This window comes from Sus scrofa, chromosome 7 (assembly GCF_054392235.1).
Source record: "Sus scrofa isolate SSC_HxYL_T2T_F1_AM1 chromosome 7, Sscrofa_HxYL_maternal_Yorkshire_Landrace_v2.0, whole genome shotgun sequence".
Classification (NCBI taxonomy): Eukaryota; Metazoa; Chordata; class Mammalia; order Artiodactyla; family Suidae; genus Sus; species Sus scrofa.
The window spans coordinates 2,782,260-3,006,447 of NC_139389.1; the positions used below are offsets into that span (position 1 = coordinate 2,782,260).

Below are 224,188 nucleotides of genomic sequence, written 5' to 3' on the forward strand. Positions count from 1 at the left end.
AATACTGTGTGGATGTCGTAAACTTGAATCCAGACAATAAGTGTCCTTAAGCTCCCAGCGGAGGTGACACGGGTTCCAGGGTGGGTGTCCGAGCTTGGCCAGCAATGCCGACACTCACGGGGGGGCAGGGGTGTTCGTGCATCCCCTTGAAAGAAGTAGGTGCCTGGGTAGCTTTTATTTACAGTCACAAGGACCAACCAGTCCCAGAGGGAGTATCTAGACAGAAGTGGCCTTCCCTGGACATCCTCCTGGGTAGAAAGCTTGTCAACTTGGAGAATGATGCCATTTTTAGGACCGTAATAAGGTGCGATCCGAAATCACTTGAAACTCCAGGACCCTCCTGGCAGCTGCTGGACACTCCACTCAGAGAGCCTTCCGAAGAAGCAAGCTGCCTAGGGACGCAGGAAGCCAAGCTGCTCCGGCAGCTGTGGGAGCCAAAGCCGGCCTCTTTCCACCCCCTCCCAGCTCTGGGATGAAGCAGGAGCTCAGAAAGAACGGGAAAAGGGAAAACGTGGAGAGACGGAATTCAGGAAGAGAGGCTCAGATAGACCCGGATGGGCCGGCGAGGGACAGAGAGGTTACAGCTGAGTGCAGCCTTGGTTTTAGAAATAACTTTAGGAATAATTGAAAAGCAAAGCTCGAATGCCACCTTGGGGTGTGAGATAACAGCCCAAGTCCCCTTTGGAATCTCTATTTATAAATACGTTTAATTAAAATGGTTTTGACAGCAGTCATGTCCTCAGCAGGCTGTATTCATGGCTGGAAAGACTAGCAGCAAAATCTCTCCTTTAAAATGAGCACATTTTCTTTTATCTTAGAATGGTGAGACTACCAGGCTGGGAGAGAACTAGGAACACAGCGGCTACATGGAAACCAGATGCAAATTCTAGGACACAAGTGGTCCACTGGTGCGTACAGGGATTCCAGCTCGAGAGACCACGCGGCAGATGTCGAGGGAAGACTTCCAAGCATTTAGGAAGAAATGATCTTAAGGAGTAAGTCATTTCAAACTCTTTTGATTAAAACAGCCTTCATTTAATTATTTTAAAATCATCTTTTTTCAGGAGTTCCCGTCGTGTCGCAGTGGTTAACAAACCTAACTAGGAACCATGGGGTTGCGGGTTCGATCCCTGCCTTTGCTCAGTGGGTTAGGGATCCGGCGTTGCCGTGAGCTGTGGGTCGCAGACGCGGCTGGGATCCCGCGTTGCTGTGGCTCTGGCGTAGGCCGGCAGCTGTAGCTCTGATTAGACCCCTAGCCTGGGAACCTCCATATGCCGCGGAAGCAGTCCTAGAAAAGGCAAAAAGACAAAAAAAAAAAAAAAATCATCTTTTTTCAGGTTATAAAGTAGTATTTTCTCATTTTCTTCAAAAGCACTAAAAATATACGTAAATAGGTGAATGGCCCCCTCCATCATCCCAGCCCTTAGAGACGACCACCATTGACTGTTCGATTTATCCACATTTTTCTCTGCATTTCTACTATTTTTAAACAACAGGATTTTTTTTTAATCAGTAGTCTGATTCTCAGAATATTCGTATTACTGGGAAAGATGATCTCCAAATGTAAATTAGTTTTTAAAGTAATTTCAGTTTAACTTTGATGCTCACCTCTGCCTGCTTCATTTTTTCAAGCTGAGCCATCCACTAGGAAAACTTCATATCATCTTTTTGATAGTGAGTCGGTATTACTGTTCTCATATATTAAAAAAAATAGAAATCATGAATCATTAAATAACCCCACAGTTATTTGTGTAGTAAACCAAAACGATCATACATAGTAAGCAATTACTGAGTCCATCCTCACATCCAGGTACTGTCTTGAGCATTTACCTATGTCAACTCTTTTTTTTTTTTTTTTTTTTTGTCTTTTTGTCTTTTTGTCTTCTTAAGGCTGCGCCTGTGGCGTATGGAGGTTCCCAGGCGAGGGGCCCAATTGGCGCCGTAGCCGCTGGCCAACACCGGAACCACAGCAGCGTGGGATCCAAGCCACGGCTGCGACCTCCGCCACAGCTCATGGCAACACCAGACCCTTAACCCACTGAGCGAGGCCAGGGATCGAACCCACGTCCTCATGGATGTTAGTTGGGTTCATTATCCCCTGAGCCGCCACAGGAACTCCACCTCTGTCAACTCTTTAAGAACAGTCCTATGAGGAAGGCCGTAATATCCTGTTCCCGGTGGAGGAAAAGGCTCAGACAAATGAATGTTCCCAAGGTCAAGTAACTGTGGTACCATCTATACTCAAACCTACCAAACCAAAGTCCATCTGCGTTCCAGCCTCCTGCCTACCATTCAAGTAATCGGGTTATGGTCATAATATATGCAGACAGATAAATCAACGTGCTTAAAATGTTTCGTGCCGTGACTGCGTATGGTGGAGTTAGCAGTGCAAATCATGAACGTGGAGTCCCCCCTCGAGTACGTATTACCAGTGGGACCTTGAGCAAAGCTTTCCTGCTAAACTTAGCTGCAAAGTGAGATCCTATCCAAAGTGATACTGGGCTTGTAGGGCTACAGTGAGGATTAAATACAGCGAGGCATATGAAAATTCTAAACTGTCAACTCTGAAGAACTATCTGATACTATTATGTTAGGGACATATTTATGTGGCAGTCAGAAGTTTGAACACCGCAGGTTTTATAATTTCACCTTTATGACAATTCCATCAGAATAAAAGCAAATGCAGAACTTTTCCCTGACGAAATGAAAATCAAAGGCATCTTTTAGCAATATCAAAGTCAGGGGCACATCTCTTGAGAGCAGGCTGCACCATCTCCCAGGCTCCCAGTGCTTCCCTAGACTTATCCACTCCTTTTTCCCTTCTTCCCAGGCAATTTTGGATTAATCCATTTTATTGTTGACTTCATGTTATAAAGATTAGAATATTGCTTCATAAACTGTCTTTCCTCTGTCACTTTCTTCATCTCCCAAATAGGGTTACGTAAATATTTTTAGTTGTGTGTTTTTGAGTCGGTATTAACATTATTAGTACTGTTTAATATTTTGCACTGCTAAGACAAAAGGTAAACAATTTATTTTTATTACTATTTATTTCTTGTAAAAAAGGAGATGGAAAACAATAGAGAACACCAGTGAAACCAAAAGCTGGTTCTTTGAGAAGATCAATGAAATTAATAGGACTAACTAGACTAACCAAGAAGACACAAATTACCCATATCAGGAATGAAAGAGAAATCAACACTATAGATCCTACAAATAGTGAAAGAATAATAAGGAAAGAGTATGAGCAAGTATATGCCAATAAATTTGACAAATTAGATAGATCTTAAATGATACAGATTACTAAAACTGGCATGAGAAGAAATAAGAACTATAAATAGGCCTGTAACTATTAAATAAATGGAATTATAATTTATAGCCTTCACAAAAATACATATCCAGGTCTAGTCGGCTTCTCTGACAAATCCTATCAAATGATTAAGAAAGAAATAATACAAGTCCTACACAAATATTTTCAGACAACAGAGAAGGAAAATTTTCATCTCATTTTATGAGGTCAGCATAACCCTGGTACCAAATAAATTTACTAAAATAAAACTGTGGCAAATATTCTTTATGAACTTAAAGACAAAAATTCTTAATAAAGGGAGTTCCTGTCGTGGCTCAGTGGAGACGAATCTGACTAGTATCCATGAGAACACAGATTCGATCCCTGGCCTTGCTCAGTGGGTTAAGGATCCGGCATTGCCATAAGCTGTGGTATAGATTGAAGACTTGGCTCAGATCCCGCATTGCTCTGGCTGTGGCATAGACCAGCAGCTACAGATCCAATTCAACCCCTGGCCCAGAAACCTCCATATGCCGTGGGTGCAGCCTCCCCCCCCAAAAAAAAGACCAAAAAATTCTTAATAAAATATTGGCAAAACAAACTAAACAATATTTTGTTGTTGTTGTTATGTTTTTTATTACTCAATTAATTTCATTACATTTGTAGTTGTACAGCAATCATCACAACCAGATTTTACAGCATTTCCATCCCAAACCCTCAGTGCATCCCCCCGCCCAACCTGTCTCCTTTGGAAACCATAAGTTTTTCAAAGTCTGCGAGTCAGTATCTGTTCTGCAAAGTTCATTGTGTCCTTTTTTTAGATTCCACATGTCAGTGATAACATTCGATGTTGGTGTCTCACCGTCTGACTGACCTCACTGAGCATGATAACTTCTAGGTCCATCCATGTTGCTAAAAATGCCGTTATTTTTTTCCTTTTAATGGCTGAGTGATATTCCATTGTGTGTATGTACCACATCTTCTTGATCCACTCCTCTGTTGATGGACACTTAGTTTGTTTCCATGTCTTGGCCATTGTATATAGTGCTGCAATGAAGATTGGAGTACATGCATCTTTTCAAGTCATGGTTTTCTTTGGGTAGATGCCCAGGAGTGGGATTGCTGGATCAAATGGTAGTTCTACTTTCAGTTTTCTGAGGAATCGCTATACTATTTTCCACAGTAATTGCACCAATTTACAGTCCCACCAACAGTGTAATAGTGTTCCTTTTTCTCTGCACCCTCTCCAGCACTTACTGTTTGTAGACTTTTTGAAAATGGCCATTCTGGCTGGTGTAAGGTGGCACCTCATCGTGGTTTTGATTTGCATTTCTCAATAATGAGTCATGTTGAACATCTTTTTAGGTGTTTTTTGGCCATCTGTATGTCTTCTTTGGAGAGTTGTCTGTTTTGATCTTCTGCCCATTTTTTGATGGGTTGTTTGTTTTTTTGGTATGGAGCTGCAGAAGGTGTTTATAAATTTTGGAGATTAATCCCTTGTCATTTGCTTCATTTGCAAATATTTTCTCCCATTCTGTGGGTTGTCCTTTTGTTCTGCTTAGGGTTTCCTTTGCTGTGCAGAAATTTTTAAGTTTAATTAAGTCCCATTTGTTTATTTTTGTTTTTACTGTCATGACTCTAAGAGGTGGATCTGAGAAGATGTTGCTATGGTTTATGTCAGAGAGTGTTTGGCCTATGTTTTCCTCTAAGAGTTTTATTTGATCTTTAATCCATTTTGAGTTTATTTTTGTGTGTGGTGTTAGGAAGCATTCTAATTTCATTCTTTTTCATGTGGCTGTCCAGTTTTCCCAGCATCACTTATTGAAGGGTCTTTTCTCCATTGTATATTCTTGCCTCCTTTGTCATAGATTAGTTGGCTGTAGGTACATGGGTTTAATTCTGGGCTTTCTATCCTGTTCCACTGATCTATATTTATTTGTGCCAGTACCATGTGGCTTTGATGACTATAGCTCTGTAGCATAGTCTGAAGTCTGGGAGCCTAATTCCTCCAGCTCCATTTTTCTTTCTCAGGATGGTTTTGGCTATTCTGGGTCTTTCGTGCTTCCAAACAAACTTTAAAATATTTTGTTCTAGTTCTGTGAAAAAAAATGTCCTTGGTAATTTGATAGGGATTGCATTGAATCTATAGATTTCCTTAGGTAGTATAATCATTTTGATAGTATTGACTCTTCCAATCCAAGAGCATCAAACTAAACAATATTTTAAGGTGTAATACATCATGTCCAAGTGGAACTTATACAGGAATTCAAATTTAGTTTGTCATTCGAAAACCAATCAATAAATTCACCACATTAGCAAAAAAAAAAGAAAAACCATATGATCATCTGAATAGATACAGAAAAAGCATTTAATAAAATTTGACACTTGTTCATAATACTCTCAGCAAGAGGGAAATTCTTCAATCTGACAAAGGGTATTTATAAAAACTTAGAGTTAACATCATACTTAGGAGTGAAAGACTGTTTTTACACTAAGATTTTGGGAACACAGAAAGGATATTCACTCCTTTTCAACATTGAACTGGAAGCCATAACCAATACAATACGACAGAAGAAGAAATATACAGATTAGAAAAGAAGAAAAACTTAATTCAAGGATATGATTTTTTACATGGAAAATATGAGAAAAACTGGAATTATTAATTGCAAAGTTGCAAGATATAGAATCAATATTTTAAATCAATAGTATTGCTGACAATGGTCTATCTGAAAAACAAATAAAACAATTCCATTTATTTTAACATCAAATACAATAAAATACTTAGGAATAAACTTAACCAAGGAAATGAAAGGTATGTATATATCAAATACTGGAAGACATTGAGGAAAGAAATTGAAGAAGACACAAATAAATGGAAAGATACCCCATGTTCACAGATCCAAAGAGTTAATATTATTAAACTATCCATGCTGAGGTCATCTATAGATTCAGTATAATCCCTATCAAAATTCCAAAGACATTTTTTCATAGAAATAGAAAAAATATCCTAAAATTTATATGGAATCACAAAAGACCCCAAATGGCCAAAGTAATCTTGAGAAAGAAGAAAGCTGGATGAATTTTACTTCCTGGTTTCAAACTATATTACAAGCTACACTGTTCAGAACAGTGTGGCACTGTCATAAAATGGATGAGACTACATGGACAAATGGATGAGAATAGAGAGCCCAGAAATAAGTACATATATGATCTAATGTTTGACATGGAAGCCAAGAATACTCAGTGGGAATGGAGAGTCTGTTCAATAAATGGTAAAAATGCTGTGAAAACTGAATATCCATGCAAGGAATGAAATCGGACCCCTATCTAACACTCTTCACAAAAATTAACTTGAAATGGATTAAGAGCTTAAACTTTCCAGGAAAAAAAATACAGGCAACTTTGGAGTGGCAAAGATCTCTTATATAGGACACAACACTAACCATAAAAGAGAAAACTAATAAATGGAACTTTTTCCGAATTAAAACCACTTTCTAAAGTCCTTGTTAAGAAAATAAGGCAGGTCACATACTGGGAGAAAATGTTTGCAGTACGTAGAGCTGAGAAAAAATATATATCTGGAATATATAAAGAATTCTTATAATTAAATAACATAAAAACAACCTAATTTTTTGACAAGGGAAAGATTTAAACAAACGCTTTAGAAAAAGAAGTTACACAAATGTTTCCAAGTGTTTGAAAAGATGCTCAATAAAGAATTCATCACTGAAGCTTAAATTAAGATGACTGACAACACCAAATGTTAACAAGCATGTGGAGCAACTGGAACTCATAAATTTCTGACTCGTATATTTGGCATGTAAAATGGTACAACCTTTGTGGAAACAATCTGGTGGTCTCTGATAAAGTTAAATGTACACTTACCATGACCCATCGATGTTACTGCTGTACATTTACCCAAAGGAAATGAAAACCGATGCCCACATAATGTCATATTCACCAATGCTCCTAATCGCCCCGAACTGGAAATGACCCATCTTTTCCTTCAATAGATGAACAGATAAACTGTGGTACTTTCAGACCTCCACAAAGGAATAAAAAGGAATGAATGACTCTCACAAACATTGTGCTGAACAAAAGAGGCCAGATCCAAAAGATTATATACTGTATAATTCCACTTGTGCGAAATTCTAGAAAAAGCAAAACTATAGTGATAGGAAGCAGACTGGTGGTTGTCAGGGTCCAGGATGTGGAGAAAGAGAATTGACTACAAAAGAGTACAAGAAACTCTTTTTCGTGATAGCAATGTTCTCTAACAATCAGATGGCTATCTTCAAGCCAGGCTTTGTCAGCTCCGCCTTTTCCAACCTTCTGGGCAGTGCAGTTTTGCTGTGAAAGGCTGGCCTGTGCAACCCTGGATGCTTAGCATCATCCCTCGCTTCTGTCTCACTAGATGTCAGTCGCCCTCTCCCATCCCCAAGTTATGCCAATCAAAAATGGTTTTAGACTTTGCCAAATATTTGCTGGGGGGTAAAACTGCCTCTGGTTGAGAATCGCTAGTCAAACTCACTAAACAGTAGACTTAAAAATTAGCGAATTCTCAGGAGTTCTGTTGTGGCTCAGCGGTGATAAACCCGACTAGTATCCATGAGGACATGGGTTCGATCCCTGGCCTGGCTCAGTGGTTTAAGGATCCAGTGTGGCTGTGAGCTGTGCTGTAGGTTGCAGGCACAGCTCAGATCTGGCATTGGTGTGGCTGTGGTGCAGGCCAGTGGCCACAGCTCCTATTCGACCCCTAACCTGGGAACTTCCATATGCCACGAGTGCGGCCTTAAAAATACAAAAAAAAAAAAAAAAGTGATTTCTGCTGTACATAAAACTATACCTCAATAAAGCTGATTTTTAAAATGTAGGGGGCAGTGCGAAACTATATGCCTTAACATCCCGGAGATATGATTTCACTTTTATCTATTTTTACATATCCTTTGTATAATCTGATCCATATTTACTGAAATAATTTTTCTGCAGACTTGTAGAAATATTATTTTATTATCTAAGATTCAACATTGCTACAGAAAAATCAGGGGCAATCTTAATTCCTGATCCTTTGTGACCTTTTCTATCTGTCTGAAAGTTCTCATCCACTTTGTTTCAACCATTGTTCCTTTTTTCCAGGGACAGTATTGTCATTCAACTATTCTGATGTTTGCATATGTGGCATTTCTAATTTCAGTCCCTCATATAAAGGTTGTCCTCAGATGTTTGGTGATCCTTACTTAGCTGGGGTCCATATTTGACCAGAAATATGAAAGTCTTAAAATTGAGTGTTTATTCTGTACGCAAGGGTAGAACTAACTACTTGGGTAGACCTCGGGAAGTATCCAGCAGTAGAAATCTGACTTTTCTTTTCAGAAAATATCAGTGTCTGAGGATGTTGTCTCTGGGGACTTACAGTTCCTTCAAGGATGAATTTGTCTTACCCAAGGGTAGAAGAAACACCCCTGCCTTCCAGTATTCTAGGCAGAGGGCAAGGGAAGCAGCAGCTTCGCTTTTTCAAACATTTTTCATTCATTTAATGTTCCTATTTTAAGCCCAAATCTTGTCATTGGCTTCCACTGTGTCCTGTGTCCCTGAGTCTGAAACCTCTCAAATCCAGATTTTGAAGGAAATGCTTCTTCCTCTGACGCAGAGTCATGGAAATAAGATTGTCACCTGAGTGAGCAGGGCAGAGGTGGGTATCAGGAGGGGGTCTGTCAAACCCCATCCACAGGTGAATCATCTGTTCCTGTCCCCTTTATCTCTGTCTTCTACGGAACAGAAATTTGGGTCGAGTTGAGATTAACTAGATCAAGAATTTCTCTGACTTTGAAACGCTCCCTAAATTAAATTATGAGTTGAGTGAATGTGATTTTCCAGGGTTAAGGATGAAAAAACAAACAAACAACAACAACATCAAAAACAGGTAGAACCAAGTAAGAGAAGCCCAAAGCTATAGGGCCCAAATGTGCAGAGGAGAGATCTTGGGAAGGCCACGTTGGCTGGAATAGGGTGCACCGAGCAGAAAAAAGGGCGCATTCATCATAGAGAAAGTGGCTTGTGGGATTGGTGTCAAGACTCTTTCAGTCTCAAGTCTAAGGTCTTTCCACTAAAGTAACCCTCACACTGCAGAAGACCTGCAGAAACCCTGGAATGAACAGGGATGCTTTTAGGGACTGGTATGTCTGTAGAAGGTGTAAGAACAGCTATGAAAGGGTAAGTTGGGAAAGGAGTGCTAGGTGTTCTCCTCCTCCCCAAATCCTGGTCCATTTGTCCTCGAAAGTAGAACCAGACCTTGCAGAAGTTCCGTGGGGGTGAGGAGCTTTAAGATATTTAACTTGAGGCTAAAAATCCTCTGACAGTTGCTTCCTCATTCCTCCCCTCCAATCGCCTAGGGCTGAGGATTACATTTAAAAGCATCTTCTCCTTACTCAGCTTCCCTCTGGAGGCAGCCTAAAGCCCTGACCTCAGGATTGTTTTTCAGAGTAAGTGGCTCTGCCTCCCAGGACACACTCTCCCCTCCATCCTGGAGCCCCCAGAAACTGACACCAGCTGGTTCCGGTGCATCATTGGAGGAAAAGTTGATATCCTCTGAGAAAATGATCTCAGAGGCCAAATTCACAAGACAACTGACAACACAACCTCTTTGAAAGAAAAGCAACACTCAGAATTAAGGATTCCACCAGAATATTGGGACTCAGAGGCAAGAATTTAAAACTAACCTGTGGCTCAGTGGTTAACGAACCCGACTAGTAACCAAGATGTTGCAGGTTCAATCCCTGGCCTTGCTCAGTGGGTTAAGGATCCGGCGTTGCCGTGAGCTGTGGTGTAGGTCACAGACTCGGCTCGGATCCCATGTTGCTGTGACTGTGGCGTAGGCTGGTGGCTACAGCTCCGATTGGACCCCTAGCCTGGGAACCTCCATATGCCACAAGTGCGGCCCTAAAAAGACAAAAACAAAACAACAACAACAACAAAAAAACCTAACCTAATATGAATACCTTTTTAAAAAAGAAAAAAAAATACCAGCAACATGAAACAGAAAGCATACAAAACCAATATATAAATAATAGGTACAAAATATAATATTTGAAAAATAAAGTGTCCTCTAAATGACATAAAAAGCAAAACAGAAACATCCAAGGAATAAAGTAGCAATTTGAAAGACCAAGTTGACCAATTCTTCCAGAAGGAAAGAGAGAAAAAATATTGGAGCTCTCTGGTGGCTCAAAGGGTTAAAGATCTGGCATTGCCACTGCCATGGCTCAGGTTGCTGCTGTGGCATGGTTTTGATCCCTGGCCCTGGCACTTCTGCATGCTGCAGTGCAGCCAAAAAAAGAAAGATAGAAAAGAAAACGTAAGAGAAAAGCATGGTGATATGGAGGTTAGAAGTAAAAGCAATAACGTAAATCATAAAAGTCTTAGAAATAAAAATAATAAAAATGGAAAGAAGAAATAAATTCAAAAAAGAGCAGACTAGATTTCCCTCAATTGAGAAAGATTTAAAGGCCCCTGAGCTGACCAAAAAACGTTTTTAAGATATAAGGTAAAACACACACCTATACATTTTTATTATGAAAAGTAAGAATTCCAAAAAGATTATTTTAAATGTTTCCAGGGGGAAAAAGCAGATACAGATGGAAATAATATTTTCCAACAACAACAATAGCTGTAATAACTCAACAGAATTACATTTTTTAAGTATTGAAGAAAAAGAACTTTAAACCTGAAATTTTGTAACCAACTGAACTGCCATCCAAATATACAGGCATGATTTTTTTTTTTCAGATTTCTCAGGCGTACAAACCTTCAGATGTTCTACCACAAAGACTCATCAAAATAGTTCTATGTAAAATACTAGCAAAAGAAGAAAGACAAATGCAAGAGATGAAGCTAGATCTGTCTAAAGCCAAAGGGACTAAATAACTTGGAAGAGTTTTTACTGTCTTAAATAAACAGCTAAGACTAAAGAAAAAGAGAAAAATATCAATAACAGTACAGATTAAGAGCATAGATAAAAGCTACGTGATAGGCCTGGCAGAAGTCGGGGGAAGCCAAGGATGAAAGTTCTTGTCTTATTAGGAGGGGTATTGATAAAAAGTTGTTTTCAAAAACAAGAAAAGATTTAACAAATATAGAAAAACTCGAGACAAAGAAGTTAGAAATAGGTCCAAATACATCAGTAATTAAAACAAATACATTTGGATGAAACTCAGAAGTCAGATTATTAACAGATTGAATATCTTAAATACAGGCATGTGTTCTTTATAAGAGACACTCATTAAGAATAAGAATATGCAAATTTTGTAAATTTTTTAAAAGAATTGAAAATGGCAGGTTAGGCAAATGTGAACCAAGAGAAAGCCATGTAGTATATCAGTATCATTAAACTAGACTCTAAGACAACAAGCACTATCAGGGATTGAGAAATTTACCATGAAATAGTAAAACTTTTAATTGATCAAGAAGAGAGCAACTTTAAATATAATGCACATAAGTTAGCCTCAAATATATTATGTAAAATTTTATGGAGCAAAGTGAATTTAGCAAGGCTTTTGGTTATCGATAGATCATAATAAAAAAAATCAGTAAAGACACAGAAAATATGCACTACTCAGTTACAAGTTATGACCCAGTTAAATAACATCTAATGTAGAGTTCTTCCAGATAATAGAGAATATACATTTTTCTCAAGCACATTTGAAATATATGAAAAAAATTGGAGTTCCCGTTGTGGCATAGCAGAAACAAATCTGACTGGGAACCATGAGGTTGTAGGTTCAATCCCTGGCCTTATTCAGTGGCTTAAGGATACCATGAGCTGTGGTATAGGTTGAAGACAACGCTCGGATCTGGCATCACTGTGGCTGTGGCATAAGTCAGCAGCTACAGCTCCAATTTGACCCCTAGCCTTGGGAACTTCCATATGCCATGGATGTGGCCCTAAAAAGCAAAAGAAAAAGAAAAAATTTTATCATGTACTAGGCCTCAATTGAAAGTCTCAATAAATTTCAATCTTAAGTATAACGCAGACTGGAAACTCTGACCACAATGAAATTAAATCAGAGGTTAAAAATATAAATTAAAAATGGGGAATTCCCGGAGTTCCCATCATGGCTCAGTGGTTAACGAATCCAACTAGGAACCATGAGGTTGTGGGTTCGATTCCTGCCCTCACTCAGTGAGTTAAGGATCCAGCGTTGCCGTGAGCTGTGGCGTAGGTTACAGAGGTGGCTCGGATCTGGCGTTGCTGTGGCTGTGGTGTAGGCCGGTGGCTACAGCTCCGATTCGACCCCTCACCTGGGAACCTCCACATGCCATGGATGCAGCTCTGAAAAGCAAAAGACAAATAAATAAATAAATAAATAAATAAAAAATTAAAATACCCACATATTTAGCAGTATTGCTAAATAACTCATGGATTAAAGGGGCGATATCAAAATAAACATTTTTAATATCTAAAACTAAATGGCAATTTAAAAGAATTACTTATTAGAGCTTCCTGCAGCCAATATGTACTTTGAGGAAAATGTATAGCTGAATACTTATATTAGAATGGAAGAAAATCTCAAAATTAGTGAAGTAAGTGTTCTTAAGAGACGTGAGGGACGAAACAAACTCAGTGAAATTAGAAGAAATCAGAAAATAAAAACAGAAACAGAGATCAACAAGATAGAAACAGAAACACAGCAGAGAAGCGAAAGGCCAAGAGGGGGTTCCTTTGCGAAAACTAGCAATGTAGGCAGATTTCTCCAGATTCATCAAGATAAGATAAAAGTTAAAATAGGCACTGTTATAAATTAAGGGAATGTAACTACACATAAAATGTGAGTAATAAATAATATAAGTATGACAAAAAATGATAATATCAACACTTTTGAAATCAAATTCCTACAAAAACATAACTGACTCAAGCAAAAACGTTTTGAATAGTGATGTAATTATCAAAGAAACTGGCACACCGGCCAAAATTATTCCCCCCCGAGAAAAAAAAAGGACCTGGCCCAGATGGATCTACAAGTGGGGTCAAACTTTCAAGGAATAGATCAAGTTGATGCAAATCCTTCCAGATGATAGAAAAAGAGAGATTATTCCCCAGCTCCTTTTATAGGTGAAGATGTTGGAGGAGAATGAACAGTTAATAAAAGGAAGAAAAATTCCTGCTCTCATGGAATTTACCTTCCAGGGTGGGTGTGGGAGGGATGAGTAAAATATGCCAGATCTTAGGTGGCCACAGAGTTCCCTGGTAGCCTAGTGCTTGAGGATCCGGCACTGTCGCTGCTGTGGTGTGGGTTCCATCCCTGGCTTGCCACTTCTGCATGCCATGGGTGTGGCCAAAAAAATAAAATAGGGTGGCCAGGTAGACCTCCCCTGCGAGAAAGACCTGAAGGTGGGAGAAAGAGGGTCGCACAGGACCATCGGAGGGAGCTGGCATGCAAAGGCCCTGAAGGGGGCGTGACAGCGGTGTCCAAGGAATGAACGGCAGACAGTGTGGCCAGGACCGGGTGGCCAAGGCAAGGACTGCAGAAAATGAGGGGCCAACCTACACTTTGCCTCAGTGTGGAGGGAGAGATTCCGGGACCCCCCCCCCCACCCCCCGCCCCTGGCCCTTGGGAAAGCAGACTTCACCACCAGGCTCATCCCAAAGTCAGCCACGAGGCCCCAGGTGGCAGTTTGAGGTGACACAGAAGCAGCATTTTTCGGGTGGGCATGACGCGGGAGCAAGAAGCCAACAGGCGGGAAGTCAGTAGAGGTGGCTCCAACAGCAGGAAAGAAGGGGGCCGAGTTTGGTGGTGTCCGTGCTGCACTATTGCTTACAAAGAGGGGCCTCCGTACCTCGGTGAGGCTGGCCCTGCGGGGATGGTTCCAGATGAGGCAGAGAGGTTAAGCGACTGGCCCACGGTCACACAGGTGGGAAGCGGCAGAACTGGGATGAAATCCAGAACTTGTGGCCCATGGTCCAGGGCCGCACCCCCTGTGCTGTGCTTCCTCGCGCACTCTGGCAGGTGCATCCCTTAGATTGTACCTTATTTCTTCCTCTAAGTCATTATTCCCTCCCCCCCCCCCCCCCCCCCGCCGCAGCTTGTTCTCAGTCACTTGCTTTGTGGTCACTTTTGCGAGCAGCCCCGGAACCTCCATAGCCGTGATTTCGTTAACGATGAAACAGCTACACTCCATGAGTCGCTTTCAAGTCTGCGAACATATTTTTGTTCAAAATAGCATCTTCAACGTGGAAAAAAAGCAAACTCCACTCCCTCCCCGCCCCCCACCCAACCCTTCTAACACAAACTAAACCACAGCCACGGATTCCTGGGGTGTTTAAGAGTCAGCTTGTGGGGTCCGCTGTCTCTCCGGGTGGCAACATGGCCAGGAGGACCAGGGAGCCCAGCCCTGCCATCCTGCAGGCATCTCCCGGCCCGGAGCCCCAGGCGGCGTCCTGGGAGGAAGGGAGCCCCCACCCAGCCGAGCTGAACGCCGAGCTGACACTATAAATAGCCCTTTAGAGGAACAGGCTCTCAGATGAAGCTCCTGCCAACTTCCCCCTGCTGGCCTTATTTTATTTTTCTAACCTGCAATGGCCACCTTTTACTGACCCCACCTCAGCAAAGAAAAAAACACAGCCTTCCCCCACCCACCCCCGGCTTGGGTGAAAAAGGCCACTCTGGGAGGCCTGGGGACAGGACGTGGCTGTGGCCAAAAACTCACTGCGAGGCCCCTTTGCAGGGGATGGGGGTGGGCACCTCCCAGCCCCTCCCAGTCATCCTTTCCCCCGTCCGCCAAGCAGCTCAGCTCCAAGGGGCAGGATCCGATCTCCTCCTCACCCCATGTGCCACCTGCTCTTAGAAGAGAAGAGAATGTGATTTCTGTAAGTAAGAATAACCCCACGTCTAATAGGCACATGCGTACAGCGATGTGCAGCTGACACGTGGAGCCTCCTACGGCCCTGGGACAAGCCAGGCTGGGCTCACAGGGACCTGGAGGGTGAGTCTTCCTCCCAAGCTCTGGCCAGGCCTCCACCAGGCACGTCTTGGGATGGGCAGCCCACCGCCCCCTCAGGCAGCCTAGGTCATCAGCTAACACCTCTCTGCTCCAGAAAGTTCTTTCAAAGAGGCTGAATCCTACCTCCTAAGACCTCAGCTGGGCCACACCAGGGGCTTCTGCCTGAGCTTGAAGCTTCCCAGCCCTGCCACAGCGGCATCCATGTATCCCACAGCGGCATCCAGTGGGCACCTGGTTCCATCAGCACCTCCCCCTGTGTCAGGTTCTGAGCTTCACACCTCACACCTCTCTCATCACCTGCTGTACAGAGAGGGATCCTCTTTAGATCCGTTCCATCACGAGCTCCTGGCCCATGGGTGTTTACATGGGCCAGACCCTGAGTGCCTGCTTTTCCCATTTACCTGTGTGGTCCTCCCAGTAGCCCCAGCAGCCAGGGGCTTCCATCTGACAGCAGAGGTGGCAGAAGCTCCAAAATGAACCAGACAGCATGACTCAGGGCCAGTGCCCGGCACCTAGAAAGTGCCAAGGCCAGGAAGCGCTTCTGGTGGGACAAGAAGGAGCCAGAAGTAGCAGCAGCAGATACAAAAGATGAACCCTGAACTCTGAGCTCATAACCGGTGGAGGCCATCAAAGGAAAGAATGCAAGGAGTGCCATTGGAGATGGATGAAAGGATGCTTGGGATTCCAAGTGGGTCAGACAGGTTCCAGAAAGAAGCAACAACCAGTGAAGGCATGTGGGGTGTGTCCTGGGAACATCTGCCATTTGGACAAAAATGCAGGAAAAGGAAAAACTGAAGGAGCAGGCTGGTGGAGCGTCCTTTACCAAATCCCCACAGCAGTCATGCTGGGCTGGGCGCCCCCTACCCCAGGCCAGGGTCGCAGGTTCCGGAGGTCTCAGGAATCTGGGAGAGGAAGACCAGCGACAGCTCTGGCCCCTCCCTCCACGGGGACCCAGCCATCCTCTCTCTCCCCACTCCTCGAAGCGTGCCTCAGAGGGGTCTTCCATCCCACAGACAGGCAGCCTGTAGGGACACGCTACCCCCTGCAACCAAGTTGGGAGCAGCCAGGCCCACTGCCTGAGCCGCGTTACTTTGGCACCAGCTCACACTTTTATGTGCTTCTTGCTTCAACTCAGACTAATGCCGATAAAATCTCAGCTGTGAACGGAACAGGTACCTGCAAACGTTTTTAGTGTTCAAATGACATCTTCCCTGTGCGAACGTTCCTCACTGAGGGTCAAATACCAGCAATAAGCAGACTGGAAGCATGACCCTGGTGACATGTTGGCTCAGTAATTCACAGACGGTCCTCAGGCCCTCGGCCATGGAAGTAAACAAGCTTCTAGTTGCTGAATAAAACGTGGCAAACACCAGATAAAACCATTCATCTTAAAATCATCTCAGAACCCAGGAGTGCCTTGAGTTCAAATGGTCACGTGTGTTCGAAAAACGCCACCCTGAAATACCTCGTTCCTGCTTTACTGGATGTTTGTACTTTTTCAGTGAGGTGCGCAGGTACTTGGGTTTTGCTGAGAGTCTTGGGTGCTGGGGGGTATGTTGGGGCCATCAGGGCCTGGGCAGTGTCTCCAGTCGGCTGTATTGTGCCTGGAAAGTCCCTCTAAGTTCCGCCCTCTGCTTTGTATGAACTAAGTGATCACCGGGACTAGATTCCACCCCAGACCAGCAGTTTTCACGGATTCTTTTATGTCTCCAGAACATTCTGAAGAATGCCGCCATCCAATATTTCACCCAAGGGATCCTGGCCTGTCCTGTAAGGCTTCTCAGGCGGATTCGGGGCCGTATAACCCACAGTTTCCGCAGGCTTGGGGTGAGCAAAGATAACTCCGAGTTCACTACGCCCTGCAGCCCACATCAGGGAAAGAGAATTTATGGCACTGTTATAACTTTAATAAAATTAGGAGATAAAGAATGAGGGAAACACATTACAAAAGGAGGGGATAATTGCACCCAGAACGGCTCCCTGGAAGAGGCGGCTGTGCCCACGGCTTAGAGCGGGAGTGGGGTTCCAGGAAGTAGGTGGGGCTGGGGGCGTAGCCTTCTAGCTTGAGGCAGAAGCTGGGACCTCGGCGGGGGGTCAGACTCCGGGAAGAGGGGGCGGGAAGAGGGGGCAGTGTCCACGCTGGGAGGCCTTGACCGCCAGGGACAGACAGGTGAGTCTCTCCTCCCCACCCCTCGGGACTCAGCTGGACCACCGCCCCCGCCGTTCTCAAAGCTCCGTCCCACCACGTGCCCCAGCTCGGCCCACAGAAGGGAGAAGTGAAGTCGTGCACACCCCCGGGCCTGGCCTGAATCCCACCTCCGTCCAGGGGCTTCTGCTCGCCCTGCTGGTTTGGACCCAGCATCCAGGGCAAGCCTGGAGCCGCCGGGCCTCGGCGACCTCCCCCCTGTTGACGGTGACCTGGAGCACGCCCCGCCCCCACCTGCCCAAGGGGCTGAGTGAGCGGTTCCCGCACACGGTGCTGGCCCCGGAGCTCAGGGCCCGCTGCGGGAGCCTTTCCGCAACTCAGATGCCAGCCTTGGGGGTTGTATGTTCCTCCCCAGCCCCCGGAGAACTGTGCTTTAGGAAGGCGAGCCGGTGGCGGTGTGGACGCTGGCATGGACGTGGGGAGAAAACCATAGCAGACTTGGTTCGGAGCTATTGCAAGGAGTTCCCATCGGGCTCAGGGGTAACAAACCCGACTAGCATCCATGAGGACGCAGGTTGGATCCCTGCCCCCGCGCAGTGGGTTAAGGATCCGGCGTTGCCGTGAGCCGCGGTGTAGGCCGGCGGCTGCAGCTCCGATTCGACCCCTGGCCTGTGTGCTTCTCCAGGCAGCGACTGAGGAAGGGAAGAGACGGGACACTCCCCGTCGTCCACTCACTGCTTTCCATTCAGCGGTTCGGCTCGGGTTAGAAAGGGATTCTGCAAAGTCACCGCTGACTCCGCTCCCTTCCTCTTCAGCCTTTGGCACTGCTCGGGCCTGTGGCACTGCTTGCGCGGAACCAGTGGCCATAACTGCTCCCTCTCTCAGGCTCTGTTCTCTCCGCCTCCCCAGCCCTTCCCAGCTCTGAGCCCTCTTTCTTTCTCTCCATCAGCTCTTCCTTTTCCACCCATCAAGCCCCAAAACAAGTCACCCTGAAGCTTCTGGCTTCGCTTTTCCAGATGCACTGACTGCCGGGGGTCTCATTCCCGCCCACGGCCCCCAGAGCCAGCTCACCAGGCCTGGCTTCCCTCCCGAGCCACGGGTGGAAAGGTTTAATCTGCCAGCTGAGCGGCCCTGCGCATCTGTCCTGCAGGCACCTCGAGGCCACCTGCCTGACACAGAATCCATCCTCGGGTCACCTCTCTCTCCACTCAGCACCCTCCAGGCCAAGCTGCTCCTTCGTCTCTGGCCATCTGAGACCAGAGGGTGAGCAACCAGCATGCCGCAAAGCTCCTGAACGTCTCACTGAAGTCAAGGGGTGAGGTCCCTGGGGTCTAGGGCCGCCCCCTGAGGCCCCGCCCCTGCAAAAACTGGTCTAACCCTTTTCCCGTCTACACCGAGTCACGCCTTCAGGGAGTTTCCCACAGAAGCGCATCTCTCCAGCTCCCGGGGGCAGGGGGCCCAGCCGCTCCACTCACCTGCTTAAGCAGGGCTGGGGACAAGCTCATTTCGAGGCAGGTGGCCCTTTCTGACTGTTGCCTCATTTCTCCTGGGTCTCAGTTCCCCAAGGGTTTAGTCACGTTTCCCTGCACTTTCCAATCTGAGGAACATTCTCTTTGAGAAAGAGGCAAAGCTCATCCGAACCCTTTAGCTTGTTCTTTTTTTTTTTTTTTTAAAGAGAGAGAGAGAGAGAATTTTGTTTTGTTTTGTTTTTGTCTTTTTGTTGTTGTTGTTGTTGCTATTTCTTGGGCCGCTCCCACGGCATATGGAGGTTCCCAGGCTAGGGGTCGAATCGGAGCCGTAGCCACCGGCCTACACCAGAGCCACAGCCACGCGGGATCCGAGCCGCGTCTGCAACCTACACCACAGCTCACGGCAACGCCGGATCGTTAACCCGACTGAGCAAGGGTAGGGACCGAACCCGAAACCTCATGGTTCCTAGTCGGATTCGTTAACCACTGCGCCACGACGGGAACTCCCCTTTAGCTTGTTCTTAAACGCGGATAGCACCCTGCCATTGCCTCCAGCCTGCAGGCCTGGCCCTTCCTCATTCCTCCTGCGCAGAACATAGCTTCCAAACCCTTTTGAATAGCTGTCTGTTTTCACGACTTTTCATTTTCTCCACGTTCTACCTGAAGAAGGTAGGATGCTTTGGGTGACAAGAGGCAGAAATACAAGCGAAGGAGGGATTTATTGGCTCCTGGGGCCAAAGTCCAAGGAGAGCAGGCAGGGCCGGAGATGGCCAGGTCAGGGCCTCAGGCAGGGACTCTGGGCTGCTGGGCCGGCCATCTCTGCCGCCGCCTCAGTTTCCCTCTGTGTGTGCACTCGCCGTATCTGGAGGCTCCCAAGCTGGGGGTGGAATCGGAGCTGTAACTGCCAGCCTCTGCCACAGCTGCAGCAACACAGGATCCAAGCCGTCCCAGCAACCTACACCAGTTTGTGGCAACTTATGGCATCTTATGCCAGATCCGCAACCCACTGAGGAAGGCCAAGGATCAAACCCACATCCTAATGGATACTATTCAGGTTCTTAACCCACTGAGCCACAAAGGGAACTTCTAGATTCTTTTAAAAAATTTTTTTAATTAAAGTATAGTTGATTTACAATATTTTGCCAATTTCTGCTGTACCGCAAAGTGACCCAGTCATACATATATATTCATACATATGCATATATATATATATACATTCTTATAATATTTTCCATCATGGTCTATCCCAAGAGACTGGATATAGTTTCCTGTGCTGCACAGTAGTCCTTGCTTATCCATTCTAAATGTAACAGTTTGCATCTACTAAACTCCCCGTCCATCCCTCTCCCTGGCCCCTCCCCCTTGACAACCGTAAGTCTGTTTTCTACGTCTGAGGGTCTATTATAGAATTTGTGCCATATGTTAGATTCCACATATAACTGATATCTTATAATATTTGTCTTTCTCTTTCTGACTTCAGTTAGCATGAGAGTCTCTAGGTGCATTATTTCATTCTTTTTCATGGCTGAGTAGTATTCCGTTGTATATATGTACCACATCTTCTTAATTCCAATGGGTAGACTCTTGACTACAGCACCTCTGACTCATGTCCTGGACAGTCTTTGGCCAAAGAGGAAGAGCCATTCTCCAGGCTCTGGTACATAAAAGCCCAGAAGAACCCTGGCTAGCTCAGCTTGGCTCACCCCCTACCCCACCCTGTATACCTCTAGGAGCAGTCACTGAGATCAAACTGGTATAATAATTTACCCATCCTAGGTCACAGACCCATTTCTGGAAACCAGGAAGTAGAGTGATACCAGAAGAAGGGGAGATGGGTGTGAGCAGATACAATTAGTTCAAAGGGAGGCCTGCTCAGCGTTGCCCAATGTCACTGAAAGATGCAGCACGAGGAAGGCAGCAAAGGACACCAGGACTTGGGACCAAACAGAGGTCCTTGGCAACCTTGGACCAGCAGTGTCAGTGGCACAGCAGGGCTGAAAGCCTGACTGGAGGATTCAGGAGAGAAGATGGAGGTGGACGGGTCCTGCTCGCTAGACCAGCACCCAGATCAAAGTCAGGAGCCAGGGGCCTTTGGACCTGCCCCCCGGGGGGGGGCGGGGGGGGGGCTGGACAACGCTGGACAGCGGGGTCATCTTTGTCAAAGTGCTCATTCTGTTATAATTGGTGCATTTATTTATACAGTTTATTTCACCTAGGGATTCTTTTGTTTTTTTTTTTTTTTTTTGGCTTACAGCATCTATTTCTCTGGTTACTAAAATAGTGCCAGAGATATATTAAAAAGTTACACTTTTTAATAGGAAGAATATCTAATCCTCCATTTGTGAGAATATGCCCCAAAGGGCTGGCTTAATTGGATATATGAGATCCTTACGCATGGAAATTCTCACAGCCTCACAATTCCTCCTCTCCAAGGCTCTCTACGTGCAGCAGATATAACACACGTGGTCACTCCCGTTTACGACCCGGCTTCCGACAAGCTGAATTACTCACCATCCCCCAAAGGCCACATTGCTCCAGGCAGCTGTACCTTGAACCCTCTCACCCTCTCACCACCCTGTGTGTCTGCCCAGGCACGCCCTCCCGTCCCCTCCTGAGGAGGCCACACTCCCTTGGGTCTGCACTAACCTCTGCAGCTTTCTTCTCCTTGTTTTCTTTTTGTAAAGGTAACGTGGGACCCAAGAGATCAGAACTAAGGATTGCAATTAAGCCGACGCCGTGAAATGAGGTCCATTTTTAAAAAACAATAATTTATTAAAAAGGATAACGTGTGTGTTTGTAAAACAGACAGGCAATGCTACGGAAAAGGATAAAGAAAGAAGAATTCAACTAAGATCACACCCTCAGAAACAACCACCCTGAGTTTCCACCAAGGCACAGTGGGTTAAGAATCCTCCATAGCTCAGGGCGCTATGGGAGGCGTGGGTTCAATCCCTGGCCTGGCGTATTGGGTTCAAGGATCTGGCGTTGCCGTAGCTTCAGCTCAGATTCAGTCCCTGGCCTGGGAACTTCCACATGTTGCAGGTGCGGCCATTAAAAAAAAAAAAAAAAAAAAAAAGAGGGAGTTCCCGTCGTGGCGCAGTAGTTAATGAATCCCACTAGGAACCATGAGGTTGCGGGTTCCATCCCTGGCCTTGCTCAGTGGGTTAACGCTCCGGCATTGCCGTGAGCTGTGGTGTAGTTTGCAGACGCGGCTCGGATCCCGAGTTGCTGTGGCTCTGGCGTAGGCCGGTGGCTACGGCTCCGATTCGACCCCTAGCCTGGGAACCTCCATATGCCGCGGGAGCGGCCCAAGAAATAGCAAAAAAAACAACAACAACAACAAAATAATAATAAAATAAATTTTAAAAAATTTAAAAAAAAAGATTAAAAATAAATAAATGAGAAGGCAAAAATGAAACAAACAAACACCACCATGACCACTTTGCTCAATCTCCTCCAGACTCTGTAATCCGCATTTTCCTGCATAAAGGAGACCTGCCCCAGGACAGCGGAAGGACTCCAGACAGCTCTGTCTCTGGTTTATGGACGGGACTACCACACAGGGCTCACCCCACGTTTCCTGTGTATTCCGGAGCCCAGCACAAACACCAGCACCATGGAGGACCCATCCACGTTTGTGGAATCCATGGGTACCAGCCTATCAGGCTGCAAAACAGCAAGAGCAAGAATGATACAGCTCCCTGGCATCGCTGACAGATGAAGAAAGAGAGACTCAGAAGGAAATACAAACTTACTTGTTCTGAAGGGGGAGCAAGGTGTACTGAGTGGTTCATGGTCTTTGCTCTGAAACCGGCCCACATCGGAGTGGCATTTCGAATCAATGTGGAAACTGTATTTTAAACAAATGCTGCTGAGATTATTGGTAAATAATATAAGGGGAAAACGTAAAGTTAGATCCTTATCTCATGTCTTATGAAACCACGTAAGAACTAGAAGCCCAGGTAGGTAGGCACAGCCTTGGGGTCAGAACAGAACAACAAAGACAGAAATAAAAGAAGGAATCAATTGCTTAAAAGCAAAATATGAAAAAGATCTTTAAAAATGGAAAAGCAGCAGGAAAATTTTTTTGAAGTATTGAATTGTAGCCTTAATACATTCTTATGAATCAATAAAATAAAAACACCTGGAGTTACCATCGTGGCTCAGTGGAAACGAATCCAACTAGTATCCATGAGGACGCAGGTTTGATCCCTGGCCTTGCTCAGTGGGTTAAGGATCCGGTGTTGCCATGAGCTATGGTGTAGGTCGCAGACGCAGCTCGGATCCAGTGTTGCTGTGGCTGTGGTGTAGGCTGGCAGCTACAGCTCCCATTCAGCCCCTAGCCTAGGAACCTCCATATGCCTCAGGTGCAGCCCTAAAAAGACAAAAAGACAAAAATAAAATAAAATGAAAACACTAATTGGAAACAGGCAAAGGAAATTTCAAAAATGTAGTTTGTAAAAGAAATACAAACTGACAATTCATACCAGATTTTATAGGACTATGTGTAGCATAGGACTTATAGTCACTAGGATTTAAGAAAGGCAAATGATAAGACCCTTTTTTCCTACAAGATTGGCAAAAGTTTTCAAATCATACTAATCATTGTTGATGGTACTTTTTTTTTAAATATGAGCTAGTTGATTGTATATAGGAATAACTTTTCTGTGTGTCAACCTGGCAAAATATGTCAAAAGTCTTTGAAATGTGCATGCCAGTTTATTCATCATTTTCAAAACTAAACATTTATCACAATCAGGTGTTTAGAGTTACGTGCAAAGGTGTGAACTGTGGGACTCTCTAGTGATGGGATTGGGGTTATTTTTGGTTCCGTTTGTACTTTTCACTGTTTCCTAAGGGTTCTGAATTGAATTTACATCTCCTAATTAGAGATAAAAAATAAAGGATGACTTTCACTTGAAGATAGCGGATTAAACAATATTTACTTCCATTTTCTCCCAGAACCAAACTGAAGTAACAGAAAAGTGATTTCCAAGCCGTAGATCCACAGAACGGAGAGAACGGGAAAGGAAAATGTTGGGAGCTCTACAGTGAAAGAGGAGAAGGAACTGATTTAGCAAACGTGACCCAGCGGTGGGGAAGCCCAAATTCCCACCATAGGCCTTCGAGAGGCTCAGGAGCCAGCAGCACCAGGCTCCTTTGGATGTGGAGAAAAAGGGGGCAGAAACAGGCGTGGTTGAAAGCCCGTCTGAGAAGCCTTAGACCTCCCAGCTCTCCTTCCCAGCTCCACAAAGGGCAAAAGCCTGGAGTGTCCCCCCGGAGGAGAGGTAGAGTGGAACATCTTGGGCCAGGGAACACCAAGCAGAGAGAGGGCCGAACTCTGCACTGAAGAGGGGGCGAAGCAGAGGGTGCACATTGATTATCAAAGTCCCAGCCTTCCTTCCTCTTTTGACTCGCAGACGGCTGGCAGCCAGGCTGACCTCTTCCGGCAAAAGAGTCCAGAATTCTTCTGCGCATCCAACCAGCCCCAAAGAAAACGGTAATCAGAGGTTTCCTAATGAAACAGACAAGCCAAATCTTCCAGTGAGGTCCACCGTCAGTAAAGCCTTCCACCCGCCACCACCACCACCACCAACACTGACCCCACCGCCAACACCCCCCCCCCACCAACAGTACCAACAAAAACACCAGCATCATCACCAACACCACTGACGGCAACAATAAACACATCACCAGCGCCTGCACCACCATCACCACCACCACCACCACCACCAAGGTCATTACCAACAATAACGACAGTACCACCACCACCACCACACGGAGAAAGCCCCAATAGATTCTGGGAATACCACTCTGAAACTGAGCAGCGTGGCAAGGATTCCCAGTGGTTCGAAGAAAGTACTTTCCCAGTTCCAGTGAGTCTAAGATAGAAAGGTTCAGCGTCTCTGAAGGAGTATCTCTGAAATCCAGATCCACGTTACAAACTGACAGTACTGAAAAATCACTGTCAGCCAGAAGGCAGTCATGATACAGCTGTGCCAGATAATTTCATGGACACCTTCTCACAAGGTCAAGAAAGCATTGGAGGAGCCCCCATCACGGCTCAGTGGTAACGAACCCAACAAGGATCCATGAGGAGGCAGGTTCGATCCCTGGCCTTGTTCAGTGGGTTAAGGATCCGGCATGGCCATGAGCTGGGGTGTAGGTTGCAGACGCAGCTCGGAACTGGCGTTGCTGTGGCTGTGGTGTAGGCCGGTGGCTGCAGCTCCAATTCAGCTCCTAGCCTGGGAATGTCCACGTGCCTCAGGTGTGCCCCTTAAAAAAGCCCCTCTGGCGCCAAGTGGTCTTGGAGTTACTAATAAAATACACTCGTTTGAAAACCAGAGACCAAAACAAGCTGGAAAAAGCAAGTAGAAAAGAGAAAATGTCACTCAAAACCATCATTAATATCCTTAGCGAGATAGCACGAAGACATTGCATTTGGTTCAGTTTTTTTTAATCTATGAAAGAAGAATATTCACATAATTCTTGGAAGTTAAAATGAGATAGCCTAAAATAGATTAGTTTGAGAAAATTTCCCAGAGAGAAGAACAAAAGGACAAAGAAATAGAAAATAGAAAAAAAGTAGAGAATTGATCCCAGAGTTCAATTATCAAAAAAATGTTTAAATCGCCCAGAACCGAAAGACCTATGTTTTTAGATTCAAAAGGGCCCATAGATGCGAGAGAGGAAGCCAAGGGGATCCACAGCAAAGCGCATCATTGTGCTACCTGAGAATGCTGGGACAGAGAAAAGGTCCCACAGACTTCGAAAGAAAACTAAACAAAACACAGAGGGTTCACGTGCCAAATCAGAAAATAATGGAAGAAAGCCTTTCAGTTTCTGATATAAAATGTTTTGAAACCTAGAATTTTATACTCAGTTAACCATCAGTGAAATGAGAGGAAAGGCAGGGAAGACCCCCCCCCATACATATCCACACAAAGCCCTAGATCATCTTGAAATTTTAGAAAGCCAAATATAAAGTTTCTGGAAAGGACTGTTAGTTGCCTATAAAGGAACCAGAATCATATTGGCATCAAATTCTCAGGAGCAACATTCAATGCCGTTAGACGATGAGTATTGCCTTTAAGTTTTTTGGGGGTTTTTTTGTTTGTTTTTTGTCTTCTGTCTTTTTAGAGCCACACCTGAGGCATATGGAGGTTCCCAGGCTAGAGGTCAAATCAGAGCTGCGGCTGCCAGCCTACACCACAGCCACAGCAACTCAAGATCTGAGCCACATCTGCCACCTACACCACGGCTCATGGCAACCGAATCCTGAACCCACTGAACAAGGCCAGGGGTTGAATCCACATCCTCATGGATGCTACCAGGTTCGTTAACCACTGAGCCATGATGGGAACTCCACCTTTAAGTTTTAAAGAAATATTAATGTAAACATAAAATTGTATATATTCCTGAGTTTTCAATCACAAATAAGAATAAAACCTAGGCATTAATGCACATTCAAGCACTCAGATCTTTATCACCGAGTAACCTTCTCTGAAAGCATTACATAAGCATGTACCACAGTAAAGCAAGAGAGGAGTGCAAAAAAGTGAGGTGAGAAAATTAGCCCAGGAGAGAATGGGAAAAAAACAAACCAGGATAATAGCTGTGCAGCAAGCCTGGAAAGCAATAGATCCAGATTAGTTCCTAGAAAAATTAGAAAAATTCAGCAAGCTCTAAAAAAAAATGCATTCATAAAGAAAGTCAATTTCCTGCAAGCAATGATGTAAGTAAGAAAGCTGGGTAATTTTATTTACAAGATGAATGCATAAAGTAGTAATAAGGGTAAGTAGTTGCAATATACAGGCCCTCTTCCCTTCTCCTGGAAATGACTCTTCCTGCTGGTTTTTGAGAGTCTCCTCCTTCAAGAACCCAGGTTAGTTAATATAAGGTCTCATTCCTTCTCTAGTTTTACCATCACACTATGTGGTCTTCATTGAACACATATCTACATTATCTCGATGTTATAAACTCTGGATATTGGCTTTCAGTTTTTAGAATCAAACCATAGCAAAGCCCAAAGGACATATATGATTGTAGAACAGATTATATGTTATAACCCCAGACATTGGAAGATAACGGAAGGTTATGGCAAGGATTAGGGTCAGGATTAGCGGCAGATGGAGGTAGAAGAATTCAGGGAAATGCAGAGGAACCCGTTTTCTCGTTTTACCTGATGAGAACTCAAGAGGAGCTCTGAAATTGATAGAAGTTCAGAAATATTATTTGAATATTCTATATCATTAATATTATAATTATTAATATTTTAATTAAATATGAATATAGTAGTAACCAAGAGAAGGACTAAAAATAAAATGTGACCAGTAGAAAGCAGTGTGAGTTCCCTTGTGGTACAGGGGGTTAAGGATCCAGTGTTGTCACAGCAGCAGCTCAGGTCACCACGGTGGCTCAGATTCTATCCCTGGCCTGGAAACTTCCACATGCTGCAGGTGTGGCCAAAGAAAAACAAAAACAAAACAAAGCAAGTAGAAGGGAGTAAAAGAAAGATAAATTCATCACTGTAGTGGGGAGATAATAGATATTCTAAAAACTTACAAATTAAAGGATAGAGGTTTATTCACACCATTTAGAATTGTGGCAGGAATTCCCAGAAAAACTCAGAAGAGAAAGTTTGAAAAGTTATCTCTAAGGAGGAGAACAGGCTGAGTCTACTAGAGAACAAGGAAAGCTTTTTTTTATTTATCTATAACTCTCATATAATTTAAAAGCTCTCATGTACCATTACTCTGAGAAGATAGTATTTTTATAAATTAAAACACACATGCAAAAATTGATGTTCGATTTAGAATTAAGTTCGTTAAATCCATGGATATGAGTTAATACCTTCTTGGCTGAAATTCCCCATTGACTGGATGCTCTGGGTCCTTCTCCAGCCCTGGAATTCATTGATTCAGTGACCTGGGCCCTTCCCAACCGAAGGAAAGACTACAAATTTGCCTTTGGAAACTGCCAAACCATCTCCTCTGCAAATACGTCGGCAGTGCTCCCAAGGGAAGGAGGTCTCCAAGAGTGTTTCAACTTCCTTCATCCGATTTACAGCATCACAAAGAGACTCTGTTTTGGAATCCATCCACTGGACAATGTGTTCCCCAAAGCCAGCTTTGGCAGGGGTTGTCTTTCCTGCAGGATTTACATAAAGTATCCCATTAATTGCTCACGGTGATGCAACAACCCTTTGAGGCAGGGAAGAGCATGTCCTACTCTCCCCACTGAGTCCCAGAGATGTAAGCTACCAGCCCAAGAGCTTTCAGCTACTAAATGATAGAGAGAGCTCAGATATGCCTCTGACCCTAAGTAGTGGGCTTTCCACTAAGCTGGCTGCCTTTAGCATCTATAAAATCTCAGCGGTCCCAGAGTTCACCTGTGGTGCAAAGGGTTAAGGATCCAGCTTTGTCACTGCAGAGGTGTGGGCTACTGCTGTGACACAGGTTCCATCCCTGGTGCAGGAATTTCCACATGCCACAAGCATGGCCAATAAAACCCCCCAAGGATGCAAACATATACAAAGAGAAAAAAGAAGAACACTTCCTCAACACAGGCAAGGACTTAAAAAAAGAAAATTTTCTTTTTTTTTAATTTTTTTTTTAACAGCTGCACTCATGGCATATGCACATTCCCAGGCTAGGAGGTGAATTGGAACTACAGCTGCCAGCCTATGCCACAGCCACAGCAATGCCAGATCTGAAATGCATTTGTGACCTACGCCACAGCTTGTGGCAAGCCAGATCCTTAACCCACCGAGTGAGGTCAGGGATCAAACCCACATCTTCATAGACATTATGTCAGCTTCTAACCCGCTGAGCCACAATGGGAACTCCTAGAAAATAAAATTAAAGACCAATGTCATTCATAAACATGAATGCAAAAATCCTGAACAAAATATTAGCAAACTGAATCGAGCAATTTAAAAATTTGTTTAGATTGTGATCAAGTTGGAGTTATTATAGGAATGAAAGGTTAGGTCAACATTAGAACATTTATCAATGTAATTTATACCATTAGGAGAAAAATCATGTTGTAATCTGAATTGATATAGGGAAAGCATTTGACAAAACTCAAGAGAACATTCATGAGACAAAAAGAAAAAAAAAGTGCTCAATTCCTTTACAAACTAGAAAGAGATCCCAATGCAACAGAAATAAAAGCAAAAATAAACCAACGGGACCTAATTAAATTGACAAGCTTTTGCACAACAAAGGAAACCATTTAAAAAAAACGAAAAAGACAACATATGGAATGGGAGGAAATAATTTCAAACAATGCAACTGACAAGGGCTTAATCTCTAAAATATACAAACAACTTACACAACTCAATGGCAAAAAAAACCAACTCAGTTGAAAAATGGGCAAAAGACCTGAATAGACATTTCTCCAAAGAAGATATACAGATGGGCAATGAGCACATGAAAAAATGCTCAACATCACTGATTATTAGAGAAATGCAAATCAAAACTACTATGAGGTACCACCTCACACCTGTCAGAATGGTCATCATGATTAAGTCCACAAATAACAAATGCTGGAGGGGGTGTGGAGAAAAGGGAACTCTCCTACACTGTTGGTGGGAATGTAAATTGGTACAGCCACTATGGAAAACAGTATGGAGGTACCTCAGAAAACTAAATATAGAACTACCATATGACCCAGCAATCCTGCTCTTGGGCATATATCTGGACAAAACTTTCCTTGAAAAAGACACATGTACCCACATGTTGATTGCAGCACTATTCACAGTAGCCAGGACATGGGAACAACCTAAATGTCTATTGACAGATGAATGGATTAAGAAGACGTGGTATATATACACCATGGAATACCACCCAGTTATAAAAAAGAACAAAATGATGCCATTTGCAGCAACATGGGTGGAACTAGAGGCTCTCATCTAAGTGAAGTAAGCCAGAAAGAGAAAGACAAATATCATATACTATCACTTATATCTGGAATCTAATATATAGCACAAATGAACCTTTCCACAGAAAAGAAACTCATGGACTTGGAGAGTAGACTTGTGGTTGCCAAGGGAGAGGAGGAGGAACTGGGATGGACTGGGAGTCTGGGGTTGATAGATGCAAACTATTGCATTTGAAATGGATAAGCAATGACATCCTGCTGTATAGTACAGGGAACTGTATCTAGTCACTTGTGATGGAGCATGATGGAGGATAATGTGAGAAAAATAATATATATATATATGTGGATGTGTGTGTGTGTGTGTGTGTGTGTGTGTGAGACTTGGTCACTTTGCTGTACAGTAGAAAATTGACAGAACACTGTAAAACAAGTATAATAGAAAAAATAAAAATCATTATTTAAAAAAAAACTAGACAGAAAAAAAGAATGCCCTTAATATGATAGAGTCTCTTCAAACTATAAGAGTAAATCTTGTTCTCAGTTGTGAAATATTAACATATGTTCTTTAAAGTCAGGAATAGTAAAAGGTTACACACTATCCCCGTCTCTGCTCAGCACTGGATTGGACTCCTAATCTGTGTACTAAGGCAAGGATAAGGAAAGGCATACAGATTCAAAATAAAAGGAAACCATACTATCATTATTTGCAGATATCATGGTCTCCAGTTATCTATAAACTATTAGAATTAATAAAAGAGTTCTGTAAGTTAGCTAGGCAGAAAATCAATATATGAGTCATTTGCATTTCTACATACCAGCAAGAAATGAAGCTAGGAAATGCAATTTGTAAAAACATCACTTACAATAGCAAGAACAAAATAAGGTACCAAGGAATAAGTCTAACAATAAATATTCAAGACCTTTTTGGAGAAAGTTATAAAACTTTGGTGAGAGATATTGAATAATGATGACAAAACATTTTCAAAGGATAGGAAGATTGAATATCTTTTTTTTCTATAATTGTTTTTATTTTTTCCATTATAGCTGATTTACAGTGTTCTGTCAATTTTCTACTGCACAGCAATGTGAATATCTTAAAGATCTCATTTCTCTCCAAACTGTTGTATAGATGCAATGAAATCCCAATAAAAACTCCAAGAAGATGTTTTGGTGGAACTTTGCAATCTAATTCTTAAAAAGTATAAAGAATAGCCAAAGGTCAAGAATAGCTGAAACAGGTGACTTTGTTTCATCAGAAAAAGAAGTCTTATAAAGCTTCTATAATTAGGATTGTGTGTTACTAATGCAGGAACGAAAAACAGAACAATGGGAAAAAATGAGCTCAGAAATAGGTCCACACTTAAAACATGACACATGACTGACCTGGCATTGCAGACCAGAGGGGTTATCCATATAGATAAAAATGGATCCCTGCCTCACACCATGCGTAAAATCCAATTCCAGATGGATCAGGAACCAAAACAGGAAAAGTAATATTTAAATCTTTTTTTTTTTAATAAAAAAGAAAATATTAATGATCTGTGGATAGGGTTGACTTTTAAATGAATGAAAAAGCACAAATCGTAAAGAAAAAACTAACGAGACAGATTCCTGATAAGGACTTCTGTTCAGTAAAATCACCATTTGAAAAGAGAAAAGACAAGCTTCACTCTGAGAAGGTATTTGTGAAATATAACCCACAAAGAATCACTCTTTAGAAAATGTGAAGGATCCTCATGAATAAGAAAGAAAAAGGACAGGAAATACACAGGAGACGTAAAAAGGAATAGCTGTGAAAAGAAAACACAAATGCCCAATATTTATGAATATATATAATCATGTCAAATCAGAGCTGCAGCTGCCAGCCTACGCCACAGCCACAGCAACTCAGGATCCAAGCCACATCTGCGACCTCCACCACAGCTCACAGCAGCAACGGATCCTTAACCCACTGAGCAAGGCCAGGGATCAAACCCACGTCCTCATGGATGCTAGTTGGATTCGTTTCCACTGCACTACAAAGGGAACTCCCTCAACCTTATTATTAATCATGGAGTCGCAAATTCAGGTTACAATAAAATAGCTTTTGGAAAACAACTCCCCAAAAACCAACATGGGCAAGAGTGTACAACCACAAATATTCTCAACACAGCTGGCGAGAGTGTGGATTGGCTCTACCACATTAGACAGCGATGTGACATTACTACGCCCTAGTTGGCTCGGCATTCCTTCCAAACTCCTTCTGGAGTGCCATCCTGTATTTCAAAGGGCAGAAAACGAGAATTTGCATTTCTAAGACATCCCCTAGCCAGGGTTCTGCACACAACTAAGCTTTGACCCGTCCCATGTGTTCAGTGAGACTTGAACTCTGTTAAGTGGGGAGAGAGGCAGAGCTGAGGGCATTCATCTTGCTGGCAGGGATTATAATGGTGGCTTCCCAGATTTAAAAGTCAGTGTCAGAGCAGAGGCAGCTTGGTTCTGGAGCCAGAAGTTCTAACAGTGGCTTCCTGATTTAGCTGAAGTGGCTTCCTAATTGTACCTAGGCTACTGTGGCTTTGAAGCCAGAAATACACTGGCAGCTTTCCGGTGCAAAACATAGCTTCCTGACCAAGGGGAAAGTGGCAGCTTTTTTGGGGCCCAGTCCTTTAGTGTGGCTTTGGGAATCAGTCCTAGAAGTTCAGCCTAGAGTCTGTTCCTTCAACCCTCCAACACTCCTGTAAATGATCCACAACCTATAATAAGTCCCTCTCCGTTCTAATGACCTAGAGTATTGTGTCCTTTGTGACTGTACCTTGACGGATACACCATGCATTCCTGCAACTCCATTCCCAGACCTGCACCTTAGAGAAGCTCTCAGGTATGTAGATATTATAGATATATCTGAAGATACTTACTGCGGCATTGTTCGTAATAACAAACAATGGAAAAAGCCAACGTCGGTCAGGAGTGGAATGGATAAATAAGCTGTGGTAGAGTCACATGAGAGAACAGGACATAGATGTAAAAATAAACGACCTGTAGCTTCAATGTGGGTAAATTGCAAATAACTCGCAGAAGACTAGGTACAGTATAAATTCATTTATACGAGTTTAAAACTAAGCAGTGCATGACTTGGAGATACATACATATGTGATGAAAGTACAAAGAAAATACGGGAAACGGTCAACACGGCGTTGAGGGAATCGAAAGGCAGGAGGGTTACCAGGAAGGGAAACGCAAGAGGCGCCAGCGCTCTCGGACGAGTGTTGTGGGGTGTGTGGTCCTGCAGGCGTTGGGGTGTGTGCAGCTGGAGGCAACATGAAATGCGCGACATCACCCATGATGTGTTCTTACCAAACATGTTGAATTTGGTTTGGCTTCATGCCCCACCCCCTATGTCAAATTTCCTGGGCCAGGGATCAAACCCACCCCTCAGCAGTGACCCGAGCCACTGCAGTGAAAACACCAGATCCTTGACCATCTGTGCCACAAAGGAACACGCTTCATTTTAATCGAATCAAGCCTTTAGTTCTTTATAATGTCCAGATACAGGAGATGCAGAGGACACAGGAACACGTCGAGCAGCCCTATGAGGCACGCCTCAGACAAACCCAAACCATGGACATTCTTAAGAGAAGTGGACCTTAAACAAAGTGAAAAGACAACCTGCCGAATGTGGGAGAAAGTATTTGCAAAAGATGCAGCAGACGGAATTAATCCCCAAATAAACAAACAGCTCATGCAGCTCAATATTAAAAAAAAAAAAAAAAAAAAAAAAAAAAAAACTCAATCAAAAAGTCAGAAGAAGGTTTAAACAGATGTTTATTTCCAAACAGAAAGAGACTCTCAGACATGGAAAACAAACTTCTGGTTACAGAGGGAAGAGGGAGGTAGGGGAGTTTGGGATTAACGTATACACACTTCCATGTGAAATCTAAAATACAACCCAGATCAGCACATCTATGAAACAAAAACAGACTCACAGACGTAGAGAACAGATGTGTGGCTGCCAAGGGGAAGGGCGCCAGGGAGGGAAGGATTGGAAGTTCAGGGTTAACAGAGGCAAAGGATTACATATAGACGGATAACAACAAGCTTCTACCGTGGAGCACAGGGAGCAGTCTTCAACACCCTGTGATAAACCAGAATAGGAAAGAATATGAAAAAGATTATATATATATGAATATATATGTATATAACTGTCATTTTCCTATACATCAGAAATTAACACAATGTTGTAAACCAACCATACTACAATAAATTTTTTTAAAAGGAGAACTTATGGTTACAAAGGGGAAAGAGGGGGTGGGGGCCAGTAGGATAAAGTAGGAATTTGGGATTAGGAGACACACACGGCTATAAATAAAATAAACAACCAACAAAGGCCTCCTGCGGAGCACAGGGAGCTATACTCGATGTTTTGTAATAACTATGAGGGAAAAGAATCTGAAAAAGAGTATGCACATATTAGATAATGAATATATATAATGTAATATAGTATAGTATAGTATAATATAAATATAACTGAATCACTGTGCTCTACGCCTGAAACTAACACAACATTGTAAATCAACCATACGTAAATTTTTTTTAAAAGGAAGAAATAATGTCTAGCCCTAAAAAAAAAAAAAAAGACAGAGAGAAGTGGTCCAATCATTTCAACCAATCAATAGACTCAGGAGAAGGGGAGGGAAGGAACAATTCTTCTGAACAGCGATGTTCTTGGTTGGAGCCTGTTTTGAACAAACCAAATATGCAGGATATGGGGGGAAAATGAGGAAATTTACATATAGGCTGCGGAAGCATCGTTTAGTTAGCTGTGATGCTGGTATTGTGCTCTGTAAGAGGATGTCATTTTAGAAAGGTGCTGAAGTAACCAGAGGGAGAGATACATGTACTGAGGATGGAAAGAAAGGAAAAAGGAGGAAGGACAGAAGGAAGGAGGGAGAGAGGAAGGAGGAAGGAAGGAGGAAGTAGGAAGGAAGACAAAGAAAAAGAAAGGAAGGAAGGAAGAAAGAAAGAAAGAGAAAGAAAGGAAAGAAGGAAGGAAGGAAGGAAGAGAAAGAAAAGAAAGAGGGAGGGGAAGGAAGTCCGAGTTATCAGTAGATCAATAGTTGGAAAATGACCTTAGCTCCTAACAGACCTATTTTCACATTCCTGTCGACTGGCTCTGACTCTAGTGTTTCAAGCCTTCCTAGGTCATGTGGGACAAGCGACCAGATTCTGAGCTCCTTGGAGAAACTCCTTCTCTTGCCAGCAAACATCGGAGAAGATGGTACTTTGAAGAGACCTATTAAACGATTCAGAAGTAAATTCCTCACAGGCGTTTAGCAATAAAGGGTCTGAATCTCAATTACATGTAAAGGGGGAAAAGCTGAAAAATCTCGTCCTTGAGGTAAATCTTTGCCGCCCAAATGGAGTTTAATCTCTCTTTGGAAGGACTTCAACTCAGAATCAACCATAACATTCAGTGTTTCTGGGTTTAATCGGTCGGGTTGGGTAACTGGACTCTCAGAAATAATATTTTCTTTATAACACAGCGTGAGCGTGTGGTCAGCAGGGGGCTTTCAGAGGGAAAGGACCTGTGTGGGGCCCCTGGAGGGAAATGTCTGGAATCCAACTGCCCTGGGTATGTCTTCTGGGTGAAATCGGACTGCGCTAGTGTCTGCACCACCCTCGTGGTCCCCGGAAACCTGTCTGTCTGGCCCGGGCTTGTGGCCATGCCCTCAGCTTCTCGAAGGATGCTACGAGAATCAGCACCATTATAACCACTGCCGCACCCACCGCAGACAGGTTACATCACAGAGGGGCCTTTTATGAGGCAGCGTCCCTGCCTGATGAGGACACAACAGAGGAGAGGCAGACACAGGCCCAGTGGAGAGAAGCGGACGCTGGGTTCAGTGGCCCACTTCTCCCTTGAGGAGGGCACGTATTTGTACCCGAGAGCGTTCCCAGAGGGCAATGGATTTCCAACCACATGCTGAAGAGGCTCGTCTCAGCGGACAGAGCAGGTAAGGATGGAGAGGAGGCAGTGGCAGGGGTGGAAGGGGGAGTACGCCAACCCCCATCCCAGCGTCAGCTAAAAGCCCCACTTCCACATGCTTTTACCTACGGAGCGGCTGTGTTCTTGAGCAAGAGATTCCATCTGAGCAAGAGTCCTGTACCTGAGCCGCTGTGGAAAACACTGGGGTTTCCTCGGAAAACTAAGGATTGAGTTATTGCATGGGCCAGCAATCCCACTCCTGGGCATATTCCAGACAAAACTCTAACTCAAAACGATACACGCACCTCAGTGGTCCTGGCAGCACCATTCACAGTAGCCAAGACATGGAAACAACCTAAATGTCCATCGACAGAGGAGTGGATACGGAAGATGTGGTGCATAGTGCAATAGCATATTACTCAGCCATAGAAAAAAGAATGAGGGAGGTCCCTTGTGGCATAACAGGTTAAGGATCCAGTGTTGTCACTGCTGTGGTCAGGTCAGTCCTGTGGCACAGATTGGATCCCTGACCCAGGAACTTCTACGTGCAGCAGGCACAGCCAAAGAAAAAAAAAAAAAAAAAAAAAAAAAAGGAAGGAAATCATGTCATTTGCAGCAACACGAATGGATCTAGAGATTCTCATACTAAGTGAAATAAGAAAGAGAAAGACAAATGCCATATTATATTACTTATATGTAGAATTTAAAATATGGCACAGGAGTTCCCATCGTGGTTCAGTGGATACGAATCTGACTAGTATCCATGAGGATGCAGGTTCGATCCCTGGTCTTGCTCAGTGGGTTAAAGATCCGGCATTGCCATGAGCTGTGGTGCAGGTCGCAGATGTGGCTCGGATCCTGCGTTGCTGTGGCCATGGTGTAGGCCGGCAGCTATCGCTCCAATTCAACCCCTAGCCTGGGAGCTTCCATAGGCCCCCGGTGCAGCCCTAAAGCGCACATGTATATGCCCAGATGAACCTATTTAAGAAACAGAAGCAGACTCACGGACAAGGAGAGCAGACTTGAGGTTGCCAAGGGGGCGGGGGAGGGACCGAGAGGGAGGCTGGGGTTGGCAGGTGCAAAGCTGTTGCACACGGAAGGGATAAACCACGATGTCCTACCGGGTGGAAGACTGTGGTTCCTGAAGAAACGAGTCGGGGAGGTGAGGACGCCTTTGGCTGCGTGGAGCACGGGGCCTCTTCGAAGCAGGCCTGAAGCAATGCTTTCTTGTGGATGAAGACATAAACATTAACTGAGGCCCGAGTCTCCTCTGTGCCCTCGGGATCAGGTCTTCCCGCTTGTTCCCCGCCCGCCCCCCGCCGCCTCGCCTTGTCCTTCCAGGTGCCCAGGCTCTGTCCTAACCAGTCGCTCTGACCCCGCATCTCCCCGGATCCCAGCCCGGGTGGCCCCCACTGCCTGCGCCAAGGACCCTGACCCTGTGTCTCTGACCCACAGAGGGTGCTTCTCCAACATGCCGATGGGGTCCCACCCTTGAAGGTTCTGCCGGGTCACGTGGAAAGTGAGCTCATCTTCTTAGGTCTTGTGCGCCAGCATCTTATGTTCAGCCCTGTATTTGATCCACTGTCTGCTGGGGGTGTGGTCCTGCCACCGCGGGAGGTGAGGAGATGAGGCCCTGCCCGTGACTGGAGTTACTGGTCCAGATCACATAGTGAGCAAATGATGAAGCTTGGACTCAGTGCCAAGCCTCTTGACCGTTTTATTGCATCACATGACCTCTGGTCATTCAAGGCCCTTACCTAGCATTCAAGACCTTAAAAAATCTGACTTTGGGAGCTCCCGCTGTGGTGCCGTGGGTTAATGACCTGGCTTGTCTCTGTGGAATTGCCGGTTGGATCCCTGGCCAGGCACAGTGGGTTAAGAATCCGGTGTTGCTGCAGCTGTGGCGTAGGCCACAGCTGTGCTCAGATTCAATCCCTGGCCTGAGGAACTTCCATATGCGGCAGGTATCGCCAAAAAGGAAAAAAAAAAACTGACTTCTGGAACTCCCTTGTGGCTTAGAGGGTTAAGGATCTGGCATTGTCACTGCTGTGGCTCTGGTTACTGCAGAGGCGTGGGTTCGATCCCTGGCCCAGGAACTTCCACATACTGCAGGCCGAAAGAAAAAAGAAAAAAAAGAATGAAATCATGCCACTTGCAGCAACATGGATGGCTCTGGAGAGTCTCATACTAAGTGAAGTAAGTCAGAAAAAAAAAAATCTGACTTCTTAAATGGGTGCATTTTATTGTATAGAGATTACAGGTGACACTTTAATTTAAAAGTTACTGTTATCCTCACAACCCTTGGTTTTGGTTTGGTTTGGTTTGGTTTGGTTTTGGATGGCCTTGGTTCCTCAGTCAGTCACCTGCCTCTTCCCCACCAAGCCTTCCGCACATACGTGCGTCGTAACGATCGGGCCACTCCTCGCCATGCCTTCTCCGCCAACGTGACACCATCGCCACACCTGGCCTTGCGCTGTGACTCCCACTGGGGGCCCTTCCCATTCCCCCCCCACCCACGAGCTGAAAACCTGCCCAGGCTTCAAGCTGCCGCTCAGGGGCGCCTCCGTGGAAAGTTCCCTCACTGTCTGTGCGCCTCTCCTGCCTGTGTCGCTGCCCCGTGAGACTATGACCCTGGTCCACGGTCGCTGCTCTCCTTATATCTGAGTTATTCTCTTTGTCACCTGCTGGACGTAGACTCCCTGAAGGCAGGACCAGGGACTTGCCCATCGCTTCTGATGAAGAACGAGGCAGGAAGCAAAGGCTCAACCAATTCTCCGAGGAAAGGAATAGAATCTCTAGTCCCTGTTTCGTTAGCAAGGAAGCTGGGAGTTTTTTCCTGTAAGATGTCTCTTTATCTTAATTTCTTTTCCATTTTGCTTGCTGCTATTTGACTTCAGGCTGTCGTCACCTCACACCCCAGTAGCTGCAGACAGAGAGAGCGCGGGAAAGGGGAGGGAGGAAGGAAAGGAAGGGACTTATTGGGAGCCCTGCTCAGGCCCGTTGAATCAGACCTTCTGGAGAAGGGGCCAAGGGGCCGTACGTCTTCTAGGTGCCGCCAGGGTTGAGAACCACTGCCTGGCTGGTCCCTCTTCGTCGGTTTTACCTCTGACCTTTAATACGACAAACAAATCTTTCTAAAGCAAAACTTTCAGTGCACACTTCATTCTTAAATCCCTTAGCCAGAGGCTCTGGATGACGTAGCAGCTAATGTGCAAAAAGACGAGTCCGGGGAGGAGGGAGAGCAGGAGGGAGCCCCGTGGCTTGCACGACCAGCCCCGTCTGGAGGACCTAGCAGCCGCTTCTCCCCACGGGCACATCTTCCCCTGGAAGATGTGAGTTTGTGTGTCTGTGGGTCGTGTGTGGGAGTCTGTGCATGGGAGTCTGTGTATGACTGCAGGCCCCGCCGGCCCCACGCACACCTGAGCTCCTCTCACCTGCGCGTCTTCTCTCCCCTCCCCCTCCAAGGCCCTTCCCACGTGTCGCCTTCTCCATGCAGGCCCCCAGCCTCTGCACCTGCCTGTTCCAAATCCCGTGCTTGGAGCAGGCCCGCTGGTTCAGCACAAAATCCCACACAATGAACTCATCACCACCACGGGTCCAGGGACCAGACTCCCTGACAAGGCCACACGCTCCGTAGGGGGCACAGACCACTGCGGAGTCTCCACCTGTCCCTGTCCCCAGCCTTTGAAGCCCACCCTCTCCTCTTGCAGATAAGGAAAGATTAAGGCAAAGCGACTTGGGGGTCCCGCCCCGTCGGTGGTGGAGCCCAGGCAGGAATGGCCTTAGTCTGCGGAGCCCTGGGCACCGGTTGTCTGCGGCTGAGGCGCGCAGGCTGCTCCCCGGATCTCTCCCCAGATCCACCCCCCACGCCTCCCCTCTGACTTTGCCTCAGGAGCTGCGTCTGCCTTGGTGACAGTTGCTCCCCTGGTATCTTTGGTGATGGAGCCCAGCGGACGGCACAGCAGCTCGGTGCTCGGGGGGTTCAAACCCTGGGGCTATTTTCTGAGAACTCCCCTGGAAGATGTGAGTTTGTGTGTGGGGGGGTCATGTGTGGGAGTCTGTGTATGAGTCTGTAGGTGTGTGAGTCTGTGGGTGTGAGTCTCTGTGAGTCTGTGTCTGTGTGTGTGTGAGTCTGTGTGTGTGTTTGTCTCCCCTTAGGGCGGCTGTCACTTAACTATGAAAATAAATAAATAGCCGTCGGTGGGAGCAGACCCTGCTGCCACTGACTTGGGGAGATTCAGACCAGGAGCAGGGGACGGCCAGAGGATCAGAATTCTGCAGTCACGGCTCTGTCGCTCCCGGCCACTGGCAGACGTGGAAGTCCCTTCCATCCCTGTGGGCTGGCGACGTGACAGAAATTCCACCCAGCTTCGTCCTGGGCCAGGCCGTGAGCAGCATCTCCAGAGAAGGCAGAAGCGGGGACAGTGACCCCGCAGAGAAGGGGGCGGGAAGGGTGGCTGCCATCCCCATTCCCAGCAGTCGGTGGCTTGATTAGAGGCCCCGGCAGCCGCGGGCAGGGAGGGCCACCCTCTCGGGCACAGCCGAACCGCACTTGTGACCAGGACAGCTGCTGACCGTGGGTCCTCTCGTGTCCTGTGTCCCGTCACACGGGGAGCCTCCACGCCACGGCAGAGAGGCTTTCTGGCCTCGATGTATACTCATTCCCGCCGGGACAACGCGGCTCGGCCCGCGGGGAGCCAGAGAACCGAGCACTTGAAGCAGCCCTGGGTGTGCCGCCGGGTGAGGAGCAGCCACGGCCGTGGAACCAGGGCCGCGGGTCTGCCCTGTCGGAGCCTTACCGCTTACCAAGGACGTGACCTTGGGCCACTCGCCGAGGCAGAAGGGGTTCGTTTGCCCCTGGAACTGGGCCTGATGCGTCTCTGGCGTCAGATCCTCAGGGCTAAGGTCCCACATCAGGCAGAGGCAGAGCGGCCTGTACCGCCTCCCGGAGCTGGTGCTTCTCTGCTGCCCAGGCACCTCCATCCCCAGCCCTGCTTTAGTGGGAACAATGGGAGCGGGATCCTTGCACTAAAAGGTCAGAGTCAAGCTGGCCCCCAAGAGGTGGTCTGCAGGGTCACCTCCAGAGGCCGGGGAAGGACTGCTGTGTCCCTTTAACAGAACCGACCAGTCAGATTCCACCACATGGGCGATTAAAGGCAACCCGCCTATCTGGGTTATTTGAGCTTTCGCAACTGAGGAGGTATTTGCATACTGCTTGATTAAAACTTGAGTGCAGATTCTGAAACCTCTGACCATCAGATTCAGGTCTTTTGGCTGCGCTTCCTGGGCGCACATTCCAAGCCAGGCTTCATGCTTCTGACCCTCAGAGAGCCCGGGCAGCTGTGGGCAGCACCTCACAGACTCGAACCCCGAAGGCTGGAGGGCTAGGTCGTCTGGTTGCAGAGGGAAGGTAGTGGGGCCAGGACTCAAACCCCAGTCTGACTCCACAGTCCCCGTCCCAACCCCCACCACACTGCCTCTCTGGGAATATGGATGTGTGTCACCAGTGTGTCACCAAGGCCTTTCTGAAATCAAGTTAAACAGAGCAAGGGGTGTAAGAAGCTACAAACATCAGAGTGCCTGGGTTCAAGTCCCAGTGCAGCCTTTACAGTGCTCTTGAGGGGAAGTGAACTCCTACAAACTTGTCATCTGTCCAATTTCCTGGCCTTGCTCGGTGGGTTAAGGATTTGGCATTGCTGCAAGCTGTGGTGTAGTTCGCAGGCAAGGCTCAGATCTGGCATTGCTATGACTGTGGTGTCAGCCGGGCCACTGCAGCTCTGATTCAACCCCCGCCTGAGAACCTCCCTATGCTGCAGGTGCAGTCATAAGAAGTAAATAAATACATAAATCTAAACAATAAAAATAAAGGCACAGGCACAGGAATGTTTAAAATAAATAAATATATAGGAGTTCCCGTCGTGGCACAGTGGTTAACGAATCCGACTAGGAACCATGAGGTTGCGGGTTTGGTCCCTGGCCTTGCTCAGTGGGTTAAGGACCCGGCATTGCCGTGAGCTGTGGTGAAGGTCGCAGATGCGGCTCGGATCCTGCATTGCTGTGGCTGTGGTGTAGGCCAGCTGCTACAGCTCAGATTAGACCCCTAGCCTGGGAACATCCATATGCCGCGAAGCAGCCCTAGAAAAGGTAAAAAGACAAAAATAAATAAATAAATAAGAGCAGCCCCCGAGAAGGGGTCTCAGATTAATCTGTGAGGTGAAACATCAGCTGCTGTTCCAGGGTCCACTAAGCAGTGCAGGACAAGAGCTAAAATACTTTTCAAGTATTTCCAAGGAAAGGACCTCCGTTTTTTAGATTCATCCTAAACCAGTGTCCAAAAGAGACATTCTCTCCGCACCAACTGTGACCATGTGTCTCTAGAAACTGTCCACCTCAGGCCCACAGTCCACGCTGGAAACACACGCTGCTCTTCCACGCCTCTGCACCTGCTCCCCGCCTCGGAGTGAAGCCCTTCCCAGTCTCTGGACGTCTCCTCACTGTGTCCAAGTTCTCAGCATTTTGCTGCAGATGCGATGGTGTGATGTGTTTGTCCCCCTCCTAGAGGGTAGGTCACTTGAGGACCAGGCCTTGTCATCTTTACGTCCCCTAGTCTATTGGAAAAGGCAAAGAGGGGCATGGAGACGGTCCCTAAGGAGTGACACAGACGCATTTCCACGACCTCACGTGGCCACCTTCCACCTTCCCGATAAAGCCCCAGCTCACTCACTCCTTGATATATTGTAATACTTCATCGCGCGTTGCAGGAAAGCAAGACGCTGACATCTGTTGGGGTGAAGAAAGGCAGACTCGCAACTTTAAAGACTGTCTTTTTAAAATTTCTGTTTTATTTTCTTTTATTTTTTGCTATTTAGGGCCGCATATGGACGTTCCCAGGCTAGAGGTTGCATCGGAGCTGCATCTGCTGGCCTACACCACAGCCACAGCAACGCCGCACCCGAGCCACATCTGAGACCTACACCACAGCTCATGGCAACGCCGGATCCTTAACCTACTCAGCGAGGCCAGGGATCAAAACCACATCCTCATGGACGCCAGTCGGGTTCCTTACCGCTGAGCCACAGTGGGAGCTCCTAGATTGTCTTTTATTCTTTGTCATTTTATTTATTTATTTATTTATTGTCTTTTTGCTTATTTCTTGGGCTGCACCACAGCTCACGGCAACACCGGATCCTCAACCCACTGAGCAAGGGCAGGGACCGAACCTACAACCTCATTGTTCCTAGTCGGATTTGTTAACCACTGCGCCATGACGGGAATCCCTATTCTTTGTCATTTTAAACACGATGCTACTTGTGATGCAGCATCCACTGTTTGCTGTGGCCTCTGCCGCAGCTCAGACACCATCCCGACCTTGAGGACTGCTGTGGGCCTTCCCTCTCCTGCTGGCTTTGGTGAATTCCTTCTGTCGGGATTGTAATTGCAGGTGGTAATCCGAGAAGGCAGAGACCCGGGAAGAGTTTTATGGCATTCCAGATAGGACGCAGAGCAGCCTGGAGGAAAAGCCACACGGAGAGGCCTGCCAGGAAGTTCCTTCTGAGAAACCATGGTAAGACCTTCGGGAAAAACTGGTTCTGATGCAGGAGGGAGGGCAGGGGTCTTAGAGGGATGGTTTTTACTCAGAAACCATGACTTTCCTGGTCGGAGCTGAGAAGCTGTCCCATGTCAGTGTTCAGTCCTTGTACCACCGCTGCCTGACAGCTTCTCTCTTGCACGCTCTCCTCTCCTTCCAGTCTCTTTAAATCTTTCCCCATCTGGCTTCTTTAAATAACAGTAATAATAATTATTATTGTAATTATCATTTAGCCAGAGCTTACGTTTTATTGCACTGGCTACTTTGTAGCCATATGCTGCAGGCGTCTGTGTCTCCCAGGGCCTCCTTTAACAACGGCTGGTGACCTAAGAAGGAGTTGCCCGGGTTCTGTTTGCCACTCTCTCCAAGTCAGGCGAGGGCACATCTACACCCCTTGTGTCCAAACAGCAGGGAGGCAGTGCTAATTTCTCTGCCTTGGCCTCACCACGGCCCACCTGGCTTCTTACCAGGCAACGTGGAAGAAGAAAGCGGTTTTTCCTTTGCTAAGAAGGAGCAAGCCCAGATGTTCTGAGAGCATCTGTCCGTTGTCTCGTTTATTTCCTGTCCATGTTTTGGGTGCCCCCCGTCTGACCAGCCTGGGGGCAGTCGGGTAACCGCGGGGGAGACAAAGACACCGCCTCAAGGAGCATTCCCTCTGCCCGGGGGATAAGACAGGTGCTGAAATTAATACGACATTCAGGTAGCAGGAAGGAGATGCCCAAAGAGGCAGAAAGAGCTATGGAAGCTCGAATGAGAGCGAGGACGTGCCATCAGGAAAGACTTGATGGAGGTCCCTGTCAGTCTGGGGAGTGGTGAGTTGAAGTCTGCAGGTGTTCAAGTGCAAGCGGGCCGTAGGGACGTGGGCAGAAATCAGGGCGAGGGGTGACTAGGAAGCAATGCGTCAAAGCCGTGTTCGAGAGAGTTCGTTCTCAGCTCCCTGCCTCCCTTCTTGACTCTGGGGATGCTTTCATGGCAGCTGGCGCTCTCATTTCCCAGCAGAGAGGCTTCCTTCTGCAGCTGAGGCACCCACGCCTACAGGTCGAGGACATCTGCTTAGGCCAAGGTGCCTTTCAGGTTTTAAAATGGAAAGCTTTTTAAAATTCATTTCTCATGTGTAAGGTAATCAGTGTACAGTGTCTATTTAACCTTAAAAGTATACAATTTCTTTTGAAAAGCCATCTAGGAGTTCCCGTCGTGGCTCAGTGGAAATGAAGTCAACTAGTATCCATGAGGAGGCAGGTTCGATCCCTGGCCTCGCTCAGTGGTTAAAGATCCAGGTGTTGCCATGAGCTGTGGTGTAGGTTGAAAACGCTGCTCGGATCTGGCATTGCTGTGGCTGTGGCGTTGACCGGCAGCTGCAGCTCTAATTTGACCCCTAGCCTGGGAACCACCATATGCCACAGATGCAGCCCTAAAAAGCAAAAAAAAAAAAAAACCAAAAAAAACCCCAACCATCTATATTCCTACTACCCGGAGGTAATACAGCTTATAGTACCTCTTTATGTAATTAATGCAATTATTTCAAATTAATATCTGCATATTGATTTTTTTTGTTACTTGCATATTTTTCAAAACAATTGGATGGGAATTCCCGTCGTGGCTCAGTGGTTAATGAATCCGACTAGGAACCATGAGGTTGCGGGTTCAATCCCTGGCCTTGCTCAGTGGGTTGAGGATCTGGCATTGCTGTGAGCTGTGGTGTAGGTCCCAGACACGTCTCAGATCCCGCGTTGCTGTGGCTCTGGTGTAGGCTGGCGGCTACAGCTCCAATTAGACCCCTAGCCTGGGAACCTCCATGTGCCGCGGGAGCGGCCCTAGAAATGGCAAAAAGACAAAAAAAAAAAGCAATTGGATGGTGGCAGACGTAAGTTTTGGTGCTAGTTTCTCTAACTCAGTAAAGGGACCATGGCCGCCTTTGACACACGCACCCCCTACGTCATCCGCCTCCTTTTCCATAGCATATTCCTCCCCTTACTGACAGATATTCGGGTTATTTCCACCTTTATCCTGCTTGTGGACAATATGCTGAGATTAACATTCTTGTATGTACACCCTTGTGCATGTATCTGAGTGTTTTCTTTTAATATCGGTTTTTAGAAGTGGAATTACAGGGTACAACAGAATCCAGATCTGTTCAATCTGTATCAAACGGATGTGTTTAATACATCGAAACACACCTTTAATTAAGGGAATTACAACATACTTAAGAGAACTAAAGATGTGCTTCACTTTATTCGTACCGACTGCCCTTAGTTAGAATATTTTTGGCCATGTCCATGGCATGTAGTAGTTCCAGGGCCAGGAATGGAACCTGGGCCACAGCAGCGACCCAAGCTGCTGCATTGACAATGCCAGATCCTTAACCTGCTGAGCCACCAGGGAACTCCAGCCTCAGACAGAGCTCAAGCCTCATCTCAACTCCCTTGTAAACACTTCTCATCCATCACGAGGCTCCTCCTCTCCATCCACATACACCCGTCTTGATCCCCTGCGCTGACTCTGGGCTAATCGCTTTAGTCAAGAAGATAATCCTCTGTTCACGGCTGTGTGTGTGTGTGTGTGTGTGTGTGTGTGTGTGTGCGCGCACGCCATTATAGGGCCACATCCACGGCATGTGGAGGTTCCCAGGCTAGGGGTCCAATTGGAGCTGTAGCCACTGGCCTACACCACAGCCACAGCCATGCGGGATCTGAGTCTCATCTGCAAAGTACACCACACCTCAGGATCCTTAACCCACTGAGTGAGGCCAGGGATTGAACCCGAATCCTCACGGATCCTAGTCGGGTTTGTTCACCTCTGAGCCGCAAAGGGAACTCTCGGTTCACGACTTCCAGAGACCCATTTTCATGAACATTGGAATGACTCCTGGAGCCACAGGAGTGAAGGCGGAGACCTGCTACGGGTGCTCTTTGGCTGCTAAAGCTCAAAGCAACCCGCTTCTACCCGGCCTGAGGCCTTCGGAGTCAGGACTGGATCACCCGCCCGTCTGCAATGGCGATTTTCCTGCCCTTTCATCAGCGCAGTCGCTCTGCTGAAACGGGCACCAGGATCTCCGTTTCGCCGTCCTCTTGCCGCTTCCCCAGAGCGGCAAAGGCAAGTGTCTCTGCCGCCAAAGAAAACTTAGATTTGGAGCAAATTCTTCCCACTGCGTTCAACCCAGTCACAGGTCCTTGGCCTCTGTACCCTAGGACTGTGACCCCCAAATGCCCAAGCCCACTGAATCTGACCTCGCCCACACTATCAGCCACAAACACCACACACCAACCTCAGAAAGTGCGTCTGCGGCCAAGCCTCAGGAGCATTGGCTCTGGGACCCTGGGGTCTTATTCCATGCCCTGAAATCACTGAAGAAAAAAAAAATGGCTACTTTAAAACACTGAATCAAATTCTCACAAATTTCACCGGGGGTACAAAAGATAAGGGGCACCTGGTCTCAAAAATTCAGTCTAAAACATGTATCTTTAGATTGAATACCACTGTGGCTCAGCAGTAACAAACCCGACTAGTAACCGTGAGGACGCAGGTTCAATCCCCGACCTCGCTCAGTGGGTTAGGGATCCAGCATTGCCCTGAGCTGTGGTGTAGGTCACAGATGAGGCTTGGATCTGGTGTTGCTGTGGCTGTGGTGTAGGCCGGCAGCTGCAGCTCTGATTCGACCCTTAGCCTGGGACCGTCCATATGCCACAGGTGTGGCTCTAAAAAGCAAAAAAATAAAAAAATAAAAAAGAAATTGTTAATTAAAAATATATGTGAATAGATGTAGTGTAATTTTTAAAAAAAAAAACCTAACCAAAATGAGTAACCACTGGGTTTTTCTTTCCATGAGGTTGATGCTTGAATTAGTACCGTCCCAATGTGAAATGTGATTTTCTATTACGCTCTTGCATGCAGTAGGTATTCGATAAATGTTTATTACGGCAAACTAAATTTAATACACTTAGGTCAATATCTTTCGCGCGTTCCTTGTGGGAGTTTAGAGTTGGAAAATAATGTTAACAAGGCTTTCAGGGTAGAGATGATACCAAAGGGAGCGATCTTGAGATGCCTGAGGTAAGTTATCCAATTTTAATTTTACTACAACCAACACTACCAGTTTGTGATAACTCACCCAACTCTTAGAAGGGAATCATGATTTGGGAGCAAAAATAGATGAAGAAAATCAAGTGGCAGGGTAAAAAGCTACATATTTGGAACTCGGCTTCCTGCAGTGAGTAGTGAAAAGCTTTCCTACCAGAAAATATCTTGAATTGAGACGCATTCAGATCACGGTAAATTTCTAACCCAATTAAATTTTCTCCTCCCAGGTAGCCTATTTACTAGAGCAGTGTGAGAGCTGCGGATATAGTCATTTAATAAACCTTTCTCTAGTGGAAAAGATAAAATAATCAAACCCTATTCCAACATGTAAATAAAGATTTCTTCTCAAAATGGCAGCCTGGTTTATAGTTGCTGCTTTTTTCCCAACTGATCTGTTAAGAATTAAAATATGCCAATTAGGAGTTCCCATTGTGGCTCAGCAGGTTAAGGACCCAACATAGTTCTCCTTGAAGATTTGGGTTCAAACCCTGGCCTCGCTCAGTGGGTTAAGGATCTGGCATTGCTGCAAGGTGAAGGTTGCAGCTGCAGCTCAGATCTGGCGTGACTATGGGGTAGGCCAGCAGCTGCAGCTCCAGTTTGACCGCTGGCCTGGGAACTTCCATATGCCATGGGAGCCGCCTTTGAAAAAGAAATTAATTGATTAATTAAAATATACCAATCAACAGAATTAGTAACCCAAAGTAATAACATATGCTCCTTATGACGTGTAAATATCTTCTTGTGTTCTCAGAATAACAGCAAACTGGAAGGACCCTGGATAAGAAACTATCCATGCAAATGCCTGAAAGTGTCCTTTAAATCGGAGACTGTGCTCAGGCAGCCCCGTCTCTGACCACCAGGCGCCTTGCCACCCTCTTCATTGCAAAGTCCCTAATAAGCAGGTCGCTCCTTGATGTCTTACTGGGCCCAGGAGGATAAACAGACTCGCTCAGACGAAACACAATAACCCATGGTCTGTTCGCATTCCAACAATTTGCCTTTAAGAAAAGCGTTTCCGATTTTCTCATAAGCAGAAAATATTCTATTATTGTTTATTTATTTTTTTGGTCTTTTTTGCTATTATTGTTTAGTAAAACATCATGAGCTTAAATAAGATCACAGAAATCTTTTAAAAGATAACGTTCTGCCAAAACCATTGAAAATTTTTAAGAGTACATGCTACAGTGACCACCTCATCTGGTTTGTCCAGAACTGCCCTGATTTGAAAACTCAAAGTCCCATATTCTGGGAACTCCCCTCAGGCCTTAACAAACAGGGACAATTGGTCACCCTACTGGTGCCATCTTGGAATGAAACTATCAGAAAAGCCGGACAGCTCCACTTAATTAAATGTAAAAGCCTTTATTGAATGCCTTGCTATGTATAAACCAGAGGGCTAAACAGGAATCAGACAGGGTCCAGGCAGGGAACAGGTGGCACAGCCAAACTGGGTCATTTGAGATTTTCATTAAAGGGCCATCTCTAGAGGCAGGGGCGTGGTTAGGGAAACTAACAAGACGCCTATAGGAGCCGGTCCGGCCACAGCGGGAGACGCCGGCACCCGGGGAGGCAGGGGAGGACCGAGCATCCCGCCCTGGAGAAGGCACCTGCGCAGGTAGGGAGGAAGCCCACCCAGGATCACCGCACACCAGCCGGCGGGGGGCCCACGCCTCACCCCTCCCACCCTCGCGGGCTCACCCCGCAACATCCGCGTCTCCCATTGGCTGGATCCTGCAGGATGCGAGGAAGGGGGCCTGTGCGTAGAAGGCGTCACCTGCCAGCATCCTGGGTTTAGAGCCGCCCGAGGACGCTTCGTTTTTAAAGATACGAGGAATTTTAAAGCGTTATTTTAGGCTAGACGTAACATTTCCCTGCGACAACCTGCCAGGACTAGAAACTGGGGGTTCAGCACCAACTAGTCCCCGCAGAAGTAAGGGAGTCAAGTTACTAGTTCTTTATGCTTCTCGGCCTGGTTACCTTGAGTTAGCTTAGAATGGAGGACCCCGAGGGTTAAGGAGTTTGAAGGTATTCGCTACACCAGTTTCATGACTGAGAGCCTCCGTCGGAGTCCTGTGTCTGTTTGCACCCGTTATGATTCCAGCCAAACAATTTGAGGGTATCTTTCGGGGGCCGCGACGTGTTCCCGCTGGCTTGACCATGCGGTCTTCTGCTCGTATCGAAGGTAAGCGTCTCCATGCTTCCCCAAAGTACGTCCCCTCTTGTCAAAGGCAGAAACGAATGAACGAATCGCCAAGGAATACAGGTAACTGTTTATATCCTGTTTACAGTGTCTCGTTGCTAAATGGCAACTTAAGGCTTCAGAAGAATCGTTACAGGAAGTCACCCGTAGATCCCCAGACTAGTTCCCTAGCGTTTTTCTCTGCTGCTATTAGTCCAATTTTTAGAGGTTAATATCCTAATAGATGTATCATAAAATTAGACATCACTCTGTTAGCTTTGGAACTGCTGAAATCCCTCACAGTCACAGCATCGTGGCAGCTAATGTCTATTGAAAAGACCACACGTTTTCGTGTGAAGGGTACATATTATGTAGAAAGTGATTTTGAGTGGATTCCTCGAGGCACCATTCCTTCCTTGGTAAAATGGATAACCCTTGACTGCTCTGAGGTTAAGCAACATTAATTTCAGAGAACACCTAAGGCTAAGCAAGCCCTAGAGTAATGTTTTCCACCCCCCAACTCTACTTTAACTGTCTGTGTATACATTTAGATACGTAGCCTTAATAATTTCATTTCTCAAGAAACATGTGTCAGGGAATCTCCAAATTTGTCTGCTCATCGCTGCTCTTGGTCACTGCGTAGCCGTCACAAACCTGTAGGATAAGGGGAACCAATCTGGCACCACCCCCCCAGCAGAGGATTTCCAGGGAAGTGTGCGTTTGCTTTGTTTCAACCCATTTGATGTCATTTGAATCAGCAAGTGTGAAGTTTGTCTCGGAGACGCGTATTGGCTGCAGGAGAAGATAGGATCTTACTTGTTTACAGAGAGGGCTCCTTTCTGCAAGAAGAATTTCTGGGTTCTTTCTACCCAGCGGGGAGAACTTACCCACGTGGGGCAGCTTGGCAAGACACAGCCCCCAGAGGCTCCAGCCCGCCTGTCGCGGGGACCGTGCATTAGGACAGAATGACGATGCCGGCGCCCACGTCACCCCTCTTCGCACGACCTAACCAATTCTTATTCTCTCTTTCAAAGCCGGGGGGTTTCTTTTCTCCTTCCTTCGATCCACCCCATCCCTCTCCCCCACCTCCCACCGAAAGGAATGAGGACGGTCCAGGGCTTCCATTTGCGATTGTGTTTCACATAAGCCCCGAGGGGTCGTGGACTCTCTTGAATTTTCACTGCCAAACTGCTTCCAGCTGCCCTCACCACAATAAAATGCAGTGTTTGCTGAGGATTTCAGCTGCCACCTGGGGGCTCCGAGTTCTCAATGAATGCCATTTAGCAAGGCTGGTGGTGAAATGGTGACAAATGGTACCTTGGCTTTTTTTTCTCGTGTCTGTGGTTTAGGACTAGTTGGTTTCAGTCTTGCTGGCTCTCTTTTCTGTCTTACCACTCTTTTCCACATTTAAAGTCAGTTACTCTCCTGCAGACTTATGGCAGCAAGCCTTGTGCTGTTGACAGAAGCCATTTGTTGGTTAGAAGATTCATATTTTAGATGATTGGCAAGTATTGATTTTATAGTTGGTCCATGCTGCAGAATGTATGTTTATTTTTAAAGTCTGCTTCTTCCACTAGCAACATAATTTTTCTTCGTTATGTTGTTATCACTCTGCTCACATGAAATGGCCTGGATGGTTGCTTCTTTTATCTCTGGTCACGCCCGGTCAGATAGGCTTGTGGGCATAAGATTAGCCGGGGACTGGCCCCCATCTGAGCCCAGTTTGCTCTCCAAACACCCCCGCCAGCTTCCCTGGGTAGCGGGTCTCTGCCTCAGGCTCAGCCCCGCCCACCCACCAGGAGTCACTTGTTGGCCTTGGCCCTCGGCCCTGGCCCTGGCAGCACCCTGCTCCCTTCCCCTCCCTGCACGGCCTTCCGCCTCCATCCGCCTTGGTTCTGAGCTCATCATCGGCTGAGCTGAGAAGTGGAAAAGCGAGGGAGCGCCACGGAGGGGCCACGTCACGAAACGGACCAACGTCCCTGGGAGGACAGTGCCCACGCCATTTCTGATGAGGAACAGGGACCCCTGCTTCTAAAAGGGGAAGGAAGTGAGTGTCACTGGAGACTTGTCAAGGAATTCTGGCCAGATGGCTCCACGTGCCGGGGCAGCTTCCTGCCTCCAGCAGAAGAATCAGAGTGCGTTTCTCCCTGGAGGGGTCAGTGTGGGTTCTTATCCACCTGCACAACAAGGGCAGGTGCCGTCTGAAGTGGAAAGGGGGTTTTTCTACAATCCAGAGCAACTCGGAGTACAAACAGTAAGCAACTTAAACTCTTCGTGCTGTTCCATGCTGTTCCATTAATTGAGTGCCAACGCACGTACCCGCACACGCAGACTGTGACCCCGTCTCGGTAGTTTCCCAGGCCCGTTCCCAGCAGGTGCCTCCCTGGAGCTCTCCTTTGCCCCAAGGCCCCAGTGTCCCTCTTTGTGCCAAATCAATTCTTCCGATTAAGCTTGACTTGCTGTCTGCCTCTGCTGGCTCAGACCTCCTTCACATCTTGTTTGAATCTTTCTCTGAAACCTCACTTCACACTCATGTGCATACGCTTGTGCATATGCACGTGTGTGCACATGTGCGCGCACACGTTTCAATAAGCCATGCTAGTGGATACAGTACCTGCGTGTGTATTTCCAGACCCTTTACCTTCTCAGACCTCTCGGCTAGCTAAAGCCCAGAAAATGGCAATCGTATTACAATATATAAGTGTAAGCAATCAACATGCAATACACCTTACATTTACACAATGTTGTACATCAAATAGACTTCAATTAAAAATGAAACGGAGTTTCCATCGTGGTGCAGTGGTTAACAGATCTGACTAGGAACCATGAGGTTGCAGGTTCGATCCCTGGCCTCAATCAGTGGGTTAAGGGTCCAGCGTTGCCGTGAGCTGTGGTGTAGGTCGCAGATGCGGCTTGGATCCTGCGTTGCTGTGACTGTGGCATAAGCTGGCGGCTGCAGCTCCAATTAAACCCCTAGTCTGGGAACCTCCATATGCCACTGGAGTGACCCTAGAAAAGGCAAAAAGACACACACACACACACAAATGTAATAAAATAGGAGTTCCTGTTGTGGCTCAGCAGGTTAAGAACCCAACCAGTATCCATGAAAATTTGGGTTCTATCCCTGCCCTTGCTCAGTGGGTTAGGGATCCGGCGTGGCTGAGAGCTGTGGTGTAGGTTGCAGATGTGGCTCGGATCTGATGTTGCTATGGCTGTGGCATGGGCTGACAGCTGCCACTCCAATTGGACCCCTAGCCCAGGAACTTGCCTATGCCATGGATGCAGCTTTAAAAAAAAAAAAAAAAAAAAAAAAAAAAGATGAAAATTGAATTAAAATAGCAAATGAACTTATTTACAAAACAGACTCACAAATTTTGAAAACAAACTTACGGTTAACAAAGGGGAAACATTGGGGGATAAATTAGGAATTTGTGCTTAGCATATACTTACTGCTGTACATAAAAATAAATAACCAACCAGGACCTGCAATACAGTACAGGGAACTCAACATTCTGTAATAACCTACATGGGAAAAGAATTTGGAAAAGAATGGTTATATGTATAAGTATAATGAGTCACTTGGCTGTGCCCTTGAAATTAACACAACATTGTAAATCAACTATACGCAATAAAAAATTTTAATTATATAAAATATAAAATAACACTAAATCCCAGATGGACTGGGGTTACTCCCGGGTGATTGTTCTTTGGTTTTGAAGGAATCTCCATGCTGTTCTCCACCGTGGTTGTGCCTTTTACATTCCCACCAAAAAAAAGTGTAATAGGGTTCCCTTTTCTCCACACCCTCGCCAGCCCTTATTGTTTGTAGACTTTGGATGATGTGTGTTCTGACTGGTGGGAGGGGGTACCTCATTATTGTTTTGATTTTGCATTTCTCTAATAATTAGCGATGTTGAGCAACTTTTCATGTGCTTTTTGGCCATTGCCGCCTTTGGAGAAATGTCTTTAGATCTTCTACCCATTTTTTGATGGAGCTGTCTGGTTTTTTGATATAAAGCTCTGAGACCTTTGTACCTTTTGGAGATCAGTTCCTTGTTTGCAGAGGTTTTTCTCCTATTCTGTGGATTGTCTTTTCATTTTTTATGGTTTCTTTTGCTGTGCAGAAGCTGTTAAGTTTAATTAGGTCCAATTAGTTCATTTTTGTTTTTATTTCCATCACTCTAGGAGGTGGATTTAAAAAGATATTGCTGTGATTTATGTCAAAGAGTGTTCTGCCTGTTTTCTTCTGGGAGTTTTATAGTATCCAGTCATACTTTTAGGTCTTTAATCCATTGTGAGTTTATTTTTGTGTTGGTGTTAGATAATGTCCTAATTTCATTCTTGGATTTGTAGTTGTCCAGTTTTCCCAGCACCACTTATCAAAGAGACTGTTTTCTTTGCCAGTGTATATTCTTGCCTCCTTTGTCATAGATTAGTTGACTTTAGGTGCACGGGTTTATCTCTGGGCTTTCTAGCCCACTGATCTGTTTCTGGTTTCTGGTTTTGTGCCAGTACCAAACTGTTTTAGTAACTGTAGCTTTGTATTATATTCTGAAGTGAGGAAGCCTGATTCCTCCAGTTCCATTTTTCTTTTTCAAGATTGCTTCTAGCTATTCTAGGTCTTTTATGGACCTGAATGTCTATCAACAGAGGATTGAATAAAGAAGATGTGGTCCATATATACAATGGACTATTACTTTGCCATAAAAAAGAATGAAATAATACCATTTGTAGCAACATGGATGGACCTAGAGATTATCATATTAAGTGAAGCAGAGAAAAATATCATATACTATCACTTATATGTGGAATCTAATAAAAAATGATACAAAGGATCTTGTTTGTAGGACAGAAACAGACTCAAAGGGTTCAAGGTCAAACCTAGGGTTCCCCAAGGGGAAACGGAGTTGGGGGTGGATAACTTGGGAAAATAGAGTTAGCACATGCGCACTAATGTATATATAGGGCAGATGACTGACAGGGACCTGCTGTACAGCACAGGAAGGTCTGCTCACTGTCGGGTAACAACCTATGAGGGAAAAGGAATAGATGTGCGTGTGTTACTCCCACGTGGTTCACTGTTTCAGAGGAGGGAGTAATTGTCACACCCAGACATGGGTCTGACGAGGGCTCACTTATGTCCCCATGCTGAGGGCTCAGGCCTCACATAATTGGGAATCAGTTATCGAAAAAAATAAGTGACCCAATCTCCCTTTGACTATTAGGATCACAAGGTAGAGACAGTGGCACAGGTAACCTGCAACACCCCCAAATCCCAAAGCTTTTCTATTCCAAAAGCATTGGGCGACTTCCTTCCAGAGAATAAAGTTTCCTGATGGTGTTTGATTGAGCTGTTACTGGAGTGAGTGTCTGCAGCACTGGGGTGTCTGGAGAATGGTCACGGTGACTTCTTGGTGGCACAGGGAACCCAGCCTGGGAGGAAAAGCGTGTGCCGGAGGCGAACTACAGAATTGACCATGGACCCTAATTCTGTGTTTTTCTGAGGCTCTGTGACTCCATAGTGTAACTTACAGGCTCCTAACTGGGGCAGGCAAAGCTTGGTGGCTTCAGTACTGGCCCAGATGACTTCTTGCTCAAGGCGTCCGTTTGAAGTCTTGTTCGTGAGCTGGGCTGGACTGAACTCCACAGGGGCCGAAAGTGAAGAGACAGGGAAACGGAGAGATTATCTCTTCTGTAGGCAGTCAAATCAGCCATCGTGCATTTACAGTGTGTCTGTCCTGAGATGGAGCCAAACAGTGGCCCGGGCTCCCTGACCTCAAGGAGCTTAACGTCTAACCCAGTGTCAGTCCAGCACCTTCATGGCAGGTAAACATCTGGGAAAAGTGGGAGAGAAGGACCGGCTGAGCCACAGGCCTCGCAGAGACAGCCACCTGTGAGTTCACTGCTGGAAAATGAAAAAAAAAAAAAATTGATTAGAGAGATGAGGCAAGGAAGGCCAGTGTAGTGAGTGACAGGGCACCGTGAGAGCCGAGAACCGAGGAGCTGTTGCTCGACGGGGTGGAAGAAAACTCGCCTCTGTGATCGGGCCCCCATGTGCGTGAAATGTCATTGTCACTGAGTCCAGGCTGAGTGACGCCAGGTCGGGCAGGACTTTTAAAGCCAGGCTAAGGAAGAAGCGTGGTTGTCATCCTGATGGCCGTGCAGCCACCACCTGTGTTTCAGGAGATGCTGTGATTCACCGTGTGCTTTCCCGTATCGTCCCTGTTAAGGACGGATGGGCACGGAGAGCGGCTCGAAGTGAGGGGCCCACCTAGGGACCAATGTGTGTCAGCAGTCAGCCCCTTTCCGCACCGGCTCTGCCCACCCGGTTTCCCCGAAAGCGAGCTGGCACTGCAGCCCTTCGCCCCCAGCCCCTCCCGGCCGCCCTCCTCCAAGCACCTGCTGCATTGCCGGCCCTCTTCGTTTGAGTTTCGGTTTGGAAGCATGTTTCCCCAGAACGTGGCAGTCATTTGGAACGTGGTACGATGACCACGGACGGGGGCGTTTTCTTCGTCTTGTGCTTCCGGAGTGTGAGCATCGAGCAGGTCTTACTTTGGTCCTTTCATCAGGCCGTCCACACCGCTGGCGCGCTCTGAGCTGCAGGCTGGTGTCGCCCGACCCTGGAACCTTGCACTTCGGGTATGACCTCTAGACTGTTCATCTTCTCCAAAAGCCCTTACCACCTTTGGCTCCTGTAAATCTTGTCGTTCACTAAAGCCTCCCAGTCTTTCTACATGAAGTGTTGCTAAGTCATGAATCTCCCTCCCATCCTGTTTTCGTCTCTGTGAGTAGTTAAGATTTAAATCCTTTCTACAGTAAGAAAGGGTGGTGGAACATTAGATGGCTTAAACCACCAGCGCGCCTTTAAGAGGGAGCCTCTGTGATCTAACTCACAGGCTGAGAACGCCAGGCCTCCGGCTAAGGCGAATGCTTTGTGAGCAGAGTGGGCACCTTAAGTTTTCTTGTTTGTTTACTTATTGAAGTATAGTTGATTTACAGTGTGTGTTGGTTTCAGCTGTACGGCAAAGTGATTCCGTTAGATTTTTTTCAGATTATTTTCCATTATAGATTATTATAAGATATTGAATAATGTTCCCTGTGCTGCACAGTAACTCCCTACTTAGCGATTTTCTGTGTATACGGTAGTGTGCACCTGTTAATCTCCTACTCCTACTTTTTCCCTCCTCCCCTCACTTTCCCCTTTGATAACTGTAAGTTCATCTGTGACTCTATTTCTGCTTGGTGTATAGATTCCCTTGTGTTATTTTTTGGATTCCACATATAAATGATATACTATTTGTCTTTCTCTGACTTCACTCAGGATGATCTTCTGTAGGCCCATCCGTGTTGCTGCTAACGGTACTTCATTCTTTTCAGGGCTGAGTAATATTCCCTTGCCTCTATGGACCACATCTTCTTGATCCACTCCTCTGTCGAAGGACAGTTAGGCGGCTTCCATGTCTTGGCTGTAGTGAATAGTGCTGCAGTGAACATTGGGGTGCGTGTATCTTGTGAAGTCCTGGTTTTCTGCAGATAGATGCGCAGGGGCGGGATTGCTGGATCACATGGCGACTCTATTTTCAGCCTTTGAAAGAACTTCCACACTGTTCCACTGTTCGCCGTGGTGACTGCACCAGTTTACACCCCCACTGACAGTGTGGGAAGGTTCTCAGGAGGGGCGTTTAGACCCTGGTGCCCTCCCCCTCCACCGCAATGTGCATGAGGGTCCCCCCACCGTGGATCCACAAAGCAGTTCTTGAAATACTACCTCCTGCAAAAATTAATATGTGAGGGGAGTTCCCGTCGTGGCGCAGTGGTTAACGAATCCGACTAGGAACCATGAGGTTGCGGGTTCGGTCCCTGCCCTTGCTCAGTGGGTTAACGATCCGGCGTTGCCATGAGCTGTGGTGTAGGTTGCAGACGCGGCTCGGATCCTGCGTTGCTGTGGCTCTGGCGTAGGCTGGCAGCTCCAGCTCCGATTTGACCCCTAGCCTGGGAACCTCCATATGCCGCGGGAGCGGCCCAAGAAATAGCAACAACAACAAAAAGACAAAAGACAAAAAAAAAAAAAAAATTAATATGTGAGGAATTCAAAGCTGTGATAGCTGTGGGGGAGCAAGGCCGGTGGTGATGGTTATTTCTTTGGGGCATCAAGTACGAGGGGACCATTTTATTGTCCATCTACTCGTATGTATGAAGTACTACATGATGACAGTTTTAAACACAATTTTTTTTTAGGGCCGCACGCACAGCATATGGAGGTGCCCAGGCTAGGGGTCAAATCGGAGCTACAGCCACAGGCCTACACCACAGCCACAGCCACTCAGGATCCGAGCCGCATCTGTGACCTACACCACAGCTCATGGCAATAACAGCTTCTTAACCCACTAAGCGAGACCAGAGATCGAACCTGCGTCCTCATGGATCCTAGTCAGATTTGTTTCCACTGTGCCACAGTGGGAACTCCCAACACAATAATTTCAAAAGTAACGTGTGAGGCTGATTGAAAATGGGAAGAAAATTCTCAGTATCCTTTGAGTTTTGAGTAAAAAAAAAAATAATGGAGCAAAATGAGAGAGAAGGCATTCAGTAAAAGAAAAAGGAAAAAAGCTTGAAGATAGAGAAGGAAAATGAAAGAAGAAAGTGAGAAAAAGATGGGGGCCAGGAAGACAGGCAGGAACAGGGGGTGGGAGGAGGGCCTGTCTGGGGGGCGGGCTGGGCGGGCGAGGATGAAGAGACCCCCTGGCGCTTCGGGGAGGGGAGCTGGGCGGTGCAGAGCCGCCTCAGGCCCGAGCCTGCCCTGGGCCATTGGGCTCAGCCGCAAAGAGAGCCCCCTTCCACGGTCCAGACGGGGCGCCGGAGCCCGAGGTCCTGCCAGGCGCTCCCTCTGATGCAGATGCTCCCAAAGAGCTGGGTGTCCCCCGAGACTCAGCGGCCCTTCCCCTCCTCCCCAGGGCATCCGCAGCAGCCTGCCGACCTGTGACCCGGAAGGCACCTGCCAGCCTCCTCGGGAGGAGCTGCGACCCCTGCCCAGTCGGACGTGCAAGGTAGGTGCCCGGCGCCTGTCCCGGCCGTGCTCGGTCTCACAGGGACTCCCGACTGCGGGGACGAGGCACGCTGCCCTCCCCCCACACAGCGACAAAACTCCGCTGCTGTTGAAGAGGGACACGGGTTTTCAGATGAGACCGTGAAGCTGTACGCGACTCAGATAAGCGAAAATGCGTCGTGTTTAAACTGGTTTACAGGGACAGCGGCCGCGTACAGCACAGCACGGCTTTAGGTTTTCCAGCTGCTGCCTTCAGTCTTCCTTTCCAGGCTCTTCTTGACTCCCTGGCTGAACCGCAGCTCTTTGCTGGCGCAGTGTTCAGTGCAGCCTCATTCTGACCGTTCAGATCCACTTTAGGGGAGTTCCCGTCGTGGCGCAGTGGTTAATGAATCCGACTGGGAACCATGAGGTTGCGGGTTCGGTCCCTGCCCTTGCTCAGTGGGTTAACGATCCGGCGTTGCCGTGAGCTGTGGTGTAGGTCGCAGACGCGGCTTGGATCCTCCGTTGCTGTGGCTCTGGCGTAGGCCAGTGGCTACAGCTCCGATTCGACCCCTAGCCTGGGAACCTCCATATGCCGCGGGAGCGGCCCACGAAATAGCAAAAAAAAGACCAAAAAAAAAAGGATCCACTTTAGGGGAGTTCCCATTGTGGCCCAGCAGGAACGAACCAGACTAGGAACCATGAGGTTGCAGGTTCAATCCCTGGCCCCGCTCCGTGGGTTAAGGATCCAGTGTTGCCATGAGCTGTGGCACGGATACCACGAATCCGTGGCAGATACCACAGATCCTGCGTGGCTGTGGCTGTGGTGCAGGCCTGCAGCTGCAGCTCTGATTAGACCCCTCGCCTGGGAACCTCCATATGTTGCAGGTGCGGTTGTAAAAAGAAAAAAAAATTCTTAAGTCCTGCAGCATCCTTGTTTGTGCCTTTGTGCCCAGAGGGTCCGTGGGGGCTGGTTCTCCCTGAGATCTTGGCGGTGTGAGGGATGCCCTGTGTCTGATCCAGGTGTCTCGCCCAGGTAATCGCCTCTCATAGCCCCGCCCCCCCTCCCAGTCTGGCCGGCCCCCAAGCTCATCACAGCCTGAGGGTGTGGGGTGGGGGCTCCCCGCCAGCCCGATACCCTGGGTGACAGCCTTGGAGCCTGTCATTTGGCTGTGAGGGGCCAGTAGAAGACACAGCCCCAGCCCACAGCTCCTCCTGAGGTCTTTCTTTCTTTTTTTTTTTTTAATAATTTTTTTTATTTTCCCACTGTACAGCAAGGGAGTCAGGTTCCGAGGTCTTTCTCATGCACAGATCCCTCTGACCACCGAGAAACGTATGGGTCCCTTCTCAGAGTGACGCTCTTAAATTTATAAAATAAAGTATGTAGGATAGAAGCATTCTGTTACGATGCAGCTCTCAAAAACATTTAAAAAAATTTGTTCTCTAATATGTGTGCTACTTTATTCACACGATACAACAAGTTCTAGCAAGACTTTCTACATGAGGTTTTGCGAGCTCTGCGGTCACTGTCCGCAATCTGGAAACACCTGTGGCGTCTGCTGGGGTCCCTTCCAGTCGCTGCTGGTGCTGTCCTGGTTTGCTGCCTGCACTTATAGTTGGAGGAACTGCCAGATTTCAGCTGGAAGATAGCGAAGAGGAAGCTGGTCCTTTTCCCTGTGGATGTTCTCGGGCCCCCTGAGTTCCACCCACAAATCCCTTACGACACCGAGTCTAGAACCTTCGCCCTAGATGGAGCCCTCCCTGTTCCAGGGGGCCCGCCTCCTACAGCCTCCCGCCTCCACTTATATAGGTCAGGGAGCGGGAGGGAGGTGGCTGCATGGCCGGTTGGGCGGCCTCCCACTGAAGCTTGCAGCTCCCTTAAGACGGGAGACAGCTAAAACCAGGAGTCCTCAGCTTAGGGACACACAGCTCTGAGATGACACGAAAAGGCCACCGATGACCTACTGCTATGAATTCCTTTCCTCTTCTACATTCAAGAAAATGGCTGGATCCGCGGCCAAGAAGCTCTTAACAGTGGTGGCCTCTGGGAGGTGGGGACGGAGGCCGGGCAGCAGGGATGGGTGACTGTTGCTGTTAAATTCTCATGTACTGTCTAAAAATAACCGTAATAACACACACTTGTTTCTATAATGAAAACAAATTTTAAAGAAAACTTTTAAAGTTTTTCTAAAGGAAATTATCTGTGATTTTGACTGATCTAAAGTCAGAAAGGGCTTTCTCAGCACCTAAGAAATGATGGGAAGATGGATGGATTTGATTGCACAAAAAATATGTCGGGAGGTTCCGTCGTGGTGCAGCAGAAACAAATCCGACTGGTATCCTTGAGGATGCGGGTTCGATTCCCTGGCCTTGCTCAGTGGGTTAAGGATCCACTGTTGCCATGAGCTGTGGTGTAGGTCACAGCTGCAGCTCCAGGTCCAACCCCTAGCCTGGGAACTTCCATGGGCCGTGGGTGTGGCCCTTAAAAAAAAAAACCAAAAAAAAAAAAGTATGTCAAAACATAATATCCCAGATAAAACTGAGAGAAAAACAGCAAACATGAAGACATATTTGCAACAAAAATTAAAAGGTAGCTAATAATGGAGTTCCCGTTGTGGCTCAGTGGTTAACAAACCCAACTAGTAACCAAGACGTTGTGGGTTCAAACCCTGGCCTCGCTCAGTGGGTTAAGGATCCAGGGTTGCCATGAGCTGTAGCAGATGCGGCTGGGATCCCGAGTTGCTGTGACTGTGGCATAGACCAGTGGCTACAGCTCCGATTGGACTCCTAGCCTGGGAACCTCCATATGCCAAGGGTTCGGCCCTAAAAAGACAGAAAAAAAAAAAAAAAAAAAAGGCAGCTAATAGTAACAAGCAATCTTATAAATCCATGAGAAAAACAACGTGCTTCTGAGAGCTCTTTGGGACTCTTCCCTACCCACCTTTCTCCTTTCCTTTCTCGTCCCGCCATATCCTGCTCCAGAGAACAACTGGGCAGCACAAGACAGAGAATCCCAAATATTTAGATGAAATCCCAAGAATCAGTGATGGCTGAGGCCACTTGCACTTTTTTATTAAAAGCCAGTTCATTCCAAGGCTTGCTTGCTGACCACCAGTGTTTCAGGCTAGATAAGGCCTGAAGGATCCTGGACCAACGTGGACCAGAACTTCTACACTGGAAGAAAAATGAGTTAACCCCAGAATTTCCCTTCTAGGATATCCTCAGAGATAAGTGGTACCCTCGCAGAAGGATGCAGGTGCTCTTTTGCACCGGCCTTCTGGAACAGCATCATGCCGCATGGAAAACAGCATGGACTCTGGAGACCAAACAAACTTGGATTCAAGTTCTGACTCTTCTGCCTTTTACCGCCCATGAAACTTGGGCAAGGCACTAATCTAAATCTTGGTTTTCCCGTCTGTGGAATGGTAATAACGCCCACCTCATAAGGGGCCTGTGAAGTTGAGAGATAATACGTGAGATCCTTTCCTCACACCATACCCCCAAAAGGACTTCAGAAGTTTCAAAGAAACAAGTGTTTAAATAAAGCACTGGCTGTTCCTGTTGTGGCTCATTAGGTTGAGAAACCGACATAGTGTCCCTGAGGATGCAGGTTCAATCCCTGACCTCGCTCAGTGGGCTAAGGATCCGGCATTGTGTGGCTGTGGTGGAGGCTGGCAGCTGCAGCTCCAATTCGACCCCCGGCCTGGGAACTTCCATATGCTGTGGGTGCATCCCTAAAAAGAAAAATAAAACACTGAAACTTTTAGAAACATCTTTATGACTTTGGAATAGAAAAGGATTTCTTTTTCTTTCTTTCTTTCTTTTTTTTTTTTTTTTTTTTTGGCCACACTCGTGGCATATGAAGTTCCTGGGCCAGTGATCAAATCCAAGCTGAAACTGTGACCTAAATGACAGAAGTGACAATGCCAGATCCTTAACCCACTGTGCCACAGTGGGAACTCCAGAAAGGATTTCATAAGTAAGGTCCAAAAAGGACGAATTATAAAAGAAAAAAATATATATATATATAGACTATATCAAAGTAACAGACATCTTTACAAAGTGAAGACAAACAAAAAACCTAGAAGATATTTGTAACATGTAAAATAAAGCATTAGTACAGAACATACTAAAACTCTTTTAGACATTTTTGTGAAAACCCAGTAGAAAAGCGAGCAAAGGATCTGAACAGCAATTCACAGAAGAAGCCACTAGAGCCAACAGATACGGGAAAAGCTGTGCAACTTCATCTGAAACATGGAAAAGCAAATTAATCCAGAGGCAGACCTTTCACTCCCATAAGATTAGACAAACCTTAAAATTCCGGAGTTCCTATTGCGGCTCAGTGGGTGAAGAACTCACTCAGAGTCGTAGTGTCCATGAGGATGCAGGTTCTATCCCTGGCTTTGCTCCCTGGGTTAGGGATTCGGTGGTTTGTGGTGGCTGTGGCATAGGCCTGCAGCTGCAGGTCTGATGCAACCCCTGGCCTGGGAGCGTCCCTATGCCACAGGTGCAGCTGTCAAAAAAATAATAAAATAAAATGGCTGGATACACACCAGCGTCCGACGCGGAAAGAGTTGTCATGGTACTTTCGCTCCCGTGTCCCCATTGGACAAGCCAATAACCTCTCCCCACCCGGCACGTCGGCTGACAGCAGGCTCTGAACACTGTGAGACAACACGAAATTAGTGTTGCGTGTCATGTTAGCCAGGGGTTCTCAGCGGGGGGCAGTTTTGACCCCGGAGGACACTTGCCGGCACCTGGAGACATTGCGGTTGTCGAGACCGCGGTGGGGGCGTGGGGGGCGCCGGGGGTGCTGGTGAGCCCCCTGCCGCGCGCAGGGCAGCCCCACGGCGGAGGAGTCTCTGGTAGAAACTGGCAGGAGTGCCAAGGTTGAGAACCGTATGTCAAGCCCATGGAAGTGAATAACGCTGAACTGCATTTGAGGGACTAAATTTGACTGCTTTTCTAAGAAGCCCTTCTAAACTGCCGGACACGTAACACCGCCCCTCCTTGCTAACACTAGACCCAAGGGCTGGATCAGAGTCTGGGGGACAGAGCCACTCCCCCCAAAACCATAACCCCTACTGCTTCCCTCTGTGTCCACAGCAGGCAGGATGCCATCTGCCAGGCGGGTGTCCACTCTGTAGTTATTTACTTATTTATTTAGGCCACATCTGTGCAGGTGGAAGTTCCCAGGCCAAGGCTCAAACCCATGCCCCCGCAGTGACAATGCCAGATCCTCAACCATTAGGCCACCAGGGAACTCCCGTAGTCACTTTAATTGGACAAAACTCTATGGAATTTTTTTCCAATCCTGAAAATGTATAAGGCTTGCACCACACTTCAAGGTTAAGGAGCTAAAAGAAGCACCGTAGATAATTCTTTGCAGCCTTGCAGGCAATCGTTCGGCTGACTGGTGGACCAGACTTCAGATCCACCCCACTCTTTTTTTTTTTTTTTTTTTTTTTTTTTTTGTCTTTTTGCTATTTCTTTGGGCTGCTCCTTCGGCACATGGAGGTTCCCAGGCTAGGGGTCGAATTGGAGCTGTAGCCGCCGGCCTACACCAGAGCCACAGCAACTCGGGATCCGAGCCATATCTGCAACCTACACCACAGCTCATGGCAACGCCGGATCCTTAACCCACTGAGCAAGGCCAGGGACCGAACCCACAACCTCATGGTTCCTAGTCGGATTCGCTAACCACTGCGCCGCGACGGGAACTCCCAGATCCGCCCCACTCTTCAGCTGCTCCAGATCACACAGTCCGTATCAGTTGTGATTAGATTCAGCTTCCTATCACAAAGGCCCCAAAGTACAGCATCTTAAATAAGAAAGACCTTTATTTATTTCTCAGTTCAAAGGAGCCTAGAGGTGGGCACCCCAGGGCTGGGCCGGCTGCTCCCTGATGCCATGATGCTTCCTGACCCCTCTGTGGCCGTCATTCTCAAGGTCCACGACGATGGCTGAGGTTCCCACCAGGACGTCCATGTTCAAATCAGCAGCCTGGGAGCGTTTCCCTTTAAGGGAGGCTTCCGGGGAGTTCACTGCAACACAATTGCTGCCTATCTCATTGGCCAGAGCTTCATTACGAGGCCGACATAACGGCAAGGGAGGCAGGGAAGTAAACATTTTTAGCTGGGCATCAGTGTGCCAGTTAAAAAAAAATCCGAATTCTTTTATTAAAGGCGAAGAGGAGAGTGGGTGTTGGAAGGCAGCGAGCAGCTTCTGCTCTAGTCCTCCCTCCGGGTCCCCCCATGTCCATGCATCCCCTCGTTCTCCAGCATGGACCCATGGCTTTCCCTCTCCCAAGGAGGTGACCTCAGAGTCTCATCCAAGTATGGCCTCTCACTCAAAGCCCAGGATCTCCAGGTGATAGAATGTCCTCTCCATCCCATGCACATGTGGCTCTGCACAGGCTGGTAATTTTTTAAAAAATGTATCTGCATTTATATGCAATATAATTGCTGGAGCAGGAACAGAATAACCATGATAGAAACGCCTGTCGTCAAAGGGAAGAAGGGGCATTGCTGCAGGTGTGGCCTAAGCACTGACCAGTCCTGCGGAGGATGGGGCGGCAAAGACGTCCTCTCCTGGCAGAGAGTGCATCCTTTGCTTGGCCCTCTGGCAGCTGCCGCCTTGGGGGAACCCCCTTGTCCACTGCTCCCAGGATCTTCGGCCCTGCCTCCTGAAGCTTCTTCCTTGTCCCTTTTCCTCTGTGGCCATCTCTGAGCTGCGGGCAGTGATCTTCTTTGGAGCTGCATGGTTTCCATAGCCAGCTCCTCGCTTGTGCAGGTGCAGAGTCCCAGGGGTTCTTTGGAGAATCGAACAACCATAAGTGTTTGCAGACCAGCCTGGAGGTTTCTGTCCATGTAGCGTAAGCCACCAACTCATTTGCTTCTAGTTAGTTCCAAGTGTGAGTGCCCTCAGCCTCACGCTGTGTCTAGAAACATGGTTTATGTCTGAAGTCTCTGAGCTTTAACTGTATTTCGAGCTCAGCATTCTCTGCCCACCCTTTCCTTCTCAAATTGGCGTTGGCTCCCCTTGAGACCACTTGAAACCAAGAAAGAAAAGGCTGGGTGGGATGGCAACACCTTTCCTTTGATCTTTACGACTGGGTCTGTTCCCATGGTCTGGCAGCGAATATCTGGGAAAAGGCTTGAGAAGGGCTTGGGGCCATCTTCTTATCTCCTGCCAAGGCTGAATGGGCTGGCAGCCATTTCCTACTGCATCCGTCTGGGTAAAGAAGTACTGTCAACCCTCCATGTCTGCAGGTTCTAGATTTTGGGTTCAACCAAGAATGGAAAATATTTTTTTTTAATTCCATAAAGTAAAGAAAAATCTTGAATTTGTCGTATTCTAACTTCTATTTACGTAGTATTTACATGGTATTTACATTGTATTTACTATTTATACGTAGTTATAAGTATTCTAGTGTTGATTTAAAGTATAGGGGGAAAGAGTTCCTGGTGGTTCAGTGAGTTAAAGACCCAGCATTGTCACTGCTGTGGCGAAGGTTACTGCTGCGGCGAGGGCTCAATCCCTGGCAGGTGCAGCCAAAAAAAAGTGTGAGGGAGGCTGTGCCTGTGTTCTGTGCAGATACTATGCCATTTTATATGAGGGACTTGAGCCTCTGGAACCAACCCTGGAAGCGACATTGAGGGATAGCGTGATTGGTTTTTTCACCCAGCAAGGCTCCCAGTTTTAAGACTCGGTCAGTTTAGACCGCAGGCGGAGGCGTCCCATAGCAAAGGCATTTTCCCGTCCTTCTGTGCTGGCAGGAGGGAGAGCTCCTGCCTGAGGTCAGATCTAGGTGAAAAATCACAAGGCGCGGTGGATACATACCAAGATTCTGCATGTGCTGTCCCTCCTCCGGGGCCACGCCCTCAGTTTGCACATTTTCTTTGCCCGCTTAGCAGGTGACAGCTGGATTGAATGTTATGCCACAGCATAACAGGGTCACTCACTTCCCAACTAATGATGTCTGTTTCGTCACTGCTCCACGCCTGGCTCTCTGCATTAAGCCAGTGCCACCCTTGGGCTTTCTTACTTACAGCGCCCAACTCCCAGGTGCCAGAGTTCGTACCGATTAGGCTGAGATGTAGCAGCATCAAATATGAAAATGCAAAACGAGAGTGGTTTAGATGTAGAACAAGGTGTAATAACCTAAGCTGTGACTCATCAGATACAGAATGTAAGAAACACAAACGCATGCAGTAATTCTAACAGTTCCTAGGCATCCATAAGCCTGAGAGTGTATGACTTAGATAAAAGACTCCAAGTGCGTGTGAGTGCCTTGTCTTACAGGGTCTCAAGTTGGAACCGCATCAGAGATGATGTTTTTCATAAGAAGAGCTCAAAGATTCCATGATGATGTCAACTAATTCCTGATTCAGAACTTTAGAAGAACTAAATTCTTTACAAACCTTAGTATGTATCATTTTACAGATAAGGAAACTAAGACCTAAAGAGGTCAAATCATTTACTCAAGGGCATAGCAAGTGGAAGAGCCAAGGCTTGAACTCAGCCTCAGAGACCAAAGCTAATCTCTTAACCACAGTGGTGTATAGTTCTTAGGGACAGATTTCTGGCTTTTGTTTTTTCCTCAAAGGGATGACTCTTGGGAGTTCCCTGGTGGCCTAGCAGTTAAGGATGAGGCGTTGTCACTGCTGTGGCACGGGTTCGATCCCAGGCCCAGGAGCTTCTGCATGCCGTGCGTGTGGCCAAAAAAAGGGAAGATTCTTCATTATACCAAGTGCTCAGTACTAGACAGCCACCCATCACCTGCGCGATCAGTCCGATGTCATCAGGAGGAAGGTCCCTCCCGCTCTAGGTGATTAGTTGATGTTTTCAAACCACGTTGCTGTGTTAATGAGCAGAAAAGGGGTGGGAGAGAAAGAGGTTAGCGTCGTAAACAAATGAGTAAGTGTTTCCACTGTGGTGCAAGGGGAGCAGTCTCTGCAAGGCTAGGACCAGGTTCGATCCCTGGCCCCGTGGGTTAAGGGATCGGGCATGGCTGCAGCGTAGGTCACAGCTGGGGCTCAGATCTGACCCCTGGCCTGGCAACTCCATATGCCATGGGGATGGCCAAAAACAGAAAAAAAGAAAAAGAAAGTGAGTAAAGAGGTCCAGTTCGGTTTGAAGACCTTTCCTGTTTCTCTCAGATGCCCCTTTCCTGCCTCGCCGGCGCCTTCCTCCCCTGGTCAGGTGCGGCGCGTATTGGATGAAGACGGAGACCCTGGGCCAGGTACTGCACCGCACTGGAAACGTCCCAGGCCCCAAAGCCAGTTCTGCGCCCTTAGACGAGGATGCGCTGGCGAGGCGAGGTCACGCACACACCCCTTCTTACGGGAAAGTGGGGGACGGGCTCCCTTCGGGCCGCGGTGCCTGCAGGGACGGCGGAGGATGAGCAGAGGTCCCCCAGTGGGCAGGTGGGCAGGCGGGCGGCAGAGGCAGGTGCTGTTGGACATCCCTGGGGGCCAAGGATAGGGTGTGACAGAGCTGGCCCGAAGGCAGCATTCAGATCCTGAAGGTCCTGCCAGGACACTGACCAGTTTGGACTTTACTCCGACGACAACGACATAGGAGGGACACCTCAGATTTGGGTCTGGCGAGTTGGCTGTAGCTCCAGGACAGAAGGTGGTTTGAAAGACGACTCTCCGTGCAGAACCCAGTGACGAGTCTGGTGAACACAGTCCTGAGATGGTTTGGCCAGAACTAAGGTGCCACAAGAGGCGTGGCCAGAGGGGACCGGAGCACTTGTTGCCTGCTTAGGGATGCCAGGGGGCAACACCCTGTTTTCTGGCTTGGAAAACTGGGGAAGGGGGCGCGAGTCTGGGGAGGCGAGGTGGCCTTCTCCCCTGCACAGGTGTCCCCCACTCCCCACTCTGCTGCCCCACTCAGGCCATGCCTCCCACGGGGTGGTCCCGCCTGCCTAGGCAGTGGGCAGTGCCCCGACGCCCACCCCAAATTAGGTCCCTGGTCTCAGCCCCTCTCTCCTAGCTACTCTGATGAAGGACTGAATGCTAAAAACGCATAGGCATTAGGGGATTAGCTCCTAAAACATCCCTGCATTTCGACTGAGCAAAGTCAGAAGGATTCGAATCCAATCGCAGAAGGTTTTCCTCTTTTGTCCCCTCCTCCCTCCTCCCTCCCTCCCTCCATTTATTTCGGAGCAGGTAATTTCTACTGAGGTGAACGCCCCCCGATGGCCGCTCTAGCTCCCATTTCCTCACCCATGGATTTACCCCAAATGGAGTATTTGGATTTTTGCTTTGCAATTTTTCGTGTCCTGATCCTTTATGTTTTGGGTCCTGAAGAGGCTTTGTCGTAAAGGGTCAAAGCGCTCAGATGCACTTGTCTGCAAAACGGAGACCTCAGCTTGTGGCGACTTCGGTGCCTGACACACGAAACAGAACTGGAGCGCATGTCTCTCCTGCCGTGTAAGCACCCCCCCCGGGGGGGGGACAGAGGAGAAGTCACCAGGGGCTCCTGGCGGGTTCCCACAGCAGTGTGGCCTTGTCGCAGTGCACCCTCATTCTCTCGTTTACGACTCTGTCTCTCCTGTAATTTACGTTCCAGGGAGGGAAATCTCCCACACCCTTCTTCTCATGCCCTGTCCCCGCGCCTCTGACACAGGCTCTGAGCTGCAGGTATTTAGTCGATATCTGATAAGTCAGTGAATGAATGACTCTGCAGGGATAGAGGGCGTTCACAGAGTGCGTCAGGGAACTTCCTGACACACCCAGTGACATGGGCACTTTTTCCGGGAGATGTGAGATTCCTGCTTCTCCTCCGTCTTTCCCTGGGGACAAAAGCATAAAGAATAGGTGTTAAAGCACAGGTTATGGGGCAGATGTCTCCTTGGCTTCCGGTGGAGCAAGAGCAAGAGGATTCTGAGCAAATGAAAGTGAATTGCCAGCAAGCGTCGAGAGGGAGCAAAACTGAGGTCTCATGGCCTTGGGAGATGGGAGGGCGGAAAGCCAGAGGAGGGACAGACAGCGGACAGGGGCCGGGAAAGGAGAAAGGCTGTGGTCGGACAGCAAGACCAATGGTGAAGACATGACAAACACGTCTTACCGAGAAAAAGTAAAAAGGAAACCTCAGTAGACTGTAAAACTGCTAAAAAAGGAAAACGTGCAAAAGCCAATGAATTAAGCATCCCTGATAGCCCTACAGACTTACGCCCTCTGCCATTCAAAGCTCTCCTCAAGTTTTCTTCCTAGAAATTTTGAACAGGAGAGAGGAAACGGTCTCAGCTCCTGTCGCAGAATTGGGAGGCGAGAAAGGATGCAGGCAGTCATCGAGCCCCTTCGTTTTACAGCTGAGGACACTGAGGCCCAGAGGACAGAAGAGACTTCCTTGCAGGTTTTGGAGGCTGAGCCAAAACCGTGGTGTCCAAGGATCCATGCTCCTTCACAGTAGATGCCATATCCTGTTCCCATTTCTCCAAACAGAACTGAAAAAAAGGTTTATTTTAAAAACTGAGTCAAGGAGTTCCCATTGTGGCTCAGCAGCAGTGAACCCAGCTAGCATCCATGAGGACTTGGGTTCCATCCCTGGCCTCACTCAGCGGGTTAAGGATCTGGCATTGCCGTGAGCTGTGCTGTAGGTCGTTGATGCAGCTTGGATCCCACCTTGCTGTGGCTGTGGTATGAGCTGAGTCGACTCCGAGCCTAGGAACTTCCATATGCTGCAGGTGTGGCCCTAAAAAGACAAAAAAAAAAAAAAAATGAGTCAATAAACATCTCTATATTTAGGAATAGAAACAAGAAGTCTAGGAGACAGAGGCTGTGCTTTGACTGTTATTCTTCTAGGACCTGGCCCGATGCCTGGCATAGAGTTGTTTTCAATAAGGTTTTGTTTGGGTGGGTGGAGGGCTGGGTGAGTGGATGTTTGGGTGGGTGGATGGATGGATGAGTGGATGGTTGGGTGGGTGGAGGGCTGGGTGCGTGGGTGCATGGGTGAGTGGGTGGATGGATGAGTGGATGGTTGGGTGGGTGGAGGGCTGGGTGAGTGGATGTTTGGGTGGGTGGATGGATGGATGAGTGGATGGTTGGGTGGGTGGAGGGCTGGGTGAGTGGATGTTTGGGTGGGTGGATGGATGGATGAGTGGATGGTTGGGTGGGTGGAGGGCTGGGTGCGTGGGTGCATGGGTGAGTGGGTGGGTGGATGGTTAGGTGGATGGGTGAATGGGTGGGCAGGTGCATGAGCGAATGGGTGGGTGGATGGATCGTAAGTGGTTGGATAGGTGGGTGGGCAGATAGATGGGTGAGTGTTCGGGTAGGTGAGTAGATGGAAGGGTGAAGGGGTGAGTGGGTGGATGCTTGAGGGGATCGGTGATGGTGGGTAGATGATGGATAAATGTATTCTACCAGTGTTGCCACTGCTACCCAGTGTTGCCCCTGCTACCCAGATACTACTGACTGGTGTTTTCCAACTCAAAGAGCTTCAGAATCCGACTTGTAATTGCATATGGACAAATATCTCCAGGTTGTCTTAGAGAACACTCCGTACATATTGATCAAGTGAGTGAAAGAGATTATTGATATTCTCAAATAAACTGTAATTTCAATGGAAATCTAAGATGACTTAGTAGAAATAATTAGCAATACAGGACAACAGTGTATTAAATGCCAGATGACTGTACAAGCAGTATGAGCTATAAATAGAGTGAGCCTATGATTTATTTTCAAAACTGGGGCACTTTTGAGAGTGAAAGGGGCCTTCTTAATAAATATACCAAGAGTAGGGAAGAGCTGGGCCGTATGGTCAGTGTAGGGAGTTCATTCAGGGGAGCCTCTGGGCCTTTGCATGTGCTGTTCCTGTGACTTGGAACCCTTGTCGTCCTGTTTCTAAGAGTTACTACTTAGTCTGCTGAAAATTAATAAGCATAATTAATAAGTATTAAATGGGTATCAAAACTGCGTTACTGATAAAGTCTTGAGAAATGAATTTTAAAGATTCAGTACTGCGTTATTTGCAGAGATGAGTCTGCTGTCTTAGACACACCCAAAAAGTCAGACATGTCTTTCCAGAGTTTCTAATTACATATCTCTGGCTTAGAGCAAAATGCCCCTTTTAATGGTCTAATGAGGGTAATCCAGGAATTTTTTTTTTTCTTTTAGGGCAGCACCCACAGCATAGGGAGGTTCCCAGGCTGGGGGGCGAATTGGAGCTGCAGCTGCCGGCCTGCACCACAGCCTCAGCAATGCTGGATCCTTAACTGAGTGTGGCCGGGGGGTGGAACGCGCATTCTCATGGATACTAGTCGGGTTTTTAACCTGCTGAGCCACAATGGGAGCTCCCAGAAATTTTTTGAATGCTAGGAAAGTTGCTAATAAGGGTGGGTTTATATACTTCCTATGTATAGTGTAGCCCATGACCCGCAGTGTCAGCGTCCCCTTGGGACCGTGGAAGAACTGCCGGCTCCCAGGCCCCATTCCAGACCTACAGCCACAATCTGCCTGTTAACGCGGCCTCGGCTGCTCTGTGGGCACATTCAAGTTTGGGAAGTATTGCCCTGCGCCACCTTGATGCTTCCAAAAGAGTAACTTGTAGTTAAACACTTAAATGTACTTTTCCCTCTTTTGCTCCGGCTCCGCTTTAGCAATGTAGTCAAAGCTGCTGCCGCTGCCGCCGCCCCCCCCATTTCAGCGTCTAGAACTTTCGTGAAGGTGATGAAGACGACTGTGTGCGGAGAGGTCAGTGGACATGGAGGTGACACCGCCGCTCTCCCCGCAGGCCGGCTCTCCCTTCAGGGGGCGGGCGGAAGATAAACTCAAATTCACCCCAGCAGCGGCTGCTTTCCTGGAAGAGAGACCTGCTTTTCTTCCTCCATCCACCCACTTTTTTTTTTTTTTTTAAAGTGACTCATTATATTTTATAACATTTAAATTTTACATTTTAAAAAATGTATTTGTTTATTTTTCCATCCACCCACTTTTGATTTTAAAACCTCTCCCCGTGGGAGGGAGGAAGAAACAAAATGATAGACGAAGGCGTGGCGCTTGGAAACGCAGGCTCGTCCAGGAAGGCTTCGCTTCCGTTCACTGGACATGTCCAGCAAAGGGCTTCCTCGCTTACAAGTTGGAGGATTGTTCATGGGCTCTGGGGGTGCCCTGCTCAGCTCTCCTGCGACGGTTGTGCTGGCCGCATAGACGTGGTCACACCGGGCAAGGCCCCAGCCGCGTGGTGGCCTGCCTGGCATCTCTGTTTCTGTGGCCATTAAATCCCCAGCCCGTGTGGCCGCACGCGTGATCCAAGAACCCCCTGCAGGGTGGAGCAGTCACGTGGGACAGTTAGCTCAGGACCCCGGCTTCCTGGCAGCCTCCTGCCGGTGTTACTATCCCCAGCCTATCCTGGGCAGGGAACCTCCTGAGAGTCCCGCTGACACCCCCTGACTGTCCCCGAGGCTGGGGACCAGGAGGTTGGGCACCTACCGCCATGCTTCCAAGATGAACGCAGGTTGCAGGTGCCTCCAGAGACAGGTCTCTGTGCCTCTCTAGACTCTACCTCATTCTGTCTTAGTCCTGCTGACATGACGAGTTTATTTGCATTTCCAAACAACAGGCTTCCTTGGGGAGAAAGATGAGCCCTGGGGAGATTTAAGGTCCCTTGTGGGCTGAGATCAGGATAATGTCGACTAAGCATCTTCGTGGTGCTTTCCTGACAGACCCTGGGACCCTGCCTCCGAGGAGTGACCCCGACAGATGGGGGAGGCTGTGATCCTCAAAGACTAGAAAGACGAGTTTCACAGTGAAAATCGTGGAATCTTAGCTCACGAAGAGACCTTTGGACATCCCCGCCTCCTTTTTCAGCCATTGTCTATAAAATAAGGATTATACCTGCCCCATCTCGTCATACTGCAGTAAGGCCGTAATCAGACAAGAAGAGAGACTGTGTTTGAAAACCCTGACATGTCTGCAAACCAAAAGAGCGTATTTTTACTTTCCTTAAAAAAGACACATGCACGCGCATGTTCATTGCAGCGCTATTCACAGTAGCAGAGACATGGAAACAACCCAAGTGTCCATCCGCGGACAATTGGATTAGAAGATGTGGTATAGATACACAATGGAATACTACTCATCTATAAAAAAGAACAAACTAATGCCATTTGCAGCGACATGGATAGAACTAGAGACTCTCATACTAAGTGAAGTAAGTCAGAAAGAGAAAAGACAAATACCATGTGGTATCACTGATATCTGGAATCTAATATACGGCACACATGAACCTTTCCACAGAACAGAAAATCATGAACTTGGAGAATAGACTTGTGGTTGCCAAGGGGGAGGAGGAGGGAGTGGGGTGGTTGGGGAGCTTGGGGGTAATAGATACGAACTCTTGCCTTTTGGAATGGATTAGCAATGAGATCCTGCTGTGTAGCACTGGGAACTATGTCCAGTCACTTATGATGGAGCATGAGAATGTGCAAAAATAGAATGTGTACATGTATGTGTAACTGGGTCGTCACCATGCTGGACAGTAGGAAAAAAAAAACTGTATTGGGGAAATAACTATTAAATAACAAAAAAAGAAAAAATAATTATATTTTTAATTTTTATTTATTTTTTATTTTTGTCTTTTTTTGCCTTTTCTAGGGCCACTCCTGTGACATATGGAGGTTCCCAGGCTAGGGGTCTGATGGGAGCTATAGTCACCAGCCTACACCAGAGCCACAGCAATGCAGGATGGGGGGATGGGATCCGAGCCGCGTCTGTAACCTACACCACAGCTCACGGCAATGCCGGATCCTTAACCCACTGAGCAAGGCCAGGGATTGAACCCACAACCTCATGGTTCCTAATCGGATTTGTTAACCACTGAGCCATGACTGGAACTCCAAGAATGTATTTTTAAATGACCATTGGTATTTTAAACTGAGCAACAAAGTTTGAAGGAGTCAGGTGGTGACTTGTCCAGAGTCACTAGACCGTGAACCCCCTTAGATGTGCTGCCCTTTTACGAGCTCAGCTGGACCAGGTCACCTTCACGAGAGAACCGGGTCCTTCCCTGTGGCTGCAGTGGAGCGGGTGCACATGCCTGCCCTCGATCGCACAGCACACCTGCGCTCCGGGCTCTCACTAGGGAATCCAGCTTGGGACTCTCTGCTGGCCAGTCCCCTAGGAAATAATGGTGTTTTTTTTGGTTTTTTTTTTTGAGAAATAACATCGAGAGAATTCCCTGAAGGGCAGGCAAATTACCCGTTCTGCTGGGTCCCCTAAAATTTACCTTTGGATGAAATCTGAGCGTCAGACACGTGTGTTGGGCTCACAGGTATTTGCCCCCTTGAAGCTGGGCCTTGACTACGTTGTACCTACAGAGAGGGGTGCCAGACCCAACCCTGGGGAAGGCGACATTACGTGTAACGTGGGGATTTGATCTGTAACCCGGTCTGCTGTGTCGCCAGTTCCTCTTTATGAGGCCCTGAAGGAGTAGTTCCCCCAGGGCTGTAGGGGATCCGTGGCTTTTACTAAACAACTTCTTAATCTTCTCAACAACGGCACTGATCCTTTACCTGGAAGGGCTTTTCTTTTTGCTCTGGCCCCTATGAGCCAAATTTGTGAGCAAATGGAGTATATTACTCTGTCAAAGCTTATCCTGGCATTAATTCTCTTACCTCTTTTTCCCTCTGACAGTTTCTTCTGTTTGTATCGCCTGTATTTTGTGAACCACCTCATTTTTATAAACCAACTGGGGTGACTTCATAAATTTGAGTTGAGGGAGTTCCCGTCATGGCACAGTGGTTAACGAATCCGACCAGGAACCATGAGGTTGCGGGTTCGATCCCAGGCCTTGCTCAGTGGGTTAAGGATCTGGTGTTGTCATGAGCTATGGTATAGGTTGCAGATGTGGCTCGGATCCCATGTTGCTGTGGCTCTGGCGTAGGCTGGTGGCTACAGCTCCGATCAGACCCCTAGCCTGGGAACCTCCATATGCCACGGGAGCGGCCCAAGAAAAGGCAAAAAGCCAAAAAAAAAAAAAAAATATATATATATATATATATATATATATATATAAAATAAATAAATTTGAGTTGAATTGAATGGAGGCCCTGGAATCATTTGCCAGTTAAGCCTCTACTCAGTCTTTGTGCCCAGTCCCTGTAGCAGCTGGGCCTTGGGGACAGTGCTCAGCTGTAATTTTTCAGAGACGTATGTACAAACCGTGAGAGAAGCCAGACATATTTCCAAGTCTGTGGAGTAGACAGAGCTTCATCTCAGAAGGTGTATTTGGCTCGGACTTGGAGACAGATGTTGGGGGACAGATAAGGCACTTGACCTTTGACATTTAGCTCTTAGACGCATCCACATGCAAAATAGTAAAATCTCAATCCGTTGACCTGTGTCATTGGAGATTCCTGACAGTTTGGATAAAGGTGGTTGAAGTTTACCTGTTGTTCTCCGGGCACACTCAGCAGATGAGGAGAATAATCTGTAAGAAGGGGGAGGTGAGTGTTAAAGCGTCGTTTCCTAGCAGTGTGTATCCTGAGGCGCACACTAAAATGTCCTGAGGCCATCATCCTGGACAGCGCTGCTCTGGCCGGTCCCTTTCCTAGTCGTGACATTAACATTTGATTGCTCTAATTAGAAGGTCTGTCCTTGAAAGTGATGAATATGTATGTTGAAAAGTATCCTCTTCGCTGCCGGCCTACACCAGAGCCACAGCAACGCGGGATCCGAGCCACGTCTGTGACCCACACCGCAGTTCACAGCAACACCGGATCCCCAACCCACGGGGCGAGGCCAGGGATCGAACCCCCAAGCTCACGGTTCCTAGTCGGATTCATTAACCACGGCGCCACGACGGGAACCCCCCCCATGCCAATTCTTGAAAATTGCTCTACAGTGTAAGTAAAACGAGGTACTTGCCTTTGTTGCGCTATTTAGAGATGCTCACTTCTGCTCGGAGGTCACGGCCGTCTGGAATGTTCTGTAATGCTGCGTCCTCTCTTTCTTCTCTTGGTCCCTCTCTCATTAAGCCGTTGTCTTTTTTTTTTTTTTTAACGATGTTAGCTATGGGCTTTTCACATGTGAAGTTTATTCTGTTTATTCTGTTGATGTCAATTTCTCTCTACCTAGTTTGTTCATTTTCTATTATTTAAACAGTGTTGAATTTTACCAATTTTTTTCTGTATCTCTTGAGGTTACCGTGCAATTTTTATTCTCCCTTCTGCTAATGTAGTGTATCCTATCAATTGAATTGCATATATTGACCCTTGCATCCTAGGGACACATCCCACTTGAGCATGGTGTGAGGTCCTTTTCATGTACTGTTGAACTTGGTTGGCTGGTATTTTGTTGAGCATTTTTGCGTCTGTATTCATCAGAGGTCATGGCCTATAATTTTATCATCATCGGCTTTTGGTATTTGGGCAATGCCGAACTCATCAAATGGGTTTTGAACTGTTCCCTTCCCTTCAGTTTTTTTGGTGAGTTTGAGAAGGACAGACATTCATTTTTCTTTAAATATCTGCGCCTTTCATAAAGGCATTTTGGTCCAGATATTGTTAAATTCATGTTTCGGTGGCAGAACAACGGCTGGGCTTCCTGTTCCACTATCTCGCTCTTGTTTAGACGCCACCATGACAGCCATTCATGGCGCCATTTTGTTTATGCTACAATGTACTCAGATGCCAGGCTGCAGGTACTCTGTGCTGATCTGGGAGAAAAACCCATAAATAGTGACCCCAGTCTTGCCTGGTGAGCAGAGGGGGAGAAGAGGTGGGTGGTGGGTGTTCCCTGTTCTCCCAGCAGCTCACAGGGCTTCCTGATCAGGGGTGTCTGGTCTTGGGAGCGACTCACCCGGCACCGCATCCACCTCAGGTGGATCTCACTGCCTGGGCCTTTCCAAGTCGCCAAGCTTTTGTCTCAACAAAGGTTTTCTCTTTCCCCTCACAGCCTGTGACTCTGGACGGTGCCCAAGTAAGCGTTCAGGCCACGTCTCCCTTAAAGCTCACTAGGATAACTAATCCTTCTTAAAGCATCAACTATCGCTTTTTAAAAATTAGAGTTGATTTACGTTGTTGTATCAATTTCTGCTTTACAGCAAAGTTACCCGGTCAAATATATCTGTACCTTCTTTTTCTCATGTCGTCTTCCATCAAGTTCTACCCCAGGAGACTGGACATGGTTCCCTGTACTGTACAGCAGCATCAACGATCACTTTTCCTTCCTTCCTTCCTTCCTTCCTTCCTTCCTTCCTTCCTTTCTTTCTTTCTTTCTTGGTTTTAGGGCCACACTCAAAGCATATGGAGGTTCCCAGGCTAGGGGTTGAATCGGAGCTGCAGCTGCTGGCCTACGCCACAGCCACAGCAACACGGGATCTGACCCGTGTCTGCAACCTACACCACAGCTCACAGCAATGCGAGCTCCTTAACGCTCTGAGTGAGGCCAGGCATTGAACCTGCGTCTTCATGGGTGCTAGTCGGGTTCATTACCACTGAGTCACAACTACCACTTCTCAAATGCAGATGACTCTCCAGTCTGAACTTTCGTCTTGGCTCAGATTACCCACTACTGCTCCCACTGACACGTCCAGTTTCTCATGCCACAGCCATTCCTGTTACTGTCGACTTCGTTAGCATTGTAACACGGCTTGGCAAGAACAAAAGAGTCATTTTATTGACTCTGTATACAAGGTGCTGCAACAGGTGCTCTGAGAACAAGTACATTAAACCCTGAACCACCCGGAGGTGGGTTTTACCCTCCTCACTTTACCTGTTAGGAAACTGGGAATGAGGGGCACAGAAATTTGCCCTGATATCAGCAGGGGGTACCCCTCCAACATAACAGAAATAAAATTTGAACTCACCTCTGTCAAGTTGTCTCCCAAATATTTTTTCTTTATTTTCTCCCAGATTTTGCTCTGTCCCTATCTGTGCCTGTGGTACCGTAATTCTCCTACTAAATACAGAAGCCGAAAACTCTGGATTCTTGTTTGCTCTCCCTCCTCACTACCCTCATGTTCATCCCATCGCCTGGTCTTAAAATGTTGCTTCTTCCCAGTTTTCCTCTCTCCCTCCCTCGGGTTCACCCACTTGCCCCCTGGAGTCTCCCGTGAACAGCTGTCCTCTCTCTGCCTCAGGCTCCTGGGCAGGTCCTCCTTCCCTGACTCACCCCTGTGAAGCTTCCAGAGGCCCCCTGCTGCCCTGCCGTCTAGCCGGTCAGAAGCCCTCGGCTGCCCACGGTGTCATAGGTCCTGGGCCTGACTGTCTCGGTTCCCACAATTCAGCCCCAACCTGGTTCTCCAGCTTGATCAGCCCCTGCAGCCCCGTCCGCTTCCGCTCTCCCTGGAAGAGGCCTTTTCTTTTCCTTTGAAGCTTTTGCACAGTCTCTCCTCGCTTGAAATAAATGTTCTTCTCCCTCCTCTTGCCCTTGCCCTGCCCAGCCAAGCGTCTGACCTGGGCCTGTGGTTGGTACCTTCCTCTAAGTTCCACCTGCTGTGTTTATATCTGCATTCCTCATTCAGTGCAGTCCTACGTTGGCGTTCCCGCCGTGGCTCAGTGGCTAACGAATCCGACTAGGAACCATGAGGTTGCAAGTTCGATCCCTGGCCTTGCTCAGTGTTAAGGATCCGGCATTGCCGTGAACTGTGGTGTAGGTTGCAGACGAGGCTCAGATCACTATGGCTGTGGTGCAGGCTGACAGCTGCAGCTCCAATTAGACCCCTAGCCTGGGAACCTCCATACACCACAGGTGTGGCTCTAGAAAAGGAAAAAAAAACAAAACAAAAAAAAAACAGGAGTTCCCGTCGTGGCGCAGTGGTTAACAAATCCTACTAGGAACCGTGAGGTTGCGGGTTCGGTCCCTGCCCTTGCTCAGTGGGTTAACGATCCGGCGTTGCCATGAGCTGTGGTGTAGGTTGCAGATGCGGCTCGGATCCTGCGTTGCTGTGGCTCTGGCGTAGGCCGGTGGCTACAGCTCCGATTGGACCCCTAGCCTGGGAACCTCCATATGCCGCGGGAGCGGCCCAAGAAATAGCAACAACAACAAAAAAAAATAAAATCAAACAAACAAACAAACAAACAAAAAACAACAGCACAGTCATATGTTGCCTTTGCGTTGCCTTCGTTTGTTGAAATCAAATCAATTTCTTTGTTGTTGTGAAAAAAGTTTGTGTGTTTGTGTGTATGAGAGAAAGAGAGAAAGAGATATCTTACCTCCTTGACCAGATTTTAAATTCCTAGAGGGCAGGAGTTCCCACTGTGGCTCAGTAGAAACGAATCTAACTCACATCCATGAGGACGCAGGTTCGATCCCTGGCCTTGCTTAGTGGGTTCAGGATCCAGAGTTGCTGTGGCTGTGGCGTAAGTGGGCAGCTACAGCTCTGATTTGACCCCTAGCCTGGGAACCTCCATATGCCGTGGGTGCGGCCCTAAAAAGAAAAAACCTGAGAGAGAGAGATAGAAAGTATTAGTAGAGTTGATGGCAGTTGGAGCTCCCCATCATTGCCGACCCCTCTATCCTGGGAGCTCATGGTTCACAGCACTGTTGGCTGCGCCTCCCGTGGGAGCTCTCTCTAAGGCAGAGAGGGGAGGTGCATCAGACATACACTAGGACAAAGAAAAAAGCAACGTGATCGTTTAAGAAAAAAGGTGATGACCCACGGAGTAAAGAAACACACCCAAGAACACATGTTGATGCTGCTTTCAAAGGACTGTGCGGTGTTGGTGGACTTAGCAGAGTGCTGATGGCAGTAGTTCTTTACGGATTGGTCAGAAAAAGCTCCCTTCACTTACAGGAGGATTTGTGGAGTTGGCAGTGAATAGAGAAGGAAGAAGAAGCCTTAGGAGAGTAGGGGACAGGCCACCTATTTCCAGCACAGAGGAAGGTATATGTTAAACTGAGACATTCACAATGAGAAATCTGAACCTAAGCTATGAAGAAATTAGCATAAAGGGACCAAGAAGAAGCCTGGCAGGAAAAGAAAATACTTGGTTGAAAGATTTGTAGTAAAGAGGAAGAGACATGAGCTTCATGTGAGACGGAACTGCCAAAATAGAAGCCTAACTTTAAGCAAAACAGATAAATGAGTGAGACGACGTTGTGCTTTTTTCTGTAATTCTCTTCCAACCAACCCAACTCCTAGCCCCATCCCACCTCTAAATAAAGTCCATTGGCCTTGCCTCATTCCTTGTTATGGAAATTTAAGAAGTTCTTAATTTGGTGTAGAGTGTTAAATGGCTACTGGATCTAGCCATCTTGCTGACTATGTTTCCAAATGTATGTTATAACATTAAGGTAAAACTGTCTTTTATGGAAATGTTAAAAAGTATCTTAGGAAAAAGGCTAATTCTGAAGTGATCGTGCCTAGAGACTGCAGCTCAGGTGTGAATGATCTCAATCCATGAAATGGGTTTTAGGTGACCTGGGAGTGTTTGTGCACCTAGGTGGCTGGCAGAAACAACGTAAATCCTCTTGGGAGAAAGCTAGCATTATCTGAGTTTCAAACATTACTGCAATTTTGCAAATAAAATACCTGACACATAATAAAAATAATTAGATGCACAAAAAAGTAAAAAGGAACTAAAATCAATAGAAATAACAGACAATAGAGACAGACCAATGGAGGCTACCTGTATTAGAGTTTGAAATACCAACTTCAAAATAACTAAATTATTAAGGTCAAGGAGATTTTTAAAAAATCAAACAAGATTGAGGATTTCAACCAGGAACAAAGAAACTGCTAAATTGAATGGATAGCCTGGCTTAAATAACATAACAACAATAAAATCAAAAGCTTAAGAGCAGATCAGACACAACTGAGGAGAGAATTAGTAAACTAAAAGATGCCAGAAGAAAGTACCTACAGTGAAATAAAAAAACAAAAGAGTAGAAAAATAGGAAAACATAATAAGACATGCAGGACTACAGTGAAAAACTAACATATGTGCATTGGATTGCAAGAAGGGAAGAAAAGACAGCCGCAATATTGAGAGATAAGATTCCATCAGCAATATTAAGAGATAATGATGTAGAAAATTTCCCAAACTGGTGAAAGATATCAATTCATAGATTCAGTGAGTCCTATGAACTCCAAGTAAGGTAAATATACAAACACTTAGACATATCATAGTAAAACTGCTGAAAACCAAAGAGAAAATCTTCAAAATAGCAGGAAAAGACCTATTATCCTCAAATGAGCAAAAAATAGAGCAGGTTTTTCATTGGAAACAATGAAATGCGAAGACGAAAAATATGAAAAATATCGAAAGATAATGAGAAATAACCTCTCAAACAACCAATCCAGGAAGCCAAGTCTTGTTTTCTGCAGCAATGGCCCCAGAATAGTCAGAATTTAGATTGCCAGATCCCTGGGGTTTGCCCCCTTCTTCTCACTCAGGCACAATCATTTAAAAAACTTCTAAAAAATCATCTTTAAAAACATTTAAAAAATCATTTTTTTGTTTTTTTTTTTTTTTTGTCTTTTTGCTTTTTCTTGGGCCACTCCCGCGGCATATGGAGGTTCCCAGGCTAGGGGTCTAATCGGAGCTGTAGCCACAGGACTATGCCAGAGCCACAGCAACACGGGATCCAAGCCGCGTCTGCAACCTACACCACAGCTCACAGCAACGCCAGATCGTTAACCCACTGAGCAAGGGCAGGGACCGAACCCGCACCTCATGGTTCCTAGTCGGATTTGTTAACCACTGCGCCACGACAGGAACTCCTTTTTTTTTTTTTTTTTTTTTTTGTAAAAAATCGTTTTGATATGTTCCCAAACTGAGCACATAACTTGTTCCTAGTTAGCCCGTTCCCAGCCCCCACACCCATGGTCTTCAATCAGAGAACCCCTGACTGCTTCCTGTTCCTGCTCTTTGCTTTTGCACAGTCTGTGACTGCCCTTGAGTCTCCTCCCTATGCAAGTACTTGTGACCGACTCCCTTGCTATAGCAAGTTCTGAATGATTCTCATACATCTGAAAGAAAATTCCAAAACAGTCTGAGTTTTTTGTTAATTGGGCTCCAATTAATCGAGTTCTTCCTACGTCCTTTGTAATTTAAAAGGAACCATGTAAAACAAGTGATATAATAAATACACATTTTAATGTGCCCAATAAATTAGGTCTCCTAAGGAGCTCAAGTATATAAAAATAGTCTAGTTTATGTTTTGTATGTTCTGAATACTGAATGTGCCTGGATTAGTCATCAGGCTTATACATATACATGCCTAATACATAGGATTTGTGAACCTCAGATATATAGATTAATGGCCACGTGCTTGTACTATTTCCTTTTCAAACTAAACTGGGATTTCACCAGAGCCAATTACTCTTAATCTAAATTTCTGCTTATAAGATGAGTAAGTTCTGAGGCTCTAATATACAGCATGGTGAGTATAGTTAACAGGACTGTAATTTAGACCTTAAAGTTGCTAAGGATAGATTTTTTTTTTTTTTGCTTTTTAGGGCCACACCCACGGCATATGGAGGTTCCCAGGCTAGGGGTCGAATCAGAGCTGCAGCTGCCGGCCTACACCACAGCCACAGCAGTGCAAGATCTGAGCCGCATCTGCAACATATACCACAGCTCATAGTAACGCGAGATCCTTAACCCACTGAGCAAGGCCAGGGATCAAACCTGCATCCTCATGAATCCTAGTTGGGTTCATTAACTGCTGAGCCATGAAGGGAACTCCTGAGAATAGATCTTAAATATTCTTACCACAAAGAAATTTGTATTTATAAGAGGTGATAGCAGTGTCAACTAACCTTTTGGTGGTAATTTTTTTGCAATACGTATGTATCAAATCGTCACGTTGTATACCTTAAATCTACACACTGTTATATGTCAATTATGTCTTAATAGAGCTGGGGAAAAGCTTGATGATTTAATTTTTAAAAAAAAGAAAGAAAATTGACAACCTGGCATTCTATACGAAGTGACATAGACTTCCATAAAAAGGTAAAATAGACATTTTCAGACAAACAAAAATGAGAAAATCCATCATCAGCCATCTGCAGTAAAGAAAATATTCATTGTTCTTCAAGCACCAAGAAGATGGTTCCAGACAGAAGATTGGAAATACAGTAAAAAAAAATAATAATTTAAGGGCAATAAAAAGGACCAGATATGTAGGTGAGTCTGAATGTTGGCTGTATAAACCAATAATTATAATGACTTTTAGCGCTTAAAATAGAGAATTAAGATACAAAACAACAATAAGGATGGACATGGAATGAATAGTATTAGGACATGTCTCAGGAGGTCATGGGATAAGTGATATAAAGCATTCTCAGTTTATTGTGTTGTCCAGGAAAAGGATAAAAGCATCACTCTTACACTTGGTTAAGAGAAGGATGCACGTTATAATTTCTAGGATTACCACTGTATAAACTGTAAAGAACCGTGTAACTTTCAAGATCATAAGGAGAAAAAGATAGAAAAATTATTTTAAAGTCTCAATCTAAAACAAACTGATGAAGGAAAGAAAAAGAAACATGAACAGGCAGGATAAATTAAAAAATTAAGTAATATGGTAGAATCAAAACTATGCATCTCAATAATTAACTTAAATGTAAATGGACTAAATATGCTGAGTGAAAAACAGAGATTGTCCTACTGGATTTAAAACCCAAATTGGGGGAGTTCCCGTCGTGGCGCAGTGGTTAATGAATCCGACTAGGAACCATGAGGTTGTGGGTTCAGTCCCTGCCCTTGCTCAGTGGGTTAACGATCCGGCGTTGCCATGAGCTGTGGTGTAGGTTGCAGACGCGGCTTGGATCCCGCGTTGCTGTGGCTCTGGCGTAGGCCGGTGGCTACAGCTCCGATTCGACCCCTAGCCTGGGAACCTCCATATGCTGCGGGAGCGGCCCAAGAAATAGCAACAACAACAACAACAACAATAGCAACAACAACAACAAAAAAACAAAAAACCCAAATTGTTATTTATAGGAGCCATTTCTAAAACATAAGGATCCAGAAAGTTGAAAAATACAGTAGTGGAGAAAGATTTCTCTATCACACAAAGACAAATCAAAAGAGCACTGGGTGTAGGTATCCTAATATCAGACAAAGTAGACTTAGAGTCAAAAACATTATTAGTGTCTTTTTATGACAAAATGCTTCATTTAACAGGTAGATATAATGGTTTAAATTTGTATGTACCTAACAAAGAGCTTCATAATATATAAAGCAAAAACAAACTAGACTGTAAAGACATAGATTCACAATCATATTGGGAAATTTTATTTTTAATTTTTTTTCATATTGGGAAATTTTAACACACATGTCCTAATAGATGATTTAAATAACATAAATAGTAAACTTGAATATATATATATTCATATACAAAATGTATTATTATAGCATGTATTTAATATATCCAAATTTATTGATTATAATTAATATATTAAAATATACATATATAAATAACACTGTACATAACAAATGCAAAATATATAATCTTTTGAAATACCCTATGAAATATAAGATTTGAGCATATTTGGGACATAAAATGTCTCAACAAATTTCAAAGGTTTGAAATTCTACAGACTATGGTCTTGAGTGCAATGTCATTGAAATCACATAACCAAAAAAATCTAGAAAATTTCTGTATTTTAAGATTAAAAATTCCTCTAATAATACTCTAATAGCTTTGCGTCATGGCAGATGATAACTGGACTTATCTATCAAATTTTTTAAAATTTTAGAAGAAAAAATATGTCTAATAATCTGTGAGTCAAAGAAATCACATTGGAAACCGAAATCTACTTTGAGCTAAATGAAAAGGTGAAATATTAAGCTCTGTGGGATGCAGAGGAATGTATAGAAAAGAAAGACTAAGTCAATGAACAAAGTCATTAAAAAACTTAGACAAATAGCAATAAATAAAACCCAAAGTGAAAAGGAAATGTCATGGTAGGAGCATAATGAAATAGAACGAACACTTCCAAAACAGCATCAAAAAGTCCAAAGCTGATCATTTCAAAAGACTAATAAATGAATAGAGCCCTGGCAAGACTGACGAAAGGGGAGATGACACACAAAATTTGAAAAATGAAAAATGGGACACTACGACCAACCCGACCAATATTTGCATTTTCTGAACAATTTTATGCCATTATGTTCGACATTTTAGATGAAATGGATAAATCGACATAGGAAGAAATAGAAAATCTGAATATTCCTTCATTAATAAATGTGAGTCTATAATTTAAGCCTTTAACAAGGATGCTCCAAGGCCAGACGACTTTACAAGCAATGCATGTGGATAACGAAGGAAGAAATGATGGCCTTTAAACACAAACTAAACACTGGAAACGACCAAGTGCGTGCCGCCTCCTCTCGTGAGGCAGGTACAACCTTGACATCGAAACCTGACAAGGACATGCATGCACAGTTTCAGGCCAGCATTTCTCGTGACTCAAAATCCTGAACACGTTATTAGCATAACACATTTAGCAATGTATAAGAAGCAAAATGCATCCAAATCAAAATTTTGGTTTATTCCAGAAAGAGAAAATTGGTTTAAAATTAAAACTAATTAATGTAGGTCAACATGTTTACAAAATGAAGTAATGAAATCACAGGCTCATTTCAGTAGATGATAAAATGCATTATCCATTCATAATTTAATCTTAAAAGTTCAGAAAATTAGTATTAGAAATGAATTCCCTTAATCTGATTAAGATGACTACAAAGTTTCTTTAGCAAATATCAATCTTCATAGTGAAAGCTTTCCTTTTGGAATTAAAATCAAGAAAAGCTGGAGTTCCCGTCGTGGTGCAGTGGTTAACGAATCCGACTAGGAACCATGAGGTTGAGGGTTCCATCCCTGGCCTTGCTCAGTGGGTTAATGATCCGGCGTTGCCGTGAGCTGTGGTGTAGGTTGCAGACGCGGCTCGGATCCCGCGTTGCTGTGGCTCTGGCGTAAGCCGGAGGCTACAGCTCCGATTCGACCCCTAGCCTGGGAACCTCCATATGCCGCGGGAGCGGCCCAAGAAAAGGCAAAAAGACAAAAAAAGAAAAAAAAAAAGAAAAGCTGTCCACTCTTCCCACTTCCATTCACTGCGGCACTGAGGTCCTAAAGGCACCATCATGTCCTGGGCACGTTGACTGTGAGCTTGGCATTAGCAAAGCATCCACCAGAAATGTATTTTGCAATACCCTGAGATCTCAAAAATAAGCATCAAAGTCAATGCAATAGCGTAACCATTCCCTAACTGTTCGGCCCACCACCCGTTCTTTATGGAGCAAAACTTTTTGAAAATACGGATCAGATTATTGCTTGAGACCCAGGACACTGTCATGACCCACCCGACTTGTCTCCTAAGCTCATTGTACACATTCCCTCCTCCTGGTCTCTGCATTCCAGCCCCACCAGCTCCGCTCAGGTTCTCAGAGATGCGCTCCTTCCACATCTAGGCCTTCAAACACTCTCTTCCCTCAGCCTGGAAACATCTCAGCATCGTCTTACCTGGTCCGTCCTAAGCTGTTAGCTCATTAGTGTAGGTGCAACCTAATCAAAACCCAAAGAAGCCCCAGTAGCACCTTGCACCCACGACTTGCTTTTAATATAATTCTTCAATTAGAGGAACCAGGCTACTGGTTCTAGACCTGGGGCAGAACATACCACAAGATGAGCCTGGAGCATCTAATAATGAGAGAGTCAAGATGTGCTCAGTTCTCGTCACGGCGCAGCAGAAACAAATCCCACTAGTATCCATGAGGATGCGGGTTCGATCCCTGGCCTCGCTCAGTAGGTTAAGGAGCTGGCATTGCCACAGCTGTGGTGTAGGTCACAAACACGGGTCAGATCCTTGGGTGGCTGTGGCTGTGGCTGTGGCGCAGGTCAGCACCTGTAGCTCTGATTAGACCCCTAGCCTGGGAACTTCCTTATGCCGTGGATGTAGCCCTAAACAGCAAAAAAAAAAAAAAAAAAAAAAAAAGACGTGCTCACTCACACAACCCCCCCCCCCACAGTGATGGGTTATGTTAAAGGGGTACCGGCATCAAAAAGATCTCCCAGTGGCCAAAGCGGGAACAGTCCGTGTAACAAAACAGAAGGATGGATTATGTTCCTGAGGATAAGTATCCACGAGTTTGTAGTCGTGGAAATGAGTAAGTTCGTAAGTGGGAGAAGAGACAAATCCGTGCTGAAGAATTCCCAACACTCTTCGCAGATACTCTGCCTTCTAGGAGTATCTGGTTTCGCCCGTTGTCGCTCCTTCCCAGGCAGCATGGAGTGGTAGCGGAGAAGCCTGCCTGGCAGCGCAGTAGCCAGGGCGTCACGGTCAGCATGGGCGTTGGTTTTCTGTCCCTGCGATGAGCAAGGCCTTTGGCCTCTGTGGTCGTCCTCCTCAAAGAACATAACCCCAGTCTCATCGTGAGAAAAGCATCCGACGATCCCACCTGAGGGCCGTCCTGTAAAATATCCACTGGCGTTCTTCCTAACTGCCAAGGGTGTTGAACAGAAGGAAGATCTGAAAAACTGCCACGCCCCAGCGGAGCCAAGGGGAGAGAATCAGTGAATGTAAGGAAGTGTCTGGAACGAGATCCTGGAAGAGAAAATGGACATTAGGTCAAAACTAAGGAACTCGGAAGAGAGACTTTGGTTAATAGCAAAGAATGACTGTTGGCTCCTTAATTGTGACAAATGTACCGACCAGCTCGAGGTGTGAATAATAGGAGAAATGCTGTGGGGTAAACGGGAATCTCTACGCTTTCGTTGCATGTTTTCTATAAATCTAAATTCACTATAAAAAATTGTGTTAAATAACTAAATAAACTCTGTGTACTAACAGAATATGGTATACGCCCCATCTTCCATAAATTATTCCAACATCTTCAAGTATTGGCTAGAAAGTGGAAATATTCTTTAGCTGGAAAGGGAGTACACAGACTTTTGTTTTATTTTTCTCTATGTCACTTCAGATATCTAATATTTCATTTTTAAAATGCTAAACTGTACAGCAATTACCGGAAGTCAAAATGTTGATTTCTCCCATGGTAGCTACTTAGATGCTTTTTTATAGGGATCAGACTATTTGAAAATAACTTTTCAATGATCCTGCTGTGCTGGTGCCCAAGCATGCCTCGAGTGTCCACGGGGTGACAGACACGGTCTTTGGGGAAGCGGCAGACCAGGCTCATGGCCAGGTCCTGTGTGCTCACAGGTGCCTGCAATTTTCCTTGATTGATTATGACTTTTTTGGTGACAACTTAATGTCTATCACAATAGAATATTAGCTGCCTGAGCACAGGGAGGACTGTACATACATTGATTAGCAAGGGGCCAGGCACACAATACATGGTCAATAAATATTTTTTGAATGAATGAATGAAAGACTCTAACAGGGTTTCAGAACTCAGACCCTAGAGTCACCGGGACCCGAGTGTAAATTTTAGAGTCCACATTCACTGGGAATGGGGGTAGTCGTTGTGCCTGTTCTAAAAGACGGTTTATGGGTAGATGTACTTACTTAGGGTTCTTTGTAGATGTCAGCTATAATTTTTATTAAAGAGGTTAATTTTTGTGAAGTGCTTGTAACAGTTCCCAGCACAGGGCAAGTGCTTCTTGTTTGTGTGTGTGGTTTGTTTGTTTGTTTGTTTGTTTTTTGCTTTTTAGGGCCTCACCAGCAGCATATGGAAGTTCCCAGGCTAGGGGTCAAATCGGAGCTGCAGCTGTCGGCCTACACCACAGTTCACAGCAAAGCCAGATCCTTAACCCCCTGAGAGAGGCCAGGGATAGAACCTGCATCCTCACGGATACAAGTCAGGTGCGTTACTGCTGAGCCACAACAGGTACTCCATTGTGCTTATTTTTTAAAAATGTTACTGTTTACCAAATTGAACTGCATGTACTTTGCATAGTCTGTTAGGGATATTCTTTGGAAATGCTTTTACATTCTTTGGAAAGAAAAGGCCTAAAATATAGACTATGAATCTTCACCAGTTCAAAATATATTCCTCTAGAATATGTGATAATTCAGAAAGGAGCCTGGTCTGAACACCTTTGCAGCATTTATGGAGAAATAACTTGTACTGCAAAACGGGTCATTAAGCCATTTAAGAAAATGGTTTTGGAGCACCTGGCAACACCATTCCCATACAATTAGCCATCTAACTTTGCAGGGGTTTGGTACCTCTCTTCTAAAGAGTGGTTTTCAATTTTTTTGGTCTCATTCAAAATGTAAGAAATGTCTTTTACGTGATGACCTAGTATGTAATAATATGCTTGTGTATTAGTGTGTGTGTGTGCACGCGTGCGCATTGCACGCCTGTGTATTTGTCTATATAGAAATGAGTGTATTCAATGGAAACAGTATTCCCACCCAAGTGGAGTTATTGTGAGAAGTAACGTAATGTCTTTTCTATCAAAGGAAATCTTGGTGACTCCATTTTGCTCTGGTTTCGGCGGCAACACCCTCCTGCGACCCCCCTCTCCTCTTTCCCTCTTCTCCCAGCAACAGTTTGTTTCAATTAGCCAACCGGGAAGAAGGTGCGCCCTGACCTGACCGAGGGGAAGGGGACAGGTCCCTCACCCGCGTTAGGGATTGATAGGGAGGGTCCCTTCCTCCTTGCGCGCCGTTTGAGCACCTGCGCCCTTCAGCAGAAGGAAAGAGCTTTGTCGAGATCTCCCCGTGTTCGTGTGTCTCAATTTGCCAACATGCCGATCCGAGCCATTCTCCAACATTATGGATGTGCTCTGATTGTTTTTCCAAATCTGTGTATTCCATCCTGTCTCACCTAAAACTGGTGATCAAGAGCTACTAAAATGGTCTAAAGATCCACCGCTGGTTTGAGGTCTGTAGCTTGATTGAAAACAACCAAAAAGCAAAATACCACCAGCAGCACTGCCACAGAGAAACAAAGTGCTGCTTGAACTTCAGCAACAGAATCACCAGGAGAACTTGTTAAAGAGATTTCGGAGAGCTAGAGGTGACTCGTGGTAGAGGATTCGTACTTCTACTAAGTTTCATGGTGAATCTGTTGCTTCCTGGTCTGGGGACCCCCATTTGGGACCCTCTGCACTAGACAGTACTGGTGATTGAAGCCAGTCAAGCCCCAGTACATGTTTCCATGTGCCGGTGTGGTCCGAGCTTTACTTTCAAATTCATTTTCTCTTTGCTTTAGATTTCGATCCGCACCTGCTCTTGCTGTGCTCCTGGATACATCTGGGTCCCACTGCTTCTGGGGCACCCGGTGTGTTTCTATTTTCCTTATCAGCCAGGAGGTCTGCACTCCTCTTCTGCATGCTTGCTCTCTGATTGATAATCTCTTTCTAGAAAAGGCCAAGAGGTAATGAGGTCACTGGGATGGTCTCACTTGAATGACAAACATAACAACCCATCACAATAATTCAAGGGACATTTGCATTCCATGTTTTTTCAGAAATCCGAAATGAATTCGTTACCACCCTGGTATGAAGTCAACCGAACGTCATGGCCGTGTCTAGAGGCATTTAGGCTTTGGATTTTGCTTATTTTCTCCTTTTAGAAGGTGGAGCAATGTATAAAGTGATAAATGAAAAATTTCATTCGTCTTGATCAATTGCTTCAATCAAAAGACGGTACCACAGGGAGTTCCCTTCGTGGCGCAGTGGTTAACGAATCCGACTAGGAACCATGAGGTTGTGGGTTTGATCCCTGGCCTTGCTCAGTGGGTTAAGGATGTGGCGTTGCCGTGAGCTGTGGTGTAGGTGGCAGACCAGGCTCGTTTCTGGTGTTGCTGTGGCTCTGGCGTAGACTGGCGGCTACAGCTCCAATTGGACCCTTAGCCTGGGAACCTCCATATGCCACAGGAACAGCCCTAGAAAAAGGCAGAAAGACAAAAAAAAAAAAAAAAAAAGAAAAAAGAAAGTACCATTAGCTAAAGAGAAAAAGGAATTGCAGTTAAACAGTAAATCCAGTTGAGAAAGAAAATAACTCTTAATTGTACATTGATGAGATGTGGCCAATGGTGGCACCTCAGCCTAAGAGGGAATTGGTGAAATCAGATAGGAAGAAGTCTCTGGATTGCTATGACTGCGGCAAAGAGAGGGAATCGTCGTGGCATTTGGCGCGAAATAGCAGTGTGGCAGCCGGCCTAGGCACTCACTTCCGTACGAAAGAGAGCAATGCCTGGGACCCAGACGGATGCAGGGCGGGAGAGGCTGGAGTTGAAATGCAGACATTGACCGTAGGGCCAGGGGAGGAAGCAGCAGCTGAAACCAGGAATGGCGGGGTGTCCGAGGTCCGGAAGAGAAAGGGGCCCCGGGGTGCAGTCAAGCCGTCAGGGAAGGAAGACCTGGTGGGCTCCAAGCTCAGAGGAGGCCCTTGCATCCGAATGCATTGTAGGACGTGTTTTCTGTGTTTCTCTCTTGCTTTGCCAGGCCTAAATTTGTCTTGCTCTTGATTAAGTGGCTGCGATAGGAATTTCCCAGAGGGCCATGGAGCGAGGACCCTAGAACAGGAACGGTGTTTAACTTCTCTTTGGCGGGAGTGTGAAACAAACGAACGGAAGTCACTTTTTGATAAAACTACAGTTACACTTTAGGTTTTGGCGGCGGTAGCAAGACAGATGATGCTGTGGGGTGCCACACTGAGGGAGGGATCGCTTGGGCCCTCTTCCACAGCCGCCCAACCCCAAAGGGCCTTTGCCTCAGGGCAGTAGTTGCAGGATTGGGGCTTCTTTTGTCTTTCCAGCCCCACCCCCCAGCTCCTCCCGGGAGCCTTGGGATTCAAATGTAGATGAAATGCAGATTCTCGGGAGAACTGGAGTCCACTGCTGGGCTGCTGAGAAGGGATGGGAAAGAACCTCTGGTTTAAGCTGTTAGTCATTGTTCTGCTGCGTTGGGGAATGGCTTCCACGCCTGATCTGCAGAGCCTTCTCCTGAGGGGCCTTGATTGTCGAATACCGGTCGTTTGGATACATTTGGAAGAGGAGTCCCCGGGTTTCTGTTGGTCGCCACCGCGTACGTCAGGTGAGAACGGAAGCTCAGAACCGGCAGATGTGTATTTTAATTGCGTGTGTACACCATCCTGTTTCTTGACCATTTCTGTAGAGATGAAGATGTGTGCATTTCACTAGTACCTACTATTGTGATGCATGTGTTTTTGGTTCAATGCAGATCTCTTCCTTGATGTGTTTAGGGGATGTGACTGCACTTTTATTCTCAATTCCCTGAGAAAGTACTTTCACAGCACCCACACACGTGGTCATGGTAACTACTGCAAAACTTCACTATTTCAGAAAAGGTGGTATAAATTCAAAGCCATTAAATGATCTTGGACATATTTGCTTCTGTTATGAGCACTGATAAAACGTTGTTTATGTAAAAAAAGTGAGGCAAGAGAGAAAATTTGCTTAAAAGTAAGACAAATTGAGCTATGACATCAGCAAAACGGTATTGAATAAACCAGTGGTGTTTTAGGCGGGGATGGGGGCGGGGTGAGAGCAGCCTGGTGGACCGCTGACCTCAGTGGCTCTGCCACCAGTTGGGTACTTTCGGGGGGATCTCCTCGGCCATGTTCTTAATTAAGATGGACACCCACTCCCTGTTGGAGCAGAGAGGTGGCCGGAGCTGCGCTGAGGAGATGGCACCCTCGTGCCTATTACCGAGGTGACTCCTACCCAGGGGTTACTTTTGATGTTGATGGCAGATCCCAGCCGCATAAATGATCCAGGTCATCAGGATTAAAGGTCCGGGTACAGGGACTTTATGGCGTGCGTTACCCTTTTTACCCTGTGTGGCCCCATGAGGTCCGTCTCCTTGCTCTAGGATTGGGGCGTACACCAGGCATGCTAGCTCAGTGTCTGAGGATGGCTGTTGGCGGCGTCTTGCCTTCCTCCCCTCCCCTTGGTAGCAGTGGGGACTTTCGAGACCCGAGAGCTCGCCAGGGGTGAATGTGTTGCAAATTCTGTGCTGAGGATCGTCATTAGGTGACGGCCGTGAGAAAAGGAAGTGTTTATGAGTGTGCGGGTCTGCGATTGTGTACAAGTTTCTAAGTGCGATGCGTCCTTCCTTTTACACTGAGAATCCCCTTTTTGTTCACATGTTATTGCGCTTGTGTGGTTTTGAACCGCCGCCGGTGAGTCTGAGCGTGGGCAGTAAGGGGCGAGCATAGCTGAGACTTGGAGCACATGCCACCGTTCTAGTCCTTGCCTTCAAGGAGCTTCCAACTTAGGGTGATGACTGTGTGCCTAGAGAGACGCTAAGCAGATGCAGCAAATAATAATAAATAATAATAAATAAATCAGCAGATGCACAAGTGCCAACTGAAAGGAGGCGGCGCTACTGCTTGGGGGTGGGAAAGAGAATTGGCTGGGCCCTCTGTTGGGGGTGGGGGGAGCGCCTGGACGGGAAGAGAAGGTGGGACTTTAACACGTGCTTCTACCGTCCACGCATTTGGTGGTGGGGATCGGAGGTGTATCAGGTGTCAGGGCTTTGCTGTGGCCATTGGAACTACAATTCACTGAATAAAAACTTCTTTTATACGGAGGCAGTGGTGCGGGGTGGGGGGCTGCCAACCGCATTTGGAGATCCGGGAGAAGGTCACCGTCTAGAAATGGGGGTGGGAGGGGAGTGGACCGGACGGAGGACAGGGAGGTAAGCGCCGCTGGAGCACGCCTGAGTGGCTGGGGAGGGAATGTGACTAATTTTGCCCTAGAAGTTAGAAAGCTTTGCTTTTGATGTGACGTCGGAGCTGGAGTTTAAGGTCGAAAGGGGGCATTCCAGGCAGAGGGAACTGCAGGCAGAAGCGTCGGCGTGAAGGCAGTGGTGATTCGACTTCAAGTGACTTAAGGGCAAGCGTGGCGCTTGTTCGTGGGCGTGGGGAGGGCAGGAAGCTTCAGCGGGCTCTCTGCAAAGCCTTGCGGTTGCTAAACTGTGCGAACGGGGCACGATCGAATTGGGTTTTAGGAAGAAAACTGGTGGGAGGAGCCTGGTTTCTAGGAGGTCAGTTGGGAACTGGAGCTAGACAGAGCACCGGGAACGGGGTGGCAGGAGAGGATGCCCTGGGAGAGATGAGGCTTTGGTGGTGTCTTCCTGCCGTAGGGGGTGGGGGACAGCGTAAGCCTGTCTCTGCGGTGCCTCGGGGGGGAAGTTCCGCTCTATTCGCAGGAAGGTTGGGAGTTGCGGCTGTTTGTGGGAGTCAGGCCGGGCAGCCCCTTCCTCATTCCACACGGATGGGGAAGCGTCCGGTGTCCCGGCAGGTGTGCCCTGGGAGCTAGCCCGCGCGCGGGCCGCCCCCACTTTGCCCTGCTCCCCTGCCAGGCGGAGGAAGGGCCAGCCCATCGCTGTGGTCCCGGCAGGGCTGGTCGCCTAGTTGTCCACACCGTCCCCCCCAAGGAGAACCACCACTGACAGCTTCGTTCCTTTGGAACCCAGACCTCCCTGGAGCCCAGATTCCGGCCCCTCCTCCCGGCTCCCCTTCGGAGGAGGCGGACGCTCCAAGAGGAACAGGGAGGCCCGGCGTGGGGGAAGCTGCGGGCCGAGAGGAGGCGGCCGCGCCCTCGCGCCGCCCTCGACTGCGCCGGGCTCCCGCCCCGGCCCCCACCCCGGGCCTGCCGCCGAGCGCGCGTGCCGGGCCCCACGCGGGCGCGCGCTCCGACTCCGGGTCTTGGCGGCTGCCGCGGGGGAGGCGGGCACGTGGTGGGGCGGGGGCTCCACCTGGCCACGCCGCCGGCCCTCCGCAGGCTGCCCGGGCCGGAACGGGCGACGCGGCGGGCGCCCGGGGGCGGGGGCTCCGCGCGTTCCGGGGAGAGGCCGCGCGTCGCTGCCGTCGGGGCGGCGGGCGCGGTTCGCGGGGTGGCCCGGCCCCATGGTCCCCTGGCCAACTCCGGGGCCGCCGGCGCCTGCCCCCGAGCGCGCCGCCGCCGCCGCCCTGCGCCCGCCCGCCCCAGAGCTCGGCTCCCACGTCGAGGCGGGCGGGCGCCGCGGCCGGGTCCGACCTCCGCGAGGGCATTTGGGCGAGTCGGGTCCCGCCCCAGCCCCGCCCCCGCCTCGCCCGGCCCCGCCCCCCGCCCGGGCTCCTCCCCTTCCTGCCGGCCGGCCCCCCGCGGCCGCCCGCCCGCCGCGCCCGGAGCGCAGCCCGCTGCTCCCCTCGGCCGCCCCGCCCGCCGGCCGCCCCGCCCCTCCCGCGCGGGCGGCCCGAAAACCCGGAGCGCGGGAGCGCGGCTCGGCCGGGCCGGGCGGCTGCACTGGGCATGCTCAGTAGCCGGGGCAGGTTTTTTGGTCGCAAGTAGGAAGCTTCTTGCACTACACCGGAGAGGGGGAGCCGCGGAGCCAGCGCGCCGCCGTGCACCGCCGCCGCGCCCGCCCCAGCCCGGCCCGGCCCCGCGGCGGCGCGATGAGCCCGAGCCCGAGCCGGCCCGCCGGGGAGTGAGCGCGGCGCGGAGGGCGCGTTGCGCAGCTGCTCCTGCGCACAACCCGGCCGGCGGCCCGCACCGGCAGGAGTGAGCGGCCGGTCCGCGCTGCGCCCGGCGCCGGAGCCGAGCGGAGCAGGAAGCGCAGGCCACGCAGGGACCCAACTGAAACAAAGTGTCGGCCGCCGGCGGCGCGGCGCCTCGCCCGCCCTGCCCCCGCGCCCCCCGCCCCGCCGCCCACCATGGCCTCCGAGGAGCTGTACGAGGTACCTCCCCTCCCCCCGGCCCGCCGCCCCGCCCGGCCCCCGCCCGACGGCCGGCCCGCCGCCCCCTCCCCCCCCGGCCGCAGTTTGCTGGACGGAAGCGCGTGCGCCCGGGCCCGGCGGCGGCGGCGGCGCCCGACTTGCGGGGCCCGGGGTCCCGGCCGCGGGCAGGAGCGCTGACGCGAGCGACTTGCTCGGACGGAGCCCAAAGTGCCCGCGGCGGGGCGGTGGGTGCGGAGCCCCCGGCACCGCCCGGCGGGGTCTGTGGGCGGCGCGGGGGTGCTCTCCTGGCCGTTTGGCGGAGCGCTTCGGGGAGGGTTTGCCTCCGGTGTTGGGGGGGCGAGAGAAGAGTGCAACTGCCTCCCGACTCTGTGCTGGCCCGAGCGATGCAAAATATCGCACCGAAAATGCTCGGCGTGGACCACATGGTTTAATTAGGTTAGCATTGTGGCCAGAGCCAGGAAATTTAAATTTAACGCTGATACACCGTCATTCATTTGCGCCGCAGCGGTGCAAGTAAGAAGGGGCACCATCAGAGCTGTAAGTTATGGGCGATGGGTTTGCCAGCGTCGACTTCAAGTTGTGCGGTTGTCAGTTGGAATCTTTAGACATGTTTTGTACGCCTCGATGTAACTTCTTGACGTGTTGCAAAGTCGGCTTCCCGGGAGTATGGAAGCTTGGAAGCCTTTCTGTTCTTTTGGATAAAGGGTTCTTCTGTGGCGTATATATTTCCGTATATACATCTTCATGAGAGACTTAAAACTTGTGGAAACTCTCTGGGTTCACCTCTTGGAGGTGTTTAGGGACTTAGGAAGTGCAAGCGTCTGTAACAGGCAGAGCCCCTTGGCCCTCGTGAACCCTTCATAAGAAGCAGGTGAACCTTCTTCAGGCTCTTCTCCCGGAGTGGGTTATCGCAGTTGGCACCGAATGGAGCTCTCTTGCCAACAGTGATGGCCTTCTAGCAACTTTCTGTTGCTTTTGAAAAGCAAGTGTTTGCAAACGTTCTCTGTAGGAGGTTTTGCCATGTGTAGACTTGGTGGTGGGTTTGTGGCCTGCCCTTACATTGTACGTGGTCAGTGTACCTTGGCTGGCACTGAACATGGTCCATTCTCTTCAACCATTTTACACCTTAGCGATGCCAGACTGTGCTCAAGATACTGTCTGGGGAGGTTTGGACAAAGGGGGAAAAAATCTCCTGGTTTTCAAGAAGGAAGGAGGGTGTTGTCTGGGGAAGGCCCAGAAGTAGAGGCCGAGACAGAGCTGGGAAAGTACGTAGCATGAGGGTGGGAGGGCTTTGGTTTCTCTATGGACTTATTCTTTGAGCGTTTGGGCTTGAGAATCCACGCATCGTTCATTTTTGTGACTATAAATACTGAGTCAGTTAACTCATTCCGTGAGTGTTTGGGTGAAGGTAGCACCTTATACGTAAGTTGTATCTCACATGTGTAAAAAATTGTCCTGAAGGTAAAACCGTTCCACCAGCGCGTTGTGTGCCCAATTGAGAGCTTTCTTTGTTTACTCTGTACCTTCCGGGTTTCTCCTCACCACTTTCCTCGCAGAAGGCATTTACAGGTCGTATCTTCTACAAAGTTTGCGTTTGTTCAGCGTGTTTATTGAACCCCTGCCCTCTGGAGGTTCCGTGGGGAGATGGGCTCTGAGGGATGGAACTGGCTCAGGTCCTCAAAGACCCGCGTTGGGAAAGAACTGGGTGCATTGCAGAGAAAGGACGCACGTGTGCACCTGAACTTAGGATTCTGAGTTTTTGTTTGGGGAAGTCTTCAGAGGATAGTTGAGGTGCTAGCAGGTGGGGTGGTCGGTGCTTTAAAAAGATCTAACTTCTCCTTTACTTGAAGGCAACACTGAGGCTGTTAGGAGTGAAGGTTGCTGTTTGAAAGTGCTGCGTGGGTTTGGAATCAGAAAACCGAGCTGTGGAAATCCGGCCCTGTCACCTGGAGTAAATTAACCTTGAAAGCTCGGTGTCCTCATCTGTAAAACCCGGGACCAGGGCTTGCCTCCTAGAGCCGTGAAGTTCAAATGGAAAGATATGCAAAGCATACCCACGGCTCCCAGAGACCAAGTGCCACCTTCTGAGTGTTAGCTGACCTAGCATGCCTCTCTGAGGCCAGGTTTTGTTTCTGAAAATATGGAATTGTACTGTTTTGATCAAAGTGGTGTCATTTGTGGGGCAGAAACAGTAGCAGTTGTAGGTGTAACACCGCAGCCTGCCTGACAGGTGTGTGGGGTTTTTTTTGGGGGGGGGAGACGACACTAAGGTGTGTTCGTACCCAGGGCCTGGGGCATTAGTTGCCTGATGTGGTCCAGTTCTGCCTCATTGAAGTGGAAGTTTCATGTTTGGCCTCAAGCTCCACAGTTCTAGAAGGATATTGTAGCAGGAGGGCGTTCAGAGTCTTGCCTTTTGCGGTAGTTTGGCGTGTGAAGAGCGCGGGTCCGTCGTCGCCTCTGAACTTGGGCGCATTGCCTGATCGCTAAGCCTCTGCTTTCTCACCCCCACCCCCAGTGAGATCTCCAGCACGTATGAGCACGGCTCCTGGTGTGTGGTGTGTAGGTGCTTCGTGACTGTTGACGTGGTTGTTGTAACCATGGCGTGGGGACCAAAAATAAGGGAATGGAGCAAGACGGGTCCGGGTGTTGGCCTTGCCGGGTTGGAAGAACAGGCTCGATTGAGCCCCAGCATCTCTAGCAGCCAGGATGGAGGGGATGCTCTTCATTTACCGCACTTCGAACTTTATAGTTTTCACAAGAAGACCAGCATCCTTTGGGTCGGGCCGTGACCTTTGTGTGGAGGGCCAGGAGGTTATCCCCGCCGGAGGCCGGGCGGGCCCCACGCGCTGCCGGAGGAGCGCAGAAGCAGCTGCGGGCCAGGCCTAAAGGAGTGGGTGCTGAGCGCCAGTAAAACCGTTATGGGCGGTAAAACTCAAATTTCGTGGAATTCTTACATGTTATGGAATAGTCTTCCTTTAAAATATATATACATATATCGCTTAAAAATGTAAATCAGAGCCTTCGCCCGTGGGTTCCATGAGGACTGCGGGTGGGCCTGCGTTTGCTCACCTCTGCCTGATGGTTCGCTGTTCTGAAGCCGAAGTTGACCCTGGGGTTGGGGCGTCAGGGTGGTGGGAGGGGAGCAAAGGCCTTCCAGCCCCAATCCCAGCTCTGGCCTTAGAGCCGCAAGGCCTGGGATCCCCTCCTTTCGACGGAGGCCAGGACCCCCGCCGCTGTGGTCTTAGGTACCTGTCTCCCGCCCTCCGCTGCTCTAAGTGGAGTGATGCTGACGCCCTCGGAGGCTCGGAGGCGTCCGTGCATTAACATGTGAAAGCAGTTTGGAGTTGATGAAAAGCTACACTCTGGTGTTAAACGGTTACCTTATCCTAGGAACCGCCTTTCTCTCCCATTCTTAAAGAAATTAAAAGAAAACAAAACACAAAAGAACCACCCAAATTCTGAAAGCCAGCCTTTTTTCCTTTGAGATTTAAAAGCGTGGCCTCCGTTGATTATGTCGCCAAAGAAAACTGCGAGATTCCTCTCACCTCAGTAGGTGAGTCCTTGTGGGACCGAGCGAGGAATCTCTAAGACCACGGAAGCGGGTTCTTGTTGGTGTGTCTTCAGGGTTCCTTTTCTCCACGGGTGTAGGTCCCCGCCCTCCAGAACTACTCCAATAGCTAATTTAAATTTCGTGTGAGCTCAGTGACCGTCTTGGCCTCCTGAGGAAACATTTATCCCACACGGGCACGTTAGAGGCCAAAAAAATGGAAGCAGACTTTTAAGAATGAAATTAAGCCTGGCTTACAAACGTGCCTTAAAGTCGATGTGTTTGGAAGGGCGATCAGATCAAGGAGGAAAGCTGAGTCTTCCCTGTTTCTCTCCTTACTTTGGGGTAAGAGTCTCCCGCGCACCCAGGAATTTTATGTACTTCGACCAAAAGCACAGTTGTAAAGAAAACCTGCAGGTGTCGTTCACACGGGAGTCACAAAGATCCAGAGACTTGGTGTGGATGTTGGTCAAGACGAACCAGCATCTCTTGGGCACGTGGTGGGCTGGCTGTCAAGGTTGGGATCCGCAGTCCCCACTCTGTTCCCGTTAATGACCCTGACTGGTCTGCTTGAGGACACAGGTTCCATCCCTGGCCTCGCTCAGTGGGTTAAGGATCACGCGTTGCCGTGAGCTGTGGTGTAGGTCGCAGCTGCGGCTCGGATTCTGCATCGTTGTGGCTGTGGTGTAGGCGGCAGCTGCAGCTCCGATTCAGCCCCTAGCCTGGGAACCTCCACATGCCACAGATGTGCCCTAAAAAGACCAAAAACAAAACAAAACAAAACAAGATCCCCAAAACGAGAAGACAGAAAGGGTCATTTGATTTCTGTAACTGGTTGTGGGGTAACAGTCAAATGTGTGTGTTGAGAATTAACACCCTCTTAAATGTGACTGGCTGAGAATATCGATGCGTTCGCCTGGTCAGTGTGGCCACACCTGCTGGATGCGCTTTTTCTTTGAGCTGTCTTTCAGTCCCTCTGTACTTCAATTACTCATATTTTTTTGTGTGCTTGTTGTGGTGCCTCAGCATCCCTGAATCTTTTCCGCATGCTCTGTGATGCTTTTAACCAGCGAACATACTTTCATGGAGTTCTTTGCTTGCAGAGTTATGAGCCTCAGGTTTTCGAGCACCTGAGCTGAGTGGAGTTTTTGTGGACAGGGAGTCATGCTGGGTGTAGCTGTGGGCACCCCACATCATCGGGGACCCTGTTCAAGGACAGGCTCTTGGGCCCAAACTGTGCGATTGTAGTTTTCAGTGTTTGGAGTCTCGGTTTCAGAAAGCTGCTTTCCAGAATACAGGTGGATTTTGAAGCCTCTGGATCCCACTGCTCTGGGGAGGGGTTGGGATCTGCCCTTGCAGAGGTCAAGTTCCAGGTGGAGCAGACTGGTCCCTTTTGCAGGCTCTTGACCGTCGCCCATCATTAACTGAGTCATTTCAGGAAGGGAGCTTTAGAAACACACCAGGTAGTTAGGTAAGGGCTGTTTCTGGAATGTCTGTTTTCTGCCCTTCTGTGGCATACCCGTCCGCCAGATTGCAGGATTGGTGCAGACATGCTTTAAAAGGAGGATTTTTTTCTGGTCATTATTTTCCACAGTTCAGATGTTGCAAGCGTTGCCTAATTGTTGAATCACACTTTACTAAAAGAGTGAATTAAAGGAATGGCCTTACCCCCAACTCCCCTCCGCCAGACGTGATGCCCCTAGGATCTGAATTCCTGGTCGGCATGTGTGGTTTCAGCTCTAGGATGGGGAGGAGGTCTGACTTCACCGTTGGGCACACAAATGTCATTCTCTCATTCTCTCCGGCTTCTTAAGGGGAGGGCCCTGTCCCCTGGCGAGTCTGGGAAAGGTCTTTGCTTTGGTATGAAGGTGTTTCAAGGACATAAGCGTGTTTCTCTGGGGGAGGGGCAGGCAGTGTTCATCTCTTTCTTGGGGGGATCTGTGCCCCCCCAGAGGATTCACGTTGCTCCTGAGACCCTTGAGCTGAGACTTGAGTTTCGTTGCCCTTCATTGACGGCTGGCGTTGCTTTTGCCCAGCGCAGCTCTGCTTCCGCTGGAGCCCGACCGGACCGGCAAATCTACCAAAACCTCACTGATGGGGTTTGAAAGTTGTCTGCTATTTCCAGGCTTGAAGTGACTGTTCTTGAAATGAAAGCCTCAGGTTAATCAATATTTTAGCTCCACTTCTGACCGGACGAGGCCTTCGGAATCCGTGAGCTCTGCTCCCCCACCCGCCGCTGCTGTCACCGTGCGGACAGTGTTTGTTTTGCTTCACCCGTATCTTTTCTGATCATCCGTCTTGTATCTCAAAAAGAGTTTTCTCCCTTCCTCAAGCATATCTTTTAGAGATTTCTTTAGTGAAGGATCGTTAGTAGGAAAGTCTGTAGTTTTTTTTTTTTTTTTTAATTATTATTACCTGAAAATGCCTTTATTTTGCCCTCGTTTTTGAAAAATAGAATTGATTCCAATAAAATCAGTTACTCGGTTATTTTCTTGCAGCATGTTGAAGCTGTGACTCCGTTGTCCTCTGGCCACCCTGTTATTCTTGAGAGGGTTGTGGTCCGTCTGGTGACTGGTCTGGCTCGTGCCTCTGGCTGCTTTAGGCCCCTCTCTTTGACTTCTGTGGCCTCGCCTTTGGTTACAGTCAGCGTCTCTCTGGGTGACTTTCTCTGTGTGAGTGATCTCGGTGTACACCTGTGCTGCTTTGGGAGCTCGTGCCTCCCTGATTCGGAAAGGTTGCCGGCCCATCAGATCCCGCTGCTCTGCCCAGCGCTCCCTCTGGGTGTCCAGGGAGGCCCTTGTTCGAGCTTCCTACCTCTTATTCTCCTCTCATTTGCATCTCCCTGTTTTAGTTTTGTTTGCTTTTCAGTATTTCCTTTGAGCTGTATCTACTCAGCTATTTAACTCATCCGTTGAGTTTTTAATTTCAACAGTTATATTTTTTTACTTCTAGATAATCTAGGCACCACCCTCTCCAAATCTGTCCATCTCTGGGTTGCTTTCTTTGTCTTCGGTGTTTGTCTGCTGTCACGATGGACTCATTCTTTCTGGTCAGGTTGGAGGGAGTCATGGGGGCACCTGGATTTTTTCCTTGCTTTCAGCAAGCCCAGTGAAGTATTAAGAATCATATTTCATTGAAGGTCTAGTTGTTTTTTAGTGAGAGGGCCTTTTAGAATCTTGTTGGCTTTTTTGGCCGGCGTCTGAAGAAACTGTACCGACTTGGAATTTGTAGTATCGTGAATAGGGATGAGGGCCTGAGCCAACTCTTGAGATTTACCTGAAGATACTAAGGATGCAAACAACGCATGAGGTGGATTTCAGGGGAACTGTGTGAAAATGGATGGAAGAGCTGCAGCGAATGTTTCTGAAGCAAGATGGTCAACGTCCCTGTTCCGCCTGTCCCGCCGTGTGAGCGTAGCGTCTCTAGCTGTTCTTTACCTGAGGTTGGTCTGTTCGGTTGGTCTGAGCGCTGAACCCGTAGTTGCTGGCCTGCCTGATCCCCACCAGCACGCCACCCCAACGCCTCCCCTGTGCCTCGGTGTCCCCATTTTTCCAGTCCATGGTGACTGCCGCAGCCTGCCAGCCTCAGTTCTCTCAGGACAGTTCTCCGTGAGCAGGAATCCTCCCCTTCAAACTCTGTGGCTGATTGACTTTTTGTTTTTGCAGGTGTTATTTGTGCTTGCTTATGCGTTACTTTCATTCTGTATTCAATAACATTATGTCTGCTTTCTCCTAGAAAGGCCAGCTACCTGTCTGTTTTTTGGTTTACTGTCGTGCTTAATCTGGGGGTGTGAAGCACTCCATTGCTGACTTGTAACTAAAATACAGATATTGCAGTGACTGGAGCTGCATTATTTGAAATGATACCATATATGTGAGAATTGTGCATTTAGGTATCTTGTTGAAAAGCCATATGGTGCTCTGGAGGAAAGTTATCTCTAAACTTGATACAAATAATTTGGAGGAAACTTGTGTTCCTGGAAAGAGTATTTGAAGTGTTGGCCCTGGCATTTATGTTTAGGCTGGTGGGGAGTGGGGGCAGTGCCAGCAGTGGTGTTCTCTAGCTGGAGGAGCAGGTGTGGCCACAGTATGCTTAAGAGCGCCGTCTTTACTTTTGGGTTTTTTTTCCATTTATAACGGTCTCTGCCAGGGACATTTTCGAGGGGTGGGTACTTTCTGGCATTTGTTGCTGAAGCTCCCAGTGTTGGTTGCAGGTCACGCATGTCTTTGGTTAAAATGTTAAAATTTTTCATCAGTAGTTTAGGATTTCGGAGCATCACCGAGTCGCACGTGGAAGCATTTCTTACCTTAGCCTGTAACCGCTCTGGAAGCTTCAGCTGTTGAGGGTATGTGAGAACCAAGACAGAAAAAGTCCTCTTGGCTGTAAAACGTTGTCACACGCTGTACACACTGAACACTCCAGGCCTCTCTTGGAGGCTGTTTGCTTTTATTTTTGGCACAACGTGCGTGGACTTAACTGGCTTCCTGAGCACGTCGGAAGCAGATATTTGCTTGGGAAGGGGAGCCACTGAAGGCAGGGGGGTTGACATAAGTACGTTTGCTCCTGCGCCCTGCGGAGCGAGTGAAGTGCATGTTTTCAGAGGGAAAAGCTGTCTGTTGGAAAAGCTCTCAGAAATGACTTTTAGAAGGTTTTGGGATGTGAGTGACAAAGCTGAAGTTGTGATTTTATGGCCCGTTTTGCCGAGTCCACCCGAGCACCCCTGACAGCAGGTGCTGCGTGGCGGGCGGAGCTGTGAGTGGAGGTTGCGAGTTTCCACGGCAGCCTCAAGCCTCTGAGAAGGCCCGCCGCGCAGAGTGCCCTTTGGTTTGACGTTGCATGTTTTGAGAGTCGCCACCAGTTAATGTTCCTCCTCCATCTTCAGGTCGGGTCGATGCTTCAGGAAGGGTCCCCTGTCCCCCCACTGCCCCCACCCGGGTTAAGAGCAGAGACCTGCCGTGTCGTCTTCCACGATGACACTGAGTAAAGGAAGGATTAGCTGATTTGACGAAATGTAGATGGGAATATTTGAATTATCAATTACATGTTTTTCAAAGCTTGTTTTAATGGTCGTTTTTGCCATTTAAGTCCGAAGAGATTTGTTTTCTGTCTGAAGTCATCTCACTGCTGGGTGTCGAAGGGAAGGTGCAGCTGCTCGTTCTCCATTTAGCGGTGCTGCTGGTCCCTGGGCCCGGTTGGAGCAGGTGGAGGGTCTCTGTCGGAGGAGGGGCCCATCTGCCTCTTAACTCCTCTCCGCCCGTGGGCTGGGCCGGAACCCCCCCTTGAACAGTCCCCATCTTCTGGGGCATCTCCCCCCTTCATTCTTCTCTCCCTGCTGGATTTTCTGGTCCCCTTGTCCAGCTCTGGTCCCTCCGGCCTGGTTTTCATCCCTCTGCCAGGGCCCCTTTGCGTCGAGGCTTCGTTCATCCTGTTTGGGCTCCGACCCGGCTTCTGTGCTTGTTCGCTGCCTTGCTCAGAGCTCGGGCCCTGGGAGCAGGTACCCGGCTGCCCACTTCTTAGCTTTTTGTCTGTATGCCTCAGAGGGCACCCCTCCCTGCCTTAGACCTCAGACACCCGAGGTAGAGGTGAGCCGGCCCTCTGGCGCCCGCCCAGTCCCTGACTTCCCTCCCAGGGCACCTGCACTTCTGAGCTTAAAGCAACAGGTGAACGATTTTGTGGGGATGGCTTTTAAGGCGGGCGGGGGTGTGATGGTGGGGGCGCCACCCCGATGGGATTTGTAGCCCGCTTCCCCAAGCGTGTTCAGATGAGAAAGTGTCCAGACTTATCTTACAGGGCACCGCGAGCTTCAGCTCGTAAAGGAGCTGAGAAGGCCGTGATTCAGTTGACAGGTTCTGAGCTAAATGTGCGCTCCCAGGGGAAGCAGCAGCCGGTCCTGAGCAGGTCCAGGGTGGAGCTGATGAAAAACAGGAGGCTGCACCCCCTGCTTAGGGCGGGAGTGAGGCGCTGTCGGAGGAGGCCTGCAAAGCCCCGCAACCTGATCAGAATCCACAGACGAGATGGCGGTCGTGGGTGGGTGGCCGTGGCGGTGGCCCGGAGAGGAAGGGGCCACCGGCACCAGGTGGCGCGTGGCTGGGGGGGGCAGATCTAACCCGGGCCTCCTGCTGGCCGCCTCCGGCTGAAAGGGAAGCTGCAGCCTCGGGGCCATGCCTTGGCGTTGGGGGAACCGGTTAGAAGCTTTTTCCAAGGTGGGTTCCCCCCCTCGGGGAAGGACGCCCCCTCCCCCGAGCGTGGGAGGGGGAGACCCCGCAGGGGGCCGAGCTCTCGCTGCCCCTCTGAGGCCCGTCCCGGCCCCCATCTCTCCGGGGGTGGGAGCTGCACTGAGAAAGGAGCCCATCCTTCTGGTGTTTCCACCACCTTCCACCTCTGGCGTGTGACCCACGTGTCTCTGGAGTCCCGCCGTCCGCCAGGGGCAGCCCGGGGCAGGAGGGATGTGGGCAGGCCCTCCGCTGGTTGTGGGGGAAGCGCCCCAGCCCGAGTCCCCACCCTGCCAGGCGAGGCCAGCTGGAGCCCTGGGTGTCCTCTGAAGCCGGTGGGGCCCGGCGGCGCAAGGGAAGGCTGCCTTCCCTCTTGTCACAGGAGCAGGAGGCCACGCAGCCTGTCAGAAGCCCTTTGGTTTCAGTCGGGGGGCATCCCAGGCCAGGGAAGGGGGCAGGGGGCAGGCTGGCGGTCCCGCGGTCACCCCTGCCACTGTGGGCTTTGTGGCCGGTCCAGCTCAGGGGCAGGAGCTGGGGAGAGTCAAAGGGCAGCACCTGCTGCCTAAGGAGCACGTGGCTAGCGAGCCACGTGCAGAGGCTCCGCAGCTCCTGAGGGGCTCCTGGCCGCAGGAGGGCGGTAGGAGCTGTGACCCCCCTACGTGTCTTGTTGGTTTGTTGCTTCCAGCGTGCCTGCCTTTTTGGTCGTCTCGAATGACTCGGGCCAAGGGACGTGAGGTGGAGTGTTGCTGTCTCTTCCTCCTCCTGCTCCTCCTGCGGTCCTCGCCTCCCACCCCGTGTCAGAGCCCTAAGCCCCTGCCCTCCACCTGTAGTACAGAACTCAAGTACCCACAGAGGTTGAATGAAACCACCAATGAAAAATAGAATCCTGTCTTTCAAAGAAGAAATGAGCTCCCAAACTGAAGCGAGCTACTCTTTCCTCGTGTGTGTCCCTCTCTCCCCATCCCCGCGGCTCATTTGTCCTCAGTAGAAAAGGGCTTTCTCCCTCCTGCTAAACGTCGTTATGCATGCAGGACGTAGCACGCAGTCAGGCTTTTGCTTGTCTGTCACGTGTAAGACATTAGTGACGAGAAGAGCAGCAGGCATGTGGCAAGATTTACTCTTCTCCCTCCACCTCGTTCCATATATGTTGGCAAGAGTGAGTGACAAGCTATTTAGTAAACATCCTTAAATGGGTTACGTTTTTGTTAAAAGTGCCATTTGAAAAATTTCCTAGAAGGCTTACCACGATACCCGTTAAGCATGAAGATTGCTTTGCACCTTAAAAAATGTTTGACTTTGTCTTGATGAGCAATTAGCCATGAACTGACAGTACCGTAGGTATATGTGTGCTTTGTTCAGGTTCCCCAGGGGCATTCCTGGGGTGGTTTAAGGTTTGCCTTCAGATGTCAGAGAGGCTGTTCTAGAAGATACATACTAACGCCTTAACTGAAAAAAGAAAACAGCCTACCACTCGCTGCTCTTGCTGTGAGGACCGGAGTCAGAGGCTTTCTTAAACCCTCTGTGGTATGTACGTTAACAGGTGACGGTAGCTCAGTTATAAGAACTACCAGGACCCTCGTTGCCATCCTGATTTTCCCCTTCGTCTGCGGCCCCGCTGCTCGGGATCACGAAGCAGGAACAGAGAAGATGTGTCTAAAACAAAGACACTTTCTCATGCCCCTGGCGGAAGCTCGCAGTGACTACCTGTGATTTGAAGGTAGCCAGTAGGTTTCCTGTGCACAGCAGCATGGAAATCTTTTGAATGGACCTAAAAATGAGTGGCTAATTATAGGGTGGAAAAGGAATATGCTTTGTATGAAATTAAGCAAATTTGCAAGGAGGTTGAACTTAATGCAGCAACATGGATAATAGTTTTTCAACCGTCACCAAAGATTTGGGGTTAAACAGATACTTATAATAAAGCACAGAAACATTGATGAAAGCAGGGGAAAGATCTTCCTCCATTTGTCCCAGAATTTTATCCAGAAGAGAATTGAAGGGAGTTTCCCTGTGGTCTGGTGGTTAGGACCTGGTGCTTTCACCACTGTGGCCCGGGTTCAGCCCCTCGTCTGGGAACTGAGATCCCACATCCACGCGCTGCCAGCCAAAAGACAGAGAATTTGACAGTTTCTGCAAGGATGAGGATTTGACATTTACTATGACTTTAAAAAAAATGTAAAGGGAAAGGAGGGAATTCGCATCACGGCTCATCGGAAACGCATCCGACTCTGAGGCTGTGGGTTCAATCCCTGGCCTTGTTCAGTGGGTTAAGGATCCGGCGTTGCCATGAGCTGTGGTGTAGGTCACAGATGTGGCTCAGATCTGGCGTTGCTGTGGCTGTGGTGTAGGCTGGCAGCCGTAGCTCCGATTCGACCCCTAGCCTGGGAACCTCCATATGCTGCAGGTGCGGCCCTAAAAGGGCCAGAAAAAGATGAAGTGAAAGGTGTTTGGAGGATACACCAAAGGGAAAGACCTGTCCGGCACAGCCATTCCACCACTGATGTGCAGTGGTCGGTATTGACAGCCCAAGAGCCAAGCGAGCGCCGGGGTCAGATCAGCCTGCAGCTTCTGTCACCAGGAGCATCGTTCATGGCATAACCGACTCTTCGGGGTCACGTAGATTCAGCAAGTGGAAAATACGGCGTGTGAGGGTCGGGAAGATGCAAAGGGAGCAGACCTTGGTGAGGGTCTCTTGACCAGGCGCCTGCCTTCCGCTCGTGGGAACCGCTTTTGACTTAAAGCGATCGTCAGCTTTTCACTCCCTCCACTTGCTCGTTTTGAGTTTCTTGGGTTCATTTGAAGATTCAGGCTCCCCGAGTAATAGAACATTTGGCACCACGGTGGAGGGGGGGTGTTCATGCGCTTGTGTCTGAGGGCAAATCCTGAAAAAGGAGAGCGTTCTGAGACTGTTGTCCCTCGTCTGGGAACTGAGGCTGTTGTGTGTTGTCAGCAGCCGCTTCGAAATAAAGAGTTTGGCCTTTCAAGGTCACTGCTTGGCCCGGCTGGCATTCCCTGCACAGGCAGGTGCTCTGATGTCACGGTCTCATCACCTGACGCTGGGTTGTGTGGCAGGGGTCGCAGGCGCGTGGATTGAGAAAAGAAGGTGGACGTCAAGGAAGCCACTCCCTGCTCTTGCGCCCAGATGGACCGTCGCGGACGCCGGGACCACGGCTCGGAAGAGCTGTGTGCTTAGTGCAGATGGAAGAGGGAATCCCACAGGCCATGGTGGTTTCAGGATCACAGTACAGCCGTTTAACAGAAGACATGGGAGTTGACATTGAACTAGGGGATTTTCTGTAAAGTCCTTTGTATATTATCAATGCCGTTTTCCTTTTTCTTGATTTGTTGGTGTTCTCTGTAATTGGTGCGAGTCTTTTTATTTATCATGCGAATATCCTCTCATCTGTTGTATCCTTTAAAGATTTTAAAGTCTGTAACATAATTACATATTTCACCCACCAAATGAATGATGCTTTGCATTTTAATGTGGTCAAATTCATTTTCCTCATTTTGTTTCCTTTAGGAAATCCTACCCCAAGATTATTGTTTTCCAGCTTTTCATCAAAAAGTTTTGCTTCTTACAGTAGCAGAAACCTGCAGGGGGTCTTTTTGGTCCAGTATGAAATTGGGGTCTGATTTGTTTTTAACTCTAGATTATCTGTTGTCAGTCTTTATTAAAATTAGTCGCCCCCCCCAAACAAACTTAATTTGCTCCCCTGCCATATATGAGGTTTTCATTTATGTGTGGGAGTCCGTTCCCTCTGTTCATATGAGGTTTTCATTTATGCGGAGGGGGGGAGGGGAGTCTGTCTGTTCTTGAGCACAGCACACTGGGCTGTGGCTCCAGAGTAAGTCCTGGAAACGTGCCCTGCCAGATAGCTTGATCTTGTTCTCTTTCTTAAAAAACGGCTCAGCTCTTGACTCGCAGGTTGAGTGGGATCGTCTTGAATTACACAAGAAGCCACACTGGGCACGGGGTTGGTGCCGCATTGAGTTCATGGGTCCCTCTGTGGGGCTGGAGATGCAGCAGTGGACCTGGCAGGTACAGGTCCTGCCCAGGGAGCTTATTTATGTCCCAGTGGTGACCAGAGGCTGAGTGGGAAGCAGCTGGTGGCTTGGGCTGTGGGTTTCATGTAAACTGTCAGCGAAAGCCTTGTTGATAGGGTGACATTTGGGTCTTGAAAGCCAAGGAGTGTCCCCTGAGGTTGGCCTGTCCTTAGCGAGTTTGAGCCTCAAGGAGGCCGGTGGGTCTGGAGACCATGAGAGAGGGCTGGCACCCGAGGTCAGGGTGGTGCGGGATCCAGGCGCACCCCTTCTGGATGTGCTGGACCTTGGAGTTTGATTTTCCTGAGATGGGCGGCGACTGGAGGAGTGACATAGTCAAACCAAAAGCTGTAAGGCCTTCGTTGGTGGGATGCTCTGTGGAGAACGGACGGTGGCGGGACTGGGAAGGAAGCGGAGATTGATGGAGGCCGGCAGAGAGGTTGGGGCCGAAGACGATGGTGTTGGAAACCTGGTGTTGGGGTGATGGAGAAGTGCCTGCAGTTGGATCTGCTTTGAAGGTGGAGCTGAGCACAATTTACTGGTGGATCGAGTGTTGGATATGACGGACGAGGAGAAATGGAAAGAACCTGGGATTCTCAGGCTTGTGTGCCTAGAAGAGTGGGATGGGCCAGTTACTCAGACAGGTGTTACTGCTTCGGGCTCAGCTTTGGTTTCCTCGAGGCGGGCGGGGCTCGGGGCGGATACGTAGGAGTTGGGTTTTACTTGTGCCACGTTCCACCTGGCGGTGCGAAGACGATGCCTTTTAAGACCTCCAGGCAGAGGTGTTGGGCAGCACCAGCTGTCCAAGCTTATAGTTTAGGGCGAACGCTTAGGTGGGGGATGACTTGGGGAGGTGTCCGTGTATCTCACGGTTTAAAACCTTAGAAGGACTCAGTCCCCCAGGGAGTGAGCGTAGGAAGAGAAGAGGTGAGAAGGTTGGATCTGGGGGCCATTCTTATGTAGAATAAAAATCAAGATGCTGGGCCAGGAAAGGAGGCGGGCGGGCGGGAAGGAAGCCGCGGAGGACAGCTGCGGGGAGGAGTGACTGCTCTGTGCCGCCCTGAGGACCTGGCCGTGACCCTCGGTTTGGGGGAGGTCGGGGACCAGCCCTGTCGTGGGAGAGAGGGAAAGAGGGGTGGGAGCTCATGATTGTAGGCGGTTCTCAGGACCAGGTTTTCGAATAGGGAACCCGCAGAGCGAGGTAGGCTCCAGAGTTGGTTGGCTCTAAGGTGGGAGAAATTGCTCTGGGGCTTGTGATGCTGGGCAAGCCTAATGGGAAGCGGAGATAACAGGAGAGGGCGCGCGGGAAAGCCTGACCTGAGCGGCCTCTGCCCTCCCTCCCTCCCACCTTGAGACCGTAGTTTTTGGTTCCTGGAACTCATAAAAGGCTCTATTTTCTAACTAAATACCTGTGCACAGGAAGGCTGCTTGTGCCTGGTCTCTATATCTGTAGCAACCTTGTTGAACTGTCTTTGACAGTTAAGTGGAGTATTTTATTTATATGTGGATAATCCTGTCTTGTGCAAATAGGGATGGTTATATTTTTTTCTCTTCAAACTTATATATCTGTTAGTTTTTATTTCATTCCTTTGGCTGGGACCATTCTGTACGAAGTTGAATGTAAGTTATTATTACAAGCATTCCTGTTGTATTTCTAATTCTGAAAGTTATTTAAAAGTTTTTATTAATAAGCAAAAGCTGTAGTGAGTTGCTAAGATAACTTTTTTAAAAAAAATCTGGTTAGGAGTTCCCATTGTGGCACAGTGGTTAACGAATCCAGCTAGGAACCATGAGGTTGCGAGTTTGATCCCTGGCCTTGCTCAGTGGGTTAAGGATCCCGCATTGCTGCGAGCTGTGGTGTAGGTCAGCAGCTATAGCTCCGATTAGACCCCTAGCCTGGGAACCTCCATAATGCTGCGGGTGTGGCCCTAAAAAGACAAAAGACCAAAAAAAGAAAAAAAAAATCTGGTTAAAGTTCTCTTATTTCTAGCCTGTGAGGAGTTCATCAATTGGTTGGGATGTGCTTCCTGCATTTATTAGAGGTTATTTTATCTTATCCCATCTTTCTTTTATATATATATATATATTTTTTTTTTTTTTTTGGTCTTTTTGCCTTTTCTAGGACCGCTTCCCGTGGCATATGGAGGTTCCCAGGCTAGGAGTCTAATCAGAGCTGTAGCCGCCGGCCTACGCCACAGCCACAGCCACCAGGATCCGAGCCGCGTCTGCAACCTACGCCACAGCTCACAGCAACGCCGGATCGTTAACCCACTGAGCAAGGGCAGGGACCAAACCCGCAACCTCATGGTTCTTAGTCAGATTCATTAACCACTGCGCCACGACGAGAACTCCTCTTTTTACTATTTTAATGTAATATGTAAATATGTATAGGATATTAAGCCATCCTTGCATTTCTGGAATAAACCCTGTTTGGTCTCAATGTATTATTTTATGTATATTGTTAAATTCCTTTGATAATCCATGTTATAATAGTCACTTGAAGGAAAGATAACCAACTTAATATTTTTTTTCTATTCTGAAACAGTTACAGAATCCTTGGATTTTCTGTTTTTGAGGATTTTGTTTTACTTGCCTATAAAAACATCCAGACTTCTGTTTCCTTTTAAGATAGGAGAAGAGCCTATTTAACTATTCATTAGGGAATCATCTTGAATTGGTTTATTGGTGCTTTTTATTTGTTTTTTTTTAGATTTATTTTATTGTTTTTTTTTTTTTTGTCTTTTTGCCATTTCTTGGGCTGCTTCTGTGGCATATGGAGGTTCCCAGGCTAGGGGTTGAATTGGAGCTATAGCCGCCGGCCTACACCACAGCCACAGCAACGTGGGATCCGAGCCATGTCTGCGACTTAGACCACAGCCCACAGCAACACCAGGGAGCAAGGCCAGGGATCGAACCTGCAACCTCATGGTTCTTAGTCGGATTCGTGAACCACTGAGCCACGACGGGAACTCCTATTGGTGCTTTTTATTTCTTAAGTCAGTTGTGGCCTAAAGTTTTTTATATTATAATATTTTAAGATATTTAAAAATCTGTTCTGATTCTGTGGTTACATACCTTTAACATGCCTCATGGTGTTTTGTGTACGTGTGCCTTTTTCCTTACAGATATTCTATCTTATTTGATTCTGAGAATCAGCTGTTTTATTTTATTGATTCTTTATATCTTTGTTCTGCTTTATTTCTTGCTCTTTCTTTCTGCCGTCTTTAAGTTGTCTGCCTCTTTTCCTAACTTAATGAGTCTAACATTTAGCTCATGATGTTCTTTAATGAAAGCTATAAAATCACCTTGTAAGTATGGTTTTAGCCACATCATCAAGTTTTATTTACTTTTTAAATCAAGTATCTTTAGATGTTTCTGTTTATTTAAAACAAATTCACTCTTTTTTGATTAGGATAGTTATTCGTATATGTTAAAATCCAAAGTGAATTTAAAAATTTACAGCTCCAAGGATTTTGTTTGAGTAGTTCAGTGTATGTAAATTTAAATATTTTTTATTTTATCTTATTTGAATTTTTTTTTCTTTTAAGGCCACACCTACAGCATACGGAAGTTCCTGGGTTAAGGGTTGAATTGCACCTACAGCTGACGGCCTACGCCACAGCAGCTCGGAATCCGAGCCACATCTTTGACCTGCGTGCCCAGTCCTTAACCTGCTGAGTGGTGCCAGGGATTGGACCCACATCCTCATGGACACCGTCAGGTTCTTAACCTGCTGAGCCACAGCAGGAACTCCGAGTTTACATATTTCTAAATGAAAATGCTTTTCTTTACTGTACTGTGTATTTTCTAATTGAATTATGTCATGATCAGAGAATTGTCTTTATGGCTCCTTAGTTCATGGAGGTTTCTCTTTGTGGTCTTATAACAGGGTTAGTTTGGGATTAGAGTTCAAGGTTTGGTTCAGAGTTCAGATACATACATACTTATCCAATAGAGGTATTTATCAAATACTGACTCTACCTTTCAATATGTAATGCTCCCATTATGAGTTTTCCCCTTAAAATTTGGTTTTATCTGTTACTACACTAACTTGTTTTGGGTAGTATGTTAGTAATATCTTTTTATTAGATAGTAAGAAAATCTGATTTTATTTAGAAGTGTCTCTTGCAAGCAACATATAGTGGGTTTTAAAAACTTGGATGTGATGTCTTTTATGAGTTTGTTATACTTTCAGAAATATTTGGACTTATTCATGACTGCTGTTTGTCCTTCTTGCTTTTTCTCTTCAGTTATCCGAGAGAATGTATTGTGTGTTTATTCTTTTGCTGGTTTGAAGCTGGAGATTTTTTTGTCTGACCTTGGGTTTGCCATGAATTTCTTTAGATTCTGCTTCACAGTTTAATCTAAATGATCGTGACAGGGACATACTATCCTTTACCTTTTGAGCGTGTCTACTCCCGTGTCTATGCTCATTGAGAATGTTTCTGTTCTTTTTAATGTACCGGACATGGATATGCATTTAATAATTTTTATCTGTCTTGGAGTTCCCGTCGTGGCGCAGTGGTTAACGAATCCGACTAGGAACCATGAGGTTGCGGGTTCGGTCCCTGCCCTTGCTCAGTGGGTTAAGGATCCGGCGTTGCCGTGAGCTGTGGTGTAGGTTGCAGACGTGGCTCGGATCCCGCGTTGCTGTGGCTGTGGCGTAGGCCGGTGGCTACAGCTCTGATTAGACCCCTAGCCTGGGAACCTCCATGTGCCATGGGAGCGGCCCTAGAAAAGGCAAAAAGACCAAAAAAAAAAAAAGATGATTGTCTAGTATTTGTTCTGTCTTTTAAACATAAATGGTTTTTTTTTAAAAAGTCACAGGTTATTTAAATTTTCTAACTTGACATAAGAATGCTTGTTAAACCTATCCCTTCCCTTCTATGCGAGCTTTGTTGCTAAATTGCACCTTGGTTTCTTCCCCTGCCCCCGTTTTTTGAGGTAGAATTTGGATACCATAGAATTCCTGTTTTTAAAGCGTTTGATTCTGGGGTCTTTAGTGTATTCACAAAAGTGTGCTTTTCCACTCTCTAATTTCAGAAGATTTCATCACCTCGAAATAAACCTCACACCTGTTAGCCGTCAAAGCCCACCCCCACCCCGTACCCCTGCACCCCTGGCACGCACTGGTCTGCTTTCTGTCTCCATGAATTTGTCTATCCTGGACATTTCATATAAATGAAATCATAGTATGTGGTTTTGTGTCTGGCCTCTTTTATAATATGCTAAGAGTTTAGCATATATTTTCATGGGTTATCTGTGTTGTAGAATATATCAATAGATTACTTTTTATGGCTGAATAATATTCCATTTGTGACTGTACCACATTTTGATTATTCATTCATTGATATGGATATTTGAGTTTCTGTTGTTTGAGTAAAATTTATGTAGAAGTCTTTGTGTGGACATATACTTTCAGTTCTCTTGAGTTTATATTTAGGAGTAAATGAATTATATCTTTTAATGATTATTTTGGGAAGGATTTGCGGTCGTAAATTCTTGATATTTGTGTGTCTAAAGATAATCTTACTATTGTGTTGTCCCTGCTGTTGGCTTTTTAGCCAGGTATAAATTTTATTGGTTGACAGTTCAGATTTATTAGCTTTGCAGCTGATGAAAAACCTGCCCCTCATTTCTTAGTAAGTCGTCTGAGTTTCTGGTAGTTTAGGATTTCTTACCCTTGATAGTTCTGTGGTTTCACTGCTGTGCATCTGAGTGAATTCAGTATACTTTTGATCTGAGTATGAATGATCAGTGGATGCTTGGTTCTTCTAATCTTTGTCCATGCCTTGAGGAGTTGCCGAGCCTGTGTTCCCAAGGTAAATGGGTCTGTCATTTTCTCTCCTGCTTCCTGTCAGAGTTAATGCTAATCTCATACAAGGAGTTAGGAAGCATTCCCTTATTTGCTAAAATTAGTTTTGATTCTTTCATGAATGTTTATTAGAATTTATCAGTGAGACCATCTGGTGCTGGAATTTTCTTTCCGGTAACTTAGATTGTTCACTATATTTAATAGATAGAAAGTTATTCAGAATTTGTATTTCTTCTTGAGTTTTGGTGCTGTGTCTTTAAAGGAATTCGCTTTACCCTAAAGTATTGGATTCATTGACAGGTAATTGTTTCTCTGTTGTTTTTCATCTTCACTTCTGGTTTAATATCCTTTTTTTAGCTTTATAAAATAGGAGTTTAGGCCATCGGTTTAAGACTTCTGTTTTCTAATGTGAACATTTAATGCTGTAAATTTCCTTCAAGCATTTAGTGTGTCCTGAAAAATTTGATATACTTTATTTGAATTTAGTTCAAAGTTTTTCTAATTTCTCTTTTTTTTTTTTTGACTCATGGGTTGTTTAGAATTAGGTTAATTTTCAGATATTTTAGGTTTTATTTGGTGTTCTGGTTTTGATTTTTTTAAATTCCATTATATTCAGAACACTTTCTCTAAAATTAATTTTGTTGACTCTATTTCGACTTGCTTTATGGCACAGTATTTGATCCATCTTGGTGAATATTCTGTGTACACTTCAGAAGTTTGTATAATTCTTTAAGTGTCGTGATTTGTAAATATCAGCTAAATTAAAGTTGATGCTGTTATTTTAGATCTTCTCTGTCTGTACTGGGTTTTAAAATTTAGTTTTATCAGTCACTGAGAAGTGTGTTAGAATCTCCAGCTATGAAAATGTGTTTGTCTCCCTTTACTTCTCTTTGTGCTTGGCATATTGTGATACTGTCATTGCAGGTCTGTGTATTTATAATATTGGTATAAGGTATGCTAGTACACTATCCTGTTGGCCTTTTAAAACCATCGCAAAATGTCCCTTTTTGTCGGTGGTAATACGTGTCGAAGTCTACTTTGTTTTATATAAATACATCCATTGCAGCTTGGAATATAGTCAGCCTTTCAGTTTGATTCTGTCTTTATAAAGTGCTTCTTTTGGAACGAGAGTGTAGTTGGTTCTTCCTTTAGAAAACAATTACCAGTCTCTGTCTTTTGATTACAACATTTAGTCCAGTTACATGTGGGTGTGGTTGTATTTTAGTTTTACCATTTGTACTTTTTTAGGGAGTGATTTTTTGTCTTCCTCCTGTTTTGGTTTTTGTGTTAAAATTTTAGATTTTCTTTTTTGTTTTCTAGCTGTGGGGGTGGTTGCTCTCTGGGAATTACATTTCAGCTTTATCTCCATCTACTTATCATCATCATTGAATCACCTTAGGTAAAACCCAGAATTTCTTCAATAGTGTACTTCAGTTTCCCTCTTACCTCTAGTGTTATTGTCATACGTATTTCACCAAAATAGTCTGTCCTGTAGTAAGTTTCCATTTCCCCTTTTAGTCTCAATGTTGTCATATGTTACATTTACACCCTCGTAAACTCATCAGTGCTTTACGTTGTCCTCTTTCATGGAAGCTAAGAAATTATGTATTACAAGTAATAGTCATCCCTGAATATCTGCAGGGGACTGGTTCCAGGACCCAGTGCTCAAGTTTCTTATGTAAAATGGCATAGTACTTGCATGGAACCTATGCATATCCTCCTATGTATTTTAAATTATCTCTAGATTATATAGGTATTTAATGCAATGTAAATGCTTTGTAAGTAGTTGTCAGTGTGTGGCAAATTCAAGTTTTGCTCTTTGGAGCTTTGTGGAATTTTTTTTCCCCTGAATATTTTCGGTCTTCTATTGGTTGACTCACAGATGCGGAACCGGGGAATACAGAGGGCCTACGGTACCACGTAATTACTGTTTCTGGCTTTCTTTCTTCTTGTACATTTAAGTTGCCATCTAGCATGGTTTCTGTTCAAACGAGAGAATCTTCTTTAGCATTTCTTGTGGTGCAGGTCTGTTGGTGATAAATTGTTTTTTAGTTGAAAATGTCCTTAAGTATCTTTCAGTTTTAAAGGATAGTTTTGCTGGATACTGGAATTCTTGATTGACAGGTTTTTTTCCCCCCTTTAGAAATTTGAATATTTGGTCCCAGCGTTTTCAGACTTCAGTAGTTTCTTAGTGAGAAGGCAGTTTATGTTCTTATCATTACTGTCTTTGTTTTCCTGTATGTGATAACATTTTTTTTTTCTGATTTCAAGATTTTATCTTTGCTTTTAGCAATATGACTAAAATGTGTCTTGGTTTTATTCTGCTTGCGCTTTGTTCAGCTTTTTGTTATACCTTCAGAATGTTCTTTTCCTTTTCCTCATGGGGTTCCCATTAATGTACTGCTTCCTGTTGTCACACATGTCTTTGAATTCTACTTATTTTTTGTTCACCTCTTTTTCTTTTATTTTTGGCCATATCCTTAGCATGTGGAAGTTCCCAGGCCAGGGAGCAAACAGCCACCACAGCAGTGACGATGCCAGGTCCCTAACCCGCTGCGCCACCACTTTCTTTTTTCACATTTGCCTACATCCTAGTTCATTATGATGTTAGAAGAAAAGCATCAGGTGGCTGTTTAGCCCATCGACTGACTTCATCTTACTCCTAGTTTTGTTCATTTGTTTCTGTGTTGACATAGCCTTATCTTTTGACTCACTGATGCTGTATTTCTCTTCCGTTTGAGCATATTCTTCCAAGTTCTCTTTGTTAGCTGTTTTGAAATTCCTGAAGTCCAGCATCCGGCTCACTGGGAGTCAGCCTCCATTGACTGTCGTAGCTGCACGTGGCTTACACTCCACTGTGGTTTTGCTTGTCTAGTTGAAACTTGGACATGTTGCCTTGACCCTGGACTTCTGTTCTTCTGAGGACTGTTGGGGTTTTATTGTAGCAGACAGTTAAATTGTTTGGAGTCAGACTGTGAATGTTGCTTTTCCTGGGACAGCCATTGGCTTCTCTCTCTCTGTGCCCTGCTCTTTCGTCTTTCCACAAAAGAAGATGGTGGGTCTTTACTCTGGGCCTGGGCCTCTGTTCTGCGTCTGTAAGACTTGGGAGTTGGCTGAGCATCTGAGTAGAAATGGGCTTCCTCTCTCCATGGTCTCCTGGGTTCTAGCTGCACCGCCAGCTTTGGGCGTTCTACTCTGCCGTGTCGAGCCTTCTGCAACCCCAGCTGAGCAGTTATTGCAAAAGGGCGTAAGATTCACAGATTTGCCTCCGTTTACTCTCTCAGATTTCATACTGGTTTCTGACTGCTTTCCCCAGGCTGCTCATGGTTTCCTCTGAGCATGTTCAGCTGTCAGCCAGGGATGTCAGCATTTTATGAGCTCCTTTTACAGTTCTTGTGCTGTCTGAGACTAAATTTCTGGTTGCATCTTCAGCTCTGAACTCTGATACCTGGTACCTTTCACTGCTTTATCTGTTTTGTTGTTTTTTGGGTTTTTTTTTTTTTTTTTTTTTTTTTGTCTTTTGTCTTTTTGGGGCCACACCCACAGCAAATGGAGGTTCCCAGCTACATTCCCGGGTCTAATTGGAGCTACAGCTCCTGACCTACACCAGAGGCACAGCAACACCAGACCCAAGCCATGTCTGCAACGTACACCAACAGCAATGCCGGATCCTTAACCCACTGAGCGAGGCCAGGGATGGAACCTGCAACCTCATGGTTCCTAGTTGGATTCGTTAACCACTGTGCCACAATGGGAACTCCTGCTTTATATGTTTTAAGAACACGTCTTTCTGTGCACTTTTGTTGCTTGTAGGGTCATTGTGTTCATCATTGTTTTGTTTTGTTTGTCTTGGAGTATGTTAATATGAGGCTCAGCCACTGTCCTTTTTTTATTGCTCATTTTTATTTGAAATTGGTCAGCCGCTTTAGGAAGGGGGCAGACCAGGAGCCGTTTTCTCAGGTCCTGGCTCCACAGCTCCCTCTGCTGTTGGGTTTGAAACATGACCTGGTTCTTCCTGAGACCTGGCTCTGCTCTGCCTTCCTAACCCTTCAACTTTCACCTGGGCCTCCTCTGTCCACTGCCTCACCTGTCCTGCCCTGCAGATAGTTTGTATTCTATCCTTGGCAGTTTTACTTAGTGGAAGGGAGCTTTACCTGGTTGGTTTCAAGAGCTTGTAAGGCCTAGACAGCTCCAGCCCACAGACTGCATGTCCAGAAGTTCCCGGTGGGCTCACCGTATTCTCCAGTGGGCACCTGTTGATGATGTTGGGGTTCTTCTCTTTGCATCCATCACACGCCCTGCTCCCCCCGCCCCCCAATCCTGTTCACCTGTCTCAGGGCTCTTCATTGTTTTTCTTTTCTCTTCTTTTGTGGTTTGGGTTTTGGGGGCTGTTTTCTTTGGGCTGTTACTGAAGACTTGATATTTTTTAGGGCCTTGGGGAAATTGACAACCTTCTGGCACCCTTATCCTCCCTAGTTCCTCCTGTCCTTAGAGGAGGCAGGGCTTTATTCTGCTCTGAAGGCTGGAGTGTGGGTGAGAATTCTCCCCCGTTCTCTTACTCACTTCCCCACCAGCAGGAGTGGTGAAGATGGATGCGTTTCCTCACTCTGTTCCCTGGTCGTCCCCCTGCTCGGGTGAGGCCTGGCATCTCGGCTGTGCTTGTGGGTCTCTGGCATCACGTCCCACCTCACTGGTGACCTCTAGGTCACCAGGCATCAGTTAGGAGCCTTGGGGTATTTATCTGGCCTCAGAGTTTGCTTGTCTTGCTTCGTTTTTGGATTTTCATCTTTATATTCGTCAAGATTTCCTTACTTGCCAGCTTGCGAGTGATGCATTTTAAAAAGCACTTTTTAAAATATCTTAACTCAGCTTCGTGTTTCTATGTTTATTGCACAAGAAGCGGTTGTTAAAGTATTTGTCCACCATCCTGGTGGAAATGAAAATACCACTTCTTTTTCCTGAAGCTGCTCTTTTTCCCGTGACATGTCTGTCTCATCACTTTGCTTTGCTCTCTTAACCTTTTCGATTTTTTTAAATACTGTTTTCTGTGTGTGTTCCAGGAGTTTGCTCCCCTCTCCTTAGGAAACCAGTGTGGTTTTTGTGAAGCTTGGGTTTTCGTCATTTAGAGACTTTAAAAGGAGGACAAAAACTGTAACCCTGGTGGTGTTAGACCCGGGAAAACACAGGTCACTGCCCACATCTCACAGACTCGCAGGCGATTCTCGCGAGAAAGGTCCTTGGCGGTGCTTTTCCCGGACGTGCCCTCTTGTGGTTCTGCACACACAGGGTTGCGGTGACTGAGACCGGGAAGCCGCTGCTGCATCGTGACCCAGGGCGGCTTCTAGGCCCCTCCCCAGGCGTTCCTCTCGTCCCTGCCAGGCGGGTGTAGGTCCCCGCCTTGTGCTGCCCCGGGCAGCGGTCTGAGGGCCGGAGAGACCCGGGCTCGGGTCCCCGGCCCCTGCCCTCCTCCTCTCCCGGGGGCCGCGGCGGCTCCGGCTGTGGATTTGCTCGGGCTGTACCCTTCCTCCGGGGTCAGTCGTAGCGTCGCCCTGTGCCCGTCTGTGGGCAGCAGCGGGGCCCCGTCCTTCTCCTCCGCAGCGTGTTTCCGACCTGACGGCCGGACCGGTGGCCCTGAAAGCCCTTCTCCGGCCCAGCCCCGCCGGCGACATTGCTGGTGCTTCGAGGAAGTGTCCTTGGGCGACAAATGGACCCTCAGGGAGAGTAGCCGGGCTTGATGGTGGAGTCCTTGTCAGGGTCACCGTGCCGACGGAGACACCGGGTCAGGCCCTCCCGCAGGCCCACGCGGGCCAGTGTCGCCGTCCCGCCGCCTCCCGCGCTCTGGGTCGCTCTCGGACTTGGACTCTCGTCTGCGTTCCCCCATCGTTCCCTTTTAGAAAAGGGATGACGCAGTTTTCCTTGCCTCTCTCCTGCAGTGAGTTTCTGTCTGTCCATTGAGTTGAGTTACGTTGGTTTGAAGGTGACAGTAGAGGGAGGCGTTGTTGGTAGCAGCTCCCTGATTAACAGCGGTTTTAGCTGGAATGAGGGTTTGAATCCAATCTTCAAACTTGGTGAAAAATTAGACGAGACGAGACAGTGTCCTGAAAGGGGCTATCTGTGCGTGATAAACCCAAGTCTGTCTGAAGACACTTAGAACTTACTAACATGCTAGTCAGTGAGTGAATTGGCTTTTTTCTCTGTGTGAGTTTTGCTTTAGAAATTTCCAGAAGCCAGTATGGTGGCTCATGTTGATCGGGCTCTCGTGGCCATGACAGGTACATGGTTGTTAACGGAGAAGGGAGTGGGCAGTGTGATCGGGAAGGCCGTGCTGGGACTCGCCTCAGGCAGGGTCGGTCCACAGCCAGGAGCCACGCTGCTTACAGGAGTTAAGGTGTAAGAGCTGGCGGAGTCCTGGAAGCGGGTACGAGAAGATTAATGCCCACAGAAGCAGCAGCCACAGAAGGTGCCACCCCTCAAGTTGCAGAGGAGGGGCTGGCCTGCCAGGGACACTGACCCCCAGCTGCTCTGCCTCCTGGCAATGACCCTCCAGTGCCCTCTGTTGGCAAAGCCCAGCCTGAGGTTACAGGCCGAGAGGCGCGTGTGGGTCCAGCCCCAAGAACAGGACAGAGAAGGAAGTTTGTAACTGATGCTCCGGGGTGACCCTCCGAAAATTTAAAACTGGCCTCAGGATCCCTACTAAAATACCTCAGTGACTCTCAAATTTTTTAAAAAGGGTTTTGAAAGTTTGGGGATGACTTAAAAGCGACAAGACGCTTGCGGAAGCGGTGGAGATCTTGTGCCTTCTCCCCGCCTTGCTCGCTCCGCCGTCGTCCACAGGCACGGCTGTCACAATCAGGACAACGTCCAGGCTCTCCTCAGACTGTACCCGTGTCCCCACCAGTGTCCTTTCTGTGCGGGGTCGGGCACTGCATTTAGTCGTCGCCTTTCCTGAGTCTCCTCTGGCCTGTGACAGCTCCTTAGCCTGTCCTTTCATGACCTTGACACTGTGAAGAGCACGTAGATTCTCCGCTTTGCTGGAATGTCCCTAAGTGGGCGTCTCCTGTGTTTTTCCCATGATTAAATTCACGCTCATACCCTTTGGGGCAGGAATTCCACGGAAGTGACGTTGAGTGCTGTGTTAGGCCACCAGGGCGGTGGCAGGGCACCTGAGTCCGGAGGCTGGAGGTCACGGTGCCGGCGGGCTGGTCCTCGGAGGCCCCCCAGCTTGGCTGCAGTGTCCTCAGAGGTCTTTGCACACACATCCCTGGCATCTGGGTGCAGGGTTCTTCCTCCCGCCAGGACCTCAGTCCGGTTGGATCAGGGTTCCCTCCAGCATCCTCTTTTTAGCATAATTCCCGCTTTAAAAGCTGTGTTTCCAGACACAGCCACTTTCTGAGGGTTGGGGCTTAGGAGTTCAACAGACAGAGGTGGGGGGACACGGTTCGGCCCGCAGCACCTTCTCAAGGCCTCACAGCAGGAGGAGAGGGGTGTGAGGTCATCTTACTGCTGGTGACATTCAGCTCATTGCCTGCTTGAGGTGGCGCCTGCCAGGTTTCCCCACTTTGTAATTAACAGGTGCCTGGGGAGGTAACTGGAGCCTCCAAACACGTTCTTTCTCCTTGAACTTCCCCCCGGTCCTGCGAACATTCCGTGGGTGAGTCTTGTCTGCAGTTGCTCCTCCAGCGTTTCCCCGATGGTGGCGCTCGGCGTCTCTTGTTTCTCCTCTCTCTGCCGTGTATTAATTGGAGCTTTTCTGTTTAAAAAAAAAGAAAGCTGGAGTTCCTGTTGTGGCTCAGTGGTTAACGAATCCGACTAGGAACCATGAGGTTGCGGTTCCATCCCTGGCCTCCATCAGTGGGTTAAGGATCTGGCGTTGCTGTGGCTGTGGTGTAGGCCGGTGGCTCCAGCTGTGATTCGACCCTTAGCCTGGGAACCTCCATATGCCGCGGGGAGCGGCCCGAGAAATGGCAAAAACTCTAAATAAATAAATAAAGAGCTGTTGCTTCTTCTCTGTGTGTTCGTTCATCCAGTTGTGATATCTTTACGGAATCACAGTTTTGAATCTGACACCCTTATTTTGTTGACCTGGTTGCTCTGGTTTTAGCCCCGGAAGCTGCTGTGTCCCTTCGTCATGCTCCCTCTCCTCTCCTTTTTGGGGTGTATGTCCTTATATTCAGCCACAGAGGCTCAGGGTTCACCTTGAATTTTCCCGCCCCAGCCCAGGCATCAGCTGCCTCCCCAGAGCGCGGGCTGGTGTCTTTGGAGAATGGCCTTGAGAAGCCCAGATCGGGCCACTGGGCGCACCCCTTGCCCCTCAGGTGTCCTTGCTTGGGGACCTCGGCCGTGGGCGGAGCTGTGGGAACACGTGTGTGTCCGTCTCCTGGGTCACGCAGACCCACCTGTCTTCACGCAGATCGGACTCTCTGCGCCCACAGCCCCGGGGCTGACCTGAAACTCCACCTCCAGCCCCCGTCCCCCTTCCTTCTTTGTCACGTCGTCCCCCTCAGTGAGAAGCCTGGTCCTCGCGGTCTGTTACACTTCCCGCAGCCCTCTGTGCCCCTGCGGGGGGTTTCGGAGCTGCCCACAGGCACCCTCGGAGGACAGCCGTGCCAAGAACCGACGAGGCGTCCGTGGACTCTGGTCCAGGTCCAGCCCACGTCCTGGTTTGGTAAATAAGGTTTTATTGGAACACCCCTGCCCGGCTCTGGTCCTTCCTGCCCACGGGCTCTGGTCCTTCCTGCCCACGGGCTCTGGTCCTTCCTGCCCACGGGCTCTGTAGCTGCCACGAGACCGTCTGGCCCGTGGAACTGGAGGCGTTTCCCGTCTGGCCATGTGTGGCAGGTGCTGAGTCCTGAGCTCAGGAGTGGAGGTTTTGTGTACAGTTCTTTGTCTTCGGCCTCGGGGTCCTGGCACAAGCGGTGTCTGCGTTCCTGAGTTACCTCCCCCCGCCGCCCCTGCCTCCTGTGCAGCTGACCATCCGCAGGTAGTTCACCCGCCACTGTCCTGTTCCACGTGGGTGCTGCCACCTTCCAGGAGGTGGTTTATTTGGGAGCGTGTGGATCATCAGACTCGACCAGGGTGGGGGGGGGGTGTCCTTCCCTCCCCTCATCCCCCCCACCTCGGGTGACCAGTCTCTTTAGTTTGTCCTTCAGGTGTGTTTTTGGTACAGATCAGATGCCTGTGTGTCTCTGCATCCTCTTCTGTCTCGCGGGAGGACTAGCACGTTATCCGCTCTCCTGGGCAGGCTCTTTTCGCTCAGCAGTCCGTCACTCCAAGCCACTTCTTACACTTCGTCCTCACTCTGAAGGTAGCTAACAGCCCTGCAGATGTGCCCTCCCGTGTGTGGCACTTGGAATGTTTCCCCTGTTTTGCACCTGTAAACAGTGTTGCCTGGAGCAGCCTCACGCCAGTGGAGACTTTAGATGGGCTTCAGGGTGGGCTCCTGGCGGCGGGAAGGCGAGTGCGATGTGGCTTAGTGAGCCTTTGCCCTTGTCCCCAGGCTCTTGCCCTCGTCCCGCCGGGAGCTTGTCCTGGTTTGCGTTCTCAGTGCCTCCGTCTAAGGATGCCGCACTGCCTCCCGTTGGCATCTCAGTGTTTTCACTTGAACTTCTCGAATGAAGTTTCAGTATTTTTTCATAGGTTTGATGTATTTCTTTGTATCTTTTTGGGACCTTTCAATATGTACATTCGTATTTTTATGTCTTTTTGTGTGAGTTGCCTGTTCATGTTTTTTTCCCATCTTTTTTCGATCAGACCTTGGTTCTGTGTCCTTCTGTTTTTAAGAGGTTTTTGCGTGACGGAGATGCCAGTCCTGGGTGGTTCTTGCTGCGTGTCCCCGTCACTGGCTTTTGACTGTGGCTTCATGTTTTGCCTTCATGTCTCCTCCTTGCTCCCAGGATCATGCCCTCGTCGATACACCCGCACCCCAGCTGTTCCTGTTTGCAGTGAACACTTCCTAGCGGCCCTCAGGGGTCATTTCCCAGCTGATTTCTCAACTGGGATGAGTTAGAGGCCTTTCAGAGGCTGCTGCTTTTTGAGGGGATTTGAGTCTCCTGCCTTTTTAATGGCTGTGATTGTGCAACTAGAACCAGTTGGCGGAGGCGGGGTTTCTTTCAAATTTCATCTTTTTTAGGGCCGCACCTGAGGCATATGGAAGTTGCCAGGCTAGGGGTCGAATTGGAGCCGCAGCTGCCGGCCTACACCACAGCCCCAGGTCCCTAAAGCGCTAAGCGAGGCCAGGGACGGAACCTGCATTGCCGGGTCTGTGTAGAGGGATTCACCACTAGGCTGGACTTTTTCCCCGGTGACTTTATCGTGATTTCCTGCCCGCCTTGCCCCAGGAGATAATAACGCCTGCGCCTGTGCATCCAGCTCTCGCAGAGAAAGCCTTCAGTGAGTCATGGGGCAATGGGGCGGCTCCTGGGAGGCAGGCCATTGAGGCCAGGGTTCCCTGAGTGAGTGGAGCTGCAGGTCCTGGGCCCCTCACTCGAAGGGTCAGGCCTGGAGCCTCTCTCCTCGTTGTCATTTTAGAAGGGGCCTTTCTGCGTGCTCACCAAGTCTTCCCTCTGGAAGGACTAATTAGCGAGAATATTCTGGAGAGACGAATGACAGGAGGCCAGGTGGAAAGCTCCTGAGTTACATTGCAGAGACACAACCTCAGGCAGTTTATTTTCGATAAACTTACTAGACTTAGAAAAATTTCAGTAAGCATCAAAAACCTGATTTAAAATGGGGTTTGTAAAAGTACCCCTGTCCACGTGATGGGCTGTCACCGCCAGCTTGGTGACGAATTTCCCTCTGCTGCATCCTCTCCTGGCCAGTGACCGAGCATCACCTGAGGAGCAGAGTGGACAGCGGTGCTTGACTTTCCCCGAGGACTCACCACTGAGTCCTGGACTTCAGTAACTGTACACTCAGAAAGTGGTTTGTGTGGATTTTTAAAAACAAGCTTGTAACTGGAGTTCCCGTCGTGGCTCAGTGGTTAACGAATCCGACTAGGAACCATGAGGTTGCGGGTTCGATCCCTGGCCTCGCTCAGTGGGTGCATTGCCGTGAGCTGTGGTGTAGTTCGAAGACGTGGCTCGGATCTGGCGTTGCTGTGGCTGTGGTGTAGGCTGGCGGCTACAGCTCCGATTCGATCCCTAGCCTGGGAACCTCCATATGCCGGAGGTTATGGGAGCAGCCCTAGAAAAGGCAGCAAGACACAAACAAACAACAACAACAAAACCAGCTTGTAACTGCACGGTGCTTAGTGAAATGGTTTGAATACAGCAAATGACAACATGATAAGTAAGGTTGGCCCCCTCTTACTCCTGCTCGTGGTCCCACTTCTGTTTTCTCAACCCGATCGCTCCTCACCTCAGTAGCCCCAGGCCTCCCTCTCGTGGGCAGCCTTCCAGGGCATCTGCGCCCTCACTCTGCCCAGTGTGTCCCTCAGCATCAGCGTCTTTCGGAGCTGGCTAGAGACGCAGAGCCTTGGCACCGGCAAACCGAGGGAGCCAGAGTCTGCCCTGGAGCGGGACCCTTAGGGTTTGATACATAGAGGGATGTGGGCAGAAATGCTGCCAGTGTGCGTTTAAAATGGACACAACTTTCTTTCATCACGAGATGCCCTGGGAGCTTCCAAAGGCTCCCGGGTGGTGCCTGGAGGCCCTGCCCCTCTTCCTTGCAGCTCCCTGCCTTTCCCTCCACCGCCCGCTTTGCCCCAAAGGAGGGACCGAGCCTCTTCCGGCGCTTTGTTTTGCTGAGACCCCCGGCGTCGCGGGGAGGGCTTGCAGAGAAGTCCACGGTGGCGGCTTCGACGTGGCCCCCGAGGTGGCGGTGTCGGCTCGACCCTGCTTTGTTTGCGTGACCAGTTTGCGCGCTTTTTCTTCTTCGTCGCGCAGCGTTAGTTCCTGCAGCTTCGTGTGTTTTCCCGTCCTGCTCATAATTCACAGTTACAAAGGCTTTGAAAGACATTTCACATTTGTCTCCTCTAGGAAATTTAAAGTCGGCTTGTCAAGTCCTGTGAAAAAAATCTCTTGGAGTTTTCACGGCAGGAGATGGTATCAAACTTCAAGCTTTTTTTTTTTTTTTTTGGAGGTTCCCGGGCTAGGGGTCGAATCGGAGCTGCAGCCGCCGGCCTGCGCCAGAGCCACAGCAACGCGGGATCCGAGCCGCGTCTGCAACCTACACCACAGCTCACGGCAACGCCGGATCCTTAACCCACTGAGCAAGGGCAGGGACCGAACCCGCAACCTCATGGTTCCTAGTCGGTTTCGTTTCCACTTTGCCACAACGGGAACTCCCGAACTTCAAGCTTAATTTGGGTGAGAAGTTGGCGGTTTCTGATGTTCTCCAGAAGGTGGTATTTCTCCTTTAGCCCCGAGTCCTTCCGCAGAGCTCTTCTATAGCTGTGTGTGTGTGTGTGTGTGTGTGTGTGCGCGCGCGCGCATTTAGGTATGTGTGGGATCATGTCTTGTAGTTCTGCTTATTTTCTGTCAGGTGTATTCTTAAGTAACTTTTTTAGCTACTATGAATGAGATTTTTTTTAAACTTGGCTTTTAGTTGATGGCCAGCAGGTAGGAAAGTCACTGTTGCTCTTTCGTATGTTAATCTGGTACCTGGTTCTTTTCCTGGACCTGCATAAATGTCATTACCAGTTGGCTGGGCAGGAGGTTCTGAGTGGTTAGAGTTTCCTACTTCTCTCCCGGTGTTTATGCATCCGTTTCACTTTCTCAGCTCAGGTGGGCTGAGAACCTCTGGACGGTGTTGAGTAGCAGCAGGCAGATGCTGCCGCTGCCCTGCTCCTCACTTAAGGGGCTTGCTTCTGATGCATCGCCCTTAGGAGGAGAGTTTCTGAAAATACCTGCAGCAGACATTCGTCAAAGGTTTGGCCTGAGAGGTCTTTATTAGCTGTCTCCATCAGGGGTGGGCTTTAGCTGGCCACTGCTTTGCTTTTCCTGTGTCTGACAGCCGCGATGGATGCTCTTACACCGTGGTCTTGCTTTTCCCAGGCGCCCCCTGCCCGTCACCTTTCTTCTCCTGCCCCTTTGGATTGAGTTTGTCGCCCCCCCGCCCCCGGGAAGTTTAAATCTCTGCTCTGGGTGAGACTGACCCACTCCCCCACAGGCTTTGTGCTGTTCTGCTTAGGGTGCCAGTTGTTACAAGTTAGCTATTTGTTTCTTGAGGCTTTGGTGGTGTTTGTCTTAACCTTTTCATCTTAGTTGTGAACAGAATTGTTAGTGCTGTGATGGGTTTTTTTTTAATTCCTGATAACAGCATTAATTTGGTCAGTTTTCTCTGCAGCATTCACATTATTTTCATTTCTTTTAGTTAAAATTAGCCAACTTTTGAAAACAAAACATATTTCCTGAAAATGTTGGAATAATAAGTTTTCATAAACTTTGTGTAAGCAGCTGTTATATTTAGCAAATTGTTTTAGAATCAAAATCACCAGGGGAAAAATAACCTTTAAGTCTATGACTTTAGCCCCTAGAAGCTGAGATAACAGGTTTTGCTGTGCTGTTGAATTGTGTGCACGGCCAGCCAGCACCATCAAAGCAACTGGCAACTCGAAGTGCCCACGTCAGATAACCGGGAGGGTTTACAAGTAGAGCTGACACGTTCGGGGTTGAAAAGAGACCTGTCCTGCCCACGGTGGACTTGGCGTGAATGCGTTTGGAGACGGGTCCCCTCACCCTCAGGGTGCCATGGCTTCAAAGGGCCGGCCAGGCCGCTCAGCCTCGTGGCCACAGACACCCCCAGTTTTCCTGTTTGTGGCTCTGTGCCCTCTCCTCACCCTGCAAGTCAGGTGTGTCACCTGCTGAGATCCCAGTGATAAACCCTTGCGGGGCGAGGGGGTGGGGTTGTCTGTGTTTCCCGCCCCTCCCAGCTAACCTTTCGAGCCTGCGTGCATGTGCCGTGTGTGTCCTGGAGGGACAGGACTTTGAAAATACTCGGGGTTCATGCAAGTTAGCTGTGTTGCTGTTTCTTCTAGAATTTTTTTTTTCTTTTTTTGCTTTTCAGGGCTGCACTGTTGGCATGTGGAGGTTCCCAGGCTAGGGGTCGAATCAGAGCCGCAGCTGCCGGCCTACACCACAGCCACAGCCACGCTGGATGCAAGCCTCATCTGCCACCTACACCACAGCTCATGGCAACGCCGGATCCTTAACCCACTGATCGAGGCCAGGGATCAAATCAGCAACCTTGAGGTTCCTGGTTGGATTCGTTTCCACTGTGCCATGACGGGAACGCCTCTTCTAGAATTTATGTTTCACTTGTGGTGATACGTCCCTTGTTACAGATCCACCTGCCTTCTGGTTCTTATCCTCAGCAAGGGTGTGCTCTAAGTTATTAGCCATTTCTTGTTAACATTTAGGTTATTTACAGTTTTTCAGATTGAGTCCTGGGTCAAAAAGTGCACACATTTAAAAAGTCCTGTGTGTCTCTGGATTGCTTTCAGATTGTCTGCTTGTTCATCCTTGAACTGAATGTCTGTTTTCCTGTATTCGCACCAGCACTGCTTATTATCACCTTTAAAGTTTTGCTTCTCTAATGGACAAAAATTGATATATGATTTGATTATCTGAAGAAGTGAGACCTAACAGTTTTCTTTTTTGGGGTCATTTTAATTATTGTTCTTTTCCAAGGCGTGTTCATGCCGCGGTTCTCAGCAGTGCTCTTTGCTCTGAGTTACAGTCCTGTATTGGCAGTGCTTTTCCCTACTCTGCTACCTGTCCTAGCTGTTAAAAATACCTATCTTTTGCTCTACAGGATGTTTTTATTTTGATGGTCAGAGCTGTCTCTTTCTCTATTTTTTTTTTTTTTTTTGAGAGGCTGCCGGCTTCTTTGTCTTAGTTAAGTCCTTTCGTATATCAGCATTATAAACACACCTGTATTTTTCCTAGAATTTTTGTTGTGTATCCTATTGGAGAATATTATTGCTTACAGACTGTGGGTACAGAGATTGAACTTACTAAATTTTGTTTGTTTGAGATAGCCGATTGTGTCAACATGGCATTGAATTTCCCACTTGAAAATGCCACCAAGCAGCGTCTGCTGAGTTTCCATAGATTTCTGAAGTTTCCGATCCACTCTCGAGCAGTTAATGTGTCCTGCAGCAGCATCGCAAGGTTTTAATGACAAGTGCAGTGTAGTCTGTTGTGACAATCAGGTAGACCAGGCTCCCTCAACTTGGTTCTTTTTGGTCAGAGTTCTCTTGGCTATTTTTGTGTACGTGGGTTCCTTATAAGACTTTTGTTTTGGGAGTTCCCATCGTGGCTCAGTGGTTAACCCCCCCCCCCAACTAGTATCCATGAGGATGTGGGTTCGATCCCTGGCCTCACTCAGTGGGTTAGGGATCTGGCGTTGCTGTGAGCTGTGGTGTAGGTTGCAGATGAGGCTTGGATCCCACATTGTTGTGGTGTAGACCAGCGGCTACAGCTGTGATTGGACCCCTAGCCTGGGAACCTCCATATGCCACGGGGAGCGGCCCTAAAAAGACTGAATACATCAATAATTAAAGAGTTTTATTTTGGATTTCACACATAGTAAAGGGGTGTGTTTTACATTTTACAAAGACAAAAATATGACGATCCCTGAGAAATTCAATACCCAAGATGTATGTGTTGTTCTCCACGTGCTCCTCACTGTTGTAAGTGCTTTGCAAATACTGTGAGGGAGGAGCGCTTCTCAGTGGGCCCGATGACCAGCCGTGCAGTTACTGCGTAGGTACGTCGCCGTAGAGACAGCCTGGGTCCACGATAGCTCCTCCCCGGTCCCAGCCTCACTCTCCGTTCCCGCCATGCACACGCCCGGCTCCCATCGCCCACCTTTGACCTGGTCGACCTTGGAGCGCTGTGTCCTGCTGTTTACCGACCGCGAGCAGAGCAGGGCCTGAAAAGCAGGGCATCACATAGGGGTCAGGGGCGTCCGTGGTACCTGGGAATCACTTGATTTCGACTGGGGCCTTTTTTGTTGCTGGAGCATCGTTGATGTATATACCGTGTTAGTTTCAGGTGTACAGCAACGGGATTCGATTGTGTGTGTGCGTGTGTGCTTTTTCCAGATGCTTTCCCACTGTGGCTCATCACAAGGTAGGAGCTTTTCTAAAACTCAAGCATGTTCTTTCCCTAAAGATGCTGAATTATAGTTACACAGTTACAGTAAGACCGGGACCCCGTCTCTGATCACCCTCTCCTTGTGAAGAGAGTTTTAAAAAATTTTTTAAAGTAAGTAATTTAAAAATATGGTAAAATTACAGAATCAGAAGCTATGAACATGTCACCTTTTATTGGAGCCCCCACCCCCCCCCCCAGGTGGCCCCTGCACTCACCTCAGCTCTGACACCCCACGAGCTCTCCTCCTTCCTTAGTCAGGACGCCCACCCCATGGGGAGGTGTCCGAGTCAGGCGCTCACCCCAGGCATTCAGCTTTAAACTACAACATCACTGCCATAAATGGAAGGCTCATCCGGCTTAAATATCAGTTGGAAAGAAAAAGCAGCAGTAGTAGGTGGGGGAAGAAGGTGATGACTGGCAGATTGATACACAGAAGGGTAAACCTGAAAACATCCGCCAGTGGCGGTACAGTTGTTTCTAAACCGGTGGTAACAAAGGGGTGAGGAAGCCCCAAGCCCCTCACTGAGCTGGAGTGAGGCTGTCAGCGACACTGCTGCCTGATTGGTGGTTCAGCAGCTTTATGATTTTGTGTGAACCAGTCAGTTTGCATGCACGTTGGTGAAAGCGCAAAAAGCTCTATGCTCCTTTCACTTGAACCACACATCGCAGCCGCCAGAGCTCTGAACTGTGCCTCGGCGTCTGGGCTTCATCTCGGTTTATCTTGCGCAGCATTTGGCAAGACGTGTCCTCAGGTAATTGCTGCTTCGCCTGCCACCATTACGGCTCCCGAGAGGGTCGCGGGAACGGGGAGACCTGCATTCTAGAAGTGGATGGTGGGACTTCCCGTCGTGGCTCAGCGGAAGCAAACCTGACTCGTGTCCATGGGGACGCAGGTTCGATCCCCGGCCTCACTCAGTGGGTTAAGGATCCAGCGTTGCTGTGAGCTGGGGTGTAGGCCAGCAGCTGCAGCTCTGGTTTGAGCCGTAGCCCGGGAACCTCCATATACCTTGGGTGCAGCCCTGAAAAGACCAAAAAAAGGAGGAGGAGGAGGAGGAGGAGGAGGAGGAGGAGGAGGAGGAGGAGGAGGAGGAGTGGATCCCACGGGTCATGAGGCGACTGTGCAGTGAACTCCTCGAGGACCCGCTAAACCCTGGGACGGCAGTGACCCCTTCCTCCCAGTCAGCAGCCCGCACCAACACTGACTCCCTTCCCTTTCAGCAGAGTCCTCCTAGGAGGTGCCAAGTGGTCTTGAGTTACGGTTTCCTGGTGGCTCAGGCTGTCGAGTCACGCGCTTGTTCGCTGTTTGTGTCTTCGGGAAAATGTCTAGTCCTCGGCCCGTTGTTTTCATTGGGTGGTTTGGTTGCGTTGTAGGAGGTGTTTATGAGTGTTGGATATTAAACCCTTACCACGTAATAAGATTTGCAGGTGTTCTGTTCTGTAGGCTGTCTTCATTCTTTTGATAATGTCCTTTGAAACACAGACACCTTAAAGTTGAAATCCAGTTTATCTGTTTTTTTTTTCATCTGCTGACTGTGCTTTTGTTTGTTGTAGCTAAGAATCTGTTGCTGACTCAGTGTTACGAAGATGTATCCTTAGGTTTCCCTTTTTCTTTTCTTGCTTTTTTAGGCATGCTTTTTAGGCGTGTGGCATGTGGAAGTTCCCAGGCTAGGGGTTGAATTGGAGCTACAGCTGCCAGCCACAGCCAGAGCCACAGCAGCTTGGGATCTGAGCCGCGTCTGCGACCTACACTGCAGCTCACAACAACGCTGGATCCTTAACCCACGGAGCAAGGCCAGGGATCGAACCCGCAACCTCATGGATGCGAGTCAGATTCGTTAACCGCTGAGCCAGGACGGGAGCTCCTTTATTTCCAGATGGTTTCGGCCTCTCAGGCCCCTTGCACTTCCCTGTGGATGTGAGGTTCAGCCTTTCCATTTCTGCACGAATCTGCAGTTGGGATTCTGGCCGAGGTTGCACTGACTCTCTGGCTGACTTTGGTGAGCACCCATCGTTGGGTGTATAGAAAACACAGTGAGACGCGTGTTTGCCTTGTGTCCTGAAACTTTGCCGACTCTGTTGGCCTTAGAAGCTCTCTCGGGAATCCTTTCTGTGTAGTTTCTCTCCACGTGATCGTGTCATCTGTGAAGCGACGGCTTTACTAATTCCTTTTTAATTTGGAGGGGTTTTATTTATTTCTCTAGTCTAAGTGCTCTGGCTAGAACCTCCAGCACAGCGTTGAATAGCAGCGGTGAAAATGAGGTCTCCTTGGCTCGTTCCTGAGCGCTTCGGTCTTGAGCGTGGTCTTGACTGTGGGCTCTTGCGGAGTCCCTTTCGTCGTGTTGAGGAAGTTTTCTTCTCCTAGTTTGTGCAGTGTTTTCATCATAAAAGGGTGTTGGATTTCATCAGCGCGTTTTTCACATTGGTTGAGGGGGTCTTGTTGGCTTTGTTTGTTTGGCTGCTTGTTTAGGGCTGCATGGTGGCATGTGGACGTTTCCAGGCTGGAGGTCCCGTCACCTGCAGCTGCCAGCCTACACCACAGCCACAGCAATGCAGGATTCTTAACCCATTGAGTGGGGCCAGGGATGGAACCCGAATCCTCATGGATTCTAGTTGGGGTCTTAACCCGCTGAGCCAAGCGGGGACTCGTTTGTTTGTTTTTTATGTGACATGCTGCATTGATTTTCTCAGGTTGGCCCACCCTTGCCTTTCCAGGATAAATCGCCTTTGGTCATGACACATAATCCCTTTAACATTAGTGCCGTTGGGGTCAGTTTGGTCATACAGTTGACCCTCATTTGTGAATTCTCATGATTGCAAATTCTCTCACCTGCTAAAATTTATTTGTAACCCCAAGGTGAGCACTTGTGGTGCTTTCGTGGTGATTCTGGACATGCTTCGTGAAAATTTTGAGTCACCTAATAGGCACCTTCCCAACTGATGTTGATTAAGGAGACACCCCTTCTTGGGTCAGCTGTCACCCAGAGGTGACCAGAGGGCAGAAACAGCAGGGGGCAGTGCAGCCCAATGCAAGAGACGGCCCCAGGGCCATGGGCGGACCTGGAATCTCAGCTCCCACCCTTGGTGGTGGGGTAGCCGTAGGCAAGTCACTTAGCACTCTGGACCTCGCTTTCTCTTTTGTAAAGTAAACTCTATCGGGATACGTCGTTTTCAGGATTGGAGGTTATAGTCAGTGTGAGGGCTGTAGGTGTGTGTGTAGGAGAAGTGGTTCGGTAGTCACTAATTCAGTATTCACGGCAACCTTACAAAACATAGCTACTGTGAATGTGGAGACGGTGTTTTGTTGATTTTTGCTTCTGCATGAGAGAGAGAGAGAGAGAGAGAGGCAGCATCTTTATCTGGCTCTGCTAACAAGAGAGTGCAGGCCTTGCAGAAGGAATTAGGAAGGTTCCCTCCCAGAGATGGAGCCAGTGGGTCTTGGGCAGGTACTGGCACGTGGGAACCCCGATCTCATTAGTTCCTTGGGGACTGTCCCCTCCAGCATCACAGTCTGATGCCACCCAGCTGTTCCCTGTCCCCCAGCGTTATGTTGAGTGGACTGAGAGTCTGTTCCGCGTTCTTCCGTCAGCCGAAAGGCTCTTGGGGACTGAGCATCTTGTGTCGGTGGCGTGTAGGTCTCAGGTCACTTCTTTCCTTAACCTGACACCTGAAATCCATGGTGACTGGTTAGTGGTGGTGAGAGGTAGAAAATTCAAAAATTGAAAGTAAGGATCTTTCCTCTTTTTTTTTTTGGCCACAGCAGGCGGGAATCAAACCCAAGCCATAGCGGTGACAACATCCAGTCTTTAACCCACTGAGCCACTAGGAAGTCCCTTCATTTTCCTCTTGTCATGAACTTAAAAAATTCAGCATGAAAGTAGGATTTGTGTTGTCACGACACGTGGCTCATTGTATGTCAGGTTCTGCCTTTAAAATGTTGTTTTCGCCAAGATGACTCAGTGTGATTTTTAACTTCAGATGTTACAAACTGTGCCTTAGAGCAGACGAAAAACACCCCCTTAAACACGAGCAGCCACTGCTTTAGTTTCAAATGCAGTCCGACTGTCTTTCTACGACCTGGAAGGGTGGGAAGATCCAGGTCTCCAGGGGTCCGCAGGTTTCTTCTTTAGGTGGGGCTGCCGTCAGGATGTTTGGAAAAGCGCTGCTGGAGCTTTTCTGAGAGCTCCTGCCGGCAGACACGCCTCACACTTTGTCTCAAGATCTAGGAGACGGCTGATGAACGACCGGTGATAACATTTCTGTTACTCGTTTGTTCTTCTGCTGATAAATAGTGAAGTTCAGTAAAACTTAACCATAATCCCCTGTTATTCTTTGAAACTTGGCAGGCTTTTCCCAGAATAATGTAATTCTCTCTAAGGCAGATTTTGGGGATTGGGGGACAGGGGAGTAGCTTAGGCTCAGGGACAGTGTCCGATAAATAGGAGGCACTCGATAGGTGCTTAATGAATGGATGCATAGTCCGGTATCGAGCACAGCAAACGGATTCTTTGATGCTTTTAAATTTTTTCCCGTAGCAGATATTTTTACAGAAGTTGGAGAGTTTTGTGAAAACTTTTAAGAGTCAGAATTACTTCTGACGTCTTTTAGCAAGCAGTCGGTTTCCAATCAGTTGCTGGTACCCAGAGCCAGATTTATGCCTCCTCTTAGGATTTGGAAAACGGTCTGAGCAAGCCTATAAGCACGAAGCACGGCTTTCTTGTTTAAGATGATGGCAGGGAGGGGCTCCCAGGCAAGAGAGGATCTGCGTGGGGAGAGGCTCACCTGAACTTTTCAGTCACGTCAATGAAAAGGCAGGTGTTTTGATCCGGAAAGGAGTTCTTCCTGGAGAAGTCATAGCCCAGGCCAGTTTTAGTTGTATGACCCTTTGTGGCTTCCTGGTGGTTTGTGTTGTAGGATACCCTTTTGGGGGGGGGGGGGCTAAGCCAATGGTGTGGATGAGTCTGAGATGGTGGAGCCCCTTAGGGACACCTGTGTAAACAGTCTGTTCTTTGTATTTTATCTTTGCCTTTTTTTTTTTTTTTTTTTTTTTTTAAGGGCCACACTAGCAGCATATGGAGGTTCTCGGGCTAGGGATCGAATTGAAGCTGCAGCCGCCGGCCTACACCACAGCCACAGCAACACCAGATCTGAGCCACGTCTGCGACCTACCCCACAGCTCACGGCAGTGCCGGATCCTTAACCCGCTGAGCGAGGCCAGGGATGGAACCCGCCACCTCATGGTTCCCAGTCGGATTCGTCAGCCACTGCGCCACGACGGGAGCTCCGTGGAGGTGATGAGGGCACGGGGACAGGAGGTATACTGCGTTTACAGGATACTTGAAACATACTGTTTACTTTGTCCGAAATGCGGGACTGGTTTTCCTCGTCTCTTTGTGTTGTAGCAAAGATTTTTCCTCCACGTCTCTTTGTGTTGTAGCAAAGATTTTAAAAGATAGTACTTTCATCTGTGAGGCTGCAGTTGTCTTTAATTTGTGTCAGTACTTTTTATTGATCAAATTTTAATTTTAATCACGTAACCTTAGAGAAGTGGTCTTATTTAAGAGTGTCCTGAGTTCCCGTTGGGGCTCAGCAGTGACGAACCCAACTAGAAACCATGAGGCTGCGGGTTCAATCCCCGGCCTCCCTCAGTGGGTTAAGGATCCGGTGTTGCTGTGAGCTGTGGTGTAGGTCGCAGACGAGGCTGGGATCCCATGTGGCTGTGGCTTAGGCCAGCAGCTGCAGCTCTGATTGGACCCCTAGCCCTGGGAACTTCCATGTGCTGCAAGGGTGGCCCTAAAAAAGATGAAAAAGCCAAACAAAACAAAAATGCATAGTGACTGAGCAGTTACTAAAACCGATAGGACTGGTTTTTGGCAAAATGCGTCCTTATGGAAGCATATGTTAGTGGTTATCTGCCCTGTGTTTTTTGAGGTCACCAGAATTGTAAAGGGGAGGTTGCGGAGCGTGAGGTGGGTCCTGAGCCGCGGGATCTTTACATAAGAGGTGTTTTTCCAAAGGGTCTTACTCTCGAGTGCTCTCTACCTGCTGTGTTGCCTCGGGTTCGCTGGGGGCAGTCGTTTACATAAGTGCCTTGTAACTTAAGGGTTCTTATTTTCTTTCTCACTTCAGTGCTTCTGAATGTAGACCGCATTTTTTATTTTTTATTTTTCAACATAAAATTTCCCCCAAAGGGTAATAAGCTTGGTCGTGCCGGAACAGACGCCCCTCCCCCCAGTCTGAAACCAGTGATTCCGATTTACTTTGCCAAGTGCCAGGCCCTTAAAAGTCCGAGGGAGGCAGCGGGAAACAGCACCGTCCTTGCCCTCGGCTGGGAAGCTCCCCATCACGTGTCCGTGATTTCCTGCTTCTTGGTACAGGTTGTCCCCGCTCCCAGGGTGTCCCCTGAAGTGCCCGCCACGTTGCAGCCTGTCTCTCGGCCCCAGTTCTTCCAGCCGCCAAAGCAGGTGTCAGTACTCAGCGCCAGCACCGGCCCTCAGTGCACCCGAACAGGTTGCTTTCTGGCTCGGGTTTGGTTGGCGTGGTGGCCCCCCTCCAGGCCGTCCTCCTTGTCGGCCCCCCAGTTCCCGTGCTCCTGTCTCTGTGCCATCACGCAGTCCGAGGCCTGCAGGTTTCCTCCGCCAGCTCTCAGACGGTGTTCCCTTGAAGGTTCTTCCCAAGACCAGCGCCCCGTGGGCCCCTAACGCGGCCCTTTGGCCGACGAGTGGCGGGAGTTAATCAGCGGGGAGGGAGACGGAATAAACACACCGTGTCTTCTGACCTGTGGGCTGTCCTCTGATGGTGCCAGTCTGAGCCCCCACGACGCGCCAGTCTCGTGGCCACGTGTGAGCAGAAAGGGCTCCAGGGCCGCAGCTGGGAGCGTGTCCCGCTGGCTCTCACCCACGTGAGGTCCGCCCCGTCGGAGGCCGCCCGAGGAAGCCCCGGTTCCAGGAGACCGTCACCCCCAGGTTGCATGTCCCGGGGGTGCACGGAAGTGGCAGCAGGAAGGTGTGTGTCTGAAGCGCCCTCACACGGATGGCGTCTGGCCTGAGCTCTCTGGTCACTTGTCTTCAGAGCTGGCGAGGGGTGAGGGCAGGGCGGGTCCAGCGAGGCCTCTGGTCGTCGTCAGCCAAGGCCTGAGCCTGAGCTTCGGGGCTGAGCTGGAATCTGACAGGATTTGCGGGCAACTGAAATTGGGGTGGGGGGCGGCGGTGTGCGGGGGCGGGGATACTGGAGAGGATGATGGGAGGCCCGGAGAGGGGGCCTGGGGGGGAGTACCTCCCGGAGGCGGGCAGTGGGAGCGCCTTTACCAAGTGCAGAAATCTAGACCCAGTCTGTGCAGACAAGGTTGTTCCAGGGTTGAGAGGAAGAAAATAATTATTTCATGGATATTAAGCTTAGGATTTTAGATTGACTACGTAGATAGATTGAAGAATGGTTTTATATAAATTGACTGATTCATGGTGGATTCTCAACGTACCAGTGGAAGCCCAATATGGAATCCTTTGAAGTAAAGTAAAAGAGAATTGACCTTTTTTTTTTTTCCCTCTCTATGAATACCCTCTGATTTCATCCTTTTTAACCTGTTTAAGCCCAGGACCTCTCCTGGAATCTACCAGGAAGCCAGGGACTCTCCCCCAAGAAAAAGCTCGTGTGCGTCTGCAGAATTTCTCCGAAGCCTCTTCTCTTGGGAGGAGGCTCAGGGAGTCCCAGTCCCTCCGCCCGGGGCTTGATGAGGGTCTTTCTCAAAGGCTGTCTTGACCACAACCCACATCTAGAGATACACTCGCATCGCAGCAAAACAGAGCTTCAGAGAACATTAGCCCAGCCGTATGCAACATCCCCCCGTTCTAGTCTAGTGTTTTGGTTTTGGTTTTTGGTTTTTTGCCGCACCTGCAGCATGCAGAAGTTCCCCGGCCAAGGATCAAACCTGAGCCACAGCCATGACAATACTGGCTGCTTAACCTGCTGGGCCAACCAGGGAGGTCCGTTTCTAGTTTATTTTATCGAAGGCCGTCAAAGGAATTGATTTTATGACACTGCAAATGAGTCTCCACCTGTAATTAGAAAAATGCAGCTCCCAGCATGCGGAGCTGCCGAGATTTTAGGACCCTGCTTTATCGTGGTCATGGTCAGTGTCGGACTGTCTCTTGCTCAGACATAGGTTTAGTGTTCGTTATCCATTTCTTGCTAACAAGAAGGATGCAAGTTGGGCCTGGCGAAATGCTTATTACCTTGGGCAGTTAGAAGAAAAAGTTGCAATTTCTGCAGATTAAAAGTACTGAAGTCTGAACCGCACGAATCCTGTAAATCAAAGGCACCTCGCCTGTTCAGTGAGCCTGTGTCCTTTGTGGTCACAGACAGAGGTATATGTGGAGCACTGGGATGTAGCACTGAACAAAATAAAATCCTGCCTGCTAGGCAGCAAACAAGATGATAAAATAAAATACAGTTGACCTTTAAACAGCACGGGTTTGAACTGTGCAAGTCCACTCAAACGCGGGTTTTTTTCAATAAATATGAACTATAGTGCTGCGTAGCCCAGGGAGCAGGGCGAGGTGCTCGGATTCTGGAAGGACCGGCTGTGCGTGTGAGAGAGGGAAGAGCCGGGGAGGCACTGAGGTGGGGGCTGGAGCCTCGGTCAAGGCAGGTAGTGGGGGGCTGGGGGCATCGGGGGCTCCTTCAGGGGCGGGGAGGGTTGGAGATGCCGTTTATACCTTTTTGGGAAAGTCAGGAAGCTGTTGGGATCCTTAATTTCGTTTACAGACTTTTCCTCGTTACAGTTTAAAAGAGAGACCCCCAAACCTTTTCTGACAAGTCCCATCATGATCTTTTTGCCCGTGGCCACCCTCTGTGGCTTAATATCGGGTAAATTCTCAGCAGTTCTGTTCTCAACACCGAGGAGACGTCGACTGAATTGTGAGAAAAATCAGCTTAAAAGAAAAACCGCTGTTCTCCACCCCATAGGGTCAGATGCGGTTCATTCTACTGGTGCATGGTCTTTCCCAGCTAGAAAAAGGCAGCTTTAAAGAATCGTGGTCAGGTGGACATAACCCAGGATTTGCCGTCTTAACCGCGTTTAAGGTGCAGCTGGTGGCGTTCAGTCCTGTCGGGCGACCGTCACCACCACCCAGAACTTGAGAAAAGCCAAATTTTGTGCTCGAAAAGAAACATCCTTCTTCACTAGTCGTATCTAAGAAGTGTCCAAATTTAGCATGAAGAAAACTTAGGTGTATAATAGTTTCTCTATAGAAAGCTAGATATTTAATTTAAGAGCCGTTGTGAACGTTGTCCACCTGGGGCTGAAGGTTCCTGAAGAGCAGGTCCAGCGGACTTTTCACCTTCTCTGGACTCGGGCCTTCTCTGCTAACTCTCTGTTGGCCTTTGAAATCCCTTCAGTAAATGCCCGTTTGAGAGGCTAAGTGCCAACTCCCCAGGTGGGTACATCCTAGGACATGACTTGCGTTCGCAGTTTCACGTGTTCATTGGTTCCCTGTGTATTTCAGCAAAATGGGGCACTGGATTGGCTGATTTTCTTTCTTGCCATTCGCTTCTCAGACACCCTCGTGAAGGCTCCTGCGCTGTCCCAGCCCAAGTTCCTTTGCATCCTTGCTGTTTCTCCTGCCTGCCTAAATCGTGGGGGTTTTAATGCTAACATTTCACTGAGGACTCGCTCTCACTCTTTCTCTTTCTCGGCTCCCGTTACCTCAGAATACGCTTCTTGTCCAAAGTGAGACTTTATTCTTTCCTCCACTAAAAACAGCTTTGAGGAGTTCCCGTTGTGGCTCAGCAGGTAAAGAAGCTGACATACTGTCCAGGAGGATGCAGGTTCAATTCCTGGTCTCGCTCAGTAGGTTAAGGATCTGGCATTGCCCCAAGCTGCAGTGTAGGTCAGAGATGCGGCTCGGATCTGGTGTTGCTGTGGTGTAGGCCATACGGCCCTAAAAAAAAGGGGGGGGGGCCTTGATTTTTGTGTTTAAGTAAACCATCTCAACCCCTCGGGTGCTTTCCAGATGAGGACTTGGGGCGAGGGTGTGCCCGCCCTGGTCCCTGGCAGAGCCTGGTGCTGCCCCCCAGAGCGTGCCCGTGCCTTTCCCACACTCCTGCCCCCTGTGAGGGAAGCTGCCTCTTCCGGGACTGTTACATGCAGGGACTGTGGATTTTGCTGTTGGAGAATATGATTCTTTTGAGTGGTGCTAGTTGTGCAAACGTGCCTGCCTTAGAGAGTTTGGTAAGCTGCCCCTTGAGAGAGAACTTTTAAAAATCTACGTGGGGTGTTTGCCCAATCTCGGGGTGGGGGGGGCATCTGCCAGCACCACCTCTTCTGTCTCCGGCGCCCCGTTGCTCTCAGCACCTCGTGCCCTGACTGCAGGTAGCGGCGCGCGGTTCTGGAGGCGCCCTCGGGCCAAACCGACCTGACAGCTTGCGGGCACACAGATCTAACTTGTAAGAAGTTCCTGACAGGGTCACAGGCTGTTTTTCCTCTTGGACGTCAACTGCGGAGCTCTGTTGCTCGTGTGTGAGGCATACGATTATCACCAGCACCCCCTTGGCCCCACCCCCGCTATGTTGAGGCCTCCGTTAGGGGCTCCTGACACTAACTTGGGGCGTTGGCAGATGGGTCGTGAGTTTGCAATTAGGAGCTTGTTAGCTCAGTTCAGAAGTAGAGGGGGAGTAATTCATTAACAGCAGTTATTTATTTCTCCGAAGCCCTCAAAATGTAAAACAGTCAAAACAAACGCTCGTGGGAGACGCCGTGCTGTGGGCACAATGTCACGGGAGCACGCGTGTCCTTTCTAGCTCTGTTTGCAGCTCATCCGGCGATGCTTTGTTGAACGTCCTTGGGGAGTTCCCTGGGCCTGAAGGGCACAGAGGTGCCCATGGGCTTGGCCTGGCATCATTGCCTCAGGGCCAGGCCAGTGGCTGGAGGGAGGGGACCCCGGTGTCACCCATCCCTAGGTGGCTTGTGTGGTCGCCCATGAGACTGAGCTGGGGCTCTTGCCCAGGCCTTGGCCAGGTTTAAGCCCCACTTCCTACTGCAGGTTCCTTTGGGGACCACGAGGGCCTGTGCATCACGGCCCAGCTCTTCTCAAGTTGGGGAGCAGGGGGGACTTGCGTCTCAGGACACAGCCCTTCCTTTGTGATGAGACGTCTAAGGATGTGTGTCTGTCTGTCTGTGAAGCTACAGCTGTGTTACGTTGAAGGTGTTTTAAATTTGCAGGGATGCTTGTTGAAAACTGGGCGCCCTTGACACCTGTTGTCGGGTGTCTCGCTGCCGGCCAGCTGTCCTAGGTCCGCGTCTTTAAAAGTGCTCAGTGCAGAGTGACTGGCCCTGAGCAGTTTGACTTCTCCGCTTGCAAACCTTTAAACACCTGGGTTACAAGGCCGTGCATACCTGGCTGTCTGCTTAAAACCCCGCAGCCAGCACAAGGTGGGTGGTCCCTGCGCAGTCACATGAGCCTTCTTACAGATTCTAGCCCTGCTGGTAAAGCAGGAAGCAACCAGGAGCAAGAAAGAGGCTGGATGCTTCCAGGCAGGGCTGGACTTCTGTTGCTGAAACACTGTAGGGTGAAGAGTAGAAAGTCCCCCCTCATGTGATTTCGTCTGACCCCCTGGAACAGTCTGCGCGTAGTAGCTTTGAAAGAAATGTGAAGTGTTTGTCTGGGAGGCGCTGGGGAAGGGGTTTACTCTGATGCTGGCCTGAGCCTGTACACCAGGCCTTGAGCCCATCCTTGATAAATATAGAAAGTAACTGTCAGGAGTTCCCTGGTGGCTCAGCAGGTCGAGGACCCAGTGTTGTCACTGATACGGCTCAGGTCACTGCTGTGGTGCAGGTTCGATCCCTGGCCTGGGAACTTCTGTATGCTGTGGGCACAGCCAAAAAACAACAACAAAAGAGAAAGTAACCCCCGAACAAGGATGCGAGTCCAAAGGTTAGTCCTTTGAAAAGACACAAAATGTGACAATTTATGAAGAATGAGAAAAGATGATGAAAACAAATAGCAGTTGGAATGGAAAGGAAGGCATATCTACAGGTACGAAAAGTATTTTAAAAGTAGGAAAACTACAGACAGTTGTATGCCAACAAGTGTGCAAAGCTGTCATACAGTTTCCTGGAAACTACATGATTTGCCCAGAATGACTCCAGAAGAGTAGGAAACCAGGTTATCAATTCTCTGTCCTGGGTGGGGACGGCTCGTTAACTGTAATGTCTATTTCTCCCTAATATAAACTGGAACCAGTTCTCTAAAATCCCAAAGTCAAGTTCCTGCTTATTGATTTTGCTGCCCGCCCCCTTCTGAATTATTGTTGTATGATACAAGTTGGTCTTGTAAGTCATGGGAAAACACTATGCCATGCGTAGCAAGGATGGTTTTCAGGCAGAATGAGCTGCTTGGTAGGAGCCACGGTCGACGGTGTGGTGTTGCTGTTGGGAGCGAGCGGAACACCCAAGTGCGAGTCACGTGTAGAGGCGTGATCACCGACAAAGGTGAGGTTACGAGTTAGAAAAGCACGGGTCCTCCGGGTCACGAAGCTAGGCTGTTTGGTTACCCATCTAAGAATGAAACAAAATCAGACGCCTTGTCTCAGCCTGCACAGAGGTCATTCTGTGTGTCGTCAAAGACTGTGGCCTTGGGAAGGGAATGCTTTTTTAAAGTAAGACGCCAGAACCAAAAACCATAAAGAAAAATACGGAATTTTAGCCCCATCCTAACAGCCACCATAAACACACTGAAAGGGTGACCCACTGACATGGGCAATGTGTGAACAGGGGCTCTTAGGAAAGGAAAGCAGAATAGGAAATAAAGTTTTATAAGAATTCTGTTTTCACCAGCTGTTGGGAAAAGACACATTAAAGCAAGCTATCAGTGCATACTAGTCAAACTTAAACATACTAGCTTGTTGGGGAGGCGTGTGAATGGTTAACCACCTCAGGCAGCGCTCTGGCCCTGTCCTGCTAGTTCTGGGTGCCTGCACTGTGTCATTTAGCAGCGTTTCTCCTAGGCGTGTGCCTTGCGCGAGTAGCCATGTGCCTGAAGGGTTATTGGCAAGGATATCTGCAGAAATGTTGTTTGCAACAGAGAAGAATGGAGAGTGCCTAGCTGTCCACCAGCATGAGAAATGGGTAAATGGATGCGTGACTTGTTCATGTTGTGGAATATTATACAGCCTTTAAAAGGAGTGTGCTAGGTCTCCATGGATGACTATGGATTTCTTTCAAACACTGATGAAAGTGTATAGAGCTTGAAATCATGCAGAATGATCCAGCATGTTACCTGGATGTAGACAGGCAGCGCTCTTTTTCAAAGACATAAATGTCAGATTTGGGACCGTGGACAGTGGCCAGGAGAGGGGCTCCTGGGAAGTGGATGCCCAGTGGGTTTCGGTTGCATCATGATGCTTTTTACTTAGAAACACCCAAGTCCGTTACGGCCGAACGTCAGGGTTGATGAGCCAGATGGGCAGTCAGAATACAGGTCCCTCTCTTTCCTGTCCCCTGCTCTCTGTATAATGGAATTGTTTCTTTGGGGGAAGCCAGAGAAAACATTGCTTTCACACGAAGCAAGGGTTCCGTGTCTGGTAGGAAGTACTCTCTGTGAAATACAGACTCGAGACGTCACTCAAGAGCACGCGCTGGGAGTGTGGACCCGTTCACAGCTGGAGCAGCGCCTCATCAGTACCGTAGCTGAGGATGGACGTGGCAGCGCAGCTTTCCACGGCCAGCTGTTCTGGACGTAAGCGGCAGTGAAGATGCTCAAGCTTTCTGTGGGTCTCCTGCAGAATGTCCTCTCCGTGCCCCCTCATCGCAGCCAGCACCAGCCTTAGGATGTGGTTTGGCTGTGGTCCTGCAGGCGGGCAGACTCATGAAGCGAAGGCTGATGAAGGACGCGTGCTGAGCCTGGGTCACCGCGCTGCTTTTATGCAGTCAGGTGTCACTCTGCAGTCGTGCTGCCAGCCTGGCACGGTTCATGCTTATCCTCTGAGCAGCCCTGACTTAGTCCTGATCCTGCTGCAGAATGTTAGGTGTGGATCTGCTCCCTGAGAAGAGAGCTGAAAGCAAGGAATCCGAAGAAACGTTTCAAGGACACAAAGCCCCGTGGCTTTGCTTTTCCAGAATCAGTAACCCTGCATTGGATGACTGGTCACACATTTCAGGCAACATCGTGACCCCAGACCGCACTGTGTGTCCATGTGTGAACGTCACCATAGTCCTCAGCTGTAAACTCTTCTCCGGCAGCTTCCGCTCCGGGAGGACGCCCCGAGTACTGGCTGTCCGCCCGGCCAGGCGCGCTGGGAGCCGCCCCTTCGCAGATCTGCCCAGCTCCCTCCAGTAGGAGCCCATGGGCCTGATTTATTTAGATCTTTAATTTCAGTGGAAAATTCTTGAACTTCTTTCATGAAGTTGATTCCCAGCTGTTTTATTCTTTTCGATACGTTGAATGGGACTCCTTTCTTCTTTGCACTTGTGGACCATCCATTCACTGTTACCTAGGAGTAAAATCGATTTTTATACCTGGTCTTGTGTCCTTCAAGCTTGCTAAACCCACCTCTCAGTCCTCGTAGTTGTTCTGTAAGTTCCTTCGTTTTCCCCTGCGTACGAATCGGATCGTACCAGGGACCGTTCTGCTTTCTTTCCAGTCCGTCTGCGTTGGCCTTCTGTGCCACGTGGAACCTGTGGCACGAAGGTCAGTGGGACTCCCCACACGAACGTCTTGCTCATAGTTTGGGGGGTATTGAGGGGAACAGCTTCAGCCTTTCACGTTAAGTATGATATGAGCTGTGAGGTTTCTGTAGATCACCTTAGCCAGTTGCGAAGTGTCTATTTCTAGTCTGTTAAGACTTTTGGTAACTTTTTTTTTTTTTAATGGCCACACCAGTGGCACATGGAAGTTCCTGGGCTAGGGGTTGAATCAGAGCTGCTTTCTGCAGGCCTACACCACAGCCATAGCCACACTGGAGCTGTGCTGCAGCTTGCGGCAATGCCAGATCCTCAACCCACCGATCGAGGCCAGGGATCAAAGGTGCATCCTCACAGATACTCTGTGGGGTTCTTAACCTGCTGAGCCACAATGGGAACCCCCATACATTAATTATTTTGTCAAATGCTTTACTGAGTGGCCGTTGAGATGGCGATGTGACTTTTCTCCTCATGTCCATTAGTGTGGCGGAGCAGTTGATTTCCAGGTGTGAAACCAGCCTTGCATTTTGGGGATAAATCCTACCTGGACATGGTATACGATTCTGTTTATATGTTGGCGATTTCGATTTGGGGGTTTTGTGTCCATACTTACAGGAAATATTGTTCTGTGAAGGGGGGTGTTTGTTTTTCTTCAGTTTTGTTCTTACAATGTCCTTGTTTGGCGTTGCTATCAAGGTAATAGTGTCCTTGTAGAATGAGTTGGGAAGTGGTCTTTCCTGTCCTCTGACAGTATTTGCATAGAACTTTTTTTCTTCGTTAAAATTTTTGAATAGTTCATAAGTGAGGCTGTCCGTCCCTACGCTTTTCTTTGTGGGAAGACTTTAAATTTCTAAATATAGGAGTTCCTGTCATGGCGCAGTGGTTAACGAATCCGACTAGGAACCATGAGGTTGCGGGTTCGGTCCCTGCCCTTGCTCAGTGGGCTGACGATCCGGCGTTGCCGTGAGCTGTGGTGTAGGTTGCAGACGCGGCTCGGATCCCGAGTTGCTGTGGCTCTGGTGTAGGCCGGTGGCTACAGCTCCGATTGGACCCCTAGCCTGGGAACCTCCATATGCCACGGGAGCGGCCCAAGAAATAGCAACAACAACAAAAGACAAAAAAATAAATAAATAAATAAATAAATAAATAAATAAATAAATAAATAAATAAATTTCTAAATATATTCGTTTACTTATTAATCTATATAGATTTTTTGTTTCTTCTAGGATCCGTTGGGATAATTTCTATTTTCCTAGGCATTTCTTCAGTTCATCAAAGTTGCTTAATTTTTCGGCACAGGGTTGTTGGTATCATGCTGTGGTCCTTTAAATTCCTGCCACAAGCTAGTGATGTCCGTCTGTCGTTTCTGTTATTGGTGATTTGTGTGCTCTCTCTTCTTTTTTGGTCAGTCTGGCTAAAGGTATATCTGTTTTGGTCATCTTTTCAAAGAACCAACTTTTGATTTTATGGTTTTTTTCTGGGTTTTCGCTGGTGCATTGATTTCTTCTCAGATCTTTATTATTTACTACCTTCTACTTGCTTTGGGCTTAATTTGCTCTTTTATTCTTGTTTCCCAAGTCGGATAGCTTAGATTGTGAATTTAAAAATTTTTAACTTCTTTTCTGAGTATATGAGTAAAGCTATAAAATTTCCTCTAGACACTACGTCAGCTGCTTCCTGTAAGTTTTTATGTTTTCATTTTCATTTCCTTTTTTTTTTTTTTTTTTTTTTTGGTTATTGGAGTGAAACAGTTTATTGCATTATATTTTTCTGTTTACAACTGAGATTCATTCATTTACATGCTTTCTAATTTCCTCTGTATTCTTCAACCAAAGGGAAATATTTAGAAGTGTGTTATTTAATGTCAGATTTTGGAGATTTTCCAAAATTGTTGGTTTCTAATGGAATCCCTTCTGGTCAGTGGACATGATTTTCTCCGTCTTTATGCCTCCAGCAGTTTGGCTGTGATATGTCTAGGGCAGGATCTCTTTGTATGTCTTGAATCCTTTCAGATTTATTGGAACTTGTTTTATGGCCTAGAAGATGGTCTGTTGTGGTAAATATTTAGTGTGCACTTGACGGTGTATTCTGCTGTTGAAGGAGGGAGTGTTGTGTAAATGTTGGGTGAATTGGATGATGGCATTTGAATTTTCTATCTCATTGCTGATTTTCTGTTTTACTTTATGAATTATCGATAGTAGGATGTTGAAATTTTCAACTGTGATGTAGACTTGTCTCTCCTTTATTTCTGTCTGGTTTTGCTCCATGTGTTTGTTGGGTCTTCTTTAGGTATACATATGCATTCATAGTTACTGTGCCATCCTGAAATACTGCCCTTTGGATCATTATGAAGCGTTCCTCTCTGTCTCTCAAGATATTTCTTGGCTAAAAGCCTTGTTTTGTTTAATATGAATGTAATCTCAGGTGGTTACTCTGGGCATGGTATATCTTTTTCTTTCCTGTTAACTCTTATTTTTATCTTTGAAATCTAACGTTGAGTCTCTTGGAGAATATATAGCTGCTTTGTTAACTCTATTCTGCCAATCTCTGCTCTTTGTTGGAAGTGTTGATTCTTTCATATATCATGTAATTATTGAAATGGTTGGATTTAGTTTGTCAGTTTGCTAGTTATTTTCTGTTTATCTCATTGCTTTCTTGTTTTCTTTTATGTTAAACATTTTTGCCTTTACGTACTAATTTCCATAATTTTTAAAACGATATCTTTATCTTCTTAGTGACTGCTCTAAGGATTATAATATATGCATTTTAATTTATCACAATCTACTTGAGGTTAATACTTCCTTAATTCTAGTCAGTATTTCACTTTTACTCTAGCATATCTCCCTTCCTTTGTGCTATTATAGTTATACGCATATATCTAATAGGTGTGTGCAGTGTTGTAATTTCTGTTTTATGCAGTCTGGTTTCATTTAAGAAATTGAGTAGAAAAAAGAACCCATGCAAGCGGTCTTTTATATTCACCCACATGCTATCCCCACACCCTTCCTTTCTTCCCCTGCTTTTGTGTTGTTGTCTGGAGTCCTTCTTCTTTTAACCTGTGGAACTTCCTTTGGTGTTCTTTTGTCAAGCAGCTCTGCAAGCAGTGTATCATTTATTTGGGAATGTTTTTAGTTTACCATTGTTTTTGAAGGATAGTTTAGCTGGATATAGAATTCTTGGTTGGTTTTCTTTTTGTGATTTGGGATATGCCTTTCTTCTTTATATTTTCCATTGTTTCTGATGAAAGGTCAACCATTCATTATAGTGTTGTTTCCCTATAACTTTAACCTGTTATTTTCCTACTGGTTTCAAGATTTTCTCTGTCTTTAGCTTCCAGAAGTTTAACTAACAACTGTGTCTCTAACTAAGGGTCTCCTTGTATTTATATTAATTAAGCTTTGTCAAGCTTCTGGAATCTGTACGTAATTGTTTTTCATCATATTTGGGATGTTTTCAGCTGCTATTTTTAAAAATATCTTCTTTTTGCCCTTTTTGTGTGTGTGTGTCCACTCCACCCCTTTAATATTACTTCTCTGTGTTCTTCAGTTGGATAAAGCCTGTCACTCTCTCAAAAATTCACTGATTCTTTCCTCTCCCTTCTCAAATCTGCTGTTGAGTCTTTTTTTTTTTTTTTTTTTTTGGTCTTTTTGCCTTTTCTATGGCTGCTCCCATATCCTCCGGTATATGGAGGTTCCCAGGGTAAGGATCTAATCAGAGCTGTAGCCGCCAGCCTGCGCCAGAGCAATGGGGGATCTGAGCTGCATCTGCAACCTACACCACAGCCCACGGCAATGCCAGATCCTTAATCCACTGAGCAAGGCCAGGGATCGAACCTGCAACTTCATGGTTCCTAGTCAGATTCATTAACTGCTGCACCACAATGGGAGCTCCTGAGTCCATTTTTTGTCTTACTTACTGTGTTTTCAACTCTAGATACTTTATTTTGGTAGGTCCATTTCTTTCCTATTTGAATCATTGTCATCATGTTTTCCTGAGTTCTTTAAACATGTTTTATTCAGTTTTTTGAATGTGTTTTTAAGGGATAATTTCAAGTCTTTTTCTGCTAAACCCAAATTATGGATAAACTGAGAGAGAGTTTTCACTGACTTTTTTTTCCCCAGCTTTTTAGGGCCGCACTCACGGCATGCGGAATTTCCCAGGCTAGGGGTCTAATCGGAGCTGTAGCTGCCAGCCTACACCACAACCACAGCAACGTGGGATCCAAGCCACAGCTGTGACCTACACCACAGCTCATAGCAACGCTGGATCCTTAACCCACGGAGCGAAGCCGGGGATCAAACCTGCATCTTCATGGATCCTAGTCAGGTTTGTTACTGTTGAGCCACAATGGGAACTCCTCATTGACTTTTTTAATTCCCAAGTATGCTCCATACTTCTCTGGTGTTTTATGAGTATTTCAAATTTTTTAATTTTTTTTCTGAGTCTTTTGTTGTTTTTTGTTTAGTGTGTGTATGAAGTCACTTGCCTAGATGGAATCCGAGGAATCTTGTGGCCCCTACATTGTGTGACCATGATTTTCTCTGCTCAGCTCCCTTCATCCTAGATCTTATCTTAATTTTCGGCCTAACTGTCCAGTGTCTGCATAGTTTGTGAGTCAGGTTTCAGTCAGACACTTTGGACCATTAGACTTCCACCCCTCTGCACTGGGTGTGTGTTTCAGTTGGGAGTGTGTTCGTAGTTGAGGTGGCTTTGAAGTGGCCCCAGTTTTACTCTGTGCTGGCGTCCTCTGTGTGGGGCAGGGGGTGCTCGTCCCACCCCTCAAGGTCTGTCTCATTTTCGGGCTCTTCCTTTAAATTTCTGCCTGTTCCTCCACGGTCAGCCACCCCTGCCGAGACCTCGACCTCTGAGGCTGGCCAGGTCCTCAGCCTCCTTTTTTTCTTTATCTGCGCTTAACTCCCTTCATGATCTCATGGGTTTAATGACCTCTGATGCCTGCAGAGCCCAGGTTTCTACCTTTAGCGCACGTTCCAGATATGCGGGTCGAACGTTCGCTTCCACGTCTCCTCTTACGGTGCTTTAGACTCAGCGCTCGTATCTTCCACATCCCGGTAGATGTCAACTCCGTCGTTCCTGTTACTCGGGCCAAACATTTGGTTCGCCTTCATTCTTCATTTTCACTCCTGTCTTGCATCTAGTCCATCAGGAAGCCACTCGCACTCCTTCGACCCAGACTCCAGCTCCAGCGACTGCTCACCCTCCGTTCCATGTCACCACCTAGTCCAGGTCACACCTCTGTCCCCAGGGTTGTCAAGGTTGTCGCAGTTGCTACCAGTTCTTCGTGATTCCGTGAGGAGCTGGGCATGCAGTTCTGAAACGTAAAACACATGCCATTCTGCTACCCAGAACCCTTCCACGGCTTCCTCCTTCCTGAGAGCAACCCCCAAATAAAGCTTGGCTGCAAGGCACCAAACGTAACTCCCCCCGACCTGGTCTTTTCCCTGCTGCCCCGGCTCCGGCCTCCTCCCCCTGCCCCCCCCCCCCCGGCCTTCTTGCTGTTCCTCCCGCGCACCCCCTGCCTCTTGGGGTGTGCATCAGCCGCTCCTTCTGGCGGAGCGGTCTTCTCGGTGTCGGTGGCTCACCTCCTGACCAGCCTCTCGCCTTTACCCTGTTTTCTTCCTGTGGTTTTTCTCTTCTTATCAATGATACATATTTCATATATTTCACACTTACTAATTTGATTCCTTTCTCTTGGGCATAAATAACTTCCAAGATAGGAGAAAGGGGTCCTGTGTTTGTTTCTTCCTATGTCCTCAGTGAAAGCAGAAACCTGCTGTGTGTTGTAGGGACTTAGGTGTGTTGGTGGCATTGGTGGGTGGGTTGACTCTGGTTTGCAGAACTGGATTTTAGAATCCATCTGCCTCCAGGGCCCGCGGCCAGACTGTCAGGGTCCCGAGATCAGAACCTCTCATGTGGCAGAGCTCAGAGCTGGTCTCTCAGGCTTAGAGTCTCTAGGTTTTGACAGCCGCCTCCATGGTCGTCTCTAGGTTGTTGGGGTTTTGGGTAAAAGTTCCAATTGGCAGTATTCCCTCCACCCTAAACCGTCTCCCTTGGGTGGGGTCTGGAGGAAACAGAAAGGGGGGCTTTCTCACAAAGACTGCTCGGCTCCCCTGGTCCAGCTCAGCCTGTCTCTGACATTCTCCTTAGGATGGAGAACCTGGAGTTCCCGTCCCGCTTGTGCGCTGCCCCCTAGTGTCCCTCCGTGGTGTTACCGCGGCTGGGATGCTGGAAGCATCACTGTGGGTCTCCTCTGTGCAGGGGCTGGGGTGTTTTGTCTGGCCAGAAGCGGTCCTATTCTGGCTCCGCGGTGATTTTCTTGTTTGTTGTCGGTCTGCGTCCGTGTGCGCCAGTGTATTCGTGTGTGGTTTTATAGGCTTCTGTGGCCTGTCCAGCAGCTGCATTTCATCCCAGAGTGGGTTTTCGTCCTCCGTGGGTGTCCTCATTCCTCTTAGCAGAGCTTTCCACACACAGGAGCTGCCCTCTGGGTCAGCCTGTCATTTATGAGAGCGATTTCATCCAGCTGCATCAGAGCCGTCTGTCGCAAATATCACTTTTACTGTGTGGAGGTGGCATCGTCTTATTAAACTTAATTTTGGCATGTCTTGGCATTTAGACTTGGCTTTCTTTGTGGAACATTTAGGTTTAAAAGGGAGTGCTGGGCAAAGCTTTTATAATCGAAGATAAATGGAGGCTTGCCTGTGGGACTAACTTTGCTATTTTGTTATGAAAATAGAACTGAAAAGAAAATTCTCAAACTCAGAAGTCCTAGTTTATTCTCACTTCCTAAACAGTTTCGTCTTTGTCTCCATCCATTTAATAAAGCCAGACAGTAGAGCACTCTGGTGCAGAACAGGAATTTCTCTATTATTTCTTCAGGCTCTCTATTTAGCATTTTTGGTTTGTGCTGTCAATGAAAAATAACAAATGCTTTATTCTATTTTGAGGTATCTGAAGAATAGAGTTGTTATGAAATATGCTTTTATAGGTTTTTAGTTGTAGCAGCTGTGCAGGAAAAGTTCTGATTCACCCTTGTTTATACAACACACATCTATAGACTTGATTCATCTGTGATCTGTCTGTCAAGTGTGCAAGAAGCAAGTGGTTTCATTGGTACCAGAAACCATCCTTCTCGTATTAAGAACAAAAATCAGAAGTGTGACTTACTGGCAAAATTTCTAAGTGGTTTAAGTAACCCTTTACAGAATTCCCACCATGGCTCAGCAGTAACGAACCCAACTAGTATCCATGAAGACACTGGTTTGATCCCTGGCCTCCCTCAGTTGGTGAAGGATCCAGCGTTGCCGTGAGCTACAGTGTTGGTCATGGACGTGGCTTGGATCTGGTGTGGTGGTGGCTGTGGTGTAGGCCAGCAGCTGCAGTTCCAACTGGACCCCTAGCCTGGGAACTTCCATATGCTTTGGGTGTGGCCCTAAAAAGACACAAAGTGGATGGGAGTTCCATGATGGCGCAGTGGGTTAAGGATCCAGTGTTATCACTGCAGCACCTTGGTTGCAGCGGTGGCACAGGTACAGAAAAAAAAAAGTGGATAAGGGGTTCCCTCTGTGGTGAAGCAGAAATGAATCTGACTAGTATCCCTGAGGATGCAGGTTCAATCACCGGCCTCGCTCAGTGGGTTAAGGATCTGGTGTTGCTGTGAGCTGCAGTGTAGGTTGCAGACACAGTTCAGATCCAGTGTTGCTGTGATGTAGACCAGCAACTGTAGCTCTGATTTGACCCTTCACCTGGGAACCTCCATACGCCGTGGACTCGGCCCTTAAAAAAAAAAAAAAGAAAAAGAAAAAAAACCTGGAGAGATAGGGTGAGTGTCTTGACTTTTAGCAAATGAGAGCTTCTGCGTGTAGCATTCCTGAGCACTTGCTGAGGCGGGAGATGATACGTGCAGCCTCCGTAGCTTCCTGCACATATACCAACAGACAGGTCATTGCTCAAATGTCTGATACTCTCACTGGGGAATGGGAATAACAACGGTACCATTCTGTGCATTTTTCATGTGGCGGATGGAAGTCCACATTTGCTGATGAGCTAAATCAGCATTTGTTTTTTGTTTTTGGTTAGAAAGTTAACTTAGCCTTTAACACTTTAGAAAACATGGCCGTTGAAAACATCTCTGCTTTGATTCTGCCCGGCTGTTTCAAGACTCAGTCGATGACTGTGTAACAGCACAGGGTTCTGGCGGTCGCTGCTGAAGACACTGAGAATTCAAACTCAGTGCCTGTGGTTACTCACTGCCCCGCAGTGGAGCAGGTGCCTGGATTTCTCCTCACCTGCTCTCTGCTCGCCCCCGCCACCAGCTTTGAGCATCTACTCAGTTAACTTTCCAGCGTTTATTTCTCAGCTGAATTCTCAACACAGACTAAGCGTGTTTTAAGCCTTCTGTTGTTCATTGTTAAATCGCACCCCCCACACAACAGAATCACAGGTCCCACCTTCTGCACGTTCATGAGCCTTCCAGACAGAAGGTGCTGTTTCCAAAAGGCATTCATGGGTTCATTGATGTTTGTACTTTTTTTTTTTTTTTGGATGAATTGTTTACAATTCTTTACCTGCTCTATTGTGGATTTGAAAGAGGTTTTAATGCCTCTTGGTCCACATTTCTGCAGCTTGTTGGTTTTATTTTGTACTGGTTCTGTTTTTACCATCTATCACACATTCTCCATGTTACTGTTCAAGCCCACCTCCCTGGGCTTTGGCACTGGACTCCCACAGGGGGCTGTGTGCTGGGCTGGGAGCTCAGCCCCTGGGGAAGACCAGGTCCCTGGGGGCTCAGCTCTAGGTCAGATGTCACCTGCCAGAAGCATCTCCTCATCCCCTGCCTAGTTCCAGCCGGGAAGAGCTGTTAAGTTTGCTAAGTGAGGCATGACTTAGGTGTAGTAACTGTAGCTCTTAAGTGTGAGGTGGTTTTGACGATGTATCCACCCGTGTAACACCCGTCTTACAGAGATGGACATTTTCACCCCTTGCAGGTCTCCTGTTGCCCCACCCCAGCTGCAGACACTGAGGTTCTGACTTCTCACCGCAGGTCCCTTTGGCTTCTCAAGGGCCCTCGTGTCAGTGGAGTCGTGTGTGCACTCTGTGTCTCACGTCCCTGACCTGGCGGGATGATGTTTAGATGCACTCGTGCTACAGAGGCGGTGGTGATGCTGTCTTGCTGTGGACAGCAGTTCCTGGTGGCTACCAGGGCTGCTTCATCTCTGGCTGTTAGGAGAAGCTGCTGGGAATGTTCTCGTGCAGGTCTTTCTGAGGGCAAACGTCCCATCTCTCTTGTGTAAAAACCTAGAAGTAGAGTTGCTGAGGTCGGTCCATGTTTAAGGAACTGCCGTGGTTTTCCACCTTCAGCAGGGCTGAGCCAAAGCAGGCAGACTGCCCGATGCTCGGGCAAAGAAAGGTTTCATCAGGATCGGCAGAGAATTACAACTCAGGGTCTCAACCATGGCAGCCACGTGCCAGGTCCCCCATGATGAAGGAAGGAAAAGCTTTTATAGAGGGGACGAGGGGAGGACTTGGGAAACCCAGCCTGTGGCTTTTCATTGGCTGAGTCCCTGCCAGGAAGGAAGAGGGTCTTTCTCCTGTTGGGCTCTGCTGTGGATGCAGGCGTGAGAGCTCCCCCTGCTGGGAGCTTCCTTTAACTGCAGCTTCTGTTCGTTAATTTTTATACCAGCCTGTGGGAGAGCATCCTTATATCCTCATCACTATTTACAACTGCTGTTTAATTTTAGCCACTTTAGTCGTTCTTTTCTTTTTTTTTTTTTTAGGGCCACACTCGTGGCCTATGGAATTTCCCAGGTTAGGGGTTGAATCGGAGCTGCAACTGCCAGCCTGTACCACGGCCACAGCAATGCCAGATCCTTAACTCACTGAGAAAGGCCAGGGATTGAACCCTCAACCTAGTTGGATTTGTTAACCACTGAGCCACGATGGGAACGCCTAGAATTCCATATTTGTTGACAGCTTTTTCTCTTTTGATGTAAAATTCTCTAACAGTGCAAGGCACAGGTCTTCATGAAATACAAGTTGCTGAGCTTAACGAAGGCGAGACCTGTGCAGCCCGATAGCTTCTTACTTAGAAAGCGATCACCGCCGCCCCCTCAGTTGGCCGATGTCCCTTCCCAGTCCGTTCCCCTACCGACATTGGTCTTCTGGGTTTTTTCAGTAATAGTGGGTTTTGTGGGGTTCGGAGCTTGTTCAATGGACGTTCAAGAATTTTCATTCAAATGGACTCATACAATGAGTAATCTTTTGAGTAAGGTTTTTACTCCAGCATAATGTTTTGAGACTCGCCCATGTGTTTACCGGTATCGTCAGTCTCTTGTTGTTGGGATTATGGTGTGTGTACACACTACAGTTTGTCCTGTCGCTTGGAAACTTGGTTTGTTTCTAGTTTGGGTCCATTATGATCAGAGTTGCTATAAATAGTTTTGTACGAGTCTTTTTGTGGATGTAAGTTTTCATTCCTTTTGGGTAAGTAATTAGGATTAGAATTGCTGGGCCACAGGGTAGGTGTTCGTTTAGTCTTATAAAACGCTGTCAGAACTCCTACCAAAACGGCTGTACCGCTTTTAAACCCCACCAGCAATGTAGGAATATGCCAGTTGTAGATCCCGGAGTTTTTTTCACGTTTGCCATTCTGATGGGTGGGTAGTTGTGTCTCCTTGTCTTCTGCATTTGAATTTTCTCATAAACAGTGATAACTGGCCGTGCGTGTCTCTTCCTTTGGGAATATGCATGCTCACACCTTTTGCCCACTTTTTAATTTTATCTTGGTCCTTTTCATTATTGAGTTCTAGGAAATCAATCTTCTTGGGGACCAGTCCTTGGAGATATTTTTTGGGGTATTATCTCCCAGTCTGTGGCTTGTTTATACATTTCCTCAACATTTTCTTTTAATGGCCACACCTATGGCACGTGGAAGTTTCCAGGCCAGGAATGGAATCCAGGCCGCAGCGGCAGCAATGCCAGATCCTTTAACCCCTTACACTAGGCCGGGGGTTGAACTTGCACCTCTGCAGCAACCTGAGCTGCTGCAGTTGCATTCTAAACTAACTGCACCAGTACAGGAACTCCCCCACCAGTGTTTTTCGAAGCCTGAATTTTTATTTTATCGAAGCAGTTTTCTTTCTTTCAGAGTTAGCGCCTTTTGTGACCTGAAGACCCTTTGCCTACTCCCAAGTCTCGAAGGTGATGACCTGTGTTTTGCTTTAAAATCTTTTCTCATTGGGCCTAAGATACACCTTGAGTTAGTATCTGAGTGTAAAGTTGATACAGGTTGTGTTCACTTTTTTTTACATCTGGACGTCCAGACTCCTAGCAGCATTTATTGAAAAGACAAACGAATTGCTTTGGGAGCCGTTGCCGCCACCCCAGATGAGTCACTCGCTCACTCAGCCTGTGCCTGTGCAGGGACAGTCCGCCTCTGGCTCACACGCTCTGTTTCATGGGTCTCCTTCTAAGTGTCGCCCCGTTGGAAGCCTGCTGCTCCCCGGCCGTGTGTCTGGAATTGAGGCTGTGTGAGTCTTCTCATGGGTTCTGCCTTTTCAGGATCACTCCAGGTTGCTTTTCAGGTTTGTTGCCTTTCCATGGAAATGTTCAAAGCTGCTTGGCAGCTCCCACAATCAAAGCTTGCTGGGATTATTGCTGGGGTTGTTTTGCATCTATAGCTACATTTGGGGAAATGTAATGATCTTAATAGTGTTTACTCTTAATTCATGCACAGCTTTTTTCCCCTCTAAGTTTCATTGTCTGTAATTGACACAGCACTAAGTTTAAGGTGTAGGCACAACACTTGACTTAGGTATGTTGCAAAATGATTATCACAATAGTTAACATCCAGCATCTCATATGGATTTTTTTTTAATGTTTTTTCTTGTGAGAAGAACTCTCAGGATTACTTTCTCAGCAGCCTGCAAGTGTTCCGTAGAGCCGTACTCACCGCAGTTACCACGCTGTACACTGCAGCCCGGGTGCTTATGTTATAACTGGAAGGTCTGGCCTTTGACTCCCTTCCTCTGCTTGTCCCTTTCCCTGCCCCTTCAAAGACGGCCAGGGAGGCTTGGGAGGCAGCAGTGGTTTCTCCTGCCAGAGGCTGGGGCAGGCGTGCTCACCGTCCGTCGTCAGAGAGCGGCCTCCTCCCCTGCACCGGGACGCACGGACGCGCGGCCCTCACCCGGCCCGCGGGCGGCTCCGTCTGCCGCGAAAGCAGGGCGTTTTGTCTGTGATCAGGGTCTTGCCTTTGCCCCATCCTGGAAAACAAACGATGCAGGCTCGCTTGAAAGCGTGCAAATCGGGCGAAATCACAGCCCCGTCACAGTTCCCGACAGTTTCACTTAGGGTGGTGGGAAGCTGACAAGGATGTGGTTTTCTCGGAGGAGAGAATGAAAGCCTCGCGGGTCGCGTGATGGGCTTGGGAAAATCTGTAGGGCTGAGTAGCTTGTCATGCGGCCCAGATCACCGACCTGCAGTTAATGGGCCCCCCCCCGCCGCCCCCCTGTGGTCCGATGTGGAGAAATAGAGGTGATTGCACACTGCGCACTGCGTGGACGCGGCTGCAGGACATGGCCCCGAGGTGGCCTCTTCCTGGGCAGGGGGTCGACCTCACCAGTGTGGTGGCATGTGGTTCCCACCTTTCTCAGAGGTAAAGGAGGAAAGTGACAGCCGCCTCGGGCAGGAGGCAGGCAGGTTCCCTTGGGAGACGATGGCTCGGGACAGCAGGTGGGTGGCTCCGACGCTGACTGTCAGGCTCACCTCGGGCCCTTTGGAGTGGTTTTTTGTGGTGGATCCTGGCTGCCCTTGGGGGCGGGGGGGCTCTTGGGCAGCGTTCCCCGAGATGGACAGATGCCTGTGGGGCGCACTGACCAGCACTGGGGCTCTTACAGCCCCAGATCGGATTTCCAGAGCTGGGGAAGGTGACCCTCAGAGACGAGAAACCCCCCTAAGTTTGAGATAAGTCCTTGCGGTCAGCCCCCCGCCTGGGCCGTTCTCCCAGCCGCCCTGCTAAAGCCGTGTCATTTCCCGTTTTCTGTTGCGCACGTCCCGGCAGTTTCCCTTTAGGAGGCGTACCTCCGCCCCGGGAGGGACCCCTCAGCTCCAGGAGCTCCGTGTGGCTCATCACGGATATTCTTGATTTAATGTGGCGGTGGCCTCGTCCTTTCCTTTTATGCTTTAAATGTGACGCCCTGTCGTTCTTCGGCTTATTTGAAGTCTTGGTCTGTTACAGCCGGTAGCGGTGTCTCTTGCCCGTTTCTTATCCTGTGTATCGGTCACTTGCTCCTGTGTCTCTTCCTGCCTCACAGTTTTTTTGGGGGGACACTGGACATGTTAAGTCTTATGTTGTAGCAGCTCTGGATACTGGCTCCTTTTCGCATCTCCAGGACTCATTTTTGTGGTTCTTTGCCTCATTGGTTGTGCGGTGTCCTGGCCAGACGGATGATAATGAGGTCTGTTTCCCCCACTCTGCAAAGCCTTGTATGGGGCCCCCCCCCCGCCCCCGCCCGCGGCCCGCCTGCAAGGGGGTTGGGGGGCTCTCTGGCCCTTTCCTTGATGTCCCCATGCTGCCGGCTTTATTTGGTATGGCACTTCCCGCCTCATCACTGGTCGATTGCTCTTCTGGTTGTTTTTTTTTTTTTTTTTTTTTTTTTTTTGTCTTTTTGCCATTTCTTGGGCCGCTCCTGCGGCATTTGGGAGGTTCCCAGGCTAGAGGTCCAATCGGAGCTGTAGCCACCGGCCTATGCCAGAGCCACAGCAACGCGGGATCCGAGCCACGTCTGTGACCTACACCACAGCTCACGGCAACGCCAGATCCTTAACCCACTGAGCAAGGGCAGGGACCAAACCTGCAACCTCATGGTTCCTAGTCGGATTCGTTAACCACTGCACCACGACGGGAACTCCTGCTCTTCTGGTTTTGACAATACTTGGCGCATAATTCCTCATCAATCTGATTCAGTTAAAATGGAGCAGAGTCATCTTGAGGCCACTCTTGGAGTTTTCTTTCGACCCCAGGCAGCTCTCGGTCTGCTTCTCCACGGTGAACTGGGCGGCTGGGGTTCAGCTTGCTGCTCTGACTGTCATTTTCAAGCGCGTCTTTGGGTGTCAGCCTGTCACCCACACTCCAACTGAGCAGAGTCAGTTTTTGAGGGCACAGCTCTCTGCTGACCGCTCCCCTGTCCCTGGGCTGGGTCCCATAGTCTGGGTGCTGGTAGACAGGGACCCGCTGGGATGCACAGCTTGCCCCTCCCAGCGTGGAACCTGTCCTCTACGAGTGGTTTGGGGCGGGAGCAGTCAGAGTCCCCAGGGTCCCTGCCTGCCACCCCTGAGGGGAGGGGGGCAGGAGCAGGCCCGAGGCCCCCGTGCCCTGGTGAGACGCGGTGAGCCTGCTGGGGAGCGCGGGGGCAGAGCCCGTGTTCTTGGCTGTGCCCCCCAAGGTGGGCTCCCGTCCCTGAACCGGCCTGCGGCTCAGGTGTCCCACACTCTCGCTCACCTAGCACCTGCTGGTGGGCTTCCTGGAGTACCGTTTGTTTCTTCGTTTGCTCTGTGGCCTTAGGACAGTTTTGAGAGGCTTGAGCGGGTGGGTTCGGGTTTGTCTGGTGGGGACGGGTCTGCCGAGCTCCCTAGGACGCCGTCCTGGAGATGGGCTCTGCTGCTGAAGCATATGCTCCTCTCCGGAACATTCTGAGGTGCCCGTTTTCCTCAGAGCCGCGGAGGGGTGCTTCCTTGTCGCCTGGCCGCCTTCGTCTCGGCCCTGCGGGCGAGGTCCCCTCCTCTCAGCCTCTCCCCACGGCAGCTCTGTGGGTTTCTGATCGCGGTTTTGAAGGTCGGCTGTGACGCTCCCTCGTGCGGCTTATGCTGAACCCCACTCGCCCTCCAGGAATCTGGGGTCTGGCTCCGTGCTGGGCAGAGGGGCTCTCAGGCGTGACTCCGGTAGACAGCATCCTGCCTGGGCCGGGGCAGCGGGGCCGGAGGGAGGAAGCCTGCCCTGTGCGGCTCCCCTGGGAGAGGACCCTGGCCAGCTCGCGCTGGGCGCCCCCGGGACCTCAGCCCCTTCACCACTTTTTCTTTGCTGATTTCGCAGGGTGTCTTTCCCACGAAACAGATCACAGTGGGCTGTGGGCTGGCTCCTGGGAGCCCTCACCCATCATGGAACATGGGGTGCAGGACAGGACACCGCACAGCTGTCACTCTCCCCAGCCTGGTGTAGATCAGGGGGCCACCCAGGATTGAGGGGGTGGTTATCAGGGGGCTCCCCTTCTGTGGGGCTCCTGTGTGATCGACTCCCTCACACCTGAAGCCCCTGAGACTGTGCTTTCTGGGTGCAGACAGCATTGGTGTCCCTCGTTTCAAAGGTCCAATCCCCTCCCTCTGCAGGCGTTTGGTTTCTTTTCCAGTGTCATCAAATTGTTGTGTGTCTCTTACTCCTGTTTCTCGCTGTGCAACAGTGTATCTGCCTCTGTTTTTAATCGTTAGCAACTGTTGTGCATGGTTGAGGCAACTGTGTCTGTTCTTAATAGTTAACACACTTCAAATGGCTGGTGAAAACCTATCTTCCCGATCAGAAGAGCGGTTGCTGCAAAGCGCCCCCAGAATTCTTTGACAGAAGCAGGGTTGTAGTTCTTCTTTCTTCTGTAGTGATGCTCTGGTGTTGCAAGTTATCCAGGCGCTGGGGTAAGGCTCAAACCTGAGAAAAGCTTCCAGCATTGCTTCTGGTTTCAGAGTCCTCCTGGGAGCCCACTGTCCGGGAGGAATCGGAGTAAGCGTTCGCAGCCGGCACAGCCGCTGGCACAGCCATTGATGAGGGTACAAAGTGCCAGATGTTTCCTGCTGTGATTATCCCACAACTTCGGTCTTGGTCTTGGGAGCGGATGTACTTGCGGGCCTTGTTGCCCGGATGTGATTTCAGCCGCCTTTTGGTGTGTGAACTGCGGCCGTAGCAGGTACTGTCCTCCTTCTCAGACTGAGCTCTGTAGCCGCTCTGCAGTTTTGTTCATGGGTTCATGTCTTTCTGCCTTTCTCGCAACCCCTGCCTGGCCCATCCCAGCACATTCCAGGGCCCAGAGACCACTCTAAGCTGCTCTGAGGTAGGGAAGTGGGCCAGGTGTTTGGAGTGGCCTTTTTTAAAGAACTTCACTGCTCTGTACACTGTCAGAGAGGAGAGCAGCTTTCACATCTTGCATGTTGTGGTTTTTGATCAAGATTTAGAAGGAAATCCCAACAAAAAGAACTTTTGTCTGCAATTCTGTGCTTTTATGAAGCGTTTGTTTTGTAAATCTCTTTGCACTGAAGTTCTGTAATTAGAAGTGGATTCCTGGAGTTCCTGTTGTGACTCAGTGGGTGAAGAACGCAGTATAGAGTCTGATCCCTGGCCTCACTCAGTGGGTTAAGGATCCAGCATTGCTGCAAGCTGAAGTGTAGGTCGCAGACGCGGCTCAGAATCCCGTGTTGCTGTGGCCGCAGCGCCAATTTGACCCCTAGCCTGGGAATTTCTATGTGCCGCAGGTGCAGCCTTAAAAGGAAAAAAAAAAAAAAAACCCAGTGGATTCCGTGGTATACTTTGAGAAAGTGCTAGTTTTCAGAAGCACTCAGGGGCAGTGGCCTGAAACCCCAAGAGAGATTTGTTTATTGTGTTGTCTTGTGATCGAGGATCTTTGCTTCCTCATCTCTGCAGTGCCCTGGAAGTGATTTTAGGCTTCACATTCCAGTAGAATCTTGTGGAATCAGATGATGTGCCTTTTTGTGGGAGATTAACTTATTTTGGCCACTCAGAGCAGGAATGAACAAGACTTGTACTTTTTTAAGCTTCAAAGAGAGGAGACATTTGTCGGGGCGGGGGGTGGTTTCTTATGATGTTGGTATTGGGGCCTGTGCTGGAGGTGGCCTGAGCTTCCCACCTGTGTCGAGGGGCTGGTGTCGACCTGCCACTTGGCGTCTGTGTCCCCATGTCAGCCACGTGTTGTCAGCTCGCAGCCACGCGCCCACAAGCGTTAGGGGATCAGCCGCTGTGTGCTCAGTGTCCCCATCTGATGCAGGGTCATTAGCGGGACCTGCAGGCCAACTCGAAGAATGGTTTCCATGGTTTTAAATAGTTGAAGAAAATCAACAGGGCAATATTTTAGGACACATGACAGTGACGGAAGCCTAACTCCAGTCCACAAGCAGTTTTGTTTCAATGCTGCCACCTCATCACGTGGCATCTGTGGCCGCTTTGGTGCCACAGTGGCAGAATGGCCTAGTGGGGGTCCTGGAGGGCCCTGGCGCTGGCCAGGGGAGGGTCCAATGGGCCCCCAGAGGGAAGGAAAGTCAGCCTCCCAGCCTAGCCCCTCATGGGGCTCCAAGGAGCTGGATGCAGGGAAGATGGGCTACTCTGGTCCAGCCTGCCTCCTGCTTCCGGATGGAAATTGGTGTAGAAAGAAAATAGTGCCAGCCTCATTTGCTTTTATGAGATAATCCCTTTACCCCTTGTATTTAAATTGATTTGCATGGAACTTTCCAGAAATTCTTTTCTTTAAACAGAAACATGCCCTTAAACACAACTCTTCACAAGCAGAGGGGAGGGAACTCCCTTTCAGAGCCACCCATGCAGCCCCTGGACCTGGTGGCCCCCGTGCAGGGTCTGACAGGTTGGCCAGGCGTGAAATCAGCCTCTTCTGCTGAAACAGGGCCTTTCTTTACCGTAGTGCTTTTTGCGCAGAAGCAGTAATGTGTATTTGACGTTGGGCTTTTCTGTAGTTAAGGGCTTTAATTCTCTGTACCCAGGTGGATATGTTGTGGGATTTGGGGCTGTTTTGAGAGCAGTGGAAATGCTGGGGCGGCCTGTGCCTGTCCACAGCTTCTGCTCTTTCAGAATGTTGAGAACTAGGCACCGCATTGTGTCATCTGGCCTAGGCCGTAACTTTGCCAGAAGTTTGCCGCACACCCCATAATGGATGGGTTTACCCCTTTGCATCCTTAATTAAAGAGCTGCCGGGGAGTTCCTGCTGTGGCTAAGCAGGTTAAGGACCCGACTATAGTGGCTGGGGTCACTGCAGAGGCACAGGTTCAATCCCTAGTGTGGGCCACTGGGTTAAGGATCTGGCGTTGCTACAGCTGAGCCTTAGGTCGCAGCTGTGGCGCAGGTTCAGTCCCTAACCTGGGAATTTCTGAATGCCATGGGTACAGCCAAAAGCAAACAAACAAAAAAACCAAAAAAGCTTCCTGCTCTGTAGCTAAGGCCTCTACCTACAAGGTACAGGTGCCTGCTGCCGCTGGGGAAGCAGGCTGGTGGTTTCTAGGCCGACTGGAGTGGTAACAGCAGATTCTGAGTGTTTCTCCCATGATGTGGGGGACACCGTCATGTTTATTTTGTTCACAGGAGTCATAGGCCATCTCCCACGTACACTTAGGATGTTAATTAAGGTGGTGGAATTTGCCACAGTCAAGTGAAAGCGTTTCCTGGCAAGGTTGCGTGAATTCATAAATTTGGTACAGGATGTGTCGGGAATCAAATGCACAGGTGGACAGCATCCTCCTTTAAAGACGACAGCGTGAGACCAGGTTTTCAAGGTAAATAACCTGGCCGTCCCACGCCGTGGTATCACCAGTAAAGCCTCAAGTCCTCTGTTGCCCTTTTTGACTTCAGCCGAGCGCTCCGGAGTGGTTCCTGCAGTACCGACCCTGGGCCACCCGCAGCACTCCCCACGGACCACAGCCGTGCCGTTCACGAGCGCCTGCTGTCCTTAACCTGCGAGGACCGGACAGGAGGCCCGAGCTGACCGGGACTGGTCCGGTTTTGACCGTGAAAAACAATTTCAGCAGTCGGGGTTCAGTGTCAGAAATGAAGAGAGCCCCCTTTGAATCATATAGAAATACAGCTCCCTTCCGCAGCTCTGTACGTTGTAGGACTAAACTTGTAGCATTTTGTTTGACTTAATTTCCAGGAAATGGCCAACAGCCCCGACACGCGGTCGCGGTGCTGCCTCCAGCCGCCCCGTGGGTCGCCGGTCTTGCGGTGCTCGAGGTTCCGTCACTCCCTCGCCTGCTGCTCTCGCGGCGCCCGCTGACACTTTCGTCTTCTCTTCTGTTGGCAGGTTGAAAGGATCGTGGACAAGAGGAAGAACAAGAAAGGGAAGACGGAGTACCTGGTCCGGTGGAAAGGCTACGACAGCGAGGACGACACGTGGGAGCCGGAGCAGCACCTGGTGAACTGCGAGGAGTACATCCACGACTTCAACAGGCGCCACCCCGAGAAGCAGAAGGAGGGCGCGCTCGCCAGGCCCAGCCGGGGCTCCCCCAACAATGCCCGCAAGCAGATCTCCAGGTCCACCCACAGCAGCTTTGCCAAGGCCTCGCCCAAGTCCCTGGTGATCGGCAAAGACCCCGAGGCCAAAGCCAGCTCGCTCTTCACCGCCAGCCAGAAGTTCAGGAAGAACCCAGCCCCGAGCCTCTCGCAGCGGAAGAACATGGACCTGGCCAAGTCCGGCATCAAGATCCTCGTGCCCAAGAGTCCCATCAGGAGCAGGACCGCGGTGGACGGCTTTCCGAGCGAGAGCCCCGAGAAACTGGACCCCGTCGAGCAGGGCCAGGAGGACACGGTGGCGCCGGAGGTGGCGGCCGAGAAGCCCGTGGGAGCTTTGCTGGGCCCCGGCGCCGAGCGGGCCCGCATGGGGAGCCGGCCCCGGATACACCCGCTCGTGCCGCCGGCGGCCGGTCCCGTGACCGCGGCCATGGCCACGGGGCTCGCCGTGAACGGGAAAGGTGAGTGACGGGCTCCTTCCTCCCGGCGCCCCCGCTCCGGCGAGCCGGCTGCCCCGCTGGGCAGATGCGGGTCCACGGAACCCTGGAGCCGAAGCGCCCGCCCCTCCTGCCCCGGCCCGACCTCTGGCCTTGCCCTCTGGCGTCGGCGCGGCCTGGCCCCCGACCGTCCCGCTCGCCCCAGCCGGGGCCCGCCTGGTCTGCGCTCGCTGCGCGGGCTTCTTTGCGGAACCGCCCGCCCTTGTCCCTCAGACGCTGGCTCTGGGGTGACCGGCGTCGTTAGAAGGCAGGGCACTTTCTTCCCCGTTTTATTTCATGTTGGGAAGTTGTAGCGGGTGTAGTGCTTTACTGGCTGCGTGACTCCTCTTTTGCTGACCATCTGCACGCGCAGCCGGGCCTTCCGTGAGGGCCTCGGGCACCTGATGGAGCCTCTGGGACCTGGGTCTGACTCAGAGACGGTCAGCGTCCAGATCGCCTTTTCAGAGCAGGAGTCTGTTCCGGGAGGGTGTGCTCCTTTCTGTTTTCTGTTTGCCCCGTTCCCGCCCAGACCCTGCGGCTCAGCAGCTTGTCCCGCGGCCTCACCGGCCCCAAGGCAGCGCACCCGGGATGGGCACCGCCGCGCACCGTCCCAGGGCTGTCCTCGTGCCCAGCCAGCCGCCACTTGCGACTCTCTTAGGTTCTCTAACATGAGCCCCCCGCTGGCCTCCCGTCAGATTAGATCCTGGTTGCCCCTGCCCGCTGCAGCCCTCCGCCCTGCTCCCTGCCGCTGGCCTTTTGACGGTTCCCGCCCATTTCCTGTGATTCTTGGGCAGGAGGGGTCCCCAGGCACCAGGCTGGTTGTACCACCTTCACCTTAGTCATTTAGCAGGTGCCTCTCTCCCCCTTGACCCTGGGGACGCTGGTCTTCCTCCTCGTGCAGGGGCCACCTGCCCTCCCTCTGTCCCCATTCTCCCACCACCTCGGGCCCACCTGCTGTCCCTTTGCCACCTCACGCCCTGTGTTGCTGGACTGTGGTGTCTCCTCTCCCATGGGCCATCTCCCCCGAGCCCCCTCAGTAGACTAGCATGAAACGAGGTGAAGTGATGGTTGGCTTGGGGTGTCCTTGGCGAGGACAGGTGCTCTGGGACCCGCTGGCCGACTCGCCTTGGTGCATCCCACATGCCTGGCCCTGGGCTTGGGCTCGGGGTCGCCGCGCAGAGGGATGTGACGAAGTGGGGCTTTCCCGTTGCCTGGCCAATGGCCCTCTGGCTGGGGTCACTCAGACGTGGTGGTGCCCGGAGGCTGTGGCCCCTGCCTGCTCCTGGCCTTGCCTGGCGCTCAGGGCAGAGCTGACCCCTTGTGCTGCTGTGGCTCCCGGGTCCAGTTCTCTGACCTTGTTGTCAGGAGGGCGAGGTCCAGAGGCGGGCACGGCTTGATGGTCATGGAACAGAAGGCTCTGCTTTACAGACAGGGACGTTGAGTCCAGGGAGATTGTGACGCTCAAGCCGAACTGCGGGCAGAGGTGGATCCGAGCACGATTCTCCGTCATTACCCCCCGGTCCCCCGCCCGGCTCTCGTGCTCCCTTCACTGGCTGCCCCTGCCCGGCAGAGGGACACCTCCTCTTCCATTGATGACTTGGGGACGGTGTCTGGTGCTGCCAGCAAGGCCTGGCCCGAGCTGGCCTGAGGGGCGGGGTTGGCAAATAGAGCCCGTGGGCCAGACCCTGTATATCCTGCTTTGATGTGTCCTGTAAGCTCAGAACGGCTTTTACATTTCCTGGTGTTTGCGGGAACAAATCAAGTGGAGTAACACTCCCATGGCCCGTGAAGATGCAGGAAGCTGAGATTTCTCTTCCATAAGTAAAGTTTTATTGGAACGCGGCCACGTTTGTTCGTTCCTGCATGTCCATAGCTGCTGTCCAGCCGCAGGGACGGAGTTGCCTCCCTGCAGCAGAGACCGGAGCCTGCGAGGCTGCAGGTGGACAGTCCGGCTCGTGGTGGGAGAGGTTTGCTGCCGCAGCTCTAGGAAGCTGCCGTCCTGGGACAGGGCGGGGGGCGGGGGCAAAGGGCTTCGGGTTCGTGGTTCCCCTTGGAATGTCCACAAATCGTGTGTGTCCGTACACTTGATGGGGAGAGACACCAGGAGTTTCTCTTTTTGGCTGTGCCCGTGGCATGTGGACGTTACCGGGCCAGGGATCAAGCCTGCGCCACAGGAGCGACGCCACCAGGGAACTCCGAAACCCCGATTTTCAGATGCGCCTTGACCGGTGAGCCTGCGCGGGCTGCTCTCCCGCGGGGACGGCGACGCAGGGTGGCCGCCCTCAGCAAAAGCCTGCAATTTTGTGCACTAGGCGGTCTCGGCCTCTTTCTGCATAGGGAGTTGCTGACTTCCTTTTCTATTCTTCTCACCGTCTCAGAAACATTTTGGTGCCTCCGAGGGCAGCTGCGGTGAAAACCGCCGAGTCGCTGCATCCGAGAGGTGAGCTTCAACCTGCTGTCACGTTCTCCTGTCCGGCGGCCTGCGGGGGGGCCGTGGGGGTGACCGACGTTTCCAGGCCCAAGTCCCCCTCAGGTTGGGACCCTCCCTCCCCCCGCCCGGGTGCAGGGACAACAAGCAGCCCCTCGGGAGGGTGTGCAGGGCCCTGGTGAGCGACGCCCCTGGCCGGGGTCCGAGTCAGGCTTGCAGGGCGTGGGGTCGGGGCCCACCCGGGTCTCGGGGTACTGGGCTGCGCGTGGACGGACCCTTGGCCGCACCGGACAGTGAGCTCCCAGAGGGATGCTGCGCTGCAGGGCAGAGCCTCCCTGCGTCCAGGCAGGACCTGTGTGTGGAGCAGGTGGTCTGGGCCGAACCGCACCCGCTGGAGAGGAGGCCATGGCCCGTCCTGTAGGTCACACCAAATGGGGAGGGGGTGCTGCTGGCGTGGCAGGGAACCTTCCAGAAGCCCCGTCCTCGCCCTCAGGCTCTTCCCCCGCAAGAGAGGACCGAGGCCCTTTAGGGTCGTGGGTCCAGGTTCGCGCATCGCTGTCAGATGGTTGTTTCTCCTGCACGTGAATTTCAGAGCCGCGCGAGAACCGTATTTGCTTTTCTAAAACTAACGGAAGCAGGTGCGCGCGGGGTCGTCAGGAATGAAGCGGCTCCTATTCAGAACATTAACCAGGGAGGGGGTCCCTTTGCCACCAAGCACAACAGGTATTTAAATGTCTCTTCCCCCAAAGAGTTAGTGTCTCTGGAGAATTTTAACACAGGCACAAAAATGACTTTTACAGAATAACCGTACGTGCGTTTGTTTTTTACTGTTTTTAAGTAGGAAACAGGTTTAAAAGATGACTATATCGCTTCACTCAGAAGTATGAAAAATTTAAAATTTTCAGCAATGCCTCTTTCTACTCTTTTTTATTAATAAGTTAATGTTTCATGCTCTTTTTTTCCCCCTTTTTTTCTTTTTATGGCCTTTTCTTCTTTTTCTTTTTTTTTTTCTTTTTCTAACCCATGACATATGGAAATTCCTGGGCCAAGGACTGAATCTGAGCCACAGCTGCGACCATGCCTGATCCTTGAACCCACTGCACCAGGCCAGGGATTGAACCTGCACCTCTGCGGCCACCTGGCCACTACAGTCAGATTCTTAACCTGCTGCGCCTCAGCAGAAACTCCATGTTTCATGCTGTGTTTCTAGTTGCCTGGTGAATTAATCTTACAAAAGAAGCAATTGCTTCTAAAAACTGTATTGTCATCGCTTTGTTCTTTCATGAATTCAAATATATAATTGATCACCATTCTGCAAGTTGGACATTTGAGAAAATGCTATTAGCAAACTTTTTAATGAGTCTAAACCTTGTAAGGGTTATCGTGTAGGGTTGGCTGCTGGATTTTAACTCAAAGCTAACAGATTTAGGAGGGAAATGACACCTCATGCGTCTCCCACCCCACAAGCATTTCGATGGATGAAAGCTCCTGGGAGAAGTTTTCGGGAAAATCTGGCTGCTTCTGAGGAGCCAGCGTGTAAATTCCTCCAGGAAGAATAGGGAACAGATGACTGGCTCTGTCCTCTTCGGCCTCCCCAGAGCAGAGGGCGGGGCTCAGCAGGCAGGACAAGCTCCTCCCACCGGAACCCAGGCTGGTCCAGAGCTGGCTTCGTGACTCTGGAAACTTCGTAGCCCTTGCAAGCCCCACTTCCACGTCCTTTCCAGCTGCCAGCAGTTTCCTCCAGAAATTGTACAAAGACACACATTTTTAAAAGACATCAGTGGCTCACACCTCTCATGTTGTTCTACCACATAAGTTTGCTTAATTTTTTTTTTTCCTTTTAGGGCTGCACCTGCTGCGTATGGAAGTTCCCAGGCTAGGGGTCGAATCAGAGCTACAGCTGCCGGCCTACACCAGAACCACAGCAATGCCAGATCTGAGCCTGCGACGTACACTGCAGTTCATGGCAACACCAGATCCCTGACCCACGGAGCAAGGCCAGGAATCAAACCCGAGACCTCGTGGATACTCGTTGGGCTCGTTGCTGCTCAGCCATGATGGGAGCGCCAAGCTTTCTTAGTTTTAGGGAACATCTCAGGTATATTTTGATGTCCACAGGGACAGGGCTGTCCTTCATTCTTTAAAGGCTGTTGTGCTGTGCTGTGGATCTCAGGACTGTCCCATCACACCTGCTGTCACTGCTGCCCAGCAGGGGGTGCTGTTGTGTTTGGACCGCATGCTCCCCTGGCTTCGCGTCCCTGGACTGGCCCTGAGATGCGGGGATGGCCTCGGGCATCGTCACCGATGACAGTGTCTTATTTGCGTTCCCACGGGGGCCTGTGTCCGGGTCATCCCTTAGGCGAGAACCACAGATAAACGGATATATTTCATTGATGTTCCAACAGCAGAAGCGGTTACACACCACCTCTTAAACACGCGTGGTCTGTAAGTGCTGGGAGGGTTCTGCATGCCGAGCGCAGCACGGGAGTTTATCATCACCTCCCCCCAAAAGTGCCGCCGCCTCCCCCAGCGAGCACGTCCGCGTGTGGCCGTGTCCTTTCAGGCCTTTCCCTGCGTGTCTCACTCTTCCACGTGCAGCTGTCCCGCCGAAGTTCTTGGACGTGTCTTTCTCGTCTGACGTGACGTCCTGGAGACTCCTCTCCGTTAAGACTCACATCTAACTTCCTTTGAACTTGTAAACTGGTTTCTTTGGTTTATTTTCTGTAAGATTTCAGACTCAAGAGCTGGGGGCCCGGCATGAGGACCACCTGCGCCGACGGTCTGCGTTTTGCTGCACTGTCTCTCTCGTCCCAGCCCCTCCACCTCGTAGGTGCGTTTCCACCACACGTACGGATTCACAGGCAGAGGCCGTTTTCCTGAGTTGTTTGGACCCACACACGTGGTGGTGTGAACAAGGGCTCTGACGGTCCCGCCCTTTGCTAGATGGTAGCAAATTGCTCCCCAAACAGGTGTGAAGACGGGGCACCCGCGTTACTCATTCTTCATCAGCTGTTAAATATCTGCCCAGGAGAAGGTAGAAAATGGTATCATTGTTTTCGTTTCAAAACGTGCAGACGGTTTTCACGGGTACCCTTGGCCATTGCATTTATTTTTCTGTCAGTTCTTTTATAGATCCCTTGCCTGTGGGGGGGTGGGTATAACTTTCTCAAAATATAGAGACTTTGGGCATTCCCTTGTGGCCCGGGGTTAAGGATCTGGCGCTGGCGCCGCTGCAGCTCTGGTCATTGCTGTGGCACAGGTGCAGTCCCTGGCCTGGGAACTTCCACATGGCCGTGGGCGCGGCAGGGGAGGGAAATGTGAGACCTTGATGGATGCACCTGTCACCTTGCCTGGGGACCACACTCAGCCCCGCGTCTGAGCCTCTGTGCTCCGTCCTCCTGCCCCCTCACAAGGACTGAGGCTTCCACGCCAGGGCAGAGAGCGAGCGGGGCCGTCCAGCCTCTGCCTTAGGGACTTACAACAGTTTAATGAGAAAACCTCACATTAGTTTGCATTAATTTTATGGTCCCTGCTCAGTTTTGAATACACCAGAGTGTATTATTTTATTAACTTGGAGTCTTATAATTTGAAAAGAACTTGCGTTCCTTAGGCCACACGTCAAAAGAAGAACCTTCCTGACTCCCATACCCTGCTCCTCGCAAACTTGCTGACTGACTGGTACGTGGGCAGAAGAAGAAAAATCACACCCTTGGATGAAATTCCTTTTTTAAATGTTTGCTCAAGTTGCTGTCGACTCGTGGGGCTGAGCACCTGTTACAAACCGGTTGTCTTCTGCCCCATCATTGCTGTCACCTGCGACGGGGTACTGGTCTTCTAGAACAGTCCTGCGGTGATGTGCCGGGTTTGAGGGATGAGAGCAGCTATGGGTGGACGGTGGACACCCACCCTTTCTCCCTTCCGAGCCTGTGCTCTGATGCCTGTGTTGTCTTCGTCCTCCATTGTTCTTCTTCCTCTTTCAGAGCATCTTGTGTCACAGGTGAGGCTGCTTGTGAAAGAGCAAGTGATTTGGCGAAAGTCAGCAGAGTTGGCCGGACAGCCAGGGCCATGTTGGCACCTCCTCCTGACTCCTGTTTAGTTCCGTGTCACACAGGAGTTTTTCTAAGCAGAATTCACAGTATTGATGCTACTGTATTAGCTGAGACTTTTTTTTCTGTCTTGAGCAAAACAACTCAAATTGGCTTAAGCAAACAGAAATGCATCCATTGGTTCAGGAAGCAGGATTCAGGCACAGCTGGATCCATCCCACCCCAGCACCCCTCTCTCCACCTCAGGGCTCCCTGGGCTTTGTTCAGAGGGGAAGGGCTAGCCTGCCCACTCCCTCAGCACACCAGAGTCTTCTCCCTCCCCGAAGTTCCAGGGGGTGAGAGCCTCTCATCCAGAGTCCTTTTCTCCAAGGGACACACCCAGCACCCGTGAGCAGCAGAATCAGAGCCGGCCTAAGCCACTGACACAGTTAAGGTTACCAAGTGTGCTTAACATATAAGTCGCTCTCCTAAGTTACGGAAAACCGTGAGTGTCGAATGCTGATGACTGGAACAACGACCACCTCTGTTCCGGCTTGTGGGCTCGTCGTGAACGTGAACCGCACTGTCCTTTCATTTCCGGGTTTTGTGTGCAAGGCGGGTGCCCTCCGGCCCTTGGGGTCCTCGCAGTCCTGGGTCTGGGGCTGGCACTGTGTGTTTCTCCTCATCTAATACGTCACCTTTTACACACCCGGCACGTTTTCAATTACAAATGAAAAGCGATTTTCGAAAGTCAGTGTAACAGGAGGAAGTCATTTAGGAATCAGATTCTCAAGATGTTTTTGCTTTGGGTGGAGAAATCTTAAGTGGCCTGGATTCTTGAACTGGATGGAGGAAAGCCGACGGCCCAGAGGCGCTGGAGAGTGAAATCAGGTGGGAAAGATCCAGAGCGCGATCCAGGACAGGTGGGCAGGTGCGGGGAGGCTCGATGGTGGAATGGGACTGCATTTTAATCTCCGAAATCTTCTGCCGCCTGGTCATCGTTTGCTCGGAACAGGCGCTTGATTAACCTGTGTGTGATGGACGAGCTGTTGAAGGGAGTTTTGTCCTACTTTCACCGCCAGTGTCTGTCTTCTAAAAAGAGTACGAGTGACAAGTTCCTGGTGGCCTAGCGGTTGAGGGTCCGGCTTTGATCCCTGGTCCGGGAACTTCCACGTGCCACGGGTATGGCAAAAATAAAAATAATAATAATGTGAAAATAGGAGTTTCCGTTGTGGCTCAGCGGTTAACAAACCCACCTAGCATCCATGAGGATGCGGGTTCGATCCCTGGCCTCCCTCAGTGGGTTAAGGATCTGGCGTTGGCGTGAGCTGTGGTGTAGGCCTGTGGCTACAGCTCCAATTGGACCCCTTGCCTGGGAACCTCTGTATACCGTGGGTGCGGCCCTAAAAAGACAAGAAATAAAAAAGTAAAATAAATAAAGGTGAAAATAAAAAGAGTATGAGTGGAAAAGAAACAGATCCATCCGGGTAGTTGGAGAAACTGCCGAGGAAGGAAGAGCCGGGGCAGGTCTGGCGCTTGCGCGCAAACACGGAGCGCTGGGGGCGCCTGGGGCTGGAAACCCTGAGCAGACATCTGGGGTTAAGGGTGTAGAACGTCCTTCTTTACAAAACCCAGATACCTTTGCCTTGCTGACGACGTCGGGGAGGGGCTCGATAAGTAAAGACGCGGCCCCTCCTCGGAGCAGAGCTTGGGTCGCCCGCGTGAGTGTCAGACCAGCAGAGTCTGTGCGGGTGCCGGCGTGGCTCGGGTCCTTGGCGGTGGAAGTGACCTTGGTGTGTGCGATTCTCCCTCCCGGGGGCAGCCTCTCCTGCCGCGACGTCCCCACTGGAGCCGGCTTCTCCCAGCTCAGCGGCAGTCCCAGCCTCGCCACAGCCCTGCCATCGCCAGCCTCCCGCCCTCGCCCCTGGGGGACGCCGGCCCTCGGGCCCTGGGCCGCGGCGCAGGCAGCCTCCTCCCCTTGTCCCCGCCGGACGCGCAGCCTTGGTTCTGCGCCAGCATCCCTCAGAGACAGGGCGCCTCTCCCTCGGCTTTGAGCCCGTCGTTGGGACCTCGGAGTGGCTGCGACGGGGTTTCCTCTGGTCTGCGGGCACGTTGCAGACCTGGCTCTGCGTTTCTGGTTGAGTGTGGTTGTGCTTGACCGTCAGCTGCCTCCACCCAGGGGGCCCCGAAGGTCCACCCCACCCCCGGCACACACTGTGAGCGTCTTCTGTGCGCCCGGCTCCTGCTGGATGGTGAGAATTCAGAGGTTGGTGAGACCCAGCCCCTGGCTTCCAGGGACTTGTAACCGAAGAGGTGTTCATTCAGGAGCCCTCGTTTCCGACGGGGCTCCACTGATCGGCCTTGTTGTTGACACAGAGAAGGAGCCGGGATCAGAATGGATGGAGCCGGCCCGCGCCCAACGCCAGGCCGGTGACGGAAGCTCCGCCCTGGGTTCCAGGTGGCCTTGGTTCCTTAAGGCACAAGCAGTGCATCAGACAGATGGTCGATAAGGAGGCGATAGTGCTTATCGATAGGTCTCCTTGGGCCGACGTCCTCATGCTGAGATGACGACACCAATGAGATAAACTGTCTCGATGACAGAAGCAGTCCCCACAGGCAGTGGGTGCCCGCCTTCCCAGCGATGGGGACCTCATGTGTCGCCTCTCCGTCTCGAACCGTGGATCTGCCGAGACGTTCCAAAGACGCAGTATTAAGGAGTTCCCGTCGTGGTGCAGTGGTTAACGAATCCAACTAGGAACCATGAGGTTGCAGGTTCCATCCCTGGCCTCGCTCAGTGGGTTAAGGATCTGGCGTTGCCGTGAGCTGTGGTGTAGGTCGCAGACGCGGCTTGGATCCCGCGTTGCTGTGGCTCTGGTGTAGGCCAGCGGCTACAGCTCTGATTGGACCCCTAGCCTGGGAACCTCCATATGCCGTGGGTGCGGCCCTAGAAAAGGCAAAAAGACCAAAAAAAAAAAAAAAGATGCAATATTAAGAAAACATTTAAAACATAACCTCCAAAGACGTTTTTGTGACGGGTTGTCTTCTAAACTGTGTATTTGCTCTTCAAGGCAAATGGACCTGTTACTCATTCTTCCGTTCACCCGCCCCCGCCCCCGCCTTGGGAAGGTGACGTTTCATAACCAGGTTTATTTATAATAGCATCTGGTCTCCCCACATACTTCATTATTTAAGAGTTGTTTGTGCTTAAAAATAGTTTTTAATGAGAACATACTAAGTTCTTGAAGCACCTTTAAACAGGCCCCTTTCTGCCTGAGTAGCTCTGTCATCGTCTCCTCTGATTCTGTCTGCAGCTTGAGCTCTTACTTACACACGTGTGGCCAAGGGAGGGCGTTGTGCTCTCAGGGCAGGGACGCCAGTGACCTGTGGCGCAGCACCGGGCTGCAGCAGAGCTCGGGACCACGTCAGGAGCGTGCGGAACACAGCCGTGCACTCTGCTCCGGGCTGAGAAATAACCATCACTGAGTCCACGTTTAACCGGCGGCCGGCTCCGCATCCCGTGGCGTCAGCGGCACCGCGTCCAGTCCCCGGTCCCAGCTGCCGCTTTAGGGAGTTCGCCTTGTCCTGGCCGGACCCAGCTGCACCCCAGCCAGCCCAGCCTGGACGTCAAAGGCCAAACTCAGGGAAGCAGTAGTGACCCCAGGAGGGGGTCAGAGAAATGATTCTCACGCCAGCCCCACCGACTTGGGGTTTACACCATTAGGACACAGACAGATGTGAGTTTGTGTTGTGGGTTCCGTCCTCTCCGGCCCCGAGTCTGGGTGAGGAGCCCACTAAGAGCCCTTGCTGATGGCCAGCACGTTCTCAGTTCTGGCAGCTCCCTGCCCCTGTGCAGGGCCGGTCAGTCTGCGTGCTTGGGGTCCCAGGCGGGGGCAGGTGTCCCACCCCAGCCGATAAGCCTGGTTTGTCTCCTGAACCACTCGCCGATTTGGAAAAAAAGGTTTTGTCACCAAGGAGGAGAGCAGCCTGACCTGGGGGTGGGGGTGCACCGCCGTTGTTTTGAGGTGATTACGGGGGTCGTATTTTTAAGTCATTGAATTTTATTATCTTTATAGTGGTGCAGCCATCATCACAACCTGATTTTAGAGCATTTCCATCCCAAACGCCCAGCCCCCCCCCCCCCGCCACCTGTCCCCTTTGGTAATCATAAGTTTTTCAAAGTCTGTGAGTCTGCTTCTATTCTTAAATAAGTTCATCTGTATCCTTTTTTCAGGTTCCACATGTAAGTGATATGTATGATATTTGTCTGTCACTGTCTAACTTAGCATGATTGATTTCTAGGTCTATCATGTTGCTGCAGATGCCATTATTTCATTCTTTTTTATGGCTGAGTAATATTCCATCATGTACTTTCTATACATACATATATATATCTCATATCTTCTTGACCCACTCCTCTGTCGATGGACAGTCAGGTGGCTTCGGTGTCTTGGCTGTTGTGAATAGTGCCGCAGTGAGCATCGGGGTGCGTGGGTCTTGTCAAGTCCTGGTTTTCTCCGGATAGATAGGTGCCCAGGAGTGGGATTGCTGGATCCTATGGTCATTCTACTTTCGGTTTTGGGGGGACCCTCCATACTGTTTTCCATAGTGGCTGCACCAATTTACATTCCCCCCAGCAGTTTTGAGGGTTCCCTTTCGTCCACACCCTGCCCAGCATTTATTGTTTGATGACTTCACTGATGGCCCTTCAGGCTGGTGGAAGGTGGTACCCCAGGGTAGTTCTGATTCACATTTCTCTAATAATTAGTGACGCTGAGCATCTTCTCGTGTGTTTTTTGGCCATCTGTATGTCTTCTTTGGAGAATCGTCTGTTTAGAGGGGAGTCACAAGGTTTGTTCTGGACCATGAAATCGGTGGAGCCTTGAGCCCGCCATCCAGGCTGGCCGTCCAGGCTGTGGAACCCAAGCCGTGTCTCTTGTCTGGAAGCTCCTCTCCTCACCCTGCCTCCCCTCCAGGCCACCTCCTGCTGGAGCCCTGGCATCTCCAGCGCGGGCGCGGGACCTGTCCTAGTGACACTGGCAGTTCCTGTGACTCCGCAGGGGCTGAGAACCTTGAAAAAAACTGTTGTTCTTCGATTTTAATGTTAAATTAGAACCAACCAGACGTGGTGTGTGAGGCAGTGCCCGCCGTGTTGCGTCTCCCGTTGGGGGGTGCGTCTCCTCCAGTGAGTCCGCCTGTCACGTGGACGTGCCGCCGGAAGCCATCGAGCTGGACAGAGAGGACGTCCCGTCTGGCCGACGCGCGTGAATTGTGGGACCCGTGTGCATCCTCATCGCAGTGCTTTCTTCTGGGACGAGCCTTCGGCAGAGCTCGGCAGCTGTGTCCCACACCTGGCGCTGGCTCTGAAGGCGAAGCGACATTCTGCTTTTGTAGGGATACCGTGAAAACAGCGTAGGGAAGGGGTCCAGCCACAGCCCACACCAGCCCTGGGCCGCGGGACGTCTTGGCGGTGGGATTGGGCTGCGGCCTTTCCAGGGCCTGGAGTTCGCACCGTCTCTCTCTGAAGTTTCACTGCGGCGTAGCCGACGTAGCGTTGTGATCATTTCTGCTGAACGGCAGAGTGATTCGGTCCTTCTTGCGATTCGTTCCCCACATAGGTCATCAGGAATGTTGAGGACTGCTCCCTGCGCTGCAGAGCAGGTCCCCGTTGCCCGGCCCCAACCCCATCCGTCCCTCCCCGCCCCTCCCCCTTTGGTAACCGTAACCTGGATTTTGAGGTCTGTCTGTTTCGGTTTTGTAAGTAAGTTCATGTGTATCATTCTTTTTTAGATTCCACCTATAAGTGATATCATACGGTGTTTGTCTTTCTCTGACTGACTTCACGTAGTATGAGAATCTCTAGCTGCATCCATGTTGCTGCACACGGCATTATTTCATTCTTTTTCAGGTCTGAGTAATATTCCATTGTGTATATGTACACATCTCCTTCATCCATTCGTCTGTTGGTGGACGTTGTCTGTTGGTGAGGTCGTCTCCATGTCTTGGCTCTTGTGACTAGTGCTGCTGTGGACATTGGATCACTCTGTCTTAGGGACTTTTAAGGGCAGGTAGAAAACCTCCCTTGTCCTGTCACAAGTTTGACTCCTGGGCTTCAGTCTTGCAGACAAACCTCACTTGATGGGGCGAAATGGCCCCATGACACCCACGAGGAGCAGTGGCGTCAATCGTCTCTGATTTTGGCTTTTTTTGTGGGGACAGAGGGGCAGCTCGTGTAAATTTTCCCCTTGCAAAGTAATCCTGTTTTCACGGGGTTTCCACGTGTGCGTTTCATGAGCAGGTAGACACTGGCTGTCCTGGGGTCCACACCTGTGTGATCCTGGGTGTTTCACAGGTGACGTGTGCAAGTGACAGGGTCTGTTCTGCAAATAACATGAAGAGACACCAACATTCCACAGCAGCAGAGACCCAGGAGGGTCAGCGTGGTCCTGGGGGGAGGGAAGGACGGTGCAGAAATGAGCCCTTGTCTTTCAGTCCCAACACCTGCCTTCACAGGAAGGGACCCCCGCACACACACACACACGCAGGGTTTTCTGTACTTAAGCTGCAGGCACCTGAACTTTAGGGCAAGTGCCAGCCTCCGCCCTCTGAGGTCACAGTGAGACACACGGGCCCCGTGCTGGAAGGAGCGTGTGCCCGGCGGGAGCAGCCCGGGACAGTCCGCGCCCGCGCATACTTACTGGCTGGCCCGAGCCTGGGGAAGGGCGGGCGGCAGAGGCGGTGTCCAGCCTGGCCTGTTTGTGATGACAGGGCTTGAAAAGCCAGCTGACGGCTGCGTCTGGGTTCCGTTTCACTGACGCCATGCAAGTCAGTCCGTAGGAAAGAAGCAGATCTGACTCCCCGGGAGGCGCAGGCCCCTCTGAGCTGCTGAGTCCTGCCGCCAGCTCCCTCCCCAGCCTCAGCTGAACGCGCAGGCCGTCAGGTTGGCTTTCGTGGTCGTCGGGGGTGGTGTTTGAGAGGAGCGGTTATGTCGTCGAACTGACGTCATGTTTGCGCATCAGCCCGTGGTTTGTGGGTTCTCGGGAAGCTCTTCGGTGTCTCTGCATCGACACGTGGACAGGAGCTACCGTGACGGTGGGAACGCAGGGGACGGCCGTGCCCAAGGCAGCAGTGTCCTCAGGTCTCGTCCTGCGTCTTGCTCTGTGGGAGAGCGTGCGTGTTACGTCAGTGACGTGACGGACGTTCGTGCGGTTTGAATCCCTTTCCAGTGTTTTGTTGTTTAATTCTCAGTTACCCTGCGGGGAGATGTTACAAGTATCATCATCACTGTCCCTTACTGAGCGATAAGGTGCCCGAGGTCGCAGAGCTGGTAAAGGGCAGGACTGGGCCTGAGCCCAGGTCCTTGGACACCAGGGCCAAGTGCCCTGCACAAGAAGGCAGCGGGAGCCCTCTGATGGCCTAGCGGGTTAAGGCTGCTGCTGTGGCTCAGGTCCGATTCCTGGGCCGGGAACTTCTGCATGCTGTGGGTGTGGCAAAAAAAAAAAAAAAAAACAAACCTGAAATAAACATTGCAAGTCTCATTTTTAAAAAAAAGGAGAAGGAGGCAGAGGTGCACCCGCCTCATTGGGTTGGGGTTCAGCAGGAACCCTGTTCTTGGGAGAGAGGCGCCAGGAAAGGCTGCTTTCTCTCTGGAGGATGGGATGGCCTCAGAGCCAGACAGCCTCCAAAGCCTTAACGTGCTTGCGGGCAAGGAGGGGGCTGCCTGGCGCGTTTTCTTTGATGCCAAGCCAGCCATCCTCAGTGACACCCGTCGGGGGAGGCGGTGTTGAACAGGAGAGGCTCGCCCGCCCTGCACACCCAGAGGACGCGCCCAGGTGTGCGGCTCCCTGAGCTAGTCCAGGTGGCGGGGGGGGCGCTCAGCCACCTTCACCCTGCTGGTCCCCCGAAGTCGCCTGGGGCTCTGTGCCCTGGAGAGGGGCACTCAGATTGGCTGGTCATCTCCAGGTAGGTGGGGTTGGGAGGCTGGACACGAGGACCCCCCCAGGTCGGGCCTAAAATAGGTGATGCTGGGTAGGAAACACCACAAGTGAAGCGTGGAGTCCCTGTCGTGGCGCGGCAGAAATGAACCCGCCTAGCCGCCTAGTATCCATGAGGACGCAGGTTCAGCTCCTGGCCTCGCTCAGTGGGTCAGGGATTGGCGTGGCTGTGGCTGTGGCGTAGGTCGCAGACGCAGCTCCGATTGGACCCCTGGCCTGGGAACCTCCACGTGCTGCGGGTGCAGCCCTGGGCGGGGGTGAGGCGTGTCAGACGAGGGCAGCCGAAGTGAAACCTCCAGTGTCATTGTGACACCTGCAGCGTCACTGCGCGAGATGGTGGGTTCCAGCACTGCCGCACCCTCCGGGCACCGAGGTCCACAAAAGCACACGTGCGTACAAAGGAGGGACCCCGGCCGAGCTCGGAGGTTCGCCCGCGTCTGCTACCGCGGCGAATTCGAGTGAACGGCGCTGCTCTGTCTCACGAATGGAAGCCGGCTTCCCTTTAGGACAGTACCTGGGGGGGGTTGGGGAAATCCCTAAAACAGAAATGATAAGATCCTTTCCCAAGACGCCGCTGAGACCGGGGAGGGCCCTTGGTGTCAAGGAGCAAATGCTGGGTGGCCGCCACGCTTCTCAGCGTCCGTTTAAAAATATCGGCCAGTCTAAAAAAACATTGCTTAGATTGTGTGCTTTTCACATGAAAATACCTTACATACAATTTTAGGTCAGCTTTTCAAATCAGACAGTGACACAAACATAGACATGCAGCTCCGACTCGACCCCCAGCCTGGGAACGTCCGTATGCCACAGGCGCAGCCACAGAAAGCAAAAGAAAAATGGCAAGACATCCCCCTGTTTCAGGCTGAGTTGTATTCCTTTCTTTACATATATCTTTATTCATCATCCATGGGCGCTTAGTTGTTCCCCTTTCTTGGCTCTTGTAAATGATGCTCCTGTGAACACAAGAGTGTGTATGATTTTTCGAGCTGGTTTGTTTTCTTTGGATAAAGACTCAGAAGTGGAATTGCTGGATCATACCAGAGCTCTATTTTTAAATTTCTAAGGAACCTCCTTGTAGTTTTTCATAGGGGCCGCAGCTATTTTTCATAGTTGTTTGTAACTTGACTGTCAAATAATCCAGTGATAGCTTTATTTTAGAGACACCTCTGTGAAGTAGGTTGATTTGTGCCAGAGTTCTTAAGAATCAGCGTGGGAGAGCCTCTTTTCAGCGTCAGACTCTTAGAATTTCAGTTTTCAGGCAGTGGTTTTATATCTTCAGAGGTGACATGCTCAACAGGTGGCTCCGCGGGTTAAGGATCTGGCATTGTCCCTGCTGTGGAGCAGGTTCACTCCCTGGCCCGGGAACTTCTGCCTGCTGTGGGCATGGGCCAAAAAAAAAAAAAAAAAAAAAGTGGCATACTAATTAATATCGGAGGTAAGCAGTTGCTGATTTGATTTGTCTTATGGTCGTGTGTACAGAAAGGAAGCCTGCCTCTTTCTCGGTGTGTTTTGGAAAGGGACAACGTATGACAGGATTGTCAGAATGGACGCGTAGGTGGTGTGTGGGCTCTGAGGTAGACGTGATGTGGGGAAAAGCTTTTGAGAAGATAGAGGAGCCGTGAGCAGGAAGTTCCCATCACCTGAGAGCATAGACGTTATTCTGCTCCCAGGAAACATCAGAATCTTGTGGGGAGAACAGCAAACCACATGGGATTTTGAAAACGACCCATGTAGTGGCTGTGCCGGGAGCCAGGTTTGGTTGGGCTTTGATTTTCTCTTTCAGGTTTGGGGAAAATATACGGACCCCGTATTCACACTGATATCATCTGATCAAAGTCAAATTCTATGGTTTTCAAGATAATTTTTTTCCTCCTAACATTACTCTTGCTTTCATTTGTTTTTAATCTTGATACTCATTTTGAAGTTTCAGATACAATTAAGAAGGAGATAATTCAGAGGGGAGCCTGGATTGTTTTTTTATTTAAAAAAAAAAAAAAAAATGAGAACAAGGGGCGGAGTGCCTGAGGAGTGACTTCCTTGGTGTGGGGCCGTCAGGGAGACTGCACGTCGTGTCCCCTGCCCTCGGACAGGCCTGGGTGTGAAGTACAGACAGCATCACGTCAGCAGGTGCATGGCTGATTTCCTGCTGCGCCCTCGACGTGGCCGGCACCTGATTCTGTCTGCTTTGCTTTGACTTAAGAACCGAGGTCAGATACAGACATCTCTAAGGTCAGGAACAGACATGTATTTTGAAGCAAACGTGGTTTCTTTCATCCAGTCCCAGAGTCACTTAGGAGTTTTTAAACACACGCCATGATTCTGTGTCTTCAGTAGGTCACTTTGGTGGTTCTGCAACATTGTCATGCTTTTTGCTTTTAACAGAGAACAGGAAGTCTGGTTGCACAACCAGCAAAACTAATTTAGGCTTTAAAAAAAAATCATTCCTGGCTCTAAACTGTTTCCGGTGCTGAGCGGTGATCCCTCGTGGATTTCCAGGGAATTCTCCCTCCAGTTCCTTGCTGGCCGAATGCACGGGACGGAAGAGGCCCCCCCAGCTTAGGGGTCAGCCTGCTTTCTCTTTGCGGAGCCAGATGGGCCAGTATTTTAGACCTTGGGGCCCAGACGGTCTGTGTTCCAGACCTCAGCTCTGCTGTTTGATCATGAACGTTGACAGCAGGGACCACGGCGTGGCTGGGGTCAGAGCTGGAGTTGCCCTGGCTCGTGGGTCCCTGGTCCAGCCCGCTGGCCAGTCACCAGCCTCCTCTCTTCCATCCCTGTCCTCAGCACGCCTTCGCCTCCGGGAGGACCCTGTGGTGTCATGGGACCGGGGCCCTCACCTTTGACAACCTTGGTGACACCCGTGACCCCGTCGCTTACCTTCCCTGTGGCTTCTCATCCCCAGAACGGGAGGGGTGTGGACGTCGCTATCGACAGCTCATCCTTGGTGATTTGGGAACGTCTATTCTAGATACGGGCCGCCCGCAGGCTCTCCCCGCCCCTGTGAAGGGCCCCTTTGGCGGGGCTGTTGTCAAGGTCTCTTCCCAATCTGTGACTAATTTTTTGCTTCTCCGACACTCTCTTGATGAACAGAAGTTCTTAATTTAACTTACTCCGGTTTATCAGCACCTTTTCTTTCCTCTGCATTTTGTTCTGTTTAATGAATCGTTTCCTAATCTCCAAAGCCATTCTCTGATGTTATCTTCTAGAAGCTTCCACATTTGGATCTTGAATCTTCCTTGGAAGACGCGTAGCCGGCAGGTTTTGCAGCGCTTCCACCGCGCTGCCGGGCCCCTTTGGCGTCAGTCCAGGGCTGTCTCTGCAGGCCCGTCTTCTGGTTTCTCTTCTGCTCTGTCCTCCTTCTGCCAGCTCCACGTCGTCTGAGCTGCGGCATCTTGAAGCCATAATATCTGGTGGCGAAAAGTCCTGGCCTCGTTTTCGAGCGAGGGCCCGGGCGCCCCTTGGCGTGTCACTGTCCGTGGGCAGCGCAGAGGCAGCTTCTAGTTGCTGCTCCGCAGGGCGAAGCCTCCTGGGGTTTTGATCACGACTGCGTTCGCTCTGATCCTTTAGGGAAATTGGCATCTTTACAAGTTAGTACATGTGTTTTATAATTTTCTGAGTAGAGTCCTTGCATGTCTTTCACTAGTTGATCGCTTTGGGGTTTTGAATTATAAATGGTGTCATTTAAAAGTTTGTTTTCATGTTCTGTTTGTTGTTCTCTCTGTCCTAATCCTCTGAAGAAAAATTTCAAGATTTCACCGTTAAGAATGTTTGCTGTAGAGTTTAAAAGTACTGCGTGGCAGGAGCTCCCGCCATGGTGCAGCGGGCTAGGAATCCGACTGCAGCAGCTCAGGTCGCTGTGAAGAATGCAGGTTCGATCCCCGGCCCATCAGGGTAGGTTAAGGATCTAGCATTGCTGCTCCTGTGGTGTAGGTCTCAATGGGTGGCTAGGGTGCAGTTCCTGGCCCAGGGACTTCCATGTGCCACAGGTGCCGCTGAAAAAAATACCCTGTATCAGGCATGTCAGTTACCTGCCATCAAGATGTTGTAACGAACAATCTCAAAGCCCCAGTGGCATGGAGTCGATTATGCACACGTCCGCGGGGCAGGCTGGGCGGCTCTGGTCTTTCTGGGCTTCCTTCCAGGTCTGGGTTTGGCCAGCTGTCTCAGAGCCGCAAGACAGTGAAGTACGGAACATTCCATGGGGCCTACACCACAGCCACAGCAACACCAGATCCAAGCCGTGTCTGCAAGTTACACCACAGCCCACGGCAATGCCAGATCGTTAACCCCGAGCGAGACCAGGGATTGAACCCACATCCTCGGATGTGGGGTTCATTTCCACTGCACCACAGCGGGAACTCCCAGTTAATAGCCATTTTAACGGGCATGAGGTGGTACCTTGTTGAGGTCTGAGTCTGCATTTCCTGAGCACTCGGGGATGCTGAGCATCTTTTCATGCGTCACTGCCATTTTGAATCCTCGGATGACGTCTTTTTAAATAAGGGTCAAATTCAACACTAGCCGTCCCTCTGTTTTTTGTCTTTTCAGGGCTGCACCCACGGAGTATGGAGGCTCCCAGGCTGGGGTCCAACCTGAGCTGTAGCCGCCGGCCTACACCACAGCCACGCGGGATCCGAGCCGCACCTGAGACCTACACCACAGCTCATGGCAACGCCGGATCCTTAACCCACTGAGCGAGGCTAGGGATTGAACCCACAACCTCATGGTTCCGACCCCTAGCCTGGGAACCTCCATCTGTCGCAGGTGCTAAAAAAATAACAAAAAAATACGGCTATTACCAAAAAGAAGAAATAACGAGTATTGGCGAGGATGTGGAGAGAGGGAACCAGGATTAATGCAAAAGATACGTGTGCCACCCTGTGTTCACTGCAGCATCATTTACAACAGCCAAGACATGGAGACAACCTGAGTGTCCGTTGACAGGTGACTGAACAAGAGGATGTGGTAAACAGTGGACTAATAGCCACAAAAAAGCATGAAATCTTGCCATTTGAGACATGGATAGACTCGGAAGGCATTATGTATGCTAAGTGAAATAGATCAGATGGAGAAAAAATACCATATATTTTACTTGTATGTAGAATATTTTATATGTATGTGTGTGTGTGAATATATATATATATATATATATGAGTTCCCTCATGGCTCAGTAGTTAAGGATCTAGCATTGTCCCTGCTCTGGTGCAAGTATGATCCCCGGCCCAGGAACTTCCACATGCCACAGGTGCATCCAAACTAGTGTGTGTGTGTGTGTGTGTGTGTGTGTGTGTGTGTAAGCAAACAAAACAAAAACCTGTGGAATAGATTGGTAGTTGGGGGGGGTTGACTCTATGATGACAGATGGAAACTATACACTTTTGGTGGGGAGCACACTGCAGTGTATACAAAAGACAAATTACTGTGTACATAAAACTGTGTCATAAACCAGTGTTAACCTCAATTTAAGAAATACGGTATTGTTCCTTTTAAAATTACTCTTTTTTGGAGTTCCCATTGTGGCTCAGTGGTAACAAACCCAGCTAGTATCCATGAGGATGTGGGTTCGATCTCTGGCCTCACTCAGTGGGTTAAGGATCCAGCGTTGCTGTGGTGTAGGCCACAGATGCAGCTCGGATCTGGCGAGGCTGTGGTGTAGGCCGGCAGCTGCAGCTCTGATGTGCCCTCTAGCCTGGGAACCTCCGTATGCCATGTGTTTTTTTGTCTTTTTGCCGCCCCACAGCGCATAGACTTCCCAGGCCAGGGATCAAACCCGCATCCCAGTGCTCCAGAGACGCCGCCAATTCCCCTGAGTCACAGCGGGAACTCCAACAGTAATTTTTTTTTCTAATTCTGGAGTTACAAAAGATGAACGTATTTGCTACTGAAAACTAGTGGAGAAGATGAGAAAAGTGTCAAATCCCAGCAAATACTGTCCACGTAACCAGCACACATCCGTGGCGCGTCACGCGTGCCGGGCCCGTGCTCAGTGCTTTACCCGTGTCAGCCGTTTGAGCCCCTGAAAGCCCTGTGGGGCAGGAAGCCCTGGAGGCCGACCTGTGGCTCAGCAGCCTGACCTGTGCTGCTTCAGATGAGGGTAAATACCGACAGCCCGCAGCCAGACTGGCTGAGTCAGGCTGGCCCCGTTCTCCTGGCGAAGGCGGCGCCCCTGGGCAAAGCCCGTGGCAGACCCTCCGTCTAGAGTCGAGGACGGTGAAGTCTGCCAGCCAGTCCACCGCGGGAGCAGAAGGGGAAGGTACATCCGAAGGGTCTGGATACAAGGAAGAGTTTAGGAACTGGAACGATGGCTGGTGAAGGAAGTTTCGCTCCCTTTCCCATGTGTTAAAAAGGGTTTTATCATATGACTTTTAACATTGACCCACTTGTGTTTGCGAGGCTTGTCTTTCTCACGCATCCCTTCAAGCAGGGGATTCCGGTGGGTTCTCTTCCTTCCTCGTGCGGTGCCCCAGCACCACGTCCGTCTTGCCTTTCTGCATAAACCCAACTTCGCTGTGATGTGTTATGCTTTTTATATATGGCCGGACTTGTTGTCCTAAACTCTTATTGGTACAAGGTCCTAGTTCACTGTATGTTCCCTTCTTGTGATTAAACTTTCACTGTTTTCAATTTGTAATACCTTATATAATTTGAAGGTAACCATTTATGTTAATTAAATCAACAACCACCTATTGAGGGTTTATTATTTGATAGGTACCTTTTTGCATTAAAAAAAAAAATGAGATATACGTCACAGGCCATAGTAGTCTTTCCTGCTGTTAAGCCTGATACTTGCTGAGGATGTTTCATAAATACCTTTACCAGATAAGAGGAAGCTCCCTTCTTTTCCACAGTTTTTGAGTGTTTATCCTGAAAGCCTGTTGGATTTTATCTTATATTTTTTCTGCATTTATTGAGATGATTATCTGGTGTTTGTCCTCTATTCTTTATTTTTATATTCTTAACCCAATCTTGCCTTCCTGAGAGAAATTCCCCTTGGTCATGGCACATAAATCCGTTGTATATGCTACTCGATTCAGTTTGCTAATATTTTATTAAGAATTTTAGGAGTTCCCGTTGTGGCTCAGAGGTTAACAAATCTGACTAGGAACCTTGAGGTTGCGGGTTCGATCCCTGGCCTTGCTCAGTGGGTTGAGGATCTGGTGTTGCCGGGTGAGCTGTGGTGTGGGTTGCAGATGCGGCTCGGATCCCCACGTTACTGTGGCTGTGGTGCAGGCTGGTGGCTACAGCTCCAATTGGACCCCTAGCCTGGGAACCTCCATAGGCTGTGGGAGCAGCCCTAGAAAAGGCAAAAAGACCAAAAAAAAAAAAAAAAAAAAAGGAATTTTAGATCATAGTTCCCTTTGTGGCTCAGCTGTAACAGGATCCATGAGGATGCGGGTTCAATCCCTGGCCTCGCTCAGTGGGTTAAGGATCCAGCGTTCCTGTAAACTGTGGTGTCAGCCGAAGATCTGGCGTGGCTGTGGCCGTGGTGTAGGCCGGCAGCTGTAGCTCCGATTCAACCCCTAGCCTGGCAACTTCCATATGCCGCGCGGGTGCAGCCCTAAAAAGAAAAAAAAAGAATTTTAGATGTGCACGAGTAAGGGATGTTGGCATACAGTGTTCTTGTAATAGCTTCGTCTGGTTTTGGATCAGGGTCATACTGGCCTCATGGAATGAGTGTGGGGGTGTTTCTCCCTTTCTATTTGCTGCAAGAGTTTGTAAAGTAGTAGTCTTAATTCTTTAAATGTTTGGTCGAATTCCCAGGGAAGCCATCTGGTCCTCCGCTTTTCTTTGTGGGCAGTTTTTGGGCTACTGATTTTCTCTCTTACTATAAGTCTATTTGGGTTTTCTGTTTCTTCTTGAGTCAGTTTCAGGAATTTATGTCTTTCTAGGAGTGTGTGTGTTTCGTGTAGGCTTGGCACACAGTTGTTCACAGGGCCCCTTCTAGTCCTTTTTATTTCTGTAATAGGGTTGTTAATTAGCGCTGCCCCATTTTCATTCCTGCTTCTGGTAATTTGAATGTTCTCTTTTTTTCCTGGTCAGTCTGATAGGTTGGTTGATTTTGTTGATCTTTCCAAAGAACCAACTTTTGGTGTCTTGAATTTTTACTCTTGCTTTTCTAGTCCATAGTTCATTTTTTTTGCCCTGATTTTTATTGATTCCTTCTTTCTGCTTGATTTCAGAGTAGCTTACTTTCTGATATCTAGTTTTTTCCAGATGGATGCTTAGCGTAATAATTTGAGATCTTTTTTCCTTTTTAATGTGAGTTTCCTTAGTCACCGAGTTCTGATTTCATTCAGCTGTGCCGAGAGGCCCTATTGCTGAGCGGGTTGTGCTTTGTACCCAGTAGGGCCAGGGGGTCTACCGTGCTGTTGAGACCTTCTCTCCTTGCTGGTCCTCTGCCCGTTCTGTCTCCATGTCAAAAGGCGGCTTTCAAAGGCAGCTCCCGCTCTGCTGTCCACCTGTGTGTTTCTCTTCCGAGTTCAATTCCATTTGCTTCGTTTGGGGGCTCTCTTGTTAGGTCTGTGTGTATTTATAATCATTGTATCTTGGTGATTTTTTGTTATTATAAAATGTCCTTTTCCTCTGGTAACTTTTCAAGTCTGTTCTGCCTCATCCAGTACCACTATGCCAGGTCTTTTTTGGGGTTTTGTTATGCACCATATGTCTTTTCTGATCTTCTGCTTGCGACCCGTGTCTTTGTATCCGAAGTGTTTCTCTTGTCGGCAGCACAGAGTGAACCGGGACCTTTGTCCCTCTGCCAGTCTGCCTTTAAGGGGGGTGTTTGTCATCACCGATACCTCCTGCCTCCCTTAGCTCCTTGCTGCCTCTTGTCATTCATGTATTTTCTCATGTTCCCGTTGAATTCCTTTGTTTCTTTTGCTGAATAATTTTAGCTCTTAGTTGCTGTCCCAGGGATTACAATTCACATTTTAATCTATGAAAATGTTTAATTCAGTAATATATATGTTATATTAACTTTGCTGTTAATGTAACGTATTCCCTCCCACCTCTTTGTGCTGTTTTGGAGTTTGGGGGGTTTTTGTTTTGTTTTTGTTTTTTGGTTTTTTTTTTGGTTATTTTTGTTTGTTTAATTTTGACCGTGTTCTCATGGTCTGGAAACTAACTGACAGTCCGATTAAAGAATGCCTGGAAGGGCGGTGACAAGCTCTCGAGGCGTCTCTGTTCCCCAGGCCTGCCTCTGACCCTTCACTTCATCTGGGCGGCTCATTCCAGGCCAGCAGCTGAGCCCTGAAGACAGTGTCCTCACAGCCCGTTTCCTTTCAAATACAATCATGTTCTCATGGTGCTTCTGAAATCCAAAGAAGTTTGGTGTTTCTCTATCATCTGGGCAAGCCGTCTGGATGGTGGTTCAGCCCCACACGTGCACCAGGCAGGTGCCAGCAGAGGCGGAGGAGCCAGCCATTCCCCACCCATGGCATATGGAGGTTCCCAGGATTGGAGTCGAATCGGGGCTACAGCTGCCATCCTACACCACAGGCAGATCCTTAACCCATGGAAGCGAGGCCAGGGATCAAACCTGCAACCTTATGGTTCCTAGTCGGATTCGTTTCCACTGCGCCACACCAGGAACTCCTGAGCACTTTTGCTTTGATCAGCTTCCCTTTAGCGGCTCCATGTCAGATTTCGTTTAGGCAGGAGGAGATCCCTGGTGGGCACATCAGGAAAGCCGTCTCATTCATGCACTTGGGGCTGCAGCTGTTTGCATCTGTTCCTCATGTGCTGTCCTTGGCCTTTATCCCTGGTTTTCGCTCCGTCTGCTTTGGGGGAGGCTGGGTGTCTGTGCATGTTGGTCTCTTGATTGTTTTTTTTTTTTTTTTTTTTTTTCTGTCTTTTGTCTTTTTAGGGCCACACCCGCGGCACATGGAGGTTCCCAGACTAGGGGTCGAATCGGAGCTGTAGCTGCTGGCCTACATCACAGCCATAGCCACTCCAGATCCGAGCCGCATCTGTGACCTACGCCACAGCTCACGGCAACGCCGGATCCTTAACCCACTGAGCAAGCGCAGGGACCGAACCCGCAACCTCATGGTTCCTAGTCGGATTCGTTAACCACTGCACCACGACGGGAACTCCTAGAAACTGTTTTTAAACTTTCGTTAGTCCTAAGTAAAATGAAATGACTTGAATTTGCATCTGTAATTAAGGCTTGGTTGCGCTTGAATAAAGCTTTCCATTAACCTCTTCAAAATAACACCCTTCACTTGTAAGGCTGTCCGTTTCCTCAGGTTCTTTGACTCTGAAGTGTTGGCACCGATGCTTTGTAACTTGTCGGCCCGAGTAAAGGTGACGCTTCATTTCCTTTGGTCCCCTCAGGGCTCCGTGCTTTTCTGGGTCTAGGAACCCAAATCCCCGTGGGGGTCAGCGGGCTCTTCCCTGTGTGACAGGGCTGCGGAGGACGGGCCTTGGTACCAGGGAGCCTCAAACGTGGGCAGAGACCCAGAGGATCCCTGGCTGAGCCCTGGACTGACTGTACGTGTTGGCCTGGCTGCAGGGACCTTGCTCATCAGCGCGGTTTTCCTCCAAAGAAGAAACGTCTGCAGGGCTTTGCCCCTCGCCTCCTGTCAGAGTGTCCTCGGCAGCGTGTGCGTGTCTTTCAGAGCCCGGCTGCTGCCCTGCTCGGGCGAAGGTGGGAGCCTGCTGAGGCCTGGATCCTGCCCTCGGGGCAGCGCGCAGCAGACCGCGCGACCCACCGGGAGAAAGCGATGCCCGGCCGCCAGAAGAAGAGCAGAATGTGTTTCATAAGGTGCTGTCTCTAGTCGGAGCCTCAGAATCGGCCGCAGATCCTGTGCCAGTTGCCTCTGATGGGTCCGCCCCGCCGCACTTGGGGCTTCGCCGTCCTTGCCTCCCCGCTTCCTTCTCCCGGGAAACCAGAGATCGAGCGAGAAAACGGAAGCGGTCGCCGCGTGGTCTGTGGTTTGGGTCGTCTCCGCAGGTTTGGTAGTAATTGCCAATTAAACATATTCCAGCTAATTTAGGAAAACACAAATGTAACTTCAAGAAATTAAAGAGAATTATCCTACAGTCCATTGCTACATCAGCAGATAGAGGTGTTCGTATGTAGTCCATCGAACCGCCAGAACCTTCCTAGTGTGTGTTCACAGAATGGAAGTAGGGCCTCAGGGATTTGTACCCAGGTATGAATATGCTGTACATTCAGCTTTATTCATTAGCCAGCAGGTGGAAACAACCCAAACGTCCACTGATGAGTAATGGATAAACAAAATGAGGGGGCGTTTTAATATTAGGACGGAATATTATTCAGCCTTAGAAAAGTAGGACGTACTTAAACCCGCCACAACACGGATGGACCTCAAAGGCCATGTGCTAAATGGAGTAAGCCAGACACAGAGCACAGGCACTGTGGGATTCTGCTTATGTGAGGTATCTGGAGAGGTCAGATGTAAAAAGTAGGGTGACGTTGCCAGGAGAACAAGGAGTCCGTGTTTAGCGGACGCAAAGCCACCGTTTGGGAAGACGGAAGGTTCTGGACATGATGGTGGTGGTGGTGCATGCACAGCAGGGTGGATGTACTTCATGCCGCAGAGCCGCACACTGAAAAACGGGAGTTCCCGCGTGGCTCGGTGGGTGAGGATCCTGCGTCATTACTGCTGTGGCTCCGGTTCGATCCCTGGCCCGGAAACTTCCATATGCCATGGGCACAGCCCCCCCCGCAAAAAAAAGAGGCTTAAATTGCTACTGTTTATGTATATTTTACCACGATAAAAAATGATTTTCCTAATTCTGTTAGCTGCTATTTTATTTAGGACTATTGTTCCCCAGAAATGTGTATATGAAGCAGATCTAGGCCGAAGCTGTTCCTGGGTTACTGTGTGTTGAGCTGCACCTTCCCTGCACCTGGCTTGGTGGCGATGGCTCTGCCTCTAGAGTTTGTTTTGTTTTTTGGGGTTTTTTTAATTATTATTACTCAGTGAATTTATTACATTTATAGTTGTACAATGACTATCACATTCCAATTTTACATTGTTTCCATCCCACACCCCAGCTCATCCCCCCACCCCCCAGACTTTGGAAACCATAAGTTTTTCAAAGTCTGTGGGTCAGCATCTGTTCTGCAAAGAAGTTCAGTCTGTCCTTTTTTCAGATTCCACATGTCAGTGAAAGCATTTGATGTTGGTATCTCATTGTCTGACTTCGCTTAGCATGATAATTTCTAGGTCTATCCATGTTGCTAAAAATGCCGTTATTTTTTTCCCTTTTAATGGCTGAGTAATATTCCATTGTGTATATGTACCACATCTTCTTGATGCACTCCTCTGTCGATGGACATTTAAGTTGTTTCCATGTCTTGGCTATTTTAAATAGTGCTGCAATGAACATCAGAGTACATGTGTCTTTTCAAGTCATGGTTTTCTCCCCAGGAGTGGGATTGCTGGATCAAATGGTGGTTCTATTTTTACTTTTCTGAGGAATCTCCATACTGTTTTCCACAGTGGTTGTACCAATTTACAATCCCACCAACAGTGTAATAGGGTTCCTTTTTCTCCACACCCTCTCCAGCGCTTATTATTTGTAGACTTTTTGATGATGGCCATTCTGGCTGGTGTAAGGTGGTATCTCATCGTGGTTTTGATTTGCATTTCTCGAATAATGAGTGATGTTGAACATCTTTTCAGGTGTTTTTTGGCCATCCATATGTCTTCTTTGGAGAACTGTCTGTTTAGATCTTCTGCCCATTTTTTGATGGGGTTGTTTGTTTTTTTTGGTATTGAGCAGTAGGAGTTGTTCATAAATTTGGAGATTAATCCCTTGTCAGTTGTTGATTCATTCGCAAAGATTTCCTCCCATTCTGTGAGTTGTCTTTTCGTTTTGTTTGGTGTTTCCTTTGCTGTGCAGAAACTTTTAAGTTTGGTTAGGTCCCATTTGTTTATTTTTATTGTCATGACTCTAAGAGGTGGATCTGAGAAGATGTTACTGTGGTTTATGTCAGAGAGTGTTTGGCCTATGTTTTCCTCTAAGAGTTTTCTAGTATCTGGTCTTATATCTAGGTCTTTAATCCATTTTGAGTTTATTTTTGTGTATGGTGTCAGGGAGTGTTCTAATTTCATTCTTTTCCATGTGGCTGTCCAGTTCTCCCAGCACCACTTATTGAACAAGCTGTCCTTTCTCCATTGTATATTCTTGCCTCCTTTGTCATGGATTAGTTGGCTGTAGGTGCGTGGATTTAATTCTGGGCTTTCTGTCCTGTTCCACTAGTCTATATTTCTGTTTTTTGTGCCAGTACCATACAGTTTTGATGATTGTTGCTTTGTAGTAGAGTCTGAAGTCCGGGAGCCTGATTCTTCCAGCTCCATTTTTCTTTTTCAGCATGTCTTTGGCTATTCTGGGTCTTTTGTGCTTCCAAACAAACTTTAAAATATTTTGTTCAAGTTCTGTGAAAAATATCCTTGGTAATTTGATAGGGATTGCATTGAATCTATCAATTGCTTTGGGTAGTATAGTCATTTTGATAATATTGACTCAGGTATGTCTTTCTATCTGTTTGTGTCATCTTTGATTTCTTTCTTCAGTGTCTTACAGTTTTCAGAGTACAGGTCTTTTGTCTCTTTAGGTATGTTTACTCCTAGGTATTTTATTCTTTTGGATGTGATGGTAAACGGGATTGCTTCCCTAATTTCTCTTTCTGACCTTTCATTGTTAGTGTATAGAAATGCCATCGGTTTCTGTGTATTAATTTTGTATCCTGTGACTTTGCCAAATTCATGGATGAGCTCTGATAGTTTTCTGGTAGAGTCTTTAGGGTTCTCTAGGTATAGTATCATGATATCTGCAAATAGTGATAGTTTTTCCTTTCCAGTTTGGATTCCTTTTGTTTCTTTTTCTTCTCTGATTGCTGTGGCTAGGACTTCCCAAACTGTGTTGAATAGTGAGAGCAGACATCCTTGTCTTGTTCCTGATCTCAGCGGGAATTCTTTCAGCTTTTCACCATTGAGAATGTTGCTAGAGTTTGTTTTAATGAGCCAGGCGGGAGGGGAGCTGTGGGCGGCCCTCCGACCTCCTGCGGGACGGGGGCTCCGTGACCCAGGACTGCAGCTTTCACCGTGTGAGACAGACTCAGTGAGACGCCTGGTCCCATTCGTGCCCCTGGCCTGTGGTGACCACTGTCCCCTCTTTGCCTCGCAGTCTCGACGTCCATTCTCCTCCTCTGAGAAACTGGCATGCTTGATCACTGGCATGTCCGCTCTTGCTTTTGGGGAGGAAAGCGGGAAAAGTATAGACGAGTTGTCCTTGACTGGGAAGCCCCGATGCAGAAGCATCCACTCTCCGAAGTGCTCACTGCGACAGAGGACGGAATGGGAAACGCAGCCGGGAGGCTGTTCCGCGTTTGAAGCCGTCTAGCTGAGCCTGCGAGCCTGTCTCCCCGAGCAGCCGAGCTGCGCCCTGGGTGAGCAGGGCTGCACCATCCGGTCCAAACGCCCTGCTGGGCCCCGCCCCCGGCCTTTCCGGCCCCTCTGATGGACTCGCTGACCTTGTTAGTGGAGAAGGCCATCCTGTTGAAGGGGCCTGGGAGTATTTCGGGTTTCCCCGCACTCCCGATACCCTGGGTGACTGTTGCCGCAGCTCCCTGAGGTCTCGCCCGGCTTCACCTCTGGGATGTGTCATGTGTTCTTCTTTGCGCGTCCTTATTGGTCGGTTTCGGGTGTTTGGACTTTAAGCGCCCTCCCCTGATTGGGAGGAACTATACTGCCAGTCAGGGCGGGGTCCTCTGCTGGTAGCTTTTTCCCTGGGGTCACCCTGAGCATCCTGTTCAGACCTGACCTGTGTGTCAGGGTCACATGGGAGGTGCCCCGCTCCCCTCCCAGAAGCCCTGGGGTGGCTGTGAGTGTGGCACCAGGAGCATTTTTTTTTAAGCTGCTCAGTGATGCCGTTGGGACTCAATTTGGGAACCGCTGCAGAGGCAGCTCATCACACATCCCACATCGAAAGTCCCTTACACCTCTTGGTTCTTAATCTTTGCTTTAATCAGGCTGATCTTATATAGGTTTTAGGAAAGTATAATTAGCTGAAGTTTATTTAAAATTACAGTCGCAGTCATTGCTGCTTTATCTCAAGACGGTATTTTTAAGTCTCCTCTTGGCTTTTCATACTTAATATTTTTATATTGGTTCTCTCCGAAAAGTTATTAAACAGTAATTTTAATTGAAGAAATCACAGCTTATATTCCTTTTTCTGTCAGTTTTCAGAATGCTTCCTAATTCTGTGTGCTCTCAGGTTCGTAACTCATTTGTTCCACTGTTTTCCACTTACCTGTCTTCAGTGTACTTCTAGCCTTCACGAGCTGTTTTGTGGTTTAGTGTGTGTGCCTCTGCGCTAAAGTGGATTTTACCCACCGTTCATCTTTAGGTTCTTCTCTTTAAAGAGTGAGTTGTTTGCAGTGTGTTTTCTGAGTGCTGATGTCCTGCCCCTACCACCCCCGCCCCACCCCAGTGTTGGTGCCCGGGCCCTGCTCGGCATGGCAGCAGCATGGCAGCAGCTCATCTCAACGTCCTGCCCGGATCCTGGAGCGGAGGAGGGGCCCGAAGGGGAGCGTCGGAGGCTCAGGAGACCCCAGCCCATGGGAAAGACCCCGCCTTGACTGTATACCTGATGCGTTTTTATTTAAGTTGGGTTTTAAGGGTTTTTTGGTGGGTTTTGGGTTTTGGGGTGTTTTTTTTTTTGGTAGGGAAATCACTTTTCTAGAAGGTTTGAGGAGAGTTCTTGTGGCCCGGCTGTCACTCACCCAACGCCGGAAGGCAGAGAAGCGGGGAGGCTGGAGAAGCAAGGAGGCTGGAGAAGCAAGAGTGGCAATCGGGTGGGCGGATGGGGCAGGGACCGGATGTCTGCCCCGCCCACCGCCATGGGAGGGGAGCAGGGGCCCGGGCGTCCTGCTTGCCCCTCCTACCGCCTACCCCACCAAGGGGCAGCCGGCCAGGGAGGGCCAGGGAGGGGAGTCCGTGGTGGTGGTGGTGCTTCGGGAAAGGAGGTGGGGCACGAGCGCCCCAGCTTATGCTCTCGGCAGCTGCATCCCAAGTGTGGGAGGCTCTGCTGGGTGCCCTCCTGCCCCAGGAGTCTCGCAGCCCAGTGTGAGAGGGCTCGGCGGGGGTCTGCGGCCAGGTTGGGCCCCGAGCAGAGCCCAGCTTTCTCCCAAAGGGCGCCCGTGCAGGTGCCCGGCACTCTAAGGCTGTGTCCTCAGACTCCGCCCGTGCAGCCCCCGGGAAGAGACACATTTATCTGGTGGCCTGGGTACTGGCATGCGACAGTCTGGTTTTTCTGGCTCATCTCTTTGAAGTGAATCAGTGCTGTTGGGTGTCCGAAATTGATGGTGCGTCCCAGAGCTTGAAAAGCGCCGTCGTGTAGACGAGAGAGGACTCAGCGCCCGTCCTCAGGTGAGGGGAACCCACAGCCGATGGTCAGACCAGGTGTGAGCTCCCCACTGAACTGAGCTGAAGAAAAGGACCTTCTACTCTAGACCCAGACGGGCAGCGTGGCCTCAGCAGCCAGCGTGGGAGGGAGGCATTCAGGGCACTGACTTTGGGGTGCCTGGCAGGTGGCTGATGTGGCAGGACGTTGCGGGCTTCCAGCGTGCTCGGGAGGGAGCGAGGTGCCCGTCACCGAGGACAGTCTGGCCTTCCCTCTGCCATCCCTGGGGCCAGAGGCGGAACCAGCAGCCTGATGACCAGAAGCCGTAGCTGGGCGGGCGGGCGGGCACCACCCACACAGCGGTCCGTCAGGAGTGGGGGGGGCTGTAGTAACGAGATTTCTTACACATCGTTACGTACACTGGATGTGCATGAAGAAGGGGCTCGGTGACCTCAGCGGCCGCTCTCCTGGGTCTGTCCTCCAGCAGCATCAGGGGCTGTGAGGGGCTTGCAGGCCTCACGAACATCTGACCAGAGGTCACACAGGTCCCCGGGAAGAGCCCAGGTGGCTGGGACTCGAGGCAGTAAGTGCTGGCGGCTCCAAGGGTGACAGGCGGAGATGGAGGTTCCCTAGGCGACATCTGGGGCCAGCAACACGGTCTGAAGGAGGAACAGCCAGCGACACGGTCTGCCGCATGTCTGTGTGCGATGGAACCACATGTGAGGTCCCACCGCCCTCCGGGGGCTTGTGGGACACAGGATACTGTTAACTTGACCGTGAGCCTGACACCCTAAAGACTGGGGGGGGGGGTGAGACTTGGGTGTGACCTGCTGCAGAGAAGGGGAGGCCTCAGCTGAGGAAGCAGGACCCACCTAAGGGCCTGAATCCTCGCTCCCTCCCCGTGTCCGAGGGCCCCGCCTCCTGGTCTCAGAGGCCCCTCTGCTCCTGTTCCTTCCCCCAATTTCCCCGCAGAGGAAAGGGAGATGCAGGAGCAGCCTGAGGACCAGGCCTAGGGATTTGGCTGCTGAGAAACCAAGCTGCCCACGTGCAGCTGTCACGCGTCCATCCTGATTCCCTGTGGGGCAGTGACCGCTGGTTATGTGTGGCCTCGTGACACAGGCCGTTGGGAAGATGGTTTTACTTCTGGGGCCAGGCCTGAAACATGGCTGGGATGCGTTCTTTCCTGAATCAGGCACAAAGAATGGCTTTGATCCTGAGCAGTGGGGGAAAAAGTTAGAGCCAGTTCTGCAGTAACACAACACAGGCATTCCTGAAAATCCCCAGACCAGGCAGAATCACACACTGAAAACCACAGGGCCTAGGGGGACATAGGGTAGGGCCCCAGGCACGAAGACTTTGTCGACGGCAGATTTTAAAATAAGATAGGACCCTAGTAAAAATGGCAGCCCCATGTTGCATGGTTAAGAAAAACAGACACTGCGTTAAATGTGGCACTTACCTGGGCAGGGCCTGCAGTTTGGATGTGGAGGGTGTGGGTGTCGGAAGCGTTTTGTCCCCTGGGTTCCTGGGATCAGCGTAAAAGACCCACCCACATCTTTGTCACCAAGAAAGACCCAGCTTGAGCATCAGCTCTGTAGACAGGGCCCAGTTTTGGGGGCCCTGCGTGGATTTAAGTGAGATGGTCTGTGTTAAGAGCCTGGCATGTGTAATGCGATTGGCAGCTGCTGCCCTGCATTTACCTGTACGTTTGAAATCTTTCTCGTCATCTGCTTGATGCGTGTCGGTGACTGTAACCGTTTCTTATTATTAGTTAAGTCCTTAGCAGTGGCTTCTGCTCTGAAGTGCAGCGTTCCTGTCCCCAGGTGTCCCCAGGCGGGATGGGCCACCGGCCCCCTCCTCCGAGTGGGTGGAGCTGGACTGAAGGGGACCCCTCCCCTCATATGTTCAGCCGTCAGTGAACAAGACCAGCAGGGACCCCGCGCTCTGGTGCTCGGTGGCAGAGCATGACAGTGTGTAAGTAAAAAGCAGTCGAGAAAGAACAGGGCTGAGGAACACTACCGAGAGGACAGAGTGGGCCACACCGATAGGGACAGGAGGGGCCCTCGGACATGGTCGCCCAAGAAGGCCATCTGAGGAGGTGGCATTGGAGCTGCCATCCAGATGGGCAGAAAGCAGCTATTTGAAGCTCCAGGACCCGGACAGGACCGTCTAGGCTGAGGGAAGAGCGAGCACAGAGGCCCTGGGGACACAGACCTGGACCGTGGAAGGGCGTCAAGAGCGCCATGGCCCAGTGCTGGCGCCCGCAAGTCCAAGGTTGGTCCTGCGGTGAGCACTTCCCCGTCTGTGTGGGGCACAGGCAGTTGTCACAAGGCCCTGGAGGTGGAGAACAGAGGCTCTTAGGGGTGGGGGGTGGGGGCGGCTGAGCCACTGGCAAGATCACAGCATCTGTAATCAGCAGGGACCCTGCCAGCACCAGAGAGTAGTGTTTGAACAGGGAGATGAGGCTGAATTCAGCTGCCCTAGTCGGCACGAGCCAGCAGGAATCCAGGTTGGGATTTGCAGAACCACGGAGAGCTCCATGGGCTTGGCCGTCTCAGACAAGCTGCTTTTTCTGCTTTTTCCGAAGCTCCCACATCAAGGCCAGGTGCACCCAAGGCCTAGAAGTCCTGCTTTTGTGGAGGGAAGTCCCCAGGAAAACTTGGAGGGTTGAGGAGGCTGTGACCTTACGGAGAAACAGGAGCAGGTCAGGGCTGCCAGGGCTGATCTGAAGCAGGTCACCGCACGGCTTTGACGCAGGCCCTGGGATAACTGCCCCCTCCGCAGAACTCTCCCGCTGGCACCCGGCACCTGCGCCCAGGGAACCCGCCCTCTGGAGGGCACCAGAGCCTCCAGCGCATCACATGCCCCCCCACCCCCTCCCCAGGCCGTGGCCTCTCTGGTGGCCCCTGGGTGGGCTGTTCTGTTGGGATTTCCTTTGAGGCTGAGGGATTGCCGTCCCCAGCCACCACCCGCAGTTGCTACTTCTGGGCTCCTTAAAACCACATTTTAACACGTTCTTGGTTTGTAGATTCATGTTTTTTGCGTAGGAGTTTTTGTCTGAATCCTGTAGTCTGGCTTCCGCGCGGGTGGGACAAGTCGCCCACGTTTAATATCAGCTCTAATCTCCCCTCCCCGCCTCCGTTCCCCTCACCCCTGTGGCACAGGCCACTGGCGACAGGTCCCCGCTGCCAGGCGGCCGTCCCTCCTCCCACGGCGCCTGCCTCTGGTGTCCGCGGTCGCCGTTAGCACCGGCTCCCCCGCCGCTCTGCCCCGGACAGGGGAGCAGTGGACGAAACCACGTCTCCCCGTCGGGCGTCCCTGCGGATGCCCGGGCTCAGGGCTTCAGAATCGCCTGTGGTCCATTCCTCTCTGCACCCGAGAAGCCACCCGTCCGTGTTGAGTCCTGCTCAGGACAGGGGAACGAGGGCACCCAAGGGACAGCCCAGGCGAGGCTGTGACGGGCGCGCCAACAGAGGGCAGCGCTGGGAAGCGCCGCGCGGAGGGTGTAGCCGAGCCGGGAACGCAGTGCGGGGTCTGGTGGCCGAGGGGCTGGAGGTTGAAAGGAAGGGGGGTCCTTGCCAGACCCCTCGGAAAGAGGCGGCGGCGCCCCGTCTCGCGGGTAAGGACGCCCTTTCCCTTAGAAACACCCCGGGCGCGTGGCCCTAAAAAGACGCAGCAAAGCCTCCAGGGTCGTTGCGCCCGCCGCGCAGGAGCCAGCGTGTTTCTGCGGCGCTGATGCGGCCTCCCTCGCGCGTCGTCTGCCCAGTGCGGGCTCCTCTCTGGCTCCGCAGGAACCGTCTCTGACTCAGTTCCCCGGCTCTCCCTCCGAGGACCCCCGCCTTGCCTCTGAGGAGAGCGGGGTCCGGCGCTTTCATTTCCGGCCCTCAGCTCCCCGCGCAGCCTCTGCGCATCGCTCCCGTTGGATGATATTCCGACGTGCGCAGGAGGGCAGTGAGTTGCCGCAACACCTGACCTCGTACCCTGGCGTTTCTTGGTAACGCGGGGAAAGTGTTCAGCAAAACCCTTGACCTGGTGGTTGCGCGAGACACTAGGTTCAGGAGGCTGTGCCCTTGAGGCTGATGGAAGCCCAGCAGCCAGGCTGGCGCTGTGGAGCTGACCCAGCGGGGGCGCTAGCGGGGCATCCTCGGTGGCGGGCGAGGGCGCTGTTTGCAGATGCGGAAGGAGGACCGCGGGACAGAGGTCGAGGCGTCCAGAGAAAGACCCCGAGTGTCTGGAGTGGCCTCGGGCGGGGTGGGGGTGCCCGCCCATCATGTGTCTGAAAAGCGGCTCTTCATTCAGAAGAAATTTTGGCCAAATGGCAGATAGCCTCGGCTCTAATATTAAGATGTTTATTGATCAATTTCCTTCTTTTCTTTCAGCCTGTCCTACGTGGAACATGTGCTTTTCACGAGACCCCTTCTCTTTGAATTCCATTCTTTAAAACTCTCAAATGTGGCAGCTTCTTTTCATTACATGCCTTTTCATCATTATTTTATTAGCAAAGAGAAGGAAAAGGGCAAGTTCCTTGTCAGACTTTGAAGGAAAACAAATGCCTTGACCTGGAGGGTTTGGCCTGTTGGTTTTTTGACTTTTGGCTGCATCTATGACGTGTATAACTGCCTGGGCCAGGGACTGAACTCGCGCCACAACAGTGACAACGCTGGGTCCTTAACCCCCTGCGCCACCAGGGGATGCTGGAGTCTACATTTAAAGGCATTTACTGGCGTTCCCGGGTAACTCAGCCGGTGGAAGATCCAGCATTGTCGCTGCTGTGGCACGGGTCCCTGGCCCGGGAAGTTTCGAATGCCACAAGTGCAGCCGGTAAAAAAGTAGACTCTCAGAAGGTTCTAGTTTTTAGCATTCTTAAGTCAGTACAGTTGATCCTGGGTCTGTCATGAGCGTTTTACCTAATTCACAGGCGGCACTGGGGGGCGAGTTGGTGGCAGGACCTCAGGACGCTGTGGCTGTCGCCTTGGCAGGTACCTCTCCGTTCATGGACGTGCTGACGGCCAATGGGCCAACCAGCCTACAGCCGTCGGTCACAGGCGTGACAGCCGGGAAGAGGAAGTTCATTGACGACAGACGAGACCAGCCTTTCGACAAGCGGCTGCGCTTCAGCGTGAGGCAGACGGAGAGCGCCTACAGGTACCGAGACATCGTCGTCCGGAAGCAGGACGGCTTCACCCACATCCTGCTGTCCACCAAGTCGTCGGAGAACAACTCACTCAACCCGGAGGTGAGCAGGGGCCTCGGGGCTGCCCCGCGGCCGGGTCCCTGGGGCTGGAGCCAGGGGAGCACAGCAGGTGTACAGCTGCCTGCACAAGGGCGGCCGGGCCCCCTGTGCTCCCGCCTCCAGGTCGGCAGCCGTCCATCGGGGCAGGGGGCTCTCTGACATCACGCGTGAGCTGTGTGCACCAGCCGTCCCGTCACTCTCGTCGGCGTCCCCAGGAGCTGTTCAGACAGGAGTCACACGCCCCAGCCCAGCCCCTTAGAAAACCTCACCGCCCTTCCCAGTCAGTCCCCAGCATTCCTTGGACGGGAACTTCCGGCCGAGGTGGTTCCGTTCCCATCGTGCCGGTAAAGGCAGCCCCCGAGACCGAGAGAGACCGGTGCTTGCAGAGCTTCAAAACCTGGTTCTGGGACGTCCCTCGGGTCGGAAGCGTTTGGACCTGCACCGTGTCAGGCCTGTAGCCTGTTAAGTTCCGGTCTCTCTCCCACTTGTGAGCACCCAGGTCGACCTTTTTCCAGACGAGAAAACCAAACCGCAGACAGCCAGTGTGTCTGGCCAGGGTTCCAGGACAAACTGGTTCAGGGCTGGTCCTCAGTAAGTTGTTACACTGCAGGGCACTTTGACTGCCTGTTTCTAAGTACTTCAACAGAGACTGTGTGTGTGTGCGTGTGTGTGTGTGTGTGTGTGCTTTTTATGGCTCATCCGCAGCAAATGGAGGTTCCCAGGTGGGGGGGTCAAATCAGAGCTGCAGCTGCCAGCCTGCCCCCACAGCCACGGCAACGCCGAATCCTTAACCCACTGAGCAAGGCCAGGCCAGGTTTCAAACCTGCAGCCTCGTGGATACTAGTCGGGTTCATTACCACCAAGCCACGTGGGGAACTCCATAGAGGCCATTTTAAAGGCTTGTCCCTCAGTCGAACACCACTCCACGCTGACGGGCTCCTACTCGCCACACGATGCACCCACGCTGGGCTTTCAGTCCCCAGTTGGGAGGCTGGTGTCAGACAAACAAAACAGAGCTGAACTAGTAGTTTCTTAGAACTGGATGCCTGTGCCATCTGCTGTCCAAACTGTAGAAATGCCAAGTGACTGTAATGCGTGACTCGCCTCCCAGAGCCGCCAGGTCTAGGCTGTTCAGGTTAGTTAGACGGACACGTCTGTCCTAACGAGTTTCGTGATGACACGCAGCCCCCGAGAGCCCCAGCCCCTGGCTTCACAGCACACGGACCTAGCGGGTCCCTGTAAGTGGTGGTCGATGGGGGCAGGGCCCCAAGGTGCTCTCCGAGGCTCCAGGTGCCCGGTGGGGGGGGGCCCGCAGGCTTCCCCGCAGCCCCGCGACCCCCCTGCCTTCCAGGTGATGAAGGAGGTGCAGAGTGCCCTGAGCACGGCGGCGGCCGACGACAGCAAGCTGGTGCTGCTCAGCGCCGTGGGCAGCGTCTTCTGCTGCGGCCTCGACTTCATCTACTTCATCCGGCGGCTGACCGACGACAGGAAGAGAGAGAGCACGAAGATGGCCGAGGCCATCAGGTATGCACCCCGGCCCGCCGCGACCCTCCCCTGCCGGGCCAGCTTGCACGGGCCCGCGGACCCTCCCTCCGCTGAGAGGCTGGGAGCGAAGGTACCCAGTCTCCCGTTCTTCTGGGGGCCCCTGGCCTGGAGCCGAGGCCCGATCACAGGGCTGGCCCGTCCCAGCCTCAGGGAAGGTCCCGGTGGTCAGAGGGCACAGTGGCACGTGGCCAGAGTTTCCAGCATCTGTGCGTTCTGTTCTGGCCCTGGAACAAAGGTGCACTCTCTTTCACCTAATAGCTTGCCATTCGCTTGACTCAAAATTAAATTGGAGTTCCCTGGGGGCCCGGCAGGTTAAGGCTCTGGAATTATCCCTGCAGCAGCTTGGGTCACTGCCGTGGCACAGGTTGGATCCCTTTCACGTGCCACAGGTGAGGCCAGAAAAATAACAACAATAGAAGTAAACCGGTCAGGCCTTATTACAAGCTAGGTCCGCAGCGTCAGGTGAGAGGACTGTTTAAGTTCACCCTGAGTTCAGCTACAGGTAAAACGAGGGGATGTGGGTACAAGTAGAAGTTCTTTCTCTGAATCCCCCTCCCGCCGCGAGGAATCCAGGGTTCACTTGTAGGTGTCCTCCAACCCTTTTAAAAACATTTTCGGACGTGTATTCCGTGCACACATGTGTGCTCACGCACACACCGTTCATGTACACAGACAAACAGCACAGATGTGGTGTTGGTTCTGTCCAGTGAGTGGAGTGATACCATGTGTTGTTTCGCAGCTGTTCCCATTTAGCGATGTGCCTTTAAGATGTTTCTAGTTCCTCTCTTTTCAGATTTTCCACTTCTGTGTTATAGCAGTGCGAGAAGCTTTTCTCTTGAACCATGTAATTCTGCAATAAGCATATGCAGGTTCATCTTGTGTATGTAACTCATGCTAATCATTGTGTGTGTGTATGTGTGTGTATTTTTTTGTTTGTTTTTTTTTGGGGGGGTTGTTTTTTGTTTTTTATTTTTGCTTTGTTTTTTAGGGTCATAGCTGCGATATATGGAAGTTTCAAGGCTAGGGGCTGAATCAGAGCTGCCACTGCTGGCCTACACCACAGCCACAGCAACGTGGGATCTGAGCTGCCTCTACGGCTTACACTGCCGCTCACAGCAACACCAGATCCTTAACCCACTGATCAAGACCAGGGATCAAACCCACATCCGCATGGATGCTAGTTGGGTTTTTCACCCACCGAGCCACAATGGGAACTCCCTGTAAGTGTAATATAAAGTGTCTTGTTTTTCAGAGATTAATTTTATTTGAGGTGAATGAAACCCAGTCACCAGCCAGAAAGACCATTGTACTGTCCTGCCCCCCTTCCTAAAGTGTCACACCCCAGAGGGACCCCAAAGAACCTTTTGTTAGGTATTTGTCATTTACACATGAAAACGTTATAAAGAGATGCAGCCTGCGGAGTTCCCATTGTGGCTCAGCAGGTTAAGAATCTAACTGTTCTCCATGAGGACGTGGGTTCCATCCCTGGCCTCACTCAGTGGGTTGAGGATCTGGCACTGCCACAAGCTTCAGGGTAGGTCACAGATGCAGCTCAGATCCCGCGTTTCTGTGGTGTAGGCTGGCAGCTGCAGGTCGGATTCAATCCCTAGCCTGGGAACTTCCATAGGCTGTGGGTGTGGCCCTAAAAAAATTTTTTTTTTTTCATCTTTTTAGGCCTGCACTTGCGGCATATGGAGAATCCTGGGCTAGGGGTCCAGTCAGAGCTGTAGCTGCCGGCCTACACCACACCCAGAGCAACGCTGGATCCGACCTACACCAGAGGTCATGGCATCACCAGATCCTTAACCCACTGAGCGAGGCCAGGGATGGAACCCACGTCCTCATGGATGCTAGTCAGGTTCACTAACCACTGAGTCACGATGGGAACTCCAAAAAATTCCTTTTAATTAAAAAAAAGCTGCAGGAATTCCCATCGTGGCGCAGTGGAAACAAATCCAACTAGGAACCATGAGGTTGCAGGTTCGATCCCTAGCCTCATTCAGTGGGTTGAGGATCCGGCGTTGCCCTGAGCTATGGTGTAGGTCACAGACATGGATCGGATCTGGCCTTGCTGTGGCTGTGGTGTAGGCTGGCAGCTGTAGCTCCGATTAGACCCCTAGCCTGGGAACCTCCATATGTCACAGGTACAGCCCAGAAAAGACAAAAAAAAAAAAAAGATGTGGACTTGTCAAAGTGGCAGTAAAGTTGGTTGGATCTTCTCTGAAATCCCCAGTTATCTGGAGAATGGAGGTTAAGCTGCTTTTGTTAATTATTGGGCCCCAAGTGGCTGAGACTCTAAGCACTGATTTGGGGGTCCTGGGCACTCCGGTCCCGTTAACCACTCAAGAGGCACACATGGAGGTGGCAGAAGCCTTTTCTGCATTGGTCTGGAGTGGACAGGGCATCTCTGCCCAACACGTCTCCCCGGGTGGTTCTGATGGGCACAGTCCCGCCAGAGGGAGCCCTGAAACTCCATGCCTGGGGGCTGTAGGGTATTGCCTTGGCCTTTTATATAACATTTTCAATAATTTTCAAAATTAATGTTTTCTAATACCATATACACATGCATGCATATAGGGCACTATCTGATAAACGTGACCTTTTTTTAAAATTTTTTTTTTCATGTGTCGAGGGCTTGTCCTTTTTATTTCTGTGGAATTCCTAGTCAGTTACTTTCTGTTTTTCAACTGGTTGTCGATCTTTTTCCTTTTTAATAGGAGTTCTTTTTTTTTAATATTTTATATAGCATAATAAAAAGAATAACTTAACTGGTAAGAATAGCAAAAATAATACACCCTCTGAAAATAAGTAAAATATAAAATGCATAAATTGGTTAAAAAAACAGTGTAACTATATAAATATATCCTCACAATTTGTTACATCTTATCGATTCTTCAGTATAGGCATTACACCATTCTGGGTGGTGTGATAAACAAGACATTATAGACTTTACATTGTACCATGGAGAGAAATGGTTATTAACAATACAATTGTAGAACTGTATTATTTAATTGTGCAGTGGCATTGTTTAATTATAATTATCATAAGTTCTTTGATGGAGAGGAAATCAGAATCAGATCTAAGAAGACTTCAGCCTTCCAAGAATGATGTCAAATGACCTCCTTCATGGTGGATTATGCACTTATTTACTATGAGATATATTTCTTCTCCAGAGATTCCTTGTTTGTGTATCAATTGTAGATTTTTGGTTTGCAGTTATTCTGAAGTTTTGATGTAAGAGTCTATATGTGTATGAGATTGTTTTAAGTTGTTGTTCTCTTAACGGCAAGTTCATCTCCAGTGTCCTGCATTTGTACCCACCTCTTCCCATAATTTCTGATTTTGGTGGTATAATTGTGCATGGATGATTTCGTATCTTTACTGTATATATACCTTTACTGGTGAGCCTTGTCATTTGTGGAATTTTTGTTTCCTGTTGCTGTCTTTTCTTTTCTGTCTATAGAAGTTCCTTTAGTATTTGTTGTAAGGCTGGTTTCGTGTTGCTGAATTCTCTCAACTTTTGCTTATCTGTGAAGGTTTTTATTTCTCCTTCAAATCTGAACGAGAGCCTTGCTGGGTAAAGTCATCTTGGCTGGAGGTTTTTTCCTTTCATCACGTTGAGTATATCATGCCACTCCCTTCTGGCCTGCAGAGTTTCTGTTGAAAAATCTGCCAATAACCTTATTGGGGTTCCCTTGTATGTTACTTGTTTCTTTTCCATAGCTGCTTTCAAGATTTTCTCTTTGTCTTTAATTTTGGTCAGTTTGATTAATATGTGTCTTGGGGTGTTCCTCCTTGGGTTTATTTTATATGGTACTCGTTGTGCTTCCTGGATTTGAGTGAGTGGTTCCTTCCCCATGTGAGGGAAATTTTCGGCTATTATCTCTTGGAATATTTTTTCTGTCCCCTTCTCTCTCTCTCTTCTCCTTCTGGCACCTCTATAATATGGATGTTGGTGCGTTTCACGTTGTCCCAGAATTCTCTGAGACTCTCTTCATTTGTTTTCAATCTTTTTTCTCTTTTCTGTTCTGCATCCGTAGTTTCCACTCATCTGTCCTCCACCTCGCTTATTTGTTCTTCTGCCTCCCGTATTCTGCTGTTAACTGCTTCTAGTGAATTTTTTGTTATTGTATTTTGCATCTCTTCTTGTTTAAGTTTTATATCTTGTATCTCTTTGCTCAGTGTTTCCTGTAAGTTATCCATCTTTGCCTCCAGTTTATTTCCCATGTCTTGCATCATCTTTAGCATCAACAATCTAATCTTTTTCCTGGAAGCTGAGAATCTGCTCATCGCTTAGCTGATTTTCTGGGGTTTTTCCTTTCTCCCTCATCTGAGTTATAGTCTTTCCATTTTTATAGGTTTTTGGTGTGGTGACCTTTTTATAGATAATAGAGTTTTAGCCTCTCTTCCTTCTGCTGTCTGCCCCCCTTGTGGCTGAAGTCAGTATGGGGGGCTTGCTGTAGGCTTCCTGATGGGAGGGGCTGATGCCTGCCCACTGGTAGGTGGAGCTGATTCTAATCCCTCTGGAGGGTGGGGCTTAGTCTCTGGATGGGATTAGAGGTGGCTGTGTGCCCGAGGGGTCTTTAGGGAGCCTGTTTCCTGAGGGGTGGGGCTGTGATCCCACCTGGGTTGTTGTTTGCCCTGGGGCTTCTCAGGCTGACTGATGGGTGGGGCCAGATTTTCCCAAAATGGCCCCTCCAGAGAAAGGCAGCTGCTGAATATTCCCGAGAGCTTTGCTTTCAATGTCCTTCCCCCACCACAAGCCACGTTCACCCCTGTTTTCCCAGGATGTCCTCCAAGAACTGCAGTCAGGTTTGACCCAGATTCCTCTGGAGACCTGGCTCTGCCCTGGGACCCAGCGCACGTGAAAGTCTGTGTGTGCCTTTTAAGAATGGGGTCTCCGATTCCCCCAGTCCTGTGGAGCTCCTGTGCACAAGCCCTGCTGGCCTTCAATGCCAGACGCTCCAGGGGCTCTTTCTCCCAGTGCCAGATCCCCGCACGTGAGAGTTTGATGTGAGGCTCAGAGCTCTCACTCCCGTAGGTGAGTCTCTGTAAAGTTTTCAGTCTGTGGAGCTTCCCACCCGGGAGGTATGGGGTTGTTTATATCACGAAATCGCCCCTCCTAACTCTTGATGTGGCCTCCTCTTTTTCTTCGGGAGTAGGGTGTCTAATTTTTTAAGGTTTCTGGTCCTTTTGGGTGGAGATTGCTCAGCCTTTAGTTGTGAATTTTGTTGTTTTTAGGAGAGAAGTTGAGCTTCAGTCTTTCTATTCCGCCATCCTAATCCTCTCTCCGTCCTTTTTTTAATTTTTACAAATTTTTTATTGACGTGTAGTTGATTTACAGTGTTTTGTTCCAGATGAACAGCGAAGTGATTCAATTAGATGCGTGCGCATTCTTTTCCAGATTCGTTTTCCGTGTTGGTTAGGACGGACTATTGCGTAGAGTTCCCTGTGCTGCACAGCAGGCAAACATGACCATTTTTTAGGTAACATGTGGACGGGTTTTTTGTGTTTTTCAAAAATAGTTGGAAATTCTATAATCTGATGCTACGAAGTAGGATTTCTGGCCTCCTGCGTTAAGTACCTTCAGGCTCACAGCGTAGACTGGGTGGGACCATCTCGTTACGGGACCTCGAATGAAACTGCCTGATGGACGCACGTGATTCCTGGACGCATCGTCATCACTCAGCACAGACGGTAGATGTTCCTGATTTTCAGTCCATCCCGTCCTTCCGGGGACGCCCTGGAGGACTTTAATTTCCAGTCGTTAAATACAGCCGCTTATGCGTCGGGTGGCGACTAGGTGTGTTTCCCCTACGATCACTCTCAAGGCCCCGTGACAGTGGGGTCTGAGCTCTGCAGAGCAGGAAACGGTCTGTCAGCCTCAGTTCTGGCTCAGCCCCCGTGCTCGGCTCCCCACTGCCTGGAGCCTGGTTCACCCGCTCCCCTGGGGTGCAGCTGCCCTGGGCAGTGGTGAAGGCTTGTCTTGGGATTAGGAAGAGCAAAGGAAAGACAGATCAAGAGAGATTCATTGGTTGAACTAACAAGGTGACTTTAAACGTTTAGTTTCTTCACCCACCCACTTTCTGAAATTCCAAAGGCCTTACTCCCCACAAAAAGCTGAATTGGGGAGTTCTCATTGTGGCTCAGCAGAAACGAATCTAACTAGTAACCATGAGGTTGTGGGTTCGATCCCTGGCCTCTCTCAGTGGGTTAAGGATCCGGTGTTGCCGTGAGCTGTGGTGTAGGTCACAGACGGGGCTCAGATCTGGGGTAGCTGTGGTGTAGGCCAGTGGCTACAGCTCCGATTCCACCCCTAGCCTGGGAACCTCCATATGCTGTGGGTACGGCCCTAAAAGGCCAAAAAAAAAAAGATTTGGTATTCTAGGAAAAGCCAGGTTCTGCTGTAGGAAAATCTACTTGGTTCTTCTTTAAATGACTATGTTTTTGTTGATGTGAATTTTTTTTTTTTTTTTGTCTTTTGTCTTTTGTTGTTGTTGTTGTTGTTGTTGCTATTTCTTGGGCCGCTCCCGCAGCATATGGAGGTTCCCAGGCTAGGGGTTGAATCGGAGCTGTAGCCACCAGCCTACGCCAGAGCCACAGCAACGCGGGATCCGAGCCGCATCCGCAACCTACACCACAGCTCACGGCAACGCCAGATCATTAACCCACTGAGCAAGGGCAGGGACCAAACCCGCAACCTCATGGTTCCTAGTCGGATTTGTTAACCACTGCACCACGACGGGAACTCCACGTGAATTTTTTTTTAATTAAAGTATAATTGATTTACGTGCCAATTTCTGCTGTACAGCAAAGTGATTCAGCCATGTATACACACACGCACAATTTCTTTATATTTTCCATCGCGGGGTGTCCCAGGAGACCGGATCCAGTCCCGGTGCAGTCCAGCAGGACCTCGTTTATCAGTGTGAATTTTTCTCGGGGCGCTCCCGCGAGATCCCCCAAAGTCAGTCTCACCAAACTGACTTAGCCTTTACAACGGCTCTTTTGCATTGAAATTCACGTTTACGCGTGTTAGCTTGCTTGACAGACGTTCAGCGATTACTGTGTGTATTTTTTATTTCTGCAGTGTCTAGAATTCCTTAAAACTTGGGCAAAGCATGTCATCGCAGTGAGTTTCCAAAGGAAAGGTGGGAGATGGGAAGCTCGGGTTCGAACACAGATTCTTCAGTGTCTGTGCGGCCAACCCCATGGCCGGGATTGTTGGTAACCAGGTTGCAGGTTCTCTGTAATAGAATCAGTCCGCACATGAGCGGTAAAAACAAAATCATTAGGAACTGGTTTGCAGCGCCCGGCTTTTGAAGCCTGGGGGTGGGGGTGGGGGGGGAGCAGCAGCTGCCGCCCTGTCTGTGGAGAAGCAGGAGCAGTGACGTGGGGAGGGGGCCCTGGAGCCCGCCCCCGCCCCCCTCCACTCCAGCCCTTCCAGGAAGGGACGGCTTGGCTGAGAAGGGGCCAGGAAGTGGCCCGCTGCTCTTAAACTTGCTGCCTCCCCACCCCCAGCAGCCCCCAACTGCTGGTCTTAGGTGACTCTCTCACCTTTTGGTGAGGTCTCTAGGGTGGTAAATGTTCTTCAAACGAGTGGAGAGAATTCTGACTTTATTTAATTATAAGTCTTTTTAAACTAATTTTATGGCACATAGAATCTTTTCCTCCCCAACACAGTCTTTCACGCAGTTCACAGCAAATTCCAAGGACACTGTTGCTTTAGGCACTGTGAACGGTCCTACAGTCTCAGTCTGAGAAAACGCTTGCTTGATGCCCCCAGAGGCAGCAGGTGGACTCTCTGCTCCTTAGAGCCTGAAGGGTCCCACCCAGCCCGAAGGCAGCGCCACCTCCCTCCCCTGAGCCAGGGCCGAGCCTTCAAGGCTCAGGGAGGTTTCCACCAGCTAGGAAAGGCGAGGGGTGCGTTTTTGTTTTTAAACACAAGAGGAGTTTCTAGCTGTGGACCATGCAGGGCTCGGTTGCGTCCTCAGGGGGAGGTGGGGCTGCGGAGCTCAGAGGCGGGAGCTGGGTAATTCCTAGCCGCCCAGAAACAGGCCGGGGCCTGGACTGTTTCCCTTCCAAGCAAAAATGACAACAAAGTCATCTTCTTGGAGGGAGACGATTCCGCTCCATCTTCTCCAGCCTGTTGAAATGCAGGCTTTGGTTGTCACTGCCTGGTGTAGAAGCAGAGTGCTTATTTCATTTACACAAACACACAACATGAGAAGGACCCCTGCCTGCTCCGTGAAGTAAGTTTTTTACCATTTTTGCCACAAAACCCTTTTGTTGTCACACTGTTTCGAGGGCCTCTTTCACGTTACTGTGCCCTGATTCCATCCCTGGTTTCCAGATGGCAGCCGGGGGACAGTTTCTGTTTGCCCCTGTTGGCAAGAGCAGGTGAAAGTGGAGGTACCGGGGGAGGGCGTCTGCTTTAAACCATGGAGACAGTTCAGCGGCGACCTTCCCTGAGCGTAGAAGGTGCCTTCCCTTCCTCGTCACTGACCCCGGATCCTCAAAAGGTGGCAGAAGCGGAGAAGCCTCGTGTAGATGGCACAGGCCGAGCTCAAGGCCTTCCTGCTGGCGCCTCAGCCTCTCCTTCAGAGGCTTACGTCTCTGCCGCTGGCTCTTTCATTGGAAGGAGTTAATTCTGGATCCCACCTTCGAGGACCCTGGGGCGGGCTGGGGTGGTGCAGACTGCAGGGCTGCAGGGAACAGTCCCCAGAGTGGGGAGGCTTTGCAGGCCACCCGACTCTGGAGCTCCCTCTCCCCTGTGCACACACACACACACACACACACACCAACTCTGGAACTCCCTCTCCCCTGTGTACACACACACACACACACACCCCTCCAGACCTGCCCGTCCTGCCGTCCAAAACATACATGACCCCTGGCGTCAGTATCTGGGAGGCGGGGAAGCTATCGAAGATGCTGAGCTGTGGTTTTCAGAGGCGACCTGCACAGCTTGGTCAGCTTTTAGACTGCTGAACTCTGGGGCGCGCCCAGAAGGGTTTTTTTCTGGTTCTGAAACTGGGCTCAGGTTTAGAATTTGGAATCTGTACCTCTGATCCAGAACTGAATGCCTTAAAGGACCCTGTATTTACCTGGGGCATTTGTCCTTCTCTTCCTGTTAAATCTTCACGAGGGGCAGCCTCTGGACGTAGCACTGGATTCCAGCGGGGGGAGGAGGGTGCACGGCCCCCGTGTGGTCCAGCACCAGCGGGCCCCACGGTGGGGAGCAGCCCAGCTCTGCAGCCCCGCGCTGAGGTGCTGAGTCGGCTCCCAGGGCCGCGTTGGGCAGGCAGGGTGAGAAGCCCTGACCCCTGTGCCGGTGCCGCCCCCGCGGTCCTGGGAGACCTGCCCGGCTCTCGCCCAGAGCAGGGTGCACAGCAGCAAGTGCTGGGCACGCGTGTCCAGGCAGGCGATGCCCTGGTGGGATCGCAGACCTTGAGCCAGCCTGGGAGCTTCCTGCATGTGCGCCCCGAGCCACTGCCTCTGGTTCTCTGTAGACTCGAGAAGTAACCGTGTTACCACGTAATGAGTGAGCTGGCCGAGGTCACAGACCAAGTCCAGACCCAGGCCCCAGGGCTCCTGACCCCAGGCCCCTGTCACTGCCCAGCACCAGCGGTCCCAGGAACCCCATGCAGGTTTCCTCTGGCACAGCTTCTAGATTGGCCGACGGAAGGCCGTGGTTTGCACGTGTCAGAGGAAGCCGTCTTGGTCCTTCTGCAGTGCCGAACCCAGGCCTCGGGTCCTGAGCGACGGTCCCCCGGCCTCAGGGTCTGGGGAGGCCTCGGCGAGGCTTGGCTCACGGTTATGCCCCCTCCGGTTTTACATCCGGCTCTACTGAGTGCCACACAAGTGGGTTCTTCTGTGGCTCAACTCTGCAGTGTGTTGAGTAATCCCCCGTTTGTTTTCCATTTTAGAAACTTCGTGAACACTTTCATTCAGTTCAAGAAGCCCATTATTGTAGCTGTAAACGGCCCGGCCATTGGACTCGGAGCGTCCATACTGCCTCTGTGCGACGTGGTCTGGGCCAACGAAAAGGCCTGGTTTCAAACACCCTACACAACCTTCGGACAGAGTCCAGACGGCTGTTCCACCGTCATGTTCCCCAAGATCATGGGGGGCGCGTCTGTGAGTACCGCCTCCTCTCACACCACCCCGAGCGCTGCCCGCGGACGGCTGGCTCGGCTGCTGCTCTGCGGACGTGCCCGCTGCCGGTCGCCCTCGGGGGAGTTTGCGTCAGGTGCAGGGGGGGTTCAGCTCGTGCTCATGAACTCACGTTCTAATCCACGAGGTCACGGGGGGGCTTCGGGTTTGGTTCACGGGCTGTGTGGCGACGCTGCTTTGCCTCACTCCCGAGAAGGGGCTCCGTCTCTGTGTCATTTGCATCGAGAGCCACCGGGAGAAAAACCCAGTTCGTACCCCAAAAAGTAGAGTTTGCAGTCGAAAGGTCCTTGACCTAATAACCGAAAAGCATGCTTGCAGGGAACAGAGTTGCCGAGTTTCAGGGTGCTTTTCCCACAGAATCGCGGGGTTTTATTGGCCTAGCTCTTTCACCTGCCCTTGGCAAGAGTTTGTGTTGGGGTTGTAGCTTGTGCTTAATAGAAGTTCCCCGTACCGTGTTGTCCCTGAAATGGGGCCAGAGGCAGTGTCACGGGTTGGGGTCTGCAGAAGTGGGGGCTGAGGTGGCCTGTGGCGTGCGGCAGGAGTCCTGGCGCCTGTGGCAGGGAGGGGCCGGGCTGCGAGGCAGCCCCACCAAGCTTCACACCTCGTGGCCTCAAGCACGTGGACTAAAGGGGCAGGTCCTTTGTGTCTGTCATTGCCGAGCATGGGCTTCATTGTCGCCCTACAGCAGGGGCTCCCTGTGACACGGATGCACCCCCCCACCCCCACGCCTCCCCGTGGTCCCCGGTCCTGGGCGGTTTCTTACTTTAACAGCCAGGTGCTAAGGGCCGCCGGCAGCAGAGTCTCCCGCCCTTAGATTAGAACCCTGCGCAGGCTGAGCAGCGCGTCGTGGCCCCTGCTGAGTTGTGGTGCAAATCGCTAAAATCACCGGCGGCGTCAGCCGCGCTGGCACCTCCGGGCCCGGGAGCCTGGTGTGGGTGTTGGATGCGCCAGGGGGAGGGCCGACCCGGGAGCCGGAGGGAGGGACACGCCAGGCCCTGCGCCGCTCCAGCGAGGGGACCCGTTCTCACCTGGGTTCCTTGGTTACGTCGTCAAGGGGCTTGTTCTGCCCCATAAGTAAGCGTTTTGGCTTTAAGAGTCCCTGGCCCGTAGGTTCGCTGCCAGCTGCCCGGCTGACGGCGCCCCCCCGTGCTGGCACGTTCCCGGGCCGGGTCTCCCTTGTCCGCCTCTCACGCCCGCATCCTCTGCCTTTCAGGCCAATGAGATGCTGCTCAGCGGGCGGAAGCTGACGGCGCAGGAGGCCTGCGGCAAAGGCCTGGTCTCGCAGGTGTTCTGGCCCGGGACCTTCACGCAGGAGGTCATGGTCCGCATCAAGGAGCTCGCGTCCTGCAACCCGGTGGTGCGTCGCCCCCGCGCCTGCCTCTCGCGGTGCCACCTAGCCCCGTCAAAACGCCCCCGAACGTCTGCGGGCCGCGGCCCTTGCCACGCTCCTCCCTGTCCCCAGAGCCCTCCGCTGTGGCCACACGCGCCTCCCCGCGGGCGAGCCGGGGTGTGCGGGACCGACGTGCTGGCGGGACTGCCCCAGGCCCGTTCCAGGACCAGAGGTTCTTAGCATTGACCGCGCAGCTCCCGCCTCAGCCACCCCAGACGTGCGTCCCCCTCCCCACTGCCCTGAATTCCGGCTGGAAAATCCCCTCAGCGGCCGTCGCAGGCGCGGACGCCGGCGGCAGGGGCCCCCCCGCAGTGGCGCAGGCCCAAGGCTGGTCTCGATGCTGGGGCGGGACCAGGGTGTGCAGAGCCCAGGTCGCTTTCGAAACCCTTGCGCAGCCCTTAGACATCAAGGGGCGTGCACCGTGAATGGGATGCACTTTCTGGCCCCGGGGGCCTGACTGGTGGGGGGAGGCGTGGGGGCAGCGCCTCGGGTGCCCCCGCTGCCTCTGCACACGTGGGGGCGGCCGGGAGCCCGGCTCGCGGCCCCGGTCCCTGCCCGCTAACCCGCCCCCGTTGTCTGGCGCAGGTGCTGGAGGAGTCCAAGGCGCTGGTGCGCTGCAGCATGAAGCCCGAGCTGGAGCAGGCCAACGAGCGGGAGTGCGAGGTGCTGCGGAAGATCTGGGGCTCGGCCCAGGGCATGGACTCCATGCTCAAGTACCTGCAGCGGAAGATCGACGAGTTCTGAGCCGGCCGCCGGCGCCGCGGGGCTCGCACGGGACGGCGGGGCTCCAGGGGGCCCGCGCCCCCTCCGGGCTGAACCAGGCTCGCTCTGTAGCTCGCGCTTGGAGGCAGGACTTGAGACAGCCCAGCTGTTGATGACCAAGGAGTTTTAAGTACTGTAACTTGACAATAAATAACTACAACGCTCCTTCGGCCAAACGTCCTTATTTTGTACTTAGCAAGGATCCCAAGTATCAAAGTGTCAGGGGGGCTCCGGGCGGCTCCTGGAGGCGCTGACGTTTGTTTTCTTTGGCTAGTACTGTATATGAGGGAAGCGTGTCCTCCTGGTTTGGGTGGCAGAAAAGTCTGGAATAATGTTTGTTTTCCTTACTTTTTCCTTCTAGAAACAGCATCTAAAGAGGTGTTAGCCAGCCTCGCCTCCCCTGCCCCAGACCAAAACCCAGAAAGAGCTGAGGCGTGCCCTTGTCTCCAAGAAGGTACAGAAGCCTCAGAGCTGGAAAACCCTAAATCCAAAGGCAGGCTTCTCTTGGAGAAGTGTTTCTGAGGAGACGCCCACTGCTGAACATAACCCCAGACGAACTAAAACACACTTAGGATTCATGCTGAGACATCAATTGACGGACGCTTCCTTTGTTAAAGTCTGCCCGCTTCTTACCCAGTCACCACGAAGAAACCACTCCCCAGGGAAAGCTTGTTCGGCAGTATTAGTGAATCACTGGATAGCCTGAGTATGATGTCGTAATTTGTAAGTTAATCCTAGTGGGTTTCTAATTCGTTTTTCTGACCCTTTTGTAAAATACTACATAAGTGCTTCTTGTGGCTGGGTGAGAAACTCTACTTTATATGCAGTTTTGGTTTTCTATTTGCAGATACGATTGATGTACTACACCAAAAAAAAAAAAAAAAAGTATTTTTATGTTTATAAAATGTAATTTTTAGGTTCACTTAGAATATATTTTATTTAATAAGTTAAAATTCTCTCGGCACACTATTAAATGCAGAAACTCCTCTTTCAGAGAAAGAACTACCTTCTATTCGACGTTTAAGGTTCTTGGTCTCTACTTTCACGTCCACACAACACACCAAGTCCAGGCTACTGTCCAGCAGTGCCCCGTGTCCATCACGTCCCCATTCCTGCCGGGAGTGGGGGCTGATTCCTGATTCCAGACGCCTGGCGTGGGCTAGGCTTCTGAGCTTGCAATCATATTGAATGTATGAAGAGTGAAATAAAATCAAAACCTTATTTTTGTACAGTTTTGAAGTTTATACTTAGAACCGACCACCTCCCGGCCTCGTGGAGAGCTGTACAGTGTGTAAATCTGCCTTTACCTTGGACTGGTTGGTGCAGTATTTTTGCATCTGTGGGACCTACTTTTTCGTTCCGTAGTTTGAACTATATATAAACTGTACAATCTGTAAAGTTTTTATAGAATAAATATTCAGCTGTGAAAACTGGTTAAATAAAACTAATATTTCTTAACACATTTGAAATGTTTCTCTGATAATTCCTCCCTTCTGAGGTTTCTCAGGGGCTGTTTCCTCTCTTTTTGGTGAAATACACTCGGGGGCCTACCACGGTTGAGCAGGGTACGGGAAGTCCACCCCACAGTGTAAGCAGAAGCGGGGGTGGGGGGGCAGCCAGCTAGGGCCACCCCGCTGCCCTCTGGACAGAGCAGGAGCTCAGGGGCCGGGGCCAGGGCCCGGCCCCCTCGGGGCTCCAACCTGCTCATACTTTCCTTGGCTTTGACACTGCTGCCAACGAACGTCACGCGGCAGAAGGAAACTGTTAGAGGAGAACCAGCAGCTACCCGCTAGCAGGACAAGGGGACAGAGCCAGGCGCACAGGCTGTCCGCCGCGTCCGGCGCTGCCCTCAGGAAGCCGGGTCCAGTCGGCCCCTTCCGTGGCCTCTGGGTTCCCCGAGGCCTTTCTGTCCTTCCCGTAACCAGCTTTCGCCAGCCAGGCCCTTCCTGTCCGAGAACGCCCTGGGGGCCTCCAGACGTGCTGGGGGCAGCCCTCCCCTGGAAGGGAGAGACTCCACCCAGGCGAGGCAGACCTCTGAGTGCCTTTAGGCCTCAGAGTAAAGCCCAGAACTGGAACGACGTCCTGAATCTGCCACTGCACACACCTGTTCAGCTTTACACCCGAGGAAACAGATGGGGGCGCTGGAGCCCGGGTAGCCCGTGCTCACACTGCTCTGCCCTGTGCACCTGCCTCCCTCAGCAGCTGCACTTGCCAGCATCAAGTGGAGATGAACACGGGCTTCGGGCGCTCCGAGCGCTGGGCAGGGGGGATGTCAGACCCACCTGGAGGGCTTCAGAACCACCAGCAGCCAGGAAACCAGTTAAACCACCATCTCCGGGCTGAGATGCCAGCATCTGGGGTGTTTGGCTTTTCTGTGCCTGGAGCATCCAGCCTGTCCTGTAGGCTGGGCTTCTGTGACTGGGAGAACTGGGCAGAGAGGGTGGTTGGAGGTTGCTTGGCCGCTCGGGATTTACGACTCTCAAGTGGAAAAAGTCTAAAACCCGGAGTTGATGGTCTGCAAACTATCCTGCGCCTGGAGGAGCTGGGCCCGTCCACCACCCTATCCCAAAACGACCCACCAGCAGTCCAACATGAGCTCTGGGGCCCAGGGTCCCACAGCCAGACCCCGGGACCCGGCTCTGCCGGCTAGTGGGTGGGCAATAGCCCCAAGCCCTGGCTTCACCCACCAGTGGGCAGGCATCAGCCCTAGGCTTTCCTGAACCTCAACTCCACCCACCAGTAAGCCAGCACTGCAGCAGGACCCCTGGGGTTTTGCAGCCAGCCCCCTCAGGACCAGGCCCCAACAACCAGTGGCCAGCATCCTCCCCACAAGGTGGGGCCTACCAACCAACCAGACCGGGGGACCAGGGGCCCTCAGAGCATAGCAGCTCACCCACATCGCTGCCTCGACAAAGGCCCACGCAGCCCACACAGGAGGCACCCCAGCATGCAGCCCTAGTGACGAGATGGGAACACACTCCTGGGACACACACATCTACAAAAGGCCACTTCTCCAAGATCAGGAAAAGTAACCAACCTACCTGGCACAGTGAGTTAGGCAAAAAGAGGCAAGAGAGGAACGTCTGCCAAACAAAGGAGCAAGTTGAAACTCCAGAAGGACTAAATGAAGTAGAGCAAGCTGCCTGAGGAAGAGTTGCGAGTAATGACGGCAAAGGCCATCAAAGGGAGAAGAATGGATGCCCAGAGCAAGAAGTTACAACCCAACAGACGCAGAATGCAATAACCAAAAAGAAAAATACACCAGAAAGAACCGAGTGTGGACTAAATGATAGAGAAACGGATCCGTGAGCTGAAAATGGACACAAAAAACAAGACGGACATACGCTGCCTACAGAAGACTCACTTGAGATCTGAAGACACATGAGAGGATGGAAAAAATTATTCCCCGCAGAAACAAATCAAAAGGAAGCCAGGGTAGCAACACTTAGCAGGCAAAACAGACTTTAAAACAAAGCCTGGGACAAGAGACAAAGAAGGGTATTACAGAACGATCAATCCAAGAAGACATAACAGTTGAAAACGTATGTGCAGCCAACCTATAAGCACTTAAGCATGTAAAGCAAATAACAGGCATGAAGGGAGAAACTGACAGTAACACGGTACTGGGGGGATTTCAACACCCCACTTACATCAATGGACAGATCACCCAGACAGAAAATCACTAAGGCAGTGCTGGCCTTAAAAGGCACATTGGATCGGATAGACTTAATAAATAACAGTCCACCACAAAGCATCCGAATACGCATTCTTTTCAAGTGCACGTGGAACATTCTCCAGCAGAGGTCACGTGCTGGGCCATAAAATAATCCTTGATAAATTTAAGAAAAAGTCATAACAAGAATCTTTCCCACCGCAACACTATGAGACTAGAAATCAAGCATAGACACAACAAACACCTCCAAAGAAACAGAGACGTGATGAAGCATGATAATGTGAGAAAAAAACGATGTATACGTGTTATGTGTGCCTGGGTCACCATGCCGTACAGCAGAAAAGTGACAGAACACTGTAAACCAGCAGTAATGGAAAAAAATTAAAATCATAAAAAAAACCACAAACTTGATGGCTAAACAGTATGTTACTAAACAACCAATGGATCACTGAAGAAACCAAAGAAGAAATTTTAAAAATGCCTGGAGACAGATGAAAATCACCACGATCCAAAAATCTGTGGGACACATTCAGGCACGATCTGGCCTTGGAGTCGCTTGAGCCCTTCGTCTGAGTTTCCTTATTTGTAAATGGGGAGGCTCACGTCCACCTGCCCGACAGGGGGCGATACAGTGGATGAGTGGTCATGTAGGACGAGGTCGAGGATATGAGATGATAAAGTACGATACAGTAGATGCCCACTCAGTGACAGGTAAAACTTCAGGGTTCTTTTCTTAGTTGAGGCCCTTAAGTACAAATAAGGTTCAAAAATCAGGTGTAACAACATAAAATATCCACATCTTTTTTAAAAGCTAATTTCTTCTAGGTCTGTTTCAATATAAAAAAAATCTAATTATTGAACAATAATGAGCATGCTCATGTAAGAGAAATCATACATGATGTTTCCATTAAGTAGGTGCTTTATAAGAGTCCTGAATGTTATACATACTCTCAAACTAATAAAATGGCTTAAAAATGTAAAAGAAAAAAAAAATCTGTGGGACATAGCAAAAAGCAACTCTAGGAGGGAAGATTATACCAATACAGGTTTACCTCAGGAAACAAGAAAAATCTCAACCTAACCTTACATCTAGTGGAACTGGAAAAATTTTTTAAAAGATGAGCAGAAGGAAAGAGAAAGAGCAGAAATAAATGAAATAGAAGGAGAAAATAGAAAATAGCAATGAAACTAAGAGTACTTTGAAAAAAATCAACAAAATTTATAACCCTTCAGCCATACTCATCAAGAGGAAAAAAAAAAAAAAAGAGTCCAAGTCAATAAAATCAGAAGTGAAAAAAGTTTCAACACCATAGATACACAAAGGGTAAGAGACTACCAGAAGAAATGGACAAACTCCTAGAAATGCACGCCCTCTTACGACTGAACCAGGAAGAAACAGAAAATATAAACAGACCGCTCACCAGTAACGAAACTGAATCAGTAATTTTAAAAAAGCCTCCCCAAAATCCGAGACCAGATGGCTTAACACTTAAAGAACAGTTAACACCTATCCTTCCCAAACTATTCCAAAAAAAATTGCCAAGGAAGGAATACTTCGGAACTCATTGAGTCCAGTATCATCTTGATATCAAAGTCAGACAACACTATCACAAAAAGAAAATTACAGGCCAATGTCACTGATAACAGATGAAAAAATCCTCAACAAAATATTAGCGAACAAAATCTAATAGTACATTGAAAGAATCATCCACCATGATCAAGTGAGATTTATCCTAGGGATACAAGGATTTTTCAGTATCTGCACATCAGTCAACGTTATGCATCACATTAACAAACTGAAGAATAAAAACCATATGATCCTGGGGGGGGGACAAGCAGGAGGCATAACTCTCTCAGGCTTCAGACAATATTACAAAGCTACAGTCATCAAGACGGTGTGGTGCTGGTACAAAAACAAACATACCGACCAATGGAACAGAATAGAGAACCCAAAAATGAACCCAGACACCTTCAGTCAATTACTCTTTTACAAAAGAGGCAAGAATATAAAAAGATGGTCTCTTCAGCAAGTGGTGCTGGGAAAACTGGACAGCTGAATATAAATCAAATGAAACGAGAACACTCCCTCACACCATGCACAGAAATAAACTCAAAATGGCTTAAAGACTTAAACCTAAGACAAGACCCCATCAACTAGAAGAGAACATAGGCAAAACACTCTCCAACATCAGTCATACAAATGTTTTCTTAGGTTAGTCTCCCAAGGCGATAGAAATAAAAATAAACCAATGGGACCCAATCAAACTTACAAGCTTTTGCACAACAAAGGAAATCATATAAATAGATATAGATAGATAGATAGATAAACCAACAGACAGACAACCTAGAGAAAGGGAGAAAATAACTGTAAACAATGCAACTAACAAGGGCTAAATCTCCAAAACATGCAAACAACTCATTCAACAGCAAAAATACAAGCAACCCAACTGAAAAATGGGCAGAAGACCTAAGCAGACATGTCTCCAAAGAAGACCCAGGGATGGCCAGCAGCCACATGAAAAGATGCTGAGCATCACTAATTATTAGAGAAATGCAAATCAACACTACAATGAAGTACCACCTCACAGCAGGCAGAATAGGCCATCATTAATAAGTCTGCAAATAAATGCTGGACCGGGTGTGGAGAAAACGGAACCCTCCTACACTGCTGGTGGGAATACAAATTGGTACAACCGCTATGGAACCCGTATGGGGCTACTTCAGAAACCTCAATACAAAATTGCCATATGATCCAGCAATCCCACAATCTGGCCATATATCCAGACACAACTAGTCATTCAAAAAGATGCATGCACCGCATGTTCACTGCGGCACTATTCACAATAGCCAAGACATGGAAGCACTCTAAATGTCCAAAGGCAGATGAATGGATTAAGAAGATGTGGTACATACACACAACGGAATTCTACTCAGCCATAAAAGAGAACAAAATAATGCCATTTGCAGCAACATGGATGGAACTAGATTCTCATACTAAGTGAAGAAAGTCAGAGAAAGGAAAATACCATATGATATCACTTACGTGTGAAATCTAATATATGGCACAAATTAACTTATCTACAGAAAAGAAACGAACTCATGGAAATGGAGAACAGAGTTGTGGTTGCCAAGCCGGGTGGGGAAGGAGAGGGATGGACTGGGAGTTTGGGGTTAGTAGATGAAAACCATTGCATTTGGAGTGGACGAGCCATGAGGTCCTGCTGTACTGTGCTGGGAACTACCTCCAATCCCCTGTAACGGATCGTTATGGAATATGAGACAAAGAATGTATACATACGTATAGTTGGGTCACTTTGCTATACAGCAAAAATTGACAGAACATTGTAAACCAACTATAATTTTTTAAAAAGGTTTTTAAAACATATGATCATGTCAATAGATGCAGAAAAAGCCTTTGACAAAATTCAACATCCATTTATGATAAAAACCCTCCTAGAAAGTGGGCATAGAGGGAACATATGCCAACATGATAAATGCTATCTATATATGACAAGCCCACAGCTAACATGTTCAATGGTAAAAAGCTGAAAGTGTTTTCTCTAAGAACAGGAGCAAGACAAGGATGTCCACTCTTGTCACTTTCACTCAACATGGGCTAGGAAGTCCTGGTCATAGCGTTCAGAAAAAAGAAATAAAAAGAAACAGAAACTGGAAAGGAAGAAGTAAAACTGTCACTGTCCCCAGATGATACACCATACAGAGACAATTCTAAAGGTGCCACCAGAAAACTACTAGAGCTCATGCATTCAGTAAAGATGTAATTAATAAAAATATACATAAATCTGTTGCATTTTTATACGCATTTTTATACACTAACAACAAACCACCAAGAAGCAAAATTTTAAAATTCCACGAACGATTACATCAAAAAGAATAAACTACCTAGGTAAGAATAAACCTGCGTCAATAGTTTTAAAGATCTTTACTCGGAAAACTAAGATGCTGATAAAAGTTGAAGAACAAACAAATGGAAAGATATGGATTCAAAGAATTAATATTGTTAAAAAACCGTATTACCCAAGGCAATCTACAGATTCAATGCAAAGAAATACAAATCAAAATCACAATGCGATTATCACCTCCCACCTATCAGGATGACTGTCATCAAAAACCCCACAAATAACAAATGTTGGTAAGGATGTGGAAAAAAAGGAACACTGGTACACTGCTGGTGGGAATATAAATTGGGGCAGCCACTGTGAAAAAAAGTATGGACATTCCTCAAA

General features: G+C 49.2%; 1 protein-coding gene and 1 long non-coding RNA gene across 9 annotated transcripts; one reads left to right on the forward strand and one right to left on the reverse strand.

Moving 5' to 3' along the window:
* Positions 1-14,362: 14,362 nt before the first annotated feature.
* Positions 14,363-15,870, reverse strand: LOC146401143 (uncharacterized). Its single transcript, XR_014811466.1, has 3 exons — positions 15,688-15,870; positions 15,410-15,586; positions 14,363-14,479 (listed from the first exon to the last, which is right to left on the reverse strand). It is a non-coding gene; the product is annotated as an uncharacterized LOC146401143 (long non-coding RNA).
* A 19,443-nt stretch (positions 15,871-35,313) lies between these two features.
* Positions 35,314-216,433, forward strand: CDYL (chromodomain Y like). 8 transcript variants are annotated; one of them, XM_084967244.1, is made up of 9 exons: positions 35,314-35,775; positions 43,189-43,311; positions 58,546-58,638; positions 165,657-166,323; positions 202,142-202,398; positions 203,747-203,919; positions 213,870-214,080; positions 215,330-215,473; positions 216,092-216,433. In XM_084967244.1, the coding sequence occupies exons 2-9, from the start codon at positions 43,309-43,311 to the stop codon at positions 216,248-216,250; spliced, it is 1,707 nt and encodes a 568-aa protein (XP_084823370.1). In that variant the 5' UTR covers positions 35,314-35,775; positions 43,189-43,308; the 3' UTR covers positions 216,251-216,433. The 8 variants fall into 8 exon arrangements, with proteins under 8 accessions (XP_084823370.1, XP_084823371.1, XP_084823372.1 ...); XM_084967245.1 differs by lacking the exons at positions 35,314-35,775; positions 43,189-43,311 and adding an exon at positions 49,139-49,594; XM_084967243.1 differs by lacking the exons at positions 35,314-35,775; positions 43,189-43,311 and adding an exon at positions 51,400-51,845.
* Positions 216,434-224,188: the final 7,755 nt, after the last annotated feature.

Bases quoted from the DNA above. Each gene is read 5' to 3' on its own strand.
- CDYL (XM_084967243.1), top strand. From the start codon at position 51,678: ATGGCTCCACGTGCCGGGGCAGCTTCCTGCCTCCAGCAGAAGAATCAG. The intron at 51,846-58,545 runs GTAAGCAACTTA...CCTCCTCCCCAG, and splicing joins AGCAACTCGGAGTACAAACA to GGCATCCGCAGCAGCCTGCC. The intron at 215,474-216,091 runs GTGCGTCGCCCC...TGTCTGGCGCAG, and splicing joins TCGCGTCCTGCAACCCGGTG to GTGCTGGAGGAGTCCAAGGC.